The sequence below is a fragment of the Lutra lutra genome, chromosome 15, assembly GCF_902655055.1.
Source record: "Lutra lutra chromosome 15, mLutLut1.2, whole genome shotgun sequence".
NCBI lineage: Eukaryota > Metazoa > Chordata > Mammalia > Carnivora > Mustelidae > Lutra > Lutra lutra.
The window spans coordinates 16,743,459-16,978,974 of NC_062292.1; the positions used below are offsets into that span (position 1 = coordinate 16,743,459).

Genomic DNA, 235,516 nt, shown 5'->3' on the forward strand with positions numbered 1-235,516 from the left:
TGCAGCCCTTCATGTCTTCAAAGCCACTTTCTCTGAGCTTACCAGTGACTCTTTAATTGCTAAGACCAATAGCCTAGAGGTCATTCTACTCAACGTCTCTGTAACACCTGACATCGTGGGTCACTGCTTCCATTATGAAACTTGCATCTTTTGAATGGTTTCTTTTACACGGCTGTCTCCTAATTGTGTTGCTGCTCCCTCTGGCTATACCCAGCCTCCTTCCTTGTCTCATCTTTTTTTTTTTTTTTTTTTTTTTTTAAGATTTTATTTATTTGTTTGAGAGAGAGAGAGAGAAAGAGAGAGCATGAGCAGTGGGGAGGGGCAAAGGGAGAGAGAGAAGCAGGCTCTTTGCTAAGCAGGGAGTCCGATGTGGGGCTCTATCCCAGGAACCCAAGCCCATGAACTGAGCCAAAGGCAGATGCTTAACCAACTGAGCCACCCAGTTGCTCCCTTGTCTCATCTTCTTTATCATACTCACACCAGGATGCTCCTTCGGACCCCTTACCATTTTAGTGTATGCTCCCTCCCTAGGCTGATTCATCAGGACTTCCTTATCACTTAAATATGAATGGGTCCCTAGTGTGCAGTTCTTCTATCTCTTTCCAGAGCCCTAGAGTGTATTGCCAGTTGGAGTACTGCACATCTCATGGATTCCTAATGATTTAACACTCCTAGACAGGCCTCAAACCTGCCTTCCACTTCCATTCCTTATCTCAGTTCACGGCAACATTATCTACTTAGTAACTAGAGTTAGATTCACATGTTACACCTCCTTTTGTCCATTGCTATGACTGGCATCAATAGTCAGCATAAGGTAGTGGGCAAGAACTAGGACTCTGGAGCTGGACTGCCAGGGTTCAAACCCAGCTCTAACATTTATTAGTAGATTTTGAGCAAGATACTTTTTTTAGTAAAAAAAAATTTTTTTTAAAGATTTTATTTACTTATATGACACAGAAAGAGAGAGCACAAGCAGGGGGAGCTGCAGGCAAAGGCTGAGGGAGAAGCAGGCTTCCTGGTGAGCAGGGAGCCCATCTTAGGGCTATATCCCAGCACCTCAGAGATCATGACCTGAGCTGAAGGCAGACGCTTATCTGACTGAGCCACCCAGATGTCCTTGAGCAAGATTCTTAAGTAGTCTGTCTTAGTTTACTCATCTGTAAAATGAGAATAATGACAGTAGCTACCTCCTGGGGTCCTTGTAAGGATTAAATACGTTTGTATTTACAAAGCACTTAGAACAGCATCTGGCACAGAGTGAGTGCTGTACAGGTGTTTGCTAATAAATTGGTCTCTGATTTGTCCTCCTTCTAGTCCCTATTTCAAACTGCTTACAGATATTTTCAAGGGGCTGCTAATTATTGAGCGGTCAACTAGTCATTGTGGTAAGTGCTTTATAAGCAGAATCTCAATTAATCTTCATAACAACCTGCTGGGGAGGTGTTATTATCATCCCCTTTTGAGGGATGAGGAAACGGAGGCATTAAAAGCTAGCATACTTTGGGGTGCCCGAGAGGCTCTGTCGGTTAAGTGTCCGACTCTTGGTTTTGACTCAGGTCATGATCTCAGGGTCGTGAGATGGAGCCTCATGTCAGGCTCCACGTTCAGTGCAGAGTCTGCCTGGGATTCTTTCCCTCTTCCTCTCCCTTCCCCTCTGCTCCTTCCCCTGCTCGTGCTCTTTCTTTCTCTAAATAAATAAATAAATAAATAAATAAATAAAATATTTTTAAAAAGAGCTAATCTACTTTGCCCAAGGTCACACAGAGTCAAAATGCCAGAGTTGGGATTTTGATTCAGGTCTATTCCCTGAGCCAGTGCTCAAAACCAGGAATCTTTGCTATACTGTTTTCCCAAATCTGAGCTAGTCACTTAACTGCTTAACCGTCTTCAAAGACCCTATACCGCCCATGCTGTCATGATATATTTCTTCATAGTCCTGTTCCAGTTTAACTCCATTTCCTGTAACTTTCCTCCATGCAGATGCCCCTTTCCTTCCTCTCCACTCCCCCCTCCCTTCTTACCTTCCTTCTTTCTTTTCGTTGTTTTCCAACATTTATTGAATCCTTGAATGCCAGGCACCATGCTAAGTTGGAGAAAACAAGAGAAATGAATACTTTATCTTCAGGGAGCTCATAGCCTGACAGAAATTACCATTGACATACAGTGAGGGGATTGTACCAGGGTGATGTGGGAGCCAGACCGGGGAAAGGAGGGAAAGGACGAGGAAGAGTTTCTCTGAGGAGGGGACATCTAGCTGTTTAAAAGGACATTCCAGTCACACAACTTCTTGCCATTCTTTAACACACCCAACTTCTTGCTTTTTGCCTTTGAGATCTTAGAGGTGTCTTTCTCTCTGTCAGATTGGTGTTTAAGACTGTATTTCAAAGTCACTTTGTCTAGAATATCATCTTTTCCTTCCCAGTCAGTTGGATATTTGTTTCCTTGTACATACACAAATTCAGCATAGATCCCACTGTCTTCTAGCTATTGGTCTATCTGCCTCTCTCTCTGACTAGACTGTGATGTCCTCGGGGAAAAAAAAAAAAAAAGAGAGAGTCTTATTTTTGAGCTGTCCTTCATTCCTAAGGTGGCATGACCAGCATATCATAATACTCAGTATAATTTTGTTTTGAAGAGTTATTTGTTTATTTACAAAAGAAGGTATAAGGCAAGGGGCCCTTCTGATTTAGAGTAAAGCTATTCAGACTATTACTTATAGTCTCTAGAATAGTGCTCTGCAGAAAGTAGTTGTTCAATAAATACTAAGTATTTGATAGTTTTGTCAGTGAAATATCTGAATATCTGAAGTTATGTTAGGAATAAGGAAACATTAAATCTACTTCTTTAGATAAATTAAGATTTTCATGTTTAACTGAGTGTCAGGGCTCTGGATCAGGCATGAGAAAAATTAAGAATTGTTGGTTATAAAGCTAGGATTGGGGATTTCCTTTCTTCCTTGGGTCAGGTCCTGTATCCAGTTTTGTGAGCAGCTAAGACAGCAAGGTATGGCTGTTGGGAGCAGGATGTGAGGTCACCAGGGGTTGCTGTCAAGAATGTAGCATCCTAGTCCATACTCTGCTAAAGGCCCAGCAATCTCTTTTGCACCTGCTCCTGGTTCCATCATCCTAGGTGCACCATTCAGTCATTTCCCTCTCTGTGGTTGTGTCTCCTTACTGGGAGCATAGCCTTCTCTTTTGCTCATTTATTTCCCCTAGGAACTTTTACTTTCAATAGAGGGGGGATTGTTATGGTGGGGAGAGGAGTATGGTGTTGAGATGAGAGGAGACCTCATTGCTATTCTAATCCTTGTTCTTGTTCTTACGACGACTCCCCTTTCAACAGTGGTTGAAACCTATGTATAAGAAAGACTCATAGCCTCTGCCTATTTTCCATCATGCCTCATCCCTCTCCAGAGGAAATGATTGCAGAACCCCTACTAGCATGAATTAAGAGGAAAGGAAAGGGGAAAAATACAGGGAGGGAAAAAAAAAGTCAACAGCAAAGACTGATACCTCAGAATACTGTCCTGGTCACAGTGGTCCCCTGGTCTCTTTGGGTGTCACCAAAACTGTGAGAATTAAAGGACAAAGTCCATGGAAGGGGTTTAGAATTGCATTTGGAATGTACACAATGAGTGTTTAATAAGTGTTAGTTGTTATTATCCAGTGCTCCTTTACTCAGGGAAGAACCTGGGTTTCTGTTCCAAATCAGGTAATCTAGGACAATCACTCCCACACTCAAAAGAAGCTCTAACCGTATGAGTTATCTATTCCCTATGCTTCCCTAGGACAGTTCAGCCTGGACATCAGATGCATTTCTGGTCTCCCTGGGCGTCGGGGTTGTCACCGTACCCTTAGGGGATTTTCTTTCCTCCCAATATTGGTTTTCGTCTCAACTTCACCCCAAACCCCAGGAAGCTCAGTCACAGGTCCAGTGGGTAACTTTCCCCCAGTATGCCCCCTCCCAGTACTGGTTTGGCTGCAGGTTATGTTACTGAACTTTCTGGTAGCTCTGGGACTAGACAATTACACCGAAATTCAAAAACAGCATACAATTTTTGGCACTGTAATTTTTAATTAAATCCAACAAGCATTTATTGAGCGCCTAAAGCGTGTACAATACAGTTCCTTAATAAATACGTTTGATTCTTAACTATTTAATTTGTTTTACTCACTCACTTTGGATTAATGTTGATCCATCCTTAAGAGTTGTATGAAGAACAAATACTAAAATGAAAAACTGTTTGCACAACTCTTTGCAAATATAAACGTCTTGTGTGGATTATTCTTGCTACAGTATTAATATTAATTGCAATAACAACACGGCCGCTTTCCTGGCAGGCGGTAGAGTGCAGCCCTAAGGCCAACGGGAGTCAGACGGAAGAGGTCAGGGGAGGTGCCTCCCGCATGTTCTGCCCAGAAGGGGCGGAGCCTCGAGGAATGTACCCAAACCCAGCCCCTTACCCTGCCCCTTTCGTCGGTGCGGCGTAGGCGGTTACCATGGGGATGACGTCTAGAGGGCGGGGCGGGGCGGGGCTATGGAGAGGAGGAGGAAGATGGCGGGAGGGCGGCTCTGAGGAGACCTCGGCGGCGGCGGAGGAGGAGAGAAGCGCAGCGCCGTGCCGCGCCGGGGCCCATGTGGGGAGGAGTCGGAGTCGCTGTTGCCGCCGCCGCCGCCGCCGCCTGTAACTGCTGGACCCGAGTGGGAGTGAGGGGGAAACGGCAGGATGAAGTTCGCCGAGCACCTCTCCGCGCACATCACTCCCGAGTGGAGGAAGCAATACATCCAGTATGAGGTACCGGCGGCCGCCAGGGTGTGGGAGGACTCGGAGGGGCCACCATCTCGCCAGTCCCGACCTCCGCTGCCTCCTTCCGCTCCCGCTGCCTCCCCGCGCCTGGGCGGACTTTGACCCGGTGCGGCGGGGAGCCACTGCGGCATCCCCGCCGCGGCCGGCCCCCTCTGGGCCCCGCTGACCTTCCCCTCCCCCGCAGCCCCGCTGCCACCGGGGTAACGGATATGCAGGCGGCGGGCCGGGAGGGAGGGCACAGCTCGGCCCGAGCTGGGGAATAGTGGTGGGAGGGCGAGCCGCAGGTTGGGGAGTCGGGGTGGGAGGGCAGCGTGGGGTCGCGGCGGTTCCGCGCTGATCCCCCTCCTCCCGGCTCACTCTGACCTCTCGTCCCCACCCTGGACGAGCGCCCCCTCGCCAAGGTTAGGTTTTGTTTCTCTCTGCTCACCTCTTACCGAGGAATCCTTCTCTTCCGAGATAAGCCCCTTTAGTGATTTTCTTCATTCCACAGAGCCCTTCCGCTTTTCCCCACTTGCCCACTGTTGACAAAGGCTTTGTAACAGGGTTGAAACTTGATTTAAATGTATATCACACATGCAGTGGTTACTGTATGCAAACGTATTGTAATCGTCTATTCTGTTTCGATAAGACGGTGACTGGTCTTTTTACTGATTGCCTGAAGTATACAAAGTAATCACATCTCTGGTTTTGACTCTCCTGTTGTGGAACGGAGTGAAGGGAAGGGGGAAGAAGGGAAGAGAAGAAAATAATTAAAATTTTCAGGTTTTCTCTCCTAAGATTTTTGTTAGCTAGGGAGAAAACTACTGTATTGTAAACAATGTACTTTTAAAACATACCTGTGTTTTAGAGATACCATGCCCCCCCCCATTTCTGTGATAACAGCTCCTTGAGAGTATGCCATAGGTACTGATAAGAAACCTTACATTAATATATTAATATAGGGAAAAGTAAAGATAATGAACCCATTTATATATTCAGAAGGCAAGGTACTTGAAGAGCTTTAAGCACTGCAATAGGTTTTTCCCAGTAGCTGGCAATTCAGCGCCTGGATAGAGAAAGAAAGACTTATCTGTAACCTCCAGGAATTCACATCTATGTATGTGCAGGAACAAAGAGTATAAAATCAATATGAGCACAAATATGTTAGCTACATTTTATGAATTAAAATATTTTAGCTCTCCATTTAATTTCTGTTCAAGTTCATTGATAGTATGTTTAGGCAATAGCACAAAGTTTATTTTTCATATAGCAGATGTAATAATTGAAGAAGACAGGGAAACCTAGAAGATTGTAAAATAAATTCACCTTGTAAAATACAGTGTTTGATTATTGCCAGAAATGAAACACCCAGAATTATTAATGCTTTCTTGTCACTTAATTTTCTTTTAGTGTTTTGTGGCTACATTTTGTAAGAATGAAATAAGGCACTAGCTTTTCAGCCTGTGGAGTTCTTGATTTATTGTTTCTAATAACATTTGGTCAGTTTTAAAACCTTGGCTAGGGTCCAGATGATGGTTTTTATTGAAAGGAGGGTATTGGTCTTTCATCTTGTAGTAGTAATTTTCAGCACCACTGCCAGTTCTTCATAGAGGCATAGAACACAGCATGCCGAAGCAGCATCTTATACTTATTATGTAGTATGGAATGCTTAATTTGGGCAAAAGTAATAGTGGCTGGTTGTATGCTGTGATTCGTTTTAAGTATTACAGTACTTAACTGTCTCATAGAATTGTATTAATTTGGAATATCTGGGACTGGAAAGGGAGCCGTAAGATTTAGTTTGAAAATTCAATTACCTCTTCATTTGTAATGTCAGCTTTGTGGCTGGAGTAACCACAGTAATTCTGAGACTTCTCATTCACATATTCCGTTTAGACACTAACACTAATTGGTTAGGTTGGTTACAGAGGGAGTGTGACTGCATTATCTTTCCTGGGGCAATTATAAATTATTTTTTAAAAAATTCATTTATTATGGATAATTGAAATTTTGTTCTGCAGAGTCCCTATTACATGACTCCTGTCCCAGATAAACTCATTGTTTGGTAGGTAAAATTAAATAAAGGGGACTTTGTGAATTGGAGCCTTGAAAGACATTTTTTTTTTTAAATAGGGTTGAGGTCTGTGTTGTATATTGTTTCTCAAGAGCTGATGCTATTTCTTTAAAAATACTTAAAGAGGCATAGATAGGAGTTTTCAGAGTCCAGGCATTTTGGCAACTTAAAAACTTTGGGGAAAAAATGATACCCTAAAAGAGGATAGCTGTTGCTAGAGAAAAGAACTTTCTTATAAAGCAGTAACGTGTAGTTTCTCATATATTAAGATCGTGCCCTGAAACACTGTTAGTAGAACAGACACTTGAGTTTGTTTTTCAAGCACTAGTGGTGAAATTTTAGGGTATTACCCCTGATGTGTAGCTAGGGTGCTTTCTAGTGCTGTGAACCACAATGAACTATTCAGCTTCTTTGGTTTTTATGTCATTTCACTACATTAAATTTTATTTGAAATAGGCAGAGCATTAGAAACTGAAAATGTTGTTTTAATGTCTATAATTATTTGTATTATTGTGTATACATGGTCAACAATAAAGGCTAGTTCTTATATATGTTAGCCATGAGACCCTAGGGACAGTCTTTTTGCCTTTTCAGAGCTCTTTCCTTTTCCATAAGATAAGAATATAGGGCCGAAGCTTTTCAAGTTCCATTATGGTTCATAGGTTTTTGGTTTAATTTTTAATGCTTTTTGGTTTTTGGAATGTTAAAAATTATCAATATTAGTGACTCATCAATACCCTAATAATTACTAGAGTTTCTAATTTAAATAAATTGTAGGGTTCATAACTCAATCTTCATAGGGAGAATAATAAAGCATAAAAGAGAGGAACAAGAAGAAACCATATAAAGAAAATCTATTTGATCCATTTGTGAATAGTTTTTACAGAGAATAAACACAAATGAGCAGAGACCATCCCTTTTCCAGTCATCTATTTGAGTGTAAATCTTGGCATAGAAAATAGAACATCAATAAATCTTTATGAGAACACTTAAAAAAAATTTAAGAATCAGTGATTGCAATTTTAGAGCTCTGTAAGTGATTAATCAAAATTAACAGACCAGTTTCAGCCACATAGACTACTAGTATGATGGTGTTAATATTTTACAGCGTATTAGCAAAAGAAGCAAATATATTTGGTGCCTTAGGCTGCTGACTTGTGTTTTCATCCCTAGGGTCCTGTGCTGCTTTGGTTTCTCAGGAAATAGGAAGGTTTTTTTTTCAGCGTATACTGTATTTTTGTAAGATACCAAAATAATGAGGTATCTAAATTTCAGGATTTTAAAGGGAATTTAAATACTATTTACCTTCTTGTTTTTTCAGACAGGGTAACTAAAGTTCAGGGAGGTTAAGTTGTTTGTTGGGGATCATTTATAGATAGCTCATCTCTTGAGCATAGAAGTGTAGGCATTGGGAGTCAGGCTACCCTAGCTGTGTGACCCTGATGAAATTACTTCCTCTTTCTGGGTTTTAGGTTTTTCATTTGTAAAGTGAGAGAACTGGATTTGATGGTTTCTAAACTCACAGGACTATATATATTTCCTAAGGACCCATCTAGCTTTAAATGTCTGTGTTTTTATGGTTTAATTATGTTTGATATATGAAGAAGACAAAACTTAAATTTAGGACTGTCATTTACAAATTTTTAAATTTCAATTCAATTTAATTAACATGTGGTAGTATTAATTTCAGAGGTAGAATTCAGTGATTCACCAGTTGCATACAACACCCAGTGCTCATTACTTTAAGTGCCCTCCTTAATGCCCATCACCTAGTTATCCCATCCCCTACCCACCTGCCCTCCAGCAACCCTCCATTTGTTCCCTATAGTTAAGAGTCTCTTATGGTTTGCCTCCCTCTCTGTTTTCTAGGACTATTATTAATAGCATTTTTGTATATTAAAGTTCTTTTAGAAAAATTTTGAAGAGATTTTAGTCTGTGAATGGAAAGCTGACCCAGTGAAACTTTTATTTAATTTAAATAAGAAGTGATAATCCTGGATTGATTTTTTTTGTTGCAGGATTTGGAAAAGGAGAGATTCTGTGTAAACTGTACGTCCTTTTTTTTTTCAAGTGTAAGGACATATTGCCATGACATTATTGTGATTTTCATTTATAGAACTATCCCATGAGAACACTTGTGTTGCAGGCTTCAATTTCCCATAGGTATTATGTTGATTCATTAAGGTTAACTTGTCTTGCTGGAACTTGTTTGAAATTTCCAGTTTGGCCACCCAATGGGGCACAAACCACTTTTTCTTTTAGGCACTTCTGCAAGTATAAGTACCGTATGGCATATTTAAGATAACACTTGTAAATAAGATGCCTGGCACTTACCAATGTTTCTTAAATGAATAAATGAATGTTTTATAAAAGAGGAACCTATTACTATTCTTTATTATGTTTGTATGTTAGGGTGAAGTATGTTAGGGTGAGTATCCTGGAAAGATTATACTTGTCCATCTATCCCTGAAGGTTGGTTTTGGATCAGCTTTTGGGTGAAGGCCCAGATCATAAGAACATAAGAATCTTATTTGACCTGTGGTGACCATGGAAAATTAGTCCTGGCTTCAAATCCAGTCATAATCTGGAAAGCATTTGAGAGACTGATTGAGTTGTGCTGGTAGGGGTTTTAAGTATATCTGTATCATAGTTCCCAAAGGAGAGTACCCCAAACTCTCATGGAGTAAGAGAAGATAATACTAGAACTGTTTGTTATATGCATTTTTATGGATAAGAGAAGGAAGAAATAAAATTTCACTAATATTTAATAAGTGGATCAATTTGATACCTTGTTAGGTATTCTGAGAAAAAGAAAAGGATTGCTAATAGTTTTCTTACTTGTTTGTTCACTTTCAGCAAATATCAATTCATCTAGTTTATAGGTATGTAGAATTTAGGGATATTATCTTGTTTTGACTAAACTTAACTCATAAAATGAATGTGACTTAGACTTAAAAAGACTGGTGTAAAGAAGCCTCAACAATAATACCACTAAAGCAAGCACATGTGAACAAAAAAAATGGCAGAGCTGACAATTCTACTTCTAGTTCTAGTTTTTGGTCAGCCAAATTACAGATAAAAACAATGATACTTTAATAGATTGGATAAGAAGTTTGCCAAAAAATATTTCAAAATAATTAAGATAATTCTTTGAAATAAGATTTTACATCCACTGTCATCCACAATGAACTTCACACTAAGCATATATTTAGTATTTCAAGTGTCCTGCCTTTGTCAGGTCTGTTTTTCATTTTATAACCATTATAATTAAACTTCCCAGTCAACTAATTCCTGAAGTTTGAACTAGACCTTTGAAATACTGTATCACAAAATGTTAAACTCAGGTTTTAAAAATAAAGCTTTTAAAAATGAAGCTTTTCAGTAGTTTTCTGAAAGTATTGTTATTGAAAATTTCTTAGATTAAAAATATTTTTGTACTATTTATAAGTGAAAGATAAAAATTGTTTATTTTATCATTGTCTCAGCTTTTAGAAACTATTTAAAAATTCTGTTTTAGAGGTGCCTGGTTGGCTCAGTTGGTTCAGTGTCCAGCTCTGATTTTCGGCTCAGGTCATGATCTCAGGGTCCTGGAATTGAGCCCCATGTTGGGCTCCGCCCTGAGAGTGGAGTCTGAGATTCTCTCTCTCCCTCTGCTCTGCACTCTGCCTTTGCTCTTGCACTCTCTCTCTCCTAAAATAAATTTAAAAATCTTAAAAAAAAATAAAAAACACAGTTGTGGAAGGATATAATTCATCAATAAATATACACATACTAGAAGTACATAGTAAGCTTTTGTTTTTGTATTTGATAGGGAAACCATATAAAAAAAGATTTAGAAGACTTTGCTCAAGTTGTGCAGCTTAACTCAAGCTGGTTTGTTGGGTTGCCTGGTATTGAGCTGGCCTTTGGGATTGAGAGTGTCAGAGTTCACTAGGATTGTCATTTGCTTTTTCCCATATTCCTGTTACCTAATAAATGCTGAAAGAAGCCAAGCTGACAAAGCTCATGAATAAATGCCTTAAATTATTTATTCACTGCAACAAATATTTGTAGGGGTTCTGTCATTTGCTGTGGGCTGATTGATTTGTGCTAAAATTCTAGCTCTTTTATTATCTTAAAAATAGAAAAAACAATAGTATTTTTTGTTTTGTTTTTGGTCTTATGTTTCAGTCAATGCAGTGTTTTCAGAATTAAAAATGGTGTGGAAAGGGAAGATTGCAGATTGAGGACTTTGGAACACTGTTATAAATTTGGGTCCCTTTGTAAATAATGTGGAAGACTTTTTCCTTAGCTTTTAAAACTTTTTATGTTATACACCTTCAAATCTAATTTGTTTTATTTTTATATGTATTTATTTATTTAAAAAAATTTTTTTGAAGATTTTATTTATTTATCTGACAGACAGAGATCACAAGTAGTCAGAGAGGCAGGCAGAGAGAGAGGGGAAAACAGGCTCCCTGCTGAGCACAGAGTCTGATGCAGGGCTCAATCCTAGGACCTGGGATCATGACCAGAGCGGAAGGCAGAGGCTTTAACCCACTGAGCCACCCAGGCTCCCCTAATTTGTTTTTATTTTTTTTAAATTATTTATTTGTGGAGAGCGGGGAGGGGCATAGGGAGAGAATCTCAAGCTGACTCCCTGCTGAGCACCGAGTTCAACACTGGGCTGGCCTGATCTTACAACCCTGAGATCATGACCTGAGCAGAAATCAAGTCATACGCTTAGCCAGCTAAGCTACCCAGATGCCCCTAAATCTAATTTGTTTTTAGGAGCAGATTTAGTTACCTCTTTCTTCCTACTACTATACAGGTGTGGTATAGCTATAGGGATTAATCAGAAAATTCTCAAAGAGTTTTTTATTTATTAGAGGTCAGAGGAAAGTATAATTAACCTGCTATAAGCATAACTTAACACCTGTAACATTTTCTGTAAGAAGAGGACAATATGTTGTTTGAGGGGACATAGTCTTATTTGTTGAGGATGACCTGCAGTATTTAGAAAGATTGTGACTAGGAATGAAGAGATATAAGGCCTTAGATCTAGTTCTGTTACTGACTATTCATAAAGAATTAGTGAACTAGTGATTTTTTTGAAGATTGAAGGGCTGAAATGTAATCATTCAGGAAAGTGGGAAGTTTTTAGATTACTGTGTGACTTATTTAGGGTAAATTGGTAAAGTTGTAATTTAGAGTAATACATGTGCTTTCGAGGCCTTTTTTGTATCTTAGAGCAATGGTTCTTAAACTTTTTGGTTTTGGGACCACTTGAAGCTCTTGACAATTATTGAGTATTCTAGTGTCTACTGATATATGCTGTATTGGAAATTAAAACTGAGAAATGCTTGAAACACAGGAGTATACAAGCATACCTACTAGAGACATGCTCTCACACTTCAGGCAGCCTCTGGAAAACATTGTTTACTTGTCAAAGAATGAGGCTGAAAAACCAAATGAAGTTTTGTATTATTATTTAAAGAAAGAGTTTGGATCTTTTGGGATTCCTGAAAGGGTTTCTGTTTTATTTATTTTTTTTTAAGTTTATTGAAGTAATCACTACATCTAATGTGGGGCTTGATCTCACAACCCCAAGATCAAGAATTGTATGTTCCTAAAATTTTCCCAGTCTGGGGAATGGAACCAGTGTTCCTGTTCTGGATGTAGAAAGAATACCCCCCAAGATCAACGAACTAGAAAGACCTTGAGGCATTCGATTGTGATACTGACGAATCATAATTTTAGACAAAAGCTTTTGAGAGCAGCTAGGGGTAAGAGATTCCTTATGTACAGAGGAAGGTCCATCAGAATAACATCAGACCTTTCCACAGAAACCTGGCAAGCCAGAAAGGGCTGGCAAGACATATTCAGGGCACTAAATGAGAAGAACATGCAGCCAAGAATACTTTTTCCGGCAAGGTTGACATTCAAAATGGATGGAGAGGGCACCTGGGTGGCTCAGTTGGTTAAGCAACTGCCTTCGGCTCAGGTCATGATCCTGGAGTCCCAGGATCAAGTCCCACATCAGGCCCTCTGCTCATCAGGGAGCTGGCTTCTCCCTCTGCCCCTCGCCCCTTTCATGCTCTCTCTCTCTCTCTCTCTCTCTCTCAAATAAATAAAATCTTAAAAAAAAAAAAATAGATGGAGAGATAAAGAGCTTCCAAGACCAGCAAGGTTTAAAAGAGTATGTGACCACCAAGCTGGCACTGCAAGAAATATTAAGGGGGGGGGGGTTCTATAAAAAATTAAGAAATATTAAGGGGGGTTCTATAAAAGGAGAAAGAACTCAAGAGTGACATAGAACAGAAATTTACAGAGACAATCTATAGAAACAAGGACTTCACAGGCAACATGATGTCGATAAAAATGTATCTTTCAATAATCACTTTCAACGTGAATGGCCTAAAAGCTCCCATAAAACAGCACAGGGTTGCAGATTGGATAAAGCAACAGGACCCATCCATATGTTGTCTACAAGAGACCCGTTTGGAACCTAAGGATATATCCAGACTGGAAGTGAAGGGATGGAGAAACATCTTTCTTGCCAGTGGGCTTCAAAAGAAAGCTGGGGTAGTGATTCTCATATCAGATAAATTAGATTATAAACTAAAGACTGTAGTCAGAGATAAAGAAGGACACTACATCATTCTTAAAGGGTCTATTCACCAAGAAGATCTAACAGTTATAAATATTTATGCCCCCAATATGGGAGCAGCCAACTACATAAGACAACTGTTAATCAACATAAAGAGTCATATTGATACGAATACATTAATAGTAGGGGATCTTAAGACGCCATTCTCAGTAATAGATCATTCAAGCAGAAAATCAATAAAGAAATAAGAGCATTGAATGACACATTGGACCAGATGGATCTCATAGATATATACAGAACATTCCACCCTGAAACAACAGAATACTCATTCTTCTCGAGCACACATGGAACTTTCCCAGGATAGACCACATACTAGGTCACAAATCAGGGCTCAACTGATACCAAAAGACGGAGATTATTTCCTGCATATTCTCGGACCACGATGCTTTGAAACTGGAACTCAACCACAAGAAAGTTTGGAAGGAATTCAAACATTTGGAAGCTAAAGACCACCCTGCTGAAGAATGTTTGGATCAACCAGGAAATCAAAGAAGAATTTAAACAATTCAGGGAAACCGAAGAGAATGAAGACACTTTAGTCCAAAACCTTTGGGATATGGCAAAGGTGGTCCTAAGGGGGAAATACATAGCCATCCCAGCTTCCCTAAAAAAACTGAAAAATCCAGAATACATTAGCTCTTTTTACACCTTAAAGAACTGAAGAATCAACAACAAATTAAGCCAGCCTGAAGCACAACAAGGGAAATAATCAAGATCAGAGCAGAGATCAGTGAGATAGAAACTAGAGATGCAGTAGAACACATCAACGAAACTAGAAGCTGGTTTTTTGAGAGAGTCAATAAGATCAATAAACCATTGGCCAAACTTATCCAAAAGAAAAGAGAGAGGACCCAAATTAATAAAATTATGAATGAAAAGGGAGAGAGATCATGACTAACACCAAGGAAATAGAAACAATCAGAAATTATTATCAGCAGTTATATGCCAATAAGTTAAGCAACCTAGATGAAATGGATGCATTCCTGGAAATCTATAAACTTCCAAAATGGAATCAGGAAGAAATTGACAACCTGAATAGACCAATATCTAATAATGAGAATGAAGCAGTGATCAAAAACCTCCCCAAAGTAAGAGCCCAGGACCTGACGGATTCCCTGGAGAATTCTACAAAACATACAAAGAAGAAATAATACCTATTCTCCTGAAGCTGTTTCAAAGAGTAGAAACAGAAGGAAAACTTCCAGACTCTTTTTTTGAAGCCAGCATTACCCTTATCCCCAAACCAGGCAAAGACCCCACCAAAAAGAATTTCAGACCAATATCCCTGATGAATATGGATGCCAAGATTCTCAACAAGATCCTAGCTAATAGGATCCAACAGTATATTAAAAAGATTATTCACCATGACCAGGTGGGATTTATCCATGGACGCAAGGGTGGTTCAACATTCACAAATCAATGTGATAGAACAAATCAGTAAGAGAAGAGAGAAGAACCACGTGGTCCTCTCAATTGATGCAGAAAAAGCATTTGATAAGGTACAGCATCTGTTCTTGATTAAAAGGATTCAAAGTATAGGGATAGAAGGAACATTCCTCAACTTCATAAAATCTATGAAAAACCCATGACGAATATCGTCCTCAGTGGGGAAAAGCTGACAGCCTTCCCTTTGAGATCAGAAACAACAAAGATGTCCACTCTTGCCACTGTTGTTCAACATAGTACTAGAAGTCCTAGCAACAGCAATCAGACAACAAAAAGAAATAAAAGGTATTCAAATTGGCAATGAAGAAGTTAAACTCTCTCTCTTCGCAGATGACATGATACTTTATATGGGAAACCTAAAAGACTCCACCCCCAAACTGCCAGAACTCATTCAGCAATTCAGTAATGTGGCAGGATACAAAATCTGTGTACAGAAATCAGTTGCCTTCTTATACAGTAACAATGGAAATATAGAAAGGGAAATTAGAGAGTTGATTCCATTTACTATAGCACCAAGAGCCATAAGATACCTGGGAATAAACCTAACCAAAGAGGTAAAGGACCTATACTTGAGGAACTACAGAACACTCATGAAAGAAATTGAAGAAGACACAAAACGATGGAAGAGCATTCCATGCTCATGGATCAGAAGAATAAGCATTGTTAAAATGTCTTTATTGCCTAGAGCAATGTATACTTTCAATGCCATCCCGATCAAAATTCCACTAGCATTTTTCAAAGAGCTGGAACAAACAATCCTAAAATTTGTATGGAGCCAGAAGAGACCCCGAATTGCTAAGGAAACGGTGAAAAAGAAAAGCAAAACTGGGGGTATCATGTTGCCTGATTTCAAGCTTTGCTACAAAGCTGTGATCACGAAGACAACATGGTACTGGCACAAAACAGACACATAGACTAGTGGAACAGAGTAGAGAGCCCAGATATGGACCCTTAACTCTATGGTCAAATAATCTTCGACAATGCAGAAAAAAATATGCATTGGAAAAAAGACAGTCTCTTCAATAAATGGTGCTGGAAAAATTGGACAGCTATGTATAGAAGAATGAAACTCGACCTTTCTCTTACACCCTACACAAAGATAAACTCAAAATGGATAAAAGACCTCAATGTGAGGCAGGAATCTATCACAATCCTAGAGGAGAACATGGGCAGTAACCTCTTCGACATCAGCCACAGCAGCTTCTTCCAAGATATGTCTCCAAAAGCAAAGGAAACAAAAGCGAAAATGAACTTTTGGGACTCCATCAAGATCAAAAGCTTCTGCACAGCAAAGAAAACAGTCATCAAGACAAAGAGGCAACACATGGAATGGGAGAAGATGTTCACAAATGACACTACAGACAAAGGGCTAATATCCGAGATCTATAAGAACTCTTCAAACTCAACACACACAAAATAGATAATCACATCAAAAAAGAGGCAGAAGACATGAACAGACACTTCTCTGAAGAAGACATACAAAAAACTAACAGATACATGAAAAAATGTTCATCATTAGTCATCATGGAAATTCAAGTCAAAGCCACACGGATATACCACCTTACACCAGTTGAATGGCCAAAATCAATAAGACAGTAAACAACAAGTGTTGGAGAGGATGTGGAGAAAGGGGAACCCTCTTATACTGTTGGTGGGAATGCAAGTTGGTGCAGCCACTTTGGAAAATTGTGTGGAGATTCCTTAAGAAATTAAAAATAGAACTGCCCTGTCACCCCTCAGTTGCACTACTGGGTATTTACCCCAAAGATACAGTTGTAGTGAAAAGAAGGGCCATCTGTACCCTAATGTTCATAGCAGCAATGGCCACAGTCACCAAACTGTGGAATGAACCAAGATGCCCTTCAACAGACGAATGAATAAAGAAAATATGGTCCATATAGACAATGGAGTATGATGCCTCCATCAGAAAGGATGAATACCCAACTTTTGTATCAACATGGACGGGGCTGGAAGAGATTTTGCTGAGTGAAATAAGTCAAGCAGAGAGAGTCAATTATCATATGGTTTCACTTACTTGTGGAGCATAAGGAATAACATGGAGATGTTGGGAAATGGAGAGATGTGAGTTGGGGGAAATTGGAGGGGGAGATAAACCATGAGAGACTGTGGACTCCGAGAAACAAACTGAGGGTTTTGGAGGGGTGAGGTTTGGTGGCGGGTATTATGGAGAGCACGTATTGCATGGAGCACTGGGTGTGCTGCATAAACAATGAGTTTTGGAACTCTGGGGAAAAAAAAAAAGAGTTGCATGTTCTTCTGACTGAGCCAGCCAGGCCCCCCTCCCTGAAAGAGTTTGAGAGTTGTTGCCTTAGAACACAGGATTCCTTTCACAGTGTTCAGAGATGGCCTAAGTTCTCTAGTTGTAGGGAGCACAAAGAGGAAATAGGGAATCTCTTGGATGAGAATTCTCCGATATCTCCCCTACGACAAAGGATGTTCATTCGGGAAAAGTGAAGTTGGCTTCCTAGGGATTCCCAATTCCATTCTCTTTACTTTGAATTGAATTAGTAGATATGTGGTCAGCTTGTCATTAAGGAGAATGGAATTAACATTTATTGAGCAGTTAGGAACCCAGTGTCAGCTGCTTTCCATAGGTTAATCTTATTTAATCTTCACAAGATAGATTATTTTCATTTTAGAGAGATTAATCAATTTGTCCATGGCTACACATCTAACAAGTAATAGAGCAGAATTTGAAATTGAATCTATCATAATTTGGAGCTCTTGCTTTTATACAGGAATTGTAAATAACAGAGGTGGTAGCAGGGTCAGTAACAACAGCTGTGATTTTTTGAGTGCTTCCAGTGTTAGGCTCTGTGGTAAGTACTTTAAAAACATTTTCTCTTTATCACAAGCTATTTAGGTAGGTTCTTAGCTCTGTTTATAGATGGGGGAAACTGAGTCTTAGGGCAGTTGAGTAATTGGTATGTTGATAGTGCTAATTGTGGGTAGGCTTCTCAATTCCTACGTCATAATTGCTTTATGAAAAATAAACCAATAAATTCATTCATTTATATGTGGTCCTATCCGTTCTTGAGCACCTGCTGAAGTACTGGCTGGTGTGTTTTAGTCCCAAGCCTCAGTCTGTATGGTTTGGAGGTGGTGGAGTGTGGTCTGGAGGTCAGGGTTAATTTATATTTTTCTCAAGATTATCTATGTAACTATTATTAGATAAGCAGTTGGTAAATAGAGGACCTTATGAAGATGAGGCCATAAGAAAGAGATATTAGTGATAAGAGTAAAAAGAGGAAGATAAAAATGGGCATAGCTGTTGCTATGCCAAGTTATGGCATTTGGCTTCTAGATCATAGATCATGGGATGTTAATTAGATGTGTAAGGAAACAGAGATTATTTAGCCCAATTCCATTTTTACTTAAATAAAAAATGAGATTTAGAGAGGTTAAGTGATTCAAGGTTATATGGTATGGTTAGTGACTGAGTTAACACAATTAACTTGTTTTGCTTTATTGCTTATTATTTTACTTTATTTGCTAGTAGGTTCATATGTGTACAGAGGACAAACTCTGAAGCCAGACTGCCTAGTTCATGTTCCAGCTCTGTAATTTACTAGCTGAGAGACCTCAAGCAAGTCATTTAACCTCTCTGTGCTTCAGTTTCTTCATCTGTAAAATAGGGATAATAATAGTAGTTCCAGGACTTTGTGAGGATTAAAGGAATTAAAATAAGAAAAGTGCCTAGGACAATGCCTAGCACATAGTAAGAGCTATATATTTGCTATTAAAATTATTTCTCCAGCAGCACTCAATGATAATGTTGAGTTAACAGATCTTTGTAAGGGAAACTGAGTCTTTAAGCTTTTCACTCTGGGCTTAACCAGTTCAGGTTTTCTTGGAAAATGGCTTTGTTGATTTTCGCTATTACTCCTATTATCTGTGATGCTTATTAATAAATTGTCCTTAACCTTTTTATATATAGTAAGAAAACCAGGTGGGAACAGTTATGTGGTTTTGAATTTCCCTGGTAACTTATGATTTAGACATTATTTATTTAAGTTATAGACACTATTTTTTTTTTAAATTGGGGTGAAATTCACATGTGAATTAAGTATGACCAAATAGCTTGAATGAGTTGAGTTTTTAGTTATTTTCAGTTTTCTGATGAAAATTTAATTTCTAATACTAGAATTGGTTTTAGAGTTGAGAAAGACCTTTCAACTCCTCTGTTTTATAGATCAATAAATTGAGGGTAGAGAAGCCAAGATTATGTGGTCAGAGTCTTAAAACTAGCTGATAGTAGAGCCAGAAATAAGAATACTGGCTTCCTGCTCACTGCTATACCTTGCTGAGGCTTGTCACTGCTGTATAAATGTATGTATGTATGTTGTTTTTGCTTTTAAATTTTAAGAATGTATTTTCTAAGAGTCAGTATGAATTTAAATGTTCTAATGATTATTCAGATACTCTGCATTAATACATTTATCTGAATCTAATTCATTAGATCACATTATCAACCTAAAATAATTCTTGTGTGTGTCAGTTAAAAGACTGGGTAAATTAAGGGGCCCAAACCTTAAAAATACTACTGTTTACTCACAGAAAATTAGCCATTGCCCTGTCTAGGTAGAAACTTGCCTTGGTTGAGAAGACAGGACTGAGGAATTATGGTAAAGCTTGAGGGGTTAGGTAAGAATGAGCCAGGCTTAGGAAAGTTGAAAAATCATTTGGCCATTCCTCTGTAATATATCTGTGTTTCAGTGTTAACTCAGGTTATATCTGTATATTAGGGACAACCCTCCCTCCCCACTAAGACCTCTTTTGACATGTTGCCAAACCAAATCAGGATGTATATGACTAGAGAAGATCAGAATGTGTGTTAAATCAATTCACGAAGTATTTGTGAATGACTGCCTCTTTTTTTTTTTTTTTTAAATGATGAAGGGATGACGATAATACTACTAGCTAATGTTTATTGAGTTTTTCTGATGTGCCAGGCATTTTACATTTAATCCTTATCCTCTAAGGCAGGTTTTGCTTTCCTTGTTTTAAGAAGACACTGAATCGAAAAGAAAAGAAAAGAAAAAGACACTGAATCTTAGATTGAGTAAGTTGCCCAAGGTCACATAGCTAGTGAGTGGTAAAAGCCAGAATTCAAACATAGGTGTGTCTTATTTCAGAGCCTGGATTTCTAATATGGTATTACACTCAGGATCATGTAAGAGTCTAGAGATGTGAAGATAAGTGCCTGTCCTGGAGGAGCTCAGAACTTGGGTGGTTTCCGCGTCATAGTGTACTGTGATTGTGTTACAGAAGAATGTCAATTGATTTTGCTCTGGAAATCAAAAGTATTTATCTTGGAAATTTTCACAGAGGTGGCATTTGAACTGGGTACCAGAGATTGAGTAGGGTTTGATCAGATGGTGAAGAGGATAAAGGGTCAATCTGGGCAGATAGCGTAACATTGAACAAAGAATAAGTAGGTGAAAGTATCTAAGCATATTAATGAATTCCGGTTTAGTAGATAGGTTGGAGAACTGATGGGGTGAGGTTGGAAGGGGGGACTAGAAGGGATGAAGAGGTGAGAGGTGAAGGGATGAGTACCTTGCTGAATTTAAACACTTCTGGGTGTGACCCATCAAGGATTTTAAAGAAATTAGTGGGGAGGGATCATTACAAAGTGAGATGTATAATTTAGATCTTGGAGGATGCATTGGAGAGGACAAGATCAAAGACAGGAAAACAAGACATATGTATAGACAAAAATATTGAGAGCTTGAATCAGTAGCTTATTTAATTAGTTTTAGTATGTATTTTTCCTATATTTTAACATTGAAATCAGAATACATCTTATAAATAATGCTGTGTCATAGCTTAATTGGCAGACATGTTTTTCATTTTTAGAAACACAAAAAATAATGGTGTATGTTATTAGTGACATCTTAGATTTGATTAAATTTGATGGTAATAATATGTTTTCCTTAATGCTTGCTGTGTGTATGTCAGGCAGAGTGTGTATGTCAGCATCCAATATCTGGCAATGTCTGCCATATTTAGCAACTTTTTTCTTTTTTTTTTTTTAAGTAACAGAAGTTACCAAAACACCATGGGATCTACCTAGGATGTCATGAAGTGTTGAGTAAGAGATTCTTAAGAGCATGGTCGAAGAATGAATGGAGAAAATAAGAAAAGTTCATCTTTGTCCCCACGGAGTGTGGCTGGAGCTCTAGAAATAAATTACTTTGGTATCAATTTAGAGTTTTCTTACATTGTTTAGTCAGTGCATGCAGATTTAGCCCTTTTATGTAATAAACTCAAATGCAGCCAGTGCTAATGAAATTGAGATGTTGTCTTTCCAGTGTTTTTCAAATGTTTTTATAATAGCAGGTAACAAAGGTGTTGATGAGCAGGTGAGGCACCACTTCTTATCAGAGTTCATCATCTTAACGATAAACCTTTTTGAGTCAAATATACTTATTTGAAAAATGAGTATTGAAATATAAATATCTCAGATTATACTGCCATTAGATATTTGCTAGAGAGGGCTACAAAATGTTTACTCTAGAATTTGTTTGCTTAGTATGATGGACTTTGAAAAGTTCAGTTCTTGATAGATGGAAAAAGTAGACCTTACATTGATTTAGAGACCAATGAAATTGAAATTATAATAACCCTCTGAGCCTGGGCAGGTTATTTAGCCTTTCTGTGTTAAAATTTTCTCATCCTTAAATTGGGTATAATAATAATGTCTACTTTAGAGGATAGTGTGAAATGAAGTGAATTGATAATTGGAAAGCACGTAAGATAGTACGTATGTATGGGAAGTAATAATACTGCGTGTAGTAAGTGTTGTATATATTAACCATTATATATATATACAATATATATAATGTATATATATGTATAATATGATTTGATGGTGTATAATATGATGTATAATATAATATGATATGATGATGTATAATATGATATGATGATACATATATATGTATAATATGATTTGATGGTTGAGCTCAACCATTTGATGGTTGAGCAGTTGAGCAAGGTTCATTTATTTATTCTTGAGACAACTTGGGGAAGGGAGTCAGTGAAACTCTAGGAAGAAAACAGCTTAGACACTATTCATGGACAAGTGGAAGCTGAAAGAATTTTACCTTTTTTAAAAAGTCTGGTATTTCACAGAACATTAAGTTTATGTTACTACTTGATGGTTATTGATGAAATAAAAATACTAATTTATCTATTTTTGAAAGTTTCTTTCATTTTTGAGGTAGATGAAAAACTGAGAAGAAAATTGGCAACTTTTTCCTTTTTTCTTCCACAGTTTTCTTGTGAAGTCTTATTAGAATTGATTGATAAGCATACAGTATTAGAGAAAAAAATGTTTTAGGAAAAGAAATTATCAAATGCCATATTTTAAAATTCCCTCTTGACCTTTCTTTCATTTTAAAGACAATATAACATGGTGCATTTTATGTAGGAAACACTTAATAAACCACTGTATATTTACAACTTTAATTATAATGATTTAAATTTTTCAACAATGTATCAATAATTATTAATAATTTAATGTGTATTTTGTGAATCTGCCCTGTTAAACACAGAATAGTCTATTAAAGTTAACATCGGGGGATGCCTGAGTAGCTCAGTTGGTTAAGCAGCTGCCTTCGGCTCAGGTCATGATCCTGGCATCCTGGGATCGGGTCCCACATCGGGCTGCTTGCTCAGCGGGGAGCCTGCTTCTCTTCTGTCTCTGCCTGCCACTCTGTCTGCCTGTGCTCACGCGCTCTCTCTCTCTCTCTCTCTCTGTGACCAAAAAAAAAAAATAATAATAAAGTTAACATCGGGGTGCCTGGATGGCTCAGTTGTTGTGCCTGGCTTTGGCTCAGGTCATGATCCCAGGGTCCTGGGATCGAGCCCCTCATTGGGCTCCCAGCTCAGCGGGAAGCCTGCTTCTCCGTCTACCCACTCCTCCTGCTTGTGTTCCCTCTCTCTCTGTCTGTCAAATAAATGAATAAAATCTTTTTAAAAAAATTTTATTCATTTATTTGACAGACAGAGATTACAAGTAGGCAGAGAAACAGGCAGAGAGAGAGGAGGAAGCAGGCTCCCCGCTGAGCAGAGAGCCCGATGTGGGGCTCGATTCCAGGACCCTGGGATCATGACCTGAGCTGAAGGCAGAGGCTTTAACCCACTGAGCCACCCAGGCACCCCTAAATAAAATATTTTAAAAAATAAAGTTAACATCTTCCTTCCAAATGGTGTAATATGCAACCATACAGAATATTGTAGTAATTGGATCATTTTATTACCACTAATATTTGAAATTAAATAAAAATATCATTGGTAAAAGATAAAGTAATAGTATTAAACCTTTTCTTTTTTTTAAGAGAGGAAGGGGACAAGGGTAGAAGGAGAGGGAAAATCCCAAGCAAGCTCCACAGCTCAGTGCAGAGCTCGATCTCACAACCCTGAGATCATGACCCGAGCTGAAATCAAGAGTTGGACATTTAACTGACTGAGCAACCCAAGTGCCCCTATTAAACATTTTTGAATGCATCACTTTCTAGTGTTCAGTGTTTGTGCATTTTTTAGGGAGTGAAGGAGGGAAGAATTCACTACAAAGGTTTAAACCTGGGGAAACTGGTCGAGAATAGCTACTTTTAGGGATGGTTAACTCATGAAATTAGATCTTAAATATGCTGATTTCATGTGCAAAATGTTTATATGTAGAGAAGGAGCTAGAATTTGAAAAATTGTATCAACAGATTATCATAATTGAGATAGTCGTTAAAGAATTCACTAAGGGAAAGTATGTAAGGCAGAACAGTAGAGATCCAAATAGAGGATGTCTTGGAAAATATATTGTCACAAGAGTCAAGAGTTGTAAAGATAAATGGATTATTAGCAGTGACAAGCTGCATAGACAGGTCAGTGAGAATGAGAATTAAGGTTAGGCCTTGGATATGACAAAAGGAGCTTATTGGTGGATTCTGAACATAAATTTGTCTTTTGCAAACCGACTTCCAGGTTTTAAGAGGTTAAAGTCATTGATACAACACATGTGTAATTTTCATTTGAGAAATGTGGCTACTAACAGGGTGAGGAAAATAGGATAGAACCTTTAGGAACACGTAGGATAAAACTTTAAAAGGTTCTTTGAGGGTATATGAGATATATATGAAGACAGTAGAGAAAATAGCTTTAATTTTATCTAAGTTTTTGGCTTTAATTGCATTTCCCTTATTGGCTGTGAGATATTCACATTATTTCTCTGAACCTCAGTTTTCCTGTGTATAAAAGGAGGTACTATTTACCTTTCAAGCTTATTGTCAGAATTAGATTTAATAATATAAGAAAGTGTCAGCAAGGGCCTGACCTATAGAAGATACTCTTCAGTAAAGTATAGCTGTTAATTTCTGTCATTATTAAAGATAAGCCAGGGGAGTAACTTTTATTCATTTATTCAACTGACATTTTATTTTAGGGTGTTAGTGCTTAATCCAGTAAGACTCTTTCAATGTCATGAAATTTCTTGGAAAGCAAATGATGGTAGCTAGACTTTTAGAATCCATTCCTTGAGAAACTACCTTCTGACAAATTGAATTACTGTATTTCATAGATCCTAAGATGCACATTCCCCTCTTCCAACACCTTTGAGATTGGGATTCATCTCACAGATGTCATAGTTTAATTGGTAATATTTTTCGTTCTTAATGATTCATAAAATAATGGTGTGCCTTGACAGTTGATGATGTCTTCGATTTAATGAAATATGGTAGTATTTTATTAAGTACAAATATCTTCATGTATTTTGACAAGTAGTATTTTTGTGGGAACAGTGGGAACTACAGAGAACAGTTTGTTAAGGTTAATAGTTTATTAAGGTTTTGTGGTGTTGAAATTGGAGCTGTGAAGTGATCTGACACCCATCAGTTAGAAATGGGGCAGCTGACTGGCTCAGTTGGAAGAGCATGTAATTCTTGATGTCAGGGTTGTGAGTTCGAGCCCCAAGTTGTATGTAGAAATTTCTTTAAAAAAACAAAAAAGAAAGAAGAAACTATTTGTATAGACATATAGGAAACAGCATTGCAGAGCTTTTGGATTCCTTTTTGTTTTTGTTCAGATAAACTGGCAAACTGTTACTAAGAGCAAAAGTGAGAACTTTATGTTGTGATAACTATTATTTTTGGGTAAAATCCAACGTGTTTTACCAACCTGTATAAAACTTAACATGTTAAAGAGAGCTGGAAGCCTAAAGCATTAAGAGCTTTTCTTGTGACTGAAATGAAAATGGTTGGAATTTTGGGTACAAATAAAAGATAATGAAAATTGGGAAAAATAAGAAAGGATTTTGCGTTTTGATATTTCATGAAACTGGAACTGTTAATAAAAGAATTCGATAAAAATAACAATAACTAACACTTGAAAAAATTAACCAGTGTGCTGATTTTGGACACTTAGGTTTTGTGTTACCAAGTCTGTGAAGTTTACTAATACATTTTAAAAAAAGATTTTATTTATTTATTTGAGAGAGAGAGAGAATGAGAGAGAGCACGAAACGGGGAAAGTCAGAGGGAGAAGCAGACCTCCTGCTGATCAGGAGCCATGCAGGACTTGATCCTGGGACTTCAGGGTCATGACCTGAAGTGAAGGCAGTCACTCAACCAACTGAGCCATCCAGGCACATTTTCAATTTGTACTGTGCTAAATGCTATGGCCTATAAAAATTAAAGTGAGATTGCTCTCTGCCCTCAGAATTTACAGCTGTTACCACAATAAATATAAGAATGAGCCATATAGATTTAATTAGTTAGGAGAGAGTATTTGTTATCAGCTTTATTTTATCATCAGGACAGTACTCTTAGACAAGGAGGATGCTGATTTATTCTGTCAGACCTGCTCCAGCCTAGAAGTGTGGCTGCATGACTTCCCAAGGGCATTCACTGTAAGTGAAATTATAGTGTTGGTGGCTTTGACATATGGGAATGCAATTTTGCTTATTATTGCTAAATAAATCATTTCAAATTGTCATAATTTTCCTTTATATAATTTTGTATACTTATAGGAATAAGAATCTTAGCTCCTTTGATCAAGATGAGTAGATACTGGTTATTATCTAATAACATGTACATTTTGTGACATAAAGGTATTTTTCAAATCTACCTCATATATTAATTATCTATTGCTATATAACAAGTTATCCCCAAACTTAGTAGCTTAAAACAATAATAAACATTTATCTCAGGCTGTTGCTGTGTGTTAAGAATTTGGAAGCAGTTTCACTGGGTGTTCTGGCTCAGAGTATTTTTGTGTGCAGTTGCAGTTAAGACTTATTACCTGGGACTGCAGTCATCTCAAGGCTTGACTAGGACTAGAGGATCTAATTCTAAGATAGCTCACTCAGATGGTATGCAAATTTGTGTTGTATTTTGTTTTGTTTTTCAGGAGGTCTCAGTTCTTTACCACTCAGAACTCTCCATAGCGCTGCTTCTGTTTTTTTTTAAGTGGCTGGCTTCTCCCAGATTAGGTGATCCAAGAGAGAGCAAAATGAAAACTACAGTGTCTTTTATGACCTAGCCTTGGAAGCAGCACTCTGTTTTTATGCAATAATCTATTGTTTATACAGGTCAGCTCTGTTTGGTTTGGGAGGGGTTGCACAAGAGCATTATCACCAGGAAGCAGGAATCTTTGGGACTCATCTTAGACTTAGGGGCTATTTGGTCCACCTGGTATAAAAATCTAATGTTAAGAAAAGTTTTGGAAATAAAAGGAAGAATATCAGAAATAGAGGTAAATCTTAGAAAATAGGGTTTCATTTGAAATAGTGGGCTATGTGTCTTTTTCTCAAGCATGGCTTATAGAATTTGCAATACTTGGGCAAGATACTTTAGTCACCTGAGTCTCAAATCTTCAGTGGTAAAATGAGAAATGCCTTTGCATTAAAGAGTTAAAGCTCTGTTTTTTAAGAGTTAATGTGTTAAAAAATTAAAGCAGTGTATTCAGAATACTCAAAATGATACCCAATGGTAGGTATTTAGTAAATGTAATAACTAATGATTGCTTTTATTGTTGATCAGTATTTGTGGCCATTTCCTGAGCTCTCATGTATACTCAACCCAATCTAATCTAAGCCTGATCACTCTTCTGAAACCATTTATTGATAGTTATAGGTGAGCTCCTGATCCTCAGATCTAATAACCTCCTCTTAGTCTCTTTCTTTTTGATCTCTAAGCAGCTTTTTATTTTTCTTTCCTTTAACTTATGGTTATATTTTTTTAAATCTTACATATGGATAGTTTAAGTTACAGGCTGTAAAGTAGAGAGTCAAGAGTGTAGGCATTCTAATGTTAGCTGTTTTTCTTTATAATTCAGTTGTAGCATTCCAATTAGATAGAGAGATAGCATTCCAGTTAGACAGAATAGACATCTATATTCACCATCCAGCTCAAGAGACAGAAAATTATTAGTATAATGAACCCTTTCTCAATTGTTGTTTACTTAACTCAGATGTTTTCAGTTTTCTTTTAAAATTATTTTTCCAGTTTTATTGAGATGTAATTGATATATAACACTATATAAATGTAAGGTATACAACATATTGATTTAATTAATTTATTATAAAGTGATTACTACCATAGTCTCAGGTAACACCTCCATCCCATCACATAATGACCATTTCTTTTTTGTGGTGAGAACATTTAAGATCTGCTCTCTTCACAACTTTCAAATATATAATACCGGATTATTGGGTATAATCACCATGCTGTACATTAGATTCTCAGAACTTCTTAATCTTATAACTGGCAGTTTTTACCCTTTAATGAATATTCCCCCCCAATGGTAACCCAACACATAGGCATTGTAACCACCACTGTATTCTGAGCTTGGCTTTTTTAGATTTCTCTGAGCTTGGCTTTTTTAGATTCCACATATAAGTGCTATCATACAGTATTTGTTTTTCTCTGACTTATTTCACTTAGATTAATGCCCTCAACAGTTATCCAAATTGTTGCAAATGACAGGATTTCCTTCTTTCTCATGGCTGAGTGATATTCCATTATATATGTATAAACCACATCTTCTTTATCCCTTTATCTGTTAACACTTAGGTTGTTTCCGTGTCTTGGATATTCTGAATAAATGCTGCACTGAACATGAGGGTGCAGGTACCTCTTCTCTAAGCAGCTTTTGATAGTTATTAAAGCTCTTCTTTCTTTTTTCAGTGTTAACATTAGTTTCAGGTATATAACATAGTAAGAATTAGATGTGATAATAGAGGAAAGTGCCACAACTCTACACATTATGCTCTGCTTACCGCATGTGTATCTATGATCTGTTACCATATAGACACTTTTACAATACCATTGATTAATATCTCTTCTTTCCTGAAATGCTCCTTTAATTTTTGTGGCCCTGTGTATGTATATCTGATTTTCTCCTCGGTGTCCTCTCTGATGGTTTGTATTCCAAAAGTTTATGTGTTGGGACCACTTGTCACTTTCTGAGAAATTGCATTTACCTAGAGCTTAGGCAGTTTCAAATCATCTTTATGTAAGTGATTTCCAACTCTTAACCACTAGCTCTGACGTATCTTTTAAACTGTAGGTTTCTATTTTCATCTGTCTACTATCTCACTTATCCTGTAGATACCCCCAAATGGTTTGTCATCCAAATGCCTATCTTTTTTTTTTTTTTTTTGCTCAAGTTTTTTCTTTTGTGTTTTTTCAGGTCAGTTAATAATATCAGGAACCATCCTTCTTTTTACCTGGGCTCAAAATCTGGGAGATCTTTAGCTCCCTTGTTCATGTTTAGTTGTTTGTCTAGTCTTTCTTCTTTGCTTCTTGGTATCCCTCTCTTTCCCATATTTCACCTGCTTTTTTCTTCCATTGCTACTGCCTTAGACTTTCAATATGCTGTGTTTATTTTTTTAAAGTATTTAACATATTGTGTTCTACTTTACCTATTTATGTGACTTCTTGTTTGAGTCATCATCATTTCTTCAGAGCCTGGCTTAGCGTACAGAGCAGACATCCAGTGATGTTCATTGAATGAATAAAGCTTGGTACTTCCTTAATGATGATATTAATAATCTAGAAATATTTATGGTGTGCCTCTTTTATACGGTTATAAGCAAGGTGGCTAAAACCCTGACTTTACATTCATTTGGGGAACAAGTGACACAGATAACTAAAACATAAGGTAGAAATATTAAGTGCTATGAATGGTTTCATATAGAGTACTATAGGATTTCAGAGGAGGGAGTGATAATTTCTACCTGGAGAAACCAGGACAAAGCATAAAAGAGGTTAAATTTGAGCTAGACCTTGAAGAATGGTTAGGATTTGGAAATTAGATTCTAAAGGTGTGGGTAGGGTGGGGGATTCTAGTAGAGGCAATAGTTGTAAACAAAGGCAAAAGATGAAAGAAATATTGAGGTCCCCCAAATGAGTAATTATAATAATAAATAATTCATTCTGGCTTGAAAGTCAGATGAAAGTGAAAGTGATTTTCTTCAGTTTGGAAGATAAGCCTAAAAGATAGTTTGGACCATTCTGGGTACCTTAGAGACCAGCAGAGGATTATGAGCTTTATTTTGTGGCTATTGGGAAATCCTTGTAAATTTTTCAGCTGGAGAATCAGATTGTGCTTTGCGAAGATTGATGTGGCAGCAGTTTGTAAGATATTTTAGAGATGAAAACCTATAGATTGGGGCGCCTGGGTGGCTCAGTGGGTTAAGCCGCTGCCTTCGGCTCAGGTCATGATCTCGGAGTCCTGGGATCGAGTCCCGCATCGGGCTCTCTGCTCAGCAGGGAACCTGCTTCCTCCTGTCTCTCTGCCTGCCTCTCTGCCTGCTTGTGATCTCTCTCTGTCAAATAAATAAATAAAATCTTTAAAAAAAAAAAAACCTATAGATTGGTAAACCAGTGAAGAGTTCACTGAAATAGTGTAGGTCAAAAGACAGGAGAGAATGAATGTACATGAGGTTGTAATAGTGGCATTGATTGAATCAGATCACTCAACTCATGGGTAGAAAGGAGAATATAAGAATGTTAACTCTGCTAGGACAGGGATTTTTATTTTCCTCATGATGTATTCCAGGTGTCTAGAGCAGTGCCTGGCACATAGTAGATACCCAGTGAATATTTGTTGAGTGAATGATAACTGAGATTGTAAGTCTGTGTGATTTGGCTACTGGCAATGGCATTAAAAGAAGTGTAAAATGTGAGGAGAGCAGGCTTTGGGAAGAAATGAATATTGGACTTTCTGATTTTGTGTTAGGAGACATGTGGCTGACAATATAGTTTTGGGAGATATCCACATGGAAATAGTAAAAGCCATGTCAGTGAATGTGAGAATATATTAGTGCAGGAATTTCTAAATGTGAATATAACATGACATGTTCCAAATTAGATCTTCCTATTTTATATGTTTTATACATTTAATAATTTCAATTATAATTTATGTTGTAACAACTTTTGCATATTGAATTACCTTTTGCTGATGGGATGCTTTTAAATTCTATGAAAATTGGCTCATGCATAATCAAAATAGGGTTTTGTATAAGTATGTACAAGAGTACATTAATTTTGAACTTTAATGTATTAAATTATAAGAAGTTGTGTAAGAGTTTTTATTGACTTTACAGCTTATTTCTGTCATCAAAAACAGAGCTAGGTTAGTTTATTTCTGTATGGGGCTAGAAATGAGCATTAATTAGATGGTGATTCTTTGTATAGGACACATGAGAATGCTAGCTGCCCTCTTGAGGTTTAGAATTTGATTTGCAGGGGCGCCTGGGTGGCTCAGTGGGTTAAGCCGCTGCCTTCGGCTCAGGTCATGATCTCAGAGTCCTGGGATCGAGCCCCGCATCGGGCTCTCTGCTCAGCAGGGAGCCTACTTCCTCCTCTCTCTGCCTGCCTCTCTGCCTGCTTGTGATCTCTCTGTCAAATAAATAAATAAAATCTTTAAAAAAAAAAAAAAAAGAATTTGATTTGCAGAACTGCCCTTAACACTTCAGTATCATGAAAACAAGTCTGATTTCTAGATAATGAGACAAAAACCAGGTCACAGGTAATGACCTGTACATTATTCACAGAATACTCAGTATTTCTGGTGAAAAAATTAAAAAGGTAATGCATAAAGTGGAAGTAGAAACTGAAAAAGAAATAATTGAAAAAAATAACTTTCTGGTTATTTTGAGATAAGCTGGTTATCATGAGATAAGCTCATGATGTACATATTTTGGAAAATATTTCAAAATTTTGTTATTCACAAGTTCCGTTTAGAAAAGTTTTCAGATTAAAAAAAGTTGGTGATGTAAACTTTATCTAATTATTAAACACTGTTAATAGAGATTATGATTTTTTTCAAAGATTTTATTTATTCATTTGACAGAGACAGACACAGGGAGAGAGGGAGCACAGTGGGGGAGTGGGAGAGGGAGAAGCAGGCTTCCCGCGGAGCAAAGAGCCTGATGTGGGGCTCCATCCCAGGACTCTGGGATCATGACCTGAGCCAAACACAGACACTTAATGACTGAGCCACCCAGGCACCCCAAGATTATGATTGTTTTGAAGGTTTATAACAGATATCCCTTTCCCTTCCTCTTTAAATGCCTGTTTGTTTCATTGCTTACTAATCAATAATTAGATTCCAATGTGCTGACTTTGAGTATTGAAGCCAATGAGGACAACATGGGTTAGATATTTTATTGATGGGGGTGTTAATATTTATAGTATGATATATATGAGGCTAATGGTGATTTGATAGGAAGTAGGAGTTTTTTTCTCCTTTTTTTCAAAATTTTATTTCAATTCTAGTTAATATACAGTGCAGTGTTGGTTTTAGGAGTGGAATTCAGTGACTTACAGACAATACCCAGTTCTCATCATATCAAGTGTCCTCCTTAATACCCATCACTCATCTAGCCCATCTGCCACCCTTTCTATCCATCACTCCTCAGTTTGTTCTTTATCTTTAAGAGTCTCTTGTGGTTTGTTTCTCACTCTGTTTTTTTTTTTTTTTCTTTTTTTCCCCCCTCTCCCATATGTTCATCTATTTTGTTTCTCAGATTCCACATATGAGTGAAATCCTATGATATTTGTCTTTCTCTGACTTTTTTCGCTTAGCATAATACACTCTAGCCCCATCCATATTGTTGTGAATGGAAAGATTTCATTCTTTTTGATGGGTGAGTAATATTCCATTGTGTATATATACCACCCGGAAGTAGGAATTTTTCTAGCTTCTGATTTGGGTTTGTGACAAGGCCTGTGAAATGGCTTGTGCTTTGCAAAGGAGATTAATGATGATCTACTATGTGTTATTAAAAATTAACAACATAAGAAATTTGAAATGGCAGTATTATGGAACATACATGTTAGGTTTGAGCTATACCCTATATCATACAACAGATATATATTTGTGTGTGTGTGTGTGTGTGTGTGTGTGTATAGTAGAAAGTTTAATACAATTAGGAGACCTTGTTAAAAAAGCATATGCAAACTGGGATTTGCATTATTTTCTTAGGAGTCTGTAGGTTTCCCATGAGAATTAAAAATAGAGTATGTTCATGACAGTGATTTTCTAAAAATGTCATAGCATATTCTAGATCATCTAGATGACTGTCTTATAAACTAGTAAATGCCAGGAGATTCTGCAATCATGTTTATGATTGTTTGGTCATGTTGGTTCTAGGTAGTATTGTACTACCTTATGAAGAGTTAATTGGAACTGAGGTATATCTAATGCATAAATAATATATTTATGTCCAAATAGTAGATGGCCAAATGATGCCACAACCCACTGTATGATCTAAGTTTTGTGGTATTTCACATTGGATTAGCTAACATTCTTTGAGTATCTTTAATGTTCTAAGTACTCTTCATGTATAATCACGAATTATCATTATTATAAGGATTTGTGGTTTAAGAGGTTTTAATTCTTGAAATAGACCTGTGAGATATGTGTGATCACTTCTGTTGTACAGATGAGGACATTGTTATACAGAGAAGTTAATTTTCCCAAGCTTACATAGCTATTATAGTAGGGTTGGTTTTTATACACATTGTCCAGTTCCATAACTCCTACCCACTGTACTATGCTACCTCATAGTAGGGAGAGGTACTAAGAGGATGATATCACATCTAATAGTCATATAGGCATTCCAAATTTAGAAGAGCAGATACAATGACAACATTGTATTCGTGTTGCCAGTTGAGATTTTGTTTCAGCAAACCTTTTTTTCCTGTCATGTTAATGTTGGTTGAATAGTATTGGTTTTGTGCTTGTGTTTGGATTTAATTTGGAAGATTTTACTGTTATATGAGTTGTTATAAGCACTAAAGGAGTTTTGTCTTAGTACATATATTTCAATAACATGACAAAAACAATTTAACATTCAGATTACAGTAGAGATGTTGATATAAAAGATTGCTTTGAATCCTTTGAAAATCCAAGAAATCTATTGTTGAGTGTGTGGGAGGCTCAGTCAGTTGAGTGTCTGACTCTTGATACCAACTCAGATCATGATCTCAGGGTTGTGAGACTGAGCCCAGCTTTGGGCTCTGCACTTTAAGGGGAACCTGCTTGGGATCTGCTCCCCCTCACCCCCCCCCCCCCACTCCCGCCACACCATGCTTTCTCTCAAAGTAAGTAAATAGATCTTTTAAAAAAATCTAATCTATGTAATGCACATGAATGTATATTGATTTTTATTATACAAATTCAGAGGTGTTTTTATTTTGTTTATTTTAGGCAGGGAGAGGGAGAGAGAATCCTAAGCAGGCTCCATGCCCAGTGCAGAGCCCAACACCAGGCTGGATCACAACCCTGAGACTGTGACCTGACCCAAAATCAGTGTCAAATGCTTAACAGACTAAGGCCACCCAGGTGCTGCAAATTCAGAGTTTTATATAAAGTAATGGATATCCTTAAAGGAAAATAGCATAAATTGAGGAACCTCTTTGAATGTGTTGTTTTATGTATTTGGATTTACTATTCCTAACTCAGGCAAGTGCTTTCTTATTATAAATCTATAGATACTAATGTAGACATTACTTTGTAGGTTTTTTTCCCCTTCTTAGTTTCTAATTGGGGGCTCTTCTCATGTCACAAGAAAAGAATGGTATCTATCCTGTTTATGGAGTTTTGTAGACAATATAGTAAAAAACTTAGAGGTTTCTATTATTCAGAGGAAAACCGAAGTAGTAAGAAGCAGAAAGAATTGTCCCAGATTTTACTGAGAGTTGTGTTGATTGAAATGAAATTATGATTCAGTTTTACAATCAAAATGAAGGCTATCATTTTTCTTTTTATAAAATTTTAATCATCTTTTAAAAACTTAATTTGGTAAGCTTCCCTTTTGCAAATTTAATTCATTTTTGTAATATGTCAGTAAGGTACTGCTTAGTATGCTTTTGCAGTGTGCTTTGTTCATTTTTAAAGTAATTTTCTTTGAGGAAGAAAGGCTTTTGAATTCAAGAACTATTTATTGAGCTTCTACTATGTAGAAGTCATCCTGCTTGTCATTAATGGTTTATTTGGTTCTTGATAGCATCATTTAATTTTGGTACACATGCCTGTTATACTCCAGAAGTAGAAAAACTTTATTCAGATATTTGAGTCTCTGATATTACCTGTTCCCATAATAGATTTATTTTTGTAAACATTCTCTGGCTGGGTTTATGTGTTTCTTCTTATATTTTTCTATCTAGAGATTTACTTTCCTCTAAGTAATCTATTCATTTACTCTCTTGAAATATTTTATGGAAAACTCTAACATAACCACCACTCTATACTTGTGTAGGATTTTTAATATGAAATTCCAGTCCAAACTGACAAAGACTTTCTGATGTTTGATAAAATCTTCTGGACTAGCTTCTTTTTTTAGACCAGAAGTTAGTGGTCCTTGAGACATCTGAAATTGTTAAGAAAATAGTGAATGTATATACTTTGATCTTCAAAGAAGTTCCATACCTTTGTCATATATACTTAGGGCTTTTGTACATAAATAAGTTTAAGAATTAGCTGTCAGTAAACACTAGGCTGAGCTTCAAAGGTAATCTTAGAAAAGTTGTGATCCAATAATGAAGATTCTGTAAAAAAAAAAGAAAAGATTTCTGTTTGTGTGTTTTCAGACACTTCTTCTGACCAGTTCTTTTTTTTTTTTTTTTTAAAGATTTTATTTATTTATTTGACAGACAGAGACCACAAGTAGGCAGAGAGGCAGGCAGAGAGAGAGAGAGAGAGGGAAGCAGGTTCCCTGCCGAGCAGAGAGCCCAATGTGGGACTTGATCCCAGAACCCTGAGATCATGACCTGAGCTGAAGGCAGAGGCTTAACCCTCTGAGCCACCCAGGCACCCCCCAGGTCTTTTTTCTGATGCTGATAACCATTTCCCTGACACCAATTGGGTGTCTAGTAATTCACTTTAATTCTGATACGAACTATCCAGAGTTAGCACAACCCCATGGGTAAGGGCTTAGTCCCACAAGACTGCCCTCACTTGAGATGCCAGCTATAAATGGGGTACCCAGGATACCCATACTTCTGCCTGGGTGACTACAAATCTTTGGCCACTGGTGATTGATTTCAGTCCCCAGCCATTCCCTCTTTCTCAGAGATCCGGGGATGAGGCTGAAAGTTTTAACCCTCTAATCACATTAATCAGGTGGTCAGTTTTTCTAGGGACCAAACACCACCCTGAAGCTATTTCGCACCCCCCCGCCCCGCGCACTGCCCGCCATGAACTGTCTCAGTGTATAAAAGAGAGTAGATTCTAAAGGTTTCAGAAATTTGTGCCAGGAACCTGAAACAAAGAGCAAATATTTTTTTATTATGCCACAATTGCATTACTGTAGTGTCTCAAATTTTATATAAATAGTGAATCTTACTGAATGTTAAGGATTTAAGCGTGTGCACTCTTAAAATATTTAAATATACATAGTTTTCCTATGAAGATTTTTTTTAAAAAAAGGGTTAAAATGAACAAAGATGTATTGATCAAAAATGTTAATTTTCTTTGTTTCATTGGGAAACTTTTTTACATATGTTGGTTAGTCATAGAACTAACAGATTGGTCACTGGTCTAAAGCAAATGATAAATTCACTTGGGAAGAATATAATTTACTAGATTTTAATATAGACGGGTTACCCAGAAGGTTTATTTCCTTTTTTGGGGGGGTTTAAGCTTGAATGACTCTAGGGCAGTGGTTCTGGGTGTGGGGGTGGTGTGTTGATTTTGACCCTCATGGGACATTTGGCAGTATGTGGAGATATTTTTGGTTGTTACAGTTTTGGTGGAGGTGTTGCTACTGGTATCTAGATGAGCCTAGTGAGTCTCTTGATGCCAGGGATGATACTAAAAATCCTATTATGCACAGAGCAGCCCCTCAGCCTCCCCCCAGACAAAAAATTATCTGACTCCAAATGTCAGTTGTTGAGGGAGGCTGGAGGCCACTTTGGGAATCACCAAGTGTTAGATGGTATTTGAAGTTTCGAAGCTTTGGGACTGGATATAGCCACCTGTTTAGGACCAGCTCTTCAGCATTGGAGCCTTATCCACTCAGTTGATTCTACTATATTGATAGGTGTGGGGAAATGATTTTCATGACTGCTCCCAAACCACTTACTGGGAGACCAAACTGCAGCCATCCAAATTACCTAAATATCATTGGTAGTTTATTCACTGGTTTGGAAGAAAAACAATCTGTAAATATATTTATAGTCCTGCACTCTTATGGAGGACATTCCAGGCCGTCATTGAAGACTATTTGTATCCAAGATAAAAAGAATTCCGGAGATTGTCTTCATAGCATGTCTGTGTACTTGACACTACCGAATTGTTAATGTGAAAATGGTTAAATGGTAAATTTTATGTTACTTTTATGTTACTACAAAAAGAAAAAAATTGTATCCAGTGTTTCATGTTTTCTTTTCTTTTTTTTTTTTAAAGGATTGGATTTTTTTTTTTAAGATTTTTATTTATTTATTTGACAGACAGAGATCACAAGTAGGCAGAGAGGCAGGCAGAGAGAGAGGAGGAAGCAGGCTCCCTGCTGAGCAGAGAGCCCGATGCGATGCGATGCCATGCGATGCGATGCGGGGCTCTATCCCAGGACCCTGGGATCACGACCTGAGCTGAAGGCAGAGGCTTTAACCCACTGAGCCACCCAGGCACCCCAGTGTTTCATGTTTTCTTAAGCACTGTTCCATATATATCTTTCGGACCATTGTTCTCAGTTTCTCTCGCTATTTTTTTTTTAGTCAAGAGAGTTTATGATCTCTCAGGAGATTTTTCATTCTGTTCCCAATGCCCTTTAATTTTTAAAGTGTACATATTAGTCATTTTCTTAAAGATTGGACAATACTGGGTTGATATGAAAGTATAGTATTTGGGTTTCAGCTTACTAAAGTTAATTGAAGTATATTACTAAATTCTCAATTTAGTAGTCTGGATTGTGTGGTCTGGATATTGAAAAAGAAGTAATTGTTTAGCATCAAATGCTGTTAGTTTAAAGATTACTCATTATTTCATGCACTTTTTTTTTTTCTTTTAATAGGCTTTCAAGGATATGCTGTATTCAGCTCAGGATCAGGCGCCTTCTGTGGAAGGTAAGATGTACTAATCCCTAATTTAGTCACAAAAAATCCCTTTTTAAGGGAAGATATTTTAAACTGCGTAGTAGAAAACTAATATATCCTGCCCTGTTATATAGATCTTTTATGCTTTTGAAAATATACGTTATGATTACTTTATATTTCAGTCAGCTTTTTGTTTGTTAAGCTCACATTTACCTAAAATGGATCCCTTACAATGTCCTTGAATCACCTTAGCATTGTGAATCACAGATACTGGTTTCGAGTCAAAGTTCTTACCTGTATCATCTCCCCTCCCCCCAGTATATTTTTATATCTGTCTCTATATCCATCCATCGATTCATCCATCCATCCTTTAGTAAATCCTTAGTCCATAATTAGTCTGTGCAATTTAGTTTTTCCTTTCTATTTATGCCATGTCTTTAGATTGGGATTAGTAAACAAAACAAAACAAAACAATGAAGCATATTTACTGTGTATGTATGTGTGGGTGATATAAACATGTATCTAAATGCATGTGCACACTTTGGCAGTCATAAAATCGCTGATCTAAGGACAGTAGTTGTCTCTCCAGTTATCTTTATTGAGCTTTTCTGTTATCTCAGCTTCTGCTCACCAGCTCATTCCTTATGGGTTTAACCTTTGGTAGGTTTGGAGAGCTATAATTTAAAGTTGTCATTAAATAATGGAGCTAATTAAACAGTTATTTCTTGAGGGAGTGTTTCCTCTGATGCTGGGTAATCTTTTAAAATTTCATACTACATTTTCCTCAGGAAGGATGAATGTGAAAAAGTATATACCAAGAATAATCTAGATAGTGTGTATAGATTAATATATTTATAAGACACCAAACTGGAATTCTGTGAAGTCATTCTAGTGACAGGCTTTTGGAGGCTTATTTTTATGACATGTAACAGATGTTTAAGTTGTTTAATATAAAAGTATAGGTCTATAATTTTATAAGAAATCTCATTTCTTTGCTGAATCACTGAATTCTACTCCCGAAGCAAAAAAAAAAAAAAAAAAAAAAAAAAAAAAAAATCTCATTTTTTTAATTACATAGAATTCTACATCTTTCATCTCTAACCATTCTGCATTCAAAATGTGCTTCCTTTAACATCTTGAAATCCTTACCAGGGTATTGGCACTTGGGTATTAGTTTTATAATATGTCACTGAATTTTGTATTATAATAATAATTAATTTATTATTAAAATATATTTAATTTTCTAATGTTTAACAGAAAGTACTTATTTATCAAAATGTTCTTTATGTCTTAAAGAGTACCTCTCAAAATATTTTAAAAATAATTTTCTTAAAATTTCATTTTAAGAAAAATGAAATTACATGGAAGTTTAACTGGTTCCCTCATCCTGTGTAATTTTTTATTATTGGTTCTTTTAATTTTATTCTCAAGGTTGGACTACTTATCTTTAATTTTTCTTGTAAGTTTACCATCCAGTTTGTAACAAACATATTCTGACTTGTTCTGGTGATCCTCATTCATCCCTTCATGCCGGCTTATGTTGCTAGTAATTTTCATACACTTTTAACTGTTATTAGAGAGAAACTGAATTCTGTGATAATATGTTAAAATGCTTATAATTAAGAACTTTTTTTATCTCATTGCTCAGAGATGTTAACTTTGGGCCCTGTTGTAAAGAGAGTATTGTGGCTGATCATACAGATGTATATGCTGCTTTCATAAGGGAAATATTCTGCACTTGTTTGTTCTTCCTAATCTCAGATTGGAGCCATGTAACTATATCTTCTTAAATGAATTCTTCTCTTTTGAGGTACTTAAGAATCGAAGGTATTGGAAAGTGGTTTAAAGAAACACTATTCTGTGTAGTATTGAGGTTAGAAGATGTTATTGACTATAATTTTGTCTCATCTGATCGTGATACTATATTAATTTACTGTCTTTCTATGGTGTTAAATTTGAATGATAATTATTTCTATCATTTATTCTTACCATTGTGTTTGTATTGCTTTTATTTAGCTGTTATCTATAAATAAAGCAGCATAAGCCTATCTATCAACCAAATCTAAGATAGGGCTTTCAACTTTAACATTTTTTAAAGGCAAAAATGTTTGTTAGGCCTTGATTATGTTTTAAAATATTGTTTTTTTCTCCTTTTCTTCACTTTTTTTTCCTACACCTTAAGTTTTTAGTAGACTTAAAACTTTTGGTGCCAGTGAGCAAGTTTTTTCTGTCTTACAACTGAAGTATATCCCAAGTTGATAGTTCTCAATTGTGTTGTATGTTTAATTCAGTTTACCTGTGTTTGTTTTGTTTGTTTTATACAAATACTGATACTTTGTTCCCATCTCGAACGAATTAAAGTAGGATCTGGGAGTGAAGCCCAGGCATTGATAGTTCTACACTCTCCTAGGTGATTCTAATAAATAGCAAAGTCTAGAACCCCTGCCATAAATCTTAAATAATTTTAGATCAATATGATTAATGCTAACTTCTTTTAGACAGTAATTAGCCAGTAGGTTTACAAGATTCTTAAGTTCATTGATAATTAGATTATTCTATTAGAATACAGGAGCATTTGTTTTTTATAGCATCCAGAGGACATTTATATTTTTCAAAATGTTTATTGTATTGAATCAAATCTAAGTAATTAAGAGCTGTACTGAATAATTACATGTGTTGAATGGTTTTAAGGTACATCATTATTAAAGTTAAAAAACATTTTTGCTGGGGTGCCTTGGTGGCTCAGTCAGTTAAGCATCTGCTTTCGGCTCAGGTCGTGATCTCAGGGTCCTGGGGTTTAGCCCCACATCAGGCCCTCTGCTCAAGTGAGGAGTCTGTTCCTCCTGATGCCCCCTCCAACTGCTCACTCTCTGTCTCTCAAATAAATAAAATCTTATAAAATTTTTTTTTTTGCTGACTTATTACTTTAGATGAGTTATAGTAAAATAAATAGCTTTCTTGTTCAAGGTGACTTGAAATGGGTTCTGTAAGAGTGAAGTGGTTTATTTGATAAAAGGCATAGTATATGAAACTGTTTGTTGATAAGAAGTTGACCACAGACACAATTTTTTATACCAGTGAGTCATTTCTTGCAACTGTGTAGGACATTTCAAGATAGTGCCTTTACCCTTTGTTAGTAAAGTGGGCTTTTTCCTCACTTAAAAAAAACCCACCAAACAAAATAATTTCAGTGCATTACGAAACTAAGACATGTTCATCTAAAGTTGCTTTTTTTACTCAAATAAATAAACATTCAGATTTATGGTATTTTACTGCATTCATACTTTGAGAATAAATTTCACGTGTCATTCATTTATATATTGATTCATGAAAAATAAAAGGTCTCTTTTTATTTAAAGTAGATATCTTATAATTGTAATTAAGAAGTGCTCATATTCCAAAACAATGTACATAAGAAAGCTTAAGGACTTATTCTCAGGCATTCCTTATCAATTTATATTTAATCTCTTTTGATATATATCATTACTTACTCTTCTGGATAATCTGGTTTTTGTTTTTTTTTTTTTTTTAAGATTTTTTTTTTTTAATTTATTTGTCAGAGAGAGAGGAGAGCGAGCGAGCACAGGCAGACAGAATGGCAGGCAGAGGCAGAGGGAGGAGCAGGCTCCCCGCCAAGCAAGGAGCCCGATGTGGGACTCGATCCCAGGACGCTGGGATCATGACCTGAGCCGAAGGCAGCTGCTCAACCAACTGAGCCACCCAGGCGTCCCTAATCTGGTTTTTTGTTAACTATTTACACGTGGAAATATTCTGTGACTTAGAAGATGACTTAAATTCCATGTTAAAGTTTATACGATTTATTGATTTTTAAATAATGGCATTAATAATTAAACATTTTAGTATTTAAATTGGTATTTTTTTTCCTGCAGAAAGACTTGTAGAGCAGCATACCATGGCAGTAGAATAAGAATATTAAAGTGAATAAGAATATTAAAGTGATCTTTTTTAAATGTCAAGATCAGGTATACACTTAAAATCTGTGGAGTCAGTCTTTTGTAGAACAGTGTTTCAAGGAATTTTTGGAAAGTGATGCTAAAAACCCTTAAACTCTATTGTGTTTTTACAATTCCTGCTGCCAGTGAGGAATTGGGTATTTGGGATAGATTAAATGAAGCTGCCAGCTAATGGTTCCCAGCAAAAAATCAGTGACATCTTAACAGGATTGTTTTGAGACAAAACAGTTTAGTATAGATGTGAAAACAGACCACTTAATTGCAATACCCATTTGACGTAGTCAAATTTTCAATAATAGAGAACTAGTGGTAAATATAAAATGATGAATTGATTTTTTTTTTTTTTTTTACCTTTTCTTTCATGCTTTTTGTCTTTCCCCATTTGGTATCTCAGCCACTTTATGAAATTAATCTACTTGAGTAAATATTCACAACTTTTTTTGGGGGGGAATTTCCCCCTTTCCCAGGGTACTTTTGATTTACATAGTTTATATACATATAAATTTATACACTAATATTATTTATATACTATATTAATCAATTTTTGTTTTTCTCTGAATTAATTTCAAGTAAAGCTTCAGGCTTTGACATTCTCTTTTTAAACTGTACTATCTTTTGTTTAGAAGCATTACTGTTTTCTGCGCTTTACTTGTGACAGCAAAATAGCATTTGACAGTCAACCTAGGTCACAGAATTAAGAGATCATTGACATTTCTAGCTGAAAGGGACTTCATAAGATCATTTTGCCTCACTCTCATTTTAGATTTGTGTGATCTGAGACCACATTAATGTTGTATGGCTCAATAAGGACAATCAGGATCATTAATGTTGTCTGTACCTAAAAAAGAGAGAATTCCAGAGAAAAAACCAGTATTGAAACATAAAAGTGACTTTTTTATATTGACTTTGCATTTTTATCCAAATGATATATTTGAATACAATTTTTAATTGGATATGTATGTGTGCGTGTGTGTGTGTGTGTGTGTGTGTGTGTGTGAAGATTATTTATTTATTTAGTTATGAGAGACAGAGAGAAAGGCAGAGGGAGAAGCAGGCTCCCCATTGAGCAGGAATCCTAATGCGGGACATGATCCCAGGACCCCAGAATCATGACCTGAGCCGAAGGCAGATACTTAACCATCCGAGCCACCCAGGTGCCCCATAATTGAATATTTTTTTTTGAGTCTCTGTATTTTTAAAAGATTTATGAAGTGTTAATAGTGAATAATACTGAACTGTATGACTTGTTGGGGAAAAGCTGATTTTATCTTTTAAGAACTCTCTTTCTGCTCATTTTTGTTGTTGTTATTCCGCATGGTTCCCAGAAGTATTGGGAGCAGTTTATAGAATTAAAATATATTAGGTGATAGTAGTTACAGGGGTTAGAATAAGGGAGAAATTAAGATAAAATAGTACTATAAAGCTCCAGTAAATTTAGTATGTAGACTTAGATATTTTAAAGATCTTAGAACAGAAAAAGAACATCAGGTAAAAATTAAGGAAATCTAAGTATATTATAGACGTGAGTTTATAATAATGTTTCAGTTTTGGTTCATTAATTGGGACAAATGTACCATACTTACATAAGATGTTAATGATAGTGGAAACTTGTGGGGGGTATATGAGAACTCTCTGGACTATCTTTGTAACTTTTTTGTGAATCTTAAACTATTCTTAAAGAAAACATTTATTTAAAAAAAATAGATGCCTTAAGGTTTTATACAATTGCTAGAAGCTAATTGTAAATTCAACTCTGAATTTTTCTGGGGTTAAGGGAATAGATGAGAGAATGATTAACATCAGAATTCACATACGGTAAATTTATATCAGTTTCTCATAAAGAGTTCAGCTGGGGCACCTGGGTGGCTTAGTCTTTAAACATCTCACTTCAGCTCAGGTCATGATCCTTCAATCCTGGGATGGAGCCCTGCTTGGGGCTCCCTGTGTAGCAGGAAGCCTGCTTTTCCTTCCCCCACTCCCCCTGCTAGTGTTTCTCACCCTCCACCCCCCGCTGCTATTGTCTGTCAAATAAATAAATAAAATCTTAAAAAAAAAAAAGAAAGAAAAAGTTCTGCTGTTAATGACCATGAGATTTAAGAGAAATTCTTCCTTTGGACCATCATGAAGAGTTTTTGTTTGGTGTGGTGATTAGTATCCCCAACAGCAGTTTTACAAAAAGCATGACAGTGGAGTTTCATAAGGCTCCTTCTTATGGTCCAAGGGTATAATGTAGAAATTTATTACTCTGACCAGAGGACCCCAAATAATCTGGTCCTGTGGTCATGACCTTACCTTCTACCATTTTCTCCCTTGGTTACTAGGCTCTAGTCATTTTGCTTTTCTTTCTCTACCTAAATTAGGTCTAGTTTACTCTTAGAATAAGGCTTTTTAGCTCTCGACCTGAGGAGAATCATTTGATTCTTGTGGCTATGTCCTTCAAAGGGCATTCTGAATATCCAATCTTACATAGCCACTCAGTCACTTTAAATTTTATCACGCCATTTTATTTATTTCTTGGCATATTATTTGTCACTTTCTGGTATCTTATGTATTTATTTTTCTCATTGATTTATTAGTTTTCTTGAGACCAGTATAAGTCCCTTTAGACCAGAGATTTTTGTCTTTTTTTGTTTTATACCTTGTATCTGAAATACCTTACGTATTTATTGAGCACATCAATGTGTAGGAATAAAATGAATCCTTTCCCTCAATCTTCTTTGAAGCCAAAGTACTATTTGTGGTGAAAAAAAGGAGTAGATTGGCCTAGCTTGCTTCTTGTTTTTATTTTTGTTTTTTAATTTTTAACTTGATCTTGAGATGCAGAATTTTGCCTTCTGGTTAGATGGCTAAGCATATTATTCGTTGTTGTTTTATAATGCTAATACTGTAATTTCATAAGGTAAGTCTGAGATGACACATGTAGCATTTCTTTAAAACCAGTAGAAAAGCAGATGAGATCTTCATTTAAAGATTTTGTGTTTTTGTGGCATTGTGTTATCTTGATGTCAAGCGTTGAGTTTCATTTGACTGTTGAGAAATCATTATTTTATAAGCTGTTGAGTGACTATTTTCTGTAAGACAACCTACTTATTTTTGTGTTTTTTTTGGTGTGTGTTTGATATGCTTTCTTTCGAAGATAATGAAATAAGCATAAATCTGAAAAATCATGTATGAATTATAGAATTTTTAAATATATTTCAGTGGAATATATATTCAGTGGAATATATTTTTTAGATTATTTGTTAAAATGGAAAGATTTGCTGATGCTTTGTTTCCCTTTCACACTCTGCCTGTCCTTATCTTATATTCTTTTTGATGGGGAGTTTATATAGCTAATATTAGCCTAGTACAGCTCTCTGACTCAGTTGGCTTAATATAACTATCTGATTTTCTGAAGTGGAATGAATGGATACAGTTAAGGACATAAGGCAGTGACCACAACTACACCAGTCTCTGCTATTCTGCCGTGTCTTTTGTTTTCCTATGCCCTCCCCAGTCTTGTAAACAGGTTTTGTTGGATCATTTTTGCTTAGGTTTCCTCTGCTTATTCAGCTTGGTTAGCAGATGTGTTACAATCTCCCTAAGCTCCTTAGAATTCAGCTCTTAGTGGCATTGATGATGAAAGTATGCTTGTAAATTATTCATTACAATTATACGCTTGAATGGACAGAGTCCACTTCAGGCATCTTCTTCTACCTCACCTCTGTCCCCAGGTCTTTGTTGTTTTAACAGATGTGAGCTTGCTTTTTAGTTCTAGAGAATGGAAGACTGAATTGCATTTCTAAAATTCATGAAGTAGTTTTTGCATGTTTATGATTACTGTCAAATGTATGCATTCATAATATATTACTTTTCTCATATTTATAATCTTGTATCTCCCCTCCTCCGCAGTTTTCCACTTTGTGTACCATTATCATCCTTAAAAATTATTTATATGACTCTTCTGAACTGGAAATAAAACTATTTTATATTTATAATAGGGAGAGCTATGTCTAATTTGCTACATTTTCAGTTGATCAGTGGCAGGAGATTGTCTTTTCCACTTGTCTATTAGTGCTGTTTAGTCATTTATTATTGGTTTTCAAAAATATTTCTGCTTGTAATGGGTTAATATTACATGAGAAGACTATATACCAGCGACTAATAGAGAGTTTAACTGAAAAAATGAAATACTGATTCATTTGTAGTCGTCGCAACCTTGTTTTTAGAGCTATTGAGAAATACAGATGGCTAAGAGTGAAAAGTTGAGACAAGAACCAAGCCAACAAGATAATTATCATCTCTATATCAATGATATACTTTTTAATCCTCTCATTAACTTCTTTAAGAAAGGATAAGAGGATCTGATTGCTATTCAAACCATGTAATAAAGTTTTCATTCTTTTTTTCTTCCTTCTTTCCTTCCTTCCTTTCTTGTTTCCTTCCTTCCTCCCTCCCCTCCTTCCTTTTTCTTTCTTCTTTCAGATTTTAAAAAAATCGAAGTACAGTTGACACACACTACATTAGTTTCAGGTGTATACTGAAGTTATTTCTGAAGGGTATTATTTCAAATTTAAGTGGAGTAGAATTACATATTCATTTATATTGCAGAAATGGCCACTTCTAGATAGTATTATTATCTGCAGAAATAATCTGTGTGTTCCATAAAGGTGCCACTAACCTCAGGCTAGTTCACTAATAGGAAAGACGTGCTTCTGAATAGTAAATAGTATTGCTCTTCAAGTTGACGAAATGCCTTCTTTTTTACTAAAAGAGAATTAAATATAATTGGATGCTCATTGCTAAAACATAATGATGTAAGTATGTCATAGAATGATGTGACAAAAATGATTATCAAGTCTGAGTAGCATACAGGTAACAAGCTAGAAGAAAGGAAGAAACACTTGGGACATAGGTTTATAATCCTTTCTTTGCATACCACAAAAGTAAAGCGTTTTCAGTGTTTCAATTTTTCCTTCCCTTCTAAAAATCAATAACATATAAAAATACTGTATCACACAGTGCCTTTTTAAAAAAATTGTAAGTTTGAGGGACAGAGGTCATGAAGTAGAGGGGATAATTACAAAACACTAAATCATGAAACAAAAAAGCTTTGGGAATTATTGGTATATACTCTATGTGGTAGAGGAAAAGATAAGATACCAAATGAATGAACTTGATGATTTCAGATAGAGTTTCCTTAATTAGCTATTAGACATCTGGAACAATTGTTAAAGCTTCAAGATGGCAGACTTTAAAGTAAGATAAGTTATTCTTTATGCTCTTTGTTTTCTTTGGGCAGGGCCACTTTAGCTGTTTAATGAAAGAATGTCACTGAGAAAGGTGGAAAGAAACATAAAAAGTTATGATCAGTGAGTAGCTTCCAGCAGTAGATGTGCATCATTGAATAAAAGAAACAAAAATTCCTGCCTTCAAAATGGAAAAGATGCTCAAAAAATTAGAGCCACAATAACTTCTAATTATTGAGCCAATATGAGGAAGGAATATTTGAAAGAGTAGATAATTCCTTGTATTAGTTTTCTGTGGCTGTTTTAACAATTTACCACAAACTTAGTGCCTTAAAATGAGAAAAATTTATTCTCTCACAGTTCTGGAGGCCAGTCTGAAATCCCGCTACACTTGTGGAGTGTTGGAAGAGAACTTGCTGCTTCCAGCCTTTAGTGGTTGCCTGTTTGCTTGGCTTGTGACCACTTTCCTTCAATCTGTGCTTCTTCATTTTGCCTTCTACTTTGTTTATTCTCCTCTGTGTATCTAAGGACATTTGTCATTGGATTTAAGGCGACCTAGATAATTCAGGATGATTTCTTCTCAGGGTCATTAATTATATCTTAAAAACCCTTTTCCTAAATAAGATAACATCACAGGTTCCAGGGATTTGACAGGGATATCTTTTGGCTGGGGTGGTGATGGTGGTGTTTTTTTGTCCTACCACATCCTTAAATCTAAATTGAAAGAAAGTACATTGTAATGCTTTTACTTCAAATTGTGAACCACATCATCTACAGGTCCAAATGAGGCATTTGGTTTTACATTCTAATCTAACCACTTTGAAAGGAACCGTCAAATGATGTCAAAGAAAAATTCAGTTATGACACCCAAAAAGTAAAAAGCTGCTCAATAGACAGTCAGGCTTGAGTGTATAAAATAAAGGACAGTTTGGAGACCTGGGTGGCTCAGTTGGTTAATGGTCTGACTCTTGATTTCAGCTCAGGTCATGATCTCAGGGTTACGGGATGGAGCTCTGTGTTGTGCTCCTCACTGGTCATGGAATCTGCTTGAGATTCTCTCCCTTTCCCTCTACCACCCTTTCTGCCCCTCTCCCCACTCACATGTACTTGCATGCTCTCTTTCTCAAATAAATAAATAAAATCTTTAATAAAATTAAAAAATAAAGGACAGTTTATTAGCATGTAACCAGAGTTAACCTATAAAGTATCTCAACATCCCTCCTAAGAATTTCTTTTACATTTCTAGTATCTACTGTCCTTCCTGGGGGAAATAAAAGCAAACCTCTTCCTAGAATACAAGTTAAGTGTCCCCTCTTCCCTCCAAAATTTCTACTATGGGAATTTTCAGAGACATACAAATATAGAGAATGTATCCAGGATCCCATTTACCCATCACCCAGCTTCAGTCATTATCAGTACAATGCCTAATCTTCTTTCATTCCATCCCCCAATTAGTTTGAAGCAAATTCAAACTATATTATAGTTTGAATTTTATTATAGGTTGAAATTATATCATTTTATCTGCAACTATTTTTAAAGGATAATCTCTGGTCCCATTACCAAAGTAGAGTTGCTACACATAAAAATATTTTTTTAAAAAAGATTTTATTGGGGCGCCTGGGTGGCTCAGTGGGTTAAAGTCTCTGCCTTCAGCTCAGGTCGTGATCCCAGGGTCCTGGGATCAAGCCCCGCATGGGGCTCTCTGCTCAGCAGGGAGCCTGCCTCCTCCTCTCTCTCTGCCTACTTGTGATCTCTCTCTCTGTCAAATAAATAAATAAAATCTTAAAAAAAAAGATTTTATTTACTTATTTGACAGAGAGAGGTCATAAGTAGGCAGAGAGGCAGGCAGAGACAGAGGAGGAAGCAGGCTCCCTGCTGGGCAGAGAGCCCGATGTGGGGCTTGATCCCAGGACCCTGGGATTATGACCTGAGTTAAAGGCAGAGGCTTTAACCCACTGAGCCACCCAAGTGCCCCTACACATAAAAATATTAATACTGATTTCTTAATATTAAATATCTGACAGGATTCACATTTTCCTAATTGTTTTATACTCTTTAAAAAAAAAGATTTGTTTGAATAGGGAACCAAATAAGATCCATCATTTGATAAATTTCAGATTGATTAATAAGTCTCTTAATTCTCCATTGACTTATAATGGCACCATCCAATACAGTAGTAGTGTATAGCTATTTAAATTAATTAAAATTAAAATGGAATATTCTGATCCTTAATCATCAAGTGCTCAGTAGCCACATGAGGTTAAAGGCAACCTTATTGGATAGCACAGAATATTTCTCTCTTTGAAAAAAGGTGTCTTGGGGCACCTTGGTGGCTCAGTGGGTTAAAGCCTCTGCCTTCAGCTCAGGTCATGATCTCAGGGTCCTGGGATCGAGCCCCACATCTGGCTCTCTGCTTCATGGGGAGCCTGCTTCCTCCTCCTCTTCTCTCTCTACCTACTTGTGATCTCTGTCTGTCAAATAAATGAATAAAATCTTAAAAAAAATAAAATTATTGAAAAAAGGTGTCTTGGTCAGAGTTGATCTATAGGTTTCCCCTCCAACTCTTCTGTTTATTTTGCATTTTCTGTTTTCCTTTTTTAAAATACTATTGTTATTTGGTAGAACAAACTGGCTAGTTTGGTTTTCTTTGTCTCCAGGAGTCTGGATTTTACTGATTACATTCATGTGGTATACCTTTTTTTTTTTTTTAAGATTTTATTTATTTATTTGACAGAGAGATCACAAGTAGGCAGAGAGGCAGGCAGAGAGAGGAAGGAAAGCAGGCTCCCTGCTGAGCAGAGAGCCCGATGTGGGGCTTGATCCCAGGACCCTGAGATCATGACCTGAGCTGAAGGCAGAGACTTTAATCCACTGAGCCCAGGTGCCCCCTCATGTGGTATACCTTAATATGATTTCTATTCGTGGTATCTCTTGTAAATTTATAGTTAAATCTAGAGGCTTGATCTAATTCAAGTTAAATGTTATGCATATGTATTTTTTTCCCTAAGAACATTTTATACATGCTGATGTATACTTCTATTAAGAGGGATATGTAATATCAGATTGTTTCTGTTTTTGTAATGTTACTAGCTATTGATGATCAGTGCCTAGCCCTAGATCCATGACTTTATTGAGTTCACAAAATGGTGATATTCCAGCATTCCTGTGTTTATTAGCCAGAATTTTATAAAAGAAACTTCCTTTTGTAAACTGGTTATTTTTAGCTATGACTTTAGAAAAGTTTGATTTTAGAAAAGTTGCCTACTTTTTACCCTTTATTTTCTACTTTTCAAAATAATATTGATTCTCTAACATTTTCTGAAGATGAGTGGTGAAATTTTTTTAAGTGTATTAATGAATTAATATATTTAAACATACTTGGTTGTTTTGGTCCAGTATAGTTTTATCCTTATTATTGATGAAATTTTTAATTTTGGACCAGTAGGAGCCTCTTCAGGTGGTTTCCTCACTTGTTTTGATATGACTGTCATAACGTTTGATAGCTTCTTTTCTATCTGATATGATAGATTTTTTCCACACTCATGTATTTCCAGGGTGGCATCTGGGATTAGCTATTTTGCAAAGGAGGCTAATTTCTTTTAGTGATAACCAATGAATCTTAATATCTTTAGAAGCCATACTGGGCACTTCTTTCAAAGTATCAGTAATACTGAATTATTCATTGTTTTAGATTTTTCTTTCTAGCAGAAAGAAATACCTATACATATATACCCACACCTGCCTCCGTGAGTGTACACACACACATACACACACACACACACTTAAAGTAAAAAAAAAATTATATATACATATATATATGTGTGTGTGTGTGCGTGCGTATTTAAAAGAGATAAAATACCTGTTCTTTAAAGCTTAGATTCTTAGTATACTTTGGACTTGAAAGTATCTACTCCAACTGAAAAAGTGAAATGTGATGAATTTAGGATTGAATAACATTCTTAGCATAACTACATGTACAGCTTTTTGGGATTAGAGTGTTGGGGGTAGGGAATCTACCTGTCCTGATTAAATTTTCATTTTCTTTATTGAAGGTTGAGCGGTGAAACATAGTTTATCACCTGTGAGATGGAGTGCCAATTTGTGGTTCTTGATGAGAATTTGATCAGTTATGTGCTTGTTACAAGAGGTGCAATCAGTGAGGTTAGAAAGGGAAATTGAATTTATATTGGTGTGTTATCACATGCAATTAATTTTGCATATATACCTGAGGCAATGAATCTTAAAGTCGGAAATATCTACACTTTGATTCAGGCATTGCTAATCTAGTGTGATTAAATATATTTAAGAGTTCTGTTGTTCGACAGTTGCTGTGCAGTTCCAAAATATGTTCTGATTAGGCTGTTCACAAAGGAATCTTTTGGTACTATAATGAGAAGGTGAAATAACTAAATTTATGTATTTCTTTTAGAAAGAATGGAACAGAATAAGGTGATTTATGTTGTAAGATGTATTATTTTTATACTCTTATTTTCCCTGACTGGGATGCCCCTCATCTTAGTAGAAGGATGGATTGCTGTTATCTTTTTAAAAGACTACAATCATGGGGTGCCTGAGTGGCTCGGTCAATTGGGTGTCTGCCTTTGGCTCAGGTCATGATCCCAGGGTCCTCAGATCGAGCCCAGTATTTGGCTCCCTGCTTGGTGGGGAGTCTGCTTCTCCCTCTAGCTCTATGTCTCCTCCTGCTTGTGTTCTCTCTCTTTCTCCTGTCAAGTAAATAAATAATATCTTTAAAAAGACTATAACAACTAGTCTTTCTATTTAAGGAAAAACATGATATAGTCCACCAATGACACAGTAAATAAATTAGGGTATTTACAGCAGAGAGGAATTTTTAACAATATAAGAATAACAGTATATTGGGTAGATATTCTCAGGAGCAGTTTATCCACAATAGCCATTAAAGAATTTACATAAATAAATTAGTAAGAAAATGACAAATGGAAGAGGTGAGATTTGCATTGGGTCTTAAAGTGTAGAAGAGGGCCTTCTAGGAAGAGAGAAACAACAGGGCAAAACCAAAGAGGTGCAAGACATTCAAGGGAGATTTAGTAGAGCACTTTAAGTAGAGGGTTATTACAGGTGAATAGTAAGCTGTAAGGATGAGGCCAAATTTCCAAGGTGCTTAAAATTTTTTTTAAAGTTGGACTTTATTTGGTTGACCAGTATACTGCAACATTTGGGGTATTAGTCTAATGCAGGTCAGCATTAAGAGATCATCATGAGTTCTTTGTTCTACTTCAGCAGTATCCAGAAATAGTCTTGGTGCTGTTTTGAATGGATTTCACAATTAGAAATCCAGAGGAATGCTGACTTTATTTAGTTATGGTATCATCCAATCTCCAGTTCCACAATTTTTTTTTATAGTTGTATCCTTTTTCATGTTGGGAGTCCCCTAGCTGTCTGCCATTAACAATTAGGGCCATATGCTTGCTTCTTCAAGAGTATTGGGAAAAGCAGATTCATAATTTTTAGCTTGCTATATGACCCAATATATGCACAGAAATTTTTTTTGTGTGTGTGAGATTAATATAACATAAAATTAATGATCGTATTTTTTAAAGATTTTATTTATTTATTTGAGAGAAAGAGAAAGCACAAGCCAGGGAGAAGGAGAAGCAGAGTCCCCACTTAGCAGGGAGCCTGATACGGGGCTCAGTCTCAGAACTCTGGGATCATGACCTGAGCCAAAGGCAGACGCTTAACTGAGCCACACCCCAAAATTAATGATTAAAAGTGTACTGAGATTCCTGGCATTTTTAGTGCATTCAGTTTTGTGTGACCATTATCTTTATCAAGACACCGAGCAGTCTTTTTTTTTTCTCTCTTCCAAAGTTTTGTTTTGTTTTGTTTTTCCAGTAATTTCTATTCCAAGTATGGGGCTTGAACTCACAACCCTGAGATTGAGAGTCTCATACTCTTCCAACTCAGCCAGCCAGGTGTCCCCAGACACAGAGCCTTCTTAAATGGAATTTACTTAAACAGAAAACAAGGCTTATTTTAAAGTAATTTTTGGCATGATTTTGCTTGCTGATTTCTCAGTCTGTGTCACTTGTAGAATTTATTTTTTTTGAAGCTTCCTTGCATTCATATTTAAGCTTATAATTTTGGGGAATAAAAAAAACAGCTGTTAGAATGAATTTTTTTGTTTGTTTGTTTTGGTAATAGTTGAAAAAATAAGCAACAAGGTGAAAACCTGATATTTTTTGGTTCACTTTTGAATAGAGTGGAGTAGTTTATTGTTTTTTAAATTAGAACTTTCCATTGGGCATTTGGATTTGGATTCTAACTTTTTAGTATGTCTGCACAGCACTATCTGAAGAGGGCTGTGGAATATAGGAGAACCTCATTCTCTTCTACTTTTATTATAGGTTGTGTGTTATGGACCTAGAAGAGTGAAGGTTATGCTTTCTGATTTTAGTTTTCTTTTTCTTGTTTTTACCCCATCTCTCCAAAAAAATCTACACAATGTTTATTTGTAGTAACCCAGTAGAAGCAAAGTGTTGATTGTTGTAAACATAAATTCTGGGCATTTGTGCAAAATATTTTTGAAGGATTTTAGCTTTTATTTCTTAGTAAGAAGAGATTTTAGGGGGTTCTGATGTTGCTTGTGGATATCTTCAATCTATATACTAATTTTTTCTCATAATCTCTATGTTCTCTATGGAGTTGTTGACGTTGGTGCTGAAGTAATAACATGAAGATGGCATTGGTATTTCCAATTAGCATTTCTTATTCAGGTCCTTAAGAACCCCTAGTGAGAAATTAGAAAAAAACAATTAGGTCAAATTAATTAAAAAAGCTAAGTAGACTATTTAAGGTCACTATGTTCAATCAGTACGATACTGTTTTTGGATTAATAAGTAAAAATGCAGTGTAACTGAACATATATTACAAATATAAATTTGTGAATTATCAGATGGATTTAATCACTAGCCAGTAATTTCTGTCTGCTGTTCTTGTGCACTTTCATATCATCTATGATTTACAAGACTGATTCTAAAAAAGTACCCTTAATTTCCTGCTGTTTTTTCATTTAATAAACATTTTGTCATTATCTGCTGTAGTAGCATATGCATTTGAGGTAATGAAAATGTTTGGCAATAGTGGTAGTGGTTGTACCACATTGTGAGTGTATTTAATATCACTAAGTTGTACATTTAAAAATGGTTAAAATGGTGGGGTGCCTGGGTGGCTCAGTGGGTCAAAGCCTCTGCCTTTGGCTCAGGTCATGATCCCGGGGCCCTGGGATCGAGCCCTGCATTGGGCTCTCTGCTCAGCGGGGAGCCTGCTTCCCTCTCTCTCTCTGCCTGCCTCTCTGCCTACTTGTGATCTCTGTCTGTCAAATAAGTAAATAAATTCTTAAAAAAAAAAGATAGAAATGGTTAAAATGGTAAATTTTATGTTACATAATTTTACTACAATAAAAAAGAGAAGAAAAATCTTACGAGTAAATGTGTATTTCTGGAATGATTTCTTTGTAGCTATGGAATTTTTCTTAGTCGAGATTTTATTACAGGATTTATTACTAGCGTAACTGGCTTCTACTTTTAGCCCTAAGTATTCAGAAGAACAGGAAAATGGAATCTGGTTATGAATTTTCTTAAGTGTTTTTGTAAATGTATTCATCATGTGGTTAAAAATTATAAACTTTCATAAAGATATTTAATTTTCTATGTTGTAAAATGAAGCATTTTGTTTTTATAAAAAATTTTCCCCCAAAATGAAATGAAGTCTGCTTCTCATTTTTTTAAAAGATAATCCTTGAATACCTTAATCTAACAAGCTTATAAGTGACAAGAAGAAAAGCCATTTTCTTTTTCCTGGTTAATATATATTTCTGTCATCTTAATTGAGGTATGACTGATTTAAGATACTATACATACTTAAAATATGGAATTTGATGTTATGGCATTTGTATACACTGATGAAAGCATTAGTATAATCAAGATAGGGAACATCGCCATCACTGCCAAAACTTCCTCAGACTTTTTTGTAATTCCTCTTTTCTACCCCATCTAATTTTACCCCTTCTCAGTTAACCACTGATCTTTCTTTCACTGTTGAACCAGTTGGCACTTCCTTATATTTTATGTAGATGTGTTTATACAATGTCTACTCTTATTTATTGGGCTTCTTTCAATCAGCTGAATTTTTTTGAGATCCAAAGTGGTCATTCCATTTTACATTCCCACTTACCCAGTTTTTCCATATTTTCTCCAATGCTTGGTATTTCAGTCTATTTAATGTTAACCATTTTAGTAGCAATATAGTGGTATCTCATTGTAGTTTTAATTTGCATTTCTCTACTGATGATAATTGAGCATTTTCTTTGTGCTTATTTATCATTTATATAGTCTTCAGTGAAATGTCTTTTCAAATCTTTAGCCCATTTAAAAAATTAGATTCTTTATTTCTCTTATTCCTGAGTTTTGGGAGGTTTTTTAATATTCTGGATACCAGATCTTTATTAGATGTAGACTTTGCAAAGGTTTTCTCCCACTCTGTAGCTTTTAAAAGGTCTTTTCAAGAATGGAAGTTTTAAAATTTCAATATGGTTTCATTTACCAATTTGTTCCTTTATGATCATGCTTTTGGTCAACTCTAAGAATTCTTTGCTTAATTCATGGTGCTATGGAATGAATATTTGTGTTCCCTCCAGAATCATACGTTGAATGGAATCAGCACTCTTATAAGAAAAAACATGAGAGCGCTTGCTTCCTTTCTTTGTACTCTGCTGTGTGAAATGTGTGAAGAAACATAAGAGGGCACCTGACTACAAGCCAGAAAGAGGGTCTCATCCAAACCTGAACACAGTGGTACACTGATCTTGGACTTCCCTGCTCCCAGAACTATGACAAATAAGTTTCTGTAGTTTAAGCCATCTAGACTGTGGTAATTTGTTGTAGCTGTGTGAACTAAGACACAGCGTCACAAAAATTTTCTTTCACGTTTTCATCTAAAGCATTATAGATTTAGGTTTTGCATTCAGGTCTGTAGTCCATTTTGAGTTAATTTTTTGTGTTCGATGTGATGTATGGATGAAAATTCACTTTTTAACAACAGGTATCGTTTCAACAGCATTTGTTGAAAAGACTGTCCTTTTTTTCACTGCATTGTCTCTGCATATTTGTAAAAAGTCAGTTGTCTGTATATGTCTGGGTCTATTTCTTGATTACTGTAGCTTTAGTGAGTTTGATATTAGGTAGTGTTAGTTCTCTAGCTTTGTTCTTCTTTGGCTTTTTGTTTGGCTCTTGTAGGTCTTTTGCATTTCTATATGAATTTTAGAATAAGAGCCGACTGAGATTTTGATTAGGATTGTGTTGAATCTTTAGATTATTTTGGCGGCAGTTGACATCTATATGAGATCAACTCTCTTTAATTTTCCAACCTATAAATAAGGTTCCTTCACTTAGAATAGTATTCTTTTATTTCTTTTGACAACCTTTTGTAGTTTTTTGTGTACAAGTTTCTCACATCTTTAGTCAGATTTATTCCTAAGTACTTAACATTTTTTGATGCTATTATAGTGTTGTCTTTCCGTTTCAATTTCCAGTTATTCACTGTTAGTATATAGGAGTAGAGTTGATTTTTGTATATAGATCTTTTGCTCTGCAACTTTGGTAAACTCACTCATTAGTTCTGGCAGCTTTTTTGTACATTTTCTTTACATACCATCATGTCATCACTTTTTTTTTTTTTTTTTTTTAAGATTCATGAGAGAGAGAGTGACAGCACAGTGGGCAAGGGGCAGAGGGAAAGGGAGCATCTCAAGCAGACTGCACTGAGTGTGGAACCCAACGCAGGGCTTGATCTCACGACACTGAGACCACCACCCAACCCAAAGCCAATAGTCAGATGCTCAACTGACTGCACCACCCAGGCACCCCCATTATGTTATCTTCTAAATGATACAGTTTTACCTTTTCCTTTCCAATCTAGTTGTCTTTTATTTTTCTTGCCTGATCACACTGGACAGAATCTCTAATAGAATGTTGGCTAGAAGCATAAGAGTGGACATTCCTTCTGTTCTTAATTTCCTAAGAGTTTTTTTTTTTCCCTGTGAGTTTTTATCAGGAGTAAGCAGTGTTGGACTTTGTTGAGTGCTTCCTCCACTTCTATTGAGATGATCGTATAGTTTTACTCTTTTTACTTTGTTAATATGGTGAATTACATTGATTTTTAAATGAAAAATCAACTGATTTCTAGGATAAACACCTTTTCTTAGTTTGGGCTGATCTGCCAATATGCTATAAACTGAGTGGCTTATAAGCAATAGATATTTATTTCTCACAGTTCTGGAGATGGAAGGTTAACGTCAGGGAACTGGCGTATTTGGAGTCTGTTGATGGCTCACCTCTGCTAATAGCCATCTTTTCACTATAACCTTACGTGGTGGGAGGAATGAGGGAATATCTGTAGGGTTTCTTTTGTAAGAGCACTAATTTCATTCAGGAGGGCTCAACTCTCAGAACCTAAGCAACCTCCCAAAGGTGCCATCTTTTAATACCATTGCATTGGGCATAAAGATTCATATCAATTTTGGGAGGATAGCCACACTCAGTATATAGCAGTCTACTTTGTCATTGCATACCTTTTTAAAATATTGCTGAATTAGATTTGCTAAAGTTTTATTAAACTTTTTACATTTGTATTTGTCTACAGGTGTCTTTTCTGGTAATGTCTTTGTCTTGTTTTGGCATCACGGTAGTGTTGGCCTCATAGAATGAGTTTGGGAGAAATTCTTACCTCTTTTTTATGGAAGAGTTTGTATTGCATTGGTATTGTTTTTCCTTAAGAATCTGATAGACTTCATCAATGAAGGCATCTAGGCCTAAAGCTTTTTCTGTGGGAAGGTTTAAATAGGAGTATTTAGATTATCCATTTCTTCTTTAGTAAACTTAGGTAGCTGATGTCTTTCAAGTGGGTAGTACACTTAATCTAAATTGTTGAATTTATTGACCTAAAGTTGCTCATAATATTCCTGTATTATTCTTTTACTAGCTATAGCTATGTTACCTTATTCATTACTGATATTCACAGTTCTATCTTCATTTTGTTTCCTGATCAGTCTTGTATAAAAGTTTATCTATTTTATTGTTCTCAAAAAACCAGTAATATTCGTGTGTGTGTGTGTGTGTGTGTGTACATCACACACACACACCAAATCTTCCATTTATATATATATATAGATAGATAGATAGATATGGATATATAGGTATAAAAATAGATGAATGATAAAGGTACTATATATACATATGAACCCATTATATATGAACATAATAATGTTCCTTCTCAAACCGTATATATAGCGCACCTTCTTTATCATTCATCTATTTTAAAAAAATATTTATTTATTTGACAGAGAGAGACAGCAAGAGAGGGAACACAAGCAGGGAGAGTGGGAGAGGGAAAAGCAGGGCAGGTTTCCCTCAGAGCAGGGAGCCTGATGTGGGGTTCGATCCCACATGACCTGAGCCAAAGGCAGACACTTAATGACTGAGCCACCCAGGCACCCCTATCATTTGTCAATTGATGGACACTTGGGATGCTTCCATATCTTGGCTATTGTAAATAATGCTTCAGTAAATATAGAGGTGCATATATCTTTTTGAATTGTTGTTATTTTCTTTGGATAAATACCCAGTAATGGAATTACTGAATTATATGGTATTTCTATTTTCAGTTTTTTTGAGGAAACTCCATTTTGTTTTCCACATTCACCGCATCACTTTACATTCCCCCCAACAGTGCACAAGGATTCCCTTTTCTCCATAACCTCATCAACACTTTCTATTTCTTCTCTCTGATACTAGCCATTTTGACTCATGTGAGGTGATGTCTCATTGTGGTTTTGATTTGTTTTTCCCTGATGATGAATGATTCTGAGCATCTTTTCATTTGTCTGTTAGCATCTGTATGTCTTCTTTGGAATAATGTCTAATCAGTCCTTCTGCCCATTTTTAATTGGATCATTAGCGCTTTTTTTTTATTGACTTATAGAAGTTCTTTATATATTTTGCCTATTAACCCCTTATTGGATGTATCATTTACAAATATATTCTCCCATTCAGTATTCAGTAGATTACCTTTTCGTTTTGTTGATGGTTTTCTTTGCTGTGTAGAAGTTTTTTATTTTGGTGTAGTCCTAGTGGTTTATTTTTTATTTTGTTTCCCTTGCTTGAGGAGACATACCGGAAATTTGTTGTTAAGGTTGATGTCTAAGAGATTACTGCCTGTTTTGTTATCCATTTTAGGTTTTTTTGGTGTGTGTATGGTGGCAGAAAGTGGTCCAGTTTTAATCTTTTGCATGTAGCCCAGCACCATTTATTGAAGAGGCTTTCTTTTCCCTGTTGTGTATTCTTGCCTGCTTTGTGTTAGATTAATTGATCCTGTAAGTGTGGATTTATTTCTGGGCTCTCTGTCTTGTTCTTTTGATCTCTGTGTCTCTTTTTGTGTCACTACCATACTGTTTTAATTACTGTATCTTTGTAGTGTATGTTGAAATCTGGGATTGTGATACCTCCAGCTTTGTTCTTTGTCAAGATCGCTTTGGGTATTTGGGACCTTTTGTGGTTCCATGCAAATTTTGGGATTATTTGTTCTGTTTCTGTGAAAAATGCTGTTGGTATTTGGAGAGGGATTGCATTGAATTTGGATTGCTCTGCGTAGTATGGACATTTTAACAATATTAGTTCTTCCAATCCATGATCATGGAAATCTTCCCATTTGTTTGTGTTGTCTTCAGTTTTTTCAGCAGTGTTTATGGTTTTCAGAATACAGGTCTTTCACCTTTTTGGTTAAGTTTATTCCTAATAATTTTTTTTGTGTGTGCAATTTTAAATGGGATTGTTTTCTTATTTCTCTTTCTGCTACTTTATGTTAGTGTATAGAAACAACAAATTTCTGTATATTAATTTTGTATATTGCAACTTGACTGAATTCACTTGTTAGCTGTAGGGGTTTTTTTTTGTGTGGATTCTTTAGGGTTTTCTATATATTATACCACATTATCTGCAAATAGTGATAGTTTTACTTCTTCCTTACCAATTTGGGTGCGTTTTATTTCTTTTTCTTGTCTTACTGCTTTGGCTAGGACTTCCAATAAAAGTGGCAAGAACGGATATCCTTATCTTGTTCCTAATATTAGGAAAAAAGCTTCCCATTGATTAGGATGTTAGCTGTGGGTTTTTCACAAAGGTCCTTTATTATATTGAGGTATGTTCCTTCTCAAACCACTTTATTGAGAGTTTTTATCATGAATGGATAGTAAATTTTGTCACATGCTTTTCTGCATCTGTTGTGATGATCAGTTGGTTTTTATCTTTCATTTTGTTAATGTGATGTATCCTGCTGATTGATTTGTAGGAATCATCTTTGCATTCTTGGACTAAATCCTGGTTGATTGTGGTGAATGATCCTTTTAAATATATTATTGAATTCAGTTTATTAATATTTTGTTGAGGGTCTTTGCATCTGTATTCATTAGGGATATTGGCCTGAAGTTTTCTTTTCTTTTTTTTTTCTTTTGTAGTGTCTTTGTCTAATTGTGATATCAGGATCATGCTGATCTTGTGTAATGAATTTGGAGCTTTCCTTCCTCTTCTATTTCTTGGAATAGTTTATAGGAGAATAGGTATTAATTCCTTTTTAAATGTTTGGTAAATTTGTCTGTGAAGCTATCTGGTTCTGGACTTTTGTTTGTTGGAAGTTTTTTTATTACTGATTCCATTTCGTTATCTAGTAATTGGTCTGTACAGATTTTCTATTTCTTCCTGATTTAGTTTTAGAGGATTGTATGTTTCTAGGAATTTATCCATTTTTTCCAGGTTGTCCAATATAATTTTTTTTTACTTGAAGTTTTAAACATCCATGAATTTACTTTAATAACATTACAAAACCTGGAGAACTGCAAATCGTTACCCGAATTTTTGAATTAGATTATTTCAGAGAAAAGTTCAAGTAATATACTCACATGTATTTCCTTAAACATGGAAAGGAAGATGTGAGTGGTTAACCAATGGTAGACTGACATTCTAGTGGAAGATACAGGGAGATTTGGGCAGATGTGAGTACATATAATTTACAAACATAACCAACATTATGGAAAAGGGTAGAATAATAGTATGGAGAAAATTTGTAGACTGATAGATGAGAGAGTAGGAAAAGGGAGGCACCAAGTGAAATAACTATATGATAAATGTGTCTAAAAAAATAGGAATCAAGAGAATGAGCCAGTTTGGGGAAATGCCAAATAATAAATTTGGCTTTGTGGAACATGTATATAACTGATTAGGTGAACTTTTGATAGTTCTTAATTTGTTCATTAAAGTTTAAAATAGGGTGCCTGGCTGGCACAGTTGGTGGAGCATGAGATTCTTGGTCTCAGAGTTGTGAGTTTAAGCCCTTCTTTGGGTGTAGAGTTTACTTTAAAAAAAAAAAAATTAGGGCGCCTGGGTGGCTCAGTGGGTTAAAGCCTCTGCCTTCAGCTCAGGTCATGATCTCAGGGTCCTGGGATCGAGGCCCACATTGGGCTCTCTGCTCAGCGGGGAGCCTGCTTCCCCCTCTCTCTCTGCCTGCCTCTCTGCCTGCTTGTGATCTCTCTCTCTCTCTGTCAAATAAATAAATAAAATCTTAAAAAAAAAATTAAAATAGTTTAACATTTAAAAATCTCATTTTTATTAATACATTTTTCTCCCCAAACAGATTGTTAGCTTATTGAGTCTGGTAGAAGTTCAACTTAAACCTCATTATGTCTCCCTTACTTTGGTTTAGGGATTTAATAAATATCAACTGATTAATTTTGTTGATGAGCAAAACCCTTAATGGGTTTAGAAGACCTTTCATTCAGAGGCTCATAATTTACTCTTGGTCTACCTAGTTTTTGTTAAGAGCAGAATCAGACTCAGCTTAGTCTCAAAAACTTAGAATATCTTTAAAAAGAGATGTAAGACAATAAGGAGCAAAAGAAGAAATGTATAAGGAGACCTACCTGTCATTAGGTAACGAGCATGCTCCATAAGTAAGAGAAGGATGCAGTTTGCATAGAACAGTACAATTCTGATTTATTGTTAGAATTAGTACTATTGCTATTACTCCCATTTTTAGATATGTTGCATATCTTCTGAATATCACACTGAAGCAGTAATTTTTTTCAATAAAGTCTTAGAAGTGAGTATGGAAACACTGGTGGAATGGGTAGTTGTAGGTGTTTGTTGATAACTGTCACATTGAGAAAGTTGCCTCTTCTATTTCTGTTTTACTGAGATTTTTTATCAGCAATGACTGTTGGTGTTTGTCAAACGCTTTTTCTGCATATATTGAGATAATTGTGTATTTTTTCTTCATTATTTTGTTAAAGTTGTAAATTACATTGATTCATTTTTGAATGTTAAACCCAACTTATATTCCTGAGATAAATCCTAGTTGGTCATGACATTATTATTATTACTATTGTTATTTTATATATACCTAAATTAGGTCTGCTAAAATTTAGGGAAGGGTTTTTGTGTCTTTGTTGATGAGGCATATCAGTAATAGTTTTCCTTTTTTGTAATATCTTTGGTTTTGGAATGTAATGTTGGTCTCATAGAATGAGTTGAAACTAGTTTTCCCCTTTTTTGTGTTGTAGAAGAATTTGTAGGATTATTTTTTCTTGAATGTTTGATAAAATTTATCAGCAAAACTATCTAGCTCTATGGTTTTCTTTATGAGAAGATTTTTCTTTTTTTTAATTACAATTTCAAGTTCTTGAATAGGTATCATAGATATACTTCTTGAGTGAGCTTTGGTAGTTTTCTTCTTTCAAGGAATTTGTCCATTACCTCTAAATTGTCAGATTTTTTATAAAAGACATTCATGATATTCCCTTATTATCTTTTTGGTGTTTCCAGTATCTGTAATATAACTTCTCTTTCATTTTGATATTGGAAATTTGTATATTTTTTTCTGATCGGTATAAATAAAGGTTAATCAGCTTTATTGATCTCTTCAAAGCACCACATTTTGGTTTTATTATTTTTCCTTATTGCTTGCCTTGATTTGTATTTTATTGATTTCTGCTTTTCAAAAAATTATTATTTCCTTCTTTTTTCCTCTGAGTTAACTTACTCCTTTTTTTCTTAGTTTCTTAAAATGTAAGCTTTTGTCTCTGTTAAAAACGCTGTTGCTTTATTTGGCTTCCAGCTGCAGTCCTTTGCACAGGCAAAGTCCAGGTTCTTGGCTTCATGCCAGAGCATCAAAGAAGCCAGTGTGCAAGCTTTGGCAAGCTACAGAAGGTCAGCTCACCTCTCTGAGGTTCTTCCCTCTATGGAACTGAGTCACTTACCTAATGTTTCTGTTCTTTCAGCCCTATTTGCTACTTTAAAACAGATTACTTACGTATGTTATTCAATATTCTAGTTGTATGACTAGATATGGGTGGTATAGACTGGGTACTAGTTAGTAAGTGTATTATTATTATTATTATTTTTTAAAGATTTTATTTATTTGTTTATTTGACAGACAGAGATCACAGTAGGCAGAGAGGCAGAGAGAGAGAGGAAGGAAGCAGTCTCCCCTGCTGAGCAGAGAGCCCGATGTGGGGCCCGATGTGGGGCTCGATCCCAGGACCCTGGAATCATGACCCGAGCCGAAGGCAGAGGCTTTAACCCACTGAGCCACCCAGGCACCCCTAAAAAGTGTATTATTTTTGTGTGTTCAGCAATTTGCTCATCTAGACGTGCATATTGGTTCACAAAAGCAAGTTATGCTACATTCACCTAATTTTCTTTTGAAGTTGGTTTTCCTAATTGAGTAGGAGAATGTCATAGGCAAAAATTTCAGGAACACAGTTTTTTAACTTGTCATGCCGTGTTTGTGGACAGGATGAAAAAAATGTGAGATGGATGATAATATAGTTAGAGGGATTTGTGGCTGATTAGACAAATTCTAACAAAGTATAGACAGATTGTGCTTGCTGAAAGGGGAAGTTTTATTTTAATTTTTTAGTAATTATTTTAATGAAAACAAGGCATGGTTTAAAATTGTTTTATGAAGCAGTTAAAAAATTTGTTTCTCTTGACAGAAGACACATAAAAAGATCTTGATGCATTGAAACAATGGTTTTTTACCTGGGCGTGTCCCTCAGAACCACCTAGAAATGGTTAAAAATATACAAATGCTTGGATTCTAGTTTATACACACACTGCATCAGAATCTTCAAGATAGGATGTTCTGGGGAACATATTTTCAAAATAGGATTCTAAAGATTGTGATGGAAATTTCTAGTTAAGAATGATGAGTTATAATTAGTGGTATGCTGGAGCATCTCTTCCCAACCCTTTGTTTGGTGTTGGTAGCTTGAAATGACCATGATGGGAGTGTTTACATTACAGACATTAGTAAAAGCTGCAAGAACAGCACACTGGTATTAAATGTAAATAGGGATAAATGAGTGTGAGAATGGTGGCATGATTCCAGTTAATATAAAAAATATTTAGGGATTTACCTATTTCTTTGGTATGAGTCATTAGTAAGATATAGCTTTCAAAAAAGTTAATGTTCTATATTAACTTGTAAGAGCAAGAAAGGTCTTCATACTACTATGTGAAGCACTAATCAGATGATCTTTTTGTGGAGTCATGTAAATGGTTATAGATACTGTGTTTTTAAAAGCATGTTGAATCTTCAAACCTCTGATACTGAAGAAGAGTAAGAATTAGTTTATGTGACCGTATAAGGTAAAATTTTAATTGGTGGGTATGGAACAGCAAATTTTGCTTGTTAGAACTTTCAAATAATTAAAATAACCCTAAAGTCTCTTGAACAAAATTCACACAAATGAATTTGAAGATCTAATTGGTTTTATTAAAGAATGTATGAATTGGATAGTACTCTCTCTAGCAAGTAGAGAGGCTCTCCAAGGAATTGTACAAAATGGAAGGTTTTTATAGATGGAGGGTGGGAGCAAGAAAGTTATTAGCGAAAGAAAAGATTTTTCCAGGAGCCTCTGTTTGGTAGGGTAAAAAGGGTAATCATGCAGATTACCTCATCTTTCTTTGGGGGATGGAGAGGATTTAGGTGACAAGACTCATTGGCCCTGATGGAAAGAATAATTTTCTGATTAACATTTTGAGGCCCCATTTCTAGAGTGGTTGGAACTGCAATTAGATTGAGTGTTAAGCCCTGGTTTGGGAACTTGGTCTAAGTGACACCGCTTTGGACCTGTGGTTTTCTTTTTTTTAACAGGTTATACTGATTGAGATATAATGAGTTTTGGAATTGGTTATCAGGTGGCTAATACACAGGGATATTGGAGGGATTTTTTTTTTTTTTTTTTTTTTTTTTTGAGAGAGAGAGCGCTAGCACACGGGAGAGAGAAGAATCCCAAGCAGACTCCCCGCTGAGCACACAGCCAGCTGGGCCTTGAGATCATGCATGACCTGAGCCAAAATCAAGAGACTTGACTTAACTGACTGAGCCACCCAGGTGCCCCTGTAGGGAATTTTTGCATTTGGTAGGAAGCTGGACTAGATCAGTGATTTTTAATTATGGTTGCATTAGAATCATCTGGGGAACATTCAAAACAAAAACAAAACCACCTCAGTGCACAGATTACATCTAAACTGACTAAATCAGAATTTTGGAACGTGGGCATCTTTATATTTTAAAGCCCTTTAGGTTATTATATTGTATAGCTGATAATGAGAATCACTGGATACAATAAAGTATAATGTATTTTCCAGCTTAATTTTACAAATATAATCCTGATCATTGGATGGTAACAATTTGTTTTCCTGGAACAGATTTCGAATAATCTCCATTTGTAAAATACTTAGAAAACCTGGGATATATAGGTCCCAAGGAAGTGCGTAGACATTGATTTATTGAATCTAAGAACAGAGGTTGTAATTCTGGAAACCTGGATTAAAACATTTGTATGATAATTTTAATGATTAGTAAAATAATTGAAATTCAATATGTTTCAAATCAAAATGCATTTTAAAATTATGAAAAAGTTATGAATATATTTAGAATTTTATTTCTTATGTTTAAAATGTGATGATATTGAGAAAGTATTAATTGTTGAAGCTGGGCAGTGGGCATGTTGGGGCTTATTCTTTCTACTTACTGCTTTATTAATTTTGCAATTTCAATAAATAGCTAAAAAAAAAAACAGCTAAAGCTAGTCTATTAACACACTGAAAAACAATGTGTTGCTGGTGTGTCCTGAAAACATAATGAATTAGGATGGAAAATTTTTCTCTTTTAAAGTTGGTTCTTTATTTTATGTAGCTGTAGTCTTTCTAGGAAAAACAAATTATCGGTAAATTATATTGGATGCTTGGAGCAGATAGCCTTGGATGCTCACAAAGCTCTGAAATTCCGTCAATGAGGCTATTAGTATCTGAAGTGAGAGAGTGTAGATTGTATTTACTAATAATATGCAGAATGAGACAGTTTCCCCTATGGCCAGAAAAACCCCTGGTGTTCAGAGCTAAGCATCATTAATAATGGTTGTGCTAATTCCTACTTCTTTTCATACACTGTTTAACTGTAGGGATCATGCCTTTAAGTAATGAATTGATGGTAATGTAAGAAATGTTGGGGTTCAGAGCCGAGTTGACGGCCAAGAAAGAATTCTTGAGATGTCTTCTGTGCAAAAAGGTGGTCTTTTCAAGCATGGGGTCATGACCTGTGGGCAGAAAGAGCTGCACTGGGGTCATGAGGAGTGGCTGATTATATATTTTCAAGTTGGGAGGGGATTGGGGATAGTGTTAAGTCTCTAAGGAATTTTAGAAGCAAGGTTTCCAGGACCTTGATGGGGCTTGCTGTTGTTAGGAAAAGGTCATTTATTACAGTCTAGTAAAACCCTAGTCATGAGACCCTTCAGATGTATCAGTGGGCCATGTGCTTGGGGGATGATTGCTAACATGTATCTTGAGGGTTAGAGATAAAGGAATTTCCCAAAGGAATTTTTATATGTTAAAGTAAACTCAGCAGGATCCTGGGAGATTGGGATAATGTTGAGCTAAGATTGCCTTTTGCCCTTAGCAAAGTATTAACACTGAGGCAGCTGAGCTCCCAGAGGAAGGTCACTTTGTTTTAAGGACTTGTCAACAGACCATAAGTAGTAAGGAAATTTAATTTTTTTCTTTTGCCTTTTTTTCCCACATCAGTACAATCCGTTTTATACTGGGTAGAGGTGGTGTGAGAGGAAGCTTCTTTTTCCTTCCCTTCTGTTCTCCCTGAGTTCCTTTCTTTCTTCTTGCCTGCTTTCCTTTCTCTTATTCTCATGAGTGCCCCATTGCCTCTCTGTCTTAATCTTCTCTCACTTGCCTCTTCCCTTTCCTGATAGCTATGTCTGTCCTTGCCTGTGTTTTTTTCCCTGACAGTTTCTCCCTAAGTCTCTGTCTCACAGTTTCCCCTTTTATCTCTTCCTGTCTTTCTAATGGTATCTCACCCTTGTCAGCCTTTCTCCTGTGTCTCCTGCATTTGTTCATCTGCTTCTTTTTGTCTGTCTCTCTCTGCACTCTCCCTGTTCCTGACTGCCCTGTTTCCCCCACTCTCTGCCTTCTGGTTTTTCTTCTTCTCTCTGTCCGCTTACCTCTGTCTTCATTTTGTCTTTCCCTCTTCGTCTTTCTGTCTCACTTTGTATGTCTCTTTCTCCCTGACCATCTGTCTCTCGTCTCGTCCTGTCTTTGTCTTTTTCTTGTTTTCTAGGCTATGTTCTGTTAAAGCTCTCTGTTGCTCACTCTCGCTTTCCCATACCTTCTGTCTGTCCCCCACTCCCCTTTCTCTCCTTTGCTCATTATCTGTTATGTGTTCAGTCTCTGTTACTAATGTTTCACTCATTCTTTCACAGAACAGTCATTGAGGATATCTGAAGTACCCACACTGTCTGTGTACAGAGATGCTCTGGTGTGCTGTAGGAGTACCAACAGAATTTACATTTTTGAAAGAAATGTAATTGCTCAAACTACTAGTTCTAGGTAGTTCACAGTTTCACTACATTCCTTTTGATGTTATGTATTTGTGAAGATGGATTTTCATTAGTTTTAAGATAGCATGTATGTACTATTAAAGGAAAATCACTGAAATCACACATTAACCATGGTGGTGTCCAATGTGATTTCAGTGTTTGAGAAGTTACATGGTGCCCAACAGGACCTAAATGCTTAAGTTATTTAGATCTAAGTATTTAGTAAATGAAAATATTAGGCATTTCTTTTGCCCTGGAGTCACCATGAAAAATCTACTAGGACAAATTGTGGTGTGATTCAGGTAGAGATTCTGAAACTATGTTCCCAAAGTGGATACAAATTGAGGGATATTGTGTGACCCATGGTTATGTTAGAGGTGAGAAGTATTCATTGTGTGAATGGAGGTCTTGGTCCTTGGATTCCTGACAAGATTCTCATGGGGATCTGTACTTAAATAGACAGGTAAAAGGAAAGTAGCAAGCACAAAGAAGTTTATTTAAGCGAAAATACACTCTCAAGGAATAGAGTTCCTCAGGGTAGAACTGGCCCATACTCTGTTTTTGAATTAGATATTACGGGGTCTCTCTAGACTGGGAGGAGCTGTGATATACAGTGAGATGGTGTCTAATGGAAGCTTCTTCCAGTCATTTGGGAAGCTCGTCCCACAGGCTGGGAGGGGGAACTTTTTTTTACCAAAACTGTCTTGGCAGCCTTTGGGGGTGGGGGTGCATGTAATGCAAATGAATTATAATGAGTCTAGGGGTTACCCTAGGGCAGAAGTGGGAGAGGAGAGCTGCTTGTTCTTTACCTGTGGTTTGTGATCTGTCAGGCCCAAGGTCATGGAAGCTATAAGGTCAGGATGTTGAGCTCCAGGGCTTATAATATAGCTTTAAAAAAAAAAAATCTTCATCCTTGCCTCCAGCTCAAGTGTCTATTAATCTTGCTCAAGGATTTGGGACTCTACCTCAGAGTGTTCCTTCCCTGATCATGTCTAGCTTCTACCTAAGAGTTATAATGGTGAACTTGGTAAAAGCATAACTTCCTTGTGCAGAGAGCACTTCAAGTTAGAGGTGTGTATAATTTTTGAATATAGTTCCAGAGTAAGGAAAATTCACTTCTCCTGTATGTCTCTCCTTTATTACTCACATCAAACACTTCATTTCTGACTCTTTTGGCAACCAAATATGTAAAGTTTCTTCCCTCACCAAGCAGTTCTCTGTGACACCACTGGTGTCCCATAATTCCATTTTTTAAAAGATTTTATTTATTTGACAGAGAGAGACACAGTGAGAAAGGGAACACAAGCAGGGTGAGTGGGAGAGGGAGAAGCAGGTTTCCCACTGAGCAGGGAGCCTGTTGTGGAGCTCCATCCCAGGACCCTGGGATCATGACCTGAACTGAAGGCAGATGCTTAACGACTGAGCCACTCAGCAACACCCCCACACCCCATAATTCCATTCAATTCTGAGACTCTTTATTTGGAGTTAGTATTAGATCCCACAAGTTAGGGGCTTAGGTTCCCACCTCAGATGCCAGTCACAAGTCCCAGGTTGTCATCTGTACTTCTGACTGGCTGTAAATCAGGGTTCTCATGGCCTGTTTCTTGGGGTTCAGTAATTTGCTATAATGGCCAGTGGAACTCAGGAAAATGCTTACCTAATGTTTAATGGTTTATTATAGAGAAATGATAAAGGATACAGATGACAATCCAGATGGAAGATATACACAGGACAAAGTATGTGGGAAGGGCCGTAGAGCTTCCATGCTCTCACTGGGCACATTATTCTCTCAGCTACCCAGAAGCTCTCTGAACCTTGTACCTTGGGATTTTATGGAAGCTTCATCACATAGACGTGATTGATCATTAACTCAATTTCTGGTCCTTTGCCTCTTCCTGGACTATAGGGGATGGGGCTGAAAGTTATGAATTTCAAATCATGGGTTGGTCTTTTTGGTGACCAGCCACCATCTAAGAAGCCCACTAAACATTTCCTTATTAGCACAAAAGATGCTTCTGTCACCCAGGAGACTCCGTGGGATTTAGGGACTTTGTGTCAAGAACAAGGTCAAAGACTGAACAACAGAACAAAAGATCCTCCTAGTGCTCTTATTACTTAGGAGATTACTAGGGTTTTAGGAAAACCTTAAAAGAGCTTTGTGCCAGGAACTAGGGACAGACACTGAAACAGGTATTTTTTTCCTGTTATTTCACAGTTCCCGAAATGTATCATCTTAAAATTTTCCTATTGACTTAGAGAACTTTAATAAGTCTATGACTCTAATCACTCTTGGTTCTTAGTGTACATGATTTGGTGTTAATGTGTGATTTATTACATTCTATGCTCACAGATTTACAACCACTTTTCCCTAATAAATGTCCTGATATACAAACCATCAGGTTTCACCTTGGATCATCTCTAATCAGACCCAAATTTAGGGATTCCCAGTGCCTGTGTGGATGTGGAATAAGTATGTCTTAACATCTTCTATCTTCTTGATTATATTGTTAGGCTGTCTTTCTTCCGGTGATTCTGCCAATTTATGTACTTTCCCTTTATGGCTGTCAGCCTGAGAATATCTGTGTTGTATTTATAGCTGCTTTTTAAGCTTTATACCTGAAGTATTTCTATGAGGATAAAAGATTTCTAGGGGAATTCTACTCTGTCACTCTTTTTAGTTTTTGCAAATTCATATCAATAATCATTTGACTTTAATATTATACATTATGTGTCATAATTAACTAATTATATATTTTCCAGTTATATAATTTATGATTTTATAATGGTGGATGTTTAATACTTGCATTTTCCTAGAAACTGATAAATGTTAAATTTTTTAATACTGAAGATTACAAAATGTGTTCTTGAATTATTAAATATAAATTACTGCTTTTATCACTTCAATAGAACTTTAGAACTTTTAACTTCTTTTGATCTCTACTTTTTATATGTGGTTGTTGCATATTTTAGTACTGCATATATTACATATATTTTAAATTCTTCAGAGCATTACAGGTTTTGTTTTGTTTTGTTTTTTACAGTTAAAGGTCATTTATCCCATACTTATTTACTCTGTATTTGCCCTTTCTAGTATTCTCATCCTTTTCTGCTTTTCCATTTTTCCACTTGAGATCATTTTCCTTTTCTAAAGAACTGCCTTTAGTATTTCTTTTACTGCGTATCTACTGGCAGAAAATTTTGCCAGGCTTTGTTTGTCAAAAAAACTTCCTTTCACCATCCTTTTTCAAGGATTTTTTTTTTCCACTGGGATTATAATCCCAGGTTGACAGTTTTTCTTTCAGCACATTAAAGATTCCACTCCATTGCTTTTTGGCTTTAGTATTTTCTGATGGAAAGGCAGCTGCCTGTCTTACTGTTGCTTTTTGAAGGTAATATGCCTCTTTTTCTTTATTTTCCCCTCTCTTTTTGATTTCCAGTAGTTTTACTGCAGTGAGCCTAGATGTGGTTTTCTGTGTGTTTATTCAGCTTGGAATTTGCTGAGCTTATTAAATTTGTGGATTTTTTTTTTTTTTAAAGTTTGGGAAGCTTCCTCAGCCATTATCTCTTCAAATATTGTTTCATCCCATTCTTCCCATGTTCTCCTTCAGAGACTCTTGACTAAATGTACGCTAGCCCATGTGCATCCTCGCATATCTCTAATACTCTTCTGTATTTCGCATTCTCTCCTTAACATGTTTTGATGTTATCAATTGAACTGTCTTCCAGTATACCTATTTTAGATTCCATCATTTCTAGTCTGCTATTAAATCCATCTACTGAATTCTTAATTTCATATATTGTATTTTTCAGTTGTACAATATCTATTTCATTTGTTTCTATATATTTTATTTTTCTGATGATTTTATCTTTTCATCTGCTATGTCCACTTCTCCCAATATTTTTTTGAAATATTAATCATAGATATTTTAAAGGCCTTGACTTCTTAAAAAAATTTTATTTTTTTAGAGAGAAAGAGAGCACGAGCAGGTTGGGGAGGGGCAGACTGAGAGGGAGGGAGAGAATCTTAAGCAGGTTCCACACCCAGTTTGATCTCAGGACCCTGAAATCCTGACCTGAGCCTAAATCAAGAGTCAGATGCTTTACCAACTGAGCCACCCAGGTACCCCTAAAGTCTTTGACTTTTAAATCCAATATCTGAATGATTTATGAGTCTCCTCTATTGTCTGGCTTTCCCCCTCTTGGTTATCTTGTTTTCTTGCCTATTTTCATTATTTGTAGAATACCATATATAAAAGAAGCTTAGAATTTTCAGATGAATAACATTCTTTTTTTTTTTTTTTTAAAGATTTTTTATTTATTTATTTGACAGAGAGATCACAAGTAGGCAGAGAGGCAGGCAGAGAGAGAGGAGGAAGCAGGCTCCCTGCCGAGCAGAGAGCCCGATGCGGGGCTCGATCCCAGGACTCTGAGATCATGACCTGAGCCGAAGGCAGCGGCTTAACCCACTGAGCCACCCAGGCGCCCCAGATGAATAACATTCTTGACTAGAGATGATTCCCTTTTCTGTTAGGCTGATAGGTCAGTGGCTGAGTACTTCTTTCCACTCAGAGATTGAGCTGGGTTTAGGCTTTTGTACAGTTTTAGTAGTTTCATTAAAATTCTGGCTGCCTTTGTTCCTAAGTCCTGTCTTTCAGGTGCTTTGGTTAAGAGCCTGGCAGATCTGTCTCCTCAGTCCTGAAATGTAACAGGAATTCAGCTCTGCTTTTCAGTGGTTCTCAGCCTACTCACCATTCTCTAGCCTCCAGCACCATGTACCTTGAAAACCTGGTAAATCTCTTGAGGAGCAAGCATGCTGATTAGTTGTATACTTGAGGCAAGGCCTCTTTCTGCCAGGTTTTTGTGTATGCTCCAATTTGTGACCCCATACAAGCACTAAAAAACCTAGTGGGTTCCCTCTCCACTCTCCTACCCCCGCCTCCCATCAGAGATTCCCTGTCTAGGTTAAGCCCAGTTCTTAGCTCATGCTCTATATCAGAAATTGACTCACTCGGGGGCGCCTGCATGGCTCAGTGGGTTAAAGCCTCTGCCTTTGGCTCAGGTCATGATCTCGGGGTCCTGGGATCAAGCCCCGCATTGGGCTCTCTGCTCAGCATGGAGCCTGTTTCCTCCTCTCTCTCTGCCTGCCTCTCTGCCTTCTTGTGACCTCTGTCTGTCAAATAAATAAATAAAATCTTTAAAAAAAAATAAAAAAAGAAATGGACTCACTCTGGAAACAGAGAAGGAACTGGTGATAAGTAGTTCTTCCCTGAATAGTTCTCTAAGTCTTCAAGGCTCCCATAGCAATCTGATACTTCTACAAGTAAGATTTTAAAATTGGTCCAGGCTTTTCTAGTTGTTGCAGTGTGTTTGCTTTGATCTAATTCATTCTTCTTGAAAGTAGAAGTCTGTAAGCATTTTTTTTAAATTAAAAGGAAGCACTTATAAGAGCCATTTAATAAAATATAAACTTATTTCCCCATATATAATATGATTTAGCTGAACCACTTCTCCCTACAAGGAATATTTTTGAGCTTTACTCTGAAAATATCAGTCACTTTTATTCCTCCAGATGCAGAATACATTTTGAAGGAAATTTCCTTTGTTACTGATAGCATAGGTAACCTAGGTAGAAAAAGCAGCAGAAGTAACAGAAGACATTTTACAAAAGAGCTGTTGGACAGATAGGATGAGAGAAGACAAGTAAAAGGGAGTTTGAAGATTGTGGTCACTGTAAAGTAAGTAATTTTGAAGATTTTTGAAGTCAAAATACTCTAGAGGATCAGAAGTTCCCATCAAGGCACAGTTTTTGTCCTTCAGATGTTTATATTCTAATTGGGAGATTTAAGATTGTAAAAGTTATTTTAGGTATTCTAGATCTAGTCTCCAAATCTCTTATCATTTTCCTCATTTTCTGTATCATATTTTTGCGCTGTGCTTAGAGATATTTCTTCTGTTTCTTCCAGGCTATAAATTTGGATTTGAGGGGTGAATATCTACTGAATCATTAATCAAGAAATTATGTTATTTAGAAATTGAAAAAATTCCTTGTTCCATGTTCAAATTTACTTTAGTTGTCTGATTATATTCCATGTTTCATCTCTCTCTTTCAGTATTTTATTGCACTGACTCTTCTGATTATTTTGTGTTCTCTTGTTCTGTACTCTGATCATTCTACTTGATACTTGCTCTGTTGAGTCCCCTTGTCTTTGTAGTGCCTTTTGAATTTAGGTCTGGTGGTTGGACCGTCTGGATTTGTGGGCATCTTATGGGTGGTTAAAAGCCAAAGAGTTTTACCGCCATGGATCTGAAGTGGTAAAGAGAGGCAAATTGTTGTCAGTTTCCTTATGGGGCAAGTAGGGGAACCCTTCTGTTTGCTATTCGCTCTGTTCTCTCCATAAGGAGACTCAGCCCACCCATTTATTATGAAGATATTAGGGAGGTGTGGACCACTAATGCTAGGCTGATGTCATTCTTTTCTCAGGATCCCGTAGTGTTCTGTATTGACAGCCTCCCAGAGTGACCTAGTTTTTCTTCCTCTTCCTAAGCCCAAGTGCTCTTCTACAGTTGCTTGTCCAGTGAGTATCACTTCAAGAAAAACAACTGACAGTATTTGTTCCAGTAAGAAATTCGTGATTTTAAATGAAAATTAGAGTTTTTGAAAACCTTCATCTGCCACTGTAAGCTTGACAGCTTCCGATACTTAACATTTCTTTTGAGACTAGTAGTAGTATTAAGTAGTGCTGTTTTATAATGAAATATATCAACTTTTGGAACCTCTGTATAAGCAGTGAACTATTTTTCCAAATGGTCAGTGCATGATTTTACAAGGTAATGAATGGATGCAAGATCCATTCAAAGTATAGGATAGACAAAGGGGTTTTATTTTTTTATTTTTTTTTTTAAAGATTTTATTTATTTATTTGACAGACAGAAATCACAAGTAGGCGAAGAGGCAGGCAGAGAGAGAGGAGGAAGCAGGCTCCCCGCTGAGTAGAGAGCCTGATGCGGGGCTCGATCCCAGGACCCTGGGATCATGACCTGAGCCAAAGGCTGAGGCTTTAAACCACTGAGCCCCAGGAGCCCCGACAAAGGGGTTTTAATGTTAAGAAAAGATATGCATTGCAACTAACCTTTGAGAAGCTACCACTTGTTGAGTTTTGGTGTAGTGTCAAAAAAGAATATCCACAATTATCTGTAAAGGATATTAAGATGCATTCCTTTTACTAGTTATGTATGTGTGTGGCTTTATTTTCTTCAATCACAACATACTGAAACAGACTTCATGCAGAAGCAGATAGGAACATCCAGTGGTCTCCTGTTAAGCCAGGCTTTGAAGAAATGTGAAAAAATGAAGAATAGTGCTAATCCCCTCACTGCATTTCTTCTGTTTTGGAAAGTGTAATTATTTCTTTTAAAACATGTTACTTATTTAAACCCATTAATGGGTTTTATTATTTTTTCCTTGTTTTAATTGAGATATAATTGACATGTAACTTTGTATTAGTTTTAGGGATACAGTATAATGATTTGATATTTCTATATGCTGTGGAATGATTACCATATTAAATTTAATTAAAGCTATCACCATCTTAAAGTGAATTAGTAACTAAATAATATAAATGTCTGTGTTAACTTTTATATGGTTTATATCCATAGATAAAATACATATAAAAAGCCCTTTGGGTCATCAATAATTTGGGGTCCCAGACCAGATTGTTTAACAGTCACTGGCTTGGGCGATGTAATGTAGGATCCTAATTGAATTTTCTAATTTTACCATATTATGCTTCCAAAATCTAATCTTGTTACTTTCCTGCTCAAAACTTTTTATTGTCTATCAGATAACACTTAATACTTGTTTACTTGGCTTGCAGATGAGTTTATCTCAGATTAACTTTCTAGCATACTTCTCAGTATTCTCTAAAGTTAAACTTGATTAGTTGCTGTTTCTTGAAAACTCAGCATTTTTTTTTAGTGAGTTGACTTTTGCTTATGTTGCATCTTCCTAGAAGAAATGCAGCTGTCTTCTGATACATAACAATAGGAATTTTGCCAAGTTTATAGATTCATTTAATGTCACCTTTCCCTAAAACCTTCTGTAATGCTCTTAGAAGAATATTTTCCCAATACTCCTAGCTGTTTCTTTTCCCGCTATGGCACTGACCAAATTTTAATTTGTATTGTAGTTATCTGTGTACATGTTTTTAAAGGAAGAATAGGTTTGTACCTCTTCTTCCCAATGCATTCTGCTTATATACATTATGTGCCCAACAAACATTTATTTTATGAAGATTATTACTGTATATTAATTATGGTAGTATAAAAGGGTCTTTCTCAAATTTGAGAAATAATTTCAAGGCTTGTATGTTGTTTATTCTTTTTTTCTTGTTTTAGCCTCTTAAATCGTGAGTTTAACATTACATGTCTAGGTAAGTGGTTTTCCTGTCACATAGTCTAATTTATGTTTTAGAGCAGTGTTTCCTAAAATGTAATACGTATCCAACAGATAGGATTATTTTAAGTTGTACACTTAATAAACATTTTCTCTTTTAATCTTTCTATTATTTTGATGTACAGTAGAAAAACTACTAGCACATCATGATTTCACCAAGAGCTGTATTTTTTTTGTTTTTTACAAATATGTTCCAGAAGTTATTAGTAGTTTTAATCTGGTTTATCCTCTTTTGATATAATGAGGCTAAAATTATGGTACAGAAATAAGCATTTTATGATTATCATATTTCCTTAGCTAACCACATCAGACACTTTGAAAGGCTAAATGCATTGACGAAATAACGCAAGCAAGAAGCAACTATTATCCTTTGTTTTCAAATGCTTGTTTATCATTATTATCCCTTTTTATAGAACAGAGAAACTGAAAGGATATTATGTGTAAGAAGGAAAAAGACATGGTGTATTTCTCATGGAGTTTTACTCTTTTTCATATCAAGCATTTTGGTCTTTTGACTCATTGCAACTTTTAACTAAGAATCGAATAGGACAGACTTTCTTCCCCAGGTCAGTGACTGTAATGCTTTCCTCATGGTACCTAGTATATTCAGTGACATCAGGGATTGTTTCTTAGGTTTCTTTAATTTTTTTTGTAATGTAATTTAGTCATCACTTTTTCCTATTTTAGTTACACAAAATGTTAATATATGGACTAAGGAGAACAGCTTAACCATGTATCAGAAATGAATGTATTAACAGAAATGAACGTATTAATCTGAGGGTGTAGTTCATCAATGGATGGTAATACTTAATAAGTTTCCTGAGTACATTCTGAATTTTCTCAACAATAATAATGTAATGATTTTCATTAAAATTTTAACTGTATTAAGTAACTATTAATGTGATAGATTGTGCAGAGAAAAGGTTTGGGGAGATGATGGCCAGATGCTCTACATATTTAATAGAGTTTTATGGTTTCCTATAGTAGTGGGGATGATCTTAATTTCTTTACCTTCAGAAAGGCATGTTTTTGTTTGGAATGTTTTATCTTGGTAATATCAGTTATAAAGCCAGGAAGCCAGTAAAACTGAGGGCTGTCCCCCCAAAAAAGAGTCAGAAAACTACGGGAAACACTTTTTTTTTTTTTCTTTTCAGTCATTTAAAGGCTAGGTGTGCTTAATGAGTAGAAAGTAACACTGTTCAAAATAATTTGGTCTTAAAGTGAGATCCTCTGTTAGGAAATCTTACTGGTATCCTTGCTGATATTTATAAATCTTAAATAGTATTTTAATTTATAACTCCATGTGGTTGGTACACTTAAAATTATTTTCCCTTTGAGGGCAGTTTTTTTTTTCTTTAACCAAGAAATTAAATGATTTTGGTGATTGTTTAAATCAGAATACACAGAGTTGTTCCTACTTCATTTTTTGGTTGTGTGTGTATGTGTGCGCATATGCGCGCCCAATATAGTTTTCAAGATAGTGGTACTTGGATGACTGTTAGTGACTTAAAATATTCTTACTGTTACTTTAATTTTGGATTAGGACAGTATGGTGGAACATGATGACACAGGTATTGTGGCTTAAAAATTAACAGTTGTTCCCTACTAAAGGAATCAACCTTTTCTGGTCACAGTATTAGTTGTTTTTCTCACTTTTTATTTGAAAATTTACTTTGCTTAGGTCTTAGAAATAAAGAGCTCTTACGTGGGGATTCAGATAATAGTGTAGTTCTGCTTCCAATTTGAATAAAATATTATAAGTGCTGTAATAATAAATACTATGTAAGAAATCATTTTCAAATACATTTTAAGTGTCAAGCCATATCTCTTACTTCGTTGTGCTGTACAGTGTGTTATAATAGTGAATATGGTAATGTTGATTTATGAGTGAAAAAGGCTATTACTACTCTAAGACTGTACTTCAGACAATGTACAGTTAAGTTAAATCTCTGGGAAATTGTAGGGAAAAAAAAAAAGGATTTCTTTCATTTCCTGAACTTTATTGGCCATATTGTTATCAGTAGTCCCAGTTTTATGACAGATCAATCCAAGTTTCTGTGGCTTAACTTAATGAAGGTTTAACTCTCATTCACACAAGGTACAGTGTGGATATGCCTGATCAGGACATTCTCCTAGATATGTTCCTTCCAAAAAGTGATTTAAGGATTCTGCCTTTTTCTATCATGTAGTTCTGTCATTCAATCTGTGACCTTTAAGGTCATCACAGAAATGGAAAGAGGGTAGGATATTGTGTGGGAGATTTTAATTGCCCCAGCTTAGAAGTGGAATATATCACTCCATCTGCATTCTGCTGACCAGAACTCTGTTATGTGGCCCCACCTAATTGCAGAGGAACTGGAAAGTATTGTTTATTTGTGTGCCAAGCAGAAGAGGAGTTACAATTATATTGGTAAGCACTAACATTCTTTTCCACACTGATATTTAGTAAACTTGTTTATTTGTCAAAGTTGTGGTATTTAGTAAGCATTTATTACATGCTGTCTTATATGGAACAATTTTCTTTAAATGAAGGAATTAAAAAAAAAATCAAAGAACTTCACAGATCTCTGAACATTAAAATACACAGTGAATGACTAATAAAAGCAGTTTTTAAAGGTGCAGCAGTATAGTTAAAATGTAATATATGTTAGCAGATAAAAAATTATTGGCAGGAATTGAATGCAATCAAGGAAAAGTGAGTTAATACCTGATTCAACCTGATTTTAAGTGTGATATTAATTGAGAGAGGAGAGCATGGAGCTTTTCACTTGAGAAGAATGAACTCTAATGGAAAGTTAGCAGATAGACTTAAAAGGGATCATGTAAGAGAATTTGAAAGATAAGATTGGAGAGGTTTTTTAGGGTTCTCTCTGGTGGATCAAAATGTTTGATTTGATATTTAATAAATATTGATGTGTTTAAGCATCTTTCTAACATTTTATTTCTTAGAGATCAGTAGAGCTAAAGTGGTTTATGAAAAGACAAATGTTTCTGGCAGAAGATGACAGAGCAGAGAGTGCTAGGAGATAAGAGAGGAGCTGCCTTTTGTTTTTTTAAAAATATGATAATGCTTATTAAATTATCTTTCAAGAAATAACAAAAGGGAAACTTAGTTATCTAAACCAAACCTAAACACAGTGTTTTAGAGAATAAATTTCATTAATGAGGAATGGCAAATATAATTATATAGTGACATAGGATAGAATTTCAGAAGACTTTCAAGTTCCATTGTCTTTAACAGTAGGTGATGTGACAACCTCTTTTGGAACTTTTTTTGTGTGTGTGTGTGTGTACAACATAAAAGACTGGAGCAAATAGATTATGATAATTATTTATCATCCAGTAAGAGAAATTTGAAAACCGTTAGCATAAAGTAACATTTATAAATTGGTGGGTTAGAGAAATCTGAGATATGATTTTGTATGTAGGACATGAAAATGAATATTATAATTTAACATTATTAGACCAGGGATTTTCAGAATGCGTTCCTTTGGACCAATATCATCAGTGTCACCTAGGTACTTTTTAGATATGTAAGTTTTTGGTGGGGGGCGGGGGCGCCTGTGTGGCTCAGTAAGTTGAGCATCAGACTCTTGGTTTCTGCTCAGGTCATGATTTCAGGGTCTAAGACCTGGGCCCTATGGGGCTCTGTGCTCAATAGGCAGTCTGCTGGAGATTCTTTTTCCCTCTGTCCCTCCCCTTGCTCATACCTGTATGTGCGCGCACTCTCTCTCTCTCTCTTTCTCTCTCAAAATAAATATATAAATCTTAGCTATCTAAATTTTTGGACCTCGCCTCAGATATACTAAATCAAGGGATGGGCTTGGTCAGCTGTGTTTTAACAAACTTTTCAAGGGATTCTAAAGTTTAAAAAACACAGACTTAGAATGTTATTGTTTCTTTTTGTACCAGCCAGTAATATTAAAGAGTTATGTCCTTAATAGGGTGCCTTAATCAGTTATACTATCCACATCAGTATGTTTAGAAGGTAGAATTTATCAGAGAGTAAAATCAGAGCATATGTGGAGGTTAGATGTCATTAGAATTACAAGGAGATTCCTCCATTCTTTGCTGACACTAGAGAAAATCCAGGTTATAAGATTTCAGAGTTTAGGTAAATTTGTGTTCCCATTTTTCCTTTTTGGTATCATTTGTTGACATTTATCCAACAAGTCTTAGAGTGTTGAGTTTGACAGACTGACAGTAGACTTAGATAGTTGTTAGTAATTGGTTTCCAGTGCCCCTTGATACAGTAGGAAAATAGGTCTTTGAGAGAGGTAAGGAAAGAAGTTGTGACTGTCTTGGGTTTGAGCAGGGATTGGAAGTGTCATTTTGCCACTGGGTCATAGTTTGAAAGTCATTGTCCCAATGTAGGTAAAATGTCTTTCTAAGACACATTATTAGAGTTTAGATTTTTGTTATACACAATGAGCATTTAAACAGAAATGTGTAAAGGAGAGAATTAGACCTTAAATTAAAATGTTACTTTAATTTATATATTCAGTTATATATTTTAATTTTATGTAGCATTCTCATTAAGAAAGGACTAAATGAAACTGAAGAAATTAGTTGACAGATTGGCCTATGGTATAAAATGATCTGATGTATAATGTAACCTAGTTGAACAAAAATGTAGTTTTACTTTGTTTTTAGTCGATAAGTTAATTTATGGTTATTAACCTGTGATTTGACTATTCTTTCGAAAAAATCCTGCCTAAGAAAGTTAAATGCTTGACTATCAGAACAGTGGTCCCAAAATAGAGTTCAGACTTTTTTTCAACCTGACACAGTTGTCTCTCTTGCTTTGCTTTCCTCCTGAAATGATGTTTCCATTTTGGGGATGCGAAGAGCCATGATTATTTATAGACTAGTGTGTTTTGGACAGGTGGTGTGTTTACACAGGTCAGTGGAATTATCAGATGTCCCCCAAGACCTCTAATGTGAATACATTTCATCATCACTCTTCATATTTAAAAAAACAAAGTTATTATGTTAGGTAGATGGAGAACATTCTCTTTAATTTTATATTTTAGTGCAGCAGGTATCCTCTAATTTTAAGTTTTCCACAGTTTTGGAATGATAGAGTTACTGTTAAACCATATAGCTTTATCACTGAAAAATTTTAAAGACTTTTTTTGGTATCTAAAAGAGCATACAAGTTATAAACATCTCTCCCCTTTTTTAGTTTCTGTTTTACATTTAACAAGAGATTTTAGGGAGTCAGATCCTATAAGTACCTAAAGCATTCGTAAATTATTGAGGCTTTTTATATTATATAATTCCAAAATGATAATAAAGTCATAAAGTAACTGTTGGTAATACTACATAACAAAAACTTTACAACTTAAAAAAACTTTAGTTTTCTTAAGCATGTACACATATTTTTCAGCTCTAAAATCATTACTTTATTAGTTATGTAAGTAACCTGAGAGTCAATACTCCAGTTATTATACTAAGGTCATTTTGCCACAAGGACACCAAATTCTTTAAGTCAACCTGTATGTGTTAGTTGCCTTCTCTAGTAATAAGACAGGTAACTATCTTCTCTGTCTTATCTACTAGGAATAGTATAGCTTGCCTTGAGACATTAGGCTATTTCATCTTTAAAAAATTTTTTTTTTATTTTTTACTAACATATAATGTATTATTAGCCCCAGGGGTACAGGTCTGTGAATTGCCATGTTTACACACTTCACAGAACTCACCATAGTGGCTATTTCATCTTAAATCATATAAGGAACTGCTTTTGCTTCCTTGTAGTAGGCAGGAACTACTTTCATTTTATTCCTTTTTAAGACCTCCTGCTTCTTCAGAACCTACTCCTCTCTGCTTAGAGACTGGATGATATAATATAGTCCTATTCAGAAAGATGTTAATAGTAAAATGGTCTCCTTCTTCTACTTACCTGTCTTCAGCTCCTTCTGGAATCTTCTCTTTGTTCTGTGTCCATTAATCCCCAGTTATCCCAAACCATCTTCAGTTTTCTATATTCTTCATTTTACTGAATTAACAGCTTTTTGTAGGATCATCCTGATACTTTATCTACTAGGAGTAGTAATTAGCTTGCCTTGAGACATTTGGCTATTTCATGATTTTATATCACATGGTTAAAAACCTTTTTCTATCTGGATATTTTGTGTGACCATTTGTATTGATCAGTCTTTACTGTTCTGACAGTTCCTATTTTACCCTTCCTTCTACAAAGATAGAAAGAAGAATGTGTTCTCTCCTGAATACATATAGCATTAAAAACCAGAATCGTGTGTCAAATCCTGGAGGTGAGAGGTGGTCCCAAAAATAAATAAATAAATAAGTAAACCATAGTCCTTTCAAGGAGGAAGATTCTTAATTATCTAATTCAGTGAGATAAACATTACAAGGAAAAAGAGAACTAAGAGCTGTGAGAGTAAGGTGACATTTGGCCTTGAGAAGATTTAGTAAGAGATCAATGAATATCGTAGAGGGTTAACATTTTAGCAGGGTCTTGAAGCAGGGCTAACTTATCCATTAGGCACAGTCACAGATTCACTTTAAGAAACTTAAATAAATATGGTTTCTCTTACACATGCTGCTGCTAGTTGAAGTGCCATGATGACTAGAGAAACACTACTTAGCTAAAATAAACACCACTTGAATAAAGATGCCATTGATTAGTGAATGAAATGATCATTGTGTTGAAAGGCACTATGTGCTTTAATATTTCCTCAGTTGTCAATTTAATGTCAGGTTTTCAGGAAAAAATATTATGTATACTTCATTGGTAATAGAAATGTTGTTAAAACATGGTGGCATGAGAAATACATCTTTGATTCTCAGAAGCACTATAATTTTTTGGTTCTACAGACCCATTGCCTTACAACTCACGTTAGCATAGAATAAGCCTCCATGGTGAAATAAGGATTGACCATTTCAGACCTTGATTTTATTCAGCATTATAAACTATAACCTGCGTAAGTTACTTATTTCTATTTTATAGATAAGAGAAACAGTCAAAAGAAAGATTTGGAGTATCTTTTTCTGGCCTGACATTTAATAAGAAAGAAGTGGGGTCAGGATTTTAAGCTGGGTAATCTTGATTCCAGAAATTTTACTCCTTAATCAGTATACTTCCAAGTTGCTAAATTCAATTTTGGAGTAGTTGAATATAAGGTGTCTTGGGACAGCTAATAGATGTTCTGCATGGTCTATCAGTCTAGATTTCAGTAAGTGGTGATATGGGCCAGAGATAAAGATTTTGATATCTTCTGTAACAGGTGGTAGACTTTAGTTGGAAGAACCAACCCTGGAGATTAGTATCTTGGAAACCATGATGAGAGATAGGATGTCAAGAACTATGAATGGTCAGTATTGTGAAATGCAGCAGAGGGATCTCAGAAGATATGGATTGAAAAGGGTCTGTTTGTCTTAGCAGCAATAAGGATGTCATTGATGACTTGCAAAAAGAAGTATTTAATCAGTACTGCCTCTATAATATAGAGGAAAGTTGAAGCACAAAGAGATTAATCTTAGAATGTGACCTTTATTGGAAATTTGTAACTTTTATTTATGTATTTGGTCTTAGCAGATGTAATTAGTAAAGGATTGTGAGATCCTTGTCTGCAATGAGCCAGTGAGGAATGAGAGTGATGCAATTTAGTTCTCTTTACTACTTATAAGGGAGATTTGACCTTTAATATTTTTTTAATGTGACTTCATTGAATAATGCCTGTTGAATTGCAAAAACCCCCTTAAATTCAGAATACATATTGTCAGACAGAATGTGTCTGTTCTGTGTTTGATAGTCCAAGTCTATTTGAAAACTGATCAAATAGTGTCTTTAAATGATTTTAAACAGATCTGGGTATTACATTATGGCTCTCTCTAAACATGTAACTTGTTTAGACTTAAGAAAACTTGATTTCCAATTAACACCAGATTTCATAAGAAGGAAAATATTAGCTAAATAATTAATTCTGTGAGATGATATGTATTCCAAACAAAAATAGGCAACATCTGTTCATTCAGTTGGGAGGACAAGATTGAGCTTGGTCCTCTAAATTTTTAAATATTGTTCAGGATTTTTATTTCAAATATCTTTTTTTTTTTTTTTAAGATTTTATTTATTTATTTGTCATAGAGAGAGAAGCGAGAGCGAGCACAGGCAGACAGAGTGGCAGGCAGAGGCAGAGGGACAAGCAGGCTCCCTGCCAAGCAAGGAGCCCGATGTGGGACTTGATCCCAGGACGCTGGGATCATGACCTGAGCCGAAGGCAGCTGCTTAACCAACTGAGCCACCCAGGCGTCCCTATTTCAAATATCTTTTAGGTACATTTATACTAATACTATGTCTCACTAGAATGTGAAGTCTTTGATTTATATAGCCATTAAATATTTTTATTGATTGATCAAAGGGTGAGAGCACATCAGCTGACATTCTCTTAACTCGAACTCCCTCCTAATGATTTCCTTCATCTACAGTATAATGAATTACATTCATTTATATTATCTTCGCTCTTAATAACTGAGGCTCTAATTTTCAAAATTGACTTATAAATAAGATAGTAAGAAATAAATTATATTCAGAATAACTCTAGTGTATGTTCCATTGTATTCTAATTATGTGAAATTTTGTAATTCACACCATATTAAGGTGTTTCAGGGGATTTTGAAGGTCTTCTAGTTTCAGCCCCCCATCTGTTGCATGAATCCCCTTTACATTATTACTGAGCTGAGGCTTCTTTTCACACCATCAGGGATAGAGAGATCATGGCCTCTCAAGGTATACACCATCTGGTCAGTCTTATGTGACTACCATATACTAGACATGGAAGTGAACAAAATAGACACTTGCCCTGTCCTCATGGAGTCTGTAACCCAGGAGTGATTTCAAGTAATTAAAATAATGTAAGCATTCTGAAGAGAAATATACAGTGCTATAGAATAATATGACAAGGAAATTTAACATAATCTGGGAGGGTCAAAGAATGTTGTGTCAAGGTATTAATGTTTTATAGTTAAAACATTAATAAAACATTTGGACAATGTCCAAATAAAACATTTGGACGATGAATGGTTTAAGAAATATGTTGGGGAAGTTTTTCAAGTTTGGAACAGAGCATATGCCAGAATCTAGAGTTAAGCTTAGTACGTTTAAGAAACCTGAAACAATTATAGTGAGAGGGCATTCTTCTCATCTTTTGTAGGAAATCTAGCATGTCTCTTACATATTGAGGACTAAAGGAACCTTATAAGGATTTACAGATTTGGAAGGTCAGCATTAGCAATAGTGAAGTAGTTCCCGTAAGTGACTTTGTAAGAATTGGACATCAACAAAATAGGGAGAGGATGTGAAGAATATAAGAATACCTCCCACAAATAACTGGGGTGGGGGTCAGGGAGTGGAGACAAAAGATGATATGAAATATTATGCAAGTAAGGGCAACAGGTTGTAAACATTGGAGTTAGTACTAGTATACCTAGAGGCTGGTAAGATGAGAAAATTCAGGTTATATATTACCTGAAACGGCATTTTTTAAAACAAATGATTTGGCAAAAATTATTTTCTTCCTTTTTGTTTCATGTTTCTCCTTGCTGGGAAATGGCCTTTTGCAGTAGTGATAATATAAATTGATATGGTTATTTGATTGCTTGACATTTTTTTTTAAGGTTTTTTTTTTTAAATTATTATTATTATTTTTTTTATTTGTCAGAAAGAGAGTACATATAAGCAAGGAGAGTGGCAGGCAGAGGGAGAAGCAAGGAGCCCGATGCAGGACTCTATCTCCGGACGCTGGGATCATGACCTGAGCCAGAGGCAGTCACTTAACCAACTGAGCCACTAAGGTGTCTCTACTGACATTTTAAATTTTAATTTTTAAGTTAACATAGAGTAAGGTTTACTTTTTTCGGATGTACAGTTTTATGAATTTTAACATATGTGGTGGCGTAGTCACCACCACAATCAGGGTACAGAATAGTTTTTTCACCCCAAAATCCTTGAGCTATCCCTGTGCAGTCACACTTTCCTCTTACACATAACCTTCATTTCCCATCACTATAGTTTTGTCTTTTTGAGAATGTCATATAAGTAGAATAATATGTATGTAACTTTTGGATACTGGCTTCTTTCATACAGAGTAAGTCCTTTGAGATTCATGCAAATTGTTACTTGTATCAATAATCCATTCCTTTTATTACAGGTTTTGTGTGAATATAAGTTTTTTATTTCTCTAGATACTCAGGAATGGGATTGCTGGGTCATTTGGTAAGTCTGTATTTAACTTTATAAGAAACTGCCAAAGTGTTTTCCTGAGTGGCTGTTTCATTTTGCATTCCCATTGGCAACATAAGAATTCCAGTTGTTCTGTATCCTTGCCAACACTTGATACAGTATTTTTTATTTTAGCCATTCTAATATGTGTGTAAATGGTATTTTATTGTAGTTCTTTTTTTAGTCTTTCTTATAATTTCTTTCTTTCTTTATTTTTTTAATTAGACAGAGATCACAAGTAGGCAGAGAGGCAGGCAGAGAGAGAGAGAGGAGGAAACAGGCTCCCCGCAGAGCAGAGAGCCCGATGTGGGGCTCGATCCCAGGACCCTGGGATCATGACCTGAGCCGAAGGCAGAGGCTTTAACCCACTGAGCCACCCAGGTGCCCCGAGTCTTTCTTATAATTTAAATAACATAAAATTACTCATTTAAAGTATACAATTTAGATGTTTTTAGTGTATTCAGAATACTGCAAGTATCACCACAGTCTTAAGTTTAGAACATTTTCATTACTGTGGTTGTCTTTTGCATTTCTCTAGTGGCTAATGGTGTTGAGTGTCTTTTCACTTGCCATCTCTGTTTCCTAGTCTTTTGTCCATTTTTTATTTGTATTGTCCATATTCTTCCTGTTGAGTGTTGAAAGTTCCTTATGTATTCTGGATATAAGTCTTTTGTTGATTATGTGTACTGCAAATATTTTCTTCCAGTCTGTAGCTTGTCTTTTCATTCTTTTATTTTTTATTTTATTTTTTAAAAAGATTTTATTTATTTATTTGTGTGTGTGTGAGAGAGAGCTTAAGCAGAGGTAGGAGCAGAGGGAGAAAAAGAAGAAGACTCTCTTTTGAGCAGGGAGGCTGATGCGGGGCTCAGTCCCAGGACTCTGGAATGATGACTGGAGCTGAAGCAGACACTTAACTGACTGAGCCACCCAGATGCCCCATCTTTTCATTTTTTAACAGTGTCCTTTGTACAGCAAAAGTTTTTAATTTTGATGAAGTCCCATTTTTCAGTTTTATCATTTTGGTGTCATCCCTGAGATCTCTGTGCCTAACCTCTGGTCACAAAGATTTTCTCCTTTATTCTCTTCTAAAAGTTTTACAGTTTTATATTTAGTCTTGTCATCTCGTTTGAGTAATTTTTATGGAAGGTGTGAGGTTTAGGCCAGTTCATTTTCTTACATATGGTTGTTCACTTGTTCTGATATGATTTGCTGGGAAGACTCGCCTTTCTCTTTTGAATTGCGTTTGCACCTTTGTCGAAAATTAATTTGCCAAATTTTGTGGGGTCTATTTCTGGACTATGTTCTTTTTCATTGTTCTCTGTTTCTGTCCATCCTTATGCCAGTACTGTAATATGAACATTTTCTTGGTTGTGTCTTAAAATTAATTACTGTGATTTCTCTGTCTTGTTCTTCTTCAGAAATTTAATGATTTTCCTAGTTCTTTTGCCTTTCAATATGAATTTTAGACTCAGTTTATCTATATATATAAAAAATCCTCCTGGCGTAGTGATTGGAAGTATGTTAAATCTGTGAATCAATTTAGGAAGAGTTGACTTCTTTACTGTTTAGTCTTTAGTCCATGACCTGTGGTAAGTCTCTCCATTTAGGTCTTCTTTTATATATTTCACCATTGGTTTATAGTTTTCAAGGTACAGATCCTATATATATTTTGTTATATTTTTACCTGATTGTCTCCTTTTGTTAGAGCTATTGTAAATGGTGTTGGTTTTTTTTGTTTTTTGTTTTTTTTCCTTAAGATTTATTTATTTATTTTACATAGAGCGAGAGTGAGTGCATGAGAGGGAGAAGGGGAGAGAGAGAATCTCAAGCAGAGTCCTGGTTAAGCGTGGAGCCTGGCATGGGGCTCAGTCTCATGACCCTGAGATCATGGTCCTAGCTGAAAACAAGAGTCCAACACTCAACCTGTTAAGCCACCCACATGCCCCTGGTGTTGGTTTTTAAATTTAATTTGCCAGTTGTTCATTGCTGGTATATAAAAATATGATTGATTTTTTTTTTTTTTTTTTAATGTATTGACCTTGTGTCCTGTCACTAAAAACTCAGTTGAGTTTTAGGGGTTCTTCATAGATTGCTTGGGATTGTCTTTGTAAACAGTTATATTATCTGAGAATAGGGGCAGTTTTATGGCTTCCTTTCTAATCTGTATGCCTTTTTTTCTTTTTGTTAAATTATTGCACTGACCAACACTTCCAGTAAGATGTTATATAGGTGTGTTGAGAGTAGCTATCTTTTTGTCTTATTCCCATCTTAGTCTTCACTGTTAAGTGTATTGTTAGCTGATATTTTGCCCCCAGAAATGCCTTTTTATCAGATTGTGGAAATTTCCTTTTCTTTAGTTTGCTAAATGTTTTTACTGTTGAAGTACATGGAGTTTTATCAGATGCTTTTTCTGCATCAAATGATATGATCACATGGTTTACTTTTATACTGTTAATAGGGTGGATGACATGGCTTGATTTTCAAAGATTGAGCTATTTTTGCATTCCTGGGATCTACCCCACTTAGTCATGGTGTATTATTGTTTCTGTATATTGCTGGATTAAATTATCTAATAGTTTGTTGAGGATTTTAAAAATTTATATCCCAGAATGATATTAGTGTGTAGTTATCTTCACCTTTGCCGTCTTCGTCTAGTTTTGGTATCAGGTTAACATCATTATCCTAAAATGAATTGGGAAGTATTCTCTTCTGTTTTTTGGAAGAGATCTGATAGTTTGGTATTCTTCATTAAACATTTTGTAGAATCCACCATTGAGACCATCTGGTCTAGGGGTTTTGTTTTTGGAAGAGAATTGTTTCTGTGATTATCCAATTTCTTTAGCAGTTATAGACTCCTTAGGTTATTTATTTCATCTGGTGTGAATTTTGGCATTTTGTGGTTTTGCAGGAATTGGTCCATTTCATCTAAGATGTTGAATTTATGTGCATAGACTTGTTTGTACTATTTATTATTATCTTTTTAATGCCTGGGGTCTGTAGTTATATCCTCTATTTCATATTAAATGTTGGTAATTTGTGTCTTCTTTTTTCTCTGTTTTGCCTGGCTTTTTTTAAAGGCAATTTTTTTTTTAAAGATCTTATTTATTCATTCGACAGAGAGAGATCACAAGTAGGCAGAGAGGCAGGCAGAGAAAGAGGAGGAAGTAGGCTCCCCACCAAGGAGAGAGTCTGATGCGGGGCTCGATCCCCCAGGACCCTGGGATCATGACTTGTGCTGAAGGCAGAGGCTTTAACCCTCTGAGCCACCCAGGCGCCCCTTAAAGCCAATTTTTAAAAGATTTTATTTATTTATTTGACAGAGATCACAAGTAGGTAGAGAGGCAGGCGGGGCGGGGGGCAAAGCAGAGAGCCCAATGTGCGGCTCAATCCCAGGACCCTGAGATCATGACCTGAGCCGAAGGCAGAGGCTTAACCCACTGAGCCACCCAGGTGCCCCTTAAGTCAATTTTTTTTTATTTATAAAGAGCTAGCTTTTGATTTCACTGATTATTGAGTTTTTTGTTTTCAATTTGAGCGATTTTCTGTTGTTTTCTTTTTTCCTTTGTTTTGATTGCATTTAATTTATTTTATTTATTTTTTATTTTTTTATTTTTTTTTAGTTTCTTAATGTGGAAGTTTAGCTTATTGATTTGAGACCTTTCTTCTTTTCCCATATAAACATTTTATACCATAAGTTTCCCTCTAGACACTCCTTTGCTGTATTTCTCAAATTTTGATATGTTGTATTTTCATTTTTCTTCAGTTCAAAATATTTTTATTTCCCTTGATTCCTTTACACCTGTGGGTTATCTAGAAGTGAGCTTAATTTCCATGTGTTTGGAGATTTTGTTGCTATCTTTTTATTATTAATTTCTAATTCTTTTATGGTTTAGAGGAATGTACTTTTATATAATTACAGTTTTTCTAAATTTGCTAAAGCTTATTTTATGACACAAGATAGGGTCTATCTTGGTGAATGTTCCGTGTGTACATTTTGAAAAGGATAAAATGATGTTCTTGGGTGGAGTGTTCATAAATGCCAGATCCAGTTGGTTGATGCTTTTGTTCAGTTCCTGTATGTTCTTGTTAATTTTTTATCTGCTCATTTTACAGATTACTGAAGGAGATGAATTGAAGCCATCAGCTATAATTATGGATTTGTCTATTTCTCCTTTTAGTTTTGTAAATTTTGGCTTCATGTATTTTGAAACTCTTATTATTAGGTACATACACATTTAGGAATTTGTGAATTCATGATGAATTGGCTTGTTTCATTATGTGATGAATTTCATACGTGCTAATTTTTGTGGGTCTGAAGTCTACTTTGATGTTAATATAGCCACTTAATCTTCCTTTTAATTAGTGTTTGCATGGTATGTATTTTTTCTATCCTTTTACTTTAAAACTATTTATATCGTTATGTTTAAGGTGAGTTTCTTATAGACACAATACAGTTGGATAATTTTTTAAAACTCACTGTAACAATCTGTCTTTTAATTGGTGTTTTAGATAGGCCATTTATATTTAATGTGATCATTGTTACGTTTGGAATTAGATCTATCTCTTTATTATTTGATTTTTATTTTTTTAAAAATTTTTTTAAAAGATTTTATTTATTTATTTGATAGAGATCACAAGTAGGCAGAGAAGCAGAGAGAGAGGAGGAAGCAGGCTCCCCGCTGAGCAGAGATCCTGATGGGGGGCTCGATTCCTGGACCCTGGGATCATGACCTGAGCCAAAGGCAGAGGCTTTAACCCACTGAGCCACCCAGGCACCCTATTATTTGATTTTCAAATTTTTCTCCATGTTTTTAATCCCTTTTTCTCTTTTGAGGAGGGAAGTTTTTTGAATATATTTAGAATTCTGTTTTAATTACCTTTATTTTTTTAACCATTTCTATTTCTGTAGTTTTGGTGTTTAAAAATGGTTGCTCTAGAGATTACAATATATATACTTTACCTTTCACAATTTAAGTCAGTATTTTACAATTTTATTTGGAGTGTAGAAACCTTATCACCAAATAGGTCTCTTTTTCTTTCCCCCTTTATGCTGTAGTTGTTGTATATATTATATCAGCATAAATTAAAAACCCTTTTAGAAAAGGTTACGATTTTCTTTTTTGACTGTCAAACATTTTAAAGAACTCAGCAGGAGAATACTTCATTACATGTACCTAAATATTGATCACTCCTTTTGCTTTTTTTTCATTGCTGAGGTTCTTGGTTTTTATTGGCATTATTTCTCTTACATCTGAAAAAATTTCCTTTAGCAATTTTTAAAAGATTATTTATTTATTTATTTGACAGAGAGAGACACACACAGAGAGGGAGGGAACACAAGCAGGGGGAATGGGAGAGGGAGAAGCAGGCCTCCTGCTGAGCAGGGAGCCAGATGTGGGCCGTGATCCCAGGACGCGTCCTGGGATCACGGCCCGAGCTGAAGGTAGATGCTTTTTTTTTTTTTTTTCTTTCTTTTTTAAAAGAGTAGTATACTGGCAACAAATTCTCTTGGATTTTCTTCCATTTGTCTTTGTTTCACCTTCATTCCTGAAGAATATATTCACTGGGCTATGTATTCTGGGTCAACAGTTCTTTTATTGGTGTTCTTGAAAAATACGATTTCATCACCATGATTGGCCTCCTTGATTTCTGATAAGAAATCCAGTTATTCAAATTGTTGTTCTATATTAACTAATGAGTTGTTTTTCTCTGGTTACTTTCAAGAGTTTATTTTTAGTTTTCGTTTTTTGTAATTTGATTACGGTATGTTTGGGCATGTATTTCTTTAGATCTCATTTGAGGTTAAAAGAAAATAGTTTGTTCAGAGCACTTCTGACATTAAATGGGTGGGTTTTCCACACTGAGCAATTCTCTGATTCTCTGCGGATACCCACTGGTTTTCTACAATTTAATGCACTTCTGATGCTACCTAGAGTTAGCACAAAACCCATAGGTTAAGGTCTTAATCTTACAAGACAATAGCAAATACAGATGCCAATAGCAAGTAGTGGGTCCCCAGATTACCTGTTCTTCTGTCTGACTTGGCTACAAATTAGGGTCCCACAACCTCTTCCTCAGGTTCAGTAATATGCTATAACAGCTCACAAAACTTAGGAAAATACTGTATTTTCCTAAGTTGTTCATTGTTCCAGATGAACAATGAACAGCCAGATGAAGAGGTACAAAGAGCAAGATCTGGAAGCATCCCAAGCACGGGAGCTTCTGTTACCATGGAGTTGGAGTGCACTACCTTCCTGGCATATGGATATGGTCACCAACCTGAAGCTCTTGGAACCCCTTCATTTGGGATTTTTATGGAGGTTCCTTTATGAAAGCATGGTTGATTAAATCATTGGCCACTCCCCAGCCTCTCCCCTCCATGGAGATCAAAGGTAGGAAGTGCTTTCATCCTTCTTCCTATTTTATTTTACTCTGTGGTTCAGACTGGAGAATTTCTTTTGATCTATCTTTAGGTATATTGACTTTTCCTCTGTCATCTAAATTTTTTTGTTGGACTCCTTCAGCGAATTTTTATTTCCATTGCTGTTTTTCACTTCTAAACTTTTGATTTGGTTCTTCTTTTTATCTTTTATTTGTTTGTTTGCTGGAGCTTTCTGTCTTTCCCTTCCTCTCAAGGATATTTGCCCTTATTCGATGAAGCATTTTTATCATAGTTTTTGTAACATAATTCCAACATCTGCGTTATCGTGGAAGTTGGTGTCTGCTGTCTTTTCTACACGTGTTGAGATTTTCCTGGGTATTTGTATGCCAGGGAAGTTTGGATTATGTCTTGGACATTTTGAATATTATGTTATGAGATCTAAGGTCTTGCTTATATCCTGTGTAGGGTGGTTTTTTTTTTTTTTTAATTCTGTTTATTTTTTGTTTTGTTTTTGAAGATTTGCTTTAAAGAAGACTGATTTGTTCAGTTTGACACAAGTATGAACTTCATCTTCTGTGGTTTGTGATTTTTTTACATTAGTGCCTTTTTCAAAGCCTTTGTTTTGCTTCTCAGATATGTCCTGTGTGTATTGTCAACCAGTGGCAGCCTGGGATCTGTACACTTATCAAAGTCTGTGGTAAGATGTTTAGGCTCATTTTTCACATATGCAGCTTGCAGGTGATCTCAGGAGTTCATAAATAACTTTATGGGCTTACTTTCCCAAGGTCTTTTCTCTGTGCATTGTCCTTGGTACTTTCTAGTTCTTTGGAGTTCCACTTTTTGGTCCTCTGGTCAGATAACTAAGTCTTTATTTATCCCATGTTGCTGAGCAATTCCTCTGATCTTGCCAGTGTCTGAGGCCAAGCACTGGAGGGGCAGAAAGAGAAATGGGTCCTTCCCTCTTTTAGTATTTTAGTTTCTGCAGGTCCCTATTGTCACCGCCTCCACTACCAAGGAATTTCTTGGGTTGTGGGGTGCAAAAAAATGGATAAAAGAAAAGAAAAGCAGGGATTCCCTCTACTGAATGTTAAGAGATCACTTTTCTTTTCCTCAAGTCAGATTTACAAGATATCTGGCACTCTGTCTACTTGGGTGCTCACTTTTGTGTTTCGGGACTGCATTGAGTCCAGGCCAATGGATATCAAAAAGGAAAAATAATCGCTATCCCTGTGACTGCTTTGCTTGTACTTCAGATTCTCATCTTTGTTCCCAAACTATTTGCTCTTACTTACTTTTCAGAGCCCTCAAATAACTGCTGCCTGCATTATATTTAGGTTTTATAGATGAATTCAGTGGGAGAGTAAGCGTGTGCTTACTACATTTTACTCAAAACTGAAACCTTGATTGCTTGTTTTTTTTTTAAATGGGTCATTTTTAAAAACTCCTCTTCCTCTCTAAACAAACAAACAAACAAACAAAAAAACCAGATTCTTTAATACATTTCCTTGGGTAATCTTCATAAACCTCTGAATGGGGAGTTTTTTGGGGTGTTTGGTACAGGAATCACTTAAAAATTTGTTGCTTTGTTAAATAAAATGCCTATCTAACTGGTTTTAAATTACATTTATTTTATGTAGCATGATCAAAATCACCTTCGTGATTTTTACAGTTCACTTTTCAAATTGAAATCTACTACTTGTATTGTTTTTATTATATGTTGTCTTTTGCTCTTAATTATGAGTAATCATTATATTGTTATTTAATATTTGCAACAGCTGTGTCTTTACTCACAACCTCTTTAGTGGACTCTAATTTCATTGCCTGAATCCAAAACTTAGAAATTGGTATACTTTTTTTTTCTTTTTAAGTTTCCTGGTCATCATAACAATTCAGCCTCAGTGGGTTATTGTAGCTGCCTATAAACAACTTTTATCTTAGTTTTTATCTTCCCTGGCTATCAGGATAGGCACTGTTTTCAGAAGATGTTAAAAGTATGGGATAAAAATGTACTTATTTTTCAAAGCTCTTATTCATTCACTTGGGAATGAATTTTTTTTTTTTTTTAAATTCCTTAATTTTTTATTCCTGGTACCACTACCACAATTTACAGGGCAATATACCTGATGTAATGAAAAGAAAAAGAAAAAGACAAAGCTACAACAGATAAAAGACCTCAGGAATGTACATCTAATTGACACTACATTGCATTAATCAATAGCTGTACTTTTTGCAAACTGTGGCTATGACAGTCCTGAACAAGAAGGGTTTCCTGTTTAAGCTGCAGTAACTTTTCTGACTATGGATCATCGTTCCTTCTGTGGCAGATTTTTATAGTTCCTCTAATGCATTTGGGACGACTGTCTCAAAGTAACCTGCAGCTTTCCTGACAAATCCTCGCTCTCTCTCCTGCTAAGAACTGTAGCCCTTTTCTTCTGAAAAGTTTTTAGAACCTTCTGCTACCATATCCACCACTTCCACCACCAGAGCCATAACCACCACCATAGGGACTGCCCGAGCTTCTTCCACCAAAACTGCCCCCCTTCATGGGTCCATAATTTGATTGCTGTTGTCCACTATAATTTCCAAAATCATTATAGTTCCCACCACCACCATAGTTACCTCCAAAATTTCCTCCTTCATTGTAACCATCGTATCCTCCACCACCACCTCCATATCCACCTCCTTGGTTTCCATATCCTGGTCCACCACCATAGCCTCCTCTACTACTGTAACCAGGACCACCACCATAGTTGCCACCATCACCTCCAAATCCATTATATCCACCATCACCTCCTCCGTAACTACCTCTGCTGCCACCACCACCACCACCATAGCCTCCTCTTCCACCAACGTTTCCACCACGGCCAAAGTTACCACCACCTCCAAAGTTTCCTCCACGACCCATGAAGTTGCCAGATCCACCTCCACGACCTCTTTGTGATCCAGCAGACTGCATTTCTTGTTTAGAAAGGGCCTTTTTCACTTCACAATTATGCCCATTAATAGTGTGGTATTTCTGAACAACAATTTTATCAACTGTATCATGATCATCAAAAGTTACAAAAGCAAATCCTCTCTTTTTTCCACTCTGCCTGTCTTCCATAACTTCTATGGTTTCAATCTTGCCATACTTTTCAAAGTAGTCTCTCAAATTATACTCTTCTGTATCTTCTTTAATACCACCAACAAAAATTTTCTTCACTGTTAGATGGGCACCAGGCTTTACAGAATCCTCTCTAGAAACAGCTCTCTTTGGTTCCACTACACGCCCATCAACCTTGTGTGGTCGGGCACACATTGCTGCATCCACCTCTTCAACACAAGAGTAAGTCACAAAACCAAAACCCCTGGAACGTTTTGTTTGGGGGTCTCTCATCACCACACAATCTGTAAGTGTACCCCATTTTTCAAAATGTTCTCTTAAACTATCATCTGTAGTTTCAAAGCTCAAACCACCAATAAACAGTTTTCTCAACTGCTCTGGTTCCTTTGGATCATGGCCCTCCTCCCCCCGGCGGCGGCGGCGACGGCCGGAGTCGGGCTGGGGGCGACCGGGCGGCGGTTTTACCTCCATTTTGAGACCGGACTCGCCTCGGGAATGAATTGTTTATTTGTACTTTTTAGCCCATAGAAATTCACAGATCAATCTGTAATTTGTAATTTGTCTTGTTAGATTTTTAGTGTTCTTAACCTTAGGGATTATTTGTTGTTTCTTTAGTATTTACTGTCATTCAATACACAGTGAATAAATTATCTGAAATTTGGATAGTGAAGTGTTTTTTTTTTTTATAAGCTAAAAGGGAAGGGTTTGTCACTAGTTACATATGAGGCATTGCAGAAATGTTATTTTGATTTAATTGAAATCTGCAAGGCAGAAACAATGAGATAATATAGATAAATATAAGGAGTAAACACATATACACAGAAAAATAGAGATTTTTTAGTCATAAGAGATAAGAAGGCTGGCCAGTCCCTCAGTTGTGATGGCTTTCCACTTCACAGAAAGCATACCTCTATTAAGATTTCTGTGAGTAGGTCCCTAGCTTTCCAACCAAAACTCTATGTCCATGTAGTTGACTCTCCCTTATTAAAATGATTAGTGTCTGTTCTCTGAAATCAGAAGGACAGGAAAAATAGGTATACAGGGGCACCTGGCTGGCTCAGTCGGTTAAGCTCTACCTTCAGCTCAAGTCATGATCTCAGGGTCCTGGGATTGAGCCCGGCATGGGGCTGCCTGCTCAGCACGAGTCTTCTCCTCCCTCTCTATCTGCCCCTACCCCTTTGCTCCTGCGCTCTCACTTTCTCTTTTAAATAAATAAATAAATAAAATCTTTTTAAAAAAAGGGAAAAAAACTGGTATACACTCAAGTATTTACAAAGAAAAACATCCTTATATGACTTTTAATATTAAATTTTGGTATAAATTATATCTTTGATAACCTGGTATGATCCAGCACAGATTTAGAGTCTATTATACCTCAGCTTGAATCACAGTGTTAACATTTACCAACTGTGTGATCCTAAATAAATCACTGCTAACTTTTAGTTCCCTTGTTTGTGAAACATTTATATAGTATCCAGCCAATGGTGTCCTGGAGCTGGCTTGTAGCCCCCCTTATGGGGTTAATTGTTAGAATTTAGGTATCTTATGAACTGTTAAGCACAGCCTTCATTAAAAATTAAATTACACAAAATTTATAATTAAATTATGTTAAAAGCAAATGCAGTAGGGGCACCTGGGGGCACCTGAGGGCTTGACTCTTGGTTTCGCCTCAGGTCATGATCTCAGGTTTGTGAGATGGAGCTCCACGTGGGCCTCCACTTTTAGTGTGGAGTCTGCTTAAGACTTTTTCCTCCTCCTTCCTCCCCCTCTGTGCCTTCCCCTGCTCATGCACTTTCTCTCTCTAAAATAAAGAAATAAAATCTTTAAAAAAAAAAGGTGAAGACAATAAATGCTAAAAACTCATCACTTCCTAGTTACTTTTCTACATTGTACATTATATATGTCTATTATAGCTGTGTGGTGAAATATCATATAACAATGTGCTATTGCGTATATCTCTTCCCAGCTCTGTGTTCAGTGTTTTTTCAACTGTAGCTTGAAATGTGTCATGATTTATTCATACCACAGAAATTGGTAAATAGCACTAACCAGAGCTTGATTTATTGTTTTGTTGGATGTCTAGATTTAAGAAAGTGATGGAAAAATTAGCAGTAAAGCAGATTAAACTTAAAAGTTTGTTGTGTCTGGGGGGACCTGGATGTCACAGTTGGTTAAGCCTCTGACTCTTGGTTTTAGCTCAGGTTGTGATCTCAGCGTCATGGGATCGAGCCCCACCTCAGGCTTCCTGTTTAGGGTGGAGTCTGCTTGGGATTCTCTATCCCTCTCCCTCATCTCTCCTTACATGCACTCATGTGTGTCACGTTCTCTTTCCCTCTCTCTCTCGCTCTCAAATAAAATATTTTTTTTAAAAAGTTTTTTGTATCCATTGCCTGTTCTTGTTAGTAACACAAAAATTGAGGAAATATTCTAAACTATAGGCTTACTTCTTCTTTTTTTTTTTTTTTGGCTTACTTCATTTTATTGCATTTTACCTTACTGAGCTTCACAGATACTGCATTGTTTACAGATTGAAGGTTTGCGGCAATCCTGCATTAAGTGAGTTTACTGGCACTATTTTTTTCAACCGCATTCACTCACTTTATATCTTTGTGTCACATTTTGATTCTTGAGATATTTGAAACATTTTCATTATTATTATTTGAATTGCTTCAGTTTCATGATAAAACTTTATTGGATGAGGAGTTACTTCCTATGGATGAGCAAAGACAGTGGTTTCTTTAGATGGAATCTACTCCTGGTGAAGATGCTGTGAAGAATGTTGAAATGACAACAAAAGATTTTGAATATTATATAAACATAGTTGATAAAACAGTGGCAGGGTTTGGGAGCATTGACTCCCAATTTTTAAAGACGTTCTCCTGCAGGTAAAATCCTATCATGGCGTCATGTGCTACAGAGAAATCATTTGTGAAAGGAATAGTCAGTCAGTATGGCAAACTGCCATACTGCCGTTCTTATTTTAAGAATTGCCTGAGCTGTTGGGCAGTGGTAGTTGGGCGGCCAGTCAGGGGGGTTGGGGTAGTCTCCCACTGCTTCCTGGCTGCAACCATGGCTGACAAGACCCTTAGGAAGGCCAGCCACTCAGTGCTTGTTGGGCACACCCATGGCCTCACCACATCTGTGTCCCTCACAGTGGCCACCATCACCTCCAAACCTGGGCATAGCAGTGGCTCTAAGAAACTAGTGATCAAGAATTCTGAGAGAAGCCTAAATTGCCTGATAACTAATGTTCAGGACACCTGGCAGAAGCTTCTTGAGGCAGAAAAAGCCATACAAGTGGTATCTCCATCAGATAGAACTTGGAAAAACTACTAAGCTGTTGAAAATCTATTCTCACAAAGTTTCCTCAACACTCTACAAACAGCTGTGCCAGGTCTATGAAGATGATGTCCAAGCATAGATCGTTCAGTTTAGAGAAGACTCACCAGACAGTGTTTTAGTTTTAAAGAAGATTAGCACATGCTGGCAAGATCATTGCAGACAAATGATCATCATCAGAAATATTGTCCTCTTTTTTGCTTTGTACTTATGTACTTCAGAATTCCACGCTTCCTTCTGTCTGGAATATAGGACTGGAACTTTTAAGAAACCATATCATTAGTAATAAAATGGCTCAGAGTAAAAGTATTGGTGGAATTCTGCTATTAACAAGAAAGAAGCAGCAAAGCAGTGGCTAGAAGTTTATGAAAAGTCTGCTGAGTATGCTTTCTGACCTTAAGGTATATAAAGATTCATTTGACCTGAAATTTTTGGAAGAAATGAATTGTTTATATGCCGCAGAAGGCCAGAATATCCTAACCATGTAAGTTAGTGTTCAGAGGAAGAAGGAGATTGAGTAATCACATATTTAGACCACAGCACACAGAAACCACTGATTGCTTACACGGAGAAACAGCTACTCAGAGAACATTGAACAGCAGTTCTGTAGAAAGGGCTAGACCACCTCCTTGATGAGACCAGAGTGCCAACCTCACTCAGATATACCAGCCATTCAGCTGTGTGAAACATGGGCAGCAGTGTCTGCTGCAGCATTGGAGTGACTACATCAAGACTTTTGGGACAACAATTGTTATCAGTCCTGAAAAAGACAGAACTATGGTACAGGACCTGCTAGATTTTAAGGATCATGTGGACCATGTGATAGAAGTGTGCTTTTCGAGGAATGAGAAGTTCATCGCCTTGATGAAGGAATCCTTTGAAACATGTATCAACGAAAAGCCAAATAAACCCTCAGAACTGATAGCAAAGCACATTGATTCAAAATCAGGAGCAAGTAATAAGCAACAGATGAAGAGCTGGAGGGGATTCTTGACAAAGTAATGATAATATTCAGGTTCATTCATAGTAAAGATTTCTTTGAAGCCTTTTATAAAAAAGATTTAACAAAATGATTCCTCATTGGGAAAAGTGCCTCAGTAGATGGTGAAGAATCTGTCAAGTTTAGTCGTCAAAACTAGAGCATGAATGTGGTGCTGCTTTCACTAGCAAGCTGGAAGGCATGTTCAAGGACATGGAACTCTCCAAGGACATCATGATTCTCTTCAAGCAGTATATGCAGAATCAGAGTGACCCAGGCTCTATAGATCTAACAGTGAATAGAATTATGATGGCATACTGACCAACATACACACCTATGGAAGTGCATTTAACTCTAGAAATGGTTAAATTTTAGAAAGTATTTAAGACATTTTATCTCAGAAATTAGCAATTAGTTCAGAGAGCACAGTGGTAGAAATCTTCAGTGGCAAATACATTGGGGAATGCTATTTTAAAAGCAAATTTAAGGAAGGAAAGAAGTTCCAGGTGTCCATCTTCTGGATACTGATGCTTCTCATATTCAGTGAAGGGGGTAGGTTTAGCTTTGAAGAAATCAAAAGGGCCATGAGAATAGAGGACAGTGAGCTGCAAAGAACATTACAGTCCCTGGCGTGTGGCAAAGCACGAGTTCTGGTTAAAGTCCCCAAAGGAAGGAAATGGAAGATGGGGACACATTCATGTTCAGTAGGGAATTCAAATACAAGTTGCTTTGAATAGCCAGATTGGGACGAAGGAAACCATTGAAGAATAAGTCAGTATCATTGATAGTGTTTCAGGAAAGACAGTATCAGATTGATTGTACTGTTGTCAGAATAATGAAGATGAGAAAGACTCTTCATCATAATCTTCTAGTTTCTGAATTGTATAATCAGTGAAATTTCCAGGAAAGCCTAGAGATTTAAAAAAGAATTGAATTTCTTATAGACAGACTATATGGAGAGAGATGATCACCACTACATGGCCTGACTTGGCCAGCTGCTTTCTCTCATTGAGACACTAGAATGTATCTTCAGAGCAGTGAAGCATTTCTGTCCTATTTCCAAGACTTCTGAGATTGAGCCAGCAGAAAGACTTTTGGATTAGAAAGAAAAGATGGTTCTTGGATCACCCTTCACAAGCTTAAGGGTTTGCAAACGGGCATATGTGTCTTTCCCTCCAGTTCTCCCTCTTAACTGTTTCGCTGCTTAAATTGCTTTTGTTGCTTTGTGCAGAATGACTTTGAGATTGGACAAGAAGATACTGGTTAAAAGAGGTTCCTTTTTAAGATATTTCTCTTGTGGCAGAAAGCTGGAAGTTTGGTTTGGTGTCTGTGTGTGCTCATGAATGCATAGTTAAAAAGACCCTCTGTGCTGCGTTCATGGGCTACAGAGATGACTGGTGTACTCCTGAAGGAGTACCCTGCTCTCTTAGTTTTGGGACACTTAGTTTAGAAACAAGAGTCCTTTGTTGGCAGACATTGGGAAGAAACAATGTCAAAAGCTGGGTAATCAATTATGCAACATAAATATTGGCATCTGTTTGTTTCCTTTATGTTCCATACATTTTAAACTATGATGACTGACGTTTTGGAGCAACGTTTCTCAATGAGACCTCTGGTGTGTTGAGACAACACTGGATCAGGTCTTCTTGCTGTGGTGAACCATGAGCATCTTTGTTCTACTTCCGCTGAGTTGTTTTGTGGGTTTTCCGTTTAGGAGTTTGGAAGATAGTGTGTTTGTGTTTACACGTTTCTGAGACTGAGTCTAGCAGGCCCCCTGTTTTTTGCACTGGGGTAACTGCTATTTGATTCTTTTCACTGCGTTGTTTGTACGATTGCTTTAGTAAAGTTTGTTTTAAGAGTTATGCCGCTCTTCTTTGTGCTATAACCACTGTAAAAAGTGTTATAAGAGACTTAAAGCCTTGATACTGTGAAGTAAAAGTTATTTTATTAAAAGATTAAAAGGATTTTGTTGGCACTGGTTTCATGTTTTGTGTATATATAGGTGCCATAACTGTAACAAAAATACTTTTCTAGTAGCATTTAAGAGTAATTACACAATAGTATACTCCATTTTGATTCAAAGGTACCAAAGGAATTTTTATCATGGTATAAATGTTTAAAGCAGTATTTTCTGGAATATACCAAGTTTATATAATTGGGTTTTATGCTAAATTATTAAAAAATTTCTCCCTTTTAGAAACTTGCATGTTTAAAATATGACATTTTATGGGTTTCCTTGTGAAAATCCTCACAATATAAGTAGTCATTATTTCTATATTTGTAAATTTTCATTTGTGAGTTCTATAGTATGTGGTCTATAAAAGACCAAACAGATTTTTATTTCTTAAATTTTATGTTCATTGTCTTTAGAGATTGTTAATATTGTAATTTAATATAAAATACTCTGAACAAAATTAGTTTAATTGGCCTTAAAAAAATAAAAGAATTGCCTGAGCCACCCCAACCTCCAGCAACTACAATCCTGATCAGTCAGCAGCCATCAACACTGAAGTAAGATCTTCCACCAGCAAAAAGATACAACTTGCTGAAAGCTCATTTTTTAGATATAAAGTATTTTAATTAAGGTATGTACATTAATTTTTTTAAAGGCATAATGCTATCTCACATTTAAATAGACTATAGTATAGTATAAACCTAATTATATGTACTGGGGAACCAAAACATTCATTTGACTTGCTTGTTTGCAATATTAATTTTATTGGCAGTAGTCTGGAACCAAACCCTCCAAGGTGTACACGTATTATCTAATTCAGCAAAGAGGTTGCTTATATCATTGATGAATAAGTGAGGTTATGACATATATCATTGTTTCACTTTCCTTTTATTATTTAATGTAAATGAAAATATCAAATAACAATAAGATTGGCATAATATTCATTTATCCGTTGCAGTCCTAAGTTGGCTTCTCAAGAGTTTGGCAAAATCAGTAGAGCATTGTGTGAGAATTAGTTGGCTCTAAGAAATTCACAATAAAGAGTATTGTATATTTAATTATAATTTCAAAATTGTGTCCTACAGCCTTCAAAATTTATAACAAACACACATTTCATACATACACCCCTGAGGGCTGATTGTTAAACATTTATCAGCACACCACTGTGTCTGGCACAGAACTAGCATTCATTAAATGCTGCTTTCTCTTCTCCTTTACTCCCCTTTGGCCTTTTCAAATAGAATCAAAATATCTGCCATACTTTGTGTAATCAGGGTTGGTGATAAAAATAGCACAATAGCACTGACTTTAACTTCATGGCTATTATATTCTTTAGTATTATCATTTTCACCAGTATTAAAACATATCTTAGTTAGAAAGACAAATGAAGATTTGAGGGAGTATGGTTTTCTTTTGAATTCTGTTGCTGGGAGCTTTAGGTAAAAATACCAATACCCAATTATATTTCAAAGAGGGACATTAGAAGCATAAGGAATATATAGTATGTATTGAATATCGAAAAGCAACTATGGATCATAGCACTTGTCAACATTTTCTTGAAAATGTTTTCCTACGAGTAATTTAAATTTTTGCTTTTATTTTAAAACTTTTTGTTCTTTATCTCCCTTCTGTCCCCCTTTTGCTTCAGTAAGGAAATGATCTTATTTAAAAAAAAAAAATTAACACTGGTTACAGTCACAGACTGATTTTCTTTCACTCCAAAGGTGAATTATGGATTCTTTGACAACCTTATATTTTCTGTCATTATGATGATTTTTGTTCCCATTTTTAGTCTGGAATAACACATTTTTTAAAGCTCCCGTTTGACAGGTTCTTGGTTTTTTGTTCTTTTTTTCCTTACACATTAAGAGTATATTGTAGGGGTCATATAGTTACTCTTCTCACTTCCCCTACCTTTGTCTATTTTAAATAAAAGAAAACCAGCTGTATTTCTGTAGTGCATAGCTGATTGCTTTCAAACCTCCCAAAGGAGACAAACTAATTGCTAAACATTGAGAAGATGAAATGTTGAGATACCTTTCTGTGTGGATTTAATAGTTACTAATCACAGAACAGTAAGCCTTTACACGTTTTAATCCTATTACTTCCAGAAGAATAACATAGAGTAATAGTGTTTCCTCCTCACGTATGTTTGCAAATATATACAGGAAGGATTGAATTATGTTGGCATCTTTGTAGAAAACTAAGTGACCATACGTATGTGGGTCTCTTTCTGAGCCCTCTGTTCTATTCCACAGGGCTTATCATTCTGCCACTATAGCACTTGTCTTTATTACTATAGCTTCATAGTAAGTCTTGAAATCAGACAGTATACATGTTCCAGCTTTTCCCTTCATTTTCAGAATTGTTTGGCCATTCTAGGCTTATTGCATTTTTAAATAAATTTTAAAATTTTGTCAAGTCTTGTAAAGAAAAAAAACCTGCTGGGATTTTGATTGTGATTGCTTTGAATTTGTAAATCATTTTGGTGAGAACTGACATATTAACAATGTTGAACTTATAATCCATGAACATGATGTATTTCTGCATTTATTTAAGTCTTGTTTACTTTGTCTTTGCAACGTTTTTAGTTTTCCCGGTAGTTTTAGTCCTCCACACTTTTTTACCTCTATGCTTTTATATACAGATCTTGCATATATTTTGCCCAGTCTATCCCTAAGTATTTCATATATTTTTAAAAGATTTTATTTATTTATTTGACAGAGATTACAAGTTGGCAGAAAGGCAGGCAGAGAAAGAGGAGGAAGCAGGCTCTTGAGCTCAATCCCAGGACGCTGGGATCATGACCTGAGCCAAAGGCAGAGGCTTTAACCCACTGAGCCACCCAGGCGCCCCAATATTTCATATTTTTGATGTTATCATAGATGATACTATTTTTAACTTTTATTTTCTAATCATTTGTTGATAGAATATAGAAACACAGTGGAATTTCCTGGTTAAGTTCACTGTGCTTATAGATTTCTAAAGATATGGTACATACACATTATGTTGTCTGTGAATAAAAACAGTATTAGTTTTTTTCATTTCTGATCCATGTGCCTCTGTGTTTTTTTTTTTTACAATTGTTAACCTGCAAGCTACAAGGCATTCCTTATTCATTTATGTATTTTTGTCTAATCATTAGTAACTTTTAAATTTGAGATCATAATTACCAATTTCTTGCTATTAGTAAATAGAGGAACTCTTTGGTATAGCTTTTTTAATAAGGCAAGTCATTCAAAACATGTCTTTCATATCAGTACTTAGTAAATAAAACTTGGAATGAAGGTATTAGAAAATGTAAGTTTCTGATTTTTTACAGAAAACTGAAGCTATTTCTTCGAAGCTTCTTTTAAGCTACATCTTTTATCTGCTACTATTTAAAAATTTAAGACATATTTTATATTAGTAGATTTATTTTCTGAGCCAAGTAAGATTTACTTATAGAACAGCCAAATCTGCTGATAGCATTTTAAAATTTTGTGTGTTCTTACATAATACAGTTGTCAGGATGCATTACAGTTTTGTACATTTCCTGGAAATTAAAGGTAGGTCACTTTCAGAGGTAGAATAGTTTAAATGAACTAATAGTTCACTTTGCAGTGTCAGACCCTCTTTCGTGTAAAATTGAAAGAGCAGATAGCAATAATCATTGAAATAAATCTCATCAGTATGTCTATAATTTTAAATGTATAAGGGATGTTGAGCTCATCTTTCCTATAGACTGTTGAAATTTGTTTCCATCAAGGAGGAAGGAGAAAGGAAGAGTTAATGTCTAAAGGGAATAAATGTCGTCCATAAGTCTGGGGATATGAGCTTGGACCCTTATAAATATCGAAAGCAATGTAATGATAGTATCATCTATGACACTTAGTAATGGAAAAAGAGGAAGGAGGTAGTATGAGTATGAGAGAAAATAAGATTGAGGCTTCAAGTGAAAGTTGAATGTTTATTGTATTAATAATTAACATTTACTTGCAGACTTGAATGCTAACCTTGGCTGGCAGAAGATGCAATGGGATAGGAAAGGAATTTAGGTTATAAAGAAGAACTGAAGAAATATGACAAAATAAAGGATAGTAATTAGCTTAGATGACTAAATTTTTGAAAGTATTATTCTCTCTCTTAATATGGCTAAATTTCTTGGTTCTTTTGGTGTAGTTTCATCATAGAAGTTAAAATGATATGGATATGGAAGTTTACCAAAAAACATTAGACAATAATGGTATGTCCCTATTCTTTATGTTTTCTGAGAGCTTTAGCAGTAGAAACTTTTTACCAAAAGGCATATGAAACTTACTGGATTTTCAACTTCAATATGGAATACTATTGAAATACTGTTCCATACTATGGAAATATGATGAGAATACTATTACTATCATATTTCTTTGGAAATTTTTAGGAATTTCCTCATTGCTCTACCATACACCTTGGTTAAATAACTTGATTGTTGTGAAGAAGTTTGATTGACTATAATTTTAATTGAGGATTAACAGATCCTAGAGTCCAAACTCTTTCATAGACTGTGCCTCTGAAATGTCTTGATTGTGCAGTAAAATTGAGCAGTCTGTTATATTTTTTTTAAAAATACAGCAATTTCCAAATCATAGATCTCTGGCTTGTCACTAATTCTGATCACAAACATTATCAATGTACTTTTAAAGAATACTCAAAAATAAAAATGAAGGTAAGGTTACTGATAATGATTTTAGATGGACAGTGAACGGTAGAACTAAAAAATATACTCCAATTTGATATTAAAACATTAAGCCTTAGAAACTGATACAAGTACCATGTAGTAAAGAAGTATCAGGTATCTAAAAGTTCCTTTTAATGATGTAAAAACAAAAGCCCAAGATAGTTGTGTAGAAAAAACATTGTGTTAGCAGTGGAATCTGAATTTGAATTCTGACTCTGCCACTTAGTTGACTTTTGGCAAATCACTTGGAGCCTGACTTTGCTCTGTAAAAATGGTAATTGGGATTCTGACATTTCAAGATTCATGTGTGCAAGCCCTAGCACAAGACTCTAGCATAATGTAGATACTCAACAAATAATAACTGCATCTCTTTAAAAAACAAAATATAACAATTAGTACTTGATAAGGTAATCGTGTTTAAAAAGGCAGTACTGGGGGCGCCTGGGTGGCTCAGTGGGTTAAGCCGCTGCCTTCGGCTCAGGTCATGATCTCAGGGTCCTGGGATCGAGTCCCACATCTGGCTCTCTGCTCAGCAAGAAGCCTGCTTCCCTCTCTCTCTCTCTCTGCCTGCCTCTCCGTCTACTTGTGATCTCTCTCTGTCAAATAAAATAAATAAAATCTTTAAAAAATAAATAAATAAAAAGGCAGTACTGAAAATATTAGAACTGTCACTTCAGTTGCATTGCTAATAATCTAAGAGGAAGAGCAATTTTCCTCTTTTTGGTAGTAATATCATTTGTATTGTTATCAATTTGACTTATGTCTATATTTTTCTTTTTTTTTTTTTAAAGATTTTATAGTCCATCAAAATCTAAATAATCTTTACATTTCCATCAGCTCCAGCTAGTCTAATCTCCCTACATACACTGTGCTGATTTCAATATTCAGTTCCAGGACCTTATGTAAACTGTTTCTCTTATTTGTTTATATCTTGTCTGTTCTCTCCGACTTCTAGATTTTTCCTTACCTTCAAAAATCCAGATCAAGTTCCATCTGATACTACTTTCAAATATATGCCCCCTTTTCTGAACTTCTAATGTATTGATAGTATTGTGGGTTTTACCATTACATCATTCTTGTAATGGCATTTGTGGCATTAACTTACAGTTTTCAAGGAGATGATGAAACCTTGAAATCTAAAAGAAAGTAGAAAAAAAGGAAAAATAACCACAGAAAACAGAAGACTGCTAAGATACAGAGTTTAACTCACTGTGGTTATATAGCATTACCATTAATAGAATTGAGAGTAGAACTTAAAATTTTCTGTTTGCTGGTCCACAGTCCTTTTCATCGTGCCATTCCACTTCCCAATATTTAGTAGGTTACAACTTAATACTTGTTACCTTAATAGCTAGGAAGATTGCATTTGTTGGTGCTATAGACATACCCTAATGCTATGAGTTCAATGAGGCAAAAATGACTTTCCAAAAAACATTATATAGGTACATAACAGATGTTTTCTGGCAACTTGGTGATAATGGAAAGGAATGAAATTAAAATTAGGAGGAATGAGGATAGATTTGATAAATCTTATTACTTTTCTGATGTACACATCATAGTGTAATATTAAGGAGAGGAATGATGAATCTGGTGCATAATCAACATGCAGTAGGCATTTATTGGGTATTTTAATTGCCAAATATAATTCTATATAAGAGATAAACTTTAATGTTTCGGCCTCAGGTTTGAGATGTAAACTTAATAGGATATAATTTCAGAAAATTTTTAAAGAAATTGTCATTACTGTTAAGTATTTCTAGCAGTTTTTTTTTTAAACATTTTAGTGAAACTGTAATTTGAAAATAAATTATAGTAAATAAGGCTTATAGTGGCTTAAAACTAAAAGAGGGAAGAGGTGATTTCAGGGGGAAAAATCATCCATAAGTAAGTTTTCACTTTATATCCTACATTAACATGTTTATATCTTTTGCCCTTTATTTCTTATGTTGGGGTGAAAAAAATGAAGCAGTGTGCAAATGGATTACAAATGTATTGTTTTATAACTCCCTTTAACAGAAGTTTTATTCATAACCCTGTTTAATATAAGTTTTATCTGTTATCAAATAAATTTGCCCCCAGACATGGTGACGAAAGAGTCCTGATGCTGTATGTAGTTTCTGATGCTGAAGCTACAAATGCTCGACTCAAAAGGGAAAAAAAGCAAATTTTAAAGAACTTTCTCTTGTTTCCTTTTCTCTTAAGACCTTCCATTCTTCATTTGACCAAATTCTTGTTAGAACCTACAAATCAGGTGCTCCTAGATTACTCTGTTAGTTAAGTGTCCAGCTCTTGATTTCAGGTCAGGTCATGATGCCAGGGTTGTAAGATCCAGCCGTGCAGCAGGCTGTGGGCCCAGAGGGGAATCTGCTTGAGATTCTTGCCCTCTCCCTTTACCTTCTCCCTGCTCACGTTCTCTTTCTCTGTCTCAAATAAATCTTAAAAAAAAAAAAAAATACAAATCAGTTTTTGGATTTAAGAGGAAGAAGGAAGTCTTAGTAAGTTCCAAACACAATTTCTCTTTCCTATTTTTCAAAAAGAAAGAAGTTTTTGTATCTTTGTAATAAGCTTTGAAATACAGCATTAAAAAAAATTGAATTGCTGACAGTTTTAAAGCAGTATAAGTAGAAGAGCTTTAATAATAAGAAAAAGCTCCCACCTCCCACTCCTATTCAAATTCAGTAGGAAATTGAATTTAGATATCATAGGGATGACTGGTTAGAAAATAACTGAAATCTTATTCATTAAAAGGTAATGGGAATTGGGGGCGCCTGGGTGGCTCAGTGGGTTAAGCCGCTGCCTTCGGCTCAGGTCATGATCTCAGGGTCCTGGGATTGAGTCCCGCATCGGGCTCTCTGCTCAGCAGGGAGCCTGCTTCCCTTCCTCTCTCTCTGCCTGCCTCTCTGCCTACTTGTGATCTCTGTCTGTCAAATAAATAAAATCTTAAAAAAAAAAAAAGGTAATGGGAATTAATTGTAGTTTTCAAGGCACAATGAACTGTTAAAAGATGGATATATTTAGTCATTTTGATAGTGTAAGAATTGTAAAAATATGTAAAATCGTAATTTTCAGTGCATTTCTCTTTGTTGCAGATTCCTATAGAATATTAACTAGGTAAAAGTTGCCTGTGGCTTCTCATTGTATATATTATTTTTAAACAAGTATTTGTTGGTCTTTTAATGTAATAATTTCCAAATAGTTATAGGAGATAGGGAGTTAGAAAAACTTGCATGTCTGGCATAGTTAATATTTCTCCACTTCTTTCCAGATATATAGGCATTTGGGTTATGATAAAACTTTACTTGGGGGCACCTGGGTGGCTCAGTTGTTAAGCGTCTGCCTTTGGCTCAGGTCATGATCCAGGGCTCCTGGGATGGAGCCACACATCCAGCTTCCTGCTCAGTGGGAAGTCTGCTGCTCCCTCTCTCACTCCCCCTGCTTGTGTTTCCTCTTTCACTGTGTCTCTCTCTGTCAAGTAAATAAAATCTTAAAAAAACAAAAACAAAAACAACTTTGAGTTAATTCCTTACTTTTTAATGGTACTTTTACATTCATCAACTCATTGAGAACACTGAGAAACAGGGTATTGTAGCAGATAAGTTTGGCCCCAAGACCTGGACTGTAATCCTACTTATGCCACTAACTTGTGTACTTGTGTCCATGGACAACTTTCCTAATTCTTTAGGCTTATTTCTCCATTTTAAAACTGGGAATAAAAATATTACCTGCCCTCTGGTTGTAAATGTTAAGATCCACACAATTTATTATAGAACATACTAAGTATTCAATAATTGCTAGCTACAATTTTATTCTCTTTTAAACATTTTTTTAAGTTTCCATTTTAAAACTGTAAGTATTCTCATATTCTTTGACTTTTCTCTTAAGAGTTAGTGTTATGGGAGCACCTGGGTAGCTCAGTTGGTTGAGCATCTGCTTTCTGCTCAGGTCCTGATCCCGGGGTCCTCAGATGGAGCCCTGCATCTGTCTCCCTGCTTAGCGGGGAATCTGCATATCACCCCCTCCTTCCCGCTCATGCTCTCTCTCACTATCTCTTGCCTCTCTCAAACAAATAAAAAAAATTTTTTTAAAGAGTTAGATTTATGAGGGACACCTGGTTGGCTCAGTTAAGTAAGCATCTTCTTTTGGCTTGGGTCCTGTTGGGCCCACCTATGGCTCCCTGCTGAGCAGGGAGCCTGCTGCTCTCTCTCCCTCTGCCCATGCCCATTGTGTTCTCTCTCTCACTCTGCTCTCTGTCTCAAATAAATAAAATTTTAAAGAAGTCCTTAAAAAAGACTTATGAACAAAAAATGCAAGGGTAAAATTGTTCTAGCATGGTTTAAAGTAACAAAAATTTTTTAAAAATAATGTAAATTCCAAATGAAAACAAACTCCAGAACATTCCCATGAGAGAGCACTATCAAGCTATTAAAATCATGATGTTAAAAGGGTATATAATAACATAGGGAAGTACTCTTCACATAATGTTACATAAGAATATGTAAACTAAACACATTGATAATAATCCCAATTCTGTACAGTGCATCCACCATACATATAAGTTCATGGAGGTAACACGACAAAACAGTGACTGAGATAGTCATGAATGGTAGGAGTATTGATGAGTATTTATAACAAAGGCTAATGACTCAACCACGATAAACTTAAAGAAATTTTTTTATTTAAAGTTAGTGAGTAGAGGTTTGGTCTAAAACTAAGTTTTGCTATGGTGTTTATTTAGTTTGAGTGCTGTGTAAACACTGGATACTGTGTATTATTATGTCCTATTCATAGCTTTCTAGGAGGATTCGCTTCATTCATAGAAGATTCATAGGTCTGCTTCTGGACTTTTTGTGCCGGAAATAAATGGTTCGTATTGATGCTTCTGTATGAAACTCTCAAGTCCCATAATTCTGTTAAACCTTCTTTTGGGGAATGCACCTGAATTAAGATTAAAGACATGATTAAGATTGCAATTATGAAAAAAAAATTTAAAAAAAAGATTGCAATTATGCAATTCTTTATGACTCTGAGAAGGATAGAACATGCAGAGGATTTTGTACAATGAAATTATAATCATTATGTGTTTTACTCTGCAGGATATATGCACACTACCCTTTAACAAAGTTAAATAGAAAATATAAAATGTGAATCTGAGGAGCACAGAGACTTTGGTATAAGAATTAAAGGTTTCTTATTCCACTGGATGTATTCCAGCCTATTTAGATATTTCAGGTTTCTTTCCTTAGTAACTAGAGCCATTTCTCAATGTCTTTAAGGCCCTAAGCTGTTGTTTATAATGTTTCTCACAATCTTGCCCAAATAAAAGGACTTCACTTCTCTCTATGTGAATAACAATTGTACCACTAAAGATTTTACTAAGTTCAGAAAAAAGCATTGCTTTTCATTGGCTAACATTCAGTAAGTTAGGTCAGCTTCAGTCTGCTCGCACTGATTTGTTCCAGGCATCTTGGAACAGGAAAAACTTGCTGTTGTGGCCCCTTCTCTTCAGAAATTTTAGCATTCTGAAGCAGTAGGTCTTAATTTTCTGTAAGGGAAGGAAATCACTTTAAGTATTTTAGGAAAAATACAGATGTCTCCTAAGATTTTATATCTAGTTTCAGAAGGAATTCCTTACAGTTGATCTGTGAACTTCTTGTTATGAATGCCAGTTTTAAGGGTGTCTTTGATTTTCTTTTCTATTTTTATGTCTTGGGAACTCCTTAAATAGTGTTTGTCCTTTTCTAAAGGAGAATTCCCACCCTGTTGCTTCCTAGGTATATTATTTATGTTTTAATACTGACTTCCTTTAATTTGATTTTTTTTAAGGTTAAACTAAGGTCTGATTTTCTTGTGAAGGTGTCATGAGGTACTAATGCATGTCCAGAGTTAATCACAGAAGATGTGGAGTTGCAACCCTGTAACACAGAGCCTATCCTCCTGTTTAATAAAGGAGCACATCATTACTTTGAAGTTGACAAAGTAAAGGGAGGATTAAATACCTTACTATCACATTAAGTGAAATCTTTATTGGAATAATTATGATCTCTCCTAGTATTTATTAACAAATATGTTGCCTACATCAGCCCCCTGGGAGAAATATAGGAACCAACGGTTGTACAAAGTTTAATGACCTTGACATAAGACACAAAAGAGAGCTGAGGTGGCTCAGATGGCTAAGCATCTGCGTTTGGCTCAGGTCATGATCTCAGGGTCCTGGGATCAAGCCCTGTGTCAGGCTCCACACTCAGCAGAGAGTCTGCTTCTCCCTCTCCCTCTGCCACTACCCCTCCCCTGCCACCCTCACTCATGCTTTCCCTTTCTCTCAAATGAGTTAATAAAATCTTAAAAAAGAGAGAGCTGTGGGGCGCCTGGGTGGCTCAGTGGGTTAAAGCCTCTGCCTTCGGCTCAGGTCATGATCTTGGGGTTTTGGGATTGAGCCCTGCATCGGGCTCTCTGCTCAGCGGGGAGTCTGCTTCCCTTCCTCTCTCTCTGCCTTCCTCTCTGCCTACTTATTTTTCTTATTGTTTGCCTTTCAAACCCTAGACAATTTAATCTTTTTATTTTGAAATCATTTTAAATTTAAAAGTTGCAAGAATGGGGTGCCTGGGTGACTCATTCAGTTAAGTGTCTGATCTTATTCAGTTAAGGTTATGATCTCAGGGTCCTGAGCTCAAGCCCCCTGTTAGGGTCTGTGCTCAGTGGGGAGTCTGGTTGTCCCTCTCCCTCTCCTGCCCCTCCTGCACCCCATCTGCTGCTCCTGAGCTCTTTCTCTGCCCCCCTCAAATAAATAAGATCTTAAAAGAAAAAGTTGCAAGAATAATACAGTGAATGTATACTCTTCACCCAGTTTTCCCCAGTGTTGACAGCTTACTTAACCATGGTACAGTTATCAGAACCAGGAACTTAACGTGTTGGTACAATACTATTTCCTAAACCACAGACCCAATTAGTATTTTACCAGATTTTCTCCTTGTGTCTTTTTTTTTTTTTTAAAGATTTTATTTATTCATTTGACAGCGAGAAATCACAAGTAGGCAGAGAGGCAGGCAGAGAGAGAGGAGGAAGCAGGCTCCCTGCTGAGCAGAAAGCCCGACGTGGGGCTCGAACCCAGGACCTGGGATCATGACCTGAGCCGAAGGCAGCGGCTTAACCCACTGAGCCACCCAGGCGCCCCTCCTTGTGTCTTTTTCTGTACAGGGATCCAGTATAGGATCCCACAGTGCATTGAGTTATTGTTTATTCTTCTTCAGTCTGTGACAGCTCCTTAGTTATTACTTTGATACTTTGATGAATACTAGACTTCGATGAGTTATTTTGTATAATATCTCTACCCTTATTTTTTTTCTGATGTTTTTTCATTAGTAGATTCATGTTATGCCTTTTGTCAAGAATACCAAAGAAATGATGTGCCCTTCAGAGTACATTATTTCAGGGGGTATATAATATATATAATGTTGATATGTCTTATTTTTTTGGTTATGTTTACCTTGATTACTTGTTTAAATAAGTGTGTCTGGGGCGCCTGGGTGGCTCAGTGGGTTAAGCTGCTGCCTTCAGCTCAGGTCATGATCCTAGGTCCTGGGTTCAAGCCCCACATTGGGCTTTCTGCTCAGCAGGGAGCCTGCTTCCTCCTCTCTCTCTGCCTGCCTCTCTGCCTACTTGTTATTTCTCTCTGTCAAATAAATAAATAAAATCTTAAAAAAAAAAATAAATAAATAAGTGTGTCTGCTTAGATTCTGTAACAGTGAATTACTATTTTCCCTTTTGTATTGATAAATATCTTACTGTTCCTCAAGCTTTTGCCAACTGATTTAAGCATCCATAGGTTTATCTTACCTGCATCAGTTTAATACTGTGGTAGTTTGCCTAATGGTGATTTTGCATTTCTCTCATTCCTTCTACTTTTATTAGAGTTCTTCTGTAAGGGAGAGCTCTTCTTTTCCCCACACTTATTTACTTATTCAATTATTTGTATCAATATAGACCAATGGATGGGTTTTTGTTCCTGTGGATTATATAGAGTACAGTACTATCATTTTATTTTCTTGCTTTGAACTTTTGGAGCTTCTTCAGGCTGGCTCTTGTGTCATCCTTTTTTGAGAATTTATTTTCTGGTCTCATAAGATATTCCAGGTTCACCTTGTATTTTCCCTGTACCAGCCCCGGAATCAGTCTCTTTTCTGAAGAGCCCTGACTCCTTTTATTGGAACATGGTATTTGGAAAACAAGATCTAAGGGCTAGCTGTGCTCATTGTTAGAATATCATTTTTCCTACATTCTGACAGTGGAAAGAGCTAGGAGTGTGTGTGTGTGTACCCTTGCATATACACGTATCTATTTCCATGTTTATTTGCATACATTTAACAACTGTGAGTTCACGCTGGTATCTGATTCCACTCCCAACACCTAAAGTTCATTGTAACTTTTCTTTGTTTTTAGCTCCCCAAGTCCTAGTTCCCTAGTACTCCTTCTTCTGTTCTGTGCCTGAATTCACCTGATACTCCTTTTCCCAAAAGATATAGACTACTTACAGTCAATCATTTAATGTGTTAGGTATGCTCAGAGTTGTTATGGTTAGTAATGTTTCTGAAAAGAGTTATTTAAGAGGGTAAATGTCAGGGAACAAGGGAGATAATGTGAATATGAATGTTGGGGTTGGGGGAAGAGATGATTTTGGCATACTTAGGAAGGAAATGTTCAGGCAGAAGGCCAGCTGGTCTTAAGGTTCAGAGGTAAGAAAAGTATGACTGATTCGGGGAAGTGAGTATAGTTCAGGATGGCTATACAGGTTGAGACATAGAGTTTGTAGTTTCATACTATTGTGGTTGGAAAGGATGCTTGATATGATTTCAGCCTTCTTAAACTTACTCAGACTTGTTTATTGATCTAACATATGATCTATCCTGGAGAATGTTCCCTGTATGCCTGAGAAGAATGTATGTTCTGCTCTTGGTAGACTGAATGTTCTGTAAATGCCTTTTAGGTTCATCTGGTCTGATTTACAGTTTAAATCCAGTGTTTGCTTACTGCTATTCTGTCTGGATTATCTGTGCAGTGTTGAAACTGGTTACTGAAGTCCCCCACTGTTACTCTGTTTCTGCTTCTCCTTAGAGGTGAGGATCAACCCCCCTCTACTCTGGGAGAAGCTGGGAGTTGGGAGTTCCCTTCTGATTGTCTGGCACTTTGCTAAGGGGCTTATGACAAGAACATATCCCAGTCTTTCCTGATCATTTCAGTAGGGATGATGTGGACATCTTCTCATTCATCTGCTCTTTCAAAGTCACTGAGCTAGTTTCTGGATTTTTTTTTTTTTTTTTTTTTTCGCAGTGGGAAATTATTCTGTAAGTAGCTGTACATTCAGCGTACCTGTGGGAAGAGGTGAATTCAGGAGCCTCCTAAGTCACTGTCTTGGACTAAACCTTCAATGCATGTTTTGTTTTCAGAGAGATGCAGCTAGAAAGTAGGCTTTAGTTGCTTAGATGGTAAATTGGTCTATATGTCTTTATGAGTCCAAACTCTGATTTTGGGATAAGAAATTAGATAAGTTTTTTTGTTTTTTTTTTTGTTTGTTTTTTTTTTGGTTCAGTTGAATGTGTTCTTTTTTCTTCAGGAAAATAGGAAATTTACCACTTGTCCAAATCTTCTATTTAAATATTTAAATAAAATCACTGTTTTTAAAAATTGCATTTTAGTAGCCAGTTGTTCATTTCCTTATGTTCATTGTTTTATATACTTTATCTTTGCTCTTTCTCAGTACGATTCTGGGATGCATTTTGTTAATTTTTTGTTAATCATTTTAAGAGTCTTTTTGTCGGTGGTGGCTTTTCTGCCCTAATTTGAAGAATACTGAATAGTCCCAGAATATAGAGTAGGAAGGAAGCATATAAAACCCTGGCTTTGAGGGAATTTGAGTTAAGAACTTAATTTTTTTTTAAGTTGGTATGTTTCTATGAAATCAATAAAATTAGGAATATTGGGGAAATTTTGCAACAAAGATAAAGTTTATAGATCTTAAGGAATTAGCAAAGAGTAAAACACACCTTAATTTCTCAATACTTTTTTTTGTTAGAAACCTGTGTTTCCTCTCTTTTTATATCTGATTGGAATATTGATGCTATATTCATCCTAAATGCATTCTATCTTTAGCTAGGTGCCTTGCACTTTAGAAAGAAATGAGGTAGTTGCATAACTGTAGTTCTTTGAAAGCTGTATTTCTGGAATAAGTAACCCGAGCGGTTTTGCTTCTTATGGTTCATTCTTGTACTCATGTTTGCAAAAAAACAAACAAAAAAACTCCCTGAAAATGCAGTTAAGCTAATATTCTTAATCTTGGGTAGTCAGATATTTTCTTTATACGTGTTTATAATAACTCCAGTCTTTTTTTCTTTTTAAAGAAGTTATTTATTTATTTATTTATTTGAGAGAGAGACAGCATGAGCAGGGGGGAGGGGGAAAAACAGACTTCCCTGCTGAGCAGAGAGCCCAATGCAAGGCTCGATCCCAGGACTCCTGGGTCCTGACCTTAGCTGAAGGCAGTCCCTTAACCTACTAAGCCACCCAGGTGCCCCTAATAACTCCAGTCTTAATAGTATATATGACCTGTTGCTTTGCAGAAATGAAAAAGAACTGTGATAAGTAATAATTCAGCTAAAGGTGGTTTTAGATAGATAAATTTAATTAAGTGGCTTTAAATAATGGCATTCACTTTCCAATTGTATGAAATGATTAATTAGGCTATCAGAATTAGCAAATGGAAATCCTTCAGTAAAGACTCGATAATTCTCTTGAAATATCATCTGTATACAAATTAGTATTTTGTCATATTGATTCAGTAAAGAACAGTGCTGGAAAAAAGTCCTTTATTTATTGTTCATTAAGGGAATCCATTTCCAGTTCTTCAATTTATACTAAATCCTGAAATTGATTTGCTTTGGTAATTGCCAGCAGTCATGCAGGTCGTTTCAAATAGCCTTTCCCTGATTTTACAAAAGAAAGCTTGGTCTTTGCCAAATCTGATTTTCTTTACAGTGCTTTATCTGCATAACCCGCAAAGGGATAGTCTGAAATACTCAAATTGTTGGTGTGGACACTAAGAAAGTAAGTTTAATTAACAGGATAACAAATCCTCTTCAAGTCAAATTGTTTTCATTATTATTTTCAATGAATTGAAGGAAGAGTTGTGAGCTTATATATATTAAAACTAATTTTATTTTATTTTATTTTAGTTTTAAAGATTTTATTTATTTTATTTGACAGAGAGAGAGAGAGAGAACAAGTAGGCAGAGAGGCAGGCAGAGAGAGGGGGGGAAGCAGGCTCCCCGCCGAGCAGAGAGCCCGATGTAGGGCTCGATCCCAGGACCCTGAGACCATGACCTGAGCCGAAGGCAGAGGCTTAACCCACTTAGCCACCCAGGCGCCCCAAAACTAATTTTAAACAACAGATCCATATGCAGTTTTTGGAAAACACATAGAAGGAATTCAGAAAATTGATTTTACTACAATAGACTTTCATTCTGATCTATTTATTTATGTGAAAAGAATTTCTCAGCACTTACATCTATAGGATAAAAATAGTGGTATCAGTGCTTCTTCATTGTCTTCATTGTCATAATATTCTACCAAATGTGATGCCCATCTTTCCAGCAATAATATAACATTTATCAGTGGGTATATGAGCTAAGTGGGAGAAAAAACCTCCATCTATTTAAATTTAAAAATTAAATTTATGGGCCACCTGGGTGGCTCAGTTATTAAGTGTCTACCTTCAGCTCAAGTCATGATCCTAGGTGAGATCAGCCCTGCATCTAGGTCCCTGTTCAGCAGGAAGGCTGTTTCTCCTTCTCCCACTCCCTCTGCTTGTATTCCCTCTCTCCCTGTCTCTCTCTCTGTCAAATAAATAATTAAAATCTTTAAAAAATAAATAACATAAAATATTTTAAAAAATAAAAAATTAAAATTAAATTTATTTTCAAGTTCGAAATGGCATTTTACTTTTATGTTTAATATTTATCAAACTTTATCACATATTTATGATGTGTTAATATATTGTATTTCAGCAACTGAAATGATAATCCAATGCAGAAGAAATTTTAAATATTTACAACTTTATGATAAGGAGAGTTTTTGTATTTAAATTTTAACTTATATTCATTAAATGGCTAGGAAGTATGATAGGAAAATCCATTATTGATGTTCAAACCTAAAAATATATTAGAATAAATTCTGTAATATAAGTAGAGTGGAAATACAAATTCAAGAAAACAAAATAGAAGAAAAAACCCAAAATGATATAAAATTTCCAACTGTTAGAAAACTGTTAGTTTGTATATTCACTAATGAATGATGGTGGCTATCATATTGCTATGGCATTTAATAGCCACATTTAAAACAATGTTATTTTATTTGAAAAAATAATTACAAAGTACCAGAAATTACATTTATTTTTTTAATTAACATATAATATATTACTGGTTTCTGAGGTACAGGTCTGTGATTCATCAGTTGTATATAATACCCAGTACTTCTTACATCATGTGCCCTCCTTAATGCTCATTACCCAGTTACCTCATCCCTTGACCCCCCTCCACTCTAGCAGACTTCATTTTGTTTCCCATGATTAAGAGTCTCCTGTGCTTTGTCTCCCTCTCAGGCTTCATCTTGTTTTATTTTTTCCTCCTTCCCCGAAGATCCTGTTTTGTTTCTTAAATTCCACATATGAGTGAGATCATATGATAATTATCTTTTTATGATTGACTTATTTCACTTAGCATAATACCCTCTAGTTCCATCCACATTGTTGCAAATGGCATCATTTCATTTTTTTTTTTAATGGCTGAGTAGTTTCCCATTGTATATATACCACATCTTCTTTATCCATTCAGCTGTCGATGGACATCTAGTCTCTTTCCATCTAGTCCATCACAATTTGGCTGTGATGGACATTACTGCTCTAGACATTGGGATGCAGGTGCTCCCTTAGATCACTACATTTGTATCTTCAGGATAGATACCTCATAGTGCATTTGCTGGGTCATAGCTCCATTTTCAACTTTTCAGCTTTTTGGAGAACCTCCATACTGTTTTCCAGAGTGGTTGCACCAGCTTGCATTCCGACCAGGAGTGCAAGAGGTTTCCCTTTCTCCACATTCTTACCAGCATCTGTCCTTTCCTGACTTGATAATTTTAGCCATTCTGACCAGTGTGAGACGTATCTCATTGTGTTTTTGATTTGTATTTCCCTGATGCTGAGCAATACTGAACATTTTTTCATGTGTCTGTGGGCTACTTATATGTCTTCTTTAGAGACACATGTCTGCTCACGACTTCTGCCCATTTCTTGATTGGATTATTTGTTCCTTGGGTATTGAGTTTGGTGAGCTCTTTATAGATTTTGGATACTAGCCCTTTATCTGATACATGTCTCATCCTGTCAGTTGTCTTTTGGTTTTGTCGACTATTCCTTGGCTGTGCAAAAGCTTTTTATCTTGATGAAGTCCCATGAGTTCATTCTTGACTTTGGAGATGGGTCTAGCAAGAAGTTGCTGAGACCGAGGTTGAAGTGGTTGCTGCCTGTGTTCTCCTCCAGGATTTTGATGGATTCCTGACTCGCATTTAGGTCTTTCATCCATTTTGAGTCTGCCTTTGTGTATAGTGTAAGCAAATGGTCCACTTTCATTCTTCCGTATGTGGCTGTCCAATTTTCCCAACACCGTTTGTTGAAGAGACTGTCCTTTTTCCATTGGATTTTCTTTCCTGCTTTGTCGAGGATTAATTGAGTGTAAAGTTCAAAGTCTAGGGGCACCTGGGTGGCTCAGTGGGTTAAGCCTCTGCCCTCAGCTCAGGTCATGATCTCAGGGTCCTGAGATCGAGCCCCACATCGGGCACTCTGCTCAGCAGGGAGCCTGCTTCCTCCTCTCTCTTTGCCTGCCTCTCTGCCTACCTGTGATCTCTGTCAAATAAATAAATAAAATCTTAAAAAAAAAAAAGTTCAAAGTTTATTTCTGGGTTCTCTATTCTGTTCCATTGATCTGTGTCAGTTTTTGTGCCAGTACCATACTATCTTGATAATCAGAGCTTTGAAGTAGAGTTGAAGTCTGGAATTGTGATGCCACCAGTTTTGGTTTTCTTTTTCTACATTCCTTTGGGTATTTGGGGTCTTTTCTAGTCCCGTATAAGTTTTAGGATTATTTGTTACAGCTCTGTGAAAAAAAGTTGGTGGTACTTTGATAGGGATTGCATCGAATAGGTGTAGTTTGCTTTAGGTAGCCTAGACATTTTAAGAATGTTTGTTCTTCCAGTCCACGAGCATGGAACGTTTTTCCATTTCTTTGTGTCTTCCTCAATTTCTTCCATGAGTGTTTTGTAGTTTTCTGAGGACAGATCCTTTGCATCTTTGGTTGGGTTTATTCCTAGGTATCTTTTGGTTTTGGGTGCAAGTGTAAATGGGATTGACTCCTTAATTTCTCTTTCTTCTATCGCATTGTTAGTGTACAGAAATGTGGTTAACTGTGCATTGATTTTTATATCCTGCCACTTTGCTGAATTTGTGTATGAGTTCTAGCAATTTTGGGGTGGAGTCTTCTGGGTTTTCCACATAGAGTATCATGTCATGTGTGAAGAGTGAGCATTTGACTTCTTGCCAATTTGGATGCCTTTTATTTCTTTTTTGTTGTCTGATTGCTGAGGCTTGGACTTCCAGTGCTATGTTGAACAGCAGTGGTGATAGTGGACATCCTTGCCATGTTCCTGACCTTAGGGGGAAGGCTCTCAGTTTATCCCCATGGAGAATGATATTTGCTGTGTGCTTTCCATAAATGGCTTTTATGATACTGAGATATGTTCCCTCTGTCCCTCCACTGTGAAAAATTTTCATCAAGAAAGGATTCTGTGCTTTGTCAAATGCTTTTCCCATGTGCATTGATAGAATCATATGGTTCTTGTCCTTTTCTTTCATTAGCGTCGTGTATCGCATTGATTGATTTGCGAATGTTGAACTACCCTTGATGCCCAGGAATAAATCCCACTTCTTTGTGTTAAATAATCCTTTTAAAGTACTCTTGGCTTCATGATGATAATTTTTGCATCCATGTTCATCAAGGATATTGATCTGTAGTTCTCCTTGTTGGTGGGGTCCTTGTCTGGTTTTAGGATCAAGGTAATGCTGACCTCATAGAAAGGGTTTGGAATTTTTTCTTCCATTTCTGTTTTTTGAAAGAGCTTCAGAGAAACAGGTATCAATTCTTCTTTAAATGTTCAGTAGAATTCCCCTGGGAAGCCATCCAGCCCTGGGCTCTTGTTTGTGGGGAGATTTTTGATTACTGCTTCAATTTTCTTCTTGGTTATGGGTCTGTTCAGGTTTCCTCTTTCTTCCTGGTTCAATCTTGGTAGTTTATACATCTCTAGGAATACATCCCATTTCTTCCAGATTGTGTAATCTGTTGGCATATATATAGTTGCTCATAGTATGTTCTTATCATTGTTTATATTTCTTTGGTGTTGGTTGTGATTTCTCGTCTTTCACTTGTGATGCCACTTATTTGGGTCCTTTCCCTTTTCCTTCTTGATAATCTGGCCAGGGTTTATCGATCTTATTGATTCTTTCAGAGAACCAGCTCCTAGTGTTGTTCATCTGTTCTGCTGTTCTTTTGGTTTCTATTTCATTGATTTCTGCTCTAATCTTTATTAATTCTCTTCTCCTGCTTGGCTTAGGCTTTATTTGCTGTTCTTTCTCTAGCTCCTTTAGGTGTAAGGTTAGGTTGTGTATTTGAGACCTTTCCTGTTTCTTGGGAAAGGCTTATGTCGCTATATACTTCCCTCTTAGGACCGCCTTTGCTGCATCCCAAAGGGTTTGAAAAGTTGTGTTTTCATTTTCATTTGCTTCCATGAAATTTTGAAAATTCTTCTTTTGAAGTTCCTGGTTGACCCATTCATTTTTTAGTAGGATGCTTTTTAGCCTCCTTGTATTTGAGTTCTTTCCAAATTTCCTGTTGTGACTGAGTGCAAGTTTCAAAACACAGTGGTCTGAAAGTATGCTAGGAATAATCCCAATCTTTTGGTACTAGTTGAGACCTGATTTGTGTGTGCTAGTATGTGCTCTCTTCTGGAGAGTGTTCCATGTTCACTCGAGAAGAATGTGTATTCTGTTGCTTTAGGATGCAGTGTTCTGAATATATCTGTGAAGTCCATCTGGTCCAGTGTGCCATTCAAAGCCCATATTTCCTTGTTGATCGTCGGCTAAGGTGATCTATCTGTTGCAGTGAGGGGAGTGTTAAAGTCCCCTCCCATAACTGTATCAATTATCAATGTGTTTCTTTAATTTTGTTATTAACTAGCTTATATAATTGGCTGCTCCCAAGTTAGGGGCATAAAAATTTACAATTGCTAGATCTTCTTGTTGGATAGACCCTTTAATTATGATACACTGCCCTTCCTCATCTCTTATTAATCTTTGGTTTAAAATCTAATTTGTCTAATATAGGGAATGTTACCCCAGCTTTCTTTTGACATCCATTAGCGTGATTCATGGTTTTCCACCCCCTCACTTTCAAGCTGCGGGTGTCTTTGGGTCTAAAATGAGTCTCTTGCAGACAGCATATCGATGGGTCTTGCTTTTTTATCCAATCTGATACCCTGTGTCTTTTGACTGGGGCATTTGGTCCATTTCCATTCAGAGTAACTACTGAAAGATTTGAATTTAGTGCTATTGTCCTACCTGTCAAGTGACTGTTACTGTCTATTGTCTCTGTTCCTTTCTGGTCTGTTACTTGTGGGCTCTCCCTATGCCTAAAGAACCCCTTTTATATTTCTTTCAGGGTTGTTTTGTGATCAAAAAATCTTTTAGTTTCTATTTGTCCTGGAAGGTTTTTATCACTCCTTCTTTTTGAATGACTTCCTAGCTGGATAAAGAATTCTTGGCTGCATAATTTTCTCATTTAGCACCATGAATATATCCTGCCAGTCCTTTCTGGCCTGCCAGGTCTCTGTGGATAGGCCTGCTGCCAGTCTAATGTTTCTACTGTTTTAGGTAACAGACCTCTTGTTCTGAACTACTTTCGGGATTTTAGCTTTATCTCTGAGACTTGCAAGTTTCATTTTATATGTTGGGGTGTTGGCCCATTTTTATAGATTTTGAAGGGTGTTTTCTGTGCCTTCTGGATTTTGATGCCCATTTCCTCCCCAAATTAGGGAAGTTCTCCATTATAATTTGCTTCAGTATACCTTCTGCCCCCCTTTCTCTCTTTACTCTTCTGGGATCCCAATTGTTCTAATATTTTTCACTTTATGTATCATTTATCTCTCGATTTATCTCCCTTGTGATCCAGTAGTTGTTTATCTCTCTTTTTTCAGCTTGTTTATTCTCCATCATTTTGTCTTTTATATCACTAATTCTGTCCTCTCCCTCATTTATCTAGCAATTAGAGCCTCCATTTTTTACTGCATGTCACTAATAGCCTTTTTGATTTTGACTTGATTAGATTTTAGTTCTTTTCTTTCTCTAGAAAGGAATTCTCTAGCGTATTCTATGCTTTTTGAAGCCCCGCTAGTATCTTTATAATCACCGATCTGTTTTCTAGTTCCGATATCTTACTTATACTGATTTGGTTCCTGGCAGTCAGTACTGCCTTTGTTCTCTTTTTTGAGGTGATTTTTTCTGCTTTGTCATTCTGTCCAGAGAATAATAGATGAATGAGAGAATCAAATACTACAATGGCAGTAATAATTCTAGGGAAATATACAATAAACAAATGAGAAGAGACCCAAAACCAATAAGAAAAAAATGTAAAGGAAGGAAAAAGAGAATATAAAAGTACAAATGAACAGAATAGAGCAATACACTGGATTATGTGTGTATTTTGGTCTTTTTTTTTTTTTTTTTTTTAGAAAACTAGATCCCAGTATTGTAAGGGACGAAAAACACATATGTACAGAAATAAAATTAAATACAATGAAAGGATAGAATGTAACTGTAAAAATGGAAATTACACAAAAGGAGGAAACAAAAGAAAAAAACCCCAAATCAAAAGAAAGCAGAGTTATAAGCAGACAGTTAACACAACAGAGCAGTACATTCTCTCCCACGTATATTTTGGTCATTTTGTTAAAAGAAACTATGTCTGAAAATTTTAAAGAAAGCAAAAGTTACATATGCAAAAATAAAATTAAATACATTGAAAGGATAGAATGTAACTGTAAGGATAAAAGTTAAAAGAAACTTTAGAAAACCAAAAATCAAAACAAAGAAAAAGTTAAAAAAAAAAAAAAACGAACAAAAAGAGAATTTGATCAAACTGATGAATAGAACAGGGCCGTACACTAGATTTCGGGTGTATTTTGGTCTGTTGGAAGAAACTGCATCCCAAGACTGTTAAGAAAAAAATATATATATATACAGAAAGAAGATTAAATATGACTGTAGACAGTGTGTCAAATTGAAAATTCAAAAAGATTTTTTAAATAGTTTATAAGAAATTGATGAAAAAAGGAAAAAAATTTTAAATTAAAGGAAAGACTAAAAAATCATGGGGAAAACGCCATGAATTTTATGTGCTCTATTCCTCTATCAGTGGAGTTTTGCAGTTGTCACTGATGGGTAAACTTGGTCTTGGCTGGCTGTTCTTGCTGATCTTCTAGGGGAGGGACCTGTTACCATTGATTCTTAATTGTATTTGCCTGAGGCAGAATTGTACAGCCCTTGCCAAGGGCCAGGGTAAGTAATCTGCTCCAGTTTGGTCTATGTGTCCTTTGTTCCCTGAAGGCTTTCCGCACAGCTTTAGAGGATGAGAATGAAAATGGCGGCCTCTCAGTCCTTGGAGGAAAATTGAAAGCTCAGGCCCCTACTCCTCAGTGAGCCCTCAGAGAAAAGCAGTCAATCATTCCTGTCTCCCTGGTCTCTGGCTGCCGTTGATGGTCATCCAGCCTGTAACCGGGTGTTTCTGTCTCAGGCTTATAACCCCATTTGGAATCTCCAAACCCTGTAAACTCCTGTGGCACACTCTTGTGCCGCTCCTCCCAGCAGGGGGCGGGGGTGGGTGTCTCGTCATTTCTGCCACTTTCTGGGCCCCTGTTCCAAGAGCCGTGGCTTGACTGTGCTGTGGTTTGTTGTTTATGGCAACCCCGATTTGAGAGCCCACTCTTGGGCTCACTGTTTGCAGCTGGCTTCCCAACTCTGTTGCCTGGGAGGTCTCCGCACTCAGGTACCCCCCATCTTCCTGTGACCTGGAGGATCCTGAGAGCACAATGTCCCAGCTAGTGTTCAACCCCTGCTTAACCACCTGAGTGATGGCCTTCACTGGAGTAGAGTTCTAAATGTTCTGATTTTGCACTCCAGTGCTATATCATTTGCTGGTACTGGCTTATTGAGGCTCCCTACCTCCATGGTTTATTTTCCCATATAGTGCCTTGGAATCACTTCTCTGCACCTCCTATCTTGCAGAGAGAAAGTGGTCGCTTTTCTATTTGTAGAGTTGTAACTATTCTTTTCTTAGATCTCTGGTTGAGTTCACAGGTGTTCAGAATGATTTGACAGCTATCTAGCTGAATTCCTGGGATCAGACGAAATTAATGTCTCCTATTCCTCCAGCATCCTGGACTCCCAGAAAATACAGTTAAACTACTTAAATGTATACAAAATCTTTTGTCGTAACAAATATATGCAAAATCGTTTTCCAGAATTTTTTTAGAGGTTGCAAAAGCAAAAAACATTTGAAAACACTGGTATATACTTGCTTTACTGCTGAATTATGCTCATGATAGAATTATTTATCATTATTTCATTTATTGGAGTTTTTTTGCCTAGCCCATATTAGGTAAATATTCATTGGGGTGATAGTCTTGTTATCAGAGTTAGTGCACTGAGTTCAGTTTCATCTCAGTTATGTGTCACTGTGTAAACCAAAAGAATTTTTTGTTGTTTTACCACAAGTATTTTAAAAACATATTTAGTGAAACCTCTTATGATGAAACCTCAAGACAGATCAGAAAGTTTTGTTTAGGACCACTTTAGCCTAGTTGGATTTTGTAGAAATTAGCAGCTTTAATTATGGAATAGGAAATTTGGAGCTGCCAGAGCTTTAGAGATTGCCCAGTGATGTGCTGTCATTTGTCAAAGAGAAAAACCAGAGCCAGAGGGGCACTTACTGAAGCTAATACAAGTAATTGACAATAGAACCATAACCTGGTGATTTTACCTCTAGACTGTTTCTTGAATTTCCCCACTTACCTCTTGTGTCTTCACCCTAGTTAAGGCTATCATGATCTCTCATTTGATATCTACTATAGTACATCCGAGCGGTCTCCCCACATCCTTCGTTTACAAAGCATATCTGATCACAGTTATTCCTCCTCTTAAAATTCTTCAACATATAAACTTGGTTATAGGAAGAATGCTAGTCCTTTATTCTGGAAAGCTGTAACTGACCAGACCCCTGATTGTCTGTTTGGCTTTAACCATCATCTTTGTCCCCCTTCCCTCCTGGATTCCAGTCACACAGACCTCCAGTTTCTCAAATGTACATGCATGCCCATTTCTATAGCATCTATATGCCGTTCTTTCAAATGTGCTTAGAGCTCTTGCAGTCTATCCAAATGCCTACTTATCCTCCAGATTTCATCTTAGATGACACTTAAGATCCCACATCTCCCCTCCTCTGAGTGTGTGCAGACTAAATAAGTGCTGTTGCTATTTTTTCTCATCTGTACATTTTCTAAAAGATCTATATTACATTTGTATATTTATGTGATTATTTGATTAAAGTCTGTTTCCTCAGATAGAGTGTAATCTGTGAGGGTGGAGTTTACATGGATTTTGTTTATCATTGTATCCCTAGTGTTTGCCCCATTGCCTGGTTTATAGAAGGCTCTTAATTCTTGTTGAATGAATGACTCTTAGTTCTATTTCTACTACACCAATGATTTTAGAGTAACATTTTTATTTTTGGAATTTTCTTAGCCATATGCTTTATATAATTCACCCATCTGTTGATGAAGTAGCATTTGAGAGAAAATAGAATTTCAAGTTATTTATTCCTAATTTGTAAATCACACTTTAAAAAAATCACCTTTTTTTCTTAAAAATGTGAAATCAGTAGTGCTAAATATTCTTCCTATGTTTGATAGAACCCGGTCACATGTTAATTTTTATTCATCAACTCTTTCATTTATGAGTAGTTTTTGAGAAACTAAAAAGTCATAGAATATATTGGATATGGAATATAAAAATGCAAAGAGTTGGTGGTGATATTAAAATTAGTGCCTCTCAAACGGTGTTCCACAAAATAATGTTCTTGGAAATTTTACTAGATACTCTCCACCCCCTTTTCCATCTTTCCCCTGTCATTCCCCCTCTACCCCAAGGAAATACTGGGAACATAATATACCTATCTCTTTCTCATTAAATAATAACAGTGTATATGAGCACAATAAAGCTTCTTTTGCCTTTAAGCAGAGTTTTTCAGTTTTGGCACTGTTGACATTTTGGACTGTTAGATCATTCTTTATTGAGAGGCAGGGAGAGAGAGGATAAGGTTTCCAGCCTTGTAGGATGTGTAGCAGCATTCCTGTCCTCTATCCATTAAATGCCAGTAACACCTTTCCTGTTAAGACAACAAAAAATGTCTCCAGACACTGCCAATAACCCCTGGGAGGCAAGATCATTCCCAGTTGAGAACTACTACCTTTAAAAAAAAAATTATTTATTTATTAGAGAGAGAGAGAGAGCAGACACATACAAGTTGGGGTGGAGGGGCAGAGAAACAGGTAGACTCCCCACTGAGTGTGGAGCCTGCGTTGGAGCTCCATCCCAGGACCATGAGATCATGATCTGAGCTGAAGTCAGACACTTAACCGACTGAGCCATCCAGGCACCCTGAGAACTGCTACCTTAAAGAGACCTGTATTTATACTCCTATTTCCCAAACTTATTTAAACTCCTTGGAATTCTTCTCCTCATTCTTCTCTTCCTCTACATACCTAATGTCCTGGGAAATGTTATTTTAAATGATCATGTAGTGAAAGTAAACGAATTCTACTTTTTATTTTTCAGCTTTTTAGACTCCTGCCTAAAACCCTTCAATATTTTTCATTGCACTTAGAGTAAAATTCAGACTCTGTAACTTGGTCTTTGTCTACCTCCCTAATCTTAGCTCCAGTCACTCACAACCTGTTCTTAGTTCATTGTAACCTGCCTTTCAGGTCCTCAAGCACCCAGTTCCTTTCCCAATATGTTATTCCCATTCTGTGTGTGTGTGTGTGTGTGTGTGCGCGCTCTAGAAATTTATCCTCTTAGAGTTTTGGAGGCTAGAAGTCTGGAAGAAAGATGTCAGCAGGGCCATGCTCTTTTTGAAAAGTCGAGAGGAGCTGGCCATCAATCCTGTGCATTCATTCCTTGGCTAGCAGCTGAATTATTCCAATCTCTACTTCTGTCTTCATAGGACATTATCCCTATGCAGCTGTGTATCTCTTCTCTTTTTTTTGAAAAAATTTTTAATTTAAATTCAATTAGCCAAGGTATAGTACATCATTGCTTTTTGATATAATGTTCAATGACTCATTAGTTGCATATAACACCTACTGCTCATCATATCTTGTACCCTCTTTAATGCCCATCACCCACTTACCCCATCCCCCTACTACCTCCCTTACCACAATCCTTGATTTGTTTCCTGGAGTCAGAGTATCATACAGTTTGTCTCCCTCTCATTTCTTCTTAACATATAAAATGTATTATTTGTTTCAGGGGTACAGGTCTATGATTCATCAGTCTTACACAATTCACAGCACTCACCAAAGCACATACCCTCCCCAGTGCCCATCACCCAGCCACCCTCTCCTTCCCACTACCCTCCCCTCTAGCAATTCTCAGTTTGTTTCCTGAGAGTAAGAGTCTTTTATGGTTTGTCTCCCTCTCTGGTTTCATCGTTTCATTTTTCCCTCCCTTCCCCTATGATTCTCTGTCTTGTTTCTCAACTTCCTCATATCAGTGAGATCATATGATAAATGTCTTTTTCTGATTGACTTACTTTGCTTAACATAATACCCTCTAGTTCCATCCATGTTGTTGCAAATGTCAAGGTTTTAGGGTTTTTTGATGGTGTTATTCTCATTCTTGAGAATCATTTTGCCCTTCCTCTTTCTCATCCTTTAAGTTTAGGTTTCAGATTAAATGTCATCTCCTATGAAGAAGTCTTTTCTGACCATCTCTTACCCTACCAAAAGGATAGCTGTCCATCCCAGTACCTGCCTTCCATCTCATACCCTGTTATCTTCCCAATACTTTTCAGTTTGTAATTCATTGTTTATTTGTGTGTTTCTTTCTGCCTCATCACTTAGAATGCAGACTCTCTAAGGGACAGGAGCCACACCTGTCTTGTTTATCATTATGTATATATCCCCATCATTTAGCACAGAGTGTAGCATCTAATAGGCACAATAATTATTTGTTGAATAAATAAATGAATATGTTTTAATTTATCAGTGTGTTTCTGTTATAGGATTAAACTTGGAGCTAAAATATATTTTACTGAGATATAATTCACATACTATAAAATTTACCCTTTAAAGGTATATAATTTAAGAGGTTCTCATACATTCACCAATTTCTACAATTGTTCCCCCTACCTGATTCCACAACATTTTCATCACTCCCCATTCCCTGCTCCCCCAGCTCCTGCCAACTACTAATCTACTTTCCACCTCTTATGAATTTGTCTGTTTCGGACATTTCATATAAATGGAATGTGTAGTTTTTAGTGCCTGGCTTCTTTCCCTTTATGTAATGTTTTCAACATTTAACCATGCTATAGCATGTAGTTGTACTTCATTCTTACGGCTGAACAATAATCCATTATATGGATAGGCCATATTTTGTTTATCCATTCATCTGTTGATAGACACTTGGATTGTTTTTACTTTTTAGCTGTTAAGAATTATGCTGCTATAGACATTTGTGTATAAGTTTGTGTATAAATATGTTTTCATTTCTCTTGGGTATATACCTGGAAGTGGAATTGGTGAATCATATGGTAACCCTATGTTTAATTTTTTGAGGAACTGCCAAACTGTTTTTTCCAACATGCTTGTACCATTTTTACAATCCCACTAGCAATGTCTGAGGATTCCAGTTTCTCCTCATTCATGGCAACACTTGTTATTGTCTCTTTTTTAATCATAGCCATCCTAGTCGGTATGAAGTGGAATTGTGGTTTTGATTTGCATTTCCCTAATGATTAGTGATGTTGAAATGTTTTCATTTGCCATTGTCCGTGTGTGTGTGTGTGTGTGTGTAGAAATGTTTATTCAGATCCTTTGCCCGTTTTTTAATTGGGCTATTTGTCTTTTTATTGTTGAATCCTAAGAGTCCTTTATATATTCTGGATACTAGACCTTATTTGATACGTTGTTTGTAAATGTTTAACCCATTCTGTGGTGGTTCTTTTACTTCTTCGTATTCTTCGTAGCACTCTTTTAAACACAAATTTTTTAATTTTGATGATGTCCAATTTATCAAAACTTATTCTCTCATCCCTTCTGCTTTTTGCATCATATCTAAGACACCATTGCCTCATCTAAGATTATGAAGGTTTATGCCTGTTTTTTTTTTTTTTTGAGAGTTTTATAGTTTTAGCTTTTACATTTAGGTATTTGATCCATTTAGGTAAATTTCATATATGGTGTGGGGTTGGGTACAACTTGCATATAACAAGTTGTGCATGAATATCCAATTGTTGAAGTTTCATTTTTAAAACAATTTTATTAATACATCATAATTTTTCACAAAAATTAACACTGTTTCAACATTTGCCATTAAAAAAATAATGTCTGAGGGTGCCTGGGTGGCTCAGCTCAGTCCTGGGATCGAGCCCCACATCGGGCTCTCTGCTCGGTGGGGAGCCTGCTTCCTACCCCGCCTGCCTCTGCCTACTTGTGATCTCTCTCTCTCTCTCTCTGTCAAATAAATAAATAAAAATAAAATCTTTATAAAATAAATAAAATCTTTAAAAAAAGTAATGTCTGAAGCACATACTGTCTACCATACATTATGTTGTGCTTAGGATTTTAAAAGATTTTAAAAATCCCTGTCTTCAGTGTCTTACAGATCTGGAAATTAAGAACATTGAAAGTTGTAATAAAAAGTTGAACATATAAGTAAGGTATTTGAAGAAATTAACAATGGTTTTAAGGAATTGGTTTTTGAGAGAGTACATATGAAAGATGACACTTCTGCTGTAAAAATAAAAATATTCCCAGGACAGCTGGGTGGCTCAGTTGGTTGAGTATCCAGCTCTTGGTTTCTGTTCAAGTCATGATTTCAGGGTGGTGCGATCGAGACCCGCATTGGGCTTTGCACTCAGCAGGGAGTCTGCTTTAGTTTCTCTTTCCTTCTCCCCCTTCCCTTGCTCATGTGTGTGTGTGTACACTATCTCTCTCTCTCTTTCAGTCAAATAAATAAATCTTTTAAAAAATATAAAAATAGAAATATTCCTGGCAATTGCTGTAAAAAGCATTTGGTGGTGGTTTCTGTGCAGTAGGGATGTTTTACCTTGATTAGTACTCTTATATTCATTTGCTGTTAACTCACTAATGCGGGGGGGGAGTGGATGAGAAAGAAATTTTCTGTCATCTATAAATTTGAGGTAAAATTTTGACCATGATAGAGGTGACAAGGAATCTCTTCCGTCTCTCTCTCTCTCCCTGTCTCTCTTTCATATAACTGACTGAATTAGTATTTATTTAGCTCACAGCAAAGGGTTCTCTACGGAAGTGTTCTCTGAGTCATTCTTCACCAATTCTGGTGAATTTTTTTTCACCCCTTTGTCTGCCTTTTTTTTTTTTTCCTGCTAATGCTAATCTTGTAATTGTTGATACATCTTGCTAAGATTTGCAGTTATATATGCTACCTTTTTTAAAAGTAGGCTTAGTCTTTGAGACTTATTATTGAATTCAGAACATGTTAAATTCATTGTATTAGTGAATGTGGGCTCCCATTACAGAATACCATAGATGTTTGTCTTAATCATTAGGACTTTTTGTTTTCACAGTTCTGGAGGACTGAAATGCAAGGTCAGGTGCAGGCTTTTCTGGTAAGGCCCCTCTTTTCAGGCTTGCAGAGGCCCTTCTGGCCTCTGGTTTGATAAGCTCGTTATAGATTTTGAATACTAGCCCTTTATCTGATATGTCGTTTGCAAATATCTTCTCCCATTCTGTCAGTTGTCTTTTGGTTTTGTTAACTATTTCCTTTGCTGTGCAGAAGCTTTTGATCTTGATGAAGTCCCAATAGTTCATTTTTGCCCTTGCTTCCCTTGCCTTTGGCGACGTTCCTAGGAAGAAGTTGCTGCGGCTGAGGTCAAAGAGGTTGCTGCCTGTGTTCTCCTCAAGGATTTTGAGGGATTCCTTTCTCACATTGAGGTCGTCATTCATCCATTTTGAGTCTATTTTCATGTGTGGTGTAAGGAAATGGTCCAGTTTCATTTTTCTGCATGCGGCCGTCCAATTTTCCCAACGCTATTTGTTGAAGAGGCTGTCTTTTTTTCATCGGACATGCTTTGTTGAAGATTAGTTGACCATAGAGTTGAGGGTCTATTTCTGGGCTCTCTATTCTGTTCCATTGATCTATGTGTCTGTTTTGTGCCAGTACCATACAGTCTTGATGATGACAGCTTTGTAATAGAGCTTGAAGTCTGGAATTGTGATGCCACCAACTTTGGCTTTCTTTTTCAATATTCCTCTGGCTATTCGAGGTCTTTTCTGGTTCCATATAAATTTTAGGATTATTTGTTCCATTTCTTTGAAAAAAATGGATGGTATTTTGTTAGGGAGCATAGACATTTTCACGATATTTTTTCTTCCAATCCATGAGCATGGATTGACTTACTTTTCTTTGTGTCTGTCTTACATTTCTTTGTGTCTTCCTCAGTTTCTTTTATGAGTACTTTGTAGTTTTCTGAGTATAGATTCTTTGCCTCTTTGGTTAGGTTTATAACTAGATATCTTATGGTTTGGGGTGCAATTGTAAATGGGATTGACTCCTTAATTTCTCTTTCTTCTGTCTCATTGTTGGTGTAAAGAAATGCAACTGATTTCTGTGCATTGATTTTATATCCTGACACTTTACTGAATTCCTGTACAAGTACTAGCAGATTTGGAGTGGAGTCTTTTGGGTTTTCCACATATAGTATCATATCATCTGCAAAGAGTGATAGTTTGACTTCTTTTTTGCCAATTTGGATGCCTTTAATTTCTTTTGGTTGTCCGATTACACTGAACATTTTGATGATTACTCTCTGATTGCCTTCCTAAATGGCTTTACACATTTACATTCCCACCAGCGAGGAGTGAAAGTTCATTTACCTTTACCATTGCTGAAATAATATTTTAAAATTTATTTCAATCTGATGGTTTAAAAATTATATTTCATTATTTTGAAACCACATATAACTGATATCTGGAATGTTAAGGATCCTTTGTTTGTTGGCCATTTGTATTTTTCTATGAATTGCTCTAATTTACCCATTTTTCTTGTGGAATATCTCTTTAATACTGATTTGTAAGAAAGTTTTGAAGGCTATTTTGCATGTGAATCCTTTATTTTAAATGTTGCAGATATGTTTTCCCTGTCTGTTGCTTGTCTTTCAAGTTTGTTTATGGTATCTTGTGGAATGGAGATTTTTCATTTTGTGAGAATGTCAGTCATTCCCTTTACGGCCTGTTTTGTGCAGTGTTAGGAAAACTTTCCCCATTAGAGTTGTTTAATTTTTTTCTAATATTTTATAACATTGTTTCTTTAATTCCATTTGAAGTTTATGTAAATGAATGGGTCAACCCTGTTTTTAATATGGTCCATTATTTTCTCATTGATTTGAAGCATGCTTTATCTTATTCTTAAATGCCTATGAACCCATTTCTCCCAAAGTAGACTTCCTGTGAAACCTTCTGTAAGCCAAAATGATGTGAAGACGCAGTTACCATTAATTAATATAGAAACATTTTTTAGTGCTCCCAGAACCAAAAAATATCCTTTCTTAGGCTCTTCTTATGACATACTTTGCTAACAGATGCACAAAATAAATGAGATAAAGCACAGATGCTCACAGACATAGTTCAAAATTGTGATGGCTTGTTCGTGAGATGCTGAGTGCAGTTCCCAGGGAAGGAGCTTGGTGGTGCCACTCTCACTACCCAGGGTGCTTGCTGCCTTTGTAATGGCTTGCTACAAAACAAATGCTGTAAACTTTTTTTTTTTTTTTTAACAGAAATCCTCTACAGATTTCTTTTCAGTTAGCAAAAACCAGTACTCATATTATGCCTTCTGTAAAAGCAAAGTAGTATAACTTGAACTTTCAAAAATGGGGGGTACCTGTATATGCAGATCTATTTTCATATACACTTCTTTCCTCTTTTCTCTCTTTTTGCCATTACTTTTTAGTGTTGCTTTAATCTTATTCTACTCTCTTCTGATTTGTGGCTATTAAGTTATATGTGAACCAGAAATCTACATAAAAGACTACTGGTATTTTAGGTAAAACATGAGTAGAATGTTCATGCTTTAAAAATACATAAAATTGGGGCATCTGGGTAGCTTAGTCGTTAAGCATCTGCCTTTGGCTCAGGTCATGATCCCAGGGTCCTGGGATTGAGCACCATGTCGGGCTCCCCGCTGAGTGGGGAACCTGCTTCTCCTTCTTCCACTCTCCCTATTTGTGTTCCCTCTCTCGCTATGTCTCTCCAAAAAATAAATAAATAAAATGTTTTTTAAAAATACATAAAATTTATTATATTGTTTTCATTTCTGAGAGGCTTATTTAGATTTTTTTTTTTTTTGGTTTCTAGCTCTTAGTAATATTTTACTTTATTTTGAAGATTTTGTTTATTTATTTGAGGTAGAGAAAGCATATGAGCACAAGTGGGGTGGGTGGGTCAGAGGGAAAGGGAGATCATGACCTGAGCCAAAGGTAGATGCTTAACCAACTGGGCCACCCAGACATCCCTCTTAGTAATATTTTAAATAGTTGATGTTGTTTAATATGTGACCTCTATATAAATATTAATATGTTAAAATTATTTTTAAAATAGCAGCTATATTTAGATTACTTTAGTGAAAAACTTTTTTCCTTTAATAGAGAAACAAAGTAAATATGACCAAGCCTATATTTTGCTTTTGGGTTTTCTTTCCTAACAATACAATAAAGAATAAAATAAAAATGAAAAAAAAATGGGTTAAAAGTAGAATGAGATATCACTCTGACATTAAATCAGCTATAGCTAAATGCTATTAAGAGCAGCGTCTGTTACTATGGATCATCTCTAATTCAGGGTCACCTTAAAAGGAAGCTTTGACTTGCTTTATGGTTTCTAAAAATAATTCATAGTCGCCTTGGGTAGCTATAGCCTTTAGTGTACCTAAATTACGGAGCTTACATGAGGAACTTAAAGTGGCCACCCTTTCTGTACTGCAAAATCAGTAGAATCCTGCATTGTGTGTTAAGTTCTAAAGCATAAGTAATAGAGAAGTAGATGTATAAATAAGTCAAGGATTTGTGTAGTGATAATTTTTCTTTACATTTGTGTTATTCAAATTAGATGAATAGATTTGACATGCTTTTTAGAACTTCATTTTAAGTTTTTTCTTAAAGTATCTCTGGTACAAAGAATTAGTATGTACATGTGTGTGTTGCATATTACTCAGGGAAATTCTGTTTCTCTTATTTCTCAATAGATGAATTGTTTAAGGGTTTTGGGGATAGCACTAAGATTTGAAACAGCTGGGGAACATAAAAGGACCTATACTTTTTCTACACATTTGAAGCTTAGATTGCCCCCAGAGATCCAGAAATAGGATAGTTCTAAATTATGATTGGTATCTGGAGTCTAGGCAGATCTCACTTGGAAGAGAAGCATACCCTCTTAGGCTTGGGGGTTCCTAAAGCCACATCTATCTGTACTTAGGGTATTCAGTAAATTGACAGCTATGTAACAGAACTCACAAAGTGGATCCAGCCTGCAGAGGCATATATTGATTGGACTACACTGTGTTTTTAAAATATCTAGATTTGTGGCTTGTCCTGCAAATTGGAAGATGTGACAACTTTAACCTGTCACCACAGGGCAGCAACTAACTAGATGGACATGTGCTCTCACTTGCCAGAATCTATACCACTCCTTAACCTGAACGTGTCAGTTGCCATTTATCACCATACTTGTACAATCCCCCATTTGCTCAACTCACTTGTGTTCCTACTCAGCAACTGTAGGCTTAAAATACATAATTTATAATCATTAGTCTACATTTTTTTTCTGTATCTGGTGCAGCTAAGTGAAAATGAGTAACAATTTATTTAATATAGTAGAAACAATTCATTTTTTTCGAAGAACATATATATTTATGTCTTCATTATCTGTTCCTTTTTTTATTCCCTGAAATATTTACTTTTGCGAAATCCTACTCAATTCAACACCCAACACCTTGAATCTTTTGATCACATCTGTCTATAGTAGTGTCTTCTTCTCCTGAAGTTTTAGAATATTTATTTTTTTCACCACTATAACTTTATTATAGTAGAGACTTAGAGAGTCTCATTCAGTTAAAAAATGACTGTTGCTATGAAGAGCCCTTTCATTAGTCTTTGCTTAATATGGTTCACAGTTCATTGTTGTCATTTTGAAGAATAAAAAAGTAGTACCTTTCAACTTTATTTCCGTAGTTTTCTTAATTGGCCTTTGGACATCATATTTAAATACTGTTTTCCTTGCTTTCAGTTACAGATGAGGACACGGTAAAGAGGTATTTTGCCAAGTTTGAAGAAAAATTTTTCCAAACCTGTGAAAAGGAACTTGCCAAAATCAACACATTTTATTCAGGTGAGTAGTTTTTTGGTACAACATGCAGGGAACAATTTCTGCTGCTGAGGAAAAAAAATTCTGCCATATCAGTATTTAACCTTCTGATTGTCATTTTTAAATTGGGGCTTATTTTTCCTCCTATGTTGTACTTAGGGATATTTTCTTTAGCTGGGGTAGGAACGCATCTAATACCTCAATATTTAAGCCTAATACAGTCATTGCCTAGTTTCTTTTGCAGTTGTAAGGATTTGGGAACCTCATTATGAACCAGTACTTTGATAGAGCTTCACTGAAGCCCAGTGTGAAGCTTCAGAAGAGTCAGAAATTTGATTTTATTATTTCAGAGCTAAATTAGACAGTTCCTGCTTATTAATTACATTACTTTGCCTATCCATTGTATGGAATATTCCTTTCTGTCTCTCTAGAGTATTGTCTGCAGAGTGACATCTACAAGATGCTATTGGAGTTGAGAAGAAACTACTAGAACTTCCATTTATTTATATCTGGCCCTTTAAATTTCTGTCATATATATATAATATATGACAGATATATATAATATATATATATAATTATATATATATAATATATGACAGATATATATGATATATATATTATTATATATATTATATATATATTTACTTATTTATTTATTTATTTATATTATCCTACTCCTTTAGTATCTTTTTTTGATCTTTTTTTTGAAAGCTCAGGTTTCTTGACTCCTTCATCTATTCCAGTTGTCAAGGCTCCCCCCACCAGAATTATTTCCCTCCTCATCAGTTATCTTAACCACTTTGTCCCTTGTGCTTTTTAATCTCCTCACCCTCATTGCCTTGTAATGCTTGTGCCCAGTGAAACTCCAACTGCAGACCAGCCCTGCCTTTTACCTTCTTTATGCCTACCCACATGCTGCTTAGGATAGCTAGGTGAAAAAAAATCACAGCAGAACAAATTTGAACCAGTATAAATTCACCATTAGATTCTTAACTATGTCCTCAAAGCTTCCCATGGGTCCTAATCAGTGCCCTTTTCCATGCTCCAAAGTGGGTTCGTTTTATTTTATTTGATTTTTAAGTAGGCTTCACACCCAGCGTGGGGCCCAACACAGGGCCCAAACTCATGAACCCACAACCCTGAGATCAAGACCAGAGCTGAGATCAAGAGTCAGATGCTCAACGAACTGAGCTACCCAGGTTCCCCTCCAACAAAGTGTTTTTCTAAACCCAACACCATTCTCTTGAATTCTCTGACCCCCCCACCAATTTCTCCATCATGCTCATTATACCTCCTTCTTTACAAACAAATAGAAAAGACTTCAGGGGCACTTGTGGTGCAGTTGGTTAAGCATGCAACTCTTGGTTTTGGCTCAGGTCCTGATCTCAGGGTCATGGGATCAAGCCCTGCAGCAGACTCTGAACTCAGCACAGAGTCTGCTTGAGTTTCTTTCTCCCTCTCCCCCTGCACACACATACTCTCTCTCTAAAATAAATAAATAAGTCTTCAAAAAAATTTTTTTTTAAAAACTAAAGAACTTCAGCTCCTGTTGGTGTATAATATGTATGCAGATCTATGCCATTCCTCCCCTAAGTACTTGTTGACAGGCTTACCCTTAACCTTTTTTTCCTCCAGTCTTTTTAGAAAAGATACCCTTCTTAGTCTCTGGCAAATCTCTACAACTGCTGACCGAATTTTAGCTCCTCAATACCTTGCTTCAGTAATTATTTCTTCTAAGAATTAGTAAATAAATGCATCATTGACCTCTCTCTTTACTGGCATAGTCTCCTTAGGAAGTCACTCCCTTCTAGCAAAAAAGAACAAGAAAGGAAGCAAGTACCTTAATTCTGTGTCCTTCTCATCTTTCGCTTATGACTGGACTTCCTAGGCAAAGAGAGCAATTTATGCAGAGGCATAGAGCTGTGAAAGGACATGGTATATATGCATGTCCTTTACACTACTTTGTAAGCACCTAGAATGCAGAGACAAAATAGAAATATTATTTGAAACTGCAATGGATAGATTTTTAGCAAGGGAAAAATGTACAGAGAAATTGCATTGTGCAAGAACAAAGATAATTTCTGGATAGGAGGTAGGAGGAGGAAAGGAACCAGCAGTGTAGATGGAGAAGAAGAGGGCAGCCATGAAGAATGAGAAGAGGAAGCTAAAAGAGGAAGGCATGTGCAGGGGAAAGAGTGTTTAGACTGAGAAAGGCCTATAGTATATGACCTAAGGCTGTAAATGCAAAATGTAAAAAGTCAAGTTAATTAGCATTTTTCTTTTGCTATGGTTTTTTAGGGAAGGATCTCTGAGCCCAACTCTGGATAATTTAGATCAGAAAGAGTACATAATGCTTCTTGGTATACAAAGCAGAAGAAATATTTATTCTTAACAATACATAGATATTTTTAATATGTTGAGTTATAACAAAAATTATATACAAATTGTGACCCATTACACCTAATCAGATATGTGTGTTTTTTGTATGTTTGTATGCATCTATATATGTGTGTGTATATGCAATATGTTTAAACAATTAAAATTTTTTCATGGAATAATATCCTTACCATGTGTAATATATTCTGTTTTCTATATTTATATCTATTTGACTTATAAAATGCTGATTTATGATCCACACAATTGCTTTTATTACCCCATATTGGGTTACAACCCCAGTCTGAAAAATGGTATCTTAGATTTTATGGTTTTTCAAAAATAATCTTAGGGTTTCTACTATTAAAAATTTGGGGGCTAAGATTATAAATGACTTTTTCCTGTTAGTATTGGCAGGGCCAGTTGGGCTTGTCTCTTGATGTCACCACAGAGTAGGTACAAATTGATAATCTTCAGACTAACTTTTTGCCAGGTCAGGAAGTCATAGGTAATATGAAGACATGATTGACAGAAACAGAATTTGGCACTTGTCCTAGACAACATCATTTTTCCCCTTATTTAGCCACCTTCTCCATGGCAGATTGTCTTATAGACTGCAATTCTCAGACACTAGGGCACAGAAAAACTATAAATAATACAGGGGTGAGTTCTTCTTATAAACGTACCTCCACCCACTTGTGGAGATATCTCACAAATTATTCAACGGTCAGCTAAAAATGGTCACTTTTAAATGAGATATAGTCTTGATTGAAACTTCTAAATACCCCAAACAAAATGCTATGCAAGCTAAACAAAACAGAATGAATACTACTAAAATGTAGATACTAATTTTCATATCAGTTCTTTTACCTACCAGTTATATTTTGGAGTTTTGAACCTTACTTTTTTTTTTAGAAGTTTACCATTTAACTTTTCTAGACCTCCATGTCCTTGCTTGTAAAATGGACATATTGATTCCCAGCCCTCTTGGGTTCCACCTGTAAGGAGTCAGAACCTATTGTCAGTATTTCACAAAACCTGATATAAGTCATTTTATTGCTTTTTATGTTTTATTACATATTTTTGGCTAATAAGATAAAAGCATTTATAGTAATAAAATAATTTTTTTTACATTTAAAAAAATCATTTGTTTTAGAGAGGGGGGAGAGAGAGTGCATGCGCCGGGAGAGAGGGGGAGAATCTGCAAGCAGAAACAACCCCCCCCACCACCACCACAATGAGTGCAGAGCCTGGCACAGGGCTTGATTTCAGGACCCATGAATCACCAGCTGAGTCGAAACAGAGTCGGATGCTTAACTGACTGAGCCACACAAGTGCCGCAGTAGATTTAATATTTGAAGACCATGGAAGGAAAGGGAAGTGTTTTAAAGGAAGGCTCTCTTTTGATGATAGCATTACTAATCACTGAAGTCTCCTAGGTCTCTTCTAAAATGGCATCAATCCTGAAAGCTATAGTGTTAGCAATCTTTTTTGTGGTCATCAGTGATGTTTTTTTTCCATTGGTGATATTAATCACTATGTTACAACATCTTTCTCTTTGCTAGAACCAGTTTCCTTTCTCTCTCCATTCAAAATACTTTGCTTCTAAGCAGTGTTTTTATGTGCCTACATAAAAACAAAATCTTAGAATATATCTGTTGCTTTTAATATTCCACAATTAAAACAGGCAAGGCCTTTTTTTCTTTTTTCTTTTTTCTTTTTTTTTCCATTGGACTGTTTTAAATAGCTAGGGGCTTTTTCCTTCATTTCTAAACAATCTCAGGTTTTGTTTTTTGGTTGTTTTTTTTTTTTAACCTGTCCTAATTTTTTGGCTTCAGTTATTGTGACTTCACAGCAGTGTTATGAGCTTTTCCTTTCTTTACGGAAAAAGAGAGAGAGAAGAAGAGCAGGAAAGAAAATTGCAGTAGTGTTATTTATATGTATATGAATTATGGCAATAGAAACAAATTTCTTGGCTGTAAAATATTTTCAGGCTTTATATATATTGAAGACCAATCGGATAATAGTTACTCAGAACTATTCCTGTTACAGTTATTCCTATAATCCTGTTATGTGTTTTTCTTTATTCTTACCAAATTTGAGGGATTGTATATTATACCACTGAGTGTGTATAAAAAAACATAAGCATCTTTTTCACTGAAATACTAAATATCATTGTACAAGTGATTATATGAATCTAGTACTCACATAGCTAAATTATGACTTAATGGCTGGTTTAGCTCTTTGTATGTGTGTAAAGACATGGATTAAGTATATATTAATTAGGGTGATCATAGGTCTGTAGTATTGTTTAAAATTCCCATTGTCTTATTATTTTTTCCTATGTCATGATTCTCTTGAGTTTATTACAACAGAATCCATTACTTAAGAGCTATTGAAGAATGGGGTTTGGGAGGTTGGTTAGGAGAAAAGTTAGGGACATGAATTAAAGCAACCAGACTGGCTTGCTTTCTTGTTAACATATCTGATGAAAATTAAAATTGCAATTATTTATCTACTATCCACGAGGGAGGTTTTTTTAAAGGAAGGTTCCTTTTTGGTGGTAACATTACTAATCCCCAAAGTCTCCTAGTTCCTTTTAAGACTGATCAGATTTTTTTTTCTTTCTAAGACTGATAAGATGGGGTATGTCCCTAGTCATGGCATAATATAGTTGCGGGATGGCATCTTCATAAAAAAAAAGCTGACTATCATCTAAATTAATGTTTTTTTAAACTATAAGTTATGACCCAATACATGGGTCAGGAAATTAAAATACCTGGGGTCATCATGAGCATTTAAAAAAAAAGCAAATAGAATGTAGTAGAATAGAAAATACCAGATTATATCTAAAATGTTTATTTACCAATTGTATCTATAATTTATGTACAATAAATTGTTTATGTACAACATGATACTTGGTATTTTAGAATTTTGCAAAGTACTATGGAAACTGACATGAAGAAGCATTGACTTTACTTGGAGGAAAAGAAGAGGATTGTGGAAAAGCCTCCAGAAGTAAAACTTAAATTGGATCTTTGAAAATGTGGGGGCATTTCCAATGCTCTTGGAGGAGCATTTTGGGGATAACAGTGGTAGAGGACTTGGAGTACAGTATTCCAAGGAAACACCTATCCATATGCATCGTGACATCAAAATACATGACATATTGGGGGTGAGGAGGATTATAGTCTTCTGAGCTGGAGTTAAGAGAGTAAGGATTCAGTTATTATTATAGAAAAAATTGAAGAATATTATGTTTTATTCATATGTGGAGATTTTAGACTTCAGTATTTGAGGTATAACAATTTCAGGTAATAAGAATTCCAGATAAAAGCAGAACAAAAAAATTAATGTAATATAACAAAATTAACTATCCTGAGTCACTTAGGGTTGGTCAATTTTCTTACAAACTTACTTTGTATTTCAAATAACACTGAGGTCCATAATTTGAATTGGCAAGCTTGTGACATTGCAAGATAAGTATACAAAAAATAAATGTATTCTAAAACATCAAGAATTATTCTTCAGTCCCATAACAATAAAATAGCTTTGTTATTCTGAAGATTGCTTATAGTTCTGAAATAACTTTTCTAAGGTAAAAAATATATATATATAAATGAAATGTATATATGAAAACCAAGAAAAGTTTTGTTAACCCTATAGCTCTTTGAGGAACATATAGGTGCTTTGAAGGTTTTTGAGTAGTTATTGGAAATTTTTATCAAATATTTTATTTTCTGAGAACTTATGGCATTAAACATATATTATTAAAGTAATAATTTGTTCTCATTCAGACCCACTTGATTTATTGGCATGAATAGAAATTGAAATTTATTGTCAAAATAGGTTTTCATCAGCATTTATAAAATTACCTAGAAATGTTCATTTTTATTTTTTGTAAGTATATTTATAGATTTTAATTCATAGGCCAAAGTACATTCTTTTTTTTTTTTTAAAGATTTTATTTATTTATTTGACAGAGAGAGATCACAAGTAGACGGAGAGGCAGGCAGAGAGAGAGAGAGAGAGGGAAGCAGGCTCCCTGCTGAGCAGAGAGCCCGATGCGGAACTCTATCCCAGGACCCTGAGATCATGACCTGAGCCAAAGGCAGCGGCTTAACCCACTGAGCCACCCAGGCGCCCTGCCAAAGTACATTCTTATGTATACTCATTTACCTTTTTCCAGGTTCTCTGCTGCCCCCATGTTTGAGATTTTTGGATATCTGACTCTAGAAAACTGAGCTGTCGTTGAAACATAGTTTGGACACTTGGTGTCAAAAGCAGTGTTTCTCATCCTTTTTACACTTGTTGATAAGTATTAAATACTTTTGCTAAGTATAAAAATCTCACACCATAACTATTGGGAACATTGAATTTTTTTTTTCCCCCAAATTACATGCTTTTACTCCCCTCCTACCAACCAGGGATTTTCCCTCACATGCTCTTCTAGATAGACTTGTCCTTAAGGAAGAAAAGAGTTCAAAAAAATAGCTGACTACCCCTGGTAATGATTTCTCCTCTATTTTGGTATGGGAACTTGGATTACTAGAGAAGTTTTTCCTACATATTCATTAAGTCAGTCAGTCATTCAGTAAACATGGGTTGAGCCTACCGTATACAGGTTCTTATAATTACAAAAATGATGATGATGATCCACACAAAAGTTTATAGGTGAATGTTAATAGCATAATTTATATAGTGCAAAAATTAGAAACAATTCAGATGTCTGTCAGCTGATGAATATTTAAACAAAATGTGGTGTATCCACCCAACAAAGTATAATTCAGCAATAAAAGGACCAGCTACTGATATGTGATACATCGTGGATGAACCTCAAAATCATGCTAAGAAGGCAGGCAGATGCAAATGACAGCATACCGTATGACTCCTTTATAAGAGTGTTCAGAAAAGGCAAATGTGTAGAAACAGAGAGCAGATCAGTGGTTACTTGGGGCTTCAAGGGTAGGAGTGAGGATTGACAGCCAGTGGCCCTGACAGAAGTGTATGGGATGTTGGAAATGTTCTAAAATTGGATGGTGCTGATGATTGTACAATTCTACAAATTTACTAAAAATTAACAAATTATGCTTACCATGGGTAAATGCTATGCTATGTTAAGTATACCTGAAAAAGCTATTAAAAATTTTTTCACCATTAAAAAATGAAGATTTTTTTGCCCTCAGAGAGAAGCCTTGGTTCAGAGAGCTCTCAACAGTCAATGAAACAAACATATAAACAAAGAATTACATTCAATGTGCTTTGTATGTGTGTTTGTGACCTCATGAGTGTCCAATGGAGGGAGTTTCAAGGTGTGGCTGAGAGTTTTTAGGCAAGAAAGACTTTACATAGAAAACGATATTTGAGATTAGCTTTGTAAAATGAGTAAGGAGTTTGCCAGATGGGGAGGTATTTGTTTCCTGACTTACTGCTGTCATGTAGGACGTAGTGGTTCTTTCTTTCCGTTTTTTGGACTTCTTTCATTTTTAATATCCATAAAAGTAATTACAAAATATACATATTGACAACTGGCTAAGGAAGGTAAACAAATAGCAAATTCATATATTAGTCTCTTAATAAAAGTTGATCATTCATATTATTTTCTAGCTTTTGGGTTTGCTAATTACCTGAGGTTTCTAATCAGCAAAGCAATTTCTAGTTGACCTTGGATAAATTATCACATTCTTTCATTAAATATGTGTTTGTATTTGTGTATATTATTTTTTCAAATGGCTTTTAAGTGGTCAGCACATAAATAGTCAAGTTGTTAATAGAACAGAAGTGTTAAATATATCTTTTGTTCTAGGAACATCATGAAAAAATTACACAATCACTAAGTGCACCGTGAAGTAAGAAAGAACCAAAAAGTTCTACATTGTTTTTGATCAGAAGGACAATAAGATGAACAATTTTGCAATAGAAATGTTTAACTTCTATAAAAAGAACTTCCAAGATTCATTTTGCCTTTTCAGTGTTAGATTTGAAAATAGGTGAATTGTTCTCTCTCTTATAATATGGAAGACTAGGAAGAAATTCTGAATACCTCTCACTATAAAACAGTAAAATGCTACCTAAAATATGCAAAATTATTAGATACAACATAAAATACATGGTTAATATAGCTAAAGACCTGAAAAAAAGTATCAAAACCATGCACAAAAAAGAAACTCTCAAAATGGACTTTTTTGAAATAACCAATTAGAGGGACATCTGGGTGACTTAGTGGGTTAAGTGTCTGCTCAGGTCCTGGGATCAGCTGGCGCCATGCTCCCTGCTCAGAGGAGGGAGTCCACTTCTCCCTCTTCCCCCACTTGTGCTCTCTCACATGCTCTCTCAAATAAATAAAATCTTAAAAATAGCCAATTAGAACTTTTCAAATGAAAATATAATCACTGAAATTAATATCGTAACTACTTAAACCTGTGAATTAGGTAGAGATTAAGAGAAAGTTTATACACTTGAACATAGAGCTGGAGTAGTTACCCAGAATGCAACAAAAAGAGATAGAGAGGAAATATAAGCTATGAAAAGAGCAACAAGTTTAAGAGGCCATAATTGATATCTGTGATTTGCTTTTTCCACTAGCTATTTCCTATTTGCTCTGCCCTCAGCCGGAAGCCCAACTGGCTGGGGTTCTTTACTGGATGGGATGACCCAAACTTGAATTACTGAAGGGTCTGAATCCTTAATAATTCTTTTCTTTGATTTCTATAGTTTTCCATTAACTTTCATTACTTGTCTTGGAAAAACTAGGATTCCAGAGAGTCTCCTGGGTTATGGACACAGTCCTCCTTACTTCTATTGTGTATCAAAAACTCACTTTCCCTTTGGTAATTAAGATCAATAACTAACCAGTAAGTAACCTCTTTGCCTACTAGTTCAGTGGTATGATGAGTACAAAATGGCATGACTGCCAGATGGCAGTCTCATGTTCCAGTTCAGTAGAATCATTGTTGTATTCCTCTGAAAGAAGCATTTTCCGCTAAGAACTAAACAATAGGCAGAGTTCAAGTTGCAAATCGGAAAGCAAAAATTAAGTGAGTGTTTTTTGGTTATAGTAGGGAGAGGAGCCACTCCCACTTTGATCCCTTGATTCCTAGACTCTTATTTTGGCTGTGTTTGTAAAAGCACCAATAAATATAATGGTCTTAATACTGCATCCTATAAGACAGAACCCAGTTCTTACAAAGTGTTGTCTCCCAATGCACTTTGTTAAGTCTCTCTTTAGGCCAACAATTTCTGGGTAGGTGGTAAGACCTTATTATTCCATGGATATCCTTATTGCTTTACAACCTTTCCTGGGAAATGAGTTTCCTGATCAGAAACAAAGCTGTGTAGAATACCATGAAAATGGATAAGGCATTCCAGTCGATAGTGGTGCTAGCCAGGAACATTATGAGCAGGGAATGTACAACCATATCAAGAATACATTTATTCCAAAGATCCCTGCCCCCTGCATAAAAGAAGACATCTAATGCATTCACCCTGCCACTAGGTGGCTGACCAGCATTAATAGGGAATGGTGCCATTTCTGGAGCTCCAAGACCATGCAAGTGTCTGTTGCAAGATGAGAAGCTGCATTATAAGTTACATAGCTGCATACCAGGTGCTATAGGCTCTGTTACTTGTTCCAGTGGTGATACCGCATCTAGAAAAATAGCTGCCATCAGAGTCACCACTATGCTATAAATTTACTATTATTCAATTTACTACAAATTTACTATTAAATTTAAATTTACTATAATCCACAGTCATTTTTCAAGATCCATCTAATTTCTGCACAGACTAAACAGATAAATTAAATGGGGATGTGATAGATATCTTTCAAGTCTCTGGTGATGGCACTAACCTCTGGAGTTCTCCTCAGGATGTGCTTTTGCTTCTTGGTTATTATCTTGATAGGGAGAAGTTCTAGAAACTTCCATTAGTCCTTCTTACAATAATAGCTCATACCTCTGGGTCACAGTGAATGTGGAGATTTCTACAAGTGATCTGGTGTCTCTACTCCAATTATACATTCTGGAACAGAGAAAGCAATCGTAATGTGAGTCTGGGGACCAACTGGGCTAATATTTCATCTGTCACCTGAACACTATAGACCTCCATTTGACTGGAGTGGCATTTGGAGTCTTCAGAAATTTGAATCAGTTCAGAAGTACACAGTAGGGATAATTCTGGTGGATTCCAAGAACCCTTCCTCCATAGTGTGTTCTCTACCTTCTCCCAGTTACTCAATCAAACATCTACCCAGGTGTTGTTATGAAGGGATTTTTGCAGCTGTAATTAAGGTCCCAAATCAGTTGACTTTAAGAATGGGAGATTATCCCAGGTAAGCCTGACCTACTCACATGAGCCCTGAACTATTCCTGAGGAGAGAGATTCAAATCATGAATGATGGTTGTACAACCATCACCATTATATAATTCTAGAACATTTCCATCACCTCCACAAGATTCCATACCCATTAGCAGTCACTCCCCATTCTTCCTGCCTCCTAGACCCTGGCAACCACTAATCTTTCTGTCTCTGGATTTCCCTGTTCTGGACATTTCAAATAAATGGAATAATAATAAGACAATATGCAGCATTTTGTGTCTGGCTTCTTTCACTTACCATGATTTCTTTAAGATTCATTCATGTTGTAGTATGTACCAGTACTTCATTCTTTTTTATGAATTTAGGTTGTATCTTTTTTATGAATTTAGATTGTATTCCACTATTGTGATTACAAATCCATGTATATGTACAAGTTTTTCTGTGAATATATATACCTAAGAGTCAAATTGCTGGATCTTAATGTAACTAACTCTGTGGTTAACTTTTTGAGAATTGACAAACTGTTTTCCAAATTATAATGTGGTGGTACCATTTTGCATTCTCACTTTTATGGCTTTTTAGATTCTATGTCTTCATCTGTAAAAACAAAGGGTAAACTTGAGGTTTTGCAGGGAGGGAAATATGGGAGAGAAAGGTAGAATGAAATGTTATACCAAAACACTTTTTTCCTATCCAATACTAAATATTACATGTCACATGTAACATTTTTTTCCTAGAAATTTTAGGAAAACAGACGAGAATAAACAGTAAGAAATCAAAAGTCAGTGAGAACTTTACCAGTTTTTTTTATCTTGATGATTTGAAATTGTTTTTTCGTTTTTATAGAAAAGCTTGCAGAGGCTCAGCGCAGGTTTGCTACACTTCAGAATGAGCTTCAGTCATCACTGGATGCACAGAAAGAGAGCACTGGCGTTACTACACTGCGACAGCGCAGGAAGCCAGTCTTTCATTTGTCCCATGAGGAACGTGTCCAACATAGGAATATTAAAGACCTTAAACTGGCCTTCAGCGAGTTCTACCTCAGTCTTATCCTGCTGCAGAACTATCAGGTACTTAGAGTCTTATCCTGGAGAATGGAACCTTCAAATAATTGAGAAGTTTGGAATTAACCTTGAACGATACTAATGGGCCAATCTAAAAAGGGAAATCTTTAGCATGTCATTATTTTTTAGGTTCTTAATGTGATGTCAGATGTTCTTACTGGCTAAAAACCACATATCAAAGGTAGCAAAATGGTGTTAATAAGACTTCTATTTTTGAAGATCAGTTTTCTAAAGCCTTTTGTACAGTATGCATGAGTAACCCTTGATTCATGGTTTACTTCCTATTTTTAGAGGCATCTCTAGTAGTACGTAGAAATAAGAAATTATATATGTCCATCTAGCCACTGCTGGCTATGTAAGACCTTTACATTCCTCCAAGCCTATAACAAAATTTCCACAAAGCCAATTAGACAGTTAATTTTCCTGAAACTAACACTAATAATATAAAAGATACTAACTTTACAGCTTTGCCACTGAGAATCCTCCCATTGTATTATCCACATACTATAATATAACTATTAAAATCTGTATGGAATTACTGGATCACTCTATTGTATACGTGAGACTAATATAACACTGTATATTAACTACATTAGAATGAAAATAAAAATTTTTTAAAATAAAAAAAATGCCTTCTGAAAGAAATTAGGTCACAACAAGCAAGTATAGAGACTGGATATCTAGGCTAATGTGATGTGTCACTTAACATTTTTAAAATCCCTTGGGCGCCTGGGTGGTTCAGTGGGTTAGGCCGCTGCCTTCAGCTCAGGTCATGATCTTGGGGTCCTGGGATCGAGCCCCGCATCGGGCTCTCTGCTCGGCGGAGAGCCTTCTTCCTCCTCTCTCTCTCTTTGCCTGCCTCTCTGCCTGCTTGTGATCTCTCTCTGTCAAGTAAATAAATAAAAAAAAATCTTTAAAAAAAAAAACAACATTTTAAAAATCCAATCTGAAAAGCTGAATTACCATGTACATTAAATTATGGAAATAGAAGGCATTTCTAATTCATTTCTAATCCTTTACATATTTGTTTACATATTTAAATCTACAATGAATTTATTGAAAAACAGATTATTTGTTCAGTAATAAACTTTAAATAGAAGCATCTGATCTTTAAAGAGACCTTATGTACTATTCTTTTTCCATTTTATTATTGTGATTAGTACTGCTAATCAGTGGTTATATAAAACATAAAAAATAAAAGGTTATACAATGAAAGTATTCTAAGGGTAAATATTGGAGTTTTAAAATAAAAAGTCATTATAGTCTTATATCTGCAGTAATCTAAGTTGTTAATGCATGTACTTATTTCCCTCTCTTTCTCTGTCATAATTCTACCTTTTTTGGTAATTTAATATATTATCATTCAAAGAAGAACCCTGTTGGAAAATGATTTTAGAAGAATAGTAAAGTATACAATGGGAAATCCCTTTCCTTTGAAATTTATCTGTAGCTTTACAATTTATATTTAAAAAGAAGTAAAAATACATTTCTTCTTTCTTATAATGCTACAAAACATTAACATTTCATATTTCATTGATTATGCTTGTGTGTTTCAGAGAAATACCCTTGTTAATTTTTTTTTATTAACTTTCCCAGAATCTTTTGCTTGGGTCACTATAACAAGCTCCCTGGGAAAACAAAAATAATTGTTAATTATAAAGGTTCTGTTCTATTCTCTATTCTTTAAGGCTGGCTGTTTCGTACGAATATGTATTGAGAGTGAGGAGAATGGAAAATTAATTGAAAGCAGTCTCTAAATCACAGTGTATGCACCCCTAGGAGAATTTAATATGATTTCTTAAGTTATGAGACAGAAATGATAAACAAATTAGCAATCAAGCAAAGTCTAATTTGGAGTAAATGCTCAATTTGTTTACTGATAGGGATATGTGATCAATAAATTGGGGAGATCTCTGGTTTAAAGAACTATACAAATCTACAGTTTCTTGCTTTTTTGCATGTATCAAAGAATAACAATTTGAGAATGTAGAAAAGTATAGTATTTTGATATCGTAGAAATGGAGGAAGAGTGCAAGCTCCTATCCATTATCAGCCAAACCCCGTATGTATGTAAGTGTTACTCTTTTTGCACTCCCATCTCCAAACTGAGAATGGATGGAAGCAAAATGAAATTAAAAGAAACAGATGATCTTCCATTTTCTATGCTGGTTCATACATGCTTGCATTGTAGGGGGGAAATACATAGCAATACCAGTCCTTCAAAAAACAAAGAACTGTAAATATATTTAGTGTATGATAAATCCAAAATATTTTTGATTGTATCCTTTTGATCATGAAGCAAAATAATATAAATTAACCTTTTTGAAAATAATTGAAAGATTTTTCCATAAGAAAATGGAAATAAAAATGTTTTGATTTTAAGACTTCCATTAATTTACTTGAAATAGAAATCATAGGGTTCATAATTTAGGGTTTCTTTTATTACTGATGGCATACTACCTTGAAATAAATAGATGGAATAAGAAAGAAGAATCTTTTTTTTTCTTTTTTGGAGAGAGAGAATGTGGTGGGGAAGGGCAGTAGGAGAAGGAGAGAGAGAGTCTCAAGCAGACTCCTCACTGGGCCTGGAGCCTGATGTGGGGCTCGGTCTCACTACCCTGAGATCAATACCTGAGCTGAAACCAAGAATCAGTTGCTAAACCAACTGACCCAAGGAAGAAGAGTCTTACCCTTTTGGTAGTAAATGCTTATATGAAAGCATTGCCATTTCCCTCAGTATGCAGTCATCAGTCAGCTCATCAATGCATCGTGCTTATTATTTTTCTTCATTTATGGTGGTGGAAATTATAGTAGTTTTTCTCATTTCTTTCTGTAGAATCTGAATTTTACAGGGTTTCGAAAAATCCTCAAAAAGCATGACAAAATCCTGGAAACTTCTCGTGGAGCAGATTGGCGAGTGGCTCATGTTGAAGTGGCCCCATTTTATACGTGCAAGAAAATCAACCAGCTTATCTCTGAAACTGAGGTATAGTAATCTTACTTATGTACTACCTATTTTCAGTAGCATTAATGTCTTATTTTTAATGAAATAATTCTTCATCTGTAGTCTCCTTTTGTAATTTGTTGCTAGCTTTGAATACAATGTTCTTTACTCATGAGTTTTGTCTTTTGCTTTGTCAGTATATACATTCACCAAGAAGTTATCAGAATACCATGTATATAAATGGTTCAGAATTATTTATGTATTACTCAAGATTAGTATAACCTGTGTCAAAATTGAATGTGTCTTTCTAGGCTGTAGTGACTAATGAACTTGAAGATGGTGACCGACAAAAAGCTATGAAGCGTTTACGTGTCCCTCCTTTGGGAGCTGCTCAGGTTAGTATTTCTTTCAGTTGTTTGGTTTTGCCTATTTAATCAACACAATCTGTTTAGTTGATAAAACATACGAGTTTCATTACTTTCAAAAATATGTCAAGGGCGCCTGGGTGGTTTGTTTAGTTAAGCATCCAGCTCATGATTTTGACTTAGATCATGATCTCAGGGTTGTGAGATTGAGCCCCATATCCCGCTTTGTTCGGGTGTGGAGTGTGCTTAAGATTCTCTCTCTCCCTCTCCCTTTGCCTTCCAACCCTGCTCTCTCTCCTTAAAAAAAAATAAAAAGAAAAGAAACAGCCAAATTTTAAAAGTAGTTACTACTATTGTTATTTTGTTTTTAAAAAATTCCATGCCAGGTCTTACTTCATGATGAATTGTAGTGTCTTCCCACCTTTCTCTTCTTATGCTATATTCCTTCTCTTGTGACATGCTAACTTCTTGGCCTCCCCAAATTATAAAGATGTGATACTTATTTCATGTTACAGTCACCAAATGATTGTGATTAGGTATTTAATGATATGGGGTGGGAAGATTCAAGTATGCTGGGCTACTACAAAACTTCATCCAAAATGCCACAGTTACATAAAAAAAAAAAAACACTATTAAGTGACATCTACACAGTAATTATACTAGAAACATTAAGGCAACATATTCTGTTTCATAAAATAAGTCTCAGTAAACTTAAAAGGATTTAAATCATAGAATAAACTCTCTGAGCACAGTGGAATGGAAATCAATAACAAAAAGAGCTTCCTTATCCTAATAAAAGGCATGTATGAAAAAACCTATAACTAATATCATACTTAATAGTGAAACTCTGAATACCTTCTCCCTAACTAGGGACAAAAAAAGGATATTCATTCTAACCACTTTTATTCAACATTGTACCACAGTTTCTAGCCAGTGCATTAGGGTAGGAAAAAGAAATAAAAGGCATTCAGGTTAGAAACAAAGAACTAAAACTCTGGTGGAGGTTTTGCTGATGACATGCTAACTTATATAGAAAAATCCAGTGAATTATTAGAATAGCTGCTAGAACTAATAAGTGAGTTTAACATGGTTGCAGACTATAAGGCCATAAATAAAGTAAACTGCATTTCTATGTGCCATTCAGAACAATTTAAAAAAAAAAAAATGGGTGTCTAGGTGGCTCAGGTCATGATTCTGGAGTCCCAGGATTGAGTCACACATCAGGCTCCCTTCTCAGCAGGTAGTCTGCTTCTCCCTCTGCGCTTTACCCTGCTTGTGCTCTGTATTGTTCTTTCTCTCTCTCTCTCAAATAAGTAAAAATATTTAAAAAAATATTTTTTAATTTCTTTTTTTTTTTTTAGGGATTTTATTTATTTACTTTGACAGAGAGCACAAGCAGGGGGAGCAGCAGAGGAAGGGAGAAAAGCAGGCTTCCTGCTGACCAGGGAGCCTGGTGCACGACTCAATTCCAGAACCGTGGGATCATGACCTGAGCCAAAGGCAGACACCTAATCAACTGAGCCACTCAGGCACCCCAGAATAAAACATTTTTAAATGCTATTCATAATTGAAATATGTAGGGATAGATCTGACAAAAGATATATAAGATCTTTACTTTGAAAACTATAAAATATTGCTGAGAGAAATTAAGAGACAGATGCAGGAGAGATATATCATATTCATGGGTTAGAAAACCCAGTACTTCAAAGTTATCATTTCTTCCTAAATTGATCCTTAGATAGAATACAGTCCAGCTCAAAATCTCAACAGGGCTTTATATTTATTATACATGTTTATAACTGGTTAGCAAATTTAAAAATTTATATAGAGTTAAAAAGGACCAAGAAAAAACAAAAAAACTTTGCAACAACTTAGTTGAAAGATTGACACTACCTTGTATCAAACTTACTAAAACTACAGTAATCAAGACAGTGTGGTATTAATGTCAAGAAAAGTAATAGATGAGTGAAACAGAATAAAAAGTCCAAAAGTAGACCAATAAATATATGGTCAATTAATTTAATGTAAAGACAGTTCAGGGAAAAAGATAGTCTTTTCAACAAATGGTGCTAGAGCAATTGACTTCCATGTGCAAAGAAAAGAAAACAACTTCCACACATCTTTCACATCATACACAAAATTAATTTTAGGTATACCATAGACTTAAGTGAAAACCTAAAAGTACACATTTTTGAAGAAAATACAGGAAAAAGTCCATTATGAAGACTGGTTTATGCAAAAATTTCTAAGAAATAAAACCAAAAACTCCTCATCAAAATTTAGAACTTCTGCTCTTCAGAAGACAATATTAAGAGGGTGAAAAGAAAAGCAACAGACTAGGAAAGAAATAGAACAGATAAAATATATAAATATAAGAACTTCAGTACTCAAAAATAAGAAAACAACCAGCTTAAAAGTGGGCAAGAGATCTAAACAATCAAAGAGGTATGTGTAGCAAGTAAACATGTGAATAGATGTTCAGTATCATTAGTCATAGGGAAATGCAAATTAAAACCACAGTGAGGTAACGTATACCTATTAGAATGACTAAAAACATAGACACTAAATGTTGGAGGAGCAAAGCTCTTATATCTCATATGCTGCTAGTGGAAAGTAAAATCATACAACCATATTGGAAAATAGTTTAGCAGTTTCTTATAAATTAAATCTTCACCTACCACATGATCTGGCCATTATACTTATAGGTATTAACCCAAGACAAATGCAAGCGTGTTTTCATATAAAGATGTGTACACAGGGGGCACCTGGCTGGCTCAGGCAGTAGAGCATTCAATTCTTGTTCTCAGGGTCATGAGTTTGAGCCCCATGTTGGACATAGAGCTTTCTTTAAAATAAAGAAATTGATAAAGTCCTTTAAAAAAATCTTTCACGAAATGTTTTAAAGCAGCTTTATTCATAATAGCCTAAACCTGGAAACAGATCATATCTATCAATAAGTGAATGGGCAAACAGTAATGGTATATCCATACAATGGCATAATACTCAGCAATAAAAAGGAATAAACATTGATACATGGGGGGCGCCTGGGTGGCTCAGTGGATTAAGCCTCTGCCTTCAGCTCAGGTCATGATCTCAGGGTCCTGGGATCGAGCCCTGCATCGGGCTTTCTGCTCAGCAGGGAGCCTGCTTTCCCTCCCTCTCTGCCTGTCTCTCTACCTACTTGTGATCTCTGTCTGTCAAATAAATAAATAAAATCTTTAAAAAACAAAAACAAAAACACTGATGTATGGAACAATATGGGTGCATCTTAAAATAATTACACTGAGGGGGGCACCTGGGTGGCTCAGTGGGCTAAGCCGCTGCCTTCGGCTCAGGTCATGATCTCAGGGTCCTGGGATCGAGTCCCACGTCGGGCTCTCTGCTCGGCAGGGAGCCTGCTTCCCTTCCTCTCTCTCTGCCTGCCTCTCTGCCTTCTTGTGATCTCTCTCTGTCAAATAAATAAATAAAATCTTTAAAAAAAAAAATAATTACACTGAGGGAAAGAAACCAGACCAAAAGAGTATATACTATATGATGCTGAAAAATGCAAACTCTATAATGACAGCAGATCCATGGTTTTCTGGGAGGTGGAATAGGGAGTGGTGAGCAGAAAAGTGTTACAGAAGGGCATAAGGAATCTCTTGTGAGGGGCAATAGATAAGTTCATTCTCTCTTTTTTTTTTTTTTTTAAGATTTTTTATTTATTTGACAGAGAGAGAGCACAAGCAGGCAGAGAGGCAGGCAGAGAGAGAGGAGGAAGCAGGCTCCCTGGTGAGCAGAGAACCCGATGCGGGGCTCGATCCCAGGACCCTGAGATCATGACCTGAGCCGAAGGCAGCGGCTTAACCCACTGAGCCACCCAGGCGCCCCAAGTTCATTCTCTTGATTATGATAATAATATCCTAAGTGTTTAACATATATCAAAACATCAAATTGTATGCTCTAAATATATGCAGTTTAGTGTGAGTTATATTTAGTAAAACTATTAAAAATAAGAAAATCTTGAAAAATTAAAGTATTTCTAAATGCAAAAAGAACTGGTGAAGCTTAGAAAACATGGAAATGGTTATCCTTGGTGAGGAGGAAAGGTTTATGGATCTGGAAAGGGTAGGGACTTCAAAGGTAATAGAAATGTTCTGTTTCTGATGATGGGTGGTAGGTATAGGAACACTTTATTATTCAGTTCCTAATAGTTCAAATACATTATATATATCCTTTTATATATGATAAATTACACAATTTTTTAAACTAGAAAAAATTTTTTTGAAAATGCAAATGACTTTCTTCCCTCTGGATGCATTCAATCTTTAACAATTCAGATACCTGTTACTGGATAATTTGTAGGTCAGAGAGAATCTCAATGCTTTTTTTCATTTAAAGGTTTTTGGAAAACATTTAAACTATCTTAAATGTAGCATTTAAGATATTACACCTTTAACAACAATAGAAGTTCTTTATAATATTCATAGCAAATATTTAATCCCACAATATTTTCTCTCTCCTGTTTCTCATACCTTTATGTTTAAAATATCAGAACACTTTCTTTTATATTAGAAAACACTTTACTTCCTTTTATCATTCTCTAAATATAAAGCTACCATAAAGTAGAGAAAAATATTTTTTGAACCTACATGCTCTGGAGATTCTGATATTCCAGTTCTCTGGAGAATATCTATTGTATCTCAAAAATTCACTTTAGGGAAGTGGGAGGAGTCAAGATGGCGGAGAAGTAGCAGCTGAGACTACTTCAGGTAGCGGGAGATCAGCTAGATAGCTTATCTAAAGATTGCAAACACCTACAAATCCAACGGGAGATTGAAGAGAAGAAGAACAGCAATTCTAGAAACAGAAAATCAACCACTATCTGAAAGGTAGGACTGGCGGAGAAGTGAATCCAAAGCGACGGGAAGATAGACCGCGGGGGGAGGGGCCGGCTCCCGGCGAGCGGCGGAGCAAAGGAGCACAAAATCAGGACTTTTAAAAGTCTGAGGGACTTTTGTCCGCTGAGGGACATCGCTCCAGAGGCTTAAGTGGGGTGAAGCCCGTGCGGGGTCAGCGTGGCCTCAGGTACCGCAGGGTCGCAGAAGGATCGGGGGTGTCTGAGTGTCGCAGAGCTAACTGGTATTAGAACAGGGAAGCCGGCTACAGAGACAGAGCCAAGGAGTGACTCTCAGCTCGGGGTTACCTTGAACCGGTCGCAGGCTCGGTCAGCTTGGAGCGCGGCCGGAGGCCAGGGTGACGGGAGTCATTGGGCGCTGTTCTCTGAGGGCGCACTGAGGAGTGGGGCCCCGGGCTCTCGGCTCCTCCGGGCCGGAGACCAGGAGGCCGCCATCTTCATTCCCATCTTCCAGAACTCTATGGAAAGCGCTCAGGGAACAAAAGCTCCCGAAAGCAAACCCAGCAAACCCGAGCGGATTACTCAGCCCGGCCCCGGGTAAGGGCGGTGCAACTCGGCCTGGGGCAAAGACGCTTGAGAATCACTACAACAGGCCCCTCCCCCAGAAGATCAACGAGAAACCCAGCCAGGACCAAGTTCGCCTACCAAGGAGTGCAGTTTCAATACCAAGGAGAGCGGCGGAATTCCAGAGGAGAAGAAAGCAAAGCACGGAACTCATGGCTTTCTCCCCATGATTCTTTAGCCTTGCAGTTAATTTAATTTTTTGTTCCTTTTTCAATTTTTTTTTCTCTTCTTCTGCTAAATTTTTTTAACTTTTCCGTTTTCTTTTTTAACATTTTTTAAATAGTTTATCTAATATATATATATTTTTTTCCTTTTTATATTTTTTATCGGCTTTCTTTTTTTAATAGTTTCTTCTTCTTTTTTTTTTTCTCTTTCTGAACCCCGTTTTATCCCCTTTCTCCCCCCTCACAATTTGGGATCTCTTCTGATTTGGCTAAAGCGTATTTTCCTGGGGTTGTTGCCACCCTTTTAGTATTTTACTTGCTCCTTCATATACTCTTATCTGGACAAAATGACAAGGCGGAAAAATTCACAACAAAAAAAAGAACAAGAAGCAGTACCAAAGGCTAGGGACCTAATCAATACAGACATTGGTAACATGTCTGATATAGAGTTCAGAATGGCGATTCTCAAGGTTCTAGCCGGGCTTGAAAAAGGCATGGAAGATATTAAAGCATCCCTCTCGGGAGATATAAAAGCCCTTTCTGGGGAAATAAAAGAACTAAAATCTAACCAAGTTGAAATCAAAAAAGCTATTAATGAGTGCAATCAAAAATGGAGGCTCTCACTGCTAGGATAAATGAGGCAGAAGAAAGAAATAGCGATATAGAAGACCAAATGACAGAGAATAAAGAAGCTGAGCAAAAGAGGGACAAACAGCTACTGCACCACGAGGGGAGAATTCGAGAGATAAGTGACACCATAAAACGAAACAACATTGGGCGCCTGGGTGGCTCAGTGGGTTAAGCCGCTGCCTTCGGCTCAGGTCATGATCTCAGGGTCCTGGGATCGAGGCCCGCATCGGGCTCTCTGCTCAGCAGGGAGCCTGCTTCCCTCTCTCTCTCTCTCTCTGCCTGCCTCTCCGTCTACTTGTGATCTCTCTCTGTCAAATAAATAATTAAAAAAAAAAAAAAAAGACGAAACAACATTAGAATAATTGGGATTCCAGAAGAAGAGGAAACAGAGAGGGGAGCAGAAGGTATGTTGGAGAGAATTATTGGAGAGAATTTCCCCAATATGGCAAAGGGAACAAGCATCAAAATCCAGGAGGTTCAGAGAACCCCCCTCAAAATCAATAAGAATAGGTCCACACCCCGTCACCTAATAGTAAAATTTACAAGTCTTAGTGACAAAGAGAAGATCCTGAAAGCAGCTCGGGAAAAGAAGTCTGTAACGTACAATGGTAAAAATATTAGATTGGCAGCAGACTTATCCACAGAGACCTGGCAGGCCAGAAAGAGCTGGCATGATATATTCAGAGTACTAAATGAGAAAAACATGCAGCCAAGAATACTATATCCAGCTAGGCTATCATTGAAAATAGAAGGAGAGATTAAAAGCTTCCAGGACAAACAAAAACTGAAAGAATTTGCAAATACCAAACCAGCTCTACAGGAAATATTGAAAGGGGTCCTCTAAGCAAAGAGAGACCCTAAAAGTAGTAGATCAGAAAGAAACAGAGACAATATACAATAACAGTCACCTTACAGGCAATACAATGGCACTAAATTCATATCTCTCAATACTTACCCTGAATGTTAATGGGCTAAATGCCCCAATCAAAAGACACAGGGTATCAGAATGGATAAAAAACCAAAACCCATCTATATGTTGCCTACAAGAAACTCATCTTAAACCCGAAGACACCTCCAGGTTTAAAGTGAGGGGGTGGAAAAGAATTTACCATGCTAATGGACATCAGAAGAAAGCAGGAGTGGCAATCCTTATATCAGATCAATTAGATTTTAAGCCAAAGACTATAATAAGAGATGAGGAAGGACACTATATCATACTCAAAGGAACTGTCCAACAAGAAGATGTAACAATTTTAAATATCTATGCCCCTAACATGGGAGCAGCCAACTATATAAACCAATTAATAACAAAATCAAAGAAACACATCGACAATAATACAATAATAGTAGGGGATTTCAACACTCCCTCACTGAAATGGACAGATCATCTAAGCAAAAGATCAACAAGGAAATAAAGGCCTTAAATGACACACTGGACCAGATGGACATCACAGATATATTCAGAACATTTCATCCCAAAGCAACAGAATACACATTCTTCTCTAGTGCACATGGAACATTCTCCAGAATAGATCACATTCTTGGTCCTAAATCAAGTCTCAACCGGTATCAAAAGATTGGGATCATTCCCTGCATATTTTCAGACCACAATGCTCTGAAGCTAGAACTCAATAACAAGAGGAAATTTGGAAAGAACCCAAATACATGGAGACTAAACAGCATCCTTCTAAAGAATGAATGGGTCAACCAGGAAATTAAAGAAGAATTGAAAAAATTTATGGAAACAAATGATAATGAAAACACAACGGTTCAGAATCTGTGGGACACAACAAAGGCAGTCCTGAGAGGAAAATATATAGCGGTACAAGCCTTTCTCAAGAAACAAGAAAGGTCTCAGGTACACAACCTAACCCTACACCTAAAGGAGCTGGAGAAAGAACAAGAAAGAAACCCTAAACCCAGCAGGAGAAGCGAAATAATAAAGATCAGAGCAGAAATCAATGAAATAGAAACCAAAAAAACAATAGAACAAATCAACGAAACTAGGAGCTGGTTCTTTGAAAGAATTAATAAGATTGATAAACCCCTGGCCAGACTTATCAAAAAGAAAAGAGAAAGGACCCAAATAAATAAAATCATGAATGAAAGAGGAGAGATCACAACGAACACCAAAGAAATACAGACAATTATAAGAACATACTATGAGCAACTCTACGCCAACAAATTTGACAATCTGGAAGAAATGGATGCATTCCTAGAGACATATAAACTACCACAACTGAACCAGGAAGAAATAGAAAGCCTGAACAGACCCATAACCAGTAAGGAGATTGAAACAGTCATCAAAAATCTCCAAACAAACAAAAGCCCAGGGCCAGATGGCTTCCCGGGGGAATTCTACCAAACATTTAAAGAAGAACTAATTCCTATTCTCCTGAAACTGTTCCAAAAAATAGAAATAGAAGGAAAACTTCCACACTCATTTTATGAGGCCAGCATCACCTTGATCCCAAAACCAGACAAGGATCCCATCAAAAAAGAGAACTACAGATCAATATCCTTGATGAACACAGATGCAAAAATTCTCGCCAAAATACTAGCCAATAGGATTCAACAGTACATTAAAAGGATTATTCACCACGACCAAGTGGGATTTATTCCAGGGCTGCAAAGCTGGTTCAACATCCGTAAATCAATCAATGTGATACAACATATTAATAAAAGAAAGAACAAGAATCATATGATACTCTCCATAGATGCTGAAAAAGCATTTGACAAAGTACAGCATCCCTTCCTGATCAAAACTCTTCAAAGTGTAGGGATAGACGGCACATACCTCAATATTATCAAAGCCATCTATGAAAAACCCACCGCAAATATCATTCTCAATGGAGAAAAACTGAAAGCTTTCCCGCTAAGGTCAGGAACACGGCAGGGATGTCCGTTATCACCACTGCTATTCAACATAGTACTAGAAGTCCTAGCCTCAGCAGTCAGACAACAAAAGGAAATTAAAGGCATCCAAATTGGCAAAGAAGAAGTCAAACTATCACTCTTTGCAGATGATATGATACTCTATGTGGAAAACCCAAAAGACTCCACTCCAAAACTGCTAGAACTTGTACAGGAATTCAGTAAAGTGTCAGGATATAAAATCAATGCACAGAAATCAGTTGCATTTCTCTACACCAACAACAAGACAGAAGAAAGAGAAATTAAGGAGTCCATCCCATTTACAATTGCACCCAAAACTATAAGATACCTAGGAATAAACCTAACCAAAGAGACTAAGAATCTATACACAGAAAACTATAAAGTACTCATGAAAGAAATTGAGGAAGACACAAAGAAATGGAAAAATGTTCCATGCTCCTGGATTGGAAGAATAAATATTGTGAAAATGTCTATGCTACCTAAAGCAATCTACACATTTAATGCAATTCCTATCAAAGTCCATTTTTTTCAAAGAAATAGAACAAATAATCCTAAAATTCATATGGAACCAGAAAAGACCTCGAATAGCCAAAGGAATATTGAAAAAGAAAGCCAAAGTTGGTGGCATCACAATTCCAGACTTCAAGCTCTATTACAAAGCTGTCATCATCAAGACAGCATGGTACGGGCACAAAAACAGACACATAGATCAATGGAACAGAATAGAGAGCCCAGAAATAGACCCTCAACTCTATGGTCAACTCATCTTCGACAAAGCAGGAAAGAATGTCCAATGGAAAGAAGACAGCCTCTTCAATAAATGGTGTTGGGAAAATTGGACAGCCACATGCAGAAAAATGAAATTGGATCATTTCCTTACACCACACACGAAAATAGACTCAAAATGGATGAAGGATCTCAATGTGAGAAAGGAATCCATCAAAATCCTTGAGGAGAACACAGGCAGCAACCTCTTCGACCTCAGCCGCAGCAACCTCTTCCTAGGAACATCACCAAAGGCAAGGGAAGCAAGGGCAAAAATGAACTATTGGGATTTTATCAAGATCAAAAGCTTTTGCACAGCAAAGGAAACAGTGAACAAAACCAAAAGACAACTGACAGAATGGGAGAAGATATTTGCAAATGACATATCAGATAAAGGGCTAGTGTCCAAAATCTATAAAGAACTTAGCAAACTCAACACCCAAAGAACAAATAATCCAATCAAGAAATGGGCAGAGGACATGAACAGACATTTCTGCAAAGAAGACATCCAGATGGCCAACAGACACATGAAAAACTGCTCCATATCACTCGGCATCAGGGAAATACAAATCAAAACCACCGTGAGATATCACCTCACACCAGTCAGAATGGCTAAAATTAACAAGTCAGGAAATGACAGATGCTGGCGAGGATGCGGAGAAAGGGGAACCCTCCTATACTGTTGGTGGGAATGCAAGCTGGTGCAACCACTCTGGGAAACAGCATGGAGGTTCCTCAAAATGTTGAAAATAGAATTACCCTATGACCCAGCAATTGCACTGCTGGGTATTTACCCTAAAGATACAAACGTAGTGTTCCGAAGGGGCACCCGAATGTTTATAGCAGCAATGTCTACAATAGCCAAAGTATGGAAAGAACCTAGATGTCCATCAACAGACGAATGGATAAAGAAGAGGTGGTATATATACACAATGGAATACTATGCAGCCATCAAAAGAAATGAAATCTTGCCATTTGCGACGACGTGGATGGAACAGAGGGTATCATGCTTAGCGAAATAAGTCAATCGGAGAAAGACAACTATCATATGATCTCCCTGATATGAGGGAGAGGAGATGCAACATGGGGGATTAAGGGGGTAGGAGAAGAGTAAATGAAACAAGATGGGATTGGGAGGGAGACAAACCATAAGTGACTCTTAATCTCACAAAACAAACTGAGGGTTGATGGGGGGAGGGGGGTTGGGAGAGGGGGGGTGCGGTTATGGTATTGGGGAGGGTATGTGCTATGGTGAGTGCTGTGAAGTGTGTAAACCTGGCGATTCACAGACCTGTACCCCTGGGGATAAAAATATATGTTTATAAAAAATAAAATTAAAAAAAAAATTCACTTTAGGGACACCTGGGTGGCTCAGTCGATTAAGTGTCTGCCTTCAGTTTAGGTCATAATCCCAGAGCCCTGGGATTGAGCCCCATGTTGGGCTTTCTGCTCAGCGGGGAGCCTACTTCTACCTCTCTCTGCCTGCTGCCCCCCTGGCTTGTGCTCTCTCTCAAATAAAAAAAATGAAATCTTTAAAAAAATTCACTTTGTTACCCCAGTGTTAATAGTGTAAGTAATATAGAAAACAAGTGTTCTTAATTTTGCCATTGTCTCAATACCAAATATGTGAATTCCGAGTAATAGAGACCTACAAAATTTAAAGAGATATATCTTGTGAAAATGAAATTGCACTTAGATTTCTCCTACAAGAAAAACTCAGTATATATATAATTCAGTGTTTAAGATTAAATTCGTGGTTACTTAGTAACTCAGATTTTTGTAAAGGAATTCAAATAACTATATTACAAGAGAATTAAGGATGTTTTTCTGGTTCTGATTTATAAAAAATTCAGTTCTTAAAATATTTTTGTTTTCATGGTAGAGCTTTGGGACTCATACTACTAATTTATTACAGCATATACTAAATGTACGCAGTGTTTTGCCCTTTGAACAGCATGCTGTTTTTCTGTCCACAGCCTGCACCAGCATGGACTACTTTTAGAGTTGGTCTATTTTGTGGAATATTCATTGTACTGAATATTACCCTTGTGCTTGCCGGTAAGTTGTTTAAATTTTGAATTAAATTATCCTTAGGAATATGCCTATGTTATATTCTATTCCTCTGTCAAAACTACCACCAAACTAACAGAGCTGCTACTGAAAGAGAAATTTGCCAGGGCTAAATTTTGGTTGTTATATATGATTCGAAGGGATGGGGTGGTGTTTGGTTATTTGTTTGGTTTGTTTTTACTTTTGGGTATAGTTATCCTTTAAAACATTGCTAGATTATGACTTTTATTCTCCATCATTTTCTTGTTTTTATGTTCAATTTCTTTATACTTGTTCAAAGTTCAGTTATTAGGAATCTCAGCTTCCTTGATCACAGTTGAGAGTAAATAAGGATGCAAAATTCACGTACTAAAGTTCATTCACTTTGCTTATTGGTGTCTCTCTCACATCATTTCCAGATTGTATTTGCAATTACTTTGAATATAATTTTAAGAAACGTGGTTGTGTAATTTCCTATTCTAAAGAAGTTACGAATTAGAAAGAGGTTGGAGGAATTGCTGGAAGCAGGGGAACTCCCAGTATCAAGAAATGATATAACAGCAAGAGAGACATTATCTTACTAAACTTCCCAACAGAATTTTACATACTCCTCAGCAGCATTTGACAGTGTGGGTCATTCCTTCTTAAAACCCTTTCTTTACTTGGTTTTCCTGGGAAACCGTACTCTGCTGGTAGTTCTTTCCAATCTCCTTTGCTAACTATTCTTTTCTTTGTGACATCTAATTGTTGGGCAGTATGGCTGGGCTGAATCCTCAAAATCTCTTTCTCTGTCAACTTTCGTTTCCTACCTAGGCAATCTTATTCAAGCCTATTGCTATAAACGTCTATCCTTATTTATCTCCCAGCGGGTACTAAAAGATAACAGTGTTGAGAGATGAGAGAGAAACAGCAGTAGTAATGCATGTACAAGCACGATTCTTTTTTTCATTCACATCAAAAAATAATGTGCATAATTGCTGTAGTTTCTCAAGGGGATATGACCTGATATTTAATAATTTGTCTGAAATTCACATACTTCAGATAGTTTGATAAAGATGAAAAGTTACCTGATTAGATTTTTTAAAACTTGTTCTCTTATAGATTTCTAGTAATCTTTATTTAATTTGATACAATAACAGTATACCATATTTCATTTTTTGGTTTGATAAAGATATGAGTTTGGCTATTTAAAACACATATAACTGTGTGAAATAGCAAGCACTCATACCCTAATAGTAAGAGTAGTGATTGTTTCGATCTCTTTAGAGGATAATTTGACAGTATATGTAAAATTTTAAATGCAGTCACTTTGGTCTAGCAATTTTATTCCTAGAAATTTATCTTAAAACATATGTGGGTATAAGGATATACATGAGATGAATGTATTCGCTGCCATTTCATTTATACTTGCAAAATCCTAGAAACCACTCAAATGTCCATCAGTTAGGAATTGTTTAAAAAACTAAATGAGGGGCGCCTGGGTGGCTCAGTGGGTTAAGCCGCTGCCTTCGGCTCAGGTCATGATCTCGGAGTCCTGGGATCGAGCCCCACATGGGGCTCTCTGCTCAGCAGGGAGCCTGCTTCCTCCTCTCTCTCTGCCTGCCTCTCTGCCTGCTTGTGATCTCTCTGTCAAATAAAAAAAAATAAATAAATAAAAAATAAAAAAATAAATGATATTACCTCTGTACAATGAAATGTCATGAAGGTATTAAAGTGAATGAATGAAAATGGGTATAGCACTTTGGAGAACTGTTCGGCAGTCTCTACCAAAACTGAACATGTACTGTACTAGGTTGTTTCCATTCCCCAGTTAATGTGTATTGTGCTGCTGTGAACACGCAAATTCGTGGATTTGTTTGGGTACCTGGTTTCAGTTCTTTTGGATATATGTCTAGGAGTGGAGTCATTCAGTTATGTGCTAATCTATGTTTAATCTTCTGAGGTGCCACTACGTTGTCTTCCATAGAGGCTACACCATTTTCCTTTTCACCAGCAATTTATGAGGGTTCCATGTTCTTTACACACTTACCAACTTAGTCATTTTTCTTTTTACTTATTTAGTTAGTTATAGCCATCCTAGTGGGTGTGAAGTGATATCTTGTTAATGTTTTGATTTGCATTTCCCTGATGACTAATGGTATTGAGCATCATTTCATATGCTCAGTGCTCAAACTTGTTGGCTATTTGTTTATTTTCTTAGGAAAAATGTCTGTCTAAGTCCTTTGCTCATTTTTTAATTGAGTTGTCTTCTTGTTAAGTTACAAGATTTCTTTATATATCCTGGGTAATAGACCCTTACCAAGATACAAGATATGCAAATATTTTCTCCCATTGTATAGACTGTTTTTCACTTTCTTCATTATATCCTCTGATGCACAAAAGTTTTTAATTTTGATAAAGCCTGATTTATCTATATTTTTCTTTCTTTGAACTAATTTTTGTACATGATGAGAGATAGGGGTTCAACTTCATTCTTTTGCTTATGGATATCTAGTTGTCCCAGCACCATTTGCTGAAGAAAATATTCTTTTCCATTGAATGGTCTTGGCACTCTTGTTGAAAACTAATTTATTCATGAATTCCCAATTCCATTCCATTTGTCTGTATGTCTGTTTTTATGCAAGTACCACACTGTTTTATAGTAAATTTTGAAACCACAAAAGGTGAGTCCTCTAACTTTGATCTTTTTCAAAAATGTTTTGGCTATCCATGGCCTCTAGTAATTTCATATGAAGTTAAGGATCAAGTTTTCCATTTCTGCAAAAAAAGACCATTGTAATTTTGATAGGGATTATAATAAATCTGCAGAACACTTTTGAGCATTGCCATCTTAACAGTATCAAGTCTTGTAAATCCATGAACGTGGAATTCCTTTCGGCAATGTTTTGTAGTTTTTTAACGTACACATCTTACACCTTAAGTAAATTAATTCCTACATGTTTTATTCTTTGGGGTGCTATTGTAATTGGAATTGTTTTCTTAATTTCATTTCAGAGTATTTGTTGCTGATATATACAAAAACAACTAACCTAAATAGTAAGACTTGGTTTCAGGTCAGATCCAGATCTTGGGGTCATGGGATCAAGCCCTGCATTGGGCTCCACTCTCAGCACAGAGTCTGCTTCAGATTGTTTCTCCCTCTGTCTCTCCCTCCACCTCTCTAAAATAAATAATTAAATCTTTTTTAAAAGAAAGATACCCTATCTAATATAGCACCTAATAATACCATTCTTTATTTCCTTTCCTTACTTTTTTTTTTCTTTTAAAACCCTTATCACTATCTGACATTTTATGGAATAGTTTCTGGAAGACAGATATTTTTTCTGTTGTTTATTACTGAAACTCCAGCTCTTTGAATGCTTTTAGGTATAATAGGCATATAATAAATATTTGTCAAATTAATGAAAAAAAAACTGAGGCCTCCTCAAGCAAAAGGAAAAAGAAACTGATGTATACTGAATACTTGTCATTGTTTTAGGCATGTAATATATGTTTATCATATTTAATCTTTTTTTAAAGAATAATTTCATCTTTATTGATATTTTTTAAATTTATATTCAATTAATTAATGTTGTATTATTAGTTTCAGAGGTAAAGTTCAGTGATTCATCAGTCTTATATAACACCTGGTGCTCATTACATCATGAGCCTTCCTTAATGCTCATCACCCAGTTACCCTATCCTCCCCCCACACCTCCCTCCCTCCAACAACCCTTGTTTTTTTCCTATAATAAAGACCCTCTTATGGTTTATTTCCCTCTCTGGCTTTATCTTGTTTTATTTTTCCCTCCCTCCCTGATAATCCTCTATTTTGTTTCTTAAGTTCCACATATGAGTGAGATCATATGATAATTATCTTTCTCTGATTGACTTATTTCGCTTAGCATAATACCCTCTAGTTGCTTCCACATCATTGCAAATGGCAATATTTCATTTTTTTCCAATGGCTGAGTAGTTTTCAATTGTATATATATACCACATCTTTTTTACCCATTCAGTCCGTCTGGTCCAGTGTGCCATTCAAAGCCCATATTTCCTTGTTGATCTTCGGCTAAGGTGATCTGTCTGTTGCAGTGACGGGAGTGTTAAAGTCCCCTCCCGTAACTGTATTCTTATCAATGTGTTTCTTTAATTTTGTTATTAACTGGCTTATATAATTGGCTGCTCCCAAGTTAGGGGCATAAAAATTTACAATTGCTAGATCTTCTTGTTGGATAGACCCTTTAATTATGATGCACTGCCCTTCCTCATCTCTTATTGGTCCTTGGTTTAAAATCTAATTTGTCCAATATAAGGAATGTTACCCCAGCTTTCTTTTGACGTCCATTAGCATGATTCATGGTTTTCCACCCCCTCACTTTCAAGCTGCAGATGTCTGTGGATCTAAAAATGAGTTCTTGCAGACAGCATATTGATGAGTCTTGCTTTTTTATCCAATCTGATACCCTGTGTCTTTTGATTGGGGCATTTGGCCCATTTCCATTCAGAGTAACTACTGAAAGATTTGAATTTAGTGCCATTGTCTTACCTGTCAATCGAATGTTACTGTCTATTGTCTCTGTTCCTTTTTGTCTTTTACTTGTGGGCTCTCCCTTTGCCTAAAGAACCCCTTTTATATTTCTTGTAGGGTTGTTTGGTGATCACAAAATCTTCTAGTTTCTATTTGTCCTGGAAGGTTTTTAACACTCCTTCTATTTTGAATGACTTCCTAGCTGGATAATGAATTCTTGGCTGCATAATTTTCTCATTTAGCACCATGAATATATCCTGCCAGTCCTTTCTGGCCTGCTAGGTCTCTGTGGATAGGTCTGCTGCCAGTCTAATCTTTGTACCATCGTAGGTTACAGACCTCTTGTCCTCAACTACTTTTGGGATTTTAGCTTTATCTCTGAGACTTGCAAGTGTCATTATTATATGTTGGGGTGTTGACTCATTTTTATAGATTTTGAAGGGTGTTTTCTGTGTCTTCTGTATTTTGATGCCTATTTCCTCCCCAAATTAGGGAAATTCTCCATTATCATTTGCTTCTGTGTACCTTCTGCCCCCCCTTTCCTCTTCTGAGATCCCAATTGTTCTAATATTTTTTCACTTTATGTATCATTTATCTCTCGATTCCTCCCCTTGCGATCCCGTAGTTGTTTATCTGTCTTTTTTCAGCTTGTTTATCCTCCATCATTTAGTCTTTTATATCACTAATTCTGTCTTCTGCCTCATTTATCCTAGCAGGTAGAGCTTCCTTTTTTTTTACATGTCACTAATAGCCTTTTCAATTTCGACTTGATTAGATTTAAGTTCTTTTATTTCTCTAGAAAGGGATTCTCTATTCTATGCTTTTTGAAGCCCTGCTAGTATCTTTATAATCATTATTCTGATCTCTAGTTCTGACTTCTTACTTATATCAGTACTGATTAGGTACAGTAGTACCTAATTAGTACAGATTAGGCAGTCAGTACTGCCTCTTATTCTCTTTTGTCAGGTGAGTTTTTCCTTCTTGACATTCTTGGAGAAGGTGATCATTTTTCTATTTGTAGAATTGCAGCAGTTCTTTTCTTAGGTCTCTGATTGAGTTTGCAGGTGTTTAGAATGATTTCAAAGCTATCTCAGTGAATTTCTGGGACCAAAAAAACTACGGTCTCCTCCTCTGCCATCTTTGAGTCTTTGGTCATATTAATCTTCTTGACAAACTCATGAGAATTGATATTATCACCATTGACCAATAAGGAAACGGAGATATGAAAAAATAAAATAATTTTATCTCGAGTAGCTATGATTTGAATTCTGGTCTACAGTATTTGACTCCAAAATAAAGGCTTTTTCTACCCTGTTATTTTTAAATTATTAAATATGCTATGTACTATAGAGAATATAAATTTAAGAAGTAAGTAGTTATTTAAATTAAGGATAAGATAGTATATAATTAAATTTCAAATGAGTCTAATAAATAATTTTGTGGTTATATAGAAAACTGAGAAATCTTTAGCCAAATTGAAATATTTGGCACATAGTGGGTTCAAAATGAAACAATGATTCAATAAATTTATGAATAGGTAATGATTTGGCTTTTAATATTAAGTAGAATGTGAATTGGTGGAAAGAAGGTGCAAGGCCATTTTAGGTATGGGGCAACATAAGCCAATATGAAAAAGCAAATTTGTGAAAGACTAATAAAATTCATCAGGAGATAAGAATTAATGTTTAAAAAAGAGCACTGTAGGTTAAGGAAGAGTGAGTTGGAGACCAGATTGTGGTGAAGAACTTAACTTACAAGGCTATGGTGTTTGAACATTGTAGCTATTAGAGTACTACTGAGTAATAGTGGTTACTGAACATTTTTATGGGTATACGGACAATAGAATGTAATGGTTAAGACTGTAGGGTTTGGGGTACCTGGGTGGCTCAGTGGGTTAAGGGACTGCCTTCGGCTCAGGTCATGATCTTGGAGTCCCAGGATTGAGTTCCGCATCAGGCTCCGTGCTCTGCACGGAGTCTGCTTCTCCCTCTAACCCTCCCCCTCTCTCATGCTCTCTCTATCATTCTCTCTCTCAAATAATAAATAAATAAATATTAAAAAAAAAAAAAAAGACCCTGTGGGGTTTGGAGCAGAACTGTCTGAGTTAAAATCCTGGTTCTGCCCTCTACTTGTTTGGTAATCCTGAGCAAATTAGCCTCTCTGTGCTGTAATTTCCTCACCAGTGAAAGGGGGATAATAGTTTTTAACTCATAGAACCAGTGGGAGGATTAAATGAATTTTTACATGTAAAAATAGAGAAGAATCCTTAGCACATAGTAAGCATTCTATAAATACTAACTGTTACCATTAATATGACATTACCTTGTTCACTTGCTTTTACTTTCAATTGCTTTCATGCATACCATGTCTTAATTTTCACAGCAACTCTATGAGAGAAGTATTACTATAATCAGTTTAATAAGAGAGAGAGCAAAGCCAGGGAAGTTATATCATGCCGGAAATACTTAGCTGACAGAACTGATCTTTTGGTTCTAAACAATTTTGCTCTTATTCTCTATAATCTAAGAAACTAATGGAACAATGGACTAACGTGCCAAAAGTCAAGTGTTAGGAAAATTATTCTGGTGAAATTTTGCAGAGTGAAATAAAAAAGGGAAAGAATCTGGAAGCAAGTTTCTCATGCTCTTGAGATGATCTAGGCTTAGGTTTTATTTGTAAAAAACTTTTTATGCCAAAGACTGTGTCATTGAGTATTAAGAAAAAAGACAGCTAGAGGAGACATTATGAATTTTCTAACTCACCAATTAATTGATTTTTTTTTCAGCTGTATTTAAACTTGAAACAGATAGAAGTATATGGCCCTTGATAAGAATCTATCGAGGTGGCTTTCTCCTGATTGAATTCCTTTTTCTACTGGGCATCAACACATATGGTTGGAGACAGGCTGGAGTGAATCATGTGCTCATCTTTGAACTTAATCCAAGAAGCAATTTGTCTCATCAGCATCTTTTTGAGGTAATCAAAGCAAGAGACAAAGTCCCATGAATTTATTTCACATTAGCTTTATATAGCTGTTTTCGTGGATACTGAAATCCACCTTCTACTTGAAGAAGATTATTGACATAATATCTAAACATTTATCCTACCTTTGTTTTATTAAAGATGTATCTGAGTAATGGTAAAGATAAAAATAACAATTTTCTCTTTGTCTTTCCCATCCTTCATCAGATTGCTGGATTCCTTGGGATATTGTGGTGCCTGAGCCTTCTGGCATGCTTCTTTGCTCCAATTAGTGTCATCCCCACATATGTGTATCCACTTGTCCTTTACGGATTTATGGTTTTCTTTCTCATCAACCCCACCAAAACTTTCTATTACAAGTCGCGGTTTTGGCTGCTTAAACTGCTGGTAAGTCCAGAAATTTGTCTACCACTTTTAGAGTGGCATATTGGTCATTGGCTTCCTCCAGGTGGAAACCCAGTCTGCTGTACTGTACAACTCCAGAAGGCGTGGTTCACTTCATAGTCTATGTGAGTGGTGCTCTAGAGCCAGGGGCGTAGAATATAGTGTAATTGGTACACCTTATATTGTACTGTGCAGTGGCCCTGGGAAAAACACTCATGCATTTTTTTTCCTCCTAAAAAAGAGGATGAAGTGTCCAGATATGAAATGATTTTGCAAATTAATAATAATTAATTCATGATCAATTTAAGTACTTTTAAATACAAATTATTTAACCAGTTGTGATAATATGTAGAACTCTTTGAATTTCTTTTTTTAGAAGTGGTGAAACTATTATTTTCCTGTAAATTGATAGTAGTAGTGAACCATTTTTATTGTACAAAAGATTAGTTCTCTAAAATCAGTAAGAATATCTTACCAGATTGACATCTTTAATTGAGAAACTGATTTTGATTATTGTTTATAATAAATTGCATTTCTTTTTCCACTTTACCTACTTCTTAATGATCTCAAAATCATACAGTGTCAGCAATAGTATATAGAATTTCTTGCAAAAATAGCTACTGTTATTTTTTGTGATAGTGTAAATATAGCTCGGGGAAGGACTTTTGCTTACTCCTGAGTTAAACCAGCTCTATTTTCAAAAGTAATCAGGAATGCTCTCCTGTACTTATTTCTTAGGTTGTGAATGACAACTAACAGTAAAGTGAAGATTAGTTATTAAACTAACTAGACTGTACACATACTTTCAGAATTCTTATAGTTATTGTCTTACTTTTTTTTTTACCTTAGAAAGTATACTGCCTTGAAAATTGTAGTTTTAACTTCTTTTCCCTTTTATATGGCCATTAAGTTTAGCAGAGGTTTTTTTTGTTCTTACCAGTACATTTCCTATATCTAGCATTAAATTTTTTTAAATCTGAAGACATAAATTATGGCTTTCCTATTAAAAAACATAGTAAGCACACAAGTAAAGAGCTAGTTTTGTTATAGTACAGGTTAAGTATGTATAGCAATCAGGAAAAGAAAATGGCCCAGATCTCCTTGATTTTTTTTTCCCCTAAGTTGATTATTATTTATTTTTATTTCTTATTTCTTCCAGTGGCATTTTTATCACAAATTGAGAATATCCCTCTTTTTCTCCAGTTTCATTAAATATAATAAATAAAAGAGCAAATCCCTATTAAGTATAGCACCACTAGGCCTAACTTTGGGTCTAAGTGTGGAACTTAGATGTACAAGGTATTTTGAAAAGTGTGAAATCACCTTGCATATATTTGGTCATCATTTAGAAAACATGTTTTTAAAGGACTTTTTTTATGACAGAAAAATTTGAACCAGTTTTTTTGAAATTTATATTAAAAATAAATCATGTCCAGTTAGTACCATATTAGATCACCTTTTTATTTTGAGAGCATTTGTCATTTTATTGCTAGATTTTGTAGAATTGTAAAACTTATTTGCATAAATATGTAGTATTCTTCTGGTTAGAAGGAAATAACTTTAAGATTATAAATACCTATTATCTTCTGCCTCAACTATTGTGAAATCTCTATATAGTTATTTTGAAATGAGGTCTGAAAGACTCAGAAAACTCAGACGTTAATATGGTTTGCATTATTGCAATAACAGAATAATATCATTGTGTACATTGTGTATAAAGTGAGCATTTCCCCAGTGCATCCTTCTCTGTTTAAATAGTAAGCTATGATTCATGCATGACCAGTTAGTCTTATTAGCAGAACGATTCCCCATTGAGTAGACGTTTATCGATGCATCTGCTGTGTGCTAATAAATGAGGACTTATTGATGGAATAGGTTGGCAGTGATAATATAATAAGGAATAACAGAATAGTAAAATGCACCATCAGAAGCAGTGAAATGACAAAGAAGCACTATGGTTTGTTATATTTGTAATAATAATTGTATACAGGAAAAATGTTATTTATAGAGCATCTTAATATTAATTGGCCTATTAACTTATTTTAATTCAGATCTTACTGAGGAAACTTAACCTGAGACTTATATCTAGTGAATTAACAAAAATATTTCCACCCTAGTTATATTTCTCTTTTTTAAAAGCCTCATCATAAAGTAAAAGTATATTTCCTTCTTTTTTTTCCTTTAATTTGCAGTGGAAAAGAATACATATCACTTAGCCATAGTGGTAGGCACTTGATGTCATTTATAATCATATTTAAATCTGAATCTATGGAATTTATATGCTATAAATCTCCACCAAAAAGCTAAAAAAATTTTATTAGAAATTCATTTATTTTGATACTTACATGTCAAATTAGTAGTTTATTTGTATTAATTAGGTCATAAATCTCTGCAGATCTGTATTTATCCTAATTGGAAATCCAACTGGGAAACATAAGCAATGGCTCAGATTTTCTTTAAAAAAAAAAAATTATTCTAAAAGGCTACTTAACGTATTTTTTTTTAAGATTTATTGATTTATTTTAGAGAAAGAGGAAGAGAGTTGGGGGGGAAAGGGGCAGAAGGAGAGAGTCCTAAGCAGAATCTAATCTGAGCATAGAGCCCAATGTGGAGCTCCATCCTAGGATCCCAAGATCATGACCTGACCCAAAACCAAGAGTCAGATGCTAAACCAACTGAGTCACCCAGGCGTCTCAAAGCTACTTGAAGTTTTTAAATTAAAGTCCTTTCCTATATAATTTGGAAATTGATTTTTCCAATAATTTCTTTTGTTTTATAGTAAAGTGTTTACACATGTCTCTACTGTGAGAATAGAGAGGTATTCTCATTAAATAGTGCACTTTTCTGGACATTTTTATGTGCTAATTTATTTCATCCTTTAATAACCATAAGGTTGGTTCTATCAATCAACATTTTATAAATGAGGAAACTCAATTTCAAAGGAGTTAAATGCATAGCCAGTAAGTAATGGAGATGGAACTGAGCCTAGGCAGTCTGGTTCTACAATCCATACTCTTAACCACTGCCATTTAACAGTGAGACCTGATAGTGACCTTACCTAAGGTGTTTAACTTTGTTCTAGTGGTTCAAATTAAAGAATATAAAAATCAAAGAGTGTGATTATTCACAAACCTCTAAAAGTAGAAATTAAACTTCATTTCCTTAACTATCTGCTTTAACTTAGAAAATGATGTTAGCGCATATCCTTTGTAATACCTTATTAGTGGCTTTTTGTGTATGTGGGTAAAACACCAGATTTTTTTGAATTGTTGCTAGCTTTCTTAATACTGTTACCCAGTGAATCATTATCATTTTAATCAAAATCACAATGTAGAAGTTGGAAGCCCTTAGCCAGAATTAGAACAGAAAGAGAATTCTCTTTACTCCAAAAAGGGAATTCAGATAAATATAAGAAGAATTTGAGTATGTGTAAATGTCAGGAGTTCAGTATGATCTGTTTATTTTCTACCCCCCTCACCTCTACCCTATCTCTGACAGAGCTACTTGCTCTCCCTTCTTTGTATTTCTAGGATATTTTGTGTATCTATCTGTAATAGCACTTAATACACAGTGCTGTCATTATGTCTTTAGGTACCTATTTACCCAACCAGACTTTGGTTCCTTGAGAGTAGAAACTATGTTTTATTTTTCTCTGTACTTCCACAATGGCTGACATTTGGTAATAATTAATCTTTGTTAAATGTTGTATAACTATAATAATATTGATTCCTTCCTTAGTTGTATTATACCAACATTTACTATCCCCTCCTTTTTTCCTTTTTTCACTTTCTCTTTTCTGTATATTTTCCCTTCCAGTTTCTATTTTCATGGCATTCCCTTTCTTTTGTAATCCCATTTCCCTATCTCTTAGTGCATTCTCCTCCTTTTCTGCTCTTAAGGAGGTTTTCTTTATTAGCAACTTTTGAGGCTGGATTTGGCAGATTATGAGAGGGATGGTAGCCTGTCTCATGTCCACAAGAAATTTGCTCTATGCTATCGTTTTCATGAAAGTCCATGACTAGGGATTGAGTTAGATTTCCTGATCCTTTTGATGTTATATCTTGAATTATCCTCTTGTTCTCTCTCTTTGAATCTTTAAAGTCTGCTCTGCACCCCAGAGTTTCTTAAAATACTATATAAACTGGTACCAGAACCTCTTCATGCCTAGTTAACTAAGATCTCAACCACTAAGCCCCACCCCTTACCCCACTCCCCCAAAAAAATTTATGGTTGCAAATGATATAGCTTCTCTCTCTGGGTTATTGTACAACTTATTAAAAGAGCAAGAGAATGATCAAGAAATTGAGCCATGGACTCAAAATATATCAGCTCCAGAAAATATTGCAAAGCCTGTACTATGCCCTGAAGATATCTGGACTAATTTCCAAAGACCCAGTCCAATACCTTTCATAGATAGTTGGTGTCCAGGATGGGTTCATAATATAGCCATTTATCTCCATCAAATAATAAAGAGAAATGTTTACAAAACAAATAGAAAGAACCAGCCAAGTGTGAGGGGAAAGAGCCATTAGTCTCCCATGCTTAATATGTATACTAAATGAATATAGCTAGATGGTAAGAGAGCTGTAATTTTAATTTCTCAAAACTGCTGCTCTGTGAGAATTCCTTGTATTAGGAGTTCATTTTTACCTGTTTGAGATAGAAAGGGTCTGACAGGTTGAGAGTAAAAGCTGCCTTCATCCCATCTTCACTTTCCTTAGGGCCTCTCAAGGCATTCTGCACAATTGGAGCCTGTTTCTAATGGTTACATTAGTATCTAAGTCTTCCTTTCTTTGCAATGCCAGATTTCCCTTTGCATTGCTAAACAGTCTTCCACAGAATAGGTCAGGATGAGTTTGTTCATCTGTAAAAGGTCATCTGTAAAAGGGGGATATGAATAGTATCAGGCTCATAGAATTGCTTTAGTTAATGGATTATGAAAAATACATTATGAGAAAAACATATAACATGGATTAGTACACAGTAAATATAATCTGAATTCATTTGACATTGTTTTATAACAGTGGGGATATGATTTGATGATTTTTATGGCATAATTTCAAGATAAATACCATTATTAACAAGGCATTAGTGAATTAAAAGTGACTTTGATTTAGAGAATAGGCAGGCATGCTTCAGGTGATGTACTATTCTTCCTTTCCTCTCCCTTGTAGGCAAAGAAGAGCTTTGTATTCAGTTAGGTAAGCTCTCATCGCAGCTAAGATGGGAGGATATTCCAGAAATTATCATAGCACATGGGTCCCTAGCAAAATTTACCCTAGAGCCTAACACTAGACATCCTCTCTGTGCTTCCATCTTCTGCCACCCTCTGCTTTCAGCTTCAACTCTTCCCACCCTCTCTGCTTTCTATTTTCTAACTATAGCTATTCATGCCTTCTCTATCCTACTTCAATTTCCTTTCTTGGCTATCTATTCAACTCATTCCCTTCACTACTAATGCTCAACCTAGCCACTGTTGCCAGGTCCCTCCCTGTGTTAGTGATTGGTTCATTGGTTTCCATTTTATCAGCTAAAATAATCATGCTGCATGGTCAGACAAAAATTAGAGAAATTTAATATGAATTTTCTTGTTTCTGTGTTTTTAAATTTTTTTTCATTCCCCCAGTTTCGAGTATTTACGGCCCCCTTCCATAAAGTAGGCTTTGCTGATTTCTGGCTGGCCGATCAGCTGAACAGCCTGTCAGTGATATTGATGGACCTGGAATATATGATCTGCTTCTACAGTTTTGAGCTCAAATGGGATGAAAGTGGGGGCCTGTTGCCAAATAATTCAGAAGGTAGGGTATGAATGTGCGTCCGTACCTCTCAACTGCCAACGTAAATCAAGAAATATTGGGAATGAGAAATTTAAGATCATGGTGAAAACTCATCCAATAATATTATAAACTTAATTAAATGTATTTGGCACTCTTTTAGCAATCTCTTTATCTGATACAATTTGGCTCTTAAATTATGTTATGATTTTAGCCATCCATTTGCCAAGAGATTTGCAACTTACACTTAAAAGAATTCTAAAACCAAAAAAAAAAAAAAAAAAAATCTAGTACATTGGTAGTTATATCACGAATGCTTTAATGCCAACAGTTTCCATCACAGTATTGCTTTATTATGAGCAAAAATACTGATTATTTAGAGTTAGATCACATGCTTTGAGAAAGTCATCATGTACTGTTTTTTAATTCTTACTAGGGATCTTGTTTTTTCTTCTGGCTCTTTTCCCCACGCTTGGTGTATGCCAGGAGTTCAAATTATTAAGGAATTTTGCCTTAATGTCAAAGACCAAATTTAGACAGATTATGTAACCTCTAATAAAAGTTAATAAAGCCAATGGCAACACATTTTCATTGATTGCCAGCAGACCACAACTCTGTTGCAGTGTGATCACACTATAATGCATCCTCAGAATTTGAAGAAAATTTGATTTGCCAACTCCATTCTTCTCATTTAAAAATATAAACTCTGCTCTTCATTAAAAAAGGGTGGAGTAGAGCGTGTATAACCCATTGCCATAAATTATGGAACTAATATTTTTCCCTTAATTAGTGTACTCATCTTCTAATTTTCCTATAGTTTTATCACATTGCAAAGAAAGTGATTCAGAACAGGTAGTCTGAAATATGAGAGGGCAGATTTTCCCTATAGGTTCACCCTATGGAATTACCTTCTTTCCTTGGCTTATCTATCACTAAAAAGTTTGAGAACGTAGTTGTTGCAAAAAAGAAAGAGATTCTGAAACACAGGATTCTTGCTTTTAGGGACTTTTGATAGTGGTTATAATATATAATGAAATGATCTGAACAGGTTATTCTCTTAAATTACAATTTTTTTTCTCTTTTGAAATCTTCACAGAACCCGAAATTTGCCACAAATACTCGTATGGCGTGCGGGCCATTGTTCAGTGCGTTCCCGCGTGGCTTCGTTTCATCCAGTGCCTGCGCCGGTATCGGGACACAAAGAGGGCCTTCCCTCACTTGGTCAATGCTGGGAAGTACTCCACAACTTTCTTCACTGTCACGTTTGCAGCCCTGTACAGCACTCACAAAGGTATTCTGTGACTGCGAAGAGATCTTTTAAAACCCGAAGATTTTTCACTACTTATATCTGTTTCTTACTCTGGTTGCTCTTCCATTTGTCATGCTCTTTTTTTCCATTGAAGTTGGAATCCCCTCACTTATACTACTTTGTTCTTGAACACAATTTTAGTCTCATTCTAGTACTTACTAACATGTACCGCCAAAAAGAGTCAAAGTCATCCAGAAGAGGAAGGATTTGTGATAATGTGTAAAATCCTGATTATGTTTAATTGTGCTCTATCTTAGACACCTTGGGCTTTCATTTGGTTTTTTAGACCCTTGTTCATTACTGAGGTTGGAAAATGCTAGGTGAAAAAGATTCCCTCTGGCAATCATGTATATTTTTAATCGCATTCCTTCACCAAGTAGTAAGGATTGTTTCCAGCCCATTTAACTGCAAATTGAGTTCTCTGATCTCTCTAGTTTCTTATCTCCATAGCAACCAGTTATTACTTGAGACTGCTCTTCTGTTGGGAGGAGAAAAAAGCTTTTAGGTTCTGAGCCACATGCATTCAGTCCTTTTGAATTTTTAACCTTTTTCCAAGAACTGTCAATCAAACCTCTTGCTTGCTTTTACTAAAATGCATTCTGTCTTTGTCTATTTAAGTCAGCTATCAGCCCACCCCTTTGAGGTTGCACCCTCATCTGTGGGTGGTAAAGAAGTGTTACTTATTGAAATTATTATAATTATTTTTTAATACTTAAGTAAATTTTTTTCAGTGACTTTTTTGAATTGAAATACTGTATTTTAGGAGCCTTAACTAGTAGCTCCTAGCTACTTAGCTAAAGTATGTCTGATGGTCTTGAAAGCCTGGGGTACTGGTGTTTTTGTGAGGCTTGCAGTTTGGTCTAGTAGAACACTTTTTAGCATACTTCCACTTTTTGCAGCAGATTCTGCAGTTACAGTAATATTGATAATGCAGCCAATAATTTTATCATTATGTAGGCATTCTGATTAAACGATATAATTTAACTAAGTGCTTCCGTGAGAGAAACACATCCTGAAAGCTCCCATAATTTTAACTCTTGCTAAGGAATGCTATTCTTTAGTCTGGGCAAGCATCATGATTCACAAGGTTGTCACTAGACAATTTATAAGTGAGACAACTGATTTGATACATGGTACCTTATGCCTTAAGGGCCCTTTAGTTTTCTCCCATGCTGGGTAACAAAGTGGTTTTGGTTGAATATTTTAGGATATAAGTTATCTTTAACTATACTGATACTATTCAGGATGAAGCAGAAAATCTGAATTCCTCAAATCTGTGCCAGCTTCACATTTAATAACCTAAAGCTAGAAGCATGGTTTGGATTGTATTGTGATCTTCAGACTTTTTTTTGTGCTCACATATTCCTTCAAAGAATTTTTAAAACTATATTATTATCATTTTTATTTTATTAAACTATTATTTAAACTATATTCTCTGACATTTTTAAATTTATGTCTGAAATTTTTATCTTAAGTTTATTTTTTTTTAAGATTTTATTTATTTATTTGACAAAGAGATCACAAGTAGGCAGAGAGGCAGGCAGAGGGAAAGGGGGAAGCAGGCTCCCCACTGAGCAGAGAGCCCAATGTGGGGCTCGATTCCAGGACCCTGAGATCATGACCTGAGCCAAAGGCAGAGGCTTAACCCACTGAGCCACCAAGGCGCCCCTCATCTTAAGTTTAAATAATTTCCTAAAATGTAGTTTACATTATATTTTAAATATTCAAAAACAATTTTTAAATATTTTTTAAGATATATTTATTTGACAGGGTAGGGGGAGGGCAGAAACTGTGTCTCGAGCGGACTGCGCTGAGCAAAGAGCTGGACAAGGTTCAGTCTCACAACCCTGAGATCATGACCTGAACCAAAACCAAACTGAACAATTAACTGACTGAGCCACCTGGGTGCCCCTTAAATATTCACATTTTATTTTATTTTGTTTATTTTTAAAGATTTTATTTATTTATTTGACAGAGAGAAAGGGCACAAGCAGGGTGAGAGGCAGGCAGAGGGAGAGGGAGAAGCAGGCTCCCTGCTGAGTAGGGAGCCCGATGTGCGGCTCAATCCCAGGACCCCGGGATCATGACATGATCTGAAGGCAGATACCACTGACTGAGCCACCCAGGTGCCCAGATACTCACATTTTAAAATAAAGCTGCTAACCATTTTTATTAAGCGTATCCAGGTAATCTAAATATAAAAGCATGATACTTACCATGGTTTATTGTTTTAAAAATAAAGCAACTTGGGGCGCCTGGGTGCTTCACTCAGTTTAGCATCTAATTCTTGATTTCAGCTCAGTTCCTGATCCCAGGGTCATAGGATGGAGCCCCAGCATCGTGCTCGACACTCAGCATGGAGTCTGCTTGTTCTTCTCCCTCTGATCTTCTTCCTGCTCCCCCCACTCCCACTCTCTGGCTCTCAAATAAATGAATAAATAAAATCTTTTAAAAACGTGGAGCAACTCTGACACAAATTTTACATCTCTTTTCCTTGAACTTTTTTTTTTTTTAAAGATTTTATTTATTTATGTGTCAGAGAGAGTGAGCACAGGCAGACAGAGTGGCAGGCAGAGGCAGAGGGAGAAGCAGGCTCCCTGCTGAGCAGGGAGCCCGATGCGGGACTCAATCCCAGGACGCTGGGATCACGACCTGAGCCGAAGGCAGCCGCTTAACCAACTGAGCCACCCAGGCGTCCCTGAACTTTGTTTTAGTGTTATGTATTTTATGTTTTAATGACTTTAGTCTGATATATATATATATACACACACATATATATATATATGTAAATTGAAATTAAGTTACTGATCTCCTGTTACTAGAAGATACTGAGAGATTTTTCTTCCTGTGTTATAATCATCATTACCCTGATTATTATTTATAGCTGGTCAAAGTAACATTACAAATGTATTATAAATTTTAATAATTATCACATAAACATTTCTTATTGAGAAAAATTTATGTTACTATTTCATTTTTCAGTTTTTATAGAAGTAAACTCTGAGAAGCCTTGTTAAATAGCCATATATGTGAGAATGCAAGTTTTATTGTTGCAGTGTCACTCAATATTTAGGTAAATCCTCAGTTATACACAAAAGTTGCATTGTGGTCCATCATCATTAATTATTTTTATTGTTTTATCAAGTTCTCTTACCGAAAGCAAAAAGTTGAAAATAAACTGAAGAAAGTAAAGAATTAAACAAACTAAATGGAAAAACGATTTGTTGATCACTAGAATCATTCACTTTCTTTGTTTACAGTGAGTATACCAAGAAGCTTGAGTTGAGTAGGACTATAGGATGTTTAATTTCAGATGTTCCTTGGTTAGCTCAGCATGCTCGAGAAACAATTAGGAAAATTGTTTTTTCTTGTGAGGATTAAATAAGGTATAGTGTACATGGAATCACCTTAGAAACTCTAACTTGCTATACAAATGGAATTTATCATTAAATGAAATAGAATTTTCTTTGCTGTCTAGAGCTGGTATAGGTATGACTTCCATAAGGAGAATCTTTTTAGGAGAAGCCCTTATGATCCCTTGGGTGAGGGCGTGGTACTGGACAAGTATCAGTTAGCAATGTGTTGGCTTTTTGTTCATGTAACACAGATATTTACTCACTAAACTTGATTCATATCTCACAGTCAAATTTTTTAAAAGCAAGCATTTTTTAGAGGGACCATTGGTTATATATCTTAATTGGTTATATATCTATAAAATATTAAAAAAACTTTGTATTGCTGACACAGTAAATCTTTCTGTCACTTTTTTTTTTTCCCCAAAAAAGCCTAAAACAGAGAGGAAAAAATTGGAAAGACAAGTCAGGGACAGTTGAGTGATGGTCAAAAGTAGAATTTGATTTCTGTTGTTTTATTGGATAGTGTTCCAAGAGAAAAGGTATCAGAAAACATACACATTAGAAATAATCCTTGAGCCAGAAAAATAGGTTCTGTATAGGTAACGGGGTAGATATTTTTCTATCGAATTTATAAGTGTTATGATGATAAATTTTATGAGGAGAGGAAAGCATAGAAGATGGTGAGGTAACCTTGTTCAGATTCAGGAGTCTGAGTCGTTTCAGAGAACTAACAAGAGTTACTATAGTAACTGCATTATTGGGGGCATTTCTGAGGTTGTTTCAAAGGTTGTCTATGCTGCATGATTTGTAAAACTGGAAACACAAGGGTTACCTCTGTACCTAGAATCATTTTTTTTTAACAGCGAAGGAGGGACTTAGACCCATTTTAGAGAAACTAATTATAATATTTCTGCTAGCCCTTGCTTGTTATAGTAAGGAGACACATTTTTAAAAATTCCATATATTTTACTTTCCATCATTAATTTTAGACACAAAAGAATTTAGCTAGCAGCCAATCTCCGTATCTTAAGAATTCACATTTCATTACAAGCCTAAATTTGAAGCCAACTCCTACAAGTTTTTTTGTTGGAATTAGGATTGGAGGAGACAGGAAAGTGTTTTGAATGTTTTTTGTGTGTCCTTGAGGTTCCTTGGCTTTGTCAAGAAAAAGCCTGTGGGAGGTACAATAATAGAAAAAGCCATTGTGTTATTTCTGACCCGTTGATGGGGGACCCAAAGAGCACTTCATTAGACTTTCTGTTTTTCATTTATAGTTTCCAACATTCTAAAATATTTATAAATTCTCAGTGGATTTTGCTCTTTGTTTTTCTCTAAATCTATAGAAAAAAACCTTATTTTAAAAATACTGAATATTTTACTTTAAACTTTTTTATTAGCATTTGCTAACAAGCATTTGCTATTAGACTTTAAAAAATACTTGGAAAATCAGAGATATTCTCTACTCATTTAAAAGCTGAGTTCATTTATGTTTGTTTGCTTGGTTGTTTTCCAGTGCCCTGAGCCCTTCTAGATCCCTTCTTGTTTAACAGTCTGTAAGGGGTGTTGTGCCCCCTAATGAGGATTCCTCAGCAGTAGTGCAGTGCCTTCAGTGCAAATAGTCATTTCATTGTTTTGAGTGAGTACACATAGTCCCGAAGTGCTTCCTCTCTGGGGAATGGTCAGTATGTACCTCTGTTTCTACCCTGAATAATAAGCTGTTATGCCAGAATTTCCAAATTTTAGCCTTGTTATATTATAATAGAAACACTAATTTTTTTCTAATTCTCTAGGGAAACTTTTATTTCATTAACTTTTTTTTAAACATACACACAAATTTTAAAAATGACTCATTTGGATAAATGCTTTCACTTTTGGCATATTATTAAAAGTAGCTCAAATCTTTAACCCTTTTGAAACTTGATATATTCTGCTGTAACCATTCTCTAGCCTAACTAATCCACACAAGAAATAGACTTTTTTAAAAAAATTCATTATTTGCCAATATTGGTTTAAATTCTGCTGATGGTAAAATCAATCAAATGTGATATTGTATGTTACTGATTATTAATTTCACTTATATACATATTTCTCAAGAAGCTTTATCTACTTGGCATTATACTAATTTTAAATGGTTTTATAAATATAAACCAACAATCCCATTTGTACTTCATCTTAAATTGCTTTAAAAATACTAATTATAGCTTTGAATAAATTAAATTTCCTTTGAAATCTTCTTTGTCATGTTAAAAAAAACTTTAAAAAAACCACCACATATCCTTATACCCTGATATCATTTTTGTTGTCTTTTCTGTAGTCATCTTTGTTTTCTTAATTGCTTATACAACTGATTCATGTAGTTTGGTAGCATTTCTATATAAATTATGTTGCTTTGAAGAATTCATTTACAAAGTGTAAAGTTTAAAAATAATCTGTTTATTGCTTAGAAACTGAGAAAGAGGCTCTGTGATGTTTCAAATATGTTGAACATTATGAATTCAACTTATGGAACAATTTTATCTAATTGGAAAGGAATTTAAAGACAATTGCTTGCAAACAGAATTTTTAACTTTTATTTCAGTTATATGTAATTTTACATGAGAACATTGTTGGCAAGTGTAAAAATCAATGGAAACTACTGTGTCTAAATATTCTCAGCAGAAGAAAAAAGAGGCAAATGTATTATTGGAAATGAATTCTAGCTTTTTTCTTGAATAGCAGATTATATATGAATCTATTTCCTTCAGAGTATTATAGTATAATACAATAAGTTTACTAATCAGCTATTACTACATAATAAGTCACCCCAATACTGAGTAACTTAAAACAGCAGTAATTTATTCTCAATTATGCATCTGTGGGTCAGCTGGGAATTGATGGAACTAGGCTGGACTCAGCTGGACAGCTCTGTTTTAGGCCACTGTTCCTGCTGGGCTTTTGGCTCTTCCCTGCAGGTTTGGTTTGGGTCTGTCCTATGTGTTTCAACTTGGGGTCCCAACTAAAGAGGCAGTAGTTACCGCCAAGGAAAACTCCTCACGTGGTACTAGCAGAAACAATTCCTATTGCATAAACATTGTAAGCCTCTGCTTGCTTCGTATCTGCTAACCTCCTACTGGCTGAATCAGCAAGTCATATGTTCAGGCCCAAAGGCTCATTCTGCTCATTCTGAAGCCAAAGCAAATTATTAAACACAACATCAATGGGGTAAGACATGAGAGAGGGGTATTGGGAGTGGGGGTGGGGAGGTGGTGAATATTTTTAAACTGTAATCTAATCAATCCACAACACAAATCAATTTTAACTGATTTTTTTAATTGGAAAAGGATATAAGTAGTTCTAAGAGTAATTAAACTTGGCTAATAAACAAATGGAAAGTGTTCTACTTCACTGATAGTAAAAGAAATGCAAGATGAAATATTTAATCAAAGAAGTGATGATGCTTATTGCTAGCAAGAATGTAGAGATGAACACTCATTCTGTTCATAGAGTATAAATGGGTAAGCAGTTTGGTAATTCTACCAATAGTCTTAAAATCATTCATACCTTTTGACCTAGTAACACCCTTTCTGTAACGTTTTCCTGACAAAGTAATAAAGAGACGTGGGTAGAAATGAACTTACATTTACAATATTATATAGTAAACTGAAATAATCTAATAAGTGTCCACCAATAGGAAAATAATATGGCACATGGAATATTATATTGTGGCTTGTCAAAAGTAATGCAAAGCACCTACAAAGAGTAGATGAAGAGGGGCGCCTGGGTGGCTCAGTGGGTTAAAGCCTCTGCCTTCAGCTCAGGTCATAATCCCAGGGTCCTGGGATCAAGCCCCGAATCGGGCTCTCTGCCCAGCAGGGAGCCTGCCTGCCCCCGTCTCTCTGCCTGCCTCTCTGGCTACCTGTGATCTCTGTCTGTCAAATAAAATAAATAAAATCTTAAAAAAAAAAAAAGAGTAGATGAAGAATAATCATATTATTAGAAGCTAATATTTATTGAATATTTCTATGGGTCAAACACTCTTTTAAGCACTTAACATGTGTTGACTCTTTTTATCTTCACAGCAGCCTTATGAGGTATTAGCATCAGAGGTGAACAGTATTTAAGGGTGCAAAAGCACATTTTATTCAGGAACTATTGAGGTTAGAAGAAAAGAGATCTCGTTAAGAGAACTAGGCTCAATTATGAGTGTAGGAACAAACAAATGAGGATTTATAGCCAAGGAGAAAGGTAGGGGTCAGTGGATGAAAAATTACTAAAAGGAAACATCAGGGGTGAGGGAGGATTCTGGTTAAACTAACTTGACAGGATTCGTGCTAAGGGAAGACCAGAATGATTAGATGAAGGGTGGAGGATAAAGAATCTGATATATTGGATGATTAGATATTGAGGGCAGGGTTTCCTCTCAAAACTGACTAAGATTCTTGCTACAACTGGGTGTTGTAGGTAGGCTTGACAAGAAGAGACACCAAGTTTGGGGCCTAGAGAGCACTAGAGGTAGGTTAAGGAGAGAGTCTTTATCAGAGGTGAGCACTTGATCATCATTTTACAGAGGAGGGCATTGAAAACAGAGAGGTTAAGTTACTTGCCAAAGTCATACACCTATAAAGTGGAAGAAGCTAGGTTATGAATCTGAATACAAACAGTGTAGCTCCAAAATCAAGTAGCTATTGGGTGGCAAAGATAGGATTCATACCCAGGTCTTGTGAGGATTTTTTATTCTACCATACTGCCTTCTAAGTTTATAGAATGCTCTGAGATCTTCCCAAAGATTAAATGTTAAATGTTAAACTCGTGGTAGACAAAGGCAGAAAGATCAGATAGAGCAGTGTGCTATTCCTACGTGTGCCAAATAAATTTATGTTTGAGAAAGCACAAAGGTACGTTGTGGTAGAATAATTCAAACAATTCTTTTAAGAGAGTACGCTCATTTTCTGATCTTTTGGTCCTAATGACCACACTCATGGAAAGCCAAAGACATTGCCAGGCACTGGCTATTTCACATTAATAGTCACAGGCTTTTCTTAGTAGGAGCAATATGGAGTCAGCCCAAATATGTAAATAATTTCTCTCTGCCAGAAAATTGAAAGTCATTCTTGAATTAGAGGGAAGCAAGCACTAACATATTAGTGTTATTTGGAGTTACAGGAAAATAGTTTGACATGAATAATTTACTTAGAATTGTATTCTTTGTTCAGGTCTTCAAATTCACTTCTTAAGCAGTACCTGAGGTAATTAGGTATTTGTTGAAGCTCACTCACCATTTTCTTAATATATATGGTTAATAAACAAGGAATGTTGCCAGCATGCTTCTTAGAATGTAGTGAGCAAAATATGAAAAGAAAGCCTTATGAGCTTATACTTGGTTTCATTGGTGCTTTGAATAAGGTATAAGATATGGTTTTCATGGAAATTTTTAAAGGAATTTTTCTTACATTAAAAGCAGTATTTTCTTCACATATTAAAAAAAATAGTGCTGGTACTTAATAGCATGGAAAATAAAGTATCTACCTACTGTTTAAATATTACATGGATGTGTTGCATTTCTTTGTTTCTGGTCATGTGGGATTTTCAGAGCTGCCTATAAATATTTTTTAGTTGCTTCTGAATAATAACCTCAGGCATAATTTTCTTTAAAGGCAGAATTGTACTGCTTGCAACTATTTTATCCCTACTCTCCTTAAAGGAAATGAACATCTACCAAACAAAGTGGAATACTAAAGACTACCCAATTTCACAGCTGGTATGGAAAAGACTGAATTCCTGAGGAAAGATGAACTGAAAGTCTAGGGTCTGTTGTATAATCTTCCTCTTCCTTCTCAGTTGTGAATACACAAACAGTCCCTGACTTACCAAGGTTCAACCTAATGATTTTTCAACTTTTTGATGATGTGAAACCAATACTCATTCAGTAGAAACCATACTTCACGTTCTAAATTTTGATCTCTTCCTAGGCTAGCGATATGTAGTAAGATACAGTCATGATGCTGGGCAGTAGCAGCAGCCACAGCTCCCAGTCAGCAACGCAATCACAAGGGTAATTGACCAACACACTTAGAATCATTCTGTTTGTCACTTTCAGTGTAGTGTTCACTTACATGACATATCCAGCACTGTATTATAAAACAGGCTTTGTGTTAGATGATTTTGCCTAACTGTAGGCTAATACAAGTGTTCTGAGCACATTAGATTAAGGTGTATTGAATTCATTCTCAACTCATCATGTTTTTTTTACCATAGGTTTATTGGGGTATAACCCCATCATAAGTCTAGGAAGATCTGTATGACTAAGTATATTTCCTTCCTCAAGAACTGGGGGAAAAAAAAATGATTTCAACAGATACTTAAAATCAGTTTTTTTTAAATCTTTCCTTAAACCATCTGTTGCAGAAAGTAGAGAAAGTTAAACCTCCTTGAGAGATACATCCATTTCTGCTCAATTTCATGAAGTCCTCTGCCAGAAAGGATTTCAAAAGCACCATCTTAGTGAAAGGCGCTATTTTGTCTGAGAGAGAGAGAACATGGGTTTGGAGCTAGATACAGTAAGACGAGGTTAACTTAGCCACTTATTTATTATGTTACCCTGAGAAAGTGACTCCACTTCTTTGAGTTGGAGGTTAGTAAAATTGAGATAATTCCTGGGGCGCCTGGGTGGCTCAGTGGGTTAAGCCGCTGCCTTCGGCTCAGGTCATGATCTCAGAGTCCTGGGATCGAGCCCCACATCGGGCTCTCTGCTCAGCAGGAAGCCTGCTTCCTCCTCTCTCTCTGCCTGCCTCTCTGCCTGCTTGTGATCTCTCTGTCAAATAAATAAATAAAATCTTTAAAAAAAAAAAATTGAGATAATTCCTACCTCATAAATTTATTATGAGAATTAAATTGTATAAGTATACTACAACTGATGGTAATTGGTTATTGGTATCCTTTCCCATGATCTATAATAAAGTGTGAAAAAACTCCTGCAAAATATTAGGAAAGGGGTTTTAACTGTAGACCTAGAAGAATTAAAAATAATTATGAGTAGGTATCTGAATAAAATGGACAGTTTATTTTTATGAAATTGTAAATTAGCAACCCTAATCAAAAATTAGGGTCTGCCTTTGGCTCAAGTCATGATCCCAGACTCCTGGGATCAAGTCCCACATCCCTGCATGGGCTCTCTGTTTAGCAGGGAGCCTGCTCCTCCCTCTCCCTCTGCCTGCTGTTCCCCCTACTTGTGCGCACTCTCTCTCTGTGTCAAATAAATAAACAAAATATTTTTTTAAAAAAAGCATAATTCAGAGAAAGATATTCCTCAGTCTTACATATGAATATACCAGAAAAATTTCTAATAACATTAGAAGCTAGAACCCACCAGAATGTTAAAAGAATAATACGCTATGACTAAGATATTTTAGGGATGATTTACCATCACTTACACTGGAGGAGAAGCCATGTGATCATCTCAGTAAATGCCAGACACATTGACTAATTTAAAAAGATACAATATATGTAAGGTTACATCCTAAATACAGCGAGTACTATATTTTTTATACACACATACACACATACCTATCATGAGCAAAGGTGAAATATTAGAGACATTCTCATTAAAATCTGGACTAACATAGGGTATCTGCCATCATCACTATTATTTAACATTTAACATTTATCAGACCATTACCCTTATGTAAAAAAATGAAAAAAAGTAAGAATATTTTAAAAAAAATTTTTTAAAGATTTTATTTATTTATTTGACAAACACATATCACAAGTAGGCAGAGAGAGGGGAAGCAGGCTCCCGCTGAGCAGAGAACCCTATGCGGGCCTCAATCCCAGGACCCTGAGATCACGACCTGAGCTGAAGGCAGAGGCTTAACCCACTGAGCCACCTAGGCACCCCTATTAAAATTGTTTAAAGCATGAATAAAAATATATCAATATTTATAAATATGTTAAGTGATCTCATTTTATTTGCCTTTTTAGGAAATTTTTATGGTAAATGTGCAATTTTTTATAAACAGGAAAACCATTATTTTCATTTAAAAATTAAAAGGGTGTTGGCCTTGACCATATTTCTTAATGTGGTCTTTTTTTTTTTGCTTCTTGTATTTTATTCTAATAGAGCTATTTGCCACTATGTAGCTTCTTGGCACTCATGATTTCGTTTTGAATCTGAATCTGAATCTGAATCTGAATCTGAATCAGATTGATTGATTGATTTATAAATAAGTCAGGAAGGTTATTTTGCCTGCCGCAGGTCACATGGCAGTAAGTAGCAAAACCAGAATTCTTAGTCTCTGGATCCATTCCTTTTTACACTCTGGAAAGTTTTATTGCCAACAAGGCAGCAAAATGTAATGCTCTGATTCTCAAGCTTTGGTAAGTATATGAATCACCATGGATTATTACTTAAAAATACTTAATTCTTGGGCCCACTTTCAGTCTAATTCAGTAGGATTAGGGTGATGACCCCAAAGTTTGCCTTTTTAATGTGTGTCTCATGATGCTTCTACTGAACACACTTAAGTAAATAGTGAAATAAAAAGAATAGAGATTTCAAATGGATATGGTGTTACGCAAATATGTAAACTACTAAGTTTTAGTACTGCTTCCTCCTACTGTACTACTTGTAAGATCTTAGACAGCCAAGCAATGAATGGTAGGGAAGCATAGAACATACTGAATGAGAGCATGGGCTTTACATTATAGCACCTTGAACATGTTGCCTGATGATAACAGTCCCTACTTCATAAGAATGTTCTAAGGGAAGTTCCTTAAGGAGAAAAAAGAATGCAGGGCAGAGACAGACTAAAAGTGTTAGTCTAACGGAAGTTTCAACAACAAACAACACTCAAGAAAAAAGTACCAAGGGTTCTTTACTGACAAAAAGATTTTGTTTTCCCCATCAGCTTTTATTCTGCTTCAAGTCATTAGAGACTACTTAAACTTTTTATCTTTAAATCTCAAAGTGTATTGATGACTCCAATTGATGAGATAGTTCCTGAATTAAATATTTGAATAGATGTTTCAGAAGTACTGGTAAAGTTTGAAATAATACAGGCTATACTCCTAATATCTAATTTGAAAGAAAAGGTATCAAATGAAAATTTCTATAAAAAGGCATTACAGTCTTGGACTGTTTCATGCTGAGACTAAGAATTGTTTCAGATGGCATTTTTAGATCTGGTATGTTAAACTAGTATAGAATGTTGGCAACTTGTGTGAAAAATGGTGGAAAAGATTTTGGCATTCCCTCTCCATGCATGCCTCCTATTATATATATCCTCATGTTTTTTTAGATCTGTTAATTAACCATAATGTGGAATATATATTATTATTTTTTACATTTCTAGGTTCATTTTTGTGATCTATATTTTTTATCCAGCTCTAATTACTGTATACATCTGTTATGGCTGCTGAAATCTTACCCAATCTTATTTCCATTTATGTATATATATGTATTTATTTATTTACTTATTTATTTAGGCTTTGTACCTTTAATAAGAAAAAGAAATATATGGAGCTCAAGAACACTGTGTTTCATGTGTCTCTAGGTCAAGGTTTGAGGATACATGACAGACCTAGCAAACAGGACATATATAAACAGAAACAGTCATCGTTACAGACTTAAAAACTAGTGCCCAGCACAGTTAAATCTCCATTTCCTCATCACTCAGCGGCATGTTAGGGATTCCTCAACTGATGGGGAACAGACCTCTAGATTCTGAACACTTCAAGGTGCCCTCCAGCACATCCACCTCCAGCAGAACTTGGTGCATCTCCCTCAGGAATTTCTCATCATGTTCATACCCTTCAGTCAGCCCCCTGGGCACCTCCACCAGATGTAAGGTATCCGCCGCCCCCAGAAGCAACGCCCATTCTACCTCGGGTATCATACATGCCGGAAAGTCCGGGTTGAACTCCATGGGGTTGATGGAGACCTCTGTGGCCTGCCAGGCCAGCGGGGTTTTGTTAGGGACTGGAGCTTGGTTTCCCTATTCCGCCCAGGAGACGGGCGTGAGACTTTTATTTCTATTTTTAATTGACTGTAATTTTAGCTTGTGTTTACGACTTAATTTTTTTCAGTTCAATTAAGAAAAAAGTGCCTGGGTGCCTGGGTGGCTCAGTGGTTAAGCCTCTGCCTTCGGCTTGGGTCATGATCCCGGGTTCTGGGATCCAGCCCTGTGTCGGGCTCTTTGCTCAGCAGGGAGCCTGCTTCCCGCTCTCTCTGCCTGCCTCTCTGCCTACTTGTTATCTGCCAAATAAGTAAATAAAATCTTTAAAAAAAAAAAATAACAGAAAAAGAGGAAAAAAGTTCCTGCCCATGTGAATGTACTACCTGAAGCTTTCTTACAGCTTCAGAAAACAAGCACCTGAGATATTGTCAAAAATTTACAGAATCCTTCTTCTCTTTGTAAAGTGATTATGGTAGATAGCATTCCATTTAGTTAAATCATGTCTCTTTGCAGGAGAAAAGGCAGAAACACATAATTAAAGTAATTTTTTTAATTCAATTTAATTAATATTTACTGTATTATTAGTTTAAGAGGTGGAATTTAGTGATTCATCAGTTGCATAAAACACCCAGTGCTCATGATTCCAAGAGCCCTCCTTAATGTCCACCGGCCATTTACCTCATCCATCCCCACCTCCCCTCTAGCAACCTTCAGTTTGTTTCCTATAGTTGAGTCTCTTGTAAGAGTTTGCCTCCTTTTCTGCTTTCATACTTTATTTTTCCTTCCATTCCCCTATGTTTGTCTGTTTTGTTTCTTAAGTTCCACATCTGAGTAAAATCATGGTATTTGTCTTTCTCTGACTGACTTATTTTTCTTAGCATAATACCCTCTGGTTCCATCAAGGTCATTGCAAATGGCACAATTTCATTCTTTTTGATGGCTGAGTAATATTCCATGAAGCACATAATTTTATCCACTCCAGAATTATTGTTATTTGGTGGAAAAACTAAAGGATTTGGGAAAGGCAGCAAGCAATCTTTAATAATCACTGAAGAGATCATTTTATTATTGATGGGCCAGTACATAAGAATTGTACATGGGTGCCTATGTGGCTTAGTCGGGTAAGCATCTGCCTTCAGCTCAGGTCATGATCACAGGGTCCTGGGATGAAGCCCTGCATTGGGCTCCCTCCTTGTCAGGGACCCTACTTCTTCCTCTCCGTCTGCTGCTCCCCCTGCTTGTGCTTGCTCTCTCTCTCTCAACTAAATAAACAAAATCCTTAAAAAAATATTTACAAATAGTAAATTGAATATAAATACAATTTAGTAATTGAATTGCCTTCTTCTGTCATATCTATTTTATTCAACACTTAAAAAACACCTAGAGAGTGTTAGTCTGTGTTTGGTGCTAGAAATGTGTAGATGAACACAATATATCTTGCCTTTAAGACATTCTCCTTTTTTTTCTCTTGGAGCTCCCAGTTTAATAAGGGAGAACAATAAAATAGAACATAAAAAGTGTAGTAATACTGTATTATCAGTCTTGTGTAAAGTACTGAGGTGGTTCACAAGAGGGAGTAGTTAACTCAGGGTTTTGAGGAACAGCCAATTTTTATTTTTTTTAATTAAACTTTTTATTTTGAGATAATTATGGATTTGCAGTTGTTAGAAATAATGGAGATCCTGTATACCCTTCACACAGGTTCTCTAATGATAACATATTACACAAGTATAGTACAATATCACAGCCAGGATATTGACATTGGTACAGTCTAGTATAGAAGGTTTCCATCACCATAAGGATCCCTCATGTTACCTTTGTATATCACACTGTCTTCCCTCCTGCCCCCACTTTCTCCCGAGCCCCTGACATCATTAATATCTTCTCCATTTAATAATTTTGTCATTTCAAGAATGTTCTATAAATGTGATCATATAGTCCTGTAACCTTTTGAGGTCTGCTTTTTTCATTTAGCATAATTCTCTGGAGATTCATTCAGGTTGTGGAATGAATTAAATTTGTGCCTTTTTATTGCTAAGTAGTATTCCATGGTATGGATGGAGGTACTTTAGTTTAACCATTCACCCACTGAATGACATTTGTGTTGTTTCCAAATTCAGACTGTTAGGAAGATAGCTGCTATAAACATTCATATACAGATTTTTAAAAGATTTTATTTATTTATTTGACAGACAGAGATCACAAGTAGGCAGAGAGGCAGGCAGAAAGAGAGAGGGGGAAGCAGGCTCCCCGGTGAGCAGGGAGCCGATGTGGGGCTTGATCCTAGAACCCTGGGATCATGACCTGAGTCGAAGGCAGAGGCTTTAACCCAGACGCCCCTCATATACAGATTTTTGATGGATATAAATTATCATAGCTCTGCCATAAATCCCCAAGAGTGCAATTGCTGGTTGGTGTGGTAGCTGCATGTTTAGTTTTTTTGTTTTTTGGTTTTTTGTGGGGGTTTTTTTAAGAATTTTTTTTTTTTTTTAATTTGACAGAGATCACAAGTAGGCAGAGAGGCAGGCAGAGAAAGAGGAGGAAGAGGAGAAAGAGGCTTCCTGCCAAGCAGAGAGCCCTATGCGGGGCTCGATCCCAGGACCCTGGGATCATGACCCAAGCTGAAAGCAGAGGCTTTAACCCACTGAGCCACCCAGGCACCCTGCATGTTTAGTTTTTTAATAAAAACTGCCAAACTATTTTCAGCGGTTGTACCATTTTCCATTCTTACCAGCAGTGTATGAGTGGTCTGGTTTCTCCTGGCCAGCCTTTGATGATGTCACTTTTTAAAATTTTAGCCATTCTGATACGTATGTAGTGAATATCTAACTGGTTTTAATTCTGTTGAACATCTTTTCATGTGCTTATTTGCCTTCTGTATATCCTCTTCAGTAAAATGTCTTTTCATGTCTTTGGCTCATTTTTGAGTTGTATTGTCTGGTTCTTTATTGAATTATTGTTTTTTAAAATATATTTTAGATACAAGCACTTTGTTGGATAATGTTTATAAGTATTTTCTCCCAGTCTCCAGCTTTTCTTTTTTCTTATTTTTAGTGATTAATGGACTTGAGATTTTAGTATAGTTTTAGATTTGTTGAGTAATGGAGCAGATAGTACCTAGAGTTCCCTATAACTGCCCTACCCATCCCACCTCACTCTCATAGTTACCCCTTTTATTAACATCTTGCATTAGTGTGGTATATTTGTTACAATTAATGAGCCAATATTGATAAATTATTATTGACAATAGTCTGTAGCTTATATTAATATTCATTTGTTTGTGTTTTAGAGTTCTGTGGGTTTTGACAAATGCATAATACCACATATCCACCATAACAGTTTCATATGGGATAGTTTCATTATCTTAAACATTTCCTATGCTTCACCTATTTGTCCCTCTTTTTCCTCTTTACTCCCTGTGAGCAACTACTGATCTTACTATTTCTATAGATGTGCCTTTTCCAGAATGTAGAGTCCAGTAATTCACCAGTTGCATATAACACCCAGCCCTCATCACATCACGTGCTCTCCTTAATGTCCTTCACCCAGTTACCCCTTCCCCCATCTACCTCCCTTCCAGCAACCCTCAGTTTGTTTCCTATAGTTAAGACTCTCTCATGGTTTGCCTCTTTCTCTGATTTCTTTCCATTCTCTTTTTCCTCCCATCACCTACGATCTTCTGCACTGTTTCTTGTATATGTGTACCCTTTTCAGACTGATTCCTTTCACTTAGCAATAGGCCTGTAAGGTTCTTTAGGTTTCTTTTCATGTTTTGATAGCACATTTCTTTTAATTGCTAAATAGTGTTCCATTGTATGAATGTACCACTTTTGTTCATCCATTTGCCTCCTGAGGAGAATCTTAGTAGCTTCCAGTTTTTCGTAGTTATGAATAAATCTTCTGTAAGCATGCTGGTTTTGTTTGGTCATAACTTTTCATCTTGATGTAGGAGTACAATTATGGTAAGACTATATTTAGCTTTGTGAGAAACTGCCAAACTGTCTCCCAAACTGGCTGGACCATATTACATTCCTATCAGCAGTGAATGAGAATTCTTGTTGTTCTACATCGTTCTCAACATTTGGTAGTCAGTTGTGGGGGTGGTTAGCCACTCTTATTAGGTGCATAGCGGTATCTCATTGCTGTTCTACTTCGTAATTTTCTAACGACAGTGTGATGTTGAGCATCTTTTCAGATACTTATTTGCCATCTGTGTATCTTCTTTGGTAAGGTATCTGTTCAGATCCCACAACCATTTTTTAATTGGGTTATTTGTTTTATAATTGTTGAATTTCAAGCGTTCTTTGTATATTTTGAGTACAAGTCACTGGATAATATTTGCAGATATTTTTCTCCCAGTCTGCAGCTTGTCTTTTTATTTATGCAGTCTTTTCATTTATACAAATCAAAAGTTTTTAAGGTAAAATTAAATTTAAAAATTAAACTTGTAAATTTAAAGTTAAGTTTATTGGTTTTTCCCTTTTATGGATCATGCCTTCAGTTTTAAGTCCAAGAACTCTTTGCTCAGCCTTAAATCCTGTAGGTTTTCTGTATTTTTCTTTTCCTAAGAGTTTTATGTCTTATATTCAAATTCATGATCCATTTTGAGTAAATTTTTATATAAGGTATGTGACAGATTGAGGTTCATATTTTTGCCTATGAATGTCTCTTCATAATTACCCCAGCACCTTTTGCTCAAAGGGATATCTTTCCTATATTAAATTGCTTGTGTGCCTTTGTCAAAAATCAGTTGGGCATATTTCTGTGAGTCTGTTCCTGAGCTCTCTATTCTGTTCTGTTGATCTATATATCTGTCCCTCACCAGTCTTTTTTTTTTTTTACTTTGATTTTTTTTTTATGGAATAAATTTGATGTATGACATTTTGCAGGTTTAAGGTATATACTTTGATATGTGTTGGCATATGATTGTTGATGTAGCATTATTTATCACATTACATAATTATAGCATGATGTAATTGTCTATTGTCACTTCATTGGTTAAATTTATTTATCAGTATTTTATTATTTTAACTCTATTGTAAATGGGTTGGTTTTCCTTATATCACATTCTTTATCATTAGTGTAAAAGAATGCAACTGATTTTTGTATATTGATTTTGTATCTCGCTACTTTACTGAAATTTATAATAAATTCCAACACTTTTTTGACTGATTCTTTGGGATTTTCTACATATCAGTCAGCAAATAATGACTTCTTCCTTTCTGATTTGGATGCCTTTTATTTCTTTGTCTTATCTCATTGCTCTAGCTAAGACTTAGAGTACTATATTGAACAGAAGTGGTTTGAGTGGGCATCTTTGCCTTGTTCCCGATTTTAGGGGACACACTTTCAGTTTTTCTCCATTGATAGCTGTAGGTTTGTTGTATATGGCCCTTACACGTTGAAGTATGTAACCTGCCATACCCAGTCTGTTAAGAGTTTTTGTCATAAGGGACTCCTGGGTGGCTCAGTCAGTTAAATGTCTGTCTTCAGCTCAGGTCATGATCCCAGGGTCCTGGGATCAAGTCCCATACTGGGCTCCTTGCTCAGCAGGGAGTCTGCTTCTCCCTCTGCCTGCTTCTCCCCGTGCTGTGTGTGCTCCCCACCTCTCTCTCTGACAAATAAATAAATAAAATCTTTTTTTAAAACAAGAGTTTCTTGTCATTAAAGATGTTGTATTTTGCTTTTTCTGCATCTATTGAGATGATCATGTGATTTTTATCTTTCATTTATTGATTTATATATTACATTAATGATTTGTATATATTGAGCCATCCTTATTACATCACAGGGATAAATCCCACTCAGTCATGATATATAATCCTTTTAATGTGTTTGTGAATTCAGTTTGCTAATATTTTGTTGAAGATTTTTATATCTATTATTCGTCAAGAACATTGGTCTATAGTTTTCTTGTGGTGCCCTTATCTGTTTCTGGTATCAGAGTAATGCTGGCTTCATAGAATGAGTGTGGAAGTATTTCCTCCTCCTGGCTAAATTGGAGGTTTGAGGAGCATTCGTGTTAATTCTTCTTTGAATATTTGGTAGAATTCTCCAGTGAAACTATCACTGGAGACATCACTATCACTAATTGTTATCACAGACAACAATTAGTTGTCTGTGTTGGGAATTTTTTGATTACTCATTCAATCTGTTTACCTGTTACTATTCAGATGTTCTATTTCTTCCTGATTCAGTCTTGGCAAGTTATAGGTTTCTAGACATATGTCCATTTCTTCTGGGTTATGTAATTTATTGGCATAAAATTGTTCGTAGTAGTCTCTTACGATTCTGTTTTTTGTAGTACCAGTTGTAATGTCTCCTCTTTCATTTCTAATTTATCTAAGTCTTCTCTTTTTTTCTTAGTGTACCTAAAGCCTTATAGATTTTATTTATTTAAAAAAAACAGGTTTTAGTTTTATTGATCCTTTCTATTATTTTTCTGGTCTTTATTTCATTTATTTCTGCTCTTACTATTCTCTTTCTTTGAACTAACTTTGGGCTTAATTTGCTCTTCTTTTTCTGGTTCCTTAGGTGTTATTTTCAGATTGTTTATTTGAGTTCTTTCTAATTTCTTAATTTATGCATTATTATAAATTCTCCTCCCTAAACTGCTTTTTGCTTTATCCTGCAATATTTGATAGGTTGTTTTCATTTTCATTTGTTTTAAGATAATTTTTTATTTCCCTTTTGATTTGTTTTTTGACCCAATGGTTGTTTAAAGTGTGTTACTTAGTTTCTACATACTTGCAGATCTTCTCACTAACCTCTTGTTGATTTCTAGTTTCATACCATTGAGGTCAGAGAAGAAAATTGGCATGATTTCAGTCTTCTTAAATTTTATATAATTTGGGGAAAAATTTTTTTTTACTATGATTTGTTTTATTGCCTATCATGGTTTGTCCTGGGGCATGTTCTATATGTACTTGAGAAGAATGTATTTATATAATGTATTTTGCTCTTGGTTGCATGTTCTGTATATGTCTATTAAGTCCATTTTTCTAAAGTGTGGTTTAATTCCAGTTAAGCCAATTTGTTCATTGGGGATAGCCGTGTATTGAAGTCCGCAACAATTATTGTAATGTTGTCTATTTCTTCTTTAATGTGTCAGGATTTCCTCTGCCATTTTATCTCTGCCTTCTGGTTATTTTGTTTCTCCATTGTTTCTTTTTCCCTCTCTTTGTGTCTACCTTTATAAGTTAGTTTTCCAAGGTGATTTACCCAATCCACTCCTTTTGTTTGTTTGTTTCCTGTTTCTGCTCTAAAATTTTGCTTTGAGGTATGCATATAACGTCTCATAGATAAAATAATCCTTTCTCTGGGGATAGCAATTTATCTTCATTTACCTTTAAAGTTTTCATCCTTTTACTCTTCCCCTTTGATATTTTTAATATCACATGTTAACTCTTCTTATGCTGTGATTTTGATACCAAATTATAGTGGCTATAGTTATTTTTAATGTTCTTTTAATTTTTGTGCTATAGTTAAGAGCTTAATGTACTGTTCTAAAAAACAGTTGGGGCACCTGGGTGGCTCAGTGGGTTAAAGCCTCTACCTTCGGCTCAGGTCGTGATCCAGGGTCCTGGGGTCGAGCCCCGCATCAGGCTCTCTACTCAGCAGGGAGCCTGCTTCCTCCTCTCTCTCTGCCTGCTTCTCTGCCTAATTGTGATCTCTTTCTGTCAAATGAATAAAATCTTTTTTTAAAAAAGTTAAAAAAAAAAAGAGCTACAGTATTGTATGACTGTCATCTTAATTAATTTTGTGTACTTTTGTTTCAGCTTCAAGAGTTCCTTTCAAAATTTCTTGTAAGGCAGGTCTAGTGGTGAACAACATCGGCTTTTATTTATCCAAGAGAGGCTTTATTTCTGCTTCATATCTGAAGGATAATTTTGTCAGAGTAGTGTTCCTGGATGGCAATTTTATATTTCATTTATTTTGAATATGTCATTCCATGGTCTCCTGGCCCATAGTTTCTGCTGTTAAATAAGTGGAGATAACTTTGTAGCTACTGTCTTTTTCTCTCTGGCGATCTTCAAAATTCTTTATCATTGACTTTTGACTGGTTTATTTTTTTAATTTTTTTTAATTAACATATAATGTATTATTAGCCCCAGGGGTACAGGTCTGTGAATCGCCAGGTTTACACACTTCACAGCACTCACTATAGCACATCTCTTCCCCAGTGTCCATAGACTTTTGACAGTTTTAATGTAATAGTCTTGGAGAAGGGTCTTTTAGTGTTGAGATGATAAATGTTGTATTAGCTTCAAGGACCTGAATATCCAATTCCTTCTCTGGGTTTGGGAGTTTCACAACTACTATTTTTTGGTTTTTATTTTTATTTTTCTCATCTTTTTAAAATTTTATTTTATTAATTGATTGCTGGAATATAGAAGTAAAATTGGTTTTGGATAGTGATCTATCCAGTAACCTTGATAAATTCATGTATCAATTCTGATAGATAATGTATAGATTTTATATTTTCTATATACACAAGCACATTGCCAGCAAAGACCATTTTATGTCCTCTGTTCAGATATTTTATTTTTCTTATTTATTGCACCAAGTATGACTGCCAGTAAAATGTTGCTTAAAAAATAGAATTATTAGCATCCTTGTTTCATTTACAAATCTCAAGGGGAAAATCTTTAATAGTTTACCAGTAAGTATAAAATTTACTGGAGATTTTTTTGGTACCCTCATCAGAATAATGATGTTCCCTTCTATTCTTCCCTTTGAAAAGAGATTTTTTAATCACAAACTATCATTGAGTTTTATCAACTGCTTTTTTTGCGTCCATTGGTATTGAGATTTTTCTCCTTTATTCTTTAAATGAAAAATATTATGTCGCTTTTTTATTACTAACAGCTAATATTTTTTAAATGTAGTCTCTGTTCCCTTCTCCCTCTTTTCTCTTTCTGGGATTCCCATTATTCTAATAGTAGCTTTTTTTTTTTTTTTCTAATGGTACCTTTTCCAATGGATTCAGGTAACTGTCTTACAGTTTCCTCATTTTAAAAAAATTTTTCTTTCCTCTTCCACCTGAATTATTTCTATATTTCTGTTGTCAAGCTTGCTAATTATCTTGTCCCATATGATCTGTTCTATTTCCAATGAATTGTTCATTTCATTCATTGAACTCTTCAGATCCAGAATTTGTTTGGTACTTTTTTTTAGACTTTCAGTCTCTTCTGTAAAATACTCCTTCTGTTCATTAATTTTATTCCTGAGATCACTGAATTATTTTTCTGAGTTTTCTTGTAGCTCTACCCATCTCCTTGCTTACTCACGCTCTTTCTCAAAATAAATAAATAAATCTTAAAGAAAAAAAAAAGATTGTATCTAAAGGACAAGGAAGATATAAGGAGTTTATTTTTAGCTCTTACAAAACAAATTCCTCATAAACATGTAAGTCTATTATTTAATTTTTTCATAGTCAGCTTTTTTTTTTTTTTTCTTTTTTGGGGGTGGGAAGAGGGAAAAGGACAGAGAGAATCCTAAGCGGGTTCCACACCCAGCACAGAGCCCAATACTGGCTTAATCCCACAACCCCGAGATCATGACCTGAGCTGAAATTGAGTCAGATGCTTAATGGACTGAGCCACCCAGGTGCCCTCATATTCAGCTTCTTACAAGTTTTCAGGGATTCACTGTATATGAAGTATGCCCAGAAATCATGTTACCTTCCCCAAATCTGTTGGAAGGTAAGGTATTGTGTAGAAAATTAAAAAGTATAACACAGGCATTGCCCTCCGTTTAATTTAGCAGATATTGTTCTTATCACATAGAGTATAATGCATAGGCCCTGGAAAAATGCTGTCATGATACCTTTCATAAAAGACATTATAGTTTAATGGAAAAGACAATTTGGTACATGCACACACACAATTCACTCCAGTGTAAAGTAAAATTCCTTTTTAAATGCTGGATAGGATAGTCTTACAGGAAAGAGAAAAGAGATGTGTACGTAATAATGAAAATATAAGTACAAACAAAATGTTTTATGAAAAGAAAACCATAGGAAGGGGGAGATTGCCTTTTTTAAACTTATGGGTGTTTTGTTCTTTGCTTTTTTTGTTTTTAACTTTTTTTTTTAAAGATATTTATTTATTTTACAGACAGAGATCACAAGTAGGCAGAGAGGCAGGCAGAGAGAGAGGGAGAAGCAGGCTCCCTGTGGAGCAGAGAGCCCGATGCGGGGCTCCATCCCAGGACCCTGGGAATCATGACCTGAGCCGAAGGCAGAGGCTTTAACCCACTGAGCCACCCAGGTGCCCCTGTTCTTTGCTTTTATTATTAAATTTATTTATCTCAGAAATGTTAACTTTGGAAAAAGGAGGGGGGGTTCATGATACTCTTACTGCTTTTCTAAAGCCTTCAATTCAGTTTTTACACTCTTTACCTTTATAGACCACCATGTCTTCTACTAACAAGAAAATTGAGCCTATCAGAAGTCATTTCCCTTCACCTGCCTTCTACTGATGTACTTACTTAATCCAAACTCATCACTCACTACATATTTTTTCCCAGTCTTGGGTAACTGTGTTTCCCTCCTAAGGGCCCTGACCTCATTTCTTTCTTTCTCTTTCAGGATCTCGCTCAAGCAGTCATTCTTTTTCTTTTCCAAGTCTTCAATCTCTTCATCATTACTAGCTCCTTTCCTGCAGCCTGTGTACATGCTCAAGAGTCTCTGACCCTAAAAAGACTTCCCTTATTTTGTTAAGCCATCTAGAATACTCTCTTTTCTTTTCTCATTCTTACATCTCAAAACAGTAGTCTGCCTGTTCTCACTGTCTCTATTCCTACAGCCACAATAACTTTGTATAATCATGTAAACATATTTTAAGACCTTGAAATATAGAAACATTAGAAATTATATTTTGAAAGAATATAAAATATAGAATCTATATTTTGAAATATAGAAACATTAGAATTTATATTTTGAAAGAGATAAGGAGAAACTGTAATATTTGAAAGAGCTCTCATTTCTTTGGATCTTTGGTGTAAAGAAACAGGATAAATACAACCAAATTTAGTCAAATGCAGTGTAAATGGACAACTTCTATTTCTGATTGCCTTACCCTTTTCATAGAAGGTACTTGTATTATTTTGGTGGTTCCAAAATGGGTTCAACCACTGTCTTATATATATGTGACTCCCAAATCTGTATTTAGGTTCTTATTTCTGTTTCTGTTTGTTTCCTGAGCATTTTCCATCTCAGTGTCTCATAGGACCCTAAGGCCAGCATGTTCAAAATTAACTCTTTTTTTCCCCCTTACCCTTCTTCGGGTCCATGTTGTTTTCTATCTTACTGGTTCATGGCCCTTTGCTGCCCAGTCACTCACCCAGGTTAAACTATGAGTTGTCCTTGACTCTACCCTTTATCTCACCTCAAAATTCACCAATTCCTGCCAGTAGTAGTTCCTATTTTTCTTTTTTTACCTGACCTCCCTATACCTTGTACTTCTACTCAATTTTAGTCCTCATCGTTTCTCACCAGGCTACTACAACAACCTCCTTATTAGTACACCACTTACAGTCTTTACCGTTCCAATTCATCTGCTCTCTGAGCACTGCACTACTTAGTAATATAGTTACTAGGAGCTACTGGGTACATATAACTACTGAGCACTTGGAATGTGCCTAGGCAAAACTGAGATGTACTGCAAAATACAAAATGGATTTTGAAGACTTATGAGAAAAAATGTAAAAACTCTCAATAATTTTATATTATTAAAATAACACTTTAGGTACATTAGGTTAAATAAAATATAGTATTAATTTTAGGGGCTTCTGGGTGGCTCAGTTGGTTAAGCATCTGACTCGATTTCAGCTCAGATCATGGTATCGGGGTCGTGAGATTGAGCCCCACATTGGGCCCTATGCTGGGTGTGGAGCCTGCTTAGGATTCTCTCTCTCCCTCTCCTGCCCCCACCAACCACTCGTGTATGCTCTCTCTCACTCTTAAAAAAAAATAATTTTACATGTTTCTCTTTACCGTTTTTCTTTTAAAGATTTTATTTATTTATTTGGAAGAGAGAGAACAAGAGCAGAGGGGAAGGGTAGAGGGAAAGAGAGAAGCAGACTCTCCACTGAGCAGGGATCCCTATTCAGGACTTGATCCCAGGATGTGAGCCAAAGCAGACACTTAACTGACTGAGCCATCCAGGTGCCCCTCTATTTAACTTTTAAAATATGGTTACTAGAAACCATAATTAAAATCACAAATGGAACTCTTACTCCAGTTTTTCTTGTGACTGGCTCCTCCTCATCACTCAGGTATCAACTTACAAGTCTTCTCTGTCTGAACACTATCTAAAGGAATTCTACCAGTCTCAGCCCTATTACCATGTTCTTTTTTCTTCATGTCACTTTTCACTGTGTAAAATTACCTTGTTTATTGGTATATCTGGTCATTGTCTGCCCCTACTGTGAAGTAAGCTTCACAGGGACAGGAAAGTTGCTCATTAGTAAATAAGATTTACTACCTTGTGCTTAGTACCTAGAACATCTGACATATAGTAGGTACTCATTCATTGGATGGATGGATGGCTTCTACACTGTTTGACGTGGCTCAAGACTCAGCCTAAGTAGTACCTCCTTCAGGAAGCCTTTCCTGGCTGTTATCCCTCCTGAAAGCCTGGTTTATTGATCCCTCTGTTATGCACAGTTCTACGGTTGTACTTATACATTATCTTTTTGTTTACTTCATATCTCTTCTTTTACCCTTAGCCCTTAGTATTTCTTCAGTATATCCATCCCCATTCTCTAAAATATGCCGGTTACCTAATAGGCATTCACCATGTTTGTGGAATATAGAAATAAAATTTTTCTTTCGAGTTAATCTTAAGTATTATAGCCATATGGAAACAATGCAGCTTATAATAGACAGTAAATATCTGTTGCATGAATAAATGAATTCCTGTATAGTATTTTCTTATTATGAAAACAATATAGCAGGGCTGCCTAGATGGCTCAGTTAGTTAAGTGTCTGCCTTTGGCTCAAGTCATGATCACAGGGTCCTGGGAAAATACCACTACCCTAATAGCAGCTATTTTCTTTAGCCTACTTTTTCCTTTTAATTATAAAAGTAAAACATGGATGTGTATATATCACTATAAAAATAAGATTCAAATAATACAGAAATACCTAAAGTTAAAAGTGAGTCCCTTTAATAATCTTAACTTCCTTCATCAGGCATAGGTACCTCTTTTTCTATAAACATAAATTTTATATATCATATGAAGTAATATATGTGTAGTATTTAAATTCTGTTTTTCACATACCTTAGAAATGTTTTTTAATGTTTCTTCATAGTTTTATGGACTGTCTTTTCATTTTAGAATTGAGACGGATATAGAAAAATAAAGCTGTCTAGTACAAAAAAGTTCCTTGGATAAAGATTCCCATTTCTAATTTCTTCATTTATCCTTAGGCCTAATGATTTCTATTTTTGTCTCAATCATTTTAAATTATGAATTTTCTATAATCACGAAGTTGGAAAGAGGCAGAGTCTAGATTCAGACCCAGATCTTCCTACTTCAAATCCAGTTATCTTTCCACTTACTGTCTCTCTGAACTTAAGCTTTCTTAACTATAAAATAGGAATAATAATGTCTTTCTTGCCTCTCTTAGGATAAATATGATAATGATAATCACCTGAGGATGTATAATATTTTATTTTTTAATTTAATTTCAGATTAGAAACTGGTAAACTGTTATCAGACAGTTATCTGAGTTATCAGAGTAGAAAGGTTTTGTTTGATAAGGAAACCATTCATTTTCTCTTTATACAATGCCACTATTTTCATTTTAAAAAATATCTTCCCCGAAACGTGGTTATAGATGATCTTCATATGTAATTTTTCTGGTTTCTCTCTTAGCACTTTTCCTAATACTTTATTTTGCTTTATCCCTCCTATGGTAACCATGGGTACAAAACTTGAAGAAGCTTATTTTTATTTGTTTTACATTCAGTAGATACCATTACCATAAATACTTCCTGTATGAATTATGCTTCTAACATGACAGGTGTGTAATAGAAGCTTAGGGTAGAATAGCAATGACTTGATTTTCTATGATTCTGAACATCACTAAAGTGGGCTACCAGAGGTAGCCAAGAGAGAATTAGATGTAATTGCTTGCCTAAAGTGATAATATCTTTCCAGTACATCCCCTGAATAACAATAAAGGCAGATGATTTCAGGGAGAAGCTCTCCTCATTTGGGAGATGGGAAAGATCAAGTAAGAGTAATAATTAAAAAGAGACCAAAATGTAACACGTGTAGACTGGGTATACACTAATCATTATTTGAAAAAGTAAGATAAAGCACTATTCCAAAATATTCTGTTGAAATACTTGCTTTTTGAAGTCAGTGAAGGCCTGTATGTGTTTCATAGAAATTTCATGGAAACAATATGAGCTTAGACAGGAGGGAGACAGTTGACTCACTGTACCATCTTAAGAATTATACTCTAAGAATAGGACTTGTATTAAAATCTAGAACACATTAAAGAAAACAAGCATATTGATTTTTGTTTCCTGGTTAATTCTTTCTTTGGAACTCCACCCCCCACAATCTCCTTTTAATAATAATTTGAACTTGATGATTTCTTTAGTAATTAGAAAAGAAAATCAGCTTTCAGTAATAACACTTGATGTTACCTCTACTTACTTGAGAAATACTCATTTTTTAACCTTTTGCTGAATGTATCTATTATTTTAGTCTAATTTCGTTACTTTTACTAGCAAACAAAATAATGGTTTGTTGTTGTGAAAACTATATGAGATAATATATATGAAGTGCCTGGCTCATAGTAAGCATTCAATTTTTTTAAAAAGAATTGCAAATATAATTTACAGTTAAGTTACTTTCTTTTCCTCTTTGTGTTGATCTTGTTTTGAAAATATGAGAACACAATTTTATTAAGGTGCTACATTTGCTTGGTAATTTTCTTTGCAACCCTTAGTAGATAAGTTATAAGATTTTTTAATGCAATTATGATACTAATTATTGAATAATACTACTCAGACTGTGTCTATCTACAGAATGAAGTAAACATCAGAACACATCCAACTAAACTAGATAGTAACTGTTTTGTTAGGACTTTTGAACTTATCATTTATGTGGTGCAGTGTTACAGTATAAATAAATACTCAACCCAATTTACTTATGGTGAAGAAGAGTTTTTATGAAAATAGTTCAAACCTGAAAATGTGTTTATATCTAAACTTGACTGTTCACTAGTATCACATCACTTGTGGACCACTGAAAAAATATTGGTTTCTATGTCCAACCGCTGACTTTCCAGAAAAAGCTGAACAGTGATGTGCTGTTAACATGTTTAACAAACCAGCTCTTAGGTAGGAGTAGGGCTAGGAGATACTGATTTGCAGTGTCTGTTGACTTACATGGTGTAAATACTTCTACCATAGCCAGTATAAGTTACTAAGATAATATTGAATGTTGGGAAAAGATGTATAGTAGCACAGCATTATATAATAGTTCTATCATACAGATACAAAAAACATACATAACCTTAAAAGGGTAATAGCAAAATGTAGTAAAATAATTAGGAAATAATTAATTTTGAGTTTTTATTACCTTTGTTTAATTGTAAGTTTATATAATTTAATTTTTAATAATTGTGTTTAACCGTCAGCTTAGTTCTGAAAATATAACAGTTCTTAAGAGCTTGTATGAACTGATTAATACTAGAACTATAACATACCCATATTTTTTTAAATCAGCTAAGTAATTCTGATGCAAGCAACCTGCCAGCTTAATTATTTTTTCTAAAATACAGATAGGATCCTGAGTACCAAGAGGTCATTCCATAGTCAGACCCAAAATGTCCTTTCCAGACTCATTTTAAATCACACCCATTCTCTTACATCTCCATATGTCACCCACACTAGATTTAGATTGTTTGCAGATCCTCAGACACACCTTGTGCTTTCCCAACCTCCTTCCTTTTCATTATCTTCCTTCAGCTTTGAATGTCCTTGCCTCATCTGCCTGACTTCTGCAACACTGTTTATTCATCCTTCTACAAATAACTCAAATGCTACTTCCTTTTATTTCCTACTGTTGGAAACATTCCCATTCTTCTTGATGTTCTCATAGTGATTTGTTTATACTTCATTTTGAGCTCAAATTTATCATCAGTAACAAATGGCTATTTCCACTTAACTATATTATAAATTTCTAAAGAATGCCTTTGAATCCTACAGTACTTAACACTTTTAATACCTAAAAATGATTAATAAACACTTGTTTTAATAGGAAGGACTTTAACTTATTTTAATAGGAAGGATTGTGGATAAGGCGTGATACATCCTTTATTTTCAATGCCTTTGGGAAACTAACCAAAATTTAAACTTTTTTTAATTAGATGTTTCAAACCTTTTTCTTGTTAATTGAGGACCACATTAATACCTATATCCTGCACAATAACAGGGAACACAAATAATATGATGACTCAAGCTTACCAAAGAAGAATTTCACTAGAGAATATATGAAGGACTTAAGAGTAAAAAATACTAAATTATATAACTACATATGCAAATTATTTTATTATTCTGATTTAGTATTCTTTATAGTGTTCCCAGCATTTGTATCTATAAACAAAAAAAGCAAAAATACCATGCTTTGCTTTGTGATTTGAGAGAAATTTGCTTTCATATATGTCCTTAAGGATAATCATTCTGTTGCTTTCTGGCATTTTATCTGGAATTAAAAGTATCTGACTGCCTTCACAATAAGTATAGACAAGATCTAAGTATAAAGGAAGTGTTTTAAAGTAAAAACAATCCAAGAATTTCTTGAAGCAAATGTAGCACGTTTCTTATTAGTGGTATTTCATAATTTTTTTTCATCTTTGACCCTAATCTGCCACCTGATGGCAAAGATTAAAATGACATCTTTTGTAATACTCAAAACTTCATTGCAGTTATTTGGGTTTTTATGTATTCATTTTTATGGAACCTCCAAAACTCCAAATACACATTTGTACAAATTTTAAGTATTTGGTAAATGTTTGGTGATTACTTTGTATTTCCGGAGAATCAGAGGGTACTATTTAACTTCTATTAGACAGTGTTTCTACTAGGGAAATTTGTTTAAAATCTTACTTCCTTTATGGAGCTGTATAAAGAGTCTGTTTTTTAAATTAGTTTTGTTTAATGAGGAATTTTATTTAAATCTCAATTTTCTCTTTTACCTTTCCCGTTTCTTTCTTCAGAACGAGGTCACTCAGACACCATGGTATTCTTTTACCTTTGGATTGTGTTTTGTATCATCAGTTCCTGCTATACCCTCATCTGGGATCTGAAGATGGACTGGGGTCTCTTTGATAAGAATGCTGGAGAAAACACCTTTCTCCGGGAAGAGATTGTATACCCCCAAAAAGTACGTACAAAGCATGCTTATTATTTGTTTTAAAAACAACAACTCCTGTATATCACCAGCCTACTCCTGTTATGATGCATACCTAATCCCAACCTAATATATTGAGAAAAAGCAACTAATCACCAAAAAATACGAATTCATTCAGTCAGCAAAAATATCAGGTTTTTATTATATGCTGGGCACTATAGAAAATAAAAACAAAGTTGTAGTTCTCAAAGAGGCCATAAACTATATAAAACAGATAAGCCAGCATATTGTAATACAATGCGATAAAGTCTAGAGTAGAGGAATAAATAACTTGCTATAATTTATGACCTAATTTTGAACATGCAATTCACTGTCTCACATGCCCTCTATTCTTTGCCTGCTTTGCAAACTCCTGTTCCTTCTTTTTTATTTTAATTCTTTATTTATTTTTAATTGAAGTATAGTTGAGGCACAAGTGTTACATTAGTTTCAGGTGTACAGCATAGTACTTCAGCACTCTGTGTTATGTTGCACTCACGAGTGTAACTACCATCTGTCATCATGCAGCACTGTTTCAGTACCATCGACTATATATTCCCTGTGCTGTACTTTTCATCCCAGTGACTTCATAATTGGAAGCCTGTATCCTTCCACTCCCCTTTACCCATTTTGCCCATTTCTTTACCCCCCACCACTCTGGCAACCATCAGTTTGTTCTATTTGTGGGTCTGTTTCTACTTTTTGTTTCTTAATTTGCTTTTTAGATTCCACATATAAATGAAATCATATGGTATTTGTCTTTATCTTCTGATTTATTTCACTTAGCATTGTGCCTTCTAGGTCCATCCATGTTGTCGCAAATGACAGCATCTCATCCTTTTTTATAGCTGAGTAATAGTCCAGTGTGTGTGTGTGTGTGTGTGTGTGTGTGTGTGTGTGTATACATCTTCTTTAGTCATTCGTCTATCAGTGGACACTTCGATTGCTTCCATACCTTGGCTGTTGTAAATAATGCTACAGTAAAACAAAGGAGTACAGATATCTTTTTGAATTACTGTTTTAATTTTCTTTGGGTAAATACCCAGTGGAATTACTGGATCATATGGTCTTTCTATTTCTTTTCCTTCATACTGTTTTCCACAGTTGACTACACCAATTACATTCCCACCAACAGTGCATGAGGGTTCCTTTTTCTCCACATCCTCTCCAGTTCCTCCTCTTAAAAAGTCAGTTCAAGGATTACATTCTCTAAAAAGCCTTTCTTTTTCTAAGCATATTTAGCCATTTGTCCTATCCCATTTTAGCCTCTACAAATTTCTGTTATAGCAGTTATCACATTGTTTTATAATTAACTGCTTAGGTATCCATATCCCTCACTACCCAGCATAGTTCCTAGCATATAGTAGACTTAGTATTTGTGGAATGACTAAATTAACACTTGACTGAGTCAGCAGTGCTGTGAAAGCACAAAGGAAAGGAAGTGCCTGAATCTTTGATACGTTAAGAAGGTGTCTCTTTTCATTTATTTCAGCCAATTTTTGTTAAAGTAAAGTGCCAATCTGAAAATGTATGGATAATTCCTTAGGAATTATTTATATGTGAATAAAAGGATAAGAGAACCTAAATTAAAAAGAGACCTAAAGTGGGGCACCTGGGTGGCTCAGTGGGTTAAGCCTCTGCCTTCGGCTCAGGTCATGATCCCAGAGCCCTGGGATTGAGCCCCACATCGGGCTCTCTGCTCAGCAGGGAGCTGCTTCCCTTCCTCTCTCTCTGCCTGCCTCTCTGCCTACTTATGATCTCTGTCAAATAAATAAATAAAATCTTAAAAAAAAAAAAAAAAAAGGAGAGAGAGAGACCAAAAGTATCATTACTCAGATAATAAAAGAAATTTAACAATGAACTAGGAATCCTGGTAAGTGAATTTTGATCTCAGGTGTCTCACTAAATTAGCTACATAACTTTAGGCAACTTTACTATAGTATATTCTCTTCTACCAGATAATCTCTTGATCTTTCCCAGTTCTGAAATTCTGTGATGAGGAGGGATATATAGATTGGGTCACTAATAATTCATACTATGTCAGAATGTCACCAGTACCTCAAAACTACACTTTGAAAAGTGTGTGAATACGTAATATTCAGTTGATGAATAGTGAAAGCTGTTTTAATAAAGTGAGGACTAAAGTAGGAGAGTCATACAAAGAATGATATGTCGGGTAACTTTAGATAAGCAAATGAAGACAGAAAGAAGGGTATTAATTTATACTGATCATTTTTTACATAAGCTATAGCAGTAATCCCAATGTGCAGATTTAGAACATATGACCAACAACGGACTAGAACATATCTTTATATATCTCATTTGAAAAGAAAATCAAGGAGCATCTCAGTTGTTAGAGCATGCCACTCTTGATCTCAGGGATGTAGGTTCAAGCTTCATTGGGTATAGAAATTACTTTACAAAAAACTTTTTTTATAAAGAAAGTAAGAAAATCAGTAATGTCAAGTACAAGTCAGAGAGCAGACATGAGTTCAGGTAAATTATGGTCTTCTTGTGCTCACCAGAATGTTATGCCTTATTGCTCCTTACATTGTTCTTGCCTTACTGAACAATGTAATACGTTTACTTCTCATGCTGATTGCTTAGATAAACTGTTCATATTTTCATATAAATGTTAATCCATGCCTCCTTTTAAATAGTTCTAACATAATGGCTTCTGTGTAATTAAATTAGTGGATAGTTTTTCATTCAGTTTCCTTATTGCATATTTTCATGACCCTAGGAAATACAGTATATGGTTTCCTACATTATAATTTGCAAATTTATAAGAAAAATGTTCTGCTGGATCGCCACATTCCTTTTAATCTTAAAAAGAAAAATACTGGAATAAAATTAATTTACACAAAAAGGGAAGGAAAGCTATTGGTGGAGTCCAGTGAAGCTTCATTTAAAAATTAAGAACACAGTGAAATGAATCTTAAAATCAGTTCCTAGGGATTAATAGTATGTATTGCTGAGTACCACATCCTGGTCCAGGGAGTATTTTTGTTATCTCCATATTAAAACTTCATTTTTCTATGTCTCTGGACCACACGTTAAGTGTATTCCTCCCAAGACTTTCACATTTTTGGTAACATCAGCTCCCGCATAGTCAACTGTGGATCATGTTAAGACTGACTTAAAGTAACACGAAATTGCAGTTCTTCACTGATGAGTTCACTGGATGTGAATTTATCCAAAAACTGCATTATCACTGTATTGGATGGATGGGGGAAGAAACAGGGAGGGTATGTAAGTATGTTAAAATCTTCATAAAAATTCATCCTAATCAGCAGTGGATAACATCTCCCATTGATTAATCAAGATATGCCAATATACACACATTATTTAGAAATATGGAGGATAAATACTAGGAGAGATAGCTACAAATCCTGAAATTGATTGTGCCTAGAGAATGAGAAGAGAAGTGGGCAAGGGGACTGCTCTTCTTTTTGTTAATAGCCTTCTAACATGACTAATACTCCTTTGTTATTTAAAAAAAAAATGCAATGGTATAAATACGTGGCATTTCTAGTTTCCATAAGATCTCACAACCTTTAAATACATATATTTAAAGAGCTGATTATCCAGAGATTAATAAAAAACAAATCCATGAATTACAGTTCTAGTCTGATGGCAATTTGTATACTTGAAACTTTTGTGTAGCTAAAACTGGACTCCTAAGTAGTGGATACTAGTACCTATAAGAATTTGAATGCTGTCTTTCCCACGTAAAAATAGTACATTCCTTAAATTCAACCCATGTTTGTGATATCCAAGCTTCATTTTATTTAACAACCTTGAAAAACAAGGTAAAACTTCTTCAAATGCAGAGTAAGGCAATATGAGAATAAAAGTGCAAATAACACAGTTAACCTGCTAATAGTTTTGCTCTTGAGTCTTTATTAGCATATGTTGTACATATTAATATATAATCTCAATCAGATCAAGGATCTCATCTGGTTGATATTTCTGGCGTTTAGAAGAGAGCCTGGCATACAGTATGAGAATAAAATATAGTTGTTAAGTAATTAATGAAATTCAATAAAACTTCATTTTGATATTGCACTATTTAAGAATATAAATTAGTGAGATTTTTCTAAAATAGAAAATAAAATAAAAATCATTTTTCCTCTTTAACCTGTGCTTGTTGGTGGGACATACGTGACTCTTGTTGCTGTGATAGATGTGCTTATTTGTGAGAAACATAATGGTAAGTGTACTCAATTTACTTATTATTCCTTAGGCCTATTACTACTGTGCCATCATAGAGGATGTGATTCTGCGCTTTGCTTGGACTGTCCAAATCTCAATCACCTCCATGACGTTGTCACCTCATTCTGGGGACATCATTGCCACTGTCTTTGCTCCCCTTGAGGTTTTCCGGTAAGCAGACTACCAGAAAGTCTATCAAAGTTTCTTTCCCTTAGAAGACACCCAATACTTATAAATAAGAATTTATTAAAACAGTATTTATACTTGAAAGGCTTATATTTTCCAGCTTTTCTCAAACTTCTTATTAGCCTCAGAGTTGGAAAATCCTACTTGAAGGTCTAAGAGGTTAATTCTTAACAAAGTTAAAAATACAACTAATGATGGCTTAAAAGCTTTCTTTAGAATTGGGCTCCATTAGAAGGGTTATGAGTGGAAATTGGGAAATAAAAAGTTTTAGAACAGAAATTAAAATAAAAATCTTTTGAGAATTATTATTTGCAATTTGACATTTTGGGTTATTCAGGCAGCTCTTTCACTAGAAACAAAGGAAATGCCAGAGGAATTATCTTTTAAACCTTCCTAAAGACATCAGTGATCTAATAAGATAGCCTAAAATCTAAGTAAAAGCAGGTACCCCAAGGTAAGCAAAGCGTTAAAGCTAATTTTGCACGAAAGAAATTTGCCAAATCTAGAGCAAAAAAGGCACAAATTACAAATAAAAAAATCCTCGAGATATATATATATATATATATATATTTTTTTTTTTTTTTTTTTTTTTTTTTTTAATTTACTTGACAGAGATCACAAGTAGGCAGAGCGGCAGGAAGAGAGAGAGGGAAGCAGGCTCCCCGCAGAGCAGAGAGACCGACGCGGGGCTCGATCCCAGGACCCCGAGATCACGACCCGAGCCGAAGGCAGAGGCTTTAACCCACTGAGCCAGCCAGGCGCCCCAAGATATATATTTTTTTTAAAGTAAGATGAGGGACACCTGGGCGGCTCAGTCAGTTAAGTGTCTGACTCTTGATTTCAGCTCAGGTTATGATCTTGGGCTTGTGAGATCGAGCTCTGCGTCTGGCTCCATGCTGATCATGGAGCTTGCTTAAGATTCTCTCTGTCTCCTTTTTTCTCTACCCCTTCCTCACTCCCCTTCTCTTAAAAAAAAATAAAAAAGTAAGATGATATTATGAGCAGCTTTATGCCAATAGAGTAAAAACTTTGGAATGAACAAATTCCTTGAAAAGCACTGTTTATTAAAACCAATAAAGAGATGGACATTAAGGGGGGCATTTGATATAATGAGCACTGGATATTATATAAGACTGGTGAATCACTGAACTGTACCTTTGAAACTGATAATGCCCTATATGTTAACTGAATTTAAGTAAATAAAGTCAAGAAAGAAATAGAATATCTGATAGGTTTATATGTATTAAAGAAATCATATTCATATTAAAATCTTTCTCACAAGGGGGATGTCTGGGTGGCTCAGTAGGTTAAGCACCCAGCTTGATTTCAGCTCAGGATCATAATCTCAATCATGAGATGGAGCCTGTATCAGCTCTACGCTCAGCAGGGAGTCTGCTGGAAATTCTCTCCTTCTCTCTCTCTCTCTAAAATAAATCTTTAAAAAAAAAAATGCTTCTCACAAGGAAAACTGTAGGCCCAGGGAATTCCTCCAAATATATGAGGAGGAATTATCAGTGTATATAAAACTCTGCCAGAGGAAAGATGCAATAAAAGGAACACTTCTGGGGCACCTGGGTGGCTCAGTGGGTTAAAGCCTCTGCCTTCCGCTCAGGTCATGGTCTCAGGGTCCTGGGATCGAGCCCCGAGTCGGGCTCTCTGCTCAGCAGGGAGCCTGCTTCCTCCCTCTCTGCCTGCCTGCCTCTCTGCCTACTTGTGATCTCTCTGTCAAATAAATTAAAAAAAGAAAAAGGAACACTTCCCAGTTTATTTTGTGCAACCAGCATGGCTTTGATATCTAAACCTACGAGGACATTCCAGGAAAGACCAACCAGTCTGTCTCATGTAGAGAAATGCAAAACTCCTGAAGAAAATATTAGCTAATGAGTCCAACAACATATAAAAAGCATAATACATCACAACCAAGTTAGTTTCATTTTAGGAATGTGAGTTTTAATATTAAAAATCATTTAACCTTTAAAAATTAATCTGTGTTAACTCACCACATTAATAGAATAAAGGGGGGACATCCTTCATGTGTGTAGAAAACACCATTGAGAAAAGTCAGTACATGTTCAAGAATAATTCAAAGATTACCTACAAAAAACATAAATAAGATCATATTTAGTGGTAAAACACTGTAAGCTCTCCCTTGAGATCAGGAGTGAGATTATTATGCATGTTGTCTCTTCATTTTAACATCAGACTGCAAGTATAGCTAGTGTAGTGGAGGGTGGGGAGGAGACATTGTGAGAATTAGAAAGGAGTGGCACCTGGGTGGCGCAGTCTGTTAGGTATCCAACTCCTGGTTTCAGTTCAGGTTGTGATCTCAGAGTTGTGAGCTCAAGCCCTGCGTTGGACTCCATCAACAATCTGCTTGAGATTCTTTCTCCCTCTCCTTGTGACCCTCCCCCCCCGCCTCGCATGCGTGCCCGCTCTCTCAAATAAATCTTAAAAAAAAAAAAAAGAATTAGAAAGGAAAAAATAAAACTAATTATTCATCCATGACACGATTGCATATGCAGAAAATTCAAAAGAATTTACAAATAAGCTATTAGAATATGTGTAGCTGCATTCCTGAATACAAGGTCAGAATAAATAAAAATTTAATGTTCTAAAAAACAATCCCAAATAATTAGAAAATGAAATTTTAAAAAACACCATTTTGAATAGCATCAGAATATATCATATACCTAGGAATAAATTTAATGAATGATTATGTGTACAAAAATTGACAAGCCAGTTCTATAATTTATATGGAAACAGGACAAAGAACAGCTAGACTAGGGGTGCCTGGGTGGCCAATCAGTTGAGCGTCCAACTCTTTGTTTTGGTGCAGTTCTGATCTTATGGTTGTGAGATAGAGCCCCGCCTCAGGCTTTGTGCTTAGTGTGGAGTGGCTTGGGTTTCTCTCACCCTCTCCTCTGTCCCCCAGGCCCTGCTTGCTTTCTCTGTCTCTAAAAACAAGTGAATTTAAAAAAAAAAAAAAGAAAAAAAGACTAGAATAGCCAAGACTATGCTGAAAAGAAAAAAGTTAAAGGACTTATCCTCTCAAATATCAAGACTTACTACATAGCCACAGTAATGAAGACAGTGTCTGGTATTAGTGAAAGAATAGATAAATTGTACACTGGAACAGAATAGGGAGTCCAGAAACAGAACCATACATACATTCACACTACCTGATTTCTGACAAAAGTAGTTAAATAATGGTGTGGAAAAAGAGGTTCTTTAATAAATGATAATAAGTCAACTGGATATCCATACGGGGGGGAAAACGAATCTTGACTCTTACTGTATACTGTATACAAAATCAATTCCAGGTGGACTACAGAACTACATATGAAAGGTAAATCAATAAATTCTCTAGAACATAGGAGAGTGCCATAAAGGCAGCTTTGGGTGTATAATATTATACTTTTTATTTCTGAGCGGTAATTACACAAGGTGATCACTTTACGGTAATCAAGTTGCCCCACTTAGTGATTTGCAAAATTTTGTAGATCTATGTCATACTTCAATTTAAACGCTTATTTTAAAGAAAGCAGCCTAAAAGAAAGGATTAATGTCAAAGTGGCAGTTAGGTTGACTGCTGACTTCTCAACAGTAACAATGAAAATCAGAAGTCATTAAAATGATACTTTCAGTGTGCTGAAAGAAAATGACGGTCTACCTAGAGCTCTTTCTCCATGGAAAATATCTTTCACAAAGGAAAATAAAGGTATTTTCAGACATGTTTATAGCATTCCTCTGAGTCAGGATGGCCACATCTATCACAATACTCTGATAAAATAAGATTAAACCTGAAAGATAAATATTGATCTGGAAACAGTATACTTGTTGCTGTTAGTGCTCCTTCTCAATCATGTGTCAACCCTCGTCTTCACTTTCCCAGATTTCTAGGTCTAGGACCTGAGACTCTCCATCACTATAAGACTGACTCCCCTCCCACTTCTTCCTCTTCCACATAGGATGCTGCTTTATGAATTAAAAAAATTTTTTTTCTAGTAAAGAAAAAAAACTCACTTTTTAAATTCTTGATTATTTCACTTCTTTAAAAATTATTTGCTTAAAAGTAGAATCAGATGTCCTGTCACCCATGAAAACAAAAGCAAAAAACTTCCTTTGAATCTACTTTCCTCCTCCAACTCTTGCCCGTTTCTGTCTCCTCTACAGCAGAACTCTTCAAAAGATGTCTGTACTTGGTATCTCCGCTATCTCACACCTCTCCATTCTCCCTTTAATTCAACTCAAGTCTTTTTTCCCCAATACTCAAACTAAATTGCTTTTGTTAATAATCTACAATAATAACAGTAATAGCAGCAAACACTCATGTATTGCCCACCGTGTGCCTGGCACTGTTCTGAGCATTTTATGTGTATTAACTGATGAATCCTCACAACAATCTTCAGGTAGATACTGTTACTATCCCATTTTGCCGATGACACTGAAGCATAAGTTAAGTAACTCATCCCAGGTCGTTATACTCAGTAAATGGTGGAGTCATGATTTGAATCTAGACCATCTTTCAGAATCTGTGCTCTTGTATCACACTGCCTCCCTGTTTGCTAAATCCAGCATTCAGTTCTCTGTACCTACCTTACTTTATCTCTCAGCAAGGCACTTTTTTCACTTCATTTCTCAGAGGCTTACATCTTCCTAACTATTCCTTCTCAACTCCTTTAGTGGTTCTTGTTCCTCTTCCCAAATTCTAGTATATGTGCTGCCGAAGCGAGCACCCTCTTCCCAAATTCTAAATGTTGGAATGTTCCAGGTTTTAATCCTCTGCCCACTTCTTTCCTCCACTTATATTATTCCTAATCCCATGACTTGTGCAGTTCTCCAGCCCCAGACTCTCCCTAGAACTGCAGACACATATCCTTCTAGTCACTGGAATTTCCCCCTTTGCCTAAACCATTCTAGTTCCCTCCCCACCCACCCCCACACCATCTTTTCCCGTTCTAATATCCTAATCCTTCATTCCTTGTTTTTATTTCGTTGAGTGGAAACTTGATAATACTGGGAGGGTTACAGGTTATGATAGCTCAGATTTTATAAATAATTTGCTTACTTACCCCATTTTGCTAAGGCGATTTGTGTGGAACTTCTTCCGCCTGGAGAATGAACATCTGAATAACTGTGGTGAATTCCGTGCCGTGCGGGACATCTCTGTAGCCCCTCTGAATGCAGATGACCAGACACTCCTAGAACAGATGATGGACCAGGATGACGGGGTACGAAACCGCCAGAAGAACCGGCCATGGAAGTACAGCCAGAGCATATCCTTGCGCCGGCCTCGCCTCGCTTCTCAGTATGTATGGATTCTGCTTTTCAGAGACCAATTTCCTTCAGGTGTTGACACTGGTTAACATTTAAGCCAAAAAGGTATCAGGTTGAACCACATGGAAATCCTGGCATTCAACCATTTTTCACCTACCAAAAACAGCAAGAGTGGCAATTTCATAGAATCCAATCTATAGAATGTCTTAACACAGAGAGTAAAATGTCATTAATACATTAATTAATGCATTAATGCTACGAATATGATATTAAAAGTACACTGGGGAAAATTTGTTGGAGAATAATTTACTTGACTCTTCAGTATGTTTTGTATACAAATAATTTTCAAGTTACAAACTTTAGGAATCCTGGCCCTGCAACTTGGCCTCTATGTAACCTTGACCATATTACCTAAATTCTCTATATTGCCCTTCCCCCTGAAAATTGAAATTAATATGATCCCTGCTTATAGAGTGGTTATGACATGGGATTTAGACCAGTTTCCTCACAGAAAAAGTTCTTACATATAAATAGCTTGTATTTATTATTTTTATTTTCTTACCAAAATACCCAAATAGTATTTTTATAAGCCATTAACTTTGTATGATCCTAAAAGAAACAATAAATGTAGACTGTATTGTGGCTGACTTGGAATTTAGAAACAGATTTCACAGTGGATTGGAATGACGGGGGAGACTTAAGTTGAGCGTGGGCAGTTGTCTAAAGGATAAGAGAACACTTGACTAGGCCAGAGGCACAGTAAAGACAATTAGGGGCAGAAGGGAAGCCATGTGACTAGAACTATAGTGAAAAAAAGAAAAAACAAACAAACAGAACCTGTAGCTGAATAGATGAAAAATGATTATAAAAGGCTGGAAAATACAAGCTTGATCATATAGGTAGGAAGGATTCAAAGATTGTTTTTCTTTTCTTCTTCTTCTTCTTTTTTTTTTTTTTTTTGGAGAATGTTTTTCGTGGTAGAATGACATGAAAGTAGTATTTTCAGAAGCTTTAATGCCACTGTGCAAGATACGTTGGGAAATGGAACCCTAAAGTCCAGAAAACCAACTGGAAAGCCACCATGGTATTCTGAAGTATCAGACATGGAGGACTTGGGTTAAGATGCTTTACAATAGGACTAAAAATAATATAAGCAGATGTTTTAAAGGACCTAAAAAAATATGAGGTGGTAATAGTAACCCATAGGTATAGAAGAGCAGAGGAGAAATTGCCCAAGCTTCAGACAGAATTTAGAACTTCTCTGAAGAGGACAGGTAGAGAAAAGAAAAGCAGGGAGCTAAGCCTGAGAGAAACAGAGAAAAGGAAAAAAGGAATAAACAAAAGGAGCAAGAAAGGAAGGGCCAGCGAGGTCATTGGGAAGAACAACAAAACAAAGCATGAGACTATTGTAGTAAGGACGCAGAGTTTGAAGAAGCAGGAGGAGGGCCTGGGAGGGATGGTGGGGTGAACAAGGTAAGTGCGGCGAAGGACGGGAGGACTGGAGGCAGTTGTGTCGTTGAGCTTATCCTTGTCAGTCACCAGCAGAGGGCAGTCTAAACATACACTATTTCTGCTTCAGAACCAGGGAAGCTCTGGCACTAGACCATTATGTTCAATTCCAAGTGTGAAGTGGAAAAACACTGAGATAGTAGACTGCAACCAGAAGATGATGTTTAGAACAATGGAACAGGTTATGTGCAATGGAGAGAGCAGGAAATCTAAAATAAGAAGTTCGGAATTTGAGTACTCACTCGGTGACTCGCACAGCCTTTAGCACATCCTTTACCTTGCTGAATGTCACTTTCTACCTCTGTCAAGTGGAAATAATGACACCTGCTTCACAAAGGACCACTTGTACCTCATAGGGCTTATGAACTGCAGATTATTTTAGTATAGGGGTGCCTGGGTGGCTCAGTGGGTTAAAGCCTCTGCCTTCAGCTCAGGTCATGATCCCAGGGTCCTGGGATCGAGCCCCGCATTGGGCTCTCAACTCAGTATTATCAAATCCTATTTCTCATCTAGTACAGGAGTGTCTCCCATTGCCTCCTGATTAGATGGCCATCTTATGCTGACTGGAAATTGTCAGTGATAATGAAGTTTATAACTCAATGGGGCACCTAATTTTATTGTTGGATGGTCATTATGGTGGCTAGCTTATGTTAGGCTGAAACATGCTTCTCTGTAACTTTAACCAGTTGGTCCTAGTTGGGCTACCATGTCTTAGTCTCCTCCCTCTTCTATATCATACCCTGTCAACTTTTGAAGACAGCTGTCATGCCTCTCCTTAGGTCTTATCTTCTGCTGGTTTACTCACCTAGTTTCATGTGCACCTCAAATGGCACTATTTCTATCAATGCTCATCATAATTCCTCATATTTCTCTCATACTTATGCTTTTTATATCCATTTTCTCACTTGATATTGATACTGTCTCCCTGAGGTAAGAGTACTGTTACGTGAAATGGGTATTATTATTCCTGCTTTATAGAGATGAAAATAATAACAGTCAAAAAGTTACATCATACAATCAGTACTCAAACTCAGATCTCCTTTTTTTACTCAAGTAAATTTACATACAGTGTTTTATTAGTTTCAGGTGTATAATATGATTCACTATTTCTGTGTATTACTCAGCATTCATCACAATAAGTGTACTCTTATTTCCCCCCATCTTCCCACCCGTGTCCCCTCTGGCAATCAGTAGCTTGTTCTGTGTATGTAAGAGTCTGGGTTTTTTGTTTGTCTCTTTTTTTTCTCCTTTTTTTGTTCACTTGTTTTGTTTCTTAAATTCCACATGTGAGTAGGATCATATGATATTTGTCTTTCTCTGACTTACTTCACTTAGCATTTTACTCTCAAAGTCCATCCATATTGTTGCAAATGGCAAGATTTCATTATGCTTTATGGCTGATCAAACTCAGTTCTTCTTCTAGATTGCTTCTTTCTCTGCTATGCATGACTGGACATTTTTCTTGTCACCGTCTTGGGGTTGCAGTCTAGTTTCTTAATGTTTTTCCAGTAATACCCAAAATTGAGCACGAACCTCCAGGAATAGTCCATAAGGCATAACTTGGTGCAATATGTAATTCCCATTTAAGATGTATTTTTAATGTTGATAAGATGGGATATGTACCTAATACTGTGAACATGTTTGCATTTTAATAATGGACTAAGTGCTTTTTTTCCCCCTTATTCCACTAGATCCAAGGCTCGTGACACTAAGGTATTGATAGAAGACACAGATGATGAAGCTAACACTTGAATCCTCTGAAGACTAGATTAACATCTTTGGTTTTCCTACTCTACAATTCTTTCCTCGACCAACGCAACCTCTAGTACCTTTCCAGCCGAAAACAGGAGAAGACACATAACACATTTCCGAGCTCTTCCAGATCGGATCCTATGGACTCCAGACAAGCTCACTGTGTTTCTTTTCTTTTCTTCTGGTTTAATTTTCATTTTCTATTTTTAAAACAAATATTTACTTCATTTTGCCAATCAGAGGACATTTTAAGGAACAAAAACATAGTATCTTATGGATTGTTTACAATCACAAGGACACAGATACCTATCAGGATGGAAGAACAGGCATTGCAAGGACCCTCTGATGGGACGGTACCGAGATACCTCGGCTTCCGCTGGGCCCGGTTTTGACTGGTTGAAACCGGACATTGATTTTTAAATTTTTTGTCAGTTTATGTGGAGAATTTTTTCCTTTCCTTCATACCCAGCGCAGATGCACTGGCCGCACTTGCAGGGAAAGTGCAACTTAGAGCAGTACCTTCATTCATGAAGCTACTTTTTAATTTGATGTAACTTTTCTTATTTTGGGGAGGGTTACTGGGTGGGCGGGAAATATGATGTATTTGTTGCATATAGTTTTCTCATTATTTATGAAACTTAACCATAAAAGAATGCTATAACTCCTGTGCAATGAAGGTGGTAACAGTGAAAGACGACAGGGGAAACTAATGTTGGACAGCATGTGAGGGTTTAGTCCACAATACCTCTTTGATGAGACAACTCGCACCAGTTTGACTTTTTCTTTTCTTTTCTTTTCTTTTTTTTTAATTTTAAGCCAAAGTTTTATTACTGATTTTTTTAAGTTGCTGCTGCTTTAGAATCCTGAGCATGTCTTTCATAACAAAGTATCTATATACTTCTACGTAACTGGTTGAAATTTTTTAAGAGGTCTGATACTTTTTTTTAAGGAACAAATGTGGAATATATTTGCCCATACTCCAACCATAACAACTGAAGTTATGCCTTATTAAGCTTCAGCATTTAGGGTAATGGAAGTATAAACTTTACTGACTCTGAACAAGAAGATAAAACTATTTCAGAGACTCCCTACACCTTACTGGATAGTTTTTCTTTTGGATTCACTTGCTTTAGCCAGAATTTGGTCAAATTAAGTCTGTCTTGGGGAAACCATATTTTTGAGAGCAAAGAACAAATTCTCCTTCTTCTGTCACATTACATGAATAAAACAGACCTTGGCAACCATTTCTTCCAGCAGTTTTAAAGGATGAACATTGGATTTCATTCCCTCCTATGAGAGAAAAAACAACCTGCTTTTAAGATTTTTGAGGTCTAAACTTGGTGTAAACAAAAGGTATATTTCTTAGACATTATCAGACTCTCATGGTCTGTGCACAATGCCCATTTTTACTTCTTTGTCTAATTTCTTTCCTACGTTCCTAAGTCATCCAAATAAGCCCCCAAACCTTAAAGGATTTTGCTTCCTTGAATGTGGTTGGCATTAAATTGAGCATTTCATTATCTAACAAAATTAATAGAAATACCAGAAAAAGTGAAGTATGTTTTAATCCACCCATCCCCCCCAGGTCCAGATGAAGATTCCAGCATCAACATCAGTGGATTCATGAAAGTAAATTACTTCTGCTGTTTTCAGCTTAATCTTAGGCAAAGAGACAAATGAGTGGAAGGGCAGCTGTTATTATCACTTACTCAGTCTTGAAAATACATGGTCACTTGCCCCTTACAATACCCCCATGGTCAGTAGCTCTTCTACCACGTATTGCCAAGTCTTCCTGACACCTGTTGTGATTCTAGTAGATTATATTAAAGTTACTGTTACTACCAAAATTCTATCAATTAACTGACAAATAGTTCCTTTTTAAAGGAGTTTATTCCATTTTTATTCTGACAAGCTTCCAAAGTTTTTTCCCTTTCCAAATTGTGAGATTTTTTTTTTTTCTGAAAAATCATACAAATTTTTGGCTTTTGTTGTTTTTTTATGTTTTGCCAAGCATGTTCTTTGGCCCAAAACTGAAGAGGAAAAGTTTAATTACTTTTTTTTAGTTTAAATAATCATTTATAATAATCAGTGGTAATAATTTAGTGACCTTTAATAGATTAAAGGTTTCATTACTTATACTTGGGATTTTTTTTTCTAACTATTTTGTTTTTGTACTTTAAAACTATGGGGGAAATATCACTGGTCTGTCAAGAAGTAACAGTAATTATTACTGAGTTGGATAAGTCCAGTGGACCAGTCATTTCTTGTACAAATAAAACTGGTGGTACTAATGTGTATCCAGAGCAATTTGAATTGTCAACTTCATTTTCTGTTAGTGGCACTATAGAATGACACATAAAATCTTATAGTTGACTTCTGGTATTTGAACTCCCCAGTGTTTTTCTTTCAGTGTATCCTATGGGCAATTTGATCTTTCTTCAACTGTTACGATTCTAGACCCTAATCAGTATTATTTTTTTCATAGATAATACAATGTTAGAGTTTGTTCCTTTTCTGATGTGTTTGTCCTTTTAGCATAGTCTGTTCAAGAATGAGAAGACTTATGTAACATTCAGCTTACCATGACAGATGCTCAAATAAGTATTTAAATACACAGCTTTATGTGCCTCATGAAGCTGTAGAGAGAAAAGCGGATTTTTCCTCATCAAGAGGAAGCAGTTTGGGAGACAGAGTTTACATTTAAATTTTCTTCCTTGAAAAAAAGGCAATGTGCATTTTTCTCTTCTAAGTTTTAAATGCCCTACCAGTTGCCAATGCTGTGTCCTACCTAGTGTTTTATTGGAGATGTCTGTACACTGAAACTCTCAGAACTCTTAGGAAATTAATATCACAGAGTCATTTTAAAGGAGTAGCAATCTAACCAAAGGTAAAAACTTCATCTGATTTTAGGTTTAGAAATTCTAGTTTTATTTTATTTGAGAATCAGTTTATATCATCAGTTTAAATACTCCCCAAAGGAATAAAAGGGAAGTATTAAATGAATAAAGTTCATTGATATGTATAGAGAAATCAGAAGACAAAGAAAAATGGCTTATTTTCTACTCACAAACATGCACCTATGCTTAAGGCTGCCTATACCATTAAAATGGAATCATCGATGATTTCATCCCATACAGAGAGACAATAAAATGATAAAATTAAGTCATCATTAACTAGGTTATAATGGTAATTTTATGGAAAATGGAAAGATGTTGAAAACCCATATGCAACTTTCTTTTCCAGTGTCTCTCATTTTTCTACTTAAGAAAGCTGCTCAGCTTCAGAGTCGGAAGCAATGCTGTGAGAGTATGCCAGTCTCCTCATCAGTAACCTATATGGCCTCTTAAGGAAAATGGGGCCTAGCCCCCAGGATCTGCAACTCCCCAAAGTTTTCAGCATGAGAGTTTTAAGATTTTAATAGATTTTACCAGAAGTAAGTGGTTGATCTAGGGTCTCCTTCCACCATAGTCTGACCAAAGTACATTCATAACTACAGAAAGCAGTGCATCCTTTCTTAAGAGGTGATCTAAGGCAAGTTAAGAATAAAAAACAACTGGGGCGCCTGGGTGGCTCAGTGGGTTAAAGCCTCTGCCTTCAGCTTGGGTCATGATCCCAGGGTTCTGGGATCGAGCCCCATATGGGGCTCTCTGCTCCGCGGGGAGCCTGCTTCCTCCTCTCTCTCTGCCTGCCTCTCTGCCTACTTGTGATTTCTATCTGTCAAATAAATAAATAAAATCTTAAAAAAAAAAAAAAAGAATAAAAAACAACTAACCTGTTACTGAGTTGTACTGGCATCAGAGTAGCAGACATTTAGGTGAAGAAATTAAAATGATTGTGGAGATGGCAGAGAAGAGTGGGCGGGTGTTGGACTGTGGCAGCCAGAAGCAGGGCCTCACTCATGCCTCGCTGTCCCCATTTGTGGTTGTGCTGGGAGAGACCTGCCTTTATTTTCCCGTCATTTTTTTTAATTAACTTTGCATTATTCAGGAAATAATGCCCAAATGTAATTTCCTAAGCAATGACTAGGAAAACTTCTTAACCTAAGGAAACTAATTTAGGAAATAACCCTATCCATGGCATTATTTTATTCAAAAACTTAAGATTCTCTGAAGTGATTGCACTGTTTGGTAAACAAATTTCAGAATACAGTTCTCCTTAATTTGCATGAAATTTTCCTGCCTCAGAAAATAAGTACTTCTTGCTATATAACATATTTAAATTTGTTTAATTAAGATTGCTTCTCAGATTAAAAAAAAAATCATGTTGAATCTATGGCTTTTTCAACTACAAAATTGCCACACTTTTCTCAAATCTAATAAAGCCAGCATCATTACATATAAAATCAGTAGTTTCTAGGTAAGGACAATACAAGTTATGGTAGCACTTCAGAAAAAGGTAAAGAAGAATAAATCAGATTTATCAGCTTATTTCATTTTATAATGCATCTAAATTTTATTTCTTGCTTATGATGATTAGGAGAGTTAAAATGAGATTTTGCAAATTACTTAAATACATTTCTACATTTCAGGTATCAGCCTTGATAGTAAATCTTAAAAGCAAACTTTCTGCATTATACTTTCAATCTGTACAATGTCAAAGCACAGTGATAATGTGGGATAGAATTGATTATTTTAGAGCCTAAGAAGCTTGTAATGGTCAGTGCTACAGACCAGTAATTTAACTGGCATTAAACCACACTCTACTCACCACACATGAAAAAGTAAAATCATCTCATTAGATTGGAAAGAGATTAATTTAAGCAATATGAGTAGTTTGCCTGGGAATGGAGATGAGCCTCCCGATTGGTACACTTCATAATGGCCGTTCTTGTATGAAATTGGCAAAACTCTGATACTGAGTTGCCCCATAAAAACAACCTTCCATCAAATATTTGCTTACTTACAGTGGAAGAGGAAGTAAGAGGGACAAGATGAGTGTTTCCCCTGAAGTGAAAAGAATCATTATACTTATTTTCATCTAAAATATGTTTCCTTGTAGCAGACCTTTGGTTTATTTTATTAGTATATCGAAGCCGCCTTCATTTTGTTTATGGTGCCATCAACCTAAGGAGGACAATCAAATAACCAACTGTTTGCCTTGGATTCAGTGTGTCTGCTAATTAGTCTCATCTTGTATACCTTCAAAACCAGTTACTTGACTAAACTTCTACCACATTACCTTAGTTCTTCCATATGCCCTTTCCTCTGGACCACCCAAATCAGAGGAAAGACTTACTACCAGAAAGGTGTGGACTTATAAGAAAGAGCAAGGATTCCATCTCACTACCCAAACTTCCTGAAGTTCCTACCCAAATTTCCCTGATTGTCCTGTAACAACACCAGCATGGTGGGAATAGGGAGAAAGATCATGGGGAATCCTGAAAGAATGCTGTAATTGATCATGGCATTGTTATTCTTTTGAAGTGTAAAGTAAAATTGTGATCCACTCACATTTGCAAAAAGAGCAGAATCCAAGCTTTATCACATTAAGATTAATTTCTTGCTATATTCTGGATTAGCACAGAAGCTTGTATCAATGAAGACTATTTAGGAGGGGAATAGGGTGTAAAATGTATCTGTCTTTTCAAACCCTCTCCCTCTACTCATGTTTCCTTCACCTCCCTACCACATTGTGTTGGTCAAATGATACTATTCTATGAAACCCTGAGCTATAGTTGTCAAAAGTAACTATGGAATGTGATTAGTCCTCTGTGGGTGCTTCTTTCCCTCTTTTTTTCTCCCTTGCTTTCTTTCTTACTCTCTCCACTCTGGTAAATGGAAAAGGTGACGTCAAAGATTGATGCTTGCTTGGACTCATGTTGTATCTGTGACTATGCTATTAGCTGTCTCCTTTTTCCTTCTTATATGGGTAGAATTCTTACGATGTGTGGAGTTCCCTTCTTGATAAGTAGGTTAAATGCACAACGTGGTACTGTTTTATAGTTTCTAGATGGTTGTATAAAGCAAAAAGTTAATGTGGTTATGTGTTTTTAAAAGAAAATAAGTGATTGGTTACAAACTCTGTCCCTTTTTCATTATTACAAGCTCTGTTTTCCAACAGTTTGCTGACTCCTTTGTCATTGGCGAATGGCTTGTGTGATTGCATGTTTTTCTGTCTGGGTTTCTTGGGATTCCTGAACATGATTCTTCTTAAGACTAACGTGTGTAAGAGTTTAGGACAAACATATTTCAAGGATGAAACATTTTTTTAACTTTTTCACTAAACTGAAAAATAATCTTAAATGGCCTTTTGTCTTTAGGAGTCTTAGGCATCTAATGGAATGATATAACAGCTCATTTTTTTCCTACTCATACAGAAATGCAATTATTAGATGAAATGATAGATTTAATTGTATTTTGGAGAGTTGGACTCTGTTATCACTGACATATCCATGTAAAGAGGAGACAGTAGCTATAGGACACTAAGATTGGATGGCTTTTCTAAGTGTCACTGATGCCTACAGAAGGTTAATGAACCACTGAGGGCAAGTATCAGGTAATTGAAAGCCAGATGTGAAAACGGCCTCTTTAGCTGCATACAGCATTCTCATTTCCTACAGCAGGAATCAAAGGGAAAAAGGAGAGAATGAAGACCAAGCCAGGACTTAATAGAGTAGCAGAATTTCAAAGACAGACGACCAAGACAGATCTGTTATGCAAGGTCAGGGTCCTTATCGGGAAAATTGGACACATCAAATACAACACCTAATTGGATCCCCTTCCAAAAGATTTTAATTCCACAAGCTCCTGGGAAAAGTCCTAGTCTATAGACCTATTTCCCCGTAATCCTCACTAACTCCCCAACCCTACTCCATGATAGGAGACATTAAAGAGACTTCTCTTGTGCAAGACAATACATGCACCACTCAGGATCCTTATAACTCAGCTGGGACCACACTGGCCCAGCTAAGGGAAGATAGAGACTATACACTAAAGGGACCATAAGATAGTACACAGGTACTGATAGGAGTTGGAGGAGATCCTGAGGATGCCTGAAGAAAGGAGCCAGAATATAAGATTGAATAGAGAAGAGTTTTTGACTTGGAAGTACTCCAAGTTACAGAATTTAATTCCCTAGTAAAGATTCCAGGAGTTAGTGCAAACTTGCTACTAGCATGGCTACCAGAAACATGGAAAAAGTGATGGCCCACTTGAGTTAAAAAATGGCCCAGTTGAGTGGAGTTAAAATCCAGAACTGCCTTGGCAGACAGTGAAGGATGGAGCTAAAAGTCTCAGGGAAGCAGTTATGCTGGATATACTACGGCTGGAAGGGCAAGAGGAAACACCATGGACAAAGGTCCTGAGGTTCAGAGGTGCACTAGCATCACAAAAAATTCAGAGGTGACTCTTCTATAAAGATGCCTCTACCGAACAATGTTGGCTGATAGCAGCAACAGGGATGATAGGACTCTGAAACAACAGAGCCAGGTGGCAACCTAAAACCATCCAAAGCCAGGAAGTCAGGATTACTCTCCTGATGGCAAGGTCAGAGTGGCAGCCAAGAGGGCCAGAACCACAGAGAGGTATGAGATACTTCCTATAACAGTGTCTCTAGAGGCAAAATAGATGGGCGGTCACCCAGCTTGTACTACTTAGCTTATACTAGCAGAAGTCAATGATGGGCAACTTCAAAGCTGAGGGCAGTTGCCCCAGTAAAATGTCATAATCCCTTGCCCGATTTCTGAACCTGAGCAAGCCAGTTTTCAGACCCAGAATTGCTGTCAAAAGAGATGGCTGGGTCCATAGGAGGGAAAAAACACTGCAATAACATGGCAAGTATACACAATAATGATTAGGTAACTACCCATTAGGAAAAAGGGAATACCCAGACATTTGAGAATGGTTGGACATAGGTCATGAGTTGTCATTAATGGCCCAAGACCTGAATCATCATGGCCCCCATGTTAGAGTGGGCCCTGTGGGGGCCAGATAATAAATGTAGTCCTGACCAATGTCCAGTTTACAGAGATCCTCAGCATCCATGGGCTCACTCAAATAGAAATGACCTATTTGGTGGTTGGCCCAACCCCCACTTGCATCCTTGGTCTGCAGAATAAGAGCTATCATATTGGAAAAGGCCAAGTGGAAGTCTCTCAACTTCCGTCACGTATAAATAAATGTAAAGTCATATTGTGGGGAGAAGAGAATAGAGATTTATTGCCATATTCTATTTACCTCCTCCTCTCAGTCCTTATTAGTTTGACCAGTCTGGTCCCTGAAGAAACCACATGGAGTAGGAAGGGTCACTAAACTAGTACAATCTCAAGTACAATAACCCCAGTTGCCAGCACAGTGCCAGATATGGCATCTTCATTAGACCAGATCAATACCACTTCAAGAATATAGTATACAGCCATTGACTGGGGGAAGGCATTCTTTTTTCTTTCAGTCAAAACAAAAGATCAGAAACAACAGATTTCCATGGAAATAATAGACATTAATAGTTTTGCTCCAATGCCATATTAAGTTCAAACACACCTGTGCCAGCTGGACAGCCACAGAACAACACATTCATCTATTTCATCAGTGACATATTGAGTCAGATGACCAAGAGATGACTGGCTTGCTGGAGACCTTTATAAGACACGTGTGTTCCAGAGGGCTGGAGCTAAACCCTGCAACAATTCAGGAACCTGCACAACTCTAACATTTGCAGAAGGCCAGGGGTCAGGTCCAGCAACCAGGACATCTGCAAAACAAAGACAAATTATTGCATCTTTTACCTCACTATGAAGAAGGAAACAGGTCTGGTGAGCCTCTTCAAGTTCTCGAGTCAGTATATTCGATACCTAGAGATATTGTTGACTCATGCACCTGGTGACGGAGAAGGCAGCCAACTTAAGTGAATCCCGGAGCAGAAAAGACATCTCTGCAGCCAGCACAGGCTACCAGGCAGGGAGTCCAGATCCATACGATCTGACAGGCCTCCTGGGATTAGAGGTATACTTGGGGAGGAAAGGCACCATGTGGAGTCTGTGGCAAGTTCCTGTGAGAGAATCACAAGGCAAACCCCAGGGCTCTGCAGCAAGGCCATGCCATCTGCAGTGAGGAATTGTATATTATTGGAAAACAGCCTGCTAGGAGGCCCTGGTAGAAAGAATCACCAAGTACTTTGTGACCAAAATCGCCCATTAAAAGTAGGGTCTACTAAGACCCAATGAGACTAGCCCAGCAATAACCCATCATAAAGTGGAAGTGGGACCTCCAACAGGAGGAGAGGGTACAAGCAGCCTGCGTGAACAGGTAACCCAGACCCCGGTCATCTACCATGATTACCCAGAGGTTCCTCTTCCTGGGCACACCTATGGCAGGATGAGGGATCCTGTAAGTCCAACTGGAAGAGGAGGGGGAAAACCTGAGTTGTTGCATGGATGGGCTGACTCCATATGTGAGAGCCAGCTGAAGTTGGATAGCCTCATATGGGGTGAAGGGCGGTGGGAAGGGGCCTTAAAAGATAGTAATAAGAGAAAATCCTCCCAAAATTCAGAGCTTTGAGTAGTGCCCTTGGTGTAGAAAAAAGAAGTGTCCCAAGGTTAGAATATATTGGCAAATGGCCTAGCTAGCTGATGAGGAAAAACAGGAAAATTAGGGATAAAGGGTCTGGGATGAAGGTGTGTGGATGGACTTATAGAAGAGGACTCAAAGGAGGAAAATCTTTGTATTATATGTTCAAATCCCCAGAGAGCATCCACCATTGATGAAGAACTAAATCAAGTAGACGGATGACTCAGCCCACTGGCCTCAGCCAACCTCTATCATCAGCCACTCCAGTGTTGGCACAAAGGAAACATGAACAAAATGTGGAAGCAGCGATGAAGGCTATTCATGGGCCAACGGCAAAGACTCTCACTTACCAAAGATAATTTGACTACTGCTGCCACGAAAGCTATCCTGCCTATAGCAGCGTCCAACAATGAGTCCCCAGTAGAGCACCATATTGATTGGTCTTCCTCAAGAGACAAACCAACCACTTGGTAGCAGTTTGACTACCTCGGGCTCTTTCCACTCTGGAAAATTCAGATATCTGTTCTTTGTTCTCAGAAGAATAGATACATATACAGGTCATGGGTCAGCACAGTCTCAACCAGCACCACCATATGAAGGTTTATGGAGTGTTTGATCCACTGGCATGGGATTCCATATCCTATCACCTCAGACCAGAGGACCAACTTTACAGCATAGAGGTTCCGTGAAAGAGCTCGTGAACATGGAGTTCACTCTATCAAAGCATAGAATTCATCTCTCAGCTGCCAGCCTGGAAGAGCACCGAAATGGTATAGTGAAGACACAGAGTGCTACATCAGAGGCAACACGCGGAGTATGGGTGTCATCCTCCAAGGTTCGGTACATGCATTGAAACAAAAACCTGTATATGGTGGTACTGTGCCCACAAAAAGGACACAAGGGTCTGAGTACCAAGGAGCAGAAGCAGGAGTAGCTCCACGTACCACTATGTTCATTATTCCATATTAATGGATTAATGCTTTCTGTCCCCCTAACTCAGCTCTGCAGGACTGGTAATCCCACTGAATTATGAGCTCAGGAATTGGGGGCTTCCTATGTCCAAGCACGAGCAGGCAGGAAGAGGAATCACCTTCCTGATAGTGTCATCGACCCTGATCACCAGGAAGAGGAAGGGCCACTATTACACACTGAGGGCAGGGAAGATTACGTTTGGCACCCGAGGGTAGAAAAAATGTTTGTGTTTCCGCAGACACTAGGTATCATTTATATCACACTTTTCCGGGTTATCAGAATCTGGTCGTGTTCCTTGTCTTCAAGTAATTTTTCAACTTTTTGTAAATTGTAGGTAATTCTATGAAAATTCTGTCTCTTCTGGGAGTGATTTTAATTGATGTATTCCGCACTGCATTAAAAAAATTTTGTCCCTATTTGCAATTCATCCCAATATCCCTTAGTGCCAAACATGCTTGTGCTCTTTTGACTTTCTTGAATTTTCTATGTATAGGCTTATCTCATCCCTCTTTGTATCTGTTTGAGGGTCCTGACTTTTTTTTTCTTTCTGAAAAGAAAATTGTCTTTTAATACAGGTGACTCAGCACCTTTTGTACTCTCTCGCCCAGTAGTGACGGTAAACGGAAAGCTTATAGGAACCTCCGCTTACAAAGGGGCTCAGGTCCCCTGGAGAGGAGGTCTGGGCCATATCAGACCAGCCTCTGAAGCCAGAGGAATGGTAAGCGATGATGAGAGAACCCAACGGCACCACCAGGGGGTGGCTCATCCTAACTCCCCTTTCAGAGTTTCTCCTCAGGAAGAAGCATTCGCCGTGATCCTGGAAGAGACGCTGTCTGAACATGTATGGAAAAGCAAACTGAATGGAACAAGGAGTGAACTGTGGGGGACCCAGAATTGCACCGCGCACACCTCTCTCCAAGGAAGGACTTGGGGCCCAGGTGTGGGACCCAGGTGTGAGGCCTGAGGGTCCGACAGTTCCTTCAGGGTCTGCCTCAGGGCCAGAAAGCTGCCTCACCCAAAACCTGCCCTTCCTGATTCAGTGACTAGACAGATCCCCACAGAGTGACTGTACTTTATTCTGGGGACACGAAGACCCAGCCATCTTGTCCCCACACACAACACTCAGAGGTACAATATTCACCCCAGAGTTTCATGCTGGGTTGGCCCTGGTTTGGTCAGGCCTGCCCTGCGATTCAACTTCTCCCTGCCTCAGCCGGCTTCTCCCCTTTACTTTCACAGCTCGTCCACCCCAAACTCCCCATCACTGCCTTCTTTTGGAAAGCCTGCCCTGAAGTGCTAGTGCCCTTGCTTCTAATCCTTCTTCCCTTATAGTCTGGAATGTCATTTGGTTTTATATTGGTTTTTTTTTAAACACCCGTGCAACCATGTCATTTTGACAGTGACTCTAAATCATCAGTGACTTATCAGACCAGATTATTGGTTCCCCTACGTATGCCAGGAGACCTGAGAAGTCAAAAACTGTGCTCTTGGGGTCACTGGGTGGCTCAGTCAGGTAAGCGTCTGCCTTTAGCTCAGGTCATGATCCCACGTCAGGCTCCCTTTTCAGCAGGGAGCCTGCTTCTCCCTCTGCCTCCTGCTCCCCCTTCTTGTGCACACTCTCTCTCTCTCTGACAAATAAATAAATAAAATCTTAAACAAATAAAACTGTACACTATTCCATAATTTTAGACCTTACCCACAATCAGTTCTGTACATTATAGGACACAAGGCCCTTT

The 235,516-nt window shown here is 36.1% G+C and overlaps 2 protein-coding genes and 1 pseudogene across 3 annotated transcripts; 2 read left to right on the top strand and 1 right to left on the bottom strand.

Annotated features, from left to right (window-relative positions):
• Positions 1–4,538: 4,538 nt before the first annotated feature.
• XPR1 (xenotropic and polytropic retrovirus receptor 1) lies at positions 4,539–225,687 on the top strand. The gene is made up of 15 exons (XM_047704526.1): positions 4,539–4,795; positions 37,496–37,547; positions 137,601–137,702; positions 149,214–149,437; positions 152,268–152,417; positions 152,687–152,770; positions 164,632–164,713; positions 172,000–172,190; positions 172,404–172,583; positions 178,207–178,378; positions 179,451–179,645; positions 210,194–210,360; positions 214,613–214,752; positions 219,854–220,075; positions 223,245–225,687. Exons 1-15 carry the CDS (start codon positions 4,727–4,729, stop codon positions 223,303–223,305), a joined length of 2,091 nt encoding a protein of 696 aa, XP_047560482.1. The 5' UTR covers positions 4,539–4,726; the 3' UTR covers positions 223,306–225,687.
• On the bottom strand, positions 94,843–96,372 carry LOC125085783 (heterogeneous nuclear ribonucleoprotein A3-like). Of its 2 annotated transcripts, XM_047704529.1 has the most exons (2): positions 96,351–96,372; positions 94,843–96,284 (listed from the first exon to the last, which is right to left on the bottom strand). In XM_047704529.1, exons 1-2 carry the CDS (start codon positions 96,354–96,356, stop codon positions 95,226–95,228), a joined length of 1,065 nt encoding a protein of 354 aa, XP_047560485.1. In that variant the 5' UTR covers positions 96,357–96,372; the 3' UTR covers positions 94,843–95,225. The 2 variants fall into 2 exon arrangements, with proteins under 2 accessions (XP_047560485.1, XP_047560484.1); XM_047704528.1 differs by having other exon boundaries at positions 94,843–96,370.
• LOC125085784 (cullin-4A-like) lies at positions 98,955–99,585 on the top strand (annotated as a pseudogene).
• Positions 225,688–235,516: the final 9,829 nt, after the last annotated feature.

Coding starts and splice junctions, on each gene's coding strand:
- XPR1 (XM_047704526.1), top strand. CDS start 4,727: ATGAAGTTCGCCGAGCACCTCTCCGCGCACATCACTCCCGAGTGGAGG. Junction 172,584..178,206: donor TTTGGCTGCTTAAACTGCTG/GTAAGTCCAGAA, acceptor TCATTCCCCCAG/TTTCGAGTATTTACGGCCCC. Junction 210,361..214,612: donor AGATTGTATACCCCCAAAAA/GTACGTACAAAG, acceptor ATTATTCCTTAG/GCCTATTACTACTGTGCCAT.
- LOC125085783 (XM_047704528.1), bottom strand. CDS start 96,356: ATGGAGGTAAAACCGCCGCCCGGTCGCCCCCAGCCCGACTCCGGCCGT.